The sequence below is a fragment of the Nomascus leucogenys genome, chromosome 18 (genome assembly GCF_006542625.1).
Source record: "Nomascus leucogenys isolate Asia chromosome 18, Asia_NLE_v1, whole genome shotgun sequence".
NCBI lineage: Eukaryota > Metazoa > Chordata > Mammalia > Primates > Hylobatidae > Nomascus > Nomascus leucogenys.
The window spans coordinates 22,071,687-22,315,479 of NC_044398.1; the positions used below are offsets into that span (position 1 = coordinate 22,071,687).

At 45.6% G+C, this 243,793-nt stretch overlaps 4 protein-coding genes, 1 non-coding gene and 1 pseudogene across 12 annotated transcripts; 4 read left to right on the plus strand and 2 right to left on the minus strand.

The window, feature by feature from the left end:
* Window positions 1–19,091: 19,091 nt before the first annotated feature.
* Window positions 19,092–48,984, minus strand: SPOCK2 (SPARC (osteonectin), cwcv and kazal like domains proteoglycan 2). 2 transcript variants are annotated; one of them, XM_030797864.1, is made up of 12 exons: window positions 48,903–48,984; window positions 48,060–48,532; window positions 32,811–32,819; window positions 32,414–32,459; window positions 32,055–32,169; window positions 30,304–30,418; window positions 28,199–28,313; window positions 27,626–27,745; window positions 26,914–27,132; window positions 24,179–24,241; window positions 23,026–23,163; window positions 19,092–22,920 (listed from the first exon to the last, which is right to left on the minus strand). In XM_030797864.1, the coding sequence occupies exons 2-12, from the start codon at window positions 48,246–48,248 to the stop codon at window positions 22,775–22,777; spliced, it is 1,275 nt and encodes a 424-aa protein (XP_030653724.1). In that variant the 5' UTR covers window positions 48,249–48,532; window positions 48,903–48,984; the 3' UTR covers window positions 19,092–22,774. The 2 variants fall into 2 exon arrangements, with proteins under 2 accessions (XP_030653724.1, XP_030653726.1); XM_030797866.1 differs by lacking the exons at window positions 32,811–32,819; window positions 48,903–48,984 and having other exon boundaries at window positions 48,060–48,888.
* Window positions 48,985–57,229: 8,245 nt separating this feature from the next.
* On the minus strand, window positions 57,230–183,295 carry ASCC1 (activating signal cointegrator 1 complex subunit 1). Of its 4 annotated transcripts, XR_004026665.1 has the most exons (11): window positions 182,293–183,295; window positions 179,268–179,412; window positions 176,932–177,031; window positions 169,645–169,742; window positions 163,056–163,234; window positions 124,342–124,478; window positions 115,668–115,787; window positions 92,769–92,893; window positions 88,826–88,911; window positions 63,772–63,916; window positions 57,549–57,624 (listed from the first exon to the last, which is right to left on the minus strand). XR_004026665.1 is itself a non-coding variant. In XM_003271218.3 (10 exons), exons 2-10 carry the CDS (start codon window positions 179,377–179,379, stop codon window positions 57,508–57,510), a joined length of 1,074 nt encoding a protein of 357 aa, XP_003271266.1. In that variant the 5' UTR covers window positions 179,380–179,412; window positions 182,293–183,295; the 3' UTR covers window positions 57,230–57,507. The 4 variants fall into 4 exon arrangements, 3 of the variants coding, with proteins under 3 accessions (XP_003271266.1, XP_030653527.1, XP_030653529.1); XM_003271218.3 differs by lacking the exon at window positions 63,772–63,916 and having other exon boundaries at window positions 57,230–57,624; XM_030797667.1 differs by lacking the exons at window positions 63,772–63,916; window positions 182,293–183,295 and adding an exon at window positions 181,824–182,079 and having other exon boundaries at window positions 57,230–57,624.
* LOC115831357 lies at window positions 145,094–145,223 on the plus strand. Its single transcript, XR_004026873.1, has one exon. It is a non-coding gene; the product is annotated as a small nucleolar RNA SNORA36 family (small nucleolar RNA).
* LOC105738988 lies at window positions 152,915–156,601 on the plus strand (annotated as a pseudogene). Its single transcript, XR_001114834.2, has 2 exons — window positions 152,915–152,958; window positions 155,920–156,601. The product of XR_001114834.2 is annotated as a 60S ribosomal protein L15-like (transcript).
* On the plus strand, window positions 182,088–200,107 carry ANAPC16 (anaphase promoting complex subunit 16). Of its 3 annotated transcripts, XM_030797670.1 has the most exons (5): window positions 182,169–182,224; window positions 183,609–183,685; window positions 190,028–190,196; window positions 196,592–196,666; window positions 199,279–200,107. In XM_030797670.1, exons 3-5 carry the CDS (start codon window positions 190,055–190,057, stop codon window positions 199,392–199,394), a joined length of 333 nt encoding a protein of 110 aa, XP_030653530.1. In that variant the 5' UTR covers window positions 182,169–182,224; window positions 183,609–183,685; window positions 190,028–190,054; the 3' UTR covers window positions 199,395–200,107. The 3 variants fall into 3 exon arrangements, with proteins under 3 accessions (XP_003271271.1, XP_003271272.1, XP_030653530.1); XM_003271223.1 differs by lacking the exon at window positions 183,609–183,685 and having other exon boundaries at window positions 182,088–182,224; XM_003271224.2 differs by lacking the exons at window positions 182,169–182,224; window positions 183,609–183,685 and adding an exon at window positions 182,093–182,158.
* A 40,853-nt stretch (window positions 200,108–240,960) lies between these two features.
* Window positions 240,961–243,073, plus strand: DDIT4 (DNA damage inducible transcript 4). Its single transcript, XM_030797983.1, has 3 exons — window positions 240,961–241,111; window positions 241,203–241,467; window positions 241,743–243,073. Exons 2-3 carry the CDS (start codon window positions 241,263–241,265, stop codon window positions 242,234–242,236), a joined length of 699 nt encoding a protein of 232 aa, XP_030653843.1. The 5' UTR covers window positions 240,961–241,111; window positions 241,203–241,262; the 3' UTR covers window positions 242,237–243,073.
* Window positions 243,074–243,793: the final 720 nt, after the last annotated feature.

Consider the following 243,793-nt stretch of genomic DNA (forward strand, 5'->3'; position numbering starts at 1 on the left):
CTTCTGAACCGTGACACCGGACTGAGTGCCTGCACCCCTGATGCCATCTCTGATGTCTCACGCGTTGTGGTACAGCCTCAGTTTCCCCCTCTGTGCCCTGGGATGATGCTGGGCTCCTCGCCACCTGAGATTCTCATGAGATTCTAAGTTCTCCTCAATTGAACTGTGTGGAGTTAGTTTGAAAAGGTCCAGAGAGGGTCAGTGATGTACCCAGGGTCACCCAGTGAGCTGAAGCGTGCCAGGACAAGGTCCAAGCTCCCTGCCGTAGGGTCAGGGCTCTGCCAGCCACACCTCCATGGCACAGGCCTCTGCAGGGAAGTGGTGGTGGTGGAGTGGTGAAGTGGTGAGTCAGGCCGCCCTGACTCAGGGTGAGCACTGAGAACCCTGTTCTTGCCTTATGTGAGACCATTCCTGGTTATGTCCCAAATAAGCTGCCATGGCAGACAGGGAAATTACAGGGCGGGGCGGTGGTAAGGAGGCCAGGAAAGACTAGGAGGACAGAGAAGATGGAAAACCAGGAGGAGCAGGCCAACCGCCCACACTTTCCTGCCAGGGGGTGACTGGCAGCTGTGGAGATGGCACCTGCAGCAAGGCGCACCCAGGGGCCTTGGGGAGGGCCAGGCCCCCATCTCAGGAGATGCCTACCTGACCCAAGGCTGGAGAGCTGGGGCTGGAGATGACCCCGTGACATCTCTCACCACCCTGGCAGGGTAATGAGGGTGTCCCCTTCGCCTGGAACCCTTGCTGCTCCCTCACACTTCAGGCCTCAGTTTCTCTCTTTAAAAAAAAATTGTATAAATATAAGAGGTACAGGTGCAGTTTTGTTCCACGCGTAAGGTGAAGTCTGGGGTTTTAGTGCAACCATCTCCTGAATAGTTTACATTGTACCCGTTGAGTAATGCCTCACCCCTCACTCTCTCCCACCCTCCCGAGTCTGCAGTGTCCTTCATTCCCCTCTGTGGGTCCATGTGCACACATTTTTTTAGCTCCCACTTACAAGTGAGAATATGTGGTATTTGACTTTTTTTCTGAGTTGATTCACTTAAGATAATGGCCTTTGGCCAGGCGTAGTGGCTCACGCCTATCATTCCAGAACTTTGGGAGGCCAAGGTAGGTGGATCACCTGAGGTCCAGAGTTCGAGAACAGCCTGGCCAACAGGGTGAAACCCTGTCTCTACTAAAAATACAAAATGTAGCTGGGTGTGGTGGTGGGCACCTGTAATCCCAGCTACATGGGAGGCTGAGGCAGGAGAATCACTTGAGCCCAGGAGGCAGAGGTTGCAGTGAGCTGAGATCATGCCACTGCACTCCAACCTGGGTGACAGAAAGAGACTCCATCTCAGGAAAAAAAAAAAAAAAAAAAAAAAGATAATGTCCTTTGGTTCTATCCACACTGCTGTAAAAGATACAATTTCACTCTTTTTTATGCCTGCATAGTATTCTATGAGCGTATATACCATATTTTCTTTATCCAATCAACCGTTGATGGACACTGAGGTTGATTCCATATCTTTGCTATTGTAAATAGTGCTGCTATAAACATATGAATGCAGGTATCTTTTTTATATAATGACTTCTTTCCCTTTGGGTCAATGCTCAGTAGTGGGATTGCTGGATTAACTGTGGTTCCAATTTAGTTCTCAGTTGCGAGTCACCTTCTCAGGAGGGCCTTCCTGACCCGCCCGGGTAGAGCAGCCCAGCCTGCTGGGTGCCGGTGACTATTTTCGTCTGCTTTATTTCTGCCTCATCTTCCTGGATCCACAAACTTGTGAAATCCATGGAGCTCAGCTTTGTCTAGCTTCCCCCACTGCCTCCAACACCCAGCATAGGGCCTGGCTTGCAAGGGGTGCCTGGTCCCCGTGCATGAGGCCCGGAACTGTCATCGTAGTTCACTTGCTCATGGGACAGGATGACAGGAGGGCAAGCTGCACCAGTAGGTGTTTACAGATGCGTGGGATAAAGGCAGTGCCCCACACAAGATAAAAATGAAGGGCTCTAGTTCAAGGATTCCTGAGCAAGGTTACCGCCAGTGGTGAGGCCATGTTTGTACCATGTGCCTTTGGTATGATGTGAGGAGAAGAGCACTTTACCTCTGGGGTCCTCCCAAAAACCCATAACTCAGCGGGCACAGTGGCTCACACCTGTAATCCCAGCACTTTGGGAGGCTGAGGCGGGCAGACTGCCTGAGCTCAGGAGTTCAAGACCAGCCTGGCCAACATGGTGAAACCCCGTCTCTACTACAATACAAAAAATTAGCCAGGCATGATGGTGCATGCCTGTAGTTCCAGCTACTCGGGAGGCTGAGGCAGGAGAAGCTCTTGAACTGGAGAGGCAGAGGTTGCAGTGAGCCAAGATTGTGCTACTGCACTACACCCTGGGTGACAGAGGGAGACTCTGTCTAAAAAATAAAACCCATAACTCCAGTCTAACCAGGAGAAAAGCATCAGACAAATCCAAATTGAATGACATTCTGTAAGATACCTGACCAACACTCCTCAAAGACTATGAGGAATTTCAAGATGACAGCAGAGCGTTAAACCAAACGCGAAGCCCTTCTAAGCGCAGGGCCTGGGCGATAGCACAGGCCACATATCTGAGATGCAGCCTGGGCAGGAGGCCTGAGAAGCAAATGGTGGGGGTGCCCCAGGCCCCCACAGCCCTTGGAAGCAGGAAAGGGGGTCCTGAGAAGGAACCCTGCGGGTGGGGGTGAGGATGGGGAGGAACCAGGGGCCTAAGCTGGAGAAGGGGTAAAGGGTGTGACTGTGGACAGGACCCACAGCCCCTCTCTGAGGGTCCTCAGCACAAGGGGGCTGCCATGAAGTTGGGCACGGCCCAAGCAGGCCATGCACCACATCTACAAAGAGACCCCCCATAGCTGCAGGGCCCCGGCAGCTGGGACATCAGAGCTTAGCTACCCACAACCCATGAGTGTCCACTGCATCCCGAGTCTGCTCCTGTCCCCAGCAACAAGCAAAACGAAGACGGGAGGAGCCCCCTCAGTGTCAGAAACCCCTCACAGTGAGGGTTCGGCTCTGGCCCGCACTAGGGTGTGCAGAAGCAATGCCCAATCAGGAACAAGACCAGCACTTTAAATTAGACAGGACTCATTCAGAAAACTACGTCAGCAGAAAAACAGAGAATCTTCTCAAGATATCTCCAAGGGGTAGAAATTGGGGCATTTGGCTTCCCCCAGCTGATAGCAGTGTTTGGGTGGAAAGTAACATGCCTTCATATTCAGGTCAAACTGGTACAGATTCCTCAGCAGTTCCCAATGAGCTCTACGGGGCATGCAAAGAATGTTCTAATGAGGAAGGGGTCAGGAGGCCTGGGCTCTCGTTCTCTGTTGCTAATTTGCTGTGTGATTGGAATGAGTCCTTAGCCCTCTCTGGGCCTCAGTTTCCTTGGCTGAACAGTAAGGGAGCTGTTTGGGGTGAGCTCTGGCAGGCAGGAGCCTATTGTCCTCACTCTCCTGCAGGGCTGGCAGGGCAGGGAGAGAGATAGGCTGGGTGAGAAAGGGTCTCTGGGGAAAGGAGGAGAAGAGGGGCTTTCTTGGGGCTGATAGAGGCAGGGGAGCATCCATGCAGAGGTGACACAGGGCGCCGAGGGGAGGTTCTGCTGTGGTTAGGAGCTGAGTTCAGAACTCACACTTGGGTTTGGATCCTGGCTCTGCTGTCTACTTGCTGGGTGACTTTGGACAAGCAGCTTAACCTCTCTGGGTCTATTTTCTTATCTGCAATATAGATGAAACGGCCATCCCTATCTCATGAGGGTGCTCTGATTAGATGAGGTGGGGCATGTGAAGGGCAAAGGTGGTCAGGATGATTGAGGGCAACGGCACTTTGCGAGCTGATACTACCTTACAACAACCCTGAAAGGTGACGCTGTCACTCCTTGAACACTGAAGAAATGGACAATCAGTGCAAGAAAGTGTCACCCAGCAAGAAAGTGAACAGGACCCAGCTCCCCTACTCCACAAGGGTTCCCCAGAGGCATGTACAATGGAAATTGACAACAGGAAAATCAGCAGCCCAGTCACCATTTGAAAAGATGCTCATGGCCTGATGTGGCGGCTCATGCCAGTAATCCCAGCACTTTGGGGGCCAAGGCAGGTGAATCACCTGAGGTCAGGAGTTCGAGATCAGCCTGGCCAATATGGTGAAACCCCATCTCTACTAAAAATACAAAAATTAGCTGGGTGTGGTGGCAGGACCTGTAATCCCAGCTACTCAGAAGGCCAAGGCAGGAGAATCGCTTGAACCTGGGAGGTGGAGGTTGCAGTGAGCCAAGATCTTGCCACTGCACTCCAGCCTGGGCAACAGAACAAGGCTCTGTCTCAAAAAAAAAAAAAAAAGAAAAAAAGAAAGAAAAATGATGAAAGAACCACCCCCCACAAAAAAATGAAAGGGAGATAGAGAGATAGGAAACAAAGGAGGGCAAGAGGGAAGGAAGGAGGGGAGAAGGAGGAAGTGCAGACAAACCCCCGACCCATAGCACTGCACACAGCCTCTTCCCAAATGCCCTGGTGCAACCACACCAGGACGGCCTGGAGCAGCACCTGCTGGCCACTTCCCTGGCCGCACAGCGCTGGCATCCTCCCTGCAGTCCAGCAGCCGTCCTCCGCTGGCCATAAAGGCCCCTTTCTCTGGTGGCTGTTTGTGTCGGGCCCTTCCCACCTCCACGGGCAGCCTCCAGACACTGCTGGCAGGCACGAGGACACAGCCCCAGCCCGCTGCTGAAGGGCCGCCTTTGTGGACACATGAACCAGCCGGCTGGTGCACCCTGGCCCTTGGAAGCCAGCTGCTTCCCTCTCCTGCTCATCCAGGACGTAAACAGGACCGACAGCCAGCCTCTGCCACGTTCCCAGCCCCCTCCCCACCCCAGCTCTGCGAGGTCCTGACTCCAGGAATGAACACACAGCCCCTGTTCTTCCTCAACCCACAACATAAATCACTGCTCCTCTGGCCAGGCAGCGTGTATCACAGGCGCCACTGACGCCTGCTGCCTGGAAACCGGGCCCGGTCCTGCTTCCGCCGGCCTCCTGGAGCTGTGGGTGAGGCAGGACCGGGAGCCGCCTGGGGCCACAGCTGGGGACAGTTCCAAGGTGTATTTCTCATTTTTAAAACACTGCCTGTATTTAAACATGCCCTGCCTTGTTCCAGAGAAGATCTAAAGCAGCTACAAGGACACATCAGATGCAACCAGTGTAAATGAAGACTGGGACGAAATGCTCAGAATGACTTTTTTTTTTTTTTTTAAGAGACAGGGTTTCACTCTGTTGCTCAGGCTGGAGTGCCGTGGTGGGATCCTAGCTCACTGCAGCCTCAAACTCCTGGGCTCAAGCAGTCTTCCTGCCTCAGCCTCCTTAGTAGAGACTATGGGTGCACGCCACCACACCAGGTTGAGATTTTGAGTATAGTTTAAAACAGAGGAGCATCAGAAGCCATGTAAATGTTCAATGATAGGGAATTGATTAAATAAATTACAATATAGCCACACAATTCAATTCATAATATTTATTATGCAGCTATTAATACTGAAATTATAGGCATAGAACCTAATTAATTTACTACTTCTGTATTTATAGAACCTAACGGCAAGTTTGTATGTATAGGCCTAAGAGGATTTTTCCTCAAAGGGAGCTAGAAGTCTCATGACCTTCTTGAAATGACTATGGCCTCCAAGAAGTTAAGAGTCATGGTATAAACTGTATGTATTGTAAAATCCCACTTTTACATATGTGTGTAGTCTGGGAGGCTGTACCACAAACTTCAAAGTGTCTTTATCTCTGAGTATTAGAATTGTGTATTTTTTCATCATTTTTCTACCAGCATGATCTATACCCTTATCATGGTAAGCCACAACTGTGGCCATACATCTTCAAGCAATCAAAGCAAAACCAAAAATGTGGTCAGTTACTAATTCCCAATGTTCATAGGAGAAAATAAGTGACTGCTTTTGGCATTAAAGAGGGTAGAGGGTTCTCTGGAGAGGCAGGGCAACTGGGAGGGAGGCTGGCTCATAGAGTGTGAGGACAGGGTGCAGGGAAGCCTCGATGAGGGGTTGAGGCGTCTGCAAATATCAGATGATCCATCTGTCCAGGGGAACACCTTGCAGCCCCCTCGGCTGGCCCCATTCAGGAAAGGGGCTGACTCGTTTCTTCACAATAGGATAGAGTGAGACGGGGGTCAGACACTGGCCGTTCGCTTCTTCATAAGAAGGACAGGTAGCAACATCGCAAAGAGTCAGCCAAGAGTTGTCGACTGTCTGGCACAAGTTGAAGAGTATTTGGGGTTACTGAAATCAGAATATAGAGAAAACTGTTCACTCCACCCAAGCCTAGGAGGGCTTTTCCACCAACCTCAGAGGAAAATCTGCAGAACATATTCAAAAGTGTTCCAAATATCTATTGCTGAGTCACAAATCACCCCAGAACTTAGTGAACTAAAGTTCACAACAGCAATCTTTTTATTATCTCTCATAGTTTCTGAGGTCCAGGAAATCAGGATGGGCTCATTTGGGTGGTTCTGACTCAGGAAGGATCTCATAAAGTTGCAGTCAGATGGAGGCTGGTGTTGGAATGGCTCAAGACTAGAACAGCTGGGGATGGCCAAGTGTCTCTCTTCATATAGTCTCAGGGCCTCTCCATGTGGTCTCCTCATGTGTGACAGCTTGGGCTTCCTAACAGCATGGCAGCCTCAGGATGGCTAGTCAACTTATATGGCAGCTCGGGCCTCCAAGCCCAAGTATTCTAACTGACCAAGCAGAAGCTGCATCACATATTATAGGCTAGGACTGGAAGTCATCCATGTTACTTCCATTGCTTTCTATTGGCTATGAGCAAGCCACAGGCCCATCAGATTCAAAGACACAGGACACAGACCTCTCCATGGAAGGAGTGTCAAGATCACTCAACATCATGTAGATTGAGGGATGCTGCAACCATCTTTGGAAAATATAATCTTCCACACAGAGCCATCACCAATATCCAGAGCAGGTAAGAACAAACTGAGGCAAATGCAAGTCCCGAAACTTTGGCCTTTGAACATGTGACATTGACACCCTAAGACTATCTTTTATCTACACAAAATTCAGCCATCACAGGCCTCAGTTAACTCACAAACACTTTGAGCTGTGATAGGCCCAAGTGTCGGCCAAGAAATGGGCTTTGGCAGTGGCCATGTTTGTCTGTCAGCAAGGCTGAGTTTGGGCAATTATTTAAATACACTGTTGAGGCCGGGCGCGGTGACTCATGCCTGTAATCCCATCACTTTGGGAGGCCGAGGCGGGTGGATCACCTGAGGTCAGGAGTTCAAGACCAGCCTGGTCAACATGGTGAAACCCCATCTCTACTAAAAATACAAAAATTACCCAGGCGTGGTGGCACACACCTGTAATCCCAGCTACTTGGGAGGCTGAGACAGAGGATCATTTGAACCTGGGAGGTGGAGGTTGCAGTGAGCTGAGATCACATCACTGCACTCCAGCCTGGGTGACAGAGCAAGACTCCATCTCAAAAAATAAATAAATAAAAATAAAAAAGTAAAATAAAATACACCATTGAGTTTTACCCATACTATCTGATTTTTGAAAAATGAGTGGAGGCCGAGCACTGTGGCTCACGTGTGTTATCCCAGCACTTTAGGAAGCTGAGGCAGGAGGATCGCTTGAGCCCAAAAGTTCAAGATCAACCTGGGCAACATAGTGAGACCCCCATCTCCATTAAAAAATTTTTTAAAAGGTGGAAAACAGAAAAGTGGACCTACAGATGAAAATTACGGAAAAGGTTTTTGCTCCCACCCCTAAGACAGTTGAGGCTGAGACGAGTTAAGAGGGGCTGTCATCCGCCCATGTTGGATGAGAGTTAGCTGTGAGTTAGTTCTCTGGTGGAAAACAAAGAACAACAGCAACAATAAAAGAGCAAATAAAACAATGTGTCTATCTAAAGTATTTTGGGACAAAATTATACAATGCCTGGGATTTGCTTTAAAATATTCCAGCAAAGAAACAAAAAGTACATAGAGGGACCAAGATCTGTCATGAGTTGCTAATTGTTGAAGTTAGGGGTGGGTACATGAGGGGTGTTTGTTTGTTTGTTTGTTTGTTTTCTGAGACGAAGTCTCGCTCTATCACCCAGGCCGGAATGCAGTGGTGCAATCTCAGCTCACTGCAACCTCCACCTCCCAGGTTCAAGCAACTCTCCTGCCTCAGCTTCCCGAGTAGATGGGATTACAGGCGCATGCCACCATGCCCGGCTAATTTTTGAATTTTTAGCAGAGATGGGGTTTCACCATGTTGGCCATGGCTGATCTCGAACTCCTGACCTCAAGTTATCTGCGCACCTCGGCACTCAAAGTGCTGGGATTACAAGCGTCAGCCACTGCACCCAGCCATGTGTCAATTTTCTTAAGTTAATTGCTTGATTCATTATCAAGAAAAGTCATCAAATGGTTATTGTTGGCTGTTCCTTTCTTTTTCCTGTAGTATTCTTTTGCTGTTTTTGAACTTGTTTTGTCTGCCAAAGGAGCAGTTATCTATAGTGGACAAGGGGTACCAGGCATAAAAGATTAAGAGACAATTATGGAAGAGTAAATGTTAAATAGAATGAATTTTGGTCATTAGCCTAATCCCAGACCTCTCCCGATCCCATCCACTCCCTGACTTGAAAAACCTCCGTTGGATTTCCGTGGACACCTCCCGGGCCTGGTTGCCAGAGGCGTTTTCTAACGCAATGCCTGGCACGCCCTCTGGTGGCTACTGGCAGAAGTGCATAGGTCCGTGCTCTCTTTCTGAACTCACAGAAGCCAAGTTTTAGAGCTTCCACTAGAGGTCAAAAACTGGTTGCTCTACAGGCTGAATGCGACCTATAGATGTGCTATCTATAAAGTATGAATATAGGGACCAGGTTCTTAATATGTTACCAGCATTTAGAAATCTAGATATTTTACATACAAATCCAGATTTCTGGCTTCTTTGGAAAGCCAGACAATGACAGGCAGAGGCCCGCACTCTCCAGTTACCCATCTGGCCTCTGTGGTTTGTGTTCGGTTTCTCCAGCACACGATCCCTGTAGTGGGGGGAATAATAACTCCCAAATATTTGTGTCCGCCAGGAACCTTGGAATGTAACCTTATTTTAGAAATAAGATCTTTGCAGATGTAATTAGTAAATCATCTGAAGATAAAATCCTACTGGATTTGGGATGGGCCCTAAATCCAACAATTTATGTCCCTATAGGAAGAGGGAGGATACCAGCTGGGTGCAGTGGCTCACATCTGTTATCCCAATGCTTTGGGAGGCTGAGGAAGGAGGATTGCTTGAAGCCAGGAGTTTGAGATGAGCTTGGGCAGCATAGCAAGACCCAATCTCTACAGAAATTTTTAAAAATTAACCAGGCTTGGTGGCTCACACCTGTAGTCCTAGCTGCTCAGGAGGTTGAGGCAGGAGGATCACTTAAGCCCAGGAATTTGAGGTTACAGTGAGCTATGATCACACCGCTGCACTCCAGCCTGGGCCACGGAGTGAGACCCTGTCTCAAAAAAAAAGAAGAAGAAAGAAAAAGAAGAAGAAGGAGAAGGACAAGAAGAAGGATAAGGAGAAAGAGGAGAAGAAGAAGAATGAGGAAGAGGAGGAAGATAGACAGCCATAGAGGAGAAGGTCATATGGAAACGGAGACAGCCTGGAGTGAGGCATCTGCAGGTCCAGGAATGCAAGGATGGCTGGCAAACACCAGAAGCTGGGAACAGGCCTGACACAGATCCTTCCCAAGAACTTCAAGAAGGAGCCAACCCCACTGACACCTTGATTTTGAACTTTTGGCTCCCAGAACTGTGGGAGAATAAATTTGTGTTGTTTTAAACCATGCAGTGTATGGTCATTTCTCATGACAGCCCTAGAAAACCAACATGCAATCCCCAGGAAACCCTTGCCCTTCTACAACATCCCCCAAACAGGCCTCTGCTCTAAAGCCTCAAGGGAGAGAGAGCTCACATCTCCCAGCTGGGTGATGGACTAATCATTGGAAAGTTCTTTCTGCTAAACCAGTACACAACACAAACAACACAAAATCAGGCTAGAGTCTATAAAAAGTGGGGGAAGGGTACCTGGAAAACACTGAAAAAAAGTGGGTGGAAACAAGATCATAAAAAGAAAGAAACCCTGCTGGTTGTGGGATCAGGGAGGGCTTCATGGAAGAGGTGGCACCTGAACTGGGCTTCAAGGATGGCTATGACAAGACAAGCAGAAACTGGTGGGAGTGCAAGGCATATTCCAGGCGATAAAGCAGGGAAAGGCCCAGAGGAGGAACATGTGGGTCATGCACAGTAACATTCATCCATCCCTTCCATGAATATTTCTTCACTGAGCAGTGAACAATGAGCTTAGTTAGATGGAGCTATGTGGCCGAGTGGGGTCAGTAGGTTGAAATGAAACAGCAGAGTCTAAATCTTTACAAAATCCTGGGTCCCCAAGCATGCTAAATAAAGAATTTGACATTTACACCCCTCCCCAGGGGTTTTCCTTCAAGCTAAACTATTTCACTCACCTCTTGTATAAAGAGGGCTGTTGGTTTTGTGTCTTTCCAGGGTCCCTTCCCCTGGTAATAGACCCATGCCCTGGAGGCAAGCATGGGCACATGACTGGCCCAGACCTGGCCAATCACTGCATTCCATCCACCTGGCAACAGTAACGGATCCAATCAGGGTCCTTCCCTGGGATTAATATACAGATTCTGGGTGCAACCAGCTCTCTCTGTCTGCTGGGGCAGTCTTGTTCCCTGCTACATGGAGACAGCCCATCAGGAGTCAGACAGAATGAGGCCAATAGATGAAAAGAAACAGTAAAGCAAAGACGGTCAGCATGGAGGAGCCCTGGGGTGCTGAACTCACAGTTGCCATCCCCGAAGACCTGGTTCCTCAAATTCTTCCTTCAATTCCAAGACCTGCTGCAGGATCCCCACCTTCTATGAGAGCCAATACATTATTTCTCTGTCTAAGCCAGTTAGAGTTAGATAGGTATCTGTCACTTGCAACCAAAGGCTCTTGGCTGGTACAGTCCTGTTTCTAAAACCCTGCCCCTGCTGACCAAGCAACCAGTGAAAGCAAAGGGAGACGGTGCCCATCCTGGCAGCAGCCCTCTCTCCGGTTCAGACAGGTCACTCCAGGGCACTTTCTGGTGGGTGCTTGGTGCTGAAAAGGGTGACGCTGAAAAAGCACAGGGATGTGAATTCAAGTCAATTATGAATAGGGTAAGAAAAGATAACAAATCAGACTCTCTCCAAAGGACACACATGCCCACCCTCAGTCATTCCTTTGGATTACAGCTCCCTTTGAAATATAAGCTATGACAAAAGTTCAAGAGGCAGAAAGTAGGCCAATTTGCCAAAATACCAAAATGCCTTAGATGCAGCCACCAAATTTACTGGTGCAAATCTTCTAAATCAAAATTACTAAAAACGTTTCTTTTAACTAAATATAACATTTTCAGAAATTCATGTAAAGTGTTGACATTTTGGTTTCCAACAAGAAGCAGCTGGGATATGTTGGCTTGGAAAAAATTTACAGAAAGATTCTAAAGGGAAAAGTAAAATTGTTTAAAGTAACTGAAGAGAAATGAATCTCCAATGGTGAGAAAAAGTACTAGGAGTGCTCATAGATGTTTTATTTTATTTTATTTTATTTTTCATTTATTTATTTTCTGAGACAGGGTCTTGCTCTGTCACCCAGGCTGTAGTGCAGTGGCACGATCTCGGCTCACTGCAACCTCCACCTCCAGGGTTCAAGCGATTGTCCTGCCTCAGCCTCCCAAGTAATTGGGACTACAGGCATGTGCCACCACTCCCAGCTAATTTTTTGTATATTTTTGGTAGAGATGGGGTTTCACCACGTTGGCCAGGCTGGTAGATGTTTTAGACATGGAAGATATTCAAATGACAGGTAGAGAAGGTAGCCTAAGGGTGATGTCAGGGCTGAATTGGGTCAAGATCATTCATTCATGCATTCATTTCAATGTAAGCCGTGGTTACCCATAAGGCCCAGGCCTCAGGGATACAGATGTGACAAGACATGATCTGTGCCCCAAAGAACTTGGCAGGAGGCGCTTCAGGGAGTCAAGAAGATGCAACTCGGTTCTATATCCTTATAGATATATCCTATATCTAGCTCAGGGCAGGGTAGAGGCCTGTGCAAGGCCATCAAGGAGCAGAGGCAGCCTGGTTCTCTCTGCCTGCGAAGGTCAGGGAAGTCATGATATTTGAGCTGGGTTAATTTTTTTTTTTTTTTTTGAGATAGAATCTCACTCTGTCACCCAAGCTGGAGTGCAGTGGCGCTATCTCAGTCCACTGCAGACTCTGCCTCCTGGGTCCAAGCGATTCTCCTGCTTCAGCCTCCTGAGTAGCTGGGATTACAGGCACCTGCCACCATGCCAGGCAAATGTTCTTGTATTTTTAGTAGGGATGGGGTTTCGCCATGGTGCCCAGGCTGGTATTGAATCAAGTGATCCACTTGCCTCAGCCTCCCAAAGTGTTGGGATTACAGGCATGAGCCACCACACTAGGCCAATTTTTTTTTTTTAAGAGAAAGGGTTCTCTATGTTGCCTAGGCTGGTCTTGAACTCCTGGACTCAAGAGATCCTCCTGCCTCAGCCTCCCAAGTAGCTGGGACTACAGACATGCACCACTGCACCTGGCTTGGCCTGGGTTTTGAAGGATGTGTAGGAAAGCAAACAAAGGAGTGGTGAACACTTTCAAGCAGGGGGTGCAGCCCTAAGCAAAAGGCTCTAAGGCACAAAGGGTAGAGGGAAAAGGGAGGACAACGAGGCTGGTGACAAGGGTGAGGACCAATTCTCCAGGCTTTCAAAAGGTGAAGGAACTTGACTTTCACCCTGTGGGTAGTAGGGAGTCATTGAGGGTTTTATGTAGAGGAAAGACCCCACCTCACCCATCTCCATGGTAGTTATGACAAAAATGGACGAGGAGCGCTAGAAAGGAAGGAGTTAGAAGCCCAGTTTGCCAGCTGCTGCAACTGTCCAAGTAACAGGTGATCAGGGCTAAGCTGGGGAATGCATTCATTCAGCAGGTATTGATGAATCTGTACCCAACTAGAAGGCAGACTTTAGCCTGGACAGTTTGGCCCCAACTACTTCTCCAGTCTTCATTTGAATCCTTTCCTGCCTCCCAGCCATAGCACGCACAAGGTCTGCAGCCCCCTCTGCATAAGGTGTGCACCCAGCAGACCACCACCGTTCCCAGCCCTCCCTACTGTCACACAGGCCCCGTCACCCCTTCACAATGAGTTTGCAACCCTTGGGAAAGCACCTTCCTGCCCCGAGAAAAATCACACTGAGACACATGTTCTTATGTCTTTTTTATTGGACTGTGGGCTTCCTAAGGCAGGCCGGGCACTATTTCCCTCTGTATCCTCTTTTCCACCACCTAACTCAATTTCTCCAAACCTGATAAGCAAAGAGCCTTGCATACAGCAAGAGTGCAATAAACCCAGCCAAGTGGACATCCCATCTCCAAGGGTCAAGGACGGATGGTGTAGCTCTAAGGAAGGAGCAGACCAAATGAGCTTTGACATCTCTGGGATTTGATGATCCCAGGATTCTGAATCCAAGAATCTGGGGTTCAAGGGGCTCCTTGGAGCCCACTGTGTGAGCAGAGGGAGAGGACAAGGAGCAAAACCAAAGAGATCCAAGTTCAGTGGAGTCCCGAGGCTGCTGGGAACAATGCTGGAGAAGGGGTGCAGGGAGAGAAAGGCAGGAGCCCGCGTCTCCCTCGCTGCCCTCTAACTGCTGCAGGACAGGCCGTCACCTGTCCATCAGCAGCTCAGCAAGTGAACAGGCCCTCTCAGCCCTGGCCCAGGGGTCTTGAGTCTCCTGATGGGGGCCCCTCCACGGTGCTCCTGGGGGTCCTGGGGCAACTTCATGTTGAACAGCTGGGCGTTGCCAGGCCCCAGGCTGGCCCTCCGGGACAAGGGGAGTGTTGGAGGACCCAGCTGGAGCCAGCTGCCTGGCAGAGTCGGGGAGGAGGCTGGAGCTGCGGAGGAGAAGAGGGTGCCCCACTGAGCGCAGCCTCTGTTGGTGTCACTGACTGTGATATCGTGATATAAGAAGAAATATGTATTTGGTCTTTGCCCCCAGTTCCTGACCCAGAGCCCAAAACCTTTGTAATTTCCTGAGTGATAGGAACTTCTGACACAGAGCTCTGAAATCCCTTGGAATTTCTGGAGTGATAGGAGCATCTTTTGTTCCAATGAAGTGACTCCTGGGGGGCTCCTGGATACCCTCGGGATAAGGATAGGCTGCCAGGGGAACCAACTACCCCCAACCGCTGAGGAAGGGAGAGGGGCCAAAGGTTGAGGAGATCACCAGTGGCCAGTGATTTCATCAGTCATGCCTACGTAACGAAGCCTCCATAGAAACCCAAAAAGACAGGGTTTGGAGAGCTTCCTGACAGCTGAACACATGGAGGTTCCTGGAGGGTGGTGCCCATGGAGGGCATGGAGGCTCTACGTCCCTTCCCACCCACCTCACCCTATGCGTCTCTTCTGTCTGGCTGTTCATCTGTGTCCTCTGTAATATCCTTCACCATCAATGGGTAAAGGTGTCTCCCTCAGTTCTGCAAGCCACTCTAGCAAATTAACTGAACCTTAGGACGGAGTGTGAGAACCCTGATCTGCAGCCCATAGTCAGAACCTGGGGCTTGTGACTGGCATCCGAGGTGGGGGCAGCCTTGTGGGACTGAGCCCTTTTTAAAATTGCTAAATTCATTAATTTTAATTTTTTTAGACAGGGTCCCACTCTCTTGCCCAGGCTGGAGTGCAGTGGTATAATCATGGCTCACTGCAGCCTTGACCTCCCAGGCTCAAGCGATCCTCCAGCCTCAGCCTCCCAAGTAACTGGGACTGTAGGTGCATGCCACCTCATCTGGCTAATTGTTTTGCTTTTTTGTAGAGATTGGGTCTTACTATGTTGCCCAGACTGGTCTCAAATTCCTGGCCTCAAGTCATCCTCCCACTTTGGCTTCCCAGTTCACCACTGTGCCTGGTGGGACTGAGCCCTGACCTGCAAGATGTGTCACTCTCCAGGCAGTGTAGGAATTGAATTGAATGTGGGACACCTAGGTGGTGTCCCCTGGAGAACAACTTGGTGTGTAGAGAAAAATCCCCACACATTTTGGTGACCAAAGGGGAAGTATTGTGTGTTGACAGAGTGAGAGCAGAAGAGAAAAAAATAGTTTCGCTTTTTTTCCCCCTCAGATAGACTATAAAGGAGATTGAGGCCAGGCACGGTGGCTCATGCCTGTAATCCCAGCACTTTGGGAGGTCAAGGCGGGTGGATCACTTGAGGTCAGGAATTCTAGACCAGCCTGGACAACATAGTGAAACCCCGTCTCTACTAAAAATACAAAAAAAAAAAAAATTAGCTGGGCGTTGTGGTGTGCACCTATAATCCCAGCTACTCAGGAGGCTGAAGCAGGAGAATCGCTTGAACCCGGGAGGCGGAGGTTGCAGTGAGCTGAGATCACGCCATTGCACTCCAGCCTGGGCGACAGAGTGAGACTCCATCTCAAAAATAAATAAATAGACACATAAATAAATAAATAAATTAAATAAAATTAAAATAAGGAGATTGAGAGGAGATAGTGCAGGGAGGGGCCTCCTTCCCCACCAGGGCCAGGGAAGCAAATATTCCTGGGAGACTTGGAAATCATCCACCCTCCCCTCTACTGGCATGGCTGGAATCAGAAGAGGATGGGCAGCGGAAGCGGGAGCTTGACCTCAAGGGTCAGCCCAGCTTTCTCTAGAGGCTGACCCATCCCACAGGGGTGCATCAAGGATGCCCATCCTTCCAGAGAAACAGTGGCAGAGTCACACCAAATGTGCAATGTGAGAGAGAGAGAGAGAAAGCAAGACAATCCCGAACCTAACAAGACATTTTGTGGACTCGTACCTGTGTATGTTTTTTATTTTTTTGTTTGTTTGTTTGTTTGTTTGCCTGTGCACGTTTTCACAGACTCACAACACTGGACAATTGAGTCCAATCCCCTCATCTTACAGATGGGGAAACTGAGGCCCATGGAGAGGTGCTGACCCAAGTTCAGAAGCAGGGCCTGGAAGAATCTCCATGTCTTACCTTCTTCTGTACTTCCCCAGTACCCACGCTCCCATCCACATTCAACCATGACTTACTGATGAAAACACAGGATTTTCCACCTTGGGCATTATCTCAGTGCGGGAGGCACGCCAGGAGTGGCTACAGCCCTGGGCAGCTGACCTTGCAGTGAGCCAGGCCTGGAGCAACACCAAGGCTCCACCACACACCCCTGCCTGAGCCAAGGTCAACCCTGGGAAACAGAGTCTTCTCATCCATAAATGGGTCTGAGTGGCTGGTGATCCCTGCCTCGTGGAGTTGCTGAGGGGATTCAACAGCAGACACGGCCTGGACTGACTCACACCTTTGATCCCAGCACTTTGGGAGGCTGAGCCCAGGAGTGCGAGACCAAGCTGGGCAACATAGCAAGACCCCCATCTCTACAAAAAGTTTAACAATTAGCCAGGCATGGTAGCACACACCTGTACTTCCAGCTACTAGGGAGGCTGAGGTGGGAGGATTACTTGTGCCCAGAAGTCTGAGGTTACTGTGAGCTATGATCTCACCACTACACTCCAGCCTAGGTAACAGAGTAAGAAACCTTCTCTGAATAATAATAATAATAATAATAATAATAATAATAATGTAAAGGACATAGGGCATTGAAGGGAACATAGAAATGTTTGTTTTTTCCTCTCCTCTCCCTCACCTATTTTGCTCAAAATATAAAAAGTTCTGGTTTTTGTTTGTTTTTGGTCAAATACACCCCCTGCCTCTCTGAGCTCTCCACAAAGGTGGCTGGTGGGAGGGAAAGTCTGCCTGTAGGACTCTGTGTGCAGTCTGGGTTTTTTCTTTCAGATTTGTTCCTAGGCCTGTTATTCACCAGAGAGAAGTCAATACATAGACCCTGTTCCCAGGAGGCTAAGTGCTGAGGGAAAGCAAGGTGCCAGGATGCAGTGGGCACACAGGGAGGCCTGGTTGAGGACGGTGCTGTGCCCAGGGAGGGGGTGGGCAGGGGGTTCCCACACATCTGGGCTCCAGCAATGGTTTCCCGAACGGCCACAGCCACGTCTGTACTGCAGGTTGGCACCTGGGCCTGTCCCCGGCAATGCTCTGTTTGCTGCTGGGCCAAGGAACCCTGGGAACCCAGGTTGATAGGACATGGCGACAATGGAAGGATTTTTCCAGAAGCCGGGGCCCTGGCTGGCCTCTGGCTTCCCGTCACCTGAGCAAATGTCAATCCGCCAGGTACAAAAGCCAACATTTCGCTGACGGTTGAAGACACTCATTCAGAAGGCTCCCCCTCAGCAGGCTGCAGCTTCCTCCTAGCCACTCCGAATCCGAAACCGCTGTTCTCATCACCATCCCTTTCATCCTATATGCTGGGAGCAGCCCCTTGGCAAACCCCATCGCTCCTCACACCACCTTCCAGAAAGCTCCTGAGCCTCCAAGTCTGAGCTTGCTGGTGGCAGCGAGACACAATGAATGGCAGAAAAGCTCCCTTCCTAAGCCAGATGGGCAGAGCCTGCCCTGGTTGCAGGCTGGCACTGGGGGCTTGCTTTCACTGTTTGGAAAGCATGGGGGCTGGTTACCACAGGTGACCCATCCATCAGATCCTGGCCCAAGGCCACAGTTAGCAAGCTCCAGGGCTAAAGATTAGAGCTCCTGTGCCCAGATTCCATCCCCCTCCACACCGCAAAAGGATTTGTTAAGGGACACGTCTAGTGAGGGGTGGGCAAGGCCCAAGAGAAGAAAAGTCACAGAATAATGACGACAGTCCCCCAGCTCAGATAATCCCAGAAATAAAAGCAAGACATTTAGGTATTCTTCTGCCACACTGGCCGGGCGTGGCGGCTCACGCTTGTAATCCCAGGATTTTGGGAGGCTGAGGTGGGCAGATCAGCCTGGCCAACAGAGTGAAACCCTGACTCTACTAAAAATACAGAAATTAGCCGGGTATGGTGGCACACGCCTGTAGTCCCAGCTACTTGGGCGGCTGAGGCAGGAGAATCACTTGAAGCGGGGAGACGGAGGTTGCAGTGAGCCAAGACTGCACCACTGCACTCCAGCCTGAGCAACAGAGCAAGACTCTGTCTCAAAATAAAAATAAAAAATAAAAATACATAAAAAAATAGAATCATGGGCCGGGCATGGTGGCTCATGCCTGTAATCCCAGCACTTTGGGAGGCCGGCATGGGAGGATCACTAGAGGTCAGGAGTTCGAGACCAGCCTGGCCAACATGGTGAAACCCCATCTCTACTAAAAATACAAAATTAGTCAGGCATGGTGGCGGGTGCCTGTAGTCCCAGCTACTTGGGAGACTGAGGCAGGAGAATCACTTGAACCTGGGAAGTGGAGGTGGCAGTGAGTCAAGATCGTGCCACTGCACTCCAGCCTGGGCGACAGAGCGAGACTCCGTCTCAAAAAAAAATTAAAAAATTAGAATCATAACGCTGACAAGCATGTAAGGGCCCGATACGTACTCCATTGACGGCGCTGTCTCAATTGGTTTTACCTTTCTCACAAGCCGTTTGCTAAGAGGTGGTTGAAGTCTTTGAAAAGCTCAGACCCTGGATAAAAATGCTCTGGAGCTGGATCGTGGTGGCGGCTGTATGACACTGCGAATGTACTAAATGCCACTGAATTGTACTGTACTGTATTTTTATCTTTTTAGAGATAGTCTCCCTCTGTTGCCCAGGCTGGAATGCAGTGGCACGACCATAGCTCACTGCAACCTCAACCTCCTAGGCTCAAGCAATCCTTAACCTCACCCACTGCCCCTCCTTCCCAGCCTAATTAAAAAAAAAAAAATTATTTTGATAGATACAGGGTCTCACTATGTTGCCTAGGCCAGTCTCAAACTCCCGGGCTCAAGGAATTGTCCTGCCTCAGCCTCCCAAAGTGCTGGGATTATAGGTGTGAGCCACTGCGCCCAGCCATAAATGCTGTTTTTGTGAAAAATAATACCAAGGGTAAGAATAATCAGAGTATTACCAGCAGATGGTGTTTATAAAGTTTTTATTTTCCATTTTCTTAAAAATAACATTTGATTTCCTTTATGCATGTGTGGAGTGTACTTGTTTCCTTAGGCTGAGTAATAGGCAGATAAAGACGACACAAGGCAGGGTCCCCAAGTGGAGGCGGGGCGGGACGTGAGGGGATGGGGGCGCAGGGGAAAGGCAGGGCTGGATGACTCACGGGACGCTTGAGTGCCCATCAACGCACACACACAGTCTAACACTTTGTTTTTCAATTTTTTTAAAGACATCTAAAATTACCGAGAGATATGATTTCAGCAGTTAAATCTACAGACGGAAATCCAAGCACTTGAACACAATTCCTAACTCTAAGCTCAGTTATTGCACATCACACAGTTGAAGCAGGCTTCAGGCTGGAAAGCAGTTTGCTCTGCTGGGAACTTCCTCGGGATGTCTGGGTCTCCTTCTGCGGTATCTCTCCCCTGGGACTGCCGCCAGCCCGCAGCCTCTCGATGACCCCAGGTATCAAAGCTCAGCCATTTGTTCTCCCCAAGGGCTGAGGGCTCTGGCTTTGGTGAAGCAAAGGGTCCCCATGTTGATGCCAACGGACCCCATCCCCTCCAAGGTGAAGTTGGAAGCAGGTGAAGCTCATGGAAGGCTGAAGTCAGGTGGGCCGGAGTGAAGTGGGGTGACCACCCCCGACGTGTGGGACAACAGGGGGCAGTCAAGATGCCGACACCCACTGCCCCTCCCTTCCAAGCTCCCAGGCCATGCTTCCTTCTCCATCACCCTTGGACCCTCTCTGAGTGGTCTCTCAAGGCACATTTATTTTCTCTGCTCCAACCTACCAGATCTGACATCCACCTCCCCCAGCACCCATGGGCCAAGGAGGCCTGGGGCAGCCAGGGGAGTTCCAGGACCAAGCAAGCAAGAAACCGTTCTTCGAACACATGGTTAAGCTTCTTCCAGCATGGCCCTAATTCCCCTACCTGCCTAAGCCAGGGGAGTGGGGGCAGGAAGGAGCGAGGCATCGAGGAGAGGGTGCTGGAGGGGCTGGGTGGCAGGCCCCTTGGTCAAGGTCACAAATCAAGGAGCTGAGGAAGGACCAATCTGCAACCTTGTTCATGAGGAAACTTTAACCTTGTCTAACAAAAAGCCACTTTGAGGCCGACCTTCAGCCCCACTGGGAGCTGCTGTTTTGTCTACCTTTTGAGGGGCCCAGTCTCAGTGGGGCGAAAGGCAGTGTGGGGGCTTCGGAGACAGGCAAGGCTGGACCCCTGCAAGCCTGCCAGAGGCTAGTTCAATCCCTTTTGCTTTCTTCCTAAAACATATTTACAAGGACACACAAACGTGCACAGCCAGAAGACCCAGAGACAGAGAGAGCACGTGCCCCAGGAGCAGAGGGTGACATCAAGAGGACAGGGGACACCCTTCCTCTGAACTCCTTCCTTCCCCAGGCCCCCCCAGCATCCTTAACAACCCCCACCCCCACCCCGAGGAGGAAAGTTCCAGAACTCCAGCTGGGGCAAAGGAAAGAGATAGGTAGACTCCAATCCTAGCAAGAGCAGAAGTTTCAAGTAGCTCCGAGTCAGAGGCACGGCTGCCTCAGAGAGCAGAGGGCTGATGTGGAACAGCATTTCCCTGAACTGAGCCGGGGCTGGAGGGGGAGGTGAAGGACAGAGAGAGGACAGGAGAAAGAGGGGACCTGGAACGACGCGACACCTCGACAATCAGAACTGGGCTGCGGAATGGGAAGCAGTTTATGGAGCTAAGTGGGGCTTTGCTATTTCCCCCAAGAAGGACTCGGAAGATGTTGATTTCAGGGCAGAGTGAGGGGCAGATGGGGTGAGGCTCTTCTGTAAAGTCCAACAGACGCTCGCAGATGCTGGGAGGCTAGGGACTGCCAGATCGGGAGCCTCACCCAGAGAGCCTCACTGCATTGACCCCACACCCGCCACCCACCCAGCACGCATGGGGCCCCTCCTCACACTCCCAGGCCACCAGGATGGCCCCCAGGTTCACACACAGGCACACGCACACACGCTGCACTCACCACTCACTGAAGGGCATCACAGCCCCAAGTCTGGGTAAGAAATTCTCCACCAAAGGTGTTAAGGAATTTGCTTTGCTGAGGAGAACTGGACGGGTGGGGGAAAACAGCAACAAACAAACAAAAGAAATGCACAGGGCCTCTTCTCATCTGAGCTCACACTGCTCAGGGGATGCTGGGGAACATCGAGGTGTGAGGTGTGGCCTCAGAGCCCGGCTGCACCTGTCCTGTTCCCTCTGACTTCTCACTTTTCCACACTGCAGGCTTCAAAACAGAGCTTGGGGAAGCCCCTCTGCTGGGGCAGCCCTAGGGAATCCTCAGAGGAGCCAGAAGGAAGCCCTGGGGGCTGAGGGAAGTGGGGCTGGACATGGCCTGTGGGTGGCTCTCCCCTGGCAGGAGGAAGATCATGGTCTCAGAGCGCGGGAAGCCTGCAGCTTTCGACAGCTGCTTCTCTCCAGAGTCTCAGGGACAGGTCTCTCTGTTGGTCTGGGCAGGACAGGAGTGTTAAGGGTCAGGGAGGAGGTGGGCACACACCCCCTTAGCATAGACCCAGGCTCCTCGCCTGCTGCTCCTGGCCCTCAGGCGCCCTCAAGTGGACGAGGGGACCCCAGCAAGAGGGATGGAGGCAGGAGTTGCACCAAGAGGGGGCCAGGCAGAGGTCAACTGTGTAACCAACGCCCGGTGTCCCCAAGAGAGCAGCCCAGACCATGGCTCCACCACGAGACCTAGAGAAAAGGGACAGGCTATTCCAGGGTGTAGGATTCAGAGCTGCCCGATCTCAACACCTAAAAGCTCCCCCAGGCTCTGCAGCAACAGCCTCCTCCCGCTGAGCAGACACCCTGTCCTCACCCTGTTCTACCTGCACCACCTGGCACAGACCTCAGACAGCTTGGCGAGGCACCCCGTCCCTGGCCTCTTGGCTGCTGCCCTCCTCCTCCGCCGCCGCCACCTTCATTCTCTGCCTTGGGTTAGGAGAGTTTCTCTAGTGTTTGGGGATCTGGCAGATGGACAGGGCTTGCTGTGGCTGGGCGTCCTGGCCCATCTCATCTGAGGCTGGTGGGGATGTCACACCACATCGGCCCAGTTTTGGGAGGACCTCAGCCGGTAGACAGCTCCCTGCCCTCCCTCCCCTTTGCAATGGGGACAGGCTCGCAGGCCAGAGCTTGATCTCAGAAGCGGGAGGGAGAAGGGCAGGCAGGGGCCGGTCAAGCCAGGGTAGAAACCAAGGGGTCAGGGCTGGGCTGGAGGACACGGCTGGGGGCATCTCATTTCATGGATTTTGACCTGTCAATTTGTATTTGTGTGTGAATGCATTTTAAAACCAACAACAAAAGGAAAGAAAACAGCTACAAGGAGGCCAAAGGGGCCTTTGGGTGACTCACTCTGCCAGGAGCAGTGTGGATCAAGGACACATTTGTCAGCGCATGCCACACACACACACACACACACATGCACACACGCATGCACACACGCACTCACACTGTCACCCGTCCCAGCCATCTGTGCCACACACATGCCATGCACACTCACACTCCCAGTGCCCCCGGGTGGAGCAGGGTCCTTGTGACTGCATTTCCAGATCCGTTCTCGAAGCTGCCTGCTGCTGCTCAGAGCTCTGCTGTTGAGTCCCCACTGGCCGCCGGCTCCTGAGGGTGTCTACCAGATGTAGCCCCCGTCGTCAGCCTCGCCTGCCTCGCCCTCCTCCTCCTCAGCCTCCTCGCCTGCTTCCTCCGTCTCCTTCTCCTCCTCATCCTCCCAGCCGACACCACTTCCAAAGTCCCCCGAGAAGCCCACGATGTCATCTGTGAAGGGACCAAGCCAACAGGGGGTGAGGGAGCTTCTGGCACGCACCCCCCGGCATCCCACGACAAGGGCCTCCAGCAGGCCCCGAGCTGCCCAGCCCTTACCGCAGTCAGGGCTCCCATGTGTGCGCGTGCCAGTCAGCTCCAGGCCTAGCTGGTCTACACACCAGCAGTCACCGCTGCTCTGGTCACACTGCATCTTCCGGTAGTAGCCATCCTCGTCGCAGCTCGGGATGAAGATGCCTGAATGACACAGTGCCAGGCAGGGTCAGAGCAGGGGCCTAGGCTGTGGGCCCCTCAGAGAGGTGACCTCAGGGCCTCATGCATGAGCAGAAGTCTACGCACCCCTAGAGCCCAGCCAGAGCAGGTGCTGACCCCCCAACAGGCCCAGACGCCAAGGGCTGGACACCAGCCAGCAATTCTTCCAGCTCTACTCGCTGGAGATGAGGAAACCCGCTTCCTTGAACCACTGCTCAGGCCCCTGTGCCAGCTCCCAGCCGCCCCATCAGTTTCCCTGACTCCGTGGCCCAAGTCTTCTAGGACAGCCGATCTGACTTCACCAGGTTTGACACTCTCCATCCTCCCACAGTTCCTCCGGCCTGGCTGTCCCCTGCCAGGAAGGCCCAGCCTTCTCCTCCCAGCCACTCTGAGTCCGCCCTGCCTCCGGGGCCCACTTGCTTTCCTGTAGGCCCCCCAGCTGAAGCTCCCGGGCACCTGTGTACAGGTCACACTGCTAGTTCTGTCTTTTTAGTGTGTCCATTTGTGTGTTGTGTGTTTCCCGACTGGCACGAGCTAAAGGGTTATGAGGCCAGGTAGTGCATCCGTCTTGCCATCCGCTCAGAGTTGGGGTGGGTCTGTTGCTGTTGTATCTCTGGGGCCGGCCCCCAGGTGTTTATGGAGTACGTGAGTGAGTGTCTCTCAGGGAGCAGCCTCACTCAAACATTAGTCACACCCTTGCTGAAGGAAACTGAACTCAATGGAGGGTTCCAGGATCCTTCTGTATCCCAAACTCTAGCTCCAGCATGGATGGGCATAAAATTAGTGCCTAAAACACGCTTTTCCTGGAGTGGATTGGGAGGCCCTGCCCCACCACAAGGATAGACACAGGAAGGGGGCATCCCTCTCCTGTCTTCCTAGGCCAGGGCCTCCTCTGGGCTCCGCGTCTGCCATGAGGCCCAAGGCTGGAGCCCCTGGGTCTCAGACGAACCCAGGAAGCCATCCCCACCTCCTCCTCTGAGAGCCTGGTCTGGCCCCTCACCTGGCTTCTTCTTGGCGGCCTCCTGGATCTGGACGCGCTCCAGCTCTGCCAGGCAGGGGGGCTCTGCAGGGAGAGAAGCAGCCTCTGATGGGGCTGTCCCCTGGTGCTGGGGGGATGCACTGAGCCCTTCAAGGATTAGAGACCCAGGCAGGGGCTCTGCAAGATGAAAACACCCCTTTTCTGACACGGGGCCGCCCCACAGCAGGGGTGGGAAGCACAGGGGCTCTATGGCATGAAAACACCCAGTTTCTATTTAGGGGAGCTCGTCCCACAGCTGTGGATGACCTGAGGTCCCCAAGAAGTCCTAGGGACCCATGAGAGGAGTAACAGGATTCAGAAGAGGAGGTAGGGTGAACACACAGACACCCAAGCATGAAAGACCCCAGGGGAACGTAATGCTAGGGGGAATGTTACAGAGAACTCCCAGGCCTGAAAATACAGCCACGCGCTACACGACAACAATTCAGTCAACAATGGACGGTGGCCCCATAAGATTACAACACAATTTTTGCTGTACCTTTTCTATGTTTAGCCATGTTTATTTTATTTTTATTTTTTATTTATTTATTTTTTTGAGATGGAGTCTTGCTGTGTCGCCCAGGCTGGAGTGCATTGGTGCGATCTCAGCTCACTGCAAGCTCCACCTCCCAGGTTCATGCCATTCTCCTGCCTTAGCCTCCCGAGTAGCTGGGACTACAGGTGCCTGCCACCACGCCCGGCTAATTTTTTTATTTTTAGTAGAGACGGGGTTTCACCCTGTTAGCCCGGATGGTCTCGATCTCCTGACCTCATAATCTGCCCAAATCAGCCTCCCGAAGTGCTGGGATTACAGGCATGAGCCATTGCACCCGGCCTTATTTTATTTTTTGAGATGGAGTTTTGCTCTTGTCACCCAGGCTGGAGTGCAATGGCGCAATCTTGGCTCACTGCAACCTCTGCCTCCCGGGTTCAAGTGATTCTCCTGCCTCAGCCTCCCAAGTAGCTGGGATTACAGGCACCTGCCACCATGCCTGGCTAATTTTTGTATTTTTAGTAGAGACAGGATTTCACCATGTTGGTCGGGCTGGTCTCAAACTCCTGAACTCAGGTGATCCACCCACCTCGGCCTCCCAAAGTGCTGGGATTACGGGAGTGAGCCACCATGCCCGGTCTATGTTTAGCTGTTTAGATGCACAAATGCTTACCATTGTGTTACAACTGCCTGCAGTATTCAGCACATAACATGCTGCACAGGTTGTAGCCTGGGGGCAATGCGCCAGGTGCACAGGAGGCTGCACCACCAAGGTCTGTGTAAGTACTCCTATGATGCTTGCACAGTGACGAAATCACCTAATGATGCATTTCTCAGAATGTATCCCCCTCGTTAAGTGACGCATGACTGTAACTGGCAGCCAGCCTCTAACTTGTCTGCGACCTTGAGAAGTCCCCACCTCTCCAAGCTGGAAGCCTGCCTGGTTGTAAAATGAGGACAGTTCTCAGCCTCCTGCCCAAGAAAGTTGCTGTACAGAATGGGTGGAGTGGCCTTCAAAGGCCCAGAAAGTCAAAGTGCTGGAGTGATGCAGGTCGCAGGAGCTGGGCAGTCAGAGTGGTGAAACAGATCACAATACCACACGTTTGCAGAGGGATTTGTGAATTACACGGTGCTCTGCACAGATTTTCTTGGCTCATCCTCACAACAGGCTCCAAGATAGGTACTTTTATTTCCTGACGCGGATGAAGAAGCAGAACTCAGAAAGATTTGGTTACTTGCCGGGGGTCCCTGACTAGCATATGGTGGGGCCTGGGCTGAAGCTTTGGGCCCTGACTGCCGATCCCCCACCAAGATGGGGAGAACCATCCAGTGAGGAACACCAGGGCTTCCCCAGCTCCGGCCGCACAGGTCAGGTGAGCCCTGGGGACCTCAATTTCCCGAGATGACTCTGGTTTGAAAGCTCTGGTTTCAGGTATATTCAGCAGATAAATTTCATCACATCTCTAAGGCTGATGACAACATATGTAATCACTTATTGGTGGCACAAAATTTAAGATGTGCCCAAAAGAAGAATCACCGAGAAGCAAATGCATCTTCAGCTCTAAGACCCTCACTTGTACAGCCCCTTCCCAAGCCCTCTGAGGGGCCCCAGAAAGTTTACATTTGTTATTTTTCATACCCTTTCTTTCCTTCTTTTTTTTTTTTTTTTTTTTTTATAGGTTCTTGCTCTGTTGCTCAGGCTGGAGTGCACTGGCACAATCTCAGCTCACTGTAGCCTTGACCTCCTAGGCTCAAGCGATCCTCCCACCTCAGCCTCTCAAGTGGCAGGGACCACAAATGCATACCACCATGCCTGGCTTTTTTTTTTTTTTTTTTTTTTTTTCATACAGATGAGGTCTCCCCGTATTGTTTGGGCTGGTCTCCAACTCCTGGGTCACATGATCCTCCCACCTTGGCCTCCCAAAGTGCTGGGATTTTTTTTTTAACTCTTTCTTAAAGAAGACCTTAAAAAGTATATAAGCTTCAGGACCCACAAAATCTGGATCCGCCTGGGAGCCTGCCAAGGAAGGGAGCTGAAAGTGTTGGCTTCCCCGGGCCTTAAGGGATGAAGCCCTGAGGGAGTGCAGGAAGTGGGCAAGCTGGGAAAGTGCCGGGCCTGGGGATGTAGCCAAGAAAGAGCCACTCTGACTTCCCAAGAGAGCCTGGAACTTCGGGTAGAGCCCACACAGGTGAGGCAGGGGCCTGGGAGAGGGGCTGCACTCACTCTCCCTCCAGAAGCAGAAGCACCACTCAGCAGTAGAGACCCGGCCATCCTTGTAGGTGTCACAGGAGTTGAAGAAGGGACGGATGCAGACCTCGTACTTGTCCAGGTTGATGGCGGCCAGCTCTGTCTGGTCCAGGAAGAGGTCAGCACTGGTGTCCAGCTTGGAGAACATCCAGCCAATGGAGTCCTTGCAGCTGGCCCCCAGGCTCTTGTCCAGCCCTGGGAAAAGATCAGATTCAGGCACGCTTCATCTGGCTATTCAACCGTTTCTCCAGCCCTCCAGCCCTCTACCTCGCCATCAGCCCCAGCCCTCTCTTCTGGGTCTGGGCAGCTTGCAATCTAACCATGGGATTGAGAAACTTGAGAATGGTCAAAGGTCCTTCCTTCCACCTCCACATAGGACTATGCCTGAACCATTCAAAATCCTGTTCTAAAAGCCCTTCAGGGAAAAGAATTCCTGCTTTCCCTGGGCTACCCATGTCAGGGTTTAAGCTCCCTCCACCCATGTTAAGTTCTTCCTACTAGCTAACCGGTATCCCTCCTGCTCTGGTGGAAGCCGACTTCTTCGGGGTGAAGGTTCTTTTGGGGCCCAGACTGTAGGGCCCAGAGTCCAGCAGGAAGGAACAAGGGCGGGCTGGCCCAGCATACACCTGTGTCCTCGGCCCCTTCCCTACCTCCCTCCCTCCTCCAGGCAGAGCAGCAAGCTTCCTACCGCTGGCTGGGCTGGCTACACTGCTGGCTGAGCCATTCTGCTTGGAGTTCTCATGAAGGAGCTGGAACCAGTCCCGCAGCCGATCTCCCAGGTCAGCCAGGTCCTGACCGGTGCAAGTCTCTGCAGAACAGAGAGAAGGCATGGAGGGTGAATGTGCGGTGCAGCAGCAGGTCAATCTCAGGCTGGGATCCTGCCCTACAGGCCAGGAGGCTGGGCAGGGGTCAGGGAGGCAGCAGCAGAAGGGAAGGTGGAAATCAGGGGCTTCCTCTCGAGTCCTCTCCCATTTCCCACCACCCACTCCTTCCTGGCATGAAAAACACACAGCCCAGGTTCCTTGTGGCTGAGTCCCTCCCTCTGCCCACCTTCCAGGCACCCAGGGGAGGAATGAGGGCTGAGCCCAAGCCTCCTGCTCTGTGTTAATCTGGGCCTCTGACCTCACAGCTCCCTCAAGCTTTCTGCATTTTTGCCACTTCCCTCTTGCTCTGCACACCTCTTCTACCACCCTAGAGCCCTGAAGGAGGTGCCAGGTGGCCCTTCAGCACCCCCAGCCTGGTGGCCCAGCACTCTCCTCACCTGGTTTGCCATCAGCGGTGGAGGTGGCAGCCTGCTCCGTGGGGCAGGGGCAGGGGCCCTCGCATCGCACTGCCAGCTGCTTGCTGCTCAGGCACGCCTGTTGCTCCAGCTTACACTGCACACGGGGAAAGGTGGAACAGGGGACTGAGGGCTTGCCCCAGGGGTCCCCACAGCTGGGGACACCCTCAAGCCTCCCATGGCAGCCACATCTGCCTCCCCCCATGGAGTGCCCATGAATAGCCTGAAGGGTCCTCTTGGTCCCTCTGCAGACTGAGGTGCACGGTGGAGAGAAGCAGGGCCCGGGAAGCAGGGCCCAGAGCTGGTCCTAGCCACGCAGGCTCCCAGGAACCTGCTCGGCCCTCTCTGAGGATTTGTCCCTCCCAGACACCTGTCTCCCCTCCCCTGCCTCTGTCGCCCCTCCCCTGTGTTAGCTGTCTGTTGCCCCCCTGGCTCTCATGGCCTGTTCCTTGGTCCCTCTGTAATCAGTCATCAGCCCTTCCCTCAATGATCTCCCCACAGTCACCCCAGTAGACTTTTCTCAGTTCTCCTGATAGGACACAGCACCGCCTATGGAGCATCTAACAATTCCTCGGCCTTCGCTAAGAACTGCTTCTGCCACAGCTGCCTGCTAAAGCCAGGTTCCGACCAGGGCCTTTTCTCCTGGTCATATCTCCTTCTTCTCATGGGGCGGCTGCTAATGGGAAGCAGGTCATCACAGCGCTCGACAACATTATCTCACTTGGGAGGCTTGGGTTTCTCCTGCTCAGCAGAGAACAGCAAGGCGCACAGAGGCCCAGTGACTTGCCCAAGGCCATGAGCCGGGATGAAAGCCAGACTTCCTGCCGACCTCCACCTCCCTAAAGGACAGCGTGACCCCTGGACTGGACCACACTGCAGTGTCCTGCCCAGACCTGGCCTTGGGTTGTGGGACACTAGCTCCTCTTCTTCTCCTCCTCCCCTCTGCCAGCTCTGCCAGCTCCCCTGTACCCCTCTCACCTCCTAAATGCAGCCTCTGCCCTGGCCTCTTGCTCATTCTCTCTCTCTCTCCTCCCTTTCTTCTCCTTGGATGACCTCATCCCCACAGCAATGTCAATCATCACCCACAGCAGGTGACTGAAATCTGCCTCTCACTCCAAGAAGGCCCCTCAGCTCTGGCACCCGCCCCAAGCCTCCTGTCAGTGCCCTCCCAAACCAAGCAATTCCCGACTCCTTGTTGCCAGTAAAAACATTCATTATCAGCACCTGCATTTCCATGTTACTTTTTTTTTTTTTTTTTTTTTTGAGACAAGGTCTCACTCTGTCACCCAGGCTGGAGTGCAGTGGTGCAATCATGGCTCACTACAGCCTCGAACTCCTGGCCTCCCCCTCAGCCTCTCAGATAGCTGGAATCACAGGCACACGCCACCGCACCCAGCTAATTTTTGTATTTTTTGTAGAGACAGGGTCTCACTATGTTCCCCAAGCTGGTCTCAAACTCCTGGATTCAAGCAATCCACCCGTCTCAGCCTCTCAAAGTGCTGGGGTTGCAGGAGTGAGCCACCGTGACCAGCCTAAAATTTTTTAAATGCTTTCTCAAATATTGTCTCCTGAAATCCTCACAAAAATCCACATAAGGTGCAAATTCATTCTCCCAATCAGTTCCTTCTTCCATCGCCTTCTTATGGAGGATGATTTCCTGCTGCCCCAGAAGGCCCCTGCTCACTGGTGAACACTGGCGCCTCCCTGTGGAAATCCTCCTTTCGTCCCTCCCTAACAATTGGATGCCAGAGCTTCTTCTTCCACAGCCCTCCACACTTGGCTGAGGTCTTCTCTCAGTTCCTTTGACTTGCAGTTACCTGACCATAGTGTCTCTTCCAGGCCCCCCTCCCCACCTGCACCTGTCTGAGGTCAGGGACAGACAGGGTCTGGCTCCAACTCTCAGATAGTCCCAGCCAGGGCTGCAGGTGGCCCCAGTACGGCTGGCTGCATTGAACGCACTGACCTTGCCATCTGGCCCCACCTCAGTCCTAGAAACCCCTCCGGAGGCCCCAGCTGAGTCATCCTTTCTGCTTCCTGTGGCCTCAGGTGACTCTACCCCCACCCTACCTGGGGCCCGGGCTCCTCACCACAGAGCTGTAAGTGTGGCCATCTGAGCCGCAGACAGAGGCAAGCTGGGCCATGTGGCAGGGCTTGCAGATGGAGTCTTTGTTTCCATGGAGTTTCACGGTCGGCTGCTTGATCCTACAGGAGAAGGTGGGGAGCACACCAGGGCGGAGGTGACAATGAGGAAGGAGCAGGGGAAGGGAGGGCTGAGGAGACCTGTTCCAACAGGAAGGCAGCAGCAATCTCCAGCAGATCAGCCTCTTCCTGCCCCTGCCCACCCTCCCCACACTGCTGCCAGACCCTCCTCCAGCTCAGAAGGGTGGAACCAACTGAGCAGGGCATAAATTCCCCCAGCTTCCCTTCTTCCAGGAGTCACTGAGTCCCATGGGGCCTTCAGGTAGCAACTCCAGGTCTGACGGCCAGAGGTAAAAGGGAGTCACACTTCACTTAGGGGGTCAGACCAAATCTGAGGTCGCAAACTGATGACCTCTGGGCCATACTTGGCCACCAAGTGTTTTTTTTTTTTATAATTGAGTTATTTATGCACTAACGTTTACCAAATAGGAGAGCTCACATAAATACCTGGATTCTTGGCCTTTCTTTGAAAAATGGAAGCATAGGAGTCCTGGACCTGCATTCCTACATAGCTGTAATAGACCAGGACCAAGAAGCAGCTGCCTGCTTTCCACCATGCCTGTGCTCCACAGAGCGGCCCGTGACCAAGCACTCTTCATGCATTACATTACCGGCCACGCCCCTGCAGCCTTCGAAGACTGCAACCCCATCTTTCATCTTCTATGATTCAGGAAAGAAGGGAGGGAACTGGAACCTTTTCCAGGGTCTTGGAGCCAAGGCAGAGCCTTGTCCTTGAGCTGGAGCTAAGACTTCCTTTTTTCTTTTTTTTTTTTTTTGAGACGGAGTCTCACTCTGTCACCCAGGCTGGAATGCGGTGGCAGCGTGATCTCGGCTCACTGCAACCTCTGCCTCCCAGGTTCAAGCAATTCTCCTGTCTCAGCCACATGAGTATCTGGGACTACAGGCACAAGCGACCATGCCCAGCTAATTTTGTATTTTTAGTAGAGATGGGGTTTCACCATATTGGTCAGGCTGGTCTCGAACTCCTAACCTTAGGTGATCCACCCGCCTCGGCTTCCCAAAGTGATGGGATTACAGGCAGGAGCCACTGCACCCAGCTGGAGCTAAGGCTTCCTTAAATGTCCCTCACTCCTTTCTCCTCCTCAAATTATATGGTCTAACCTATTTGTCTTAGAGATACTACATCAAGGCCCAAAAAGGAGATGTGACTTTCCCTGGATCCCACAGTGTTTGGTAATTGTTCTCATATGGTGTGGCTTTCTCCTCGCTCATCTCTTGAATGACTTACTTTAGGTGAAGGCAGCCACCATGTTGTGAGGACACTCAAGCATCCCTATGGAGGGGTCCACATGACCAGGAACTGAGGCCTCCCACCAAGAGCATAAGAGTGAGCTTAGAAGTGGATCCTCCAGCCTGACAAGCTTTCAGATGAAACAGCCCCAGCCAGCACCTTGATTATAACCTCAAGACAGACCCAGAGCCAGAACCATCTAAGAGAACCACTTCTGGATTCCAACCCTCAGAAACGATGTGAGATAATACATATTTGCTGTTTTAAGCACTAAGTTTTAAATTTATTTAACAGCAGTAGATGGCTAATTCATAAGGAGAGGGTCAGTTGAGCCCTTGCTCTTTGAACACACCCCTTCCAGGGCTCCCACCTCCCCAAACCTCTCACCTGTGCTCCAGCTTCTTGCGACTGATGCACATGGCCCGCTGGTAGCCCTGGGCTATGCACACCTTGTGGCGGCTGCATTTCACCTTCTGGCAGGGGTCTTTGGTGGTATCCAGGGCTGCAGGGGCACAGAGTCAGGACACAGGTCACCTGCGAGAACCTAGGAACCTCCAGCCCCACTTCTGAGCTGGGAGGCCTCTCCCTCCAGCAGCCCTTGATAACCAGAGCTCCTGAGCTCAGAAGTCCCATCCCCACTGGGGCCTGGCTGTTCAAGGAGCCCCCAAGTGGGCTCAGGGCTTGCCCTCTGGTCTCAAGTCTTCACACGTGTCAGTCACCTTCCCCCGCCGGGAGAGTCATGTTACCTTCATCTCCTTGCTGATTGTCCTCCCAGCTCTTGATATAGTCATCCTAGAGGACAGAGAGGGACAAGGGAGAAGGGAAAGGCTGAGATCCATATCCCAGAGGTTCAACTGCGGGGCCGAGGAGAGGCCTGGGCCAGCGATGTCATGTGCCAATGGCCGTCATCCTGGTGGCTGACCCCTGTCCATCCAGGCCCTGCCAGCTGCCTCCCCCACACCTCTATCCCTGTAAACCCATGTCCAGAATCCTTTCCAGCCTCTCCCATGAGCTCCTGATTGCCCCCATGCCACACTGGATGCTGGCAGGGAAGGCAAGTCAGAGTGAGGGTGTGGAAGGACAGGAGAGGAGGGGGTGTGCTCTGCAGAGACCACACAGAGTGGGGCCCCGGGCAGTACTCACCTCCACTTCCTGGAGATCAGGGAACAGCAGCAGGCCATGGAAAACGGAGCAGGAGGAGAAAGGGAGAAAGATGGGGATATCAGTGTGAGGCCCTCTGGCGTTCCTAGGGTCCCCCGCCTCATCATGTGGCCGAGCAATGGCCTTCGATGGCTGTGTTCCTCTGACCCCCAGGAACCCCAATAAGAGGCCAGTATTCTTATGTCTTCACCACAGAGCTTAAGACTGGCCTTAGGAGTAGCAGGGGCCCGTGGCTTTGAGAGGGTGGGGCACCTCCACTCCGTTCCCAGCCCAGCCCCAGCCCCACCACCAGGACAGATGTCCGAGGTGCCCACGCTGTGCGGGAACAGAGCTTCTCATGCCTGTGCCCTGGATGTCTCAGAAACTGCCTGAGAAACGGTGCACTGTCTGTCTCCTGCCAAGGCCCCTTCCTTGTCAGTCCGCTCTCCTGACCTCTGCCCACCATGTGAGTGAGGTGGGAGGAAGGCCCCCTCATCCGGTCTGCAAAGGGACACTTTTTGCTCAAGGTCTGACATCTCTGCAGAGCTCAGCTGGTGCACAGAGTGAGGGAGGAGGCCATGCCTGTGATGAGGCTTCCTCAGTTATCACGATTCAGCTTCAAACCCTCAGAGGCAGAGGACTCAGAAAGGGTCCTATGAGATCACCTGGTCCAGCCCCCTCTTTGTGCAGGAGAAAGCCCAGAGACAGGAGATGACCTGACCCAGGTCCTCCCGTCACACAACCCAGGTCTCCCGACACCCAGCACAGACCACTTTTCTTGCTACAACACACTCTCTGAGGCCTAAGGCACAAGGGAGACCTTCTCACCCTGCTTCAGCTGCAGGAGCCTCACAGGCCTGTGGACTGCAGAGTGGCCAGAGGCAGAGCGCCTCCCACCTGACCCAGCTCCCTGGCAAGAACACTCAACTTCTCTGGCTTCCTCCCTTTCCCCTATGGGGCAGAGACAGTTGCTAAAAACACCAAACAGTCCCAGGGTACTCCTGGTGGAAACTCTGCCAGGCAGGCAAGGAGGGGGCTTCCCAGGCCTGCAGGCTGGCAGTGACAAGGACCAGCTGCCCGCTTCCTCTGCGTGGGGCTCCAGGAGGGGCTCTGGGCACTGGGGGGAGAGGGGCATGAGAAGCTACATGCAGCTGCCCCCTTCATCCTGAGTTCTGCCCTAGCCCAAAGGAGCAGAGATGTGCAGGGGTGAGCAGAGCTGTCAGGTCTGGGGGAAAAGGGTGTGGGGCCATGGCACCAAAGGGCACCCACAAGCATGCAGCAGTGGGCACACAGAAGGGTGCCTAAAGGGCTTTGAAATCCCAAGGCCTTCAGGCTTCTGAAGCCTCCCCTGGAAGCTGGCAAGTGTCAGAGCAGGCAGGGTGAGGCCTCCTGGACAAAGGCCAGAAGGGGCCAGACCCGAGCAAGCGGATGGCATCACCACCGAGAAAGACACGGTGTGCACAAGCATAGAACCGAGTGCATGCTTCTGCGAGTGTGTGTGCATTTATGCAGACCCAGGTGCGCCCATGCACACTCACAGGTCTGTATTATGTAGCATGTGTGTGCAGGCGTGTTTGTGTGTATGCACATCCTCATTTATGCACAGGTGGTCATATGCACACACGTGTGTAGTGACAGTAGGAAAACAAGGACACTAACAAGGACATTGTTCACCCAGTGCCAGATGGTTTTTATCCAGAAACGAGGTAACAAAACCCACTCTGTGAGCAGCCTCCAGTTTCACACTCGAGGCTTTCCCCCAGGCTAGCCTTCCTGCCTCTTCCGCAGTGAGAGAAGGAGGCAGCAGGAGACGGGAAGGAGGGGGAGGACGGGAGGACCGCAGACTGCTCCCGTGAGAGCCCAGGGCGGCTCTCTCCCTCTCTCTCCTTCTTCCTCTTGCTTTCATGTGCCTCCCTGTGTGTTCCTGTGTCCCTCTCTCCTCTGTCTCTCTCACTGAGCCTCTTCCCCACCCCTCTGCTCAGCCCACACCTGGCCCACACGTAGCTGTCCTAGCAGCCAAGAGTCCCGCAGCCCCTGGGCCCAGGAGCAGACAGAGGAAGGCTGCAGGGGTGCTTCCTGGGAGCCTGTGGGGCACCTGGCCCAGCACTCACCCCATCCCTCAGGCTTGACCTGAGCACTCCTGAGCCCCCAGGCAAGCCTCTGGGGAGGCTGCAGGCACCACTTCCCTCGTTTGCTAAAACCAATGAAGCCTTCTCCAGGAGCTCCTCGGGGTGCAAGGGTCCTCTGCTGGGGGTCCACCCCACAGGAAATGGAGGGAGGCCAAGAGAGGTGCAGCTGCTGAGGCTACGATGACAAGGGTTGGGGCAAAAGTGGCAACTGGTCTCCATCAGCTGGGGTCTTCCCATCTGTACCCATCATCCCCTGGGGCAGGGGTGGGGACAAGGCTGTGCAGGTGACGGGAAATGGCTGGGTTCTGGGAGGGAGGTATGAGCCCTCAACCATACCTGCCCTCAACCAACAAGATCTGTGTGCCCATAATGCACCTGCCCCAGAGTGGGAGTAGGGAAGGTGCCTCCAGCCCTTGGGTGTCATCTGAGGCCCCTGGCATCAGCTCACTCCCACCCCCTGGCCCAACCCCGCTGCCTTAACCTCCAACCAGACTGTGAGTGGAATTTTTGGGACTCAGTACACAGTGGATTCTCAAAGGTCAAGACCAAGAATTTATGATTAGAAATTTGGGGGAAAGCGGGGATGGCGTGGTAGTTCTAAGAAAGGGGCTTTCCCCAGCTGCTCCGCCATCCCCCACTCCCCTCCTTGACTCAGCTGGCAGGGAGGGAGCCCCTTCTGTGCAAAGCACTGCCCCAGGTTCCAGCCTCGGCTTTTTGCCTTTGCTGTGGCCAGGCTGGGCGGGCAGGATGGAGGGGCCCCGGTGGATCTGGATTCCAGGGCCCTCACTCCCAGGACAGCAAAGGCAGCCAGCCAGAGAGGGACAAGGAGAGCAGGGCCCTGGGGTCCTGCAGATCCCCAGGCTTCCCCTGACCAGCGCACCTTAGGCAAGCACCCGACCTCGAGGGGCTCAGTGCGTATCTCCCAGGACTACTCAGAGATTAAAGCAGATGGCACCTGCAGGGTGCCTGGGGTCCAGGAAGCACTAAACAAATCAAAGCTGCTATGATGGAGAAGAGACCCCGGACTGCGAGTGGGGAAAATGGAGGACAGAGATGCCACATGAGGAACCCCAAAAAAGTGGAGAGGGAGCAGCCACCATGGGGACAGCAGAGACCAGAGGGGGTGTGAGGAGAGTCCCCTAGGGGTCTTGTGGGGAGGAATGACGAGGAAGTCCTGTGGGCAGCTTGGGAGTGGCCACTCTGAGGGTTAAACCCAGGGACACACTGAGGGGTCCGTGAGGCCAGGTGTGGGCTGGCGCCACCTTCAAGCTGAAAAAAAGGTGTTTGTTGGCAAGTGCGAATAATGCTTTTCAGTGCAGTGTTGGGTGTCTATTTATGGCACCCCAGTGGGCTCATTAGCAGTTGTGAGAAATAGTCTGATCAGGGCACCTGGGGCTTCTCAGGAAACAGAGGCCCAGTTCTACACCTGAGAGTGGTGGCAGATGGCTCTGCTGCCGACCTCACCTGGAAAATGGGGATTTGGAAGAGCCCATGGCTTGTATTGCATGGTGCTTATATATGCTTATCTATCTACCTATCTATATGAGTAAAGCTTTTAATTTAAAAAAAAATGTTTTAATAGAGATGGAGTCTTGCCATGTTGCCCAGGCTGGTCTTGAACTCCTGGGCTCAGGCAATCCTCCTGCCTTAGACTGCTACAGTGCTGAGATTATAGGCATGAACCACTGCACCCAGCCTGCATGGTGCTTTTAGAGTAAGTTCTCTCCAGGCATTTGGATGGGTCTGCCTCTTAACCTCACAGTCCTGTGAAGCAGTCAGAGCCAACAGGATCAACACCAGAAGAAAGGAGAAAACGAAGGCTCAGAGAGGCAGAGCAACTGGCCAGAGATGGCAAGACAAAAGAGGAGCTGAGCCAGGGTTCCCCATCGCCCCTTCCCACCCCACAAGTTAGAGTCTCTCTCCTTAAGAGAGGACCAGCGTCTGCACTGAGGAGGAGGAGGCAGAGAGAGGACATAGAAGGGGCATTGGACCAGGAGTCCACTTTCAGCCTGGCCCACAGCGTGTCCTCAAAGAAGTCACTTCCTCACTGTTGAGGACCTCAGTAGTGACCGCACCTTCGAATCAGCCGAGGAGCTCTTTATTTTTATTTATTTGAGTCACCCAGGCAGGAGTGCAGTGGTGCAATCATAGCTCACTGTAGCCTCGAACTCCCAGGCTCAAGCAATCCTCTCACCTCAGCCTTCCAAGTACCTGGGACCACAGGCATGTGTCACTGTGCTCGTCTAATTTTTTTGTGGTGGTTTTTTTCATAGAGATAGGGTCTTGATATGCTGCCCAGGCTGATCTCGAACTCCTGGGCTCAAGTGATCCTCCTGCCTCAGCCCCCCAAAGCACTGGGGTTACAGGCATAAGCCACCGTGCCCTTCCCTGAGGAGCTTTTTAAACCTTCCAGCACGCACATGCTACCCGAGACCCCTAAAATCCCATAGGTGGTACCCAGCTCGGGCCAGGCTTCTGCGCTGGCTCTAGGCAGGCAGCTTAGAGACCACTGGGCCAGCCATCAGGCCTCAGGTCCCTCCCGCTCTGTGCTTATGTCTAATATTTTGCTTATGTTCTTGGGTGTCTTCACGCCAAACACGGGGCCTCTGGGATGAAAAAGAATAGCCATTCTTCCTCCCTCCAAGGGTGCCTCACACAAAGCGATACAAGGTATGCTGAGGAGCAGGCCAGCCCTGGGAGAACCCAGGCTCCTGCTTCCAATTCCAGGCCCGTTCCTGGAGCACACTCACTGTGCCACCCTCGCCAACCCAAAGACTGTCCTGCCCCTTCCCCTCCCAAATCCCTCTCGCTTGCCCTCCCTGCCCTACACCCACTGGCCCAGACCATCCCAACCCGAAAAACTGCAGCGCCTCCTGAGGGTCTCCCTCCTCCCACTATCTTCCACACGGCTGCGGCCACCCGGATCCTTCCACAACGCAATTCTGACACAGTCTCTCTCTCTTTGAAACTGAATATACAGTTTGATCTCATTTCGGGGAAAAAGAAAGTGAGTAGGTGAAAAGGATTTATACCAAAATGGTAACAGTCATTTCCTCTGCTGGGTAGGAATACAGAGAATTCTGACATCTTTCTGCTTTTCTCTAACTTTCCCCAAAATTTCTGCAATGAACATATATTACTTTGTAATAAAGGGAAAAAACATAATCATAATCATAATAAATATAAATAATAAGCCAGGCGCGGTGGCTCACACCTGTAATCCCAGCACTTTGGGAGGCCAAGGTGGGTGGATCACGAGGTCAGGAGATCAAGCATCCTGGCTAACACGGTAAAACCCCGTCTCTACTAAAAATACAAAAATAGCCGGGGGTGGTGGCGGGCGCCTGTCCCAGCTACTCGGGAGGCTGAGGCAGGAGAATGGCGTGAACCCGGTAGGCAGAGCTTGTAGTGAGCCAAGGTCGCGCCACTGCACTCCAGCCTGGGCGACAGAGTGAGACTCCGTCTCAAAAAAATAAATAAATAAATAATAAAAATAAAATAAATTTTAAAAATAATAAAAAATACAATAAGTATTATATTTTGAAAGCCTTTCACAGGTTCCCAGTCACCTACAGAAGAAATTCCATCTTCTCTTGATCTCTCCCTGGCTACCCCAGCTCCAGGTCCTTCCTGCAAGTTTCCACCATGGCCAAACCTCGGCACAGCCTTCTCCATCCAGAATGCAAGTTCACATCAGCCCCAGAATTTCTACTCATCTCCCAAAACCCAGCTCAGCCATCATCTTCCCAAGCCCCACTCCTTATCCTTCGGGCCAGCTGTGCCTCACAGACGTCTACCATTGCTCCAGTGACACCAGGCAATGTCGCCTCTGCCTCACTGCACCCTAGTTAGATAGCCAGTTCCTTGAGAGCAGAGACCATGTAAATTCCTTCTCTCTATGCCCAACATCTAGTACCTAGTAATACACACTCCTAACAATAGCTGACATCTTTATAGCAATTACCATGTGGCAAGCATTATGCTAAACACTTTACATTCATTGGCTTGTTTCCTCTTCACAACAGCTCTAAGAAACATTACTATTATTTTCCCCATGTCTCAGATGATAAAATTGAGGCTCAGAGAGGTTAAGTGACTTAGGCAGGGTCACACAGCAATTGCACAGGAGAAGAGTGCTGCACCCAGAACTGTGATTCCAGAATCCGTGCCCCTAACCAGCACTCCATAAATGTTAGCTGATGAAAAAAGTCCTAGGCCAGGGGTGGGTCCCAGGAGGCCCAATCCCAGCCCACAGGTGGTTTCTCCTACCACACCAACTCTACTTCAAGTCCTAAGCAGGGAGTTTTGCAGCCAGGAGAGGAGGGTCTAGTGGTGGAAGGGGAAGACACCTGGGGGCCCCCGTTCTCCAGGCATTTTTCAGAAACCCCTTCACACGACCCCTGGTTCGGCTGGTTTGGAGCTAACCCATCTTCAGCTTTGATCTCTGCAGCTCAGCTCAGTTGCCATGGAGACGGTGCCCACTGAGCCAAGCTGGGGGAGACAGCAGTGAGTGCGCAGGCCTAGTCGGGCTTAGGGGGCACATGCTGGGTGTTTCCAAGTGCTGTTTACTTCCTGTCATTTTAATTAGCACCCAAATCACCCGCTCACTTCACAGCTTGAATTAACCCAATCTCTCCCAGCTTCTCCATCTGGTGTGAAGCTTGGGACCCAGCAGCGAATCAGCAAAGAAGAGCAGCCCTCCAGACCCTGGCTTATGGGGTCAAGATCCACCTGCTTCTTTGCAGCACAGTTTGACAGGGAGACCTCACCCCCTACACCCCTCACCACCAAGGACTCGGGGGCCTGGGCTGCTGCTTGGCCTTGCCACTGACTGCCAGCAAGTGAGTCGCTTCCCTTGCTGGACTGGCTTCCTTGGCTGTAAAATAAGGATGACGCCCTTGCCTTCCCCCCTGAGATGCAGAAGAACCTAGGCAATCATGTCTGCAAGGGCACTTTGTGAACTGAAGCTCCGTACTTTCAAAAGACACAAGACAGGACGCCTGAACCCCGGGTTCTCTGGCACACACCCGGGGAGCCTAGGGGCAGGGCTGGGCAGAGGCTCTGTAGGGTCTCAGTGTTACAAGGGGCCTCAATATGGACGTCTGACATTGTCTCCACTTGAGGACACACAGCCAGAGGCACAGCGACAGGACAGAAAGAAGACAGTCATCATAAGAATGAATATACCACAACTTCCCTAACCCTGTTACGGCATTTCTTCATTTTTTAATAGATCAAGAATCTCTAAAAATGGAAGTGGGCCAGGCCTGGCTCAGCCTCTGAGAGGCCCTGTACCTGCCATTATTTTGGCCTCATTCCTCAGGCAACGGAGCCTGTGATGGAGGCCAGTCCACCGAAGAAGGCCCAGGACTGGAAAGAAGCTTGCCTCTGTGGCCTCCTCCTGCCCTCCCTGGAAATAGCCACAGGGCACAGAGAGAGGGAACCAGAAAAGAGCAAGGTGGGGCCCAGTGGGGACACCTGGGATCCTCCTCCGCTAAGGATTAACACCCCATCACACACCTGGGAGAGGGCATCTGGAGAGGCAGTGTCCCTGCGAGGGGGTGCGGGTGGCTGGGAAGAGGGTTAGGGGGGCAGAGGGTCCAGTCATTAAATACTTGTGCCTCTCTTGGAGAGGGCGGCAGAGGCTGTATTAGGCCTGGATAAACAGAAGGAGACAGGCACCTAGAAGACTCTGGCCTCCCACCTCCTCTGCCCTCAGAGGAATTTCCTTGGAGGGCAAAAATGTGCTTATCATCACTCCCTGCGTGCCAGGAGCCGGGCTGGGCCTGGGCTCAGGTATGCCTGCGCCAACACCCACCTGATGCCCGGGGCCTGACCTCCCTGCTGGTCCAGTGGCATCTTGGTGGCTGCCCTAGTCCTTGGTCCCTGCTCCAGGCGGTGGCCCCAATAGTCCATAAAGGGCAGAGAACAGTGGGAGGTGTGAGGGGCCGGGGCTGTGTTCTGAGCTGCCTCAGGACCCTGGCTTCCCTTCTGGAATATGGGGGTGGGGGTCAGAATTCAAGCCCAGGGAGGCCTGAGGGAGACTCCAGGGCTGGAGCTGAGCCACAGGCTGTGGTGCAGGGTAAGAGCCCTGGGCCACAAGAGGAGTGGGGTTGCGGGTGCCTGCCCTTTCTCTGGCCCCGTTTCTTCACCTGTGAAATGTGGGGCTCAGTGCTTCTGAGTCTCCAGGATTCTGCTCCCCCAGTTCTTCCAAACTGAGAACTTGGAGATGAGCAGAATAGGAGCCCGAACGATTTCAGACCCTTCACGTCCTCTGCCCTGTGCCAGGGGACAAGGGGTCAGGGAAGGGGCGAGCTGTTTGCATCCAGGCAGAGGTAAGACACTAGCCGGGCCTGGCTTGTCCTTCTATACAGGGCAGGCTTGACCGACTGGCAGGTGTTGGGGAAGAGAGCAGGAGGGGGCTGGACGTTCCACCCTACAGAATCTGTTCTCTACCCGAGGGAGCCCTGTCCCACCATCCACATGTCTGATAGATGGCTGGCCCACTCTGTGGGCATAATAAGGTGTGGGAGTGGGGAAGAGGCTCAGAGCACCCTCTCCACAGGATAAAGTAGGAGACTGGCTGGAGCCAGAGACAGGCACGGAGGGCTGAAGGACAGGGAGACCCGGGGACAGTCGTCCTTCATTTTATCATTCACTCCTTTATCCCACAAATGAATCATTGAAATTCAGGGAGCTGAGCTTGTTGCTGTGTTTGTACCAACCTTTTGGGGTTCCGGAAGAGGAAGAGATCTCCCCAAATCACCAGCACAGTCAGACCAGCACCCCAGCCCCTCTTTACTTGAACCCACAGCACTGCTACTTGGAGAGGAGAGGGAGGGGTGCAGAGAACGGGCTGGATGAGATCCTGTCTGGCTCTAACATGCCACAGTGCACAGGTTTACATTGAGCAGCTACTGTGTGCCAAACACCCCATGCAATGCTCTGGGGATGGGGTAGTAAGGTACACAAGGCCGACTGTTCCCAGATCCTCTCTTCAGGGGATCACGATGGGAGGAATGTGACAAACACACATTACAAATACCAGCAGAAGGACTCAAGATACAGCCCGCAGTGTAAGTGATGCTATGAGGCAGCATCCAACCTGTGCCGAATGAGTTATGGCCAATAAATGCTGCAGGAACCCCAAGGAAGGAGCCACACCTGCAACTGGATGCTGGCCAAGCCCTTGGGCAGTCAGAGGCTGGCACACTTCAAGAGCCACAGCTGGGCCAGGTCTGCATACCCAGGCTGGGCACAGTGGTATCTAAACTGTGTATCCAGGCATAGGCCTGAGCATACATTTTTCCCATCCACAAATCTTAGAAGACCCACATTGCTCCTGCAAGGAGACAAGCAGAGACGGGGTTGTGGACTGCATGTTTATGTCCCCCCAAACCCATATGCTGAAATTCTGACCTCCAATGGGAGTCGATGAGGAGGCGGGGCCTTGGGGGAGGGATTCAGTTTAGATAAGCCATCAGGGTAGGGCCCTCATGATGAGATTGGGGTCTGTGTAAGAGGCTAGAGGCTGGCACGGTGGCTCATGTCTGTAATCCTAACACTTTGGGAGGCAGAGGGGGGTGGATTGCTTGAGTCCAGGAGTTCAAGTCCAGCAAGGGCAACATGGTGAAACCCCCAGTCTACAAAAAATACAAAAATTAGCCAGGCGTGGTGGTGTGTGCCTGTGATCCCAGCTACTTGGCAGGCTGAGGTGGGAGGATCGCTTGAGTCCAGGAGGTGGAGGTTGCAGTGAGCCAGGATTGCATCACTGCACTCCAACCTGGGTGACAGAGTGAGACCCTGTCTCAAAAAAAAAAGAAAAAAAAAAAAAAGAGGCTACATAAAGCTCATGCTCTCTCTCTCAGCCATGTGAGGCTATAATGAGAAAAGTGTAAGCCAGGAAGAGGGCCCTCATCAAACATCAAGTCTGCCAGCATCCTGATCTTAGACTTCCTGGCCTCCAGAACTGTGAGGATAAAATAAATCTCTGTTGTTTAAGCCACCCCATCTCTGGTATCTTGTTACAGCAGCCCACGCTAGGAGAGATGATACGTGGGTCCTCAGCCTGGTGCTTGCCCCACGATGCCATTAGGCCCCATTTCTCAGGTTTCTTGGTCTCCAGCTAATATACACCCACCCCTAATCTGGTCACAGGTGCTTTCTCTGGAGAAAAAAGAGAATCTCTTCCTTAAACCCAAAAACCTGCTGCCCAGCCTGTGGCGGTGGTGTGGTAGGATAAGCAGGGTATACCTGTGGGTGGCCAGGCCATTGCCAGGCTCCTCCTGGAGTCACAGCATACTAAAGCCTCTGCAGATGATTTGGTTTCACCTCCCCACTAAACCACCAGGAAAATCAAGGCCCAGAAAGGTGAAGTGGCTGGCCCCCAAGGTCACACAGCTAGTTCTGTCCCCTCACTGGGAAGATGAGCAGAGCGCTCTCTCTGGCCCTTGGGGCTTAGGGTCAGACAGAGCTCTTCTGTGCTCCAGGTAGCCTTCTGACCTCTTTGAGAAAGGGAGGGAAAGGTGCTGGCTTCCCATCCTCTCAGGCTGCTGCAAGACTGGAGTAGCATACGACAGCCTCTCCAGGCAGAGGGCTCTTCTTTCCCTCTCTTCCCAGGCTTGGAGTCTCGCTGGGTGTTCAAGAGCCCATCACTCTGCTGACACTGTTCCAGCTCCAGTTAGAAGCTGGGGTGGAGGGGAGGTCAGGGAAAGGCCCACCCTCCCATTCTCAAACCCCAAGTGTTGTTGTTGTTGTTATATGTTTTGTTTTGTTTTTAGTCACTTTATCTGGCAGAGGACCCAAACCCCAATTATGAAATCCATCCTGACCCACTTTTGGGTTCTTCTCACACACCCACACTTACCCACAGACATTGGCGCAGCGCATCCCCACACTCCCGCTGGTTTAGGTGTGTGGGGTGGGGAGCAGGGAGGGGTGGTCAGGAGGGAGCCCCTTTATGGCTACTTGCTACTTGCCTTCTTGGTGTTCCTAAACACACGATATTGTTAGCCAGCAGGTAATAATATCCCTGGACCAGACCCCAGGATCATGATGAAGTCCCTGGCATACAGGAAGGGCTCAGATCTGCAGTGAATGAGTGACAGTGAAGGTGCAATAACGTCTTTCTCACAGGTACAGGCATGGTGTGGGCCAGCCCCAGAAATGAGGACCCATCTGGTGGTTTTTCTGTGGGGGAGGAGCGTAGTACCTGCCCTGGAAGCCCTCCAGCCCCCTGACAAGGTGCCTTCACACATATGCGTCCCTTTCAGTTTCCTAGTCTGAAACCAAAGCTCAGAGGGGTTATGTGATATGCCTGGCATCCTGGAGCCAGTCAGTGGCAGAGCCTGAACTGGCACCCAGGCCAGAGCTGTCCCAGCACACTGCACCCCGGCCCCTCCTGGGTGGAGAGCTGCCTCTGGAGTGTTGCTATGCCTGGGTGGGGAGTAGGCTATAGGCAGGCTGCTGGAGACACTGGGGGCTTTGGCCCACCTTCCTAGGAGGTGACACGCCTACTCAGGGCATCCTTGAAGACTCAGAGGACACAAGCCAGAGTAGACTTTGCTCTTCAGGGTAGACCCTTCCTTCTCACTTTCGCTAAGGGTGAGGCCTAGAATTCCCTGAAAAGCAAAATTAAGTGAGATGAGTTGGATTCAAATCTCAGCTCTGCTACTTACTAGCTATTTGACCTTTGGGTAAGTTACTTCTCTGTGCCTCAGTTTCTACAACCATAAAATGGTAGGCTGTAAAGTAACAACAACTATCTCCCAGGTCCTTGAGAAGTACAAGAGACCACTCAAATTAAAGTGCTTTAATTTGATTTAATTTAATTTAATTTAATGGCAGATGTGAGTGCTCACTGCACCAGGGATTCAACTTATATGAACTGTGCGCCTCCTGGGTGCCAAGCACTGTGCAAGACACTCATAAATATAACGAAAACTTCATAGAAGTGGAGTACAAAGTACAGAAGAGCCAAGAAGAAAGAGAACAGTTCTTCGTAGCCAAGCTCTGTGGAGCCTGCCCTGAAGAATGCTGTGTAATGGACCTGTCTCGTCCAAGTGTCCATCCCTCTAGGCCCTAGATGCTTTGTTCCAAAGACCTGCATTAAATTCCACCCAGTTGTGCAGGGAGTGAATTGGGAGGTAGGAGCATCGGGGAGCAGGACTTGGAAAAGCCCAGGACTGCCCAGGGCAGGGCACAGCTAGATCTGTGGGCCAGGGAGCCAGGCAGCCAGGCAGAGTCCACAACCTCCCCCCTCTTCTGCCAGAATCCCCTCCTCCCTGGCAGCCGGGCACCCAGCATTAGAAGAGATCTACCCAGGCACAGGCTGTAAGAGCCCTGAGCCCACTGGAGGGGAGGATTACTCAACTGGTAAATCCTGCCTTCCCTATAATCCTGGTGCTCAGAGAAAGATGCTAAGCTGCGCTCCCTCTCAACCAGCTCTGGCCAATTCCAAAGTGGAGCAACTCCCCAAATTTTCTTGCTCTTCTTCATTCTCCTGACCCTTTCAACATGATTCCCTCAAGTTCCCCCTTCAGTTCTGTCCACACCACTTAATGAGGCATTTCCCTCCCAATCCTGTTCCCCAAGAGTATCCCACTCCTCCTGCTTGCCTCCACCCTACTAGGGCAAATGGGAGGCCCTGCACCATTTTGGGGTTGTGAACAAGGTCCCAGTTCAACCTTGCAACCCCTTAAGGGATTCAAACGAAATTCCCATCTCTCCTTTGAGGAACCAAGGAGCATATTTTCCAAAGAGCTGGCCTAATGGAAATATAAAACCCATTGCTACTGGGCCCAGTTAGAGTGCCTTCAGCCCTTAGGCAGGAAATAGGGCTTCTTCTGGCAGAAGAGGGATATGTTGGTAGTGCTGGTGGGGACCCTGTGTACTGTCTGGGCACTGCACAACTTCAGGGGGCGCCATTTCTATTGTGGCACCCCTAGAGTTATGCAATGCAGTGGCTCTGAGCTATCAGCCTCCTTCCTGCCTTTCTGCAGAGGCTGTCAACAGATCCCCAGGGCCAGGCCCTCTTGCCCAGCCTTCTTTGTCCTACTTCTCTCCCTGACCCTGTCCTCCTGCAGCCAGGACTACCTTAAATGGGGTTTTAGAGGACATCTGCCCTACAAAAGCCTGAGGCTACCAAAATCAACACACGCCTAAAGCTTTCCCATGAATCTTATATGTGCAAGTCCTGAAGACTTTCAAATCTAGTGCCTTTCTTCTGATGAGCATGAGAGGAAGGGGGAAGTGGTTGGCACCAATACAGGGAGACAGGTGGGCAGCCCAGTGCCATGGGGTCAAGCAGTAAGTCATTTATTCTCACCCACCGAGCTGGCTATTGGAAGCAGGTGGAAGAAGGGAGGTGGGGAGGAATCTTTTATTTTAAACCTTTCCTGTTCTGATTAAGCATTTCTTTTCCCTCTGACCTTCACTGGTCCCATTTTGGCAGATCAAACAGCCAGCGAGTCGGAGGGAGGCCTAGGCCAGTGACACATGGATTCCGGGTGGGCCGGCCTGCTGCCGCCCCCTCGCTGCTGTGGCCGGGCTGCTGCCCAGGAGGCGGCAGGAGACTGCGGCTCATCTGCGCCGGGCCTGCAGGTGCCTCGGGAAGGCCTCGAGGGGCTCCAGGCTCCTGCGGCTGGACAGGTCGCGTATGGGGCGAAGGCGGAGATCAGCAGCCCATCGGGGGCCCGGCCACTCAGCCTGGAGACCTGGCTGCCGGTGGTTCCTGCTGTCCTCTGTGAATTACAACCTGCCAGTTTGACTTTGGGGAGAAACAGTCACTTGTCTGACGGTAACAAAAAGATCCAAATCTCTGCCTCTTCCCATCACTTGGCTGGATAGCCTATGAAGCATGTGTGTTTTAAACAAATTTCCAAGGAACTTGTGGATGCACTCAGTTTACGAGAAAACGGGAGAGGTCACGGTGTGGCCTGCGTTGTACTGGGTGGGTCGGACGAGGGAATCTGGGGAAGGAGGAGTAAGGACCGGGGGCCTAGAAGAGGTTTTCTGGGGTCAGGGCGGCGGTGAGCACCAGGTCGCCAGGAGTAGCCGGCGTCGCCTCTGGCGCATCCGGGCCCATCCCCCACAGCACCCCCAACGATCTCGGGGTCCAGCCACACCCTCTGCCCGCCCTGCCTCACCCCTGCTTCCCCAACCCCCAACCTGGCCCGGCCGGGAGGAAGGAGCCGGCCCCGCCGGGCCGCCGCCTGCGACTTCCCCTCTGATCCACAGGTGCCGGTAAACAAAAGTGCCGCAGCCGCCCCCCCGCCCCCACCCCGCGGAGTTCGGCCCAAGGTTACGTCGGGGTTCGGGCGGCGCCCGCCGGGGGCCCCAGACCCAGCTTCTGGGCTCTCCCCGGCTTCTCAAGCCCACCGGGCCAGGAGCCTTCCTCCGGCTCCGAGCTGCTCCGCTTGCTCCAGGCTGGGTTCCCCGCTGAAAGGTTGGTACGGGAAAACCAGCTTGGGTCCTCGCGCGCCCTTCTGCACGGGGACCCCAGCCCACCCCCACCCCCGTAAGGACATGCCTTCCATCATCTCGCCTAGGAAGGCTGCTGGGACCCCAGACCCAGAGCCCCGGCCACACTCCCGTCCCATGCTGTCCCCCTCCCGCAAAGCCCACGGTGGGAACAGAGGGCACCGCACGAGCCGATGCCACCCTCACTGCCGGCCCCACCCAGACCTGCCGGTGCTGCAGTGCCCCGTATGTGCAGCCTGCAGCATCCCAGCGGCTGGGGCAGGCCCGGGGGCGGCTCACACAACGCAGCTGGGGAGCGGGTCGGGGTCCAGCCGCAGCCAGAATCTGGGTCCCCCCAGTCCTGCACCCCTTCCCACTCCCGGCCCGCAGGGGAGACCCCGGAGCGCGCGCCCCCGGAGCGTCGGGCGGGTGTGGGGCTAGGGGTCCCGGGGCTTGGGGGGTCCCAGGGCCGCCGGCCGGGGCCGCAGGGACAGGGGAGGGGCGCCGGGCTGTGACCCCCAGTACTGTTTACTCTCCGTGTAATTAGCCGGCCGGGCTGCGGAGCCTCGGGCTGCGACGTGCGGCGGCCTCTCCCGCAGACCCCGGAGCTCAATCCCCGAACCCGCAACCCCGGGTCTCTGCCTTGGCGGCCCTGCGAACTCACGTCTCGGAAGCGGTTCCAGTGCTTGATCTTGCCGCTGTACTGCGAGATGGACGACAGCCATTGCTCGTCCTCCATGAAATTGCCGGGGGTCTCGCCCTCCTTGAGCCCCTTGGCGTCGCCTTCGGCCAGGGCTGCCGCGGCCAGGAGCAGCAGCGGCAGCACCAGCCGCCCGCAGCCCGGGGCGCGCATCGTGGTCCGGGTTCGACCTGGGGGTCTTGACTTCTGCAGTATTTTAATGTCCTTCCTCCCACCCCGCTGCTGGCGAAGCGCACGCGGCTATCCTCAGCTCTCCTCCCTCGGTCTGCCTCCGGTGACTGGCGGAGAGTGGGTCGCGCCTGAAATGTGACCTGGTTAGGAGATGCACTTGTCTGAAAAAGCCCAGCACTGGACGCGGAGAGGGAGAGAGAATCAGAGAGGCTGCGCCAGCAGGGGCTGTAACTGTAGCATCAGCATCACGTTTGACATCATCATACCTGGTTTAAAAAAAAAAAAAGGAGTGGGTAGATTTCAAAGCGAAGCGCTCTCTGGATGAGAGCGCCAAACGCCAGCCAGCCGCAGCGGGGCCCAGCCCCGCCTGGCACACAGGGAGTTGCAGACCAAGAAATCAGAATCCCGAAATGTCCCTGAGCTCCCTCCAAGGATGGAGAGCAAGAAGGGCCCCAGGATCTCCCCGGGGAAGATGGGATGGGGGAGAGGGCGCAAAACTCTCCGGTTACAAAGCCAGCCAGGCTCAGGTGTCGGAAAGGGAATTTGGCCAGACACTGTTTTTCTCCCCTTGCCTCCCACCCAGAGAGGCCTGCGCCACAGCCCTGACAGCTGGCTTCCTGCGAGTTATGGCTCTACCGTAATGGGTGGCTTCGTTAAGACAAAAGCCGTATAACAACTGGCTGCTCAGAACCATTGCTCCCCAGCGGCACCGCGTTGCGCAAGGCAAGGCCTGAGCACTGAGTGGCTGGTGAAACAGAGGCAGATGTCCTCCTCCCCAGGCAGCTGTTTAGGGGCTGTCACCCTTTTTGTTAGCTCTTCCCAGGACAACCCTAAAAGGCAAATGTCTGACCATTTCATCTGCCTTGGAGGCTGCAAATTTGGAAAAGGCATATTTGCTTATGGTTTTTTGACTTCAAGTTAGTTTGAATAAGCCACTGGGGAAGCCGGGGAGTGGGGGGCTGGGGTGGGGTGCTGGTTTTGAGGTGTTTTGGGTTTTGTTGAAACTGTGACCCTCCTTATTGGCTGTAGATTTAAATGTTGACATACCAGCGGGGAAGGCTGGAGGCTGGCCACAGTCCCAAGATCACAGCAGAAATGGGGAGAGGTTTACATTACAAATACATTAAAGAGGAAACATCATCTGATGGGACAAAACCTAGTGAACTTTTGGGACCCAAGCCTTAGATTGTGTTTTTACAAAAAGACTTAGCTGCTGTGATCTAAAAATAAAATAAAATAAAATATTAAAAGGCAACGAAAAACATGATCTTAATCAGTAGGAAAAAACATAGCTTACGAGGTTCCTTGTCACCCTCAATCTGGCCTGTCTGGGAACTCTGAATGCCTCAGTGGCTCAGGCTGGAGTCTCGTTGGGAAAACAGAAAACAATAGCTCCCTTTCCGTGTTTTCTTATTTCCTTTGCTGTTGGATTTAGTGGTGGTGCTGCAGTGAGGCCCTGGCCATTGACGTCTTCATCTCACAGTAATAAAGCATTCTTCCTGGGTGTGTCCTGGCGCTGTACAGTGGGAGAGCACGGCTTGCTGTCGTGGAGACTAGGGGACAGAATCCCACTTACTGGCTGGATTCTTGAGCAATTACCTATTTTCTATCTAAAATTAATGGTAATACCACCATTAAAATTGCTGTAAAGTACAAGCAAAATTACATACTAAGTGTCTGGGCATAATGGGCATTTTTTAAAAAGTTAGTCTTCCCCCTGGTTGGGAAGAGAAGGCTACGGTGTCCCATAGTTCTGAAGATTTATCAAAATTTGCCATCTTTTCCACATCTCAATCCTACAATCCTGGTTTTTTTTTGTTGTTTTTTTTTTTTTTTAGCAAAGCTAGCTATTTATCTCTAAGGCACTTAGGAAATAGGTACCAGATCCCACAGCTCTCCCATTCCTGTGCTATCTTAGGGGCTTCCAGAGTTACCCAAGTTGCTGAATAAAGAGTTTGGAAAGGTGCTGTCAAGATGCCCATCAATATGACAATAGCTGTCTCCAGACTCTGAGGGTCAAAATGGCTCCCACAGTCCCAGGTAGCTTCTCCAGTGGGACTTGCCTTCTGTAGCATCTTCAAGCTGGGTCAATACTAGTCCTGTGTCGAAAGCTAATCAACAACATTCCAGTCCCATTAGTGAAGCCAATAGTAATGCTATTTAGGAAGAAGAACCCAAATTTCCAGATGACATGTAAAACTTGTAGGAAATGGCCAATAGTTTTAGTTTACAAAGAAGAAAACAAAGGCCAGGTGTGCTGACTCACACCTGTAATCCCAGCACTTTAGGAGGCCAAGAGGCAGGAGGATGGCTTGAGCCTAGGAGTTCTAGACCAGTGTGGGCAACATAGCGAGACCCTATCTCTACACAAAATTTAAAAAATGAGCCAGGTTGCACATGCCTGTGGTCCCAGCTACTCAGAGGCTGAGGCGAGAGGATTGCTTGAGCCTGGGAGTTAAGGCTGCACTGGGACGGGCTAGCATCGTGCCACTGCACTCCAGCTGGAGAAACAGAGTGAGACTATTTCTCAAAAGAAAACAGAAAAGAAGAAAAAGAAAAGTTTTCCAATTTTTTTTTTTTTTTTTTTTTTGAGACGGAGTTTCACTCTGTCGCCCAGGCTGGAGTGCAGTGGTGCAATCTCGGCTCATTGCAACCTCCGCCTCCCAAGTTTAAGCGATTCTCCTGCCTCAGCCTCCCGAGTACCTGGCATTACAGGTGACCGCCCCCATGCTCAGCTAATTTTTGTATTTTTAGTAGAAATGGGGTTTCACCATGTTGGCCAAGCTGGTCTTGAACTCCTAGCTTCAGGTGATCCTCCCTCCTCAGCCTCCCAAAGTGCTGGGATTACAAGCATGAGCCACTGCACCCGGCTTGGTTTTCCTAATGTTTGAAAGAATTACTGGCAGGTTAGCCTTTTCAAGACAATGGTCCCAAACATGAGGAGCTGCTAGGTGTATGTATTAAGTGGTATATATATTTTACACATTTTTCTGTTTGCACTTAATATTTAGCAATTCTAAAATGGAGAAGAGAAACCTTAGTTTCCTAATAAGAAACCCAAATTGAATACATCCAGTTTCGCTCTTGTTGCCCAGGCTGGAGTGCAATGGCACGATCTCAGCTCACTGCAACCTCTGCCTCCCAGGTTCAAAAGCAAATCTCCTGCCTCAGCCTCCCAAGTAGCTGGGATTACAGGCACGCGCCACCACACCCGGCTAATTTTGTATTTTTAGTAGACATGGGGTTTCTCCATGTTGGTCTGGCTGGTCTCAAACTGATCTCATGTGATCCATCCGCCTCGGCCTCTCAAAGTGCTGGAATTACCAGCATGAGCCACCGTGCCTGGCCTGAATATATCTTAAAACCCATTTAATTCCATTTTTAGATGACCCCACAAGCACAAAAAGATAAACACACAAAGATCCAAAATTGTTCATAATAGCCCATCCTGCAAACCAATTCAATGTCCATTAGCCAGGAACGACCTAATTAAAGGATAAAACATACCTATAACAGACTATTGTGCAGATATTAAAAATAATGATGTAGATCTTTATCTATTAAAGACCAGTGTGATCCACTATGTATTGCTGGGTGAGAAAAGCTCGTTATATAAGATCATATATAATAGGATCCCATTTGGAAGTATAGTACAGTATAGCAATTCTCAAACTTTCTGGTGTCAGGAGCCCTTAACACTAAAAAAGTATTGAGGACCCCAAAGAACTTTTGTTTATGTGAGTTATATATATAGTGATATTTACTGTATTTGAAAATCAAATTAAGAATTAAAATTTTTTATTTTAAAATAATAAATGTACCCATTTCATATTAACAGAATATTTTATGAAAAACAACCATCTCTACCCCTCCCCCAAATTAGTAAGAGAGTGGCACTGTTTTACAGTTTTACAAATCTCTTTAGTGTCTGGCCAGAAGACAGAGTCTCGCAAAAGCTTCTGCATTATAGCAAGTGTTATCTGTTGCTGGGGCTGCAGTAACAAAGTACCACAGACTGGGTGGCTTCAACAACAGACAATTATTTTCTCACAGTTCTGGAGGCTCAGAGTTCAAGATCAAACTGTTGGTGGGTGTGGTTTCTCCTGAGCCCTTTCTTCTTGGCCTGCAGGACGGCCGCCTTCTTGCTGTGTCCTCGTTTCCTCTGTGCACACGCTAGTCTGGTGTCTCTGTATGTCCAAATACCCTCTTCTTATGAAGACACCAGACAGATTGCATTAGGGCCAACCCTAACAGCCTCACTTTAACCTAATCACCCCACTAAAAGCCCAATTCCCAAATAAACAGTCACATTCTGAGTTACTGGGAGTTAGAGCTTCAACATGTAGATTTTGGGTGGTCATGACTCAGCAGCAGGTATAAATGAAAATAGCTAGTAAGAGCACAGTAGAAGCACTGGCAGCAAACTGAGCTAATCTCTGAAAACACATGTATTTATACCCTAAATCTATCAATTTACAATCTTCTAGAAAACAAAAGTACACACGCACACATTCTACTAATCATCAGACTGATGTCACCATGTCACAGAGCCTCTGGAAAACTCCACTGAACACTCGTGAGAGAATGAGTTAAAAAGGCACATAGCACCTTAGTATTCTTATGAAAACAGTTTGGACCTCCTCATAGATATCCCCTAAAAGGTTCCTGGGGACTCCTAGAAGTCCCAAGTCCACACTTTGAGAGCTGCTGGTACAATCTATATGACTTAAGGCAATTTTCTTTTCCTTTTTTTTTTGAGACAGTGTTTCACTCACTGTCACCCAGGCTGGAGTGCAGTGATGTAATCATGGCTCACTACAGCCTTGCCCTCCTGGGCTCAATTGATCCCACTTCAGCCTCTGAAGTAGCTGGGACTACAGTCACATGCCACTATGCCTGGCTAATTTTCTTTTGTACTTTTATTTTGGTAGAGACAGTGTCTCACCATGTTGCCCAGCCTGGTCTTGAACTCCTGGGCTTAAGCAATCCTCTTGCCTCCCAAAGTGCTAGGATTACAGGTGTGAGCCACTGCCCCCAACTTTAAGGAAAATTTCTTAACCTTGTTAAGCCTCAGTTTGTAAAATGGGGACAATATTACCTACTTAAGTGGGCTATTGTAAAGACTGAATTAATGCACAAAAAAATAACAAATGTGAACACTCTACTAATGTTAGCTATTATTTGTGAAAATTTTCTTAACTTCTCATATTTTATATATGTCTAAATGTATAGGGAGTAGTTACCTCTGGAAGCTAAAATTTATTTTCATTTATTATTAATTTTTTTTTGTAGAGACGGGGTCTTGCTAGTTTGCCGATGCTGGTCTTGGACTCCTGGCCTCAAGCGAACCTCTGGTTTCAGCCTCCAATTTAAATTGAAGTATAACACACACTGACAAAAGCACAAAGCATAAACTTGATTATTTTTCATAAAGTAAACTTGTCTTCGTTTAAAAGGACATTTTACAAAAAAAAAAAAAAGCTATTAATAAAAACCATAACGGCAGCCACCTTCCTCACTTCTAGCAGCAAGAGCTTGAACATTCATGCTCCCTATGGTATCAAGATGGAAGCTGACAGGTGTTCCATTGACTCAACTCAATACACCTCTAGTGCCACTGGGTTCCCTTGAGCTCCAGGACAGTGAGCTCCAGCACAGCACAAGGGCAAACAGGAACCAAATCTGAATTATTACGATGCGGGATTCTACTCAATGCCCAGTTTTGGAAACTCTAGAGCTTGCTTTAAAAATAATCATTATAAGAAACATTTACAATGTGTCTAAAATAAAAATTACTCTCCATAACAAAGTTCCATGTATAACATCACAGATTCTGTGAAGTAGCAAGTGAGAGATTTTTTTCCCTCTTCCTCTTAGAGGAATTGAGGGTGAAGTCAGTGCCTCAAAAGCTGGCTGGAGCAGTATTAGATACAATGAACTATTTCAGTGTAGAATGAATTACAAAACGGTAATATGAAGGAAGGTTTGATTGTAAGCACAGCAGCAGCAAATCCTCCAACATTTACTCCATTATCATTTGGTGAGAGGGGAACCCTAACTCTAACCCTTTTACTGTTGTTGCTCTCCACCATTTTGCTTTTTCATAAAAGTTCTACATCAAAACTGTTACTCCCTCTTGCACAACAGCACTGAAAACTGTATTTCCTTAGAGCTACACTGTCCCCAAAATTGGAATACAGACTTCATGAAAGAACATTTTATCTCTGCCTACCACAGCATGCGAAAAAAAAGGAATTTTTTAAAATTTAAATTTTAAAAATTTTCCAATTCTACCAATACCTTCCAACTTACAAAACTCTAGAGAACACAGAAATACACAAACACACATTCCATTAACCACCAGAGTGATGATGCTGTCACAATATAGAGCCTCTGGAAAACTCCACTGTATAACTGGTGAGAGAAAGAGAGAGAAAAAGGCAAACAACTTGAGAAGAATTACTTAACAAGACATAGGGAAGAGTAATCACTAAATCCTCAATAACACAATTTCCAATTCTATTTAGAATTTGGTATTTGGGCCCAGTGTGGTAGCTCACAGCAGTAATCCTAACACTTTGGGAGGCCAAGGCAGGCAGATATCTTGAGCCCAGGAGTTCGAGATCAGCCTGGGCAACACAGTGAGACCCCATCTCTACAAAAATTTTTTTTAAAAAAGTAGCCAGGCATGGTGGTGAACGCCTGTAGTCCCAGCTGCTCGGTAGGCTGAGGTGGGAGGATAGCTTGAGCCCAAGAGGTCAAGGCTGCAGTGAGCCGTGATTGCGCCACTGCACTCCAGACTGGGTGACAGAGTGAGACCCTGTCTCAAAAAAAAAAAAAAAAAAAAAAAGAATTTTGGTATTCAATAAAGCTAAATTTTCCAAAGACAAAAAACTTTAAAAAAAAAGTTTCCTATAAACGTTAAGTCATAAGTCAGACGCTCAAAAGAAGTGACATTTACTTCCTGGCTGAGGTTGCCCAATGGCTTGTCAGAAAGAAACCAACGAGAGAGAGGCACATCAAGATGAGATGAGGCATTAACTCCACAGTCAGCTTCAGAATTCAGCACTGCCCCTGGAGCACTCATTCCCAAGCGCCATCTAAGAACAATCTGAGGTGAGGTAAAATCTCAATTTGTATAGAAAATGAATATCCGTAGAAAGAGGAGGCCTTCTGGGAAAAAAATCAACCTTGCGGCCGGGCGCGGTGGCTCATGCCTGCAATCCCAGCACTTTGGGAGGCCGAGATGGGCGGATCATGAGGTCAGGAGATCGAGACCATCCTGACTAACCAGGTGAAACCCCGTCTCTACTAAAAATAAAAAAAAAAAAAAATTAGCCAGGTGCGGTGGCGGGCGCTTGTAGTCCCAGCTACTCGGGAGGCTGAGGCAGGAGAATGGTGTGAACCCGGGAGGCGGAGCTTGCAGTGAGCAGAGATCATGCCACCGCACTCCAGCCTGGGCGACAGAGCGAGACTCTGTCTCAAAAAAAAAAAAAAAAAAAAAAAAATCAACCTTGCAGGTACTAATATGTAAGTCCTCTATGAATGATCCAGCTATGCTGGTAAATGAGGGCAACATTGTATCCCCACATAGGAAGGGGTCAAATTCAAACTATGTGAACTATTTGATCATACTAACAGAAACACCATTAAACATTTTATTCACAAGTGATTTGTGCAGTCCCAATAATAAATCTCAGGGTTAGACACAGTCCTCACAATGTAGCAACTTAACACAGAGTTCAGAAGCACACTTAGAGAATATAAAGAGAGAAACAATCAAGGCAAGAATAAGGAAGGAGAAGAAGGAGAGGACATGGAGGGAGGAAGAATGTGAGGAGGCAGGGGTGGGAGGCTGGGGCTCCCCAGCACTCCCGCCTCCCTCTGCTGGTCCGTGGTGAGGGAGGAGTGAGGGCCTCCTGTGGCTGACATTCTTTCAGGGAACTCTGCACAGTCCTGCTGATATCATCAGTTTCTTTTGCTGCTGCCTTGAAAAGTAAACAAAAAAGGGCTACGACACTGCAACTCCATCAGGGGCATGGGAAGATGAGGGTGGGGATGGGGTGAAGGAACAGGAAGGAATCCAACAAATATTAAGAGGACAAACTTTGGTAGGAAAATGACAGACCAAGCAAAGTAAAAGGCAAAAAACTTTAATAGTTACTTTGCTAAAGATAAAACTCTGGGTGATAAAGGAATTAAAGGCAGAGTCTCAAAGAGATATTTGCACACCCGTGTCTGTATTAGCACTACTCCCAATAGTCAAGAGAAAGCAAGCCAAGTGTTCACTGATGGAGGAACAGAGTGTGGTATACACAGGTAATGGAACATTCCATTATATGTATAATACAGGAAGGAAATCCTGTCACCTGACACAACATGGATGAACCTTGAGGACATTATGCTAAGTGAAATAAACCAGTCACAAAACACAAGTCACTGTATGATTCCACTTACATGAGATAGTGAGAATAGTCAAAACTAGAGAGACAGAAAGCAGAATGGTGGCTGTGGGGGCTGGGAGGAGTGGGAATTACTGTTTAATGGGTACAGTTTCTGTTTTACAAGCTGAGAAGCCTATGGAGATGGACGGCGGTGACGGCCACACAGCATTATGAATGTATTAACAGTTAACGTTACTGAACTGTGCACTTAAAAATGGTGAAGACAGGGCCGGGCGCGGTGGCTCACGCTTGTAATCCCAGCACTTTGGGAGGCCGAGGCGGGCGGATCACGAGGTCAGGAGATCGAGACCACGATGAAATCCCGTCTCTACTAAAAATACAAAAAAATTAGCCTGGCGTGGTGGCGGGCGCCTGTAGTCCCAGCTATTCGGAGAGGCTGAGGCAAGAGAATGGCGTGAACCCGGGAGGCGGAGCTTGCAGTGAGCCGAGATTGCGCCACTGCACTCCAGCCTGGGTGACAGAGCGAGACTCCGTCTCAAAAAAAAAAAAAAAAAAAAATGGTGAAGGCAGTATGTTTTATGAGTATTTTACGACAATTTAAAAATTAAAAGAAAAAAAACCAGAACACACTAAGGGTTATAGGCACAAATTCTCCTTATGCCCACCACCATCTCAGCTGGTAGTTTGATGGCTATAGACACCATTAGAGGCAATGGTGAATCTATGGGAAAGTCACCATCCAAATGTCCACATCCCTGCTTGGCAATTAAAACGAAGACACTTTTCTTCAGCACCTGGTGAAGATGTTTAGTTTCTAGTGCTTTCCAAGATCCACCTCAGGAGAAGTCAATTTGTCCACAAGAAGCGTAGTTTCCAAAGCTGTCTACAGTGAACCTCTGAGAGATGTGAATTGAATTCAGCTTTAGAGAGCCAAAGTAGAAGTTCTCAAACAACTGAAAAGGAAGAATAAAAACCCAGAATGAATATTTAAAGTATAGATGAAAATATTAAACATCAGATTCTCTTGTAAAAAGACCAAGCCACAACAATCCCAACAAACCTCTCATGCTTTTTCTTTTCAGTGTTTACTCTGAATAATGATCCAGGAGAGGAGGGATGGGGGTGGAAGTGAGAAAAGAACAGCCAGCTCTTCTCTCTGATTAATTCTAAAGTCTCCCCTGACAAATGCACCAGAGAAAGAGGTTCTGAAAAGTCAAATCCAAAATTCATCTACTGACCAGATATGACCAAGAACTTGCAGCAAACGCCCCGTGGCCACACCCTGATTCACAGAGTCTGACCAGGCTGCTTCTGACTTCCAGTGACTGACCATGCAGGGATCTCTGCTTTGTTGCACCAGGGTTAAATGTGACATAACAGATGTCTAATCAATGCCATTTGTTAGGAGCACTGACTAAAATAAATAGAAGATAAGGCTCCTGACTCACAAGTGATTCAGACAAACCACTGAGGGACACAGAGCATGCACACACACACAGAACAACCCAAGGGACACTTCTACTTGCCAACAGAACAAGTACAAGTGATTACATATCAAATACCTTTATTAGACTTGGATTCAAGCCAGCAACCTAAAATAAATACCTTTTACTATGATCCTGTACTTTATAAAAGCTTTCAAGTGTGTCAGGGTGAGGGATGAACCATACATACTCCAAGAGGGACCGGACTTTGTGATTACCACATTTATAAGGCAGGACCCAAAATGACATCAGAATTCATCCCAGGAAAACGCAGCCATACTGCCTGAATAAGAAGCGGCAAAGAGTAAAGAGCGTACCTTCCTCTGTTAGGATGTAAGAATTGCTCTTTCTTAAAATGTCAGTACAATCCCAAGAAAGCCTTGGTTGTTTTTTAGAGATAGGGTCTCTCGCTTTGTTGCCCAGGCTGGAGTGCCTTGGATTGCAGTAGTGCCATCATGGCCTCAACTCCTAAACTCGGGCAATCCTCCCATCTCAGCCTCCCAAAGCACAGAGATTACAGGCATTAGCCACCATACCTGGCCCCAAGAAAGGCTTGTGACACATGTCCCCAACGATGCTTGAGGGGACCTTTGCACATGGACAAGTGACTGTCTTTTCACTTATTTTTATACAACCTCCACACACATGGACCTTGGCCACCAATGCTTTTCCTCTTCCTGCAATTAATGGCCTAGCAAAATGCCTGAGGGTTCATTAAAGGCTAACTTTATAAAGCCCAGTAAATATTGATTCTTCAACATGCCATCAACTTGACCCCAAAGATCTATTTAGAGGTTGTGTGCTGCATTGTCCTGTGTTTCAGAAAGGTGATCGGCTCCTGCCTGCATTAATTTACACAATTAACTTCTCTTCCTGGCTTTGGCAGCCTGCTTAAACCATATCCACCCTTTTATGTAAAGAAATTCAGCCTGAAATGGTTATCTGCTAATCCCTTTGCTGAACATTAATTTGAAGTGAAAGACACGTCACTAAGACTGACAGATTTATAGCTCTGCAAACTGAAGCCTTCTAGGTACAGAAAAGCTATAACCAAAGAGGCAATAAAAGACAAAACAAAAGAAAATTAAAAGGAAACTCGTAATACTTTCAACAAGTTACTTTTTAAGGATTGGCAGCCTGTGAGTTCTCTACCTTCTTCTCTTTGTGCCCATGTTTTCAAGTAGTGGGGAGGCCACAGTGAGGAGCTGCAAGTGACCGACCCATGACTTCACTTCACCTTATGCAGATGGCCTATAGACAGCATGAATCTGCCAGGGATATTCTCCTACTCCAGGTTTAAGGAAACAGCAAATGTAGCAATCATGAAGTTAGCTGGGATGTGACTGCAATGCAGTAACAGAAAAATTGAGAGAGATAACTAAACATAAATTCTCACGTCCACTAAGGCAAGAGCAGGCTGTGGAAAGAATGCTGGATTCTAAACATATGCCCGGACATGTAAGCTGTGTGACTGTGGACAGAAGACACCACCCACTGCACCAACCACAACAGGGGCAAAAGATCATAATGGGCAAAGACCTCATAAGAGCAAGTACAAGGCCAGGCGCAGTGGCTCATGCCTGTAATCCCAGCACTTTGAGAGGCTGAGGCAGCCAGATCACCTGAGGTTGGGGGTTCGAGACCAGCCTGACCTACATGGAGAAACCCCGTCTCTACTAAAAATACAAAATTAGCCAGGCGTGGTAGCGCATGCCTGTAATCGCAGCTACCCGGGAGACTGAGGGAGGAGAATCGCTTGAACCTGGGAGGCGGAGGTTGTGGTGAGCCGAGATTGCACCACTGCATTTCAGCCTGGGCAACAAGAGAAACTCTGTCTCAAACAAATAAATAAACCAAAAAAAAAGGCAAGTACAAGTACCTTGTGTGCTCACTGAGCAGGGTTTAAAAAAAATAAAAAATACCTTGTAAACTGTAAAGTGCTATGGAAAATTAGTATTTCCGTAGCAATATGGTATTTCCGTATGGTATTTCTTATGATGTTTTTAAATATCTCTCTGCCATCATTACCCTTGTATTTATTTTACCTTTGTAAGTCACCATGTTCTTTCATACCTTTTGATAATATCACAACAAACGGATTTCTCATCCAGACGTCCCTAGTGCCAGTGCCAATCTTCATGTCACTCTTCCTGCCTCTGTTCTTGTTCTCTCTCTGTGTTTATGATTTAGTAACGGATAATTTACTAGCAATTTTTCAGTTATCTTACTGCTTAGTTAATGTTATATCTTTTTTTTTTTTTTTAGACGGACTCTCTCTCTGTCACCCAGGCTGGAGTGCAGTGGTGCGATCTCAGCTCACCACAACCTCTGCCTCCCGGGTTCAAGCTATTCTCCTCCCTCAGCCTCCCGAGTAGCTGGGATTACAGGCATACACCACCACACCCAGATAATTTCTGTATTTTTCAGTAGAGACGGGGTTTCTCCATGTTGGCCAGGCTGGTCTTGAACTCCTGACCTCAGGTGATCCACCTGCCTTGGCCTCTCAAAGTGCTGGGATTACAGGCATGAGCCACCATGCCCAGCCTGTTATATCTTTATTCTTTGTTTTTTTCCTTTTTATTTATTTTCTTAATAGAGACAGGGTCTTGCTAGGTTGCCCAAGCTGGTCTTGAACTCCTAGGCTCAAGTGATCCTTCTGCCTCGGCCACCCAAAGTGCTGGGATTATAGGCATGAGACACCGTGTCCCACCAACGTATCTTTATTCTTAAGTCTTTTAGTTCTATCAATTATTTCTAATGATTCACTAAAATATAAGCCCTACAGAGGAAGAAGCTGAATCCTACTGTACTGTAACATTATCTAGTAGACTGCATCTGATTGATAAATATCTGCTGGACAAAATGACAATGAAAACTAATGCTGTAGATGTCCATGTACATCCCCAAGTCTGGAAAGAGAAAACTATGACATCCAGTAGACTGGATTTAAAGGTCTAATGCATAGGTTTCCACCAAGGAATTTCTGAACAGGACTTGCCAAATAATATTACTTCAAATCAAGGGGGCGGGGGACATTTCTACATGTTTCTTATTTGTGAAAACCTGGATCTCTTTCTTAGCGTCAGTTTCTGATCTGGAATATTGCTGAGCACCTGATGTTATGCATTTTCATGCAAAGAGGCACATGAAAGTAGTTCTGTCTCCCAAGTGCTTACCATCTCGTTAGGGAGAGTGCATATCAGAAGAGGGAAATGCTGACGACTTGGCTGTGTCCATCTTATGAAAAGTCACTGGGTCCTTTACTCTGTGATCTGTGTAGCTTTCTGTATGTATGTTCTACTTTAATGAAAAAAGCTTACCTAAAATAATATAGGCAGTAAAGCTTAAGCGTGTGAGATGAGAGGTACAGGCCATCAATAAACGCAGCAGGAGGTAAGGAAACAAGGGATGCTGAGGGCTGCGGACCTAGGAAAGCCATCTGGAGGAGACCAGACCTGAGCTGGGCCTTGTGGCAGGTATAGGGCGTAACACAGAGGAGGGAGGGCAGCATGAAGGCAGAAATGGGCATGGTGGGCTGGGCCAGGCAAACAGTTTAGATGTTTGGAAGGTTCCTAGAGTGAAGTAGTGAGAAAGACAGAAGGAAGGAGAATCAGATTAAGGGTGTCCAGGAGACCTGAGGCTCAAGTTCACAAGTTATACTTCATCCTACACAGTGGGGAACCACTGATGGCTTTAGGGTAGGTTGGTGGCCCAAGATGAAAACCATGTTTTAGGGAGATTAACCTGGGTATGATGTGTTGTTCTGACTGGAGAAGGGAACAAGAGAAAGAAAAAAAAGGAGACCATGGTAGTAGTTCAGTCATGAGGGTGATGTTGAGTGTCTCAACTACAAACAGGCAGTGGGCTTGGAAAGACTGGAGCAGATGTGAATGAATGAATGAAGCCATGAATGAAACTATGAATGAAACACAGACCAGAGCTAAATGATGAGAACTTACGAACACAAAGAAGGAAACAACAGACACTGGGGCCTCCTTGAAGGTGGAGGGTGGGAGGAGGGAGAGGAGCAGAAAAGGTAACTACTGGGTACTGAGCTTAATACCTGAGTGATGTAATAATCTGTACAACACACCCCCGTGACACATGTTTACCTGTGTAACAAACCTTCACGTGTACCCCCAAACCTAAAATAAAAATTACAGAAGAAACACAGAAACGCCTTGGTGACTTTCTGGATGAGAAGGAGATGGAAAAATCAGTGATGATGGGTCCAATGGGCATATATGAGGCTGCCATTGACAGTAATAGAACATTTTTGAGAGGGAGCTACTTCATGGGGAAAACAACAAGTTCAGGTGTGTTTACACACTCACATCTGTATCACACCCACTAGCTCTCTATGTCCCAAGCCCTTCTCGATTCTAGGATTTTCCTGACAGGCTCTGAGAATATCCATCAGAGACACCTGTAGCACAGTTAAATGGAAATAAATCACCATAAAAGGCTTTATGAGCGTCCCTCCTTTTATTGAGTTGTAGTTCTTTTTATATTAGGGAAATGAACGCTTTTTGTCTATGTAACAAGTTGCAAATACATATATTTCCTCTAGTTTGTCACTTGTCTTTTGATTCTGCTTATCATGGTATTTACCATGTCAACTTTAATTTTTATGAACTCACAATTATCATAACAGGAGATTTTAAAAACAAAGTTACCTAATGCCAATAATTATATATTAAAAGATTGGCCGGGTGTGGTGGCTCACACCTGTAATCCCAACACTTTGGGAGGCCAAGGCAGGCAGATCATCTGAGGTCAGGAGCTCAAGACTAGCCTGGCCAACATGGTGAAACCCCATCTCTACTAAAAATACAAAAATTAGCCGGGCATGGTGGCGGTCGCCTGTAATCCCAGCTACTTGGGAGGCTGAGGCAAGAGAATCACTTGAACCCGGGAGGCAGAGGTTGCAGTGAGCGGAGATTGTATCATTGCACTCCAGCCTGGGCAACAAGGCAAAGCTCTTTCTCAAAACAAAACAAAAAAAAAGATCAAAGTGAACCAGAAATATGTAGGTATTGACAACAACACTAATAAGGATGACAACAGCCAACATTTATTAAGTAAACACACGTGCCAGGAATTATCTCATTGCATCCTCACAACCCCAGGAAATAGATCCTATGATTTTTTTTTTTTTTTTTTTTTTTGAGACAGAGTCTCAAAAGACAGTGTCGCCCAGGCTGGAGTGCAGTGGCGCGATCTCAGCTCACTGCAAGCTCCGCCTCCTGGGTTCATGCCATTCTCCTGCCTCAGCCTCCTGAGTAGCTGGGACTACAGGCGCCTGCCACCACACCTGGCTAATTTTTTGTATTTTTAGTAGAGACAGGGTTTCACCGTGTTAGCCAGGATGGTCTCGATCTCCTGACCTAGTGATCCGCCCGCCTCGGCCTCTCAAAGTGCTGGGATTACAGGCGTGAGCCACCACGCCCGGCCAATAGATCCTATGATTAATGCCCATTTACAGTTGAGCCTTAGGCTTAGATGGCTTAAGTAATTTGCCTAAAGACACACACGAAGTTGATGGTGTTCAGGACTTCTCAAAATATGGCACCTTGGCAGTTGAGCAAACAGCAGAAGCAGGAAAGTCTCTCTCACCTTCCACAGCCCCTCTTCCCTGAAGCAGATGATAAAACCTACGAAGGCCGTCCTGTGACCTCCTGCTCTTCTCCCCTGAAGCAGGTCATAAGACCCTCATTCGACAGGTACCCTCCCTTTACGCAAAGGAAAGGAATATCCTTATCTGTGAAGACATAGGGCATAGAGAAGAATCCGAACAAACAGGCCTTGCTAAGCCTCCCCTCAGTTTATTACCATTAGACCACACCCTTTGTCCTCTAACCATACTTCTCCATGACAGTCAAACTTACTTATAAAAATCAAACCTACTTATAAAACCTTTATCAAACCTAATTATAAAAATACACAAGTTATCTCTTCCTTTGGATCTTTATTTCTGAAGGCTCCCATGTCATGTAAAGCTTGTATTAAATAAATTTGTATGTTTTTCTCTTATTAATCTGACTTTTGTTACAGGGGCCTCAGCCATGAACCTAGTGATGGGTGAGAGAAGAAATCTTTCCTCTCCTGCAAAATAAAGGTAAAAAACTGAGATTCACACCCAGAGAGCCTCACTCTAGAGTCTGAGCCCGTTGATTCCTGTACTCTATTGCCCCTTAATGTGAGTGGCTCCCCTTGAAAAACAGCCCTATTAGATAGCCACGGTGAGGAACGCTGACCCAAACAACTCCCAAAGACTGAAATGAACATGTTCTTTCACTTGCTGTTCCTATATTCACTGCCACTGCTTTTCCTGGACCTGGTTTAAGAATCGGATGGCTCTAGCTCAGCTGGAAGCATTTTAATTGAATTCTGGATGAAAATAAGCACGAGTCAACTAAAAGGCTATATTTAATTTGGTATTTGAATGGGGAAAGAAGAAAAAGCTTAAACTACAAGTTTAAAAAAAAGAAACTTGGTTGCTCTTTTGAACCTGAACTAAACATGAAGAACAAAGTGTTATATTGTTTAGAAAATAACAGACCTAACAGGAAAAATTTAAATTAAAAAAGAATCTAGTTAAGGTGTCTGAATCATGTTGAATTTTTTCTCCTCACTGTTGTTTTATAACAATTCCCTTGGGGATTTTGAAACCTAAACCATTTTTTTTCTGAAAACATTTTTCCCTGACATGCACACACATACAGCCCTGTTGTTATGGAAGTCAGTATTTTTTAAAACCTGCTATATAAAGGAACATAACAACGAAGAGTACACAAAACTACAAATATTTAATGAGGAAATGGAAATAGGATTAAAACTGCCAATTGCTGTGATATAATTAGTAAATAATAAGTACTGACTTGGACGATTTAAGAAAATTTAAAACCACACCGGGCGCGGTGACTTATGACTTGACTTCAGAGGGATGGCTGGACTCCGGAGGAGAGACGGCTTGACTTCCGGGAAGAGCCGGCCAGAAACAGGCAGACTTTGGGGTAAGATTACCCGCCCATCCCGTCCCTTCTCCAGCTCCCATGTCTGCTGAGAGCCATTTCCATCACTTAATAAAATTCTCTGTCTTCAACATCCTTCGAGTGTCTGGGCAACCTCATTCTTCTTGTATGCCGGACAAGAGTTCAGGACCCACTGGGTGCAGGTACCCAGAAAAGGCTGTCACACTGGCCCTTTGCCCTCACTGGCAGAGGGCAGCCACCCCACATGATGAGGCAAGGGTACCACTGAGCTGATCACACGCTGCTGTCCACAGACAGTGGGACTAAGAGAACATTCTAACATGCCCTCTGGGGCTTTAGGGATCGCTGGCACCCTCACCTAGACACTGCCAAGGGGCCCACACGGAGCCTGCTTCTGCCAGCACCCAAAATGGCCAGCCAGATCCCATACTCACTTGCTCACGTGCTCCCTCCCACAAGGGGTTGAGCACGGAGAGCCAAATAAATGGGGCACCCCCGTCACAAGTCTGACGAAGGGGTCAAGAAAAATCCTGCATCAATAATATCTTTAGAAAATTAAACAAACTTTTCCTATCACCAAGTAAAGAGAGAAATGTAGACCTTTGATGAAAGGTTTTTGGTCAAAATCAAGGTTTTCCGTGACAAAGAATGGCAAGATAAAATCCAACCATCCTGCTGTCCCCTGCTCACATGATCTGTGAAGCCTACCATTTTCAGTTTGTACATGTTTCTTTCCTAGGGAGAACACAAAGGGAATTATTGATTTCTGGTAATGCTGTGGTATACACTGAAAGAAAACAAATAGCAAGATTTAAGGGCTCACTGTGGTTATTTTTCCTTGCATTCATTTCAAACCTTCTACTCCTTCCCCATTGCCCTGTGACACAGCCATCAAAGACCAGAAATAACTCCAAATGCAAGGAGCCTGCCAAAATGAAACCAGCAATCTCAAACAGAGGTGGGGAAGAGGGTGGAGAGGGGCCTTCCTTCTTATATCTGTGACCTCGGGCTACAGAACCGAATGAATGGCCAGTCCGCAACAGCACAGTGACAATCTGCTGGGGATCCCTGCTCACTTGGCTTCCCCAAATGAGGCTCGCTCTTTTCTTCAATCTTAGACAAAGCTGTGGTTACTCTCTTCCAAGATCCCTCTTTTAAGAAAATCTACTTCTTGTACTGGTGGCCTCCGTGAACTATTTGCTGTCTCAATACTACTTGAATAAGAAGAAATTCAGTTTTGAAGTTAAAAATGAAAATTCAAAATATTCAAATCTTATGCTATTTATAATCATTCTTGACACACATGAGATAAACCAACCCTTAGAATATAATCTGGTGCAACTGAAAGTAACTACAGGGGGTTCAATTAATTCAAGTATTTAGAAGGATGTACTAGGTCATATTCCTAAGAAAGGATGTTATTGTTCTCATGTATGGCAATCAGACTTTTGAAACTCAAAGCAGAGTGAACAGGAATAGCAAATGCATGCTACTTTGAGGTTTTCCCAGTGTTTTTCTTCCATTGTCTGTTTTGCCAACTTCTATTTCTCACAATTATCCCGTTTATAGATAAAAGTAACAGTAATAACACTATTTTGTACTTAATAATAATGCTTAACCACCTACCTCTCTACGAGGGATGGTATGAGGATGAACAGAAGACAGGCTGACAAGTACTTTGAGCTCTTGGGGAAGGCACTCCCAGTATGAAGCCTTGCTGTGGTTAAATAACACCTTTCATCTAAGGATCTAAAAGTGTCTTACAAAGCCCAGCTCATTAACTCCAAAAAATTGCTATGATATAAACCAGAGCTGAGCATTATTATCCCCATTTATATAAGAAACAGGGACAAGCTAGGACCACTAATACTGTGAGAGAAATTTAAGAGTTCCTGGGATGAGGCCTAGGATACAGGCCAGTAGAAGGCCATGTTCACAAGGCAGTGTGTATGGGCCTCTCAATTCCAATAACAAATATGTACCAAAGAGTGCCAAGTGGGGAAGCAGGTCCATCCTTAGGCTGTGCATATACAACCAGATAGCGAAGAATGAGAAGCAAATGATGTGAAAAGCTATCATCACAGCCCTTGGAAGATCTCAATTGCAAAACATCAAAACAAATAACGGTATATTTCAGATGCATTCCTCATAAAAGAGGCATCTAGGTATAGGACTAGTATGACTTCAGGGAGCAAACAGAAAGATACAAATACCAGACGAAAAATATAATTGATTTTGAAAAAAAAAATCAAGGTTCTTCGTATGTCATGTTACTAATCTCACTCAGAATTAAGATCACTTTATTGGGAGTTAAGTCATCAAAAAGAGTTAAGTTCACAAATAAGTTTCCCCCTCCCAAAAAAATAAATTTTGTTTCAAAGTTATGTTTATTAAAATTCCTCAAACCTAAAAAAAAAAAATTCTGAGTTTCTGCCAAATACCATGCATTTGTCTTCTGGGCCACCTGTGAGATTACTTCTGAGGAGACCAAACGTGGGAGGTATGAAGAAGCAAGAAGGAAATGGAGATCCACCACATCCGGGGTCAAAAAAAACCTTCCATCTACTTTAAAAATACTCATATGGGCTGTGCCCAAGTGGATTCTTTCTAAACATCATCACAAAAGAATGGAATTGAGTCTGTTTACCCTAAGGTAAGTCATGCTCCTCTACACACAGACACACATACCTTCACCTAGGTACAAAAAATAGAAATTTCTTTTCTACTGAAGAAAGGGGACAAAAAGTTTCTTGGGGCAGACTAGACTTTAATGCTTTCCTATTGTGAAAATAAGTAATTCAAAATCTAAGCTGTTGGAATCGTAACATATAGTAAGGCTTAAGGGAATGTGATTATGTGAGTCACTTAAACTTGTATCTGTAACCTGGGCAGCTGTAACTGTTGTTTTTCTGATTATAGATTAGCCTTTTTCCTCACCTACACTGTTTTGTAAATTGTTGTAAATGAATAAACAGTGCCAGAGAAGATCCCTTCCCTTTTAACTGTTGTCTTCATTTTGATTAAACTTCCCTCTTACATTTCTCATACAAAGACTTAAAAGACTATCACATCATCTAGGATGGTATGTGAAAGACTTTCTTTCTTTCTTTCTTGTGTTTTTTTTTTTTTTTTTTGAAACAAGGTCTTACTCTGTCAGCCAGGCTGGAATGCAGTGGCATGATCACAGCTCACGTCAGCCTCCACCTCCCAGGTGCAAACGATCCTCCCTCCTCAGTCTCCTGAGTAGCTGAGACTACAGGTGCATGCCACCATGCCTCGCTAATTTTTGCATTTTTTGTAGAGACAGGGTTTTTCCATGTTGCCCAGGCTGGTCTCAAACTCCTGGGCTCAAGTGATCCTCCTACCTCCGCCTCCCAAAGTGCTGGGATTACAGGCATAAGCCACCACGCCAGGTCCTATACTCGTAAGTTGGAAAGGAAGTGAAAACAAGCTGTACAGGCCGGGCGCGGTGGCTCATGCTTGTAATCCCAGCACTTTGGGAGGCCGAGGCGGGCGGATCACGAGGTCAGGAGATCGAGACCACGGTGAAACCCCGTCTCTACTAAAAAAAAATACAAAAAATTAGCCGGGCGTGGTGGCAGGCGCCTGTAGTCCCAGCTACTCGGAGAGGCTGAGGCAGGAGAATGGCGTGAACCCGGGAGGCGGGGAGCTTGCAGTGAGCCGAGATCGCACCACTGCACTCCAGCCTGGGTGAAAGAGCAAGACACCGTCTCAAAAAAAAAAAAAAGAAAAGAAAACAAGCTGTACAGAAAAGAAAACAAACTGTAATTAACTAAATTATAGTTCATAAACCAGCCTTGTACAGAAAATGTTATAATCCTACTAAATTTGTTTTCTGCCTATATAAGCAGGACCTTAACTTTTAACTTTAAGCACTGACCTCATTTCTCTGAAGTCCCTGTTTCCCAAATGGCCATTCTCAGCTTTTCACTTGAATAAACTTTTAAAAACTGAGTTCTGATCCTTTCCATTATTGCTGGTCGACATTATCAATGACTACACACCCACTCCCTCCCCCAATTTCTCCATCTTTAAACAGGGATGATCCTTTACAAAGATGTTCTGCAGTTAAAGATAAATTATAAGATGAAATTTTGAGCTCTGATTATTATTGTCACTCACTGACTATAATCTCTAATGCATCACTGCAGGAACCAAAATGCAGAGTATCCTTAAAAGAAAAAAGAAGGTTTATCAGGTACTCTGACAGCTTACAGGCTCTACAGTCATTATCTGGTCTCATAGGGCTGTAATATTTTTAAAGACCAAAATAGGAACATCTACTTCAGAATAAAAGACAATGAGGGTGGCAGGTAGTGACTATCCTAGAGTCATCTCCAAATACAGCTTAACTCTGCCCAAGATGCCACTTTTAATCTGAAACATCAGACTGCAGTGATCAGCGGTGTGAAAGCCAGTAATATTATAGTAGCTAATAATAGCCAATAAAAGAGAGGACATAATGTACTTCCAGAAGGCCTGGGGCACCTCAGATCCAAGAAGCAAGGTCAAGGGCAGTCTGTGGGAGGAGCAATTCTTATCAACATCATGGCCTCTGTGAGGGGAGCAGCAAAAAGGCTGTTAAGTCAGTAGAACAGCTGTGATTTTTCAATCCATCAGCAGGCCACTCCTGTTTTTGTCTCCATTAAAATAGTACCAAAAGGCTTGTGTGTCCCCAAAGCCCAAGTCCCCTCTCCACTGACTGAGATGGCATTCCTTGCACAGAATGGGAACAGGAACCTCCCTCACTCATCCTGCTCTCAAATCACCTGCCTCTCTTGCTGCAGTGAGCAAGACGAATGCTCAAATGAGCATTAGCCTGACCTAAGGATGTGCTGGCAGAAGGCAGACAAACAGAGCCAGGGAGGGAAGGCTTGAAAACTTCCTTCAAATAATCACTCAGGGATGCACTTTGGGAATTTGGCCTGAGGCTCACTGCTGATGTAAGGATTATCAAGTTTAAGACTGCTGGTAAGGCCAAATGACCTATTAGAGGGTGAATTAAAACTGCTATACACAAACAGGATGCCGGGCAGTTCTGCTGAGCACCTCAATATTCAAAATGCCAAGGGATTTCCCCTCTCTGCAGTCTTTCAATTTTGAAAAATAGCAAGAAAATAATATGAGTGGGGGTAGAAGGTAGAGGAGAAAAGAGGCTACGCTGACCCGGCTGGCGAACTCACACCTAATCTCTGCCTAATCTCGGCACAGGCTAGGCACACTCGGCCGGTTTCCATATCACGTTGCAGGATTAGCCTCAGAAATGAGAGGTGAAAGTTCAATTTGCTGCATAATTTCTTTCCAAGGAAGCCTTGCCACAGGGCATGGGTATTACTGCTTTAACTGACAAAACTGCCCCTGGGGCTGATGGCTAGCAGAGACTCTTCAAGCCTGTGACTAGCAACCCTAAGGGCAGGTGCCCTTTCAGAACTAATCTAGACGATGTTTCTGCAGATAAATTCCCTCCCTTAGAAAACAACCTCTTCTTAATGCTCTTATTTCTGGTGTGGTCACCTTCCCTCAGGTATTATTCATAATGGTCCCTCAAACAAATGCAACAGAAGATAAATGTTTGGTCTCCGTATTACACAGTAGAAAGGAAAAGCAAGTCAGCAGAAATGAATCCTTAGAGGGGGGTACACAGGGGACAGCAACAGGGACATCTCTTCCTGGCCCCCGGCTTTTGGGAGGCTCGGCACAAAGGGGCTGACTATTGTGCCAAGGCAACAGATTCAGGAGCAGCATGGAGGAAACCAGTCACCAGCCTCAGCCCATCTCCACTCCAACTTCTCCACCAACAAGGCAGCATCCAGAAGTTAAAGAGCAAATCAGGCCGGGCGCAGTGGCTCACACCTATAATCCTAGCACTTTGGGAGGCCGACGTAGGTGGTTCATGAGGTACGGAGTTCGAGACCAGCCTAACCAACATGGTGAAATCCCGTCTCTACTAAAAATACAGAAATCAGCTGGGCGTCGTGGCACGTGTCTGTAATCCCAGCTACTCAGGAGGCTGAGGCAGGAGAATCGCTTGAACCCAGGAGGCAGAGGTTGCAGTGAGCTGAGATCGCGCCATTGCACTCCAGTCTGGGCGATAGAGCAAGACTCCATCTCAAAAAAAGCAAATCAGATGTCCCTAGGCAACATCACACAATGCAAAGAGTACACATACATATAAATAACAGCTGTCCCAAATAATGGCTGGCCTTGGAATGGCTCCCTGGAAGAGGGGAGAGAGGCTGTCATATGTTATCACTAAATTATTTTCAACTAAGTTACCTCATTAGATGGGAAGACATGAAATACTGCATCCTCTGTCAGAACCAAAGGAAACATGCCTTGAGTAGCATCACTGTAACTTTATAGACTACAACAAACTTTTCTATAATCTAATTCAGATGGCCCTCCTTCCCCTCTGCAAAGGTGTGGGCTAGATGTCAAATAAGCAAAATGCTTTGGAAGAGAGAGAGAGGGTTATCATCTCCACGAATGTCACAGTCATAAGGCCACTACAATTTAAGAAATTGGTATCAGGCCAGGCGTGGTGGCTCATGCCTGTAATCCCAGCACTTTGGGGGGCCAAGGTGGGTGGATCATTTGAGCCCAGGAGTTCAAGAGCAGCCTGGGCAACATGGCAAGACGTCTCTACAAAAAAATACAAAAATTAGTTGGGTGTGGCAGCACACGCCTGTAGTCCCATCTACTCAGGAGGCTGAGGTGGGAAGATCACTTGAGCCTGGGAGACTGAGGCTGCAGTAAGCCAAGATGATGCCACTGCACTCCAGCCTTGGGTGACAGAGCAAGACCCTGTCTCAAAAAAAAAAAAAAAAATTAAAGTTTTAACCTACCACTGAGAGAATAAACTCTGAATTGAATTTCTGGTTGATTTATACCGTTTTCTCGCTTTTAATTTGTAATAATAATGTTCACATTTGAGTATTAATTCTAAAATTGTTTCCTCCCTGGGATATGGGGAAGAGAGCATCTTTTTTTTTTTTTGAAACGGAGTCTCTCACTGTAGCCCAGGCTGGAGTGCAGTGGTGCGATCTTGGCTCACTGCAAGCTCTACCTCCCAGGTTCATGCCATTCTCCTGCCTCAGCCTCCCGAGTACCTGGGACTACAGGTGCCCGCCACCACACCCGGCTAATTTTTTGTATTTTTTTTTTTTTTTTTTGAGACGGAGTCTCGCTCTGTCGCCCAGGCTGGAGTGTAGTGGCGCAATCTCGGCTCACTGCAAGCTCCGCCTCCCGGGTTCACGCCATTCTCCTGCCTCAGCCTCTCCGAGTAGCTGGGACTACAGGCGTCTGCCACCACGCACGGCTAATTTTTTGTATTTTTGGTAGAGACGGGGTTTCACCGTGGTCTCGATCTCCTGACCTTGTGGTCCGCCCACCTCGGCCTCCCAAAGTGCTGGGATTACAAGCGTGAGCCACCGCGCCCAGCATTTTTTTGTATTTTTAGTAGAGATGGGGTTTCACCGTGTTAGCCAGGATGGTCTCGATCTCCTGACATCGTGATCCGCCCGCCTCAGCCTCCCAAAGTGCTGAGATTACAGGCGTGAGCCACCACGCCAGGCCAAGCATCATTTTTTAAGAAGACATCACAGCTTCGTAGCGTAGTGAGCTTCACTTGTTTCTTTTACCTCTTTCCACCAGTGTCCTCTAACATTTGGAATAACACTTAGCCATTGTTGGTACAAAGCCCCCGAAGCTAAAACAGTTTCATTTGGTCTGGTCTCTAACAAAGAGCTGCTTCAAAGAGGACAGTGCCCTGTCACCATCTCTGGGTCCAGATTTATATTCTGCTACTGGTTTGTTTATACTGTAGCTAAAAACACACAATGCAGAATATACGTACAATGGAATAATATTCAGCCTTAATAAGGAATGAAATTCTGACACATGCTACAACATAGGTGAATCTTGAAAACATTATGCTGAGTGAAATAAACTGGACACAAAAGGACAAATGTACAATTCCACTTACATGAGGTAGCTAGAGTAGTCAAATTCATAGAGACAGAAACTGGAGTGGTGGTTACCAAGGGGAAGGAGAAATGGGGAGTTGTTCATTAAAATGAGTTTTAATTTGGAATGATGAAAAAGTTCTGGAGATGGATAGTGATGATGGTTGCAAAACAACATGAATGTACTTAATGCCACTGAATTGTACACTTAAAAATGGTTTAAATAGCCAATCTTATGTATATTTTACCACAATTTAAAAAAACAACGGCCGGGCACAGTGACTCACACCTGTAAGCACATCACTTTGGGAGGCTGAGGTGGGTGGATCACTTGAGGTCAGTAGTTCAAGACCAGCCTGGCCAACATGAAACCCCATCTCTACTAAAAATACAAAAATTTGCCGGGCATGGTGGCACACGCCTGTAATCCCAACTACTCAGGAGGCTGAAGCACGACAATCACTTGAACCCAAGTGGTGGAGGTTGCAGTGAGCCGAGATCCTCCACTGCACTCCAGCCTGGGCAACAGAACTAGACTCTGTCTCCAAAAAAAAAAAAAAAAAAAAACCCCAATATACAATGGACCCAAAGTGATCCACTTATTTCATCAGTGAACTACATCCAAAATAATATGAACAGTCCTAGAAATGAACATATAAAATAGATAAGTATTTTCTACAATAAGAACAGACATTCCATTCAAAGAGTTCATAAGAATGACATCACAGGAACCAAATACAATTGAATATTTATTCCCCCTCCCTCAAATGCACCAAACAAGCATGTAGCTTAGTGTTTTATATTTCGTAGGTATTCAATAAACTTTACCAAATATTTATTTTCATTCTGATAAGAACCAGAAATGATTTTAAGAAAGGTAATGCTAACCTCTTAATTTTTTTTTCCATTTCTTATTATTGTGCTGGCTGGGCCCTTTCAAAAACCCTGCATCATTCCCTGCCTGACCCAGGACAACACATGGAAGTATTCCAGTCCCACTGCAAAGAGGAATAACCTGTGAACATGAATTCAAAAGAGAGCAAAGGTATTTTACAGACCAGGGAAGGTGCATCTTCCCAGAATGGATGTTGGCTTCTGCCAAAAATCAGCCAATTTCTTGTTTTTCAGTTCCATGTTAACAATGGTTTCACCTCACTGAGAGCCTGTCTTCGGATGCTCTCATTAGTGTTTTAAGACTTCACTGTCCAGGCAAAGTAACACATAAGACACATTTAAAAATTCCAAGGAAAAGTTTTAGTGAAACACAGCTTAGATTTGAATCTTCCTTTCCCTCACCCCCTAAATAGACTGAAATAAGAAGCTACAACACCAAACTGAAGCATTTCAAACTGTACTTTTTCCTTATATATCTGATGCTCTAAGGAACTGCCCAATCACGTGTCAGAAGTCTTTCAGATCCTTTAAAACATAGTATATTGTTTTTCTATTGCTGACAAAATATGAAAAGCCCCTAATAATCTTCTGCAATCTCCTATTTTTATAGCTTTTCATCATCAAAGAAGGGAGGCAGAGCCATATCTTATCACTAACAAAGCACCACATTCTAGCAAGATGTCTTGTCACAATCTCCTTCCTAAACATTCACATTTTTCTGACATTCATGCTAATTGTAAAATTAGCACCATTTACTTGCAAGTTCAGTGCACTTTATTTTTCATTCAATATTTTTTATTAATACCTTCTGTAATAAGGCATAAATGAAGCTGCAAACAAAATCACTGTCCATGTTTCAAGTTAATCAGTGCATACCACAGAGAAGCACACAATTAATTTTGGATGTATTTTGAAATAAAAGAAAGTTAAACGTACATTTAAGCTCATTATTATCTTTATCAGCTGAGTCTTGCTATGTGTAGTAATAAAGTTGCAATCAAATTTAATTGAGAAATGAACTTGAAAATTTTGAGTATGAGCTATAGGTATATTCAGTTTGTGGCTCTCTTTTCTTGAGTTGAGTAACCTAATTTTTAAAAAGAAAGAAACGCCTGGGCGTGGTGGCTCACGCCTATAATCCCAGCATTTTGGGAGGCCGAGGCAGGCAGATCACGAGGTCAGGAGATCAAGACCATCCTGGCTAACATGGTGAAACCCCATCTCTACTAAAAATACAAAAAATTAGCCGGGCATGGTGGCAGGCGCCTGTAGTCCCAGCTACTCGGGAGGCTGAGGCAGGAGAATGGTGTGAACCCAGGAGGCGGAGCTTGCAGTGAACTGGATTGCACCACTGCACTCCAGCCTGGGCGACAGAGTGAGACTCCAGCTCAAAAAAAAAAAAAAAAGAAACATTTGCTAGAAATGAAAATAATTAATTAAACAGAAATTCAATAGGATTGACTCTTGTTAACTAAATCTTTATGACATAATTAGTTTATCTTGAGGGCCTATTAAATAAGTGCATCATATTTAATCATAAAGCAAAATTGTGTTGGGTGAAATAAAAGAAAAACTAAACTCTAACCTCTAAGACAGGAGTCAGCAAACTTTTTCTTTAAAAGGCCAGGAGGCCACACGGATTCCACCACAAGTACTCAACTGTGCCAAATGGTGTGTAAGTAAATGAGCTGAGCTGTGTTTCAACAAAGTTTTACTTATTTGGATTTCACATAATTTTCGTATCATGAAATAGTATAGTATTCTTCTTTTGATGTTTTTTCAATCATTAAAAAATGTAAAAACTATTCTTGGTTAGAGGGCCATAAAAAATACAGGTGGTGGGCCACGTTTGGCCTTCAAACAGTAGTTTGCCAAGTCCTGCTTTAAGAGTTTATTATATGAAGTACAAGGCAAAAAATATCCCCTCTGGCAAATCTAGTGTACTATTGATGCACAAGAAAAAATCTTTTTCTTCTCCACTTCCAAAATCTGATGTCTGTAGAAAACGGTTCCAAAAAAGTTTCCTGAGTGCCTGCCAGGTGCAAGACACATTGCTAAGCACTGAGAGGCACCTAAGAGGTCTCTGAACAATCAAAGTAGGGAGAGGTGGGTAGCTGAGAGATGGAGAGAGCTCTATTGATTTGGATGGCTCCTACCATTAAGGAAGAGGTAGTATCTGTATTGGACTTTGAAGAACAAGTATCATTTGAATATACGAAGACTGTAGTAAAAGAAAAACACATAGATAAGGACAAAACCTTAGGGAACAGACATATGGAGTGAAGTTTTTAAAAAGTACCTCCAGAGTCAGGAAGAAAACCAGGAGAGCCAACTGCCACTGAAGCCAAGAGAAGAAAGCATTTTAAGGAGAAAAGGACTTAACACTCTCAGTGCGGATACTGGGGAAAAAGTAAAAGTAGGTCAAGGCATTAAACAAACGGGCTATCAATGACTTTTTACAGTGTTGTTTTGGTATAATGGTAGAGGTGGCAGACAGGTTGGAGAGAATAAATAGGGACTAGACTGAAAGGGACAGTGATAGGAAGAATGGCTTTTTAGTGCTTATTCAGACTAGAGAAATGGGTTCTCCTTCCTTAAAACAAAAAACACTCTCATGAAAGATGCAGCTACCTTCTTAGTAAATTGCTCTAATAAGAAACACTGTAATAAGAAAGTTGTTCTTTATACCAATTAAATTCTTACACTCTTTGAAATCAAATGGCCCAATTTATGTGGTAAGATCAACAGTTAATAAAAGGTACATCTATCGTAAACATTGCAAAAAGACACTGCCAAGAATCGACAAACTCTTCTGGAAGGTGCTATATAAACACAGGCACACCCCAAATGTTTAAGTGTCCTACTAAGCTCCTAAGTGTATGTCTGTCTGTCCTTCTTTCTTTATAAAATTTTTTATTTCAACATAGTTTTAGACTTATAAAAATGTAATAAGAATAGTAAAAGGAATCCTGAATAGTTTTATCCTTCCTTCTTTTTTAAAAACCTACTTCAAGAAAAGCATTCTTTGGCTGAACTTCCTGCTTTTTGTTCTTTGTAATGTAGATATTGCCATTAAATTTTGGCCATCAGTTTAAAAACTGTTAGGACTCAAGTAGTTTAGTTAATGTTGTCCATGATTCAGTCACAAGCTGTAAGAAAGCAAAGTACAATATAAGCTCACTTAACAGAGTTCCTGTTTAAAATTCATTGGGCTTCTTTAATCTTTAGATTGATGTTTTTCACCAACTATGCCCCATTCTCTCCTTCTGAGGTTCCAATTAAATATATGTTAGATCTTCTCCTTACTATCCTGAATGTTTTGTTCTCTTTCTGTAATTTTTATCTCTGTCTATGCATCATTCTAGATAATTTCTTCTGATCTAACTTCCAGTTCACTATTTCCCTCTTCAGCTATGTCTAATTTGCTGCTAAACTCATACACTGAGCTCTTTATTTCAGTTATTGCCTTTTATAGTTCTAGCATTTCTATTTGGTTCTTTTTCAGAACTGTTATATTGGTTTTTCTTTTTAATAGTTCCCAATTCTCTGATAAAAATTTTAAGCTTGCCAGCCAGGCACAGTGGCTCATGCCTATAATCCTAGCACTTGGGAGGCCAAGACAGGAGGATCACTTAAGCCCAGAAGTTCGACACCAGTCTGGGCAACAGAGTAAGACCTCATCTCTATATTTTAAATTTTTTATTTTCTGAGATGGAGTCTCACTCTGTTGCCCAGGCTGGAGTGCAGTGGCGTGATCTCAGGTCACTGCAACCTCTATCTCCCAGGTTCAAGCGATTCTCCTGTCTCAGCCTCCCAAAGTGCTGGGATTACAGGCATGGGCCACCATGCCTGGCTTTTTAAATTTTAAGAATTAAAAAACAAATTTAAGCTTGGCTTTGATTTCTTCGAACACAGTAAGCATTGTTGTTTTTAGTCCAAGTCTGATAACTCTAGTATGTCATACATTTATGAGTTTTATAAGTCTGTTTGCTTATTGTGACTGGTTTCCTCTTATGTCTAATCATCTTTGACTGTGTATTGGCCACTTTTGGAGAAAGTTCCCTGGAGGAATATTTTTAGGCAGAGGGTGATGGTACCTTCTTCCAGAGATTTCTGTTTGCTACTGCCATATGCCTGGAAGTACTACCAGTTCAGAGCCTCTTTTATCCAAGATCAAGACCTTAGGGTCTATTTCCTCCTTTTAGAACACTAATGTTAATTTTTGCACTGATTGAGAACGCTGTTTGTCATATTTTCCCCTCATATTTTCTCTTTGCCATTTGCCAGAGATTTCCTTGACTCTTCCAATCTTTGATTGAATATATATATATGTGAGTGCATACATGTAATCTCCAAGGAGTCTCTCATTCCCTAATTGATCCTTTTAAATAACATTTTTACTTTCCAAATGATTCTTCAGAAAGTTGTATATCTGTTTCACTAACAATTGTCTACTTCACATGATTGTCAAGAATAATGTAATTGCTTTCAATGCTATATATAAAAGCTATTACAAAATATTAGTATGGCCAACTGAACTGCAGTTTGTATATTAGCATTAAAAGCCTGGAGAAGAAGTGACATCTGCTAGTGATTTTACTTAAACAATATTAAAATATCCAGTCATAGAAATATAACATAGTAAAAAAGGCACAAGAGCCATGGTAAAAATCAAGGGACAATAACTTTATCCTAAATTCCATTTGCTGTTATATATCCTGCTATAATAGTGCAATGGGACATTTAGCAATAGCCAATCAAGGAAAGACTTTCTGAGAAATTTGAGTTTTGAGAAAAAAATCTAAAGAAGAGCCAAGTGACTAAGAAAATAATTTTCGGACAGGCATGGTGGCTCATGCCTGTAATCCCAGCACTTTGGGAGGCCGAGGCAGGAAGACTACGAGGTCAGGAGATTGAGACCATCCTGGCTAACATGGTGAAACCCCATCTCTACTAAAAATACAAAAAACTAGTCGGGCGTGGTGGCACACACCTATAGTCCCAGCTACTTGGGAGGCTGAGGCAGGAGAATGGCATGAACCTGGGAGGCGGAGCTTGCAGTGAGCCAAGATCGTGCCACTGCACTCCAGCCCGGGCAACAGAGCGAGACTCCATCTCAAAAAAAAAAAAAAAAGAAAAAAAGAATTAATTTTTGAAAACAGTATATAATATGGCTGAATATTTAATTGAATAATAAAATTGGATAATAAAAAGACACGTTTTCTTCCTCAAATGAAATAATATACTTTGTGGCTGGGCATGGTGGCTCATGCCTGTAATCCCAACACTTTGGGAGGCCAAGGTGGGTGGATTACCTGAGGTCAGGAGTTCGAGACCAGCCTAACCAACATGGTGAAACCCCGTCTCTACTAAAAATACAAAATTAGCCGGTCATGGTGGTGCACGCCTGTAGTCCTAGCTACTCAGGATGCTGAGGCAGGAGAATTGCTTGAACCTGAATGAAACACCGTCTCAAAAAAAAAAAAAGAAAAAGAAAGAAATAATATACTTTCTAAATGCTAGTCTCCCTTTGCAAGCATCAATATCTTTTTTTAAAAGCTACAAGACTTCTAGTTTCCAGTCTAGCATTAAGGACTTTGGAAGTCACCACTCCATCCTAACAAGTGAAAAGCTGAACAAACTGAAACCTTGAGAACTCTTCGTAGGACTGTCAGAAAAGTGAGGTCGGGGACAAATTGCTGCCTCCAAAACTGGAGACACACATAGGTGGATACAGAGAATCACAAGGGAGCAGAAAGCCACAGGAGAAACCTCCAGAGAGTGGAGTAACCTAACTGTAATTAACGAACTGCTAGAGGCTGTGTGGACAAGTCTAAGAGTTAGAAACTCCAGGGAACCACCTCACCAAAGGTTTTTGTAGTTTTACCTCCAGGAGCTCTACTTGGCCTCCTGCTTCCAGGCAGGGGGAGGAATAAAAGAACCATTCTGAAATATGCCAGATCACTTTGTTCTTAACAAGGCCTGCCCTCAGGAGAAACTATTTTACCAGAGCCTAACCTGCTGGGGTTTTATGAAAGCTTAACATACCTAGGGGAAGGATGATATCCAACTCCAGCCCCCTCTAGCCATCCACAGTGGGCAAGAGAAATATGCAGCCCTAGTGGACACTAACCTTCCATGTGTAGGAACCCCACCTCAGCTCCCTCCAGCCTTCCACATAGGGGCCCCTCTAACCATCCTGTCCCACCTAACGGGGGTGATGAGAAGCATAGGTGACATTCACAGTCCAGTGGCACAAGCTCACCACAAGACTGAGACCTAATCACAGAATTACAGAACACTTCCCCTCCCTCCAACCTTACCATCACACCACAGTATATCATGTCCCTTTCACCCAGTACATCATGTCCAGATTCAACAAAAAATTACTACAAGACATAGTAAAAGGCAAAAAAAAAAAAAAAACACAATTTGAAGAGACAGGGCAAACATCAGAACCAGAGTCAGAAATGGCAGGGACGCTGGAATTATCAGACCGGGAACAACTATGATTAATATGCTAAGGACTCCAATGGATAAAGGAGACAACATGCAAGGACAGATGGATAATGCAGGCAGAGAGATGGAAATTCTAAGAAAGAATCAAAGAGCAATGCTAGTGATTAAAAGCACTGTAACAGGCTGGGTGCAGTGGCTCACGCCTGTAATCCCAGCACTTTTGGAGGCCGAGGCAGGCAGATCACCTGAGGTCAGGAGTTTAAGACTGGCCTGGCCAACATGGTGAAATCCCATCTCTACAAAAATACAAAAATTAGCCAGATATGATGGCGGGTACCTGTAATCCCAGATACTCGGGAGGCTGAGGTGAGAGAATCGCTTGAACCCAGGAGGCGGAAGCTGCAGTGAGCCGAGATTGCACCACTGCACTCCAGCCTGGGCAACAGAGTGAGACTCCATCTCAAATAAATAAATAAGTAAATAAATAAATAATAAAAATACTGTAACAAAAATAAAGAATGCCTTTGATGGGCTCATCAGCAGACTGGACATGGCTGAGAAGGAATCTCTGAGCTTGAGGATATGACAATAGAAACTTCCCAAACTGAAAAGCAGAGAACAAAGACTGAAAAAACACAACAGAATATCCAAGAACTGTGGTACAACTACAAAAGATATAAGGTACACACAATGCAAATACCAGAAGGAGAAGAAAAAAAGGAATGGAAACAATATTTGAAGGAATAAAGACTGAGAATTTTCCTAAATTAATGTCAGATTCCAAACCACAGATCTAGGAAGCTCAGAGAGTACCAAGCAGAATAAAGGCCAAAAAAAAAAAAAAAAATTGTAGCTAGGCATATCATAGTCACACTTCTGAAAACCAAAGATAAAGAAAAAATTGTGAAAGAAGCCAAAGGGAAAAAACAAATACTTTTCCTATATAGAAGCCAAGATGAGAATTACATTTGACTTTTCCTCAGAAACCATGCAATCAAAAAGAGATTGGAGTGAAATACTGTTGAGAGAAAGAAACTCCATCAACTTAGAATTCTGAACCCTGTGAAATTATCCTTCAAAAAATGAGGGAGAAACAAGTATAAGCGATATGCTAAGAAAAGAGAGAAAAAGAAATTATATATAATGCTCAAATAAACCAAAAAAAGGCAGAAAAAGTGTGGGAGGCAAAAATAGAAACAAAGAACAAGGGCAACAAATACAAAACAGTAACATATATAATAAACATTAATCCAACTATATCAATCAATAATCACTTTAAACATCAATGGTCTAAATACACCAATTAAGAGACAGAGAGTGTTAGATTAAAAAAAAATAATAAAGCACCCAAACAACATATTGTCTACAACAGACCGACTTTTTATTTATTCATTTATTTTGAGACAGGTCTCACTCTGTCACACAGGCTGGAGTGCAATGGTGCAATCATAGCTCACTGTAGCCTCAACCTCCCAGGCACAAGCGATCCTCCCACCTCAGCCTCCAAAGTAGCTGGGACTACAGGAGTGCACCACCATGCCCAGCTAATTTTTTAAATTTTTTGTAGAGATAGGGTCCCACTGTGTTGCTTATGCTGGTCTTGAACTCCTGGGCTCAAGTGATCCTCCCATGTGGGCCTCCCAAAGTGCTGGGACTACAGGCATGAGCCATTGTACCCAGCCAAGAGACTCACTTTAAATATAAAGACACACAGAGATTAAAAATAAAGGGATGTCCCAGCATAGATGGGTTCTTAAAAAAAAAAAAGAAAAAGTAAATAAATAAAGGGATGAAGAAAGATATACCATTCTAACACTAACTGAAAGAAGGTTGAGTAGCTATATTAATTTCAAATGGAGCAAACTTCAGAGCAAGGAAAGTTATTATGAATAAAGAGGAGCAATACATAATGATAAAAAGATCAACTGTCCAAGAAGACCTAACAATCCTTAACGCATATCTGCCTAAAAACTGTCAAAATACATGAGGCAAAAGTTGACAGAAGCAAGAAGAAACAATGAACTCACTATAGTTGGAGACTTTAACCCCCATATATCAGAAATGGACAGATCCAGAAGGCATAAAATCAGTGAGGATATAGTGGAACTCAACAGCACTACCAACTAACTGACTGGATATAATTAACATCTATAGAATATTTTATCCCACAACAGCAGATTACATGTTCTTCTCAGGCTCACAGGAAACAGTAAGACAGATCACATTCTGGGCCATAAAATACGCTGGAATAAATTTAAAAGAATAGAATCATACAGTGTCTGCTCTCAGGCCACAATGAAATTAAACTTGAAAGTGGTAACAAAGATAGCAGGAAAATCCCAAAATAGGTGGAAATTAAACCACACACTTCAGCCAGGTGCAGTGGCTCACACCTGTAATCCCAGCACTTTGGGAAGCCAAGGTGGGCGGATCACAAGGTCAGGAGTTCGAGACCATCCTGTCCAACATGGTGAAACCCCATCTCTACTGAAAATACAAAAATTATCTGGGTGTGGTGGCACATGCTTGTAATCCCAACTACGTGGGAGGCTGAGGCATGAGAATTGCTTGAACCTGCAGGGGTGGAGGTTGCAGTGAGCCAAAATCATGCCACTGCACTCCAGCCTGGACAACAGAACCAGACTCAGTCTCAAAAAAAAAAAAACAAAAACAAAAAAACACACACACACTTCTAACCAACAAAAAGACCTTAGCTACCACACCCTTAGCTAGGTGTGGCAGCTCACTCCTATAATCCCAACATTTTGTGAGGCTGAGGTGGGGTGATTGCTTGAGCCCAGGAGTTAGAGAACAGCCTGGATAACATAGTAAAACCCCATCTTTACAAAACAATTTAAAAGAAAAATTAGCCAGGCATGACAGTGTATGCCTGTAGTCTCAGCTACTTGGGAGGCTCAGGTGAAAGGATTACTTGAGTCCATGAGTTCGAGGCTGCAATGAGCTATGATTGTGCCACTGCACTCCAGCCTAGGAGACAGAGCGATGAGGCCCTATACCTAAAGAAATTAAAAATTAACTTTTAAAAAAGAAATTTCAAGAGAGATTTAAAATATTTTAAGCTAAATGAAAATGAAGATACAACTTATCAAAATTTGTAGGATACATCAAAAGCAGTGCTTAGAGGGAAATTTATAGTATTTAGTGCATATGTTAGAAAAGAAAAATGATATTAAATCAATAATCTAAGCTTCTACCTTAGGAAACTAGAAAAGTAAGAGCAAATTAAATCCAAATTAAGCAGAATAAAAGAAATAATTTAAAAATCAGAGCAGAGGCTGGGCGCGGTGGCTAATGCCTGTAATCCCAGCACTTTGGGAGGCCAAGGCGGGCAGATCACAAGGTAAGGAGATCGAGATCATCCTGGCCAACATGGTGAAACCCCAACTCTACTAAAAATACAAAAAAATTAGCCAGGCGTGGCAGCGTGCGCCTGTAGTCCCAGCTGCTGGGGAGGCTGAGGCAGGAGAATGGCATGAACCCGGGAGGCAGAGCTTGCAGTGAGCCGGGATCATGCCACTGTGCTCCAGACTGGGTGACAGAGCAAGACTCCGTCTCAAAAAAAAAAACAAAAAAAAAAAACATGAGAGCAGAAATGAAAATAACTGAAAAGAGGAACTCAATAGAGAAAATCAGGAGTGAATCCTAATGTAAACGGCGGACCGTGGGTGATGATGTGTCAATGTGGCCTATCGATTTTAAAGATGTACCAATGTGGTATCAGATGCCAATAGTGGGGGAGGCTGTGCGTGTGCAGGGATGGGGGCATTTGGGAACACTGTACTTTCTGCTTAATTTTGCTGTGAACCTGAAACTGCTCTAAAAAATAAAGTTTATTAAATTTTTTAAAAAGTGACTGCATAGTTCTAAATCTCACCTCTCTTCTCTGTCCTCTAGAAAAAAAAATGAATTTATCTTTTCAACATTCTTCTAATACTTCAAAACAAAATATTCATTCAAAACAAGCCTCTCCCCTGAGAGTGTTTAAGAAGTTAATTGTGCTTTCGTTCCCTTAGGATAGACTGACTAAAGAGTCTCCCGGGAGGGGCATGGGAGGCAGGCTCTACTCTTTGACCTTGGTAGTAGTCACATTGTTCATTTTATGACTATTTGTTAAGCAGTAAATGTATGTCTCATGTACATATATAAATATATACATATATATATTTCAGCAAAAAAGAATAAACAGTATTTTTAAAAGCTTCCTTCATAAAAATGTCTCTAAGTAAAGCAAACTAAATAAAGATCTCATTTAAATTTATTCATTACAATTGTCCTTTTAAAGGCTCTAAAGAACAGAGATGGGACAAAACCAAAACTGAATGAAATACTTGGGTGGCTCATCCACATCTTTCAAGAAAAGTCTCAATGTGGCTAGAGATGTAAAACATATTTTCAGGGGAAAGTATTTAAAATTAATACAGTTAGTTTAATACTGCCAGTCTCTTCTTTCTCTAAATTAAAAGATTCTTATATATAAAATAGAAAAGGTACAAATTCCTCTCCCTTTTACATCACTTATATTTTCCAGGATTTTTAAGTGTCTAAAGAAATGGCACTTTTACACTATCCTCTGACTTTAGACCTATAGTACTTTCCATTCTTTCCCAAGTATATCACTGTGCCTTTATTTGTACCATATCACCTTCTCTGATGAGTACAACCTAGGGCTCTAATGCCTCCTCTTCACTCTGCAGTCAGAAGCTATGCTTTTGAACAGTTAACATTGTACTCCTGGTTCAATCCGCTGAGAGTACAATCTTGGAATACTGATTCTATTGCTTAAGACCCCAAACAGACTGTCATTACCTCTCTCCCCAGAAGCTGGCAATTAATGACCATTTTACTTCTAGCTAGTGAGGGAGCATTTACTTCCAGGCAGTGTGTCTTTAGATCAGTATGATTTCTCCAATTATAAATTTATCACTGCCTATGGCTATACAAACAACATCTTTTTTTTTTTTTTTTTTTTTTTGCTACCTCTTAGATTAGAAATGGATATTCTCTGAGGGGGCACCATCCCATTAATTTGGCCTAGGTCTTCTTCACTCATGCATCCTCCTTTTGGAGCTATCTGGCACTTTTCCATAAAAAACCACCATAACCAAATATATTTGTTCTTTTTCAGGTTTGAATAACACAGGAGAATGATTCTAGTTGTCAATTCTTAATTCAAAGTCTTTCTTAGGGAAAGACTTTCTTATTTTAACTAGGAATAACCGGACACTAGTATATTACAGCTGCAACAACTCTCAAAAAAAGCCGTACAAAAGAAAAATGTGGCTTCCATCTGCAATAGTCATTAAAGATTTCTTTTTTTCTTATTAAGGCACCCAGAACACATATTATACCGAGCCAAAAGAACCAATTTTCTTCATGGAGTAGAATAGCAATTGGCTGTTACTCATTAAATTCTTACAGCAATGAGCAATGACTTTCTTTCTTGTTTTGTTTCTCTTTGAATAGTAGATGAAGTTGATTTTTTTTCTGAAGCTGCCTCCCATCACCAGCATTCCTGATCCTTGGCCTATGTAGCTGTTAATATGCTGCACACGTATGCCTGGGCTCCTTAACAACCAATACAGTTAACCTTTCTGTTTACTCCAAGTCAGTTCCTATCTTGTTAGTGAAATTGATTTTTTTCTTTCTAAACATAATAATTTCATATCGTACAAACACTATATATATGAAGTCCACTGGTTTTCTAAATCCTGTTTTTATTTTAAGGGCTTCAGGGGCCATGGATTCTCATGTTTTAATTGAGAAAGACGTGTCCATTCATGGTAATGCCAAAAGGTGGGTGGACTATGGCTACTTCACAAACATATTTAATTGCCTCTGTGTTGGGGGTGGGAGGTAACTGTTGGAGCCCACATTTACTTTTATTTTAAAAAAGAAGTTAATTCTCTTGATTGAACATAGGTGAAAGATTATTTTTCTGGAACTAGTGATTAAAGAATAAAATATTAAATACTATACTAAAGGATATGTCGCCATAACTATCTGTGGTCAAAGGCACTTGTCCATAACTCAGGTTTTTATATTCTAATTGTCTATTAACTATCTGTACCCCTCATGGACTGGAAGCTCCTAGAAGGCAGGGATTGTACCATAATGACTGTTTCATCTTTAAGGCACATAGTCTGGCAGATGGTATACAGTCAATAAGTATTTCTGTTAGTGTTGACATTATATTCGATACAACAATCTAATTATTAACTAGCTATGGTTTTAGACTAATTGACACACTCACTGCCCCACCATTTATAAAACAAGCTTTAATTGGCCATTATCGCAGATCAGGCAGATATGCCCAACTTCATATATCTAATGGTCTCTACCTAAACACTGGGCATCTTTACGGGAGGCAGCAGAAAATAATGCTCAATTTGTGAGTTTTGAGTCTTTCTGTTCTGATTCAGATTCTGCTACTAACTAGCAGTACCTCTGGCAAGTTACTTTACCTTAGTAGATTTCGTGTCAGAGATTAAAGTGGAGAATTGGACTAAATGGTCTCCAAGAACCTAGCTAGGTCCAGCTCTAAAAGTGACTGGGCTTGAATTAATAAGGGTATTACTGATATAGCAAGTCCTTGTCAACACTAGAGGGAGCTACATTCATGTCATCACTGGGGTGGTTCAGATTTCAGGAAAAAGCAGTTAAATTGAAAACTTACTTTCCAGAATGAGAGAAATTCTATAGCAAGTAAGAGCTCCACACTACTCATACGGCCATCCAACAGGCTCTCTGCCATCACCCCACTCTTATAGATGTCAAAGCACCTCACACCTGACTTGTACCAACACACAAGGTTTGTTTTAATTCCATGAAAACCCAGCTGGCTCTGAGCCATTCCTAAAGATTTCTTTTCCCATTCAGTCTATTTTCTTTCTTAACCAAATTAACAACAACAAAAAGCAAAGAAATTCATTGTGATACTGGAAAATCCCCAAAGAAGGGCGATAAAGGAGGAGAAAGATTCATATCACACTGAAGCTGTAGCCTGGAAAAAACAGTAAAGTTAACTACAACTGAATTCATTAGCAGCCTGCCACTCAAACCCAAAGCTACCTCAAAAACAAGAAAACTACTCAAAAAGAAAACATATTAAGGAAAGGAAGGACTCGGCATAGCTCTGCAATGCGGGTGCGGGAATGCCTGTCTGAGTTGATGGCTGGCACTACCCTATTGGGCTCCATGGTAAGCAGTCACAGCTGCTGAAGAGTGATGTCATTAATTAAGGCAATGGGGTCACATTAGGCATTTGGCAAAAAAACTGTAAAGCGACAAGATAAGGGAATGGAGGGTGGGATAGGGAAGAAAAAGTAAAAGCATTTCTAAAGCTAAAGCTTATTCTGACATTATTATATACTCCCTCCTCCACCTCAGCAAAACACCCATAGCCTTGAAAATGACCTAAACCCTTACAGAGCAAGTGAAAAGAATTGAAAACCTCTCCATTAGTATCAACTTATGTTTCTCTTTGTCCGGAGGAACAATGGCATGTTAACCTGATAGAGAATGCATAAATCATGAATATTACAGGAGGGTAGTCTGTTAGAGAAAGACAAATGTAATCCTGAAGAATCCCTTTACTTACATTTCATAGATTAATTCAACACTCAGAAAGGCAAAGCTTCAACGGTCAAAAATGGACCATCTACTTTTTAGGACATAGGCTGTTCCTGAGTAAAAATGGATTATAAAGCCACTACAGAGATTGACTTTGTGGGTAAAGAGAAAAGTCTACTAAAACAAGACAAATAACTATTTTCCACTCAAAAAAATGCAAGCTCAAACCTCTAGAGGTAAGTACAGAGTAAAATTTAGGTTGAAATCAACTTATTTCTATGAATCCCAAGTCGTTGGAATACCTAAGGGTTTCTTTTTTTTTTTTTTCTTTTCCTAAGTGTTTCTTATATCACCAATTTCAGGCAGGGTGCAGAGGCTCACACCTGTAATTCCAGCACTTTGGGAGACAGGGATGGCAGGGTCACTTGAGCCCAGGAGGTCAAGGCTCCAGTGAGCAGTGTTTGTACCACTGCACTCCAGCCTGAGCAACAGAGCAAGACACTGTCTCAGATAAACAAATAAACAAACAAACCAGCAATTTCAAATACTCTAGAAGTGTCAAAGCCTTAAGAGGACCACCTACTTTTCCTCTCTTTCCCTTTAGATAATTAAAAAAAACAAGTATGAGAAAAAGTATGAAGAAGTATGAAAAAATATACTCTATTGTTAAAAGGAGAACTACTTGTTTTCTTCCCTTATTTAGGACATGTGCCAAAGGATTTCCAATTCACTCTGCTTCATACTGACCTTTAAAATATTTCGGCCATCAAATGATTCTCTTTCCTTGAAGATATATTTGCCATCCACTGTGTAGAGATTGTACCTGCCTTCAGCTGAAAATATTCCAAAGATAATGTTAGAAGCTTAGACTGATTGGTTGTTTTCTCTTGGATTTCTATAGGTACAACTAGCAAAATTTTCATGTACTACCTGGAAAGTGGCATAATGCAGAGGAAAAACGTCAGGCTATGAATCAAGAGACCTGGCTTCTAGTCTCAGTTCTGTCAACGATTCATTCAATATACATTTATTCATTCATCTATTCATTTGACATTCTCCAGGCACTCACTATATATTCCTAACTATGCAACTAGCTATATTATTAGGCAAATTATGTCTCCATTGCGGACCTTGGTTCCTCACTGACAAAGTGAGAGGTAGGACTAAGTGATCTTCAAAGGTTCCTTACGTTCTATAGATCCAAGAAAAGTGGCATATAATTTTAAATATGTAAAAATACATAAGAGTTCACACATTAGCTAGTCAAAACTGCTGGCACTCATGCTCTGGGTTGATTTAAGGACTTCCTCCAAAGGAAAAAGAGCCCTTTAGTTGCAATCAAAAGTATCCTTACAGACATTCTACACAGGAATGCAGCAAATCTATGACCTTAGCCTAAACCAAGCTGTGCTCTAGCTTCTTGAGTTAATTTGGGTTGCATATCTCAAAAGACGTCCTTAAAGGTTGGCAAGAAAAAGAATATCAAAGGAGAGGGAAACAGGAAAGAAAAAAAATGTAACATCATTTCATGTCCTTCTCAAGTAAAAATTCAATACAGGAGAGTCCAGAGTACAAAAAATTCAAAGCATCCTCAAGAATTAACTCAGAATATTTTCTGAAATATTAATCATTTCCTACCCACTGACAGACCTTCAAAAATACTTATTTCCACCTTTAAGTACGTTATTTTACCTATATAAGTAAGGAGAGTACTAGGCCAGAATTGATGAAATACGTCTAGAGTTTTAAAAACTCCATGAACATAATACATAATACATTTCAGCTAGCCCGTTAGAGTTGCACATGGGTAACTATGGAACTATTTCTCTAATGAGAAGAATGCTCTTAATCAAAGACCCCAACCCCATGCATATTTCACAACTAAAATTAAGAGAAAGAGAATGTGTGAAGTTGCAAAAGAACAACAAATAAATGAATACCAAATAAATATCAAACAGTGGAAACAACACAAATGTCCACCAATTGACGAATGGATACATAAAATGTGGCATATCCATACAATGGAATATTATTCAGCCATAAAAAAATGAAGTGCCAGGCATGGTGACTCACGTCCGTAATCCCAACACTTTGGGAGGCTGAGGCAGAAGGATCACTTGATCCCAGGAGTTTGAAACCAACCTGGGCAATATAGTGAGACCTTGTCACTATAAAAAAAAGTTTAAGCCGGGTGTGGTGGCTCACGCCTGTAATCCCAGCACTTTGGGAGCCCAGGACAGGTGGATCACCTTATATCAGGAGTTGGAGACCAGCCTGACCAACACGGTGAAACCCTGTCTCTACTAAAAATGCAAAAATTAGCCGGGCATGGTGGTGCATGCCTGTAATCCCAGTTACTCAGGAGGCTGAGGCAACAGAATTGCCTGAACCTGGGAGGCAGAGGTTACAGTGAGCCAAGATTGCACCATTGTACTCCAGCCTGGGCAACAAGAGCAAAACTCCATCTTGGGGGAAAAAAAAAAAAAAAGTTTAAAAATTAGCTGGGTGTAGTGGCATGTGCCTGTAGTCCCAACTACTCAGGAGGCTAAGGTGGGAGAATCACTTGAGTGCGGGAGGTGGAGGTTGCAGAGAGCCAAGATCACTCTACTACACTCCAGCCTGGGCAACAGAGACCTTGTCTCAAAAAAAAAAAAAAAACACACACACACAGAAAACAAAACAAAAAAGGAATGAAGTATTGATATGTTATAACATGGATGAGCCTTGAAAATACTATGCTAAGTGAAAGCAGCCAGCCACAAAAGATCACATACTGCATGATTCTGCTTATATGAAATGTCCAGAACAGGCAGCTCTATAAAGACATAAAGTAGGCAACTGGTGCCTAGGGCTTGGTGGAGGTCGGGGGAGGGCAGAGTGAGAGGGGTAGGAAGAAATGGAAAGTGACTGCCAATGGGTATGGGGTTTCATTTTAGGGTGATGAAAATGTTCTAGAACTGATTGTGGTGATGGCTATACAACTTTAACCAGACTAAAACCCACTAAATTATATATATATCAAGAGAGTAAATTTTATAGTATGTGAATTATATCTCAATAAAGCGATTATATTTTGAACATCTGCAAATAGAGGGATAACTAGACTGTGAACACACAACACTCTCTTACATAAAGCTCTAGTGCTAACTGAATATAAACCTGGATCCACACAACTTAGAATATACAGATTCCTACATATCTGAACTCTTTCTGTGTTAAGAGATTAGTTAATGATGGACCATGATATGGTTTTAAGAGCTCTAAACAAATATTTAAGGACTAAGACAAATGGAAAGTGTACTGATAGCTAACAAATGTCTAATAAAATACTGTCTATACCTGCAACGCCCAAAACAGTGGCCACTATCCAGATGTGGCCCCATAAATTTTAATTAAAATTAAAAGTCCACTTTCACAGTCTCACTAGCCACCTTTCAAGTGCTCAATAACCCCATGTGTCTAGCGGCTACCATATTGGACATCACAGATACAGAATACTTCAATCGTCACAGATTTTTTTTTTTTTTTTTTTTTTGAAAAGGAGTCTTGCTCTGTTGCCAGGCTGGAGTGCAATCTCAGCTCACTGTAACCTCCGCCTCCCAGGTTCAAGCGATTGTCTTGCCTCAACCTTCCAAGTAGCTGGGATTACAGGCATGTGCCACCACACCCGGCTAATTCTTGCATTTTTAGTAGAGACGGGGTTTCACCATGTTGGCCAGGCTGGTCTTGAACTCCTGAACACAAGTGATCCACCTGCCTCAGCCTTCCAAAGTGCTAGGATTACAGGCGTTAGCCACCGCGCCTGGCCCCCAACTAGATTTTCTAAAACCAAGGTCAGGGCCCAGGAAAGGAAATGAAACCAGAATATGTGATCTTGGTGCTGCTAGTGTATTTTGAACCACGAGTCTTGGAAGGAAGAGTTGCATATGGCTTGAATGTGTGACTCCTGATCCGATGCTGACTGTACTAGAGAAGCTTTCACTTTGGAGATAGGGACAGGGAGAAAAGAAAACTTCTTTTTGAAATAAACAACTATCCCAAATCAAGGATTAAAACAAGGCATTTTTATAAAAAGGCTCAGAGTCCATGAAGAAAAAAATTATTTTAACACAAGGTTTCTCAACCTCTGTGCTACGACATTTTGGGAAGAATAATTCTTCGTTGTGGGGGACCGCCCCACGCATTGTAGAGTGTTAGACAGCACCCACTAGATGCCAGCAGCAACCCATCTCCAGCTCCCTAACTACGATAACCAAAAATGTCTCCAGACAATGCCAAATGTCATCTGGGGGCAAAATCACCCCCAGTTGAGAAACACTGATTTAACATTTACTTTTACTAGCTCACCTTCCTTTTTTCTCTTTAAAAAAAAAAAAAAGCCACCAAGTATTGCATGCGACATACTTATGCCAAAAATTTATTCACTGTTTATATAAAATTTACCAGAGCATCCTGTATTTTTATTTGCTAAATATGGCAATCCTATGTGTGACAGAAATAAAAGATCTGGAAGGCACAGTCCCATGCTATATATGTTCTTGCCCACCTCTACTATGCTCATCAGAATAAGCTAAAAGGTCTAAAAAAGAAGATATATCAGAGATTCTTTGATAGCCCATTCTAAGTAAACCTCAGAGATGCCACAATGCCGCTGATCACAAACTGTGCTATAGTTCTCTGGGGGACTTACCATTGGGGTCTTTCCTGAATAGTGTATTCATAACTGTAGCATGCAGTTTCACACTATTCCACTCTTTCACTATTAGTCCAGATGCCTGAAAACGTTCCAGCACTCGATCAACTAATTCTTGCAGCCTGGAGAAATTGGAGAAAAGTAGTGCAGAAATCTTAGTAAACTTCTGAACATGCGATTACTAATTCAACAATGTTTATGGATCCTGTGCTCTGTGCTAATCACTATACAAAGCCCTGCATCACAAGAGGAAGAAGAAGGACTCATCTCCCACCATCATGGAGCTAAAGCTCAGTCTTGTTTGTCTGCTTAACAGATAGTAGAAATAAATGATGGCAATATATTATGGTGAGTGTGAAGGGAGTGATCAACTCTACCTGGAGAGGGCCAGGTTTCCACAGGAGGTTTAGACATAGTCTGGAACTATCATTAAAGATTTGCAAATAACGCCAGGGAAGGAGGGGCACTTCAAGTAGAAGAAGAAATAGCATGTGCAAAGATGCCAAGGCACGCAAGATCACAGCATATTCAAAAAACTGTCAATTATTTACAATACAGCTATGACAGAGAGTAAGAGGAAAGGGACAATGGAGATGAGCTAAGTCTATAAGTAGTGGTCAGATTAGGGAAACCACAGAAAGACTTTCAAAAGGGAATAATGTGGTCTGATGTCCATTTTTGAAAGCTGACTCAATAGCAGAGTGGGAAGGGCTTTAGAAAAGGAACAGCTACAGAGGTCAGTCAGCTAGGTGGCTACTTCAACAGTCAACATCACCACGATGTGTCAGGCACTGTTCTAAGCACTTTTTATCTGTTAAATCATTTAATCCTCATAACCAATTATTATCCCTATTTACCAATACAGAAGTCAAGGCACAGAGTAGTTACAAAACTTGACCAAGGTCACAAAACTAAGTGGCAAATCCAAAATTAGAAGGGGCCGGGTGCAGTGGCTCATGCCTGTGATCCCAGCACCTTGGGAGGCTGAAGCAGGTGGATCAATTGAAGTCAGGAGTTCGAGACCAGCCTAGCCAACATGGTGAAATCCCGTCTCTACTAAAAATACAAAAATTAGCTGGGCATGGTGGCACATGCTTGTAATCCCAGTCACCTGGGAGGCTGAAGCAGGAGGACTGCTTGAACCCAGGAGGTAGAAACTGCAGTGAGCGGAGACTGTGCCACTGCACTTCAGCCTGGGTGACAGAGTGAGACTCCATCTCAAAACAAAACGAAAAAGAAAAACAAAATTAGAATGTATGCAGTCTGGCTTCAGAGTCCCTATTCCTAAGGACTGCACTATACAGGGGGAAATGGGGACAGGCATGGTGGCTCACACCTGTAATCCCAGAACTTTAGGAGGCTGAGGCGCAAGGATTGCTTGGGCCAGGGTCTGATACCAGCCTAGACAATATAGTGAGACTGTGTCTCTACAAAACATTTTTAAAAATTAGCCACCCATCGTGGCATGTGCCTACAGTCCTAGCTACCAGGAGGCTGAAGCAAGAAGACTGCTTGAGCCCAGGAGTTTAAGCCTGCATTAAGCCATGATTGCACCACTGCACTCCAGCCTGGGCGACAGAGCAAGATCCCATCTCAAAAATAAAGGGGGTGAGGAGGGGATGATGAAGATCTAAACCAAGCTTGTCCAACCCATGGCCTAGGACAGCTTTGAATGCAGCCCAAAAGAAATTCGTAAACTTTCTTAAAACATTGTAAGAATTTTTTGTATGATTTTTTTTTTTTTTTTAGCTCATCAGCCATCATTAGTGTTAGTGTATTTTATGTGTGGCCCAAGACAATTCCTTCTTCTTCCAATGTGGCCCAGGGAAACCAAAAGATTGGACACCCTGACTTAACTATGGTGGGGCAGTGAGAACTGAGACAAGGGAATGGGTTCACAAGAGCTATGTGAGAGAGAAGCTGGTGCCCATTTGGATCTGCCTGTGTTAAGGGAGAGGAAGTGGTTGAGAATGACTCCTAAAATGACCAGGTGGTTCATTAACCAAGGTGGGAGGCTGTGGGGAAGCAACTGCTTATTGTTCTGCTGTGTCATCTTGGGGAGGAGGTTAATACTGTGCAGGATTTTGCACATGTGGCACAGGATGCAAGTAGGACATGTCCAGGAAGAGAGATGGAAATACAGGCCTGGAGCCCAGGAGAAAATCTAGGCAAATGACAGATTTGGGAGTTGCCAGTGTAGCAACAGTAGTTAAAAGCATGGGATAGATGCTCTTAACATGGCGAAACCCCATCTCTACTAAAAATACAAAAATTAGCCAGGTGGTAGTGGCGCATGCATGGTGGCCCACACCTGTCATCCCAGCACTTTGGGAGGCCAAAGAGGGAAGATCACTTGAGGCCAGAAGTTCAAGACTCACTTGAGCAATATAGCGATACCTCATCTCTACAAAAAAATTTTCAAAAATTAGCTGGGCATGGTGGTATGCACTTGTAGTCCCAGCAACTTGGGAGGCTGAGGCAGGAGGATAGCTTGACCCCAGGAGTTCAAGGCTGCAGTGAGCTGTGATTGTGCCACTGCACTCTAGCCTGGGCAGCAGAGTGAGATCACGTGTCTTAAAAAAAGAAAAACAACAACAACAAAAAACAATCCTCATTTTCCTATGGCCTTCCAAGTAAGAGTCCAATCCTGCCTGACCCATGTGGCCTTCACAGCTTGGCTTCAGCCGGCCTTTCTGTTTCATTGCTGCCCTTCCCTTTCTACAGATTTTCTCCAGTCCTTGAATGTATTGTGTTCTTTGATACTGAATCTCTCAATTACTTAGGACAAACATTCTTTTAGAATCACCTTCACTTCTTTGACTCCCTTATACCAGGGAATCTCACTTCTCACCACTTCCAGTGCCACTGTCCCAGCCACCTGGGAACCAGCAAAACAACTGTTAAGGATGAGGAAATAAGAACAGGAAGACTTCAGAGAGGCTGAAATGAGAATTACAAGCAGGAAAAAAGGAATAACCATACAGTACAACACTCGAGAAAAGAAAAAAAGCAAAAATATGCCTCCTTGTTTCTCACAATTAGAGTTCTCTATCAGAGCAGTTTTGCTGGCACACTGGGGGTAGAAATCTTGTGACGGGGGACCAAGGGAGGAGAAAGAGAGGAGGGAAGGCAGGAAGTGAACATAACTCTGTCAAGAAACTTGAAGGAGAGAAACGAATACCTGGGGAATCTGAAGATACAGAGTTGAGTGAGGGCTGTGTGTGTTTTCCATGAGGACAAAAAGTTGAAAATGCTTACTGACAAGAAGTTATCCAACAGAGAAAGAAAAGGAAACCAGGCAATAGGGGAAATGGACAGAACAAGACCTCAAAGGATGGTGTGTTCATAGGTGATAGGAACACAGCAGTGAACAAAATAAGCCCCACCCTTGTGCAGCTCACATTCCGGTAGGAGGAATGAACAAACACACATGCACACCTCAGGGTGCCACATGCCTTGAAGGAGATGAAACAGCAGAGAGGGAGTAGAGTGTGAATGGTGGTGGGTGCACTATGTTAAGTAGAGTGATCAGGAACGGTCTCCCTAATAAAGTAACATTTGACAGAGACCTGAGGGAAAAGCATTCTGGAGAGAGGAAACAGCAAATACACATATCTGAGACGGGCATAGGCACAGTAGGACTGAGGAACAGAAAGGATGCCAGTATCTGCAGTGAAATTAGGAAGAGAGAACTGACGAGGTCGGAGAGGTGTGCCCAGGTTAGCCAAAGCTCTCAGGCCCGTGGAAGGACTTCAGTAGTTACAGAGTGAGGTGGGAGCTTTTGGAGGGTGTTCGGCAGAAGACTGACATGATCTGGCTGCTGTGTGGAGGACGGACAGCAGTGGAGGCAGGATAGAAGCAGGAAGGCAGTTAGGAGGCTGTGGCAATCACCCAGATGGCTGGGACAGTGTCACTGGAAGTGGTGAGAAGTGAGATTCCCTGGTATAAGGGAGTCGAAGAAGTGAAGGTGATTCTAAAAGAATGTTTCTCCTGAGTATATGAGAGATTGAATGTCAAAGAACACAACACATTCAAGGACTGGAGAAAATCTGTAGAAAGGGAAGGGCAGGCTGAAGCCAAGCTGTGAAGGCCACATGGGTCAGGCAGGATTGGACTCTTATTTGGTAGGCCATAGGAAACCGAGGGTTGTTTTTTGTTGTTGTTGTTTTAAGAGACATGATCTCACTCTGCTGCCCAGGCTAGAGTGCAGTAGCACAATCACAGCTAACTGCAGCCTTGAACTCCTGGGGTCAAGCTATCCTCCTGCCTCAGCCTCCCCAGTTGTTGGGACTACAAGTGAATGCCACTGAGAGGTGAAGCCAGCTGGACTTCCTGGGTTGAGTGGGGACTTGGAGAACTTTTCTGTCTAGCTAGAGGATTGTAAGTGCAACAATCAGCACTCTGTAAAAACGCACCAATCAGCACTCTGTGTCTAGCTAAAGGACTGTAAACTCACCAATCAGCACTCTGTAAAAACGCACCAATCAGCGCTCTGTGTCTAGCTAAAGGATTGTAAACTCACCAATCAGCACTCTGTAAAAATGCACCAATCAGCGCTCTGTGTCTAGCTAAAGGATTGTAAATGCACCAATCAGCACTCTGTGAAAACGCACCAATCAGCGCTCTGTGTCTACCTAAAGGATTGTAAATGCACCAACCAGCACTCTGTAAAAATGCACCAAGCAGCGCTCTGTGTCTAGCTAAAGGATTATAAACGCACCAATCGGCACTCTGTAAAATGGGCCAATCAGCACTCTGTAAAATGGACCAATCAGCACTCTGTAAAATGGACCAATCCAGCTCTCTGTAAAATGGACCAATCAGCAGGATGTGAGTGGGGCCAAATAAGGGAATAAAAGCTGGCCACCCAAGCCAGCAGCCGCAACCCACTTGGGTCCCCGTTCCACGCTGTGGAAGCTTTGTTCTTTCGCTCTTCACAATCAATCTTGTTGCTGCTCACTCTTTGTGTCCGCACTACCCCTATAGCTCTAACACTCACCACGAGGGTCTGCGGCTTCATTCCTGAAGTCAGCGAGACCATGAGCCTACCAGGAGGAACAAACAACTCTGGATGTGCCACCTTTAAGAGCTGTAACACTCACTGCGAAGGTCTGCAGCTTCACTCCTGAAGTCAGCAAGACCATGAACCCACTGGCAGGAAGAAACTCCAGACATATCTGAACATCTGAAGGAACAAACTCCAGACATACCATCTTTAAGAACTGTAACACTCACCACGAGGGTCCGCATCTTCATTCTTGAAGTCAGCAAGACCAAGAACTCACCAGAAGGAACCAATTCTGGATACACCACCATGCCCAGTTAATTTTTTTTTTAACTTTTTGTAGAGACGGGGTATCACTATATTGCTCAAGCAGGTCTTGAACTCCTGGCCTCCAGCGATCTTCCCTCCTTGGCCTCCCAAAATGCTGGGACGACAGGTGTGAGCCACCATGCCAGGCCATCAATGACAGTTTTTAAGAAGCAAGAAACAGGTCAAGCATGGTGGCTCATGCCTGTAATTCCAGCACTTTGAGAGGCTGAGGCGTGCAGATCACGAGGTCAGAAGTTCAAGACCAGCCTGGCCAACATGGTGAAACTCCATCACTACTAAAGATACAAAAAATTAGCTGGGTGTGGTGGTGCATGCCTGTAATCCCAGCTACTTGGGAGGCTGAGGCAGCAGGAGAATAGCTTGAACACGTGAGGCAGAGGTTGCAGTGAGCCAAGATCGCACCGTTGCACTCGAGCCTGGGTGACGGCAAGACCCCATCTCAAAAAAAAAAAAGCAAGAAACATAAGGAAAAACTAAAAATAACTAAAAGTATGGAAACCAGTTAAGAGAAATGTTGTGCTTCCTTATATAGTTATCTTAATCTTTTTCCCCAATTACAAAAATAATACAAGCTCATTATAGAACATATGAAAAAAGTACAGAAAAGCATAAAAAGGAAAACATAACCTCACCATGCACAGATAAACACTTAACCTTTTTGTGTTAAGCGTATATCTATAGATAGTGAGGTTACATAATCTGAAAAAATTTTCAGATAAACTGCTTTTAAAAGTTTCTGATTAACAACATCTAAGAACCATAATATTTCTTCTTCTTCTTCTTCTTTTTTTCAGAGACAGGGTCTCACTCTCTCACCAAGGCTAGAGTGCAGTGGCACGATCTTGGCTCACCGCAACCCTCTGCCTCCCAGGCTCAAGCAATTCTCCTGCCTCAGTCTCCCGAGTAGCTGGGATTACAGGCGTGCACCACTACCACTGGCTAATTTTTGTATTTTTAGTACAGACAGGGTTTTGCCACATTGCCCAGGCTGGTCTCAAACTCCTGACCTCAAATGATCCACCCACCTCGGCCTCCCAAAGTGTTGGGATTACAGGCGTGAGCCACCGTGCCTGGCTGAACCATAATATTTTTAAATATAACTTAGGTCTGAATATAACCATGCACCACAAATTGCACCTCAGTTACAAATCACAACAGAATAATTCCTCACTTTCCCCCTTCTTCTTTTTTGAGACGGAGTCTTGCTCTGTTGCCCAGGCTGGAGTGCAGTGGCACAATCTCGGCTCACTGCAACCTCCACCTCCCGGGTTCAAGCGATTCTCCTGCCTCAGCCTCCTGAATAGCTGGGACTACAGGCACACGCCACCATGCCCAGCTAATTTTTGTATTTTTAGTAGAGACAGGATTTCACCATGTTAGCCAGGATGGTCTCGATCTCATGACCTCGTGATCCACCCGCCTCGGCCTCCCAGAGTGCTGGAATTACATGCGTGAGCCACCGCATCTGGCCCCTCCTTCTTCTCTTAAAAAAAGTAGACAGGGAGTTCAGCTATATAAAACTGAACATGAAACACGAAGCATGAAATACTGGAGTAAGTAAACTAAAGAGACTACATGAAAGAAATCAGTTTCCACCTTTGTCTTTCTGGAAAACTAGGATTTCTGACAATTTACAGCCTCAAAACTTTGAAGGGACTAATATCCTTTAAAAAGTTCTAGTGTAACCTGCTCTTTTTACACAGGGGGAAATGATGCAGAGACGATGGGTTGCTCAGTCAGTGACAGAAGAACCAGAATCCAAGTCTACAGGCAGCCTGTGCTGCTTTTTCTTTTCTTTTCTTTTCTTTTTTGAGACACAGTCACTCTGTCAACTAAGCTGGAGTGCAGTGGCGCAATCCTGGTTCACTGCAACCTCCGCCTCCCAAGTAGCTGAGATTACAGACACTCGCCACCACACCCGGCTAATTTTTGTGTTTTTAGCAGAGATGGGGTTTCGCCATGTTGGCCAGGCTGATCTTGAACTCCTGACCTCAGGTGATCCGCCCGCCTTGGCCTCCCAAAGTGCTGGGATTACAGGTGTGAGCCACCGCGTCCGGCTTGTTTTGTTTTCAATTCACTGTGCACTCCATGAAGGCTGGCTCTTTGTCTCATTCACGTTTTATCTCTGCACCTAAACTAATGCCTAACTGGCACATAATCAATGCTCAACAGTTTTCACATGCATTCACGAATGAATTCATAGACAGCAAATATTTTGGAATTCTATTAAGAGAGCTTAAGGGTACTTGGACATAATCACTAAATTTCAGGTTGACAATATGTCACTTTTTTTTGTTGTTGAAATGGAGTCTCACTCTGTTGCCCAGGCTGGAGTGGAGTGGCACGATCTCAGCTCACCGCAACCTCTGCCTCCCCGGTTCAAGCGATTCTCCTGCCTCAGTAGCTGGGACTACAGGCGCCTGCCACCACTCCCCGCTAATTTTTTTTTATTTTTTAGTAGAGACGGGGTTTCAGTATTAGCCAAGATGATCTCCTGATCCGCCCACCTCAGCCTTGTGATCCGCCCACCTCAGCCTTGTGATCCGCCCACCTCGGCCTCCCAAAGTGCTGGGATTACAGGCATGAGCCACTCCGCCCAGCCATTTCTAACAGTATATTATTTCAATTCTTACTTCATTGATCCTTTCCTGTTTATGAATAAATCACAAAGCTTCTCTATGCCTTTGCTTCCTAATAAGCAAATTAAAAATAACATAGGGTTGCTATGAAAAAATGAATGAATTATTCTTAAGCAGTTTTATCACTTAGATAGTACTTTGGATTTGAAAACAGATGCCAGTTATTAATGCATTAAATCTAAGCTCTTAGTTTAAAGGCCTGTAAGTGCTACAAAGCTCAAGCATTCCAGGACCATCTTTACAGATAAGGAGTTTGTGCTGCAGAATGATCAGTGACTGCCTAGAAAGTGCAAATTTCAGGCTTTTGTTTCGGCTTTTCCTCCCAATTTAATTCAGCTCCATCCAATTAATGCTTCCTGAGTGCTCACTCTTTACAGACATTATCCCAGTGACTGCAAGAATAAAAACTAAGCAAAGATGGTCCTTGTTATTAATAGATCTACAATCTACTAAGATAAAATTTTTGTTATTATTTTTATATGAGACTATAAAGCAGATTTTGGTAATAACATAAGCAATACAGAGTGTTTTGGATAATTTAAAAGTCAAAGAGATTATAGTGGGGTTAGGACGAGTATAGGTTACAAGGAGGATGGGCTTAGGATAAGAAGCTAACTACACTCAATGCATTTTTGTACATCAGTTGAATGAATAAATAACAAACGTTCTTTGAACATCTATGTCACGCATTACGAAAGGCAGCTGAATAACACATACTCCCTGCCCCCAAGAATCTTACAGTCTATTTAAGAAAAAGAAGAAAGGATGGCAAGAGGAAAGAGAAATAGCATTTGGACAAAAGAGGAGTAATATAAGGGAAATTTCAGTCACAATGAACAATATTAACAGAGACACAAAGGATCAACAACCAATAATGAAGCAGGCTGGGGCACAGGGAAGGGACTAGATGGTGGGAGATAAAGCTGAAGTATTAAGATGGTGTCATACTGGAAGATCTTGAATGCTAGACTGAGGATTATGAATTCAAAAGATGATGAGAAATGATGAAAGATTTTTAAGCAAAGTCCTATGGTACATAAGCTATTGCTTAGACTGATATAGTAGTATTTCATAATATCTATATTCACTAACATAAAAGTAATGTGTAGGTTATATTTCACAAGAATGAACTGCAGAAATATATGTGTAATGTGATCAATTTATGTAAAATTATATGCATAGACAATGACTCTTGGTATTTGTTCTGGGGAGGAAAACTCAAGAGTCGGAGGAGGAGGAAAGGGAACTGTTTAATTTTCACTGCATCCATCTGTAAGATTTTATTTTTACAGGCAAAAACAATGTAAAAAGAAGCTTGGCTGTGAAAGGAAGATTGCAAACTACGTATAGTGATGCTGGGCTGCACCATTTGTAATTTAATGCACACATATATACCTCTCTCATCTTTTCACCAAACATCTCAAAAGAGTAGACTATATCCACTTATTTTTAATGTCCTCTTTCTGTCCCATAAGCACAGGCTTTACAGTCAAACAGAGCTGGGTCAAACCACAATTCTACCACTTACAAGCACATACTAATTACTACTAACGTGGACCTGACCAAGTAAACCAAGTATAACATCAAATTGTTTATATATATATATATCAGACAAGCTAAAAGAAAAAAATTACTTGCTATCCAGAAATAACGACTGGTAAATTGTTTATGTATCCAGGCTAACTGACTTATTCTTCTATTGCTCTCTCTTCCCAATTTTGAGATGGGGGGAAGTAAGTATACAAATTGCTTTGTAATCTCTTTTTAACACATAATAATCTACAGTGAATACTTTCCCAAGATATAATGTTTAGTCAACCCACAGTATTCTCTATTCTACAGATGTTCTATAGTTTGTTTTCCATCAATTTGATTTTGATGACCATTTAGACTGCTGCCAGTATCTACTGTTATATACAATACTGTAATCAGGATCTTCATATAGATATTTGTTCATATTTCTGATTAATTCCATTGGATAAATTCCTACAGGGAAAATCAGCAAGTCTAAAAAATATAAAATGAAACTCTGGGAGTAAAAGGCCAATATGCTCTCTAGAAAGCTTATATTAATTTATACTTTCCAGCAATGACCTTCTCATGTCTCTTATCAAACATCTACCTAGTTTTCTTCTACTTTTAAAATTAGCCTTCCTTTAACAGATGAATTACTGAATAGATTTAAGCTCCCTAAGATAAGGGCCATTGTACCCATTTTTGTTTCCCTTATGGTATCTGGTACAATGCCTGGTACTTTGTAGGTACTAAACTATTTATTTTTGGATATTTATCTTTTGTCTAACTACTTGTTAGCACTTTTACTGATCTCTTATCAATGTTAAAGCTTTTACAAGTGTTTTTAGTAGAATGCTATTTATTTGCAAATAATGACCATTTGGTCTTTTCAAAAAAAATTTTCCATCCTTCCTTCTTTCTCTCTCTCTCTCTCTCTCTTTCTTTCCTTCCCTCTGTGGCCCAGGCTGCAACCTAGTCGGCTCGCTGCTGCCCCGCCCCCTGCCTGGGATTGCCGTCGCGCGCCACCACCGCTGCCTGCTTTTTCTCCTTTGGCTGGAGGCGCGGTTTCGCCATGTTGGCCAGGCTGGTCTCCAGCTCCTGACCCCGAGTGCTCTGCCCGCCTCGGCCTCCCGAGGTGCTGGGACTGCAGACGGAGTCTCGCTCACTCGGTGCTCGGTGTTGCCCGGGCTGGAGTGCGGTGGCGTGGTCTTGGCTCGCTGCAGCCTCCGCCTCCCAGCCGCCTGCCTTGGCCTCCCAGGGTGCTGGGATTGCAGCCCCTGCCTGGCCGCCGCCCCGTCTGGGAGGTGGGGAGCCTCTCTGCTCGGCCACCCCTCTGCCCGGCCGCCCCGTCTGGGAAGTGAGGAGCGCCTCTGTCCGGCCGCCCCGTCTGGGATGTGGGGAGCGCCTCTGCCCGACCGCCCCGTCTGGGAGGTCTACCACGGAGGCCAGAAGCAATATGGGGGCTGGACGTGGTGGCTCACGCCTGTAGTCCCAGCACTCTGGGAAGCCAAGGCGGGTTGATCACTTCAGGCTAGGAGTTCGAGACCAGTCTGGCCAACATGGCGAAACATGAAAAATACAACAGACAAACCAACCAACCAACCCAGTGACAACAAAACAGGTCTACCCTGGAGTCATATTCTAACTTTTTCTATTTTCCTCCCTTTCTGATCCTTTATCCCACTTTCTTTTTCTTCCTCTTCCTTCTCCTTCTTCTTTGTCAAATAGAGGATTGAGTTATTATCACTGATCCATATAAAGTCCCTCTCTCATTTATTTTCTTTAATTCCCACTCCCCATTTCTATTCCCCGTCTTCCCATGTGCAACCTTCCTAATACGTTTGATACGCATCTTGTTTGTATGTATTTTTAGAAAATGTTTATTGTTTTGTGTGCAAAAAAAATTAATAAAAAAATTTCCCACACAACACCTATGTACTTTTTTCAATTGTCTCTGTAGCTAGAGTATTAGCCAAAACTTTCAGAACAACGTGTTTAATATTAATGATAAAAGTAGGCAACCCTGTTTTCTGATTGTAATGGGAATAAGCCTAGTATATTACTATTCAATATGATTGTTGATTTAAAATAGATATATTACTCAATATCTATTTTTATTTTTTGAAAGTTTCTTTTAAAAATATCAAATTTTATCAAGTCTTTTAGCAATGCACTTAGATATTATTTTTTAATTTGACCCATTTAGTAGGATATTATTAGATTTTCTGTTCCTAATTCATCTTTGCATTCCTGAGATGAATCAGTTTAGTCATGAGAGTTCATATTCATCTTATTCTTACCCTCTACTTTGAGAAAATTACCAAACCCAGCAGATTTCACTTTTTTTTTTTTTTTTTTTTTGGTGAGACGGGAGTCTTCCTCTGTTGCCCAGGCTTGAGTGCAGTGGTGAGATCTCAGCTCACTGCAACCTCCACCTCCCAGGCTCAGACAATTCTCCTGCTACAGCCTCCGGAGGAGCTGGGATTACAGGCATATGCCACCATGCCCGGCTAATTTTTGTATTTTTTGTAGAGATGGGGTTTTACCACGTTGGCCAGGCTGGTCTTGAACTCCTGACCTCTGGTGATCTGCCCGCCTCGGCCTCCCAAAGTGCTGGGATTACAGGTGGGAGGCACTGCACCCGGCCAGATTTCATTATTCTTGCATCCATGCGATTCTCGTTGCTACTGCTCTAGTTCAGGCCTTCTTTGCTTCTCAGCTGGACTACAGTAATGGCTTTTAAATACCTCCCCTTCCCATTCCTGATACTTCGTTTCCATTACACATGTAGTATACAATTGCACACAATTTATAGAGTCTCTCAATTTATTTATAATTTCCTGCAAAAAGGTATTAAATGGGCCAGGCACGGTAACTCACGCCTGTAATCCCAGCACTTTGGGAGGGCTGAGGCAGGTGGATCACGAGGTCAGGAGATTGAGACCAACCTGGCTAATAATGGTGAAACCCCATCTCTACTAAAAATACAAAAAATTAGCCGGGCGTGTCGGTGGGCACCTGTAGTCCCAGCTACTCGAGAGGCCAAGGCAGGAGAATGGCGTGAACCCAGGAGGTGGAGCTTGCAGTGAGCAGAGATGGCACCACTGCACTCTAGCCTGGGTGACAGAGCGAGACTCCGTCTCAGAAAAGAAAAGAAAAAAAGGTATTAAATGTGTTTTGTCATAGCTATTCCTAATTTCCTTATAATTTTTGTTACTACTATAAATGTGTTTTGTTTTAAATGATGCTGCTTTCTGTTTGCTGCTGGTATACAGAAAACCAAAGGATTTTATTATACTGATTTTATAGTCAATCACCTTACTAAACTCGCTCTTCCTTTTTTTTTTTTTTTAAGAGACAGGGTCTCACTGTTGCTCAGACTGGCATCAAACCCCTAGGCTCAAGCAACCCTCCAGTCTCAGCCTCTCAAGTAGCTAGGATTACAGATGCATGCCACCACGCCTCAAACTCCCTTATTATTTCCTAGTAACTTCGTAACTGTAGGTAACTTGGTTTTATCTCTGGTCAGAAAGTATAATATGTAAGATACCAACTCATTAAAATGTATTAAGCTTTACTTTATCATCTAGTATGTAATCAATTTTTTTCTACTGTTCCATGTGCCTGAAAAGAATATGAATTATCTAATTACTGGGCATATAATTCCAGAGATGACTATTAGATGAAACTTGTTCATGGTTAAAATATTCTGTATCTTTACTGACTTCATATCTGCTTGATCTACCAATAATTGAGAAACAGGTTGCAATCTCCTCCTATGATGCAGGATTTCTCAGTTTTTCCCTAATAAAAAATTAACTATACAAATTTCACTTAATCTACCTTGAGGCTGTTCTATTAGGCTCACACAAGTTTAGAACTGTTATATCTTCCTGGTAAAATGAACCCTTTATCATATATAATAGCCTTCTCTATTGCTAATAATGCATCTTTTCTTTTCTTTTTTTTTTTTTTTTTGAGACAGAGTCTTGCTCTGTCATCCAGGCTGGAGTGCAGTGGTGCCATCTCGGCTCACTGCAAGCTCTGCCTTCCGGGTTCATGCCATTCTCCTGCCTCAGCCTCCCGAGTAGCTGGGACTACAGGTGCCCGCCACCACGCCCGGCTAATTTTTTATGTTTTTAGTAGAGATGGGGTTTCACTGTGTTCGCCAGGATGGTCTCGATCTCCTGACCTCATGATCCGCCGCCTCGGCCTCCCAAAGTGCTGAGATTACAGGCGTGAGCCACCGCGCCTGGCTTTTCTTTTTTTTTTTTTTAAACAGTCTCACTCTGTTGCCCACACGTGATCTTGGCTCACTGCAACCTCCACCTCCTGGGTTCAAGCAACTACCTGCCTCACCCTCCCAAGTAGCTGGGATTGCGGGTACCCGCCACCATGCCCAGCTAATTTTTGTATTTTTAGTAGAGACGGGGTTTCACCATCTTGGCCAGGCTGGTCTTGAAGTCCTGACCTCATGATCCACCCTCCTCGGCCTCCCAAAGTGCTGGGATTACAGCTGTGAGCCACCACACCCAGCAGCATTTTTTCTTTAAGTTTGTCATGTTTGATACTAATTCTGTTATGCCAACTTTCTTTTGGTGTTTGCCTCATATATCTTTTTCCTCTGTACTATTTCAACCTTATGTAGACACGTCACTTTTTAAAAGCATATAACTTAATTTTGGCTATATCTAATCTTACATTTTCTTAACTAGTGAGTTTATTCCATTAACATATATTGTAATTATTATATGTCTGGATTTCTTCCCACCACCTTACTTCTTAATTTCTTCTCATTCCACTTTTTCCTATGCTTCTTGTCCCTTCTTGGATTGAATTTGTGTTTGTCCCCTTTTTTCTGTCTCTACTTGTTTGGAATTTACACTATTTTTAGACTTATTTTTAAATTTTTACTATGTACATTTAGCTTTTCAAGGTCTAAAGTTAATTAATATCTTAATATCCTGCCTCTCCCCTGAAATTAAAAAAAAATGCTCTAGAATACTTCAATTCTAGAATTCCCCTTAGTCCTGATTTACATGCTGTTAGTTGATATTTTAGTTCTATCGTTTTTAAACACCCCCTTAAATATAAAATCATTATTTTATACAGACTATTTTATTTATCCACCATTGCTTTCTGCATCTCATATTAGCCTCCTTATATCTCAGACTTTCTGGATTCATTTTCCTTTTCCTGAAATATACCCTTTAGAAGTTCCTTTACTGTGGTTATCTCACAGTGGTAAATTCTCAGTTTTTGTTCATCTCTGAAAGTCTTTATTTCACACCTTTGTTGTTTAAATATTTTATTTTTTCCTGAGTACACAATTCCAGGTTGCTGGTTGTTTTAACGTTCAGAAAATATTATTCTGCTGTTTTTGGCTTGTTATTCTTATTGAGAAGTCTGCTGTCGTCATAATTGTCACCTACAGAGGTGTAGGTGGCTTCTTTTAAGATCTTCTCTTTGTCTTTAATGATCTGTAGTTCCATTATGATCTATCTTGATGTGGATTTCTTTTTATGTATTCTGTTTGTATTTAATCTTTTTCCTCTTATCTACTGCTTCTATCTTAATCCAAGCACCCCTCTAATTTCTTCAGGTCACCATCTGTATCACTCTCCTACTCCTCATGCCCCATCTCTATCTGGAGTTTGCCAGGCTTTTTCTTGCCATGGGGCTTTGGCTCTGCTCTTCTGTTTGCCTAAAAGCTGGAAAGAACCTTCCCACCACTCTTAGCCTGCAAACTCCAACCCCTTTAGATCTCAGTTTAACATCAATTCCTTAGAGAAGCTTTCCTTGAGGCTTTTTAAGTTTCATTTAATCTTGATAAAGCAGTAAAAATGGTGTTATTAAATCCCTTCCCTAAATTGCCATAATAGTTTCCCTCTGTCACAGAGCATCGTTTTTCCCTTGCTCAGTCTTTATCCCACTTTGCAATTACATTAATATATTCATGTGGTATTTGTTAATGTCTGTTTTCCCCACTTGTCTGTAAACTACACTGGAGCAATGGCTGTGTCCGGCTTTATTCACTACTCTATACTCAGACTCTAACACAGTACCTGGGATACAGTAGGCTTTTAATAAAGTTTTGTTGAATAAACAAGTGACCAAATGGAAAAAATCTTCCTTTAACTGGCATATAACAGCACTTCTAGATCTAAACCCTGCCTGTTCTGCAGCCTTATCTCCCACCTTACCCCATTCCCATCTCACACATTCTACTGGAAAATAATTCGTGCCTCTGTGACTGCATTTGCTATTTATTCCCATTTCCTAAAAAGGTACTCCTTTAGCCTGCAAACTCTTCATTCCTCTTCCGTGAAGCCTTCCTTTAGGAGATTTGCCCATCCATGGGCAGAGTTGTCCTGCCCTTCCCAGCATCTCAATCACAGCCTGGCATCTCAATCACAACCTCATCCTAGTGGATCTTAATGGCTGCCATCTGCCTCTTGTGGATGACGGAAGCGCTATGGTCTACTGCCCTGCATATCCTAGGCATTCAAAGAATGCCTGGGGAAAGGGGACTAGAAAGGCCCTGCAGAGCAGAATAACTGAGGGTGTCAGGTCTTTGAGGAGATAAGACGAAATGGGGTCACGAGAATAAGTAAAGGGATTAGTCTCATCAGAGTGAACGTTTTCAGAAAAACAAGGAAATTGAGTGGGGGAGATGAAAATAGGTGAACTGTGATGGGAAAAGGAGGAAGTTAAGGCAGTGGCTTCACATTCTCAGTAAAATGGGAGAAACCATTTTTTTTGAGAGGGACAAGGGTGGGGGGTTTAGAGAGTAACAGACAAAACAGAATAGCCACAGTATTCAGTGTATAAGTCCTAACAGCTGACTACTAGCTAATGTAAAAGCTTCCTTAAATTTCTTACCAATCACACTTTACCAAACCAAACTGAGGATGCATTAGTAAGTGTAATTCCATTGTCCCAGCTCTCTGTTTCCAGAGAACAAATCTGATCTAAGTGGTTACATCCTTTTAAAGGCCAGGCATTTCACATTCAGTCATTTCAGGGAATCTTTGATTTAAAATACTATATATGAAAGCATACCAAAAAAAGTTAAGTGCTTGTATCTTTATTACATGTATTTTATTACACATAGTTCTTATATTGAGCTGTCTTTTCACATAAAGAAAAAGATTGAATGGTCCTTAAAAACAGGGCCATGTGTTACTAACTTCTGTATCCATTTGCACTGTCTTGCAAAGTATCTTGCACAAAGGAGGCATTCAGATAGTTTTTTAATGAAATTAAATAAGTGAATAAGTCCCTTAGACATCCTAGATTTTGGAAGGGGAATTTACAAATCTTTTTGAAATAATACAAAAGTGGCTATTCTCGGGAAGAGGAACAGACAATAGAAAAGAGAAACTAGAGCAGTACAAGAGGTGAGAATTATCCAAAAATGTTCTTGGTTGATTGCACTAGTGGATTCAGTGGATATTTCACAACACCTTTTTTTTTTTTTTTGTGATGGAATTTCGATCTGTTGCCCAGGCTAGAGTGCTGTGTCACGATCTTGGCTCACTGCAACCTCTGCCTCCAGGGTTCAAGTGATTCTCTTGCCTCAGCCTCCCGGGCAGCTGCGTTACAGGCATGAGCCACCACGCCCAGCTAATTTTAATATTTTTAGTAGAGACGGGGTTTCGCCATGTTGGCCAGGCTGATCTCAAACTCCTGACCTCAGGTGATCCACCCACTTTGGCCTCCCAAAGTGCTGGGATTACAGGCATGAGCCACTGCGGCTGGCCTAAAATAATAAATTTTAAGTTAAATTTTCCACTCTCAGAATTGGAACATAGTCGCTGGGTGCGGTGGCTCACGCTTGTAATCCCAGCACTTTGGGAGGCCGAGGCGGGTGGATCACGAGGTCAGGAGATCGAGACCACGGTGAAACCCCGTCTCTACTAAAAATACAAAAAAAAATTAGCCGGGCATGGTGGCGGGCACCTGTAGTCCCAGCTATTCGGAGAGGCTGAGGCAGGAGAATGGCGTGAACCCGGGAGGCGGAGCTTGCAGTGAGCCGAGATTGCGCCACTGCACTCCAGCCTGGGCGACAGAGCAAGACTCCGTCTCAAAAAAAAAAAAAAAAAAAAAAAAAAAAGAATTGGAACATAGTCTATCCTACTCAACTTAGCATATACACACTGAAAACTTTCTTAGTTCAGGGCACAGCTTTGCTATCTATATGTTCCTTACCCAAATTACTTAAGCTCTCTGAACTTCCCTGATCTATAAAATGGGCATAAAAACAGTATTTATCTTCATAGATGTTACGAAGACTAAATGGAAATAATACGATCTAAGCACCGTGCCAGGTAAGAGTAAGTGCTAACCAAAGTTAGTTAAATTCCCTGGAAACTTTAATCTAAAATGTTACAGATAAAATATTACTTAGACCAGTGGTTCTTACAGTGTGGTCTGTGGGTCTCTGGAGGTCTCTGAAACTCTTTTAGGGAGTCCATAGGTCAAAACTATTTTTATAATATTTCTATAACATTATTTATCTTTTTAACGGGGATGACATTTGCACTAATGGTGCAAAAGCAATGGTAGGTAAAGCTGCTGGCACCCTAGCATGAATTACAGTAATGGCATCAAACTGTGCTAGTAGCAGTATATTCTTCACTATATATTTACGGGTTTTTTTTTAAGTTTCATTTAATCTTGATAAAGCAGTAAAAATGATAAATTTTATTAAATCTCAGCCCTTGAGTGCACATCTTTTAATATCCTGTGCGATGAAACTGGCATTATGCATAAAGCACCTGTTCAAGCTGTGTTCCTTTTAGAAAAAGAAATACAAAAAGTAAAAGAATATTTAAAAAAATAACGAATAAAGTACTTGGTCCATATACCTAAGTAGATGGCTGTCTGGAAAAGCATACTTGTGAGCTGTCTGAATTGTGAGCTGAACTAGTCTTGATCCATGGAACACCATTTTTACTTAAAAGAACCACAGACAAATTATGGTTATTCAGGCCTAACCATTTGGCAGACATTTTCTCAAAAGAGAAAATCAAGGAAAATAACTGTCAGTATTTGGTGCCAATATTAAAATTTGAGCTTTCAAGTAAAAATTAGAATTTTGGAAAATGTGTATCTGCCATGAGTCTGACAGCTTCCCAATGCTTAAAAATTTTGATGAAATTGGTAGTGATATTAACATATTTTAAATACTGCAAAATAAAATGTGTCAACATTTGAGAAATCTGCATAACTCAGTGAACCATATTTTCTACATAACCGATGCTAGAAAACTGTGCGCAGGTTAAAGATCCAGTCAAAATGCGTAACAGACCAATGGATTTTAATGTAAGAGAGTATGAATGTTCACTAATACAGGTTCAGATTCCACATTGCAACTAATCTTTAAAAAAAAATCTATGACTTGTCAAATTTAGAGCAGTATGAAATATCCACAATTATCTGAAAAGACCATTAATGTATCCCCATTTTTCTAACTACATATCTGTATCTGTGAGGCTGGATTTTCTCATATACTTCAATTAAAACAACATATCACAATAGACTGAATGCAGAAGCAGGTATGAGACACCATTTGTCTTCTATTAAAGAGATTCACAAATATGTAAAATCATGCCTATCTTCTCACTAAATTTGGGGGTTGGAAAATAAGAGTTACATTTCAGTTAAAAAAAAAAAAAAAAAAAAGTGTTGTGGCCAGGCACGGTGGCTCACACCTGTAAACCCAGCACTCTGGGAGGCTGAGGTGGACGGATCAAGAGGTCAGAAGATCGAGACCATCCTGGCTAACATGGTGAAACTCCATCTCTGCTAAAAATACAAAAAATTAGCCAGGCATGGTGGCGGGCGCCTGTAGTCCCAGCTACTCCAGAGGCTGAGGCAGGAGAATGGCATAAGTAAACGCGGGAGGCGGAACTTGCAGTGAGCCTAGATCACGCCACTGCACTCCAGCCTGGGTGACAGAGCGAGATTCCATCTCAAAAAAAAAAAAAAAAAAAAAAAAAAAGTGTTAAGTTGTGTTATTTTTTAATGAATAAACAAATAAATTTCTCAGTTTTAATTTCTACTCAGGTAAATATTGACAGATACAACTCACATAAAACAAAAACTCTTTGAGGTTCTCAATAATTTTTAAGAATTATAAGACCATTTGAGACCAAAAAGTTTCAGAACTGCCATCTTAGATGATTCATTGTTTCTGTTCACAAAGTTGAAAAATAATCTACCCTATACATAGTACATTGTAGTTCTATAATACTGTGAAGGCATATGGATAGTTAGAACACAAAGTAAATGATCCAGATATCAAATTTCAACCTGGCAGAAATGTTTTGGGATATCCTAGTATGTGATCTATAAAGTAACAATGTGCTCCTGGTTTTTAAAGTAGGTCATTAGTATGCTGTTTAGGCACACACCGGGTATTGAGGAAAAGAAAAATCTGGTGGCCAGGCACAGTGGCTCATGCCTGTAATCCCAGCACTTTGGGAGGCCAAGGCAGGTAGATCACCTGAGGTTAGGGGTTCGAGACCAGCCTGACCAATATGGTGAAACCCGTCTCTACTAAAAATATAAAAATTAGCCGGGCACGGTGGTGGGCGCCTGTAGTCCCAGCTACTCGAGAGGCTGAGACAGGAGAATTGCTTGAACCCGGGAGGCAGATGTGGCAGTGAGGTGAGATCACGCCATTGCACTCCAGCCCGGGCTACAAAAGCGAAACTCCATCTCAAAAAAAAAGAAAAATCTGGCACAGAACACACACCAAAATAGCTCCTATGCCATTCTATACCATTTTTCCTCCCTTCTCCCCAAAACATGCTTCCAAATGAAATGAGATAAGACACCACTGAGATTATCAATTCAAATTAAGATAACAGAAACCTTACAAGAAATCCTGCAGGAAAGCAACTAAATGTGGGAGCCTGCCTAGAGAATTAGATTTTCTCTAGAAGGTTTCTGGCTCAGTGTGAACCTTCTTCTACCCTGCCCTAAATAAAAAGACCACACAAAAACAAATTTCCAGTGCATGTGGGGCTTCTCTGTTCACCAAAAGCTTTGATTCAACTAATAAATGACGTTAACATTGGAAATGGCTCTGAATGCCAAGGCCAGCCTTAGAAATCGCCTCAACTGCAGACTGAGAACCGCTAGGAGGGATGTAGGTGTGGTAATAACAAAAAATTAAAAAGAGTAAACATTTGCAACCTACAGAATAGGAGAAAATTTTTGCAATCTACCCATCTGACAAAGGGCTAATATCCAGAATCTACAAAGAACTTAAACAAATTTACAAGAAAAAATCAAACAACCCCATCAAAAAGTAGGCAAAGGATATGAACACTTTTCAAAAGAAGACATTTATGCAGCCAACAGACACATGAAAAAATGCTCATCATCACTGGCCATCAGAGAAATGCAAATCAAAACCACAATGAGATACCATCTCACACCAGTTAGAATGGTGATCATTAAAAAGTCAGGAAACAATAGGTGCTGGAGAGGATGTGGAGAAATATGAACACTTTTACACTGTTGGTGGGACTGTAAACTAGTTCAACCATTGTGGAAGACAGTGTGGTGATTCCTCAAGGATCTAGAACTAGAAATACCATTTGACCCAGCAATCCCATTACTGGGTATATACCAAAAGGATTATAAATCATACTACTATAAAGACATATGCACACGTATGTTTATTGCAGCACTATTCACAATAGCAAAGACTTGGAACCAACTGAAATGTCCATCAATGATAGACTGGATTAAGAAAATGTGGCACATATACACCACGGAATACTATGCAGCCATAAAAAATGATGAGTTCATGTCCTTTGTAGGGACATGGATGAAGCTGGAAATCATCATTCTGAGCAAACTATATGCAAGGACAGAAAACCAAACACCACATGTTCTCACTCACAGATGGGAATTGAACAATGAAATCACTTGGACACAGGGTGGGGAACATCACACACTGGGGCCTGTTGCGGGGTGGGGGGCTGGTGGAGGGATAGCATTAGGAGAAATACCTAATGTAAATGACGAGTTAATGGGTGCAGCAAACCAACACGGCACATGTATACATATGTAACAAACCTGAACATTGTACACATGTACCCTAGAACTTAAAGTATAATTTAAAAAAAAGTAAACATTTTTTGATGTTTTGATAATGTAAGTCTGTGCCAAGCACTATTTTAAGCATTTTAAGTAATTTAATCTTTTTAATTTTTTTTTTTTTTTTTTTTTTTTTGAGACAGAGTCTCGCTCTGTCGCCAGGCTGGAGTGCTGTGGCGCGATCTTGGCTCACTGCAACCTCTGCCTCCCCGGTTCAGGTGATTCTCCTGCCTCAGCCTCCTGAGTAGCTGGGACTATAGGCACGTGCCACCACGCCCGGCTAATTTTTTGTATTTTTTTAATAGAGATGGGGTTTCACCATGTTAGCCAGGGTGGATTCGATCTCCTGACCTCATGATCCACCCACCTCAGTCTCCCAAAGTGCTGGGATTACAGGCGTGAGCCACCGCACCCGGCCAATTTTTTTTTTTTTTTTTTTTTTGAGACAGGGTCTCGCTCTGTCGCCCAGGCTGGAGCGCAGTGGTGTGATCACGGCTCACTGTAGCCTTGACCTCCTCAGGCTCACGTGATCCTCTCACCTCAGCCTCCTGAGCAGCTGAAACTACAGGCGCACACCATCATGGCTGGCTATTTTTGGGGTTTGTTTTTTTGTTTTTTTTTTTTATAGATAAGAGTTTCTTTCACTCTGTTGCCCGGGCCGGTCTTGAACTCCTGGGCTCAAGCCATCCACCCACCTCAGCCCCCGAAAGTGCTAGGATTACGGGCGTGAGCCACCACGCCCAGCCAAAATTAAGATTAATAACCCTATGAAGTTGGTAAAGTTTTCATCCCCATTTTGTCCTGGCATCCACTACAACTGCATTACATCACGTTTGAAACTCATATTCTAAAATGCCATCCTTCCTGCCTCTTATCCTGGAAAACACAAAGGAACCACTGAGTTCCACAAAGACTAGATTGTTACTATCAACACCCGTTATCCAAATAACTCAGTAGCTACCAGATTAGCCTGGTGCAGGGTGTGTGCCTATAGTCCCAGCTACTTGGGAGGCTGAAGCAGAGGGATCCCTGGAGCCCAGGACGCTGAGATCAGCCTGGGCATTGTAAGACCCCCATCCTAAAAGTCAGACTTAAAGTCTGATACTTTTTCCTACAACAAATTCCTCTTTCAAGAGATTAACTTACTATTAAAAAAAAAAAAAGAAAGAGAAATAATTAACATGTTCTTTACAATAAGAACTCAAAGAAAAGGAATCAAAATGAATCAAACTTTTGAGGATGCTTTTAGGTACCTCTTGATTGAAACAAAGAAGCATTCCAGAAACATACCTGTTGGAGCCATCTTTCATATGGACTTTGGCGTAAAGAACATCCACCATGCCAGGATCATCATTCATGTATTCTATCCCTGCCATCTCCACTTCTAGGGGTTTACCCCCAGAAATGTCACTGCAAAGGAAAAAGCATTAAGATATCTATAACTGTTTAAGCTAAGAGGGCTATTATATTTTGAAACATGGTTAATATACATAGTCAAATATGTATGTTACTTACATGTGCACAAAAACAGTAGTTGTGTTTTTTCCTAACATCTAATTGCCATTCTAATTTCAAAATTAATAAATTTTCAATGCACACAAATTGGAAAACACTGGAAAGTATTTCTAATGTCACATTATATTTATCCCAGTATCAGTTTATTAGCACTGTCTCATAGAGAAAGTCAAGTGATGACAGTTCTAATCCATAAAGACATTTACTATGTTGGCTCATCTCTCAGGCGCCCATCTCTACTATTTCTACAAGTTACAAACAGCATTTCACTCATATAACAAAGGTGGAGGTGTAAATTGATATCACATCTTTATTTACTTTTTTGTTTGTTTGTTTTGTTTTGAGACAGAGTTTTGCTCTGTTGCCCAGGTTGGAGTGCAGTGGCGCGATCTCGGCTCACTGCAACCTCCACCTCCCAGGTTCACGCCATTCTCCTGCCTCAGCCTCCCAAGTAGCTGGGACTACAGGCGCCCGCCACCACGCCCAGCTAATTTTTTTGTATTTTTAGTAGAGACAGGGTTTCACCACGTTAGCCAGGATGGTCTCGATCTCCTGACCTCGTGATCTGCCCGCCTTGGTCTCCCAAAGGTGCTGGGATTACAAGTGTGAGCCACCACGCCCGGCCTTTTTTTTGGAGACAGTTTTGCTAGTCGCCCAGGCTAGAGTGCAATGGCACGATCTCGGATGGCAACCTCCGCCTCCTAGATTCAAGTGATTCTCCTGTCTCAGCCTCCTGAGTAGCTGGGACTACAGGTGCCCGCCACCACGCCAAGCTAATTTTTGTATTTTTAGTAGAGATGGGGTTTAACTATATTGGCTAGAGTGGTCTTGAACTCCAGACCTCAGGTGATCCTCCCACCCTGGCCTCCCAAAGTGCTGGGATTACAGGCATGAGTCACTGCACTCAGCCTGATATCACATCTTTACAAGCAATCTGTCAATATTTATGAGAAGCCTTCATCAATAAAAACCCTTTCCCCAAGCAATTCCATTTCCAGGAGCCCATCCTAAGGAAACAATTTTGAATTCAGTTACACATCAACTTGTGTAACTGTTGATAAAGCAAAGTTCTCCTTTACAGAAGAACTCCAAAACTAATAAATGCAGAAGGAACAACGAAATTAGAATCTTGCAACCCCTGATAAAATAATAGATCTTGACAGTGATCACCAATGGCTGCTAAAACTTGGGCAAAAGGCTGGGGGAAATATAAAGTGACCTCTCTAAAGAGGAACTCTATAAATAATGGTCATGATGACCACACCTGAACCCACTGACCAAGCTGAATATTAACAGTAAAAGAAACAACCAGACAATATGTGCCTCTTAGCATGATGCAATAAGAATATACTCATATTTATGAGAAATAATTTATGCATAGGTTCTTTTTTTTTTTGAGACAGGGCCACACTGTCACCCAGGCTGGAGTGCAGTGGCATGATCTTGGCTCATTGCAACCTCCAACTCCCAGGTTCAAGCGATTCTTGTGCCTCAGCCTCCCAAGTAGCTGGAATTATAAACATGTGCCACCATGTCTGGCTAATTTTTATATTTTTATTAGAGACTGGGTTTTGCCATGTTGTCCAGGCTGGTCTCGAACTCCTGGGCTAAAGCCATCTGCTTGCCTTGGCCTCCCAAAGTTCTGGGATTACAGGCGTGAGCCACTGCACTTGGCCTATGCATACGGTTTTAAATGAGGCATAAAGTTTTGTTTCGAGTACCAAAAGATTGGCAACAGACTAAAAGTCAAATAACATGGTACTGATTAGATAAACTATAATACTAAGAGCAATAAATAAACTATACATGTGACTAAGGAAGCTTTCAGGTACTGATATAAAACAATATAAAAAACTGATTAAAAATTGATATAAAATGATACATAAAACTGATATAATAAGTTACATATCTAAGTTTTAAAAAAGGTCTACAACAATGTGCATGCTATGCTACTTGTACAAAAGATGGAGGTAAGAAAAAAATATGTTATATATATTTGTTTATACATCTATAAAATCACTGGAAGGATACAGAGAAAGTGGTACACTGGTTGCCTATAGAGAGGAAAGCAGGTAGTTGATGAATTTCAGTGGTACAGAAACTGCACTGCGTATCCTTTGCAATTTTAAATTTTTGAACTATGTAAATGTATTATCCATTAACAAGTTAAAATTTTAAAAAATATCCAAAATAGACCAAACACAAAAGTGTATATACTGAATAATTCTATTTATAAGACATTTAAAAACAAACCAACCAAATCTATGTAATAGAAATCAGAACAGAGGTTGCTTCTGGGAGAAGTGAATTCACTGGAAAAAGGCATGAGGGACCCTCATGGGGTGATGGCAATGTTCCACATCTTGATTTGGGTGAGGTTGCACAGGTATAGACATTGGTCAAAGCTCATCAACTACACCTAAGATCTGTGCATTTTTACTGTAAGTAAATTACACCTCAAAGGAAAAATATACATATACATATCCAAAATGTTAATGGTAATTATTTTTTAGTGGTAAGATTACAAAAACATATTTTATTTTTGTGTATCTGTAATTACTGGCTTTCCTAAAATTAACATGTATTACCTTTGTGTTAAGTAAAGCCCCACCATCCTGTTTTCTTCCTGGACCCCTTAATAAAGAAACTTGCACTGCAACCAGAAAAGGCCTTGTTGTGCCATGCTGAAACCAATTGAAAATCAGCTCACTGAGCAGCCTTCTCCAAACCCCAGGATTATGGGCACTTTCTCCATCTTATCCACATCTATATCCTCCAAATCTGACACCATGCCTTATACAAAATGGGTGTTCAATAAATCTCTGGCAAACATTAAATGGATGTTTTAAGGGGGAAGCTGTTCTGGACAATTTTGAGAAGAATATGGTCACAGGCTGATATATTAAATAGTTTGGCTATTTGTCCCTGCCTAAGTCTCCTGTTGAATTGTAATCCCTAATGTTGGCGGTGGGGTCTAGTGGGAGGTGTTGGGATCATGGGGACAGATCTCTTGTCAATGGCTTGGGCCATCCCCTTGGTGATAAATGAGCTCTCACTCTGAGTTCACACAAAATCTACTTGTTTCAAAGTGTGTGGCACCTCCCCTGCCACTCTCTGTTGCTTGTTCCTGCTTTTGCCATGTGATATGCTTGATCCCCTTCACCTTCTGCCATAATTGAAGCATCCTGAGGCCTCCCCAGAAGCCGAGCATGCTTCTTGCAAGCCTGCAGAACCGTGAGCCAATTAAACCTCTTTTCTTTGTAAGTTACCCAGTCTCTGGTATTTCTTTATAGCAATAATGCAAGAACAGCATAATACACATGCTACACTGTCATTAAGTAAAAATGTGGTACTGCCTTAAAAAAAAAGGATTTGGCCAGGTGCGGTGGCTCACGCCTGTAATCCCAGCACTTTGGGAGGCTAAGGTGGGTGGATCACAAGGTCAGGAGATCAAGACCATCCTGACTAACATGCTGAAACACAGTGAAACCCCGTCTCTACTAAATATACAAAAAATTAGCCAGGTGTGGTGGCAGGCGCCTGTAGTCCCAGCTACTCAGGAGGCTGAGGCAGGAGAATGGCTTGAGCCCAGGGGGCGGAGCTTGCAGTGAGCAGCAATCTCGCCACTGCACTCCAGCCTGGGCGACAGAATAAGACTCCATCTCAAAAAAAAAAAAGAAAAAAAAGAGGGTTTTAGGATCAATCAAAAGACAGCTGGAAAAAAAGGAAAAAGTTGTCTTGACATTGAACCCAGGTCATGGGGATGCTCTTTGTAGCCTAGGAATCCTAATAGTAAAGATTCCCTTAACATTTCAAGGCCTTATTATTGCATAAGACCAAAACTTTTCTCAGTATGAAATTAGTAACTCAACTATTTTAGGCAGACATTTTTCTTTCCATGTTGCCCAGGGTGGTCTCAAACTCCTGGGCTCAAGCAATCCTCCCAGCTTGGCCTCCCAAAGTGCTTGGGTTACAGGCATGAGCCACTGCGCCCGGCCCAGATACTTTTTCTAATTAAGAAAAATTACAGCCCTGATCATAGTAAGTCTTCCTATAGCCACCTCTAATAAGAAGGGAAACGTTTCAAATCACAAGCCAAGCTCTGAACTGTCATCTGAGGTATGTAGCTTCAATCAATACACAATATATCGCCATTCCAAGTACTAGCCAAAGAATTCAATTTGAAAGATTGCCACTGAATCCTATCAAAGTGAAGTCAAAAAAGTTTGTTTGAAAAAAGAATTTCACACTAAATACACATCCCCCAACATTTTTAAAGCTCTCACCCTGCATAGTTAAATCACCAGAAAGCATCACCACACCATTGGCTTAGATTCCCACTAAAATGTTTTTAATGGGTTATATTTAATGTTATATCTGCAATTTCCAAGGTCAACGGAAGAAAGACTCATATGAACAATGTTTTTATCTTCTGCAAAATTCCTGTTAAAGACACTGTCAATCATCATTCAGCATTCTTTATTAAGATTTACATGATAAACTTTTGATGGATTGAGAACCAGAAAAGGTTACTCTCCTGAAAAAACTGTTATACCGGGGTTGGCTTCACAAAACCTGAGTATACTTAACACTGTCGAACTATGCACTTAAAATGTTTATGATGGCAAATTTTATGTTGTATTTTACCACAACTGAAAATTTTTTAAACCATAAAAAAAAATTGTCATACTGCTTTTTATCAGACAAGAACTATACTAAGTGGTGTCTTTCTTTTTGTAATTTAGTTCAAGTACACTAGTGTCAGAAAATAGTATCAAACTTTAATGCTCAAGTACAATTATTATCTTACCTTGACTTTCAGGTAGAATTTTCTCCCTATACCATCCTTATGGTTTCTAAATCTCTGACTGTAACATTTCTTTTGTATACATGTCCTCACTCTTAACTACCTCAAATACTTGGAATTAGATGGGGTACTAAGAACAAAAAAAAATTAGAAAAATGAAACAGGGTCCAAAGCCTGCTTTATGAGCAGAAACACAAACTCTTTCAACCTACCCCTAACATTTATCAAGAGGGAGATTAAAGAGCAGGATAGAAATCCGATGGTTTGCCTGATAAACACTCTTTGTCTTGGTGGCCGAACAATTACATCTGGGACACCAGTAAGCAAATTACTTTCCAACTGATGACACGTGAGGCAATAATCAGGCATTAACATTTATTCATGGGTATTTTCTCTCCTCTTTCTAGTCCCTTTAAACTTCTTTGGTTTGACGTCAGGCCTGCTGGGAACACTGAGGCACAGGAGGGTGCTGCTGGGACTGAAGAAGAGCTGCACCATTTGTCAGACGCCATACTCATACTCAGAGCCAGTGCACGGTCTGTGTCCTACATCTCACAAAGAAAAGTCACCAGGGACACAGCCGGAGCTTTCGAATTTACTAAACACTGAATAATTCATTCAAAATCTATAGAGCTACAAGAGCCTTTCACCGAAAAATTGAAACAAAACTCCTGTTTTTGGTCTCATAGCATCCTTCAAATTAAAAAACTACTCCCAAATTTAAAATGAATACTCAACTACCCATTTCTTTAATATAGCCATATAGCTCCACAGTTTAAATCAAATTTCAATATAGCCACATTTATTTCAACACTCCAATTTTAAAAACCATCAAATTAAACTACAGCACACTATGTACAGGTCTGTTCATTTTTCAGTGTTTTCCTTTCATATTTTAATTTGGGACCACTACACCATAAAAGGTTCAGGTTAGAAATGCCATTATTTATGGACATTTTTTCTAAGTATACCAAGCACAAAGACTAAGGTCAAAGAGCAAGAAAAAATTCCATGATCCAATTTACTGATTTACTTATCAGAGCTTTAATAGAGGTACTCTTTTTGTTTTTTTTAAGAAGTAGTCTCTTCTCAGAGGTAAATCAATTGTGCACTTTTTAAACAAATGCATGTGACGGGGGAAATTAGGAGAAGGAAGTTGGGGAGGCTTGCTTTATTTTACTCGCTGCTTCCACATCTTTCCAGCTTTTTAAAAAGAGCATCTTTAAACAAATTTTTGCATGCACTGCAGATTTTTGGCAGGGTAACTCTGTCCTATTTCAAAAGCTTTGCTGAATTTGAAAAACTACAATTACTGTTTTCATACTGTCACGTCAAAAATTCTGAGGAACTATTAAGACTGCTCTTTATTCCCTAGGCACACTAACTCTGACATGCTTAAAAGGCTCAGATTTGGCATTTAATCACAAAAGGCACCAAGAGACATAAAAGGGAGGAACTCAGTTAAATCTTTGCATAGCTTAGGATAAAGCTTCAGTGATTAAAAACCTGTGACCTGATTTTCATAAGGTAAAAAGAACAAATACTTCTCTAAACAAATATTTCATCTACCTTTAAATTTTTTCTTTGCAGGATTATCCCAATGGCAGCCAAGGAAATGTAGCAGCTTTCAGTTTAGTTTAGCAAAAAGTAACCTGGGAATACATTAAAGTATCAGAACTGATCCTTAAACCAGGTAAAACTGCCCTGCTTTGTAAAATAAAGCATAATGTTTTGCTTTATATAAGGGAAACGGAAAGTATCTAATGACAAACACCAAATTATTTTGAATTTCAGGTAAGATCTAGAGAAAACAGATATGTCCATTACTGAGCAAAGAACATGACAAGAAGTGTTCTTTGCTCTCTGAGATTCAGAAAGGATAGAAGACTGTAAACCCTATCAGCTTATGATCTTGCTCAAGAAAAATAGTTTGTCTTTGAAACAATTAGTGGAAAAGGATAACTGGCCCATAAAGTGTTTGTATTACACAGTTTCTTTTTTTTTTTTTTTTTTTTTTTGAGATGGAGTCTCACTCTGTCGCCCAGGCTGGAGTGCAGTGGCGCAATCTCGGCTCACTGCAAGCTCCGCCTCCCAGGTTCACGCCATTCTCTTGCCTCAGCCTCCTGAGTAGCTGGGACTACAGGCGCCCACCACCACGCCTGGCTAATTTTTTGCATTTTTAGTAGAGACAAGGTTTCACCGTGTTAGCCAGCATGATCTCGATCTCCTGACCTCGTGATCCACCAGCCTCGGCCTCCCAAAGTGCTGGGATTACCACCGTGCTTGGCTACACAGTTTCATATACAACATAACTAGAGAAAAATTTTAGATCCTTTTACCTTGTTCTATCCAATGAACCTGGTAAACCATTTCTATAAGGCCATGTTAGAATAGCATGGGGCCTGCCTACAAGAATGGAATAAAAAAAACTATTTGAGTGAATTGGCTTTCACATTTCTCTCTTTTGTCAATCTTAAGTAAAAGGAAGAAAGTAAAGGGAAATAGGGGAAGATATGATTCTTTGAAATAAAGCTGTTATGTCAGATGTATGTGTAAATTAAAATTTTACAGTAAAAAAAGAATAACAACTCTGCCTTCAGAACAGTCATGCTTTCCCTGAGTCAAAACAGATCACTTAGACTGTTTCTGGTATCCCTTCTGAACTGGCTGGACATGGCAGCTCACGCCTGTAATCCCAGCACTTTTGAAGGCCGAAGCAGGAAAGTTGCTTGAGACCAGGAGTTTGAGACTAGCTAGCCTGGGTAACAGAGCAAGAGCCCGTCCCTGAAAAAAAAAAAAAAAAAAGTCATAAAAGAAGTTTTAATTTTTTAAAATTCTTACTGAATCAAATAAAATTATTTGTATTTAAAAAAAAAAAAAAAGAGGCCAGGCTTGGTTGCTCACACCTATAATCCCAGCACTTTGGGAGGCCAAGGCAGGCAGATCACAAGGTCAGGAGATCAAGACCATCCTGGCTAAAATGGTGAAACCCCATCTCTACTAAAAATACAAAAAATTAGCCGGGCGTGGTGGCGGGCACCTGTAGTCCCAGCTACTCCAGAGGCTGAGGCAGGAGAATGGCGAGAACCCGGCAGGCAGAGCTTGCAGTGAGCCGAGATTGCGCCACTGCACTCCAGCCTGGGCGACAGAGCAAGATTCCATCTCAAAAAAAAAAAAAAAAAAAAAAGAAAGAAAAAAAGTCAATATTTCTAAAATATAATGAAGACTTCCCTAGAGAATCGTGTTATAATGTTTGCACTCCAGCCTGGGCGACAGAGCGAGACTCCATCTCAAAAAAAAAAAAAGAAAGTCAGTGTTTCTAAAATATAATGAAGACTCTCCTAGAGAATCATGTTATAATATTTGAGTTACTGTAATAGACAGAATAATGACCCCCAAAGATGTTGATGTCCCACTCTCTAGAATTTATATTCTATCTTACAAGGCAAAGACATTTTTGTAGATGTGATTAAGGTTATGGAATCTGGTATGAGAGGTTAGCCTGGATTACCTGAGTGGGTTCCATCAAATCACATGAGTCCTTCCCATGTTACACACCCTCTGGTTCAAAAACAAGTCTGTAATACCAAAATGAAGCCAGCCCAGGTAGACCACCCAACCCCATCCCTGAGGATTACTCACTTAATGAATTCCTCTTTACACTGCTGTAGCATCTCACATGTCTGCTGGATCTCTTCCTCACTCAAAAGCACCAACATCCCAATAGTTAGATGAAGCTTTTTAGGATTCTGGAAAATGCTGCTGTCAACCCCATGATCCTGTTGTCAAAGGGAGAAAAACAAGAAACTCAGCCCATACAAAGGCAAATGGCAAGGACAAAATTGAGTCCCCAGAAATAAACCCACACATCTACAGCCAAGTGATTTTCCACAAGGTGCCAAGACCATTCAATAGAGAAAGTCTCCTCAATAAATGATGCTGGAACAATAGAATACCCACATGCAAAAGAATAAAGATAGACTACTACCTCCTACCATATAAAAAAATTAACAAAAATAGATCATGACCTGGAATTCGGCAATGGATTCTCAGATATGACACCAAAAACACGGATGACAAAAGAAAAAAATAAACGGGACTTCACCGAATTAAAAAACTTTTGTGCATCAAAGAACACTATCAGGAAAGTGAAAAGAAGCCTACAGAATGGCAGGAATATGTGCAAGTAATTTACCTGATAAGGGTCTAGTATCCGGAATATATAAAGAACTGTTCCAATTCAACAACGAAAAGACAATCTAATATTTTTATTTTTTAATTATTTATTTATTTTTGAGACAGAATCTCACTCTGTTGCCCAGGCTGGAAGGCAGTGGCGTGATCTTGGCTCACCGCAAGCTCCGCCTCCAGAGTTCATGCCATTCTCCTGCCTCCACCTCCCGAGTAGCTGGGACTACAGGCACCCACCACCACACCCAGCTAATTTTTTTGTATTTTTAGTAGAGAACGCGGTTCGCCGTTTTAGCCAGGATGGTCTCGATCTCCTGACCTCATGATCCACCCGCCTCAGCCTCCCAAAGTGTTGGGATTACAAGAGTGAGCCACCACGCCCGGCACAATTTTTTTTATTTTTTAAGAGACTGGGTCTTGCTCTGTCACCCAGGCTGGACTGCAGTGGCGCAATCACAGCTCACTGTAACCTCAAACTCCTGGACTCAAGCAATCCTCCTGCCTCAGCCTCCTACATAGCTGGGATTATGGGTGTGAGCCACAGAACCCAGTTGAACCCAATTTTAAAATGGGAAAAGGGGCCAGGCACGGTGGCTCACGCCTGTAATCCCAACATTTTGGGAGGCTGAGGCGGGCGGATCACTTGAGATCAGGAGTTCAAGACCAGCCTGACCAACATGGTGAAACCCCATCTCTACTAAAAATATAAAAATTAGGCCAGGTGCGGTGGCTCACGCCTGTAATCCCAGCACTTTGGGAGGCCAAGGGGGGCGGATCACGAGGTCAGGAGATCAAGACCACGGTGAAATCCCGTCTCTACTAAAAATACAAAAAATTAGCTGGGCGCAGTGGCGGGCGCCTGTAGTCCCAGCTACTTGGGAGGCTGAGGCAGGAGAATGGTGTGAACCCGGGAGGCGGACCTTGCAGTGAGCCAAGATCACGCCACTGCACTCCAGCCTGGGAGACAGAGCGAGACTCCGTCTCAAAAAAAAAAAAAAAAAAAATTAGCTGGGTGTGGTGGCAGGCGCCTGTAATCCCACATACTCGGGAGGCTGACACAGGAGAATCGCTTAAACCCAGGAGGCAGAGGTTGCAGTGAGCCAAGATCACACCATTGCACTCCAGCCTGAGTAACAAAATGAGACTCTGTCTCAAAAAAAAAAAAAAAAAAAAAAAAAAGGGAAAAGGACTGTAATAGACTTTTCTTCAAGGCAGAAATACAAATGGCTAACAAGCACATGAACATCATTAGTCACTTAGGGAAATGCAAATCAAAACCACTATGAGGTACCATTTCACACCCACTAAAAATCAAAATAATGGAAAATGACAAGTGCTGGTGAGGATGTATAGAAATTGGAACCCTCATACATTGTTGCTAGGAAGGTAAAATGACTCAGCCTCTGTGAAAAAGAGTTTGGCAGTTCCTCAAAAAGTTAAACATAGAATTACCATATGACCCAGCAATTCTACTCCTAGGTATATGCCTAAGAGAACTGAAAAAGGGACTCAAATACATGTACATGCATGTTTCCAGAAGCACTACTCACAATAGCCAAAAGATGGAAATAACCCAAATGTATATCAACAGATGAATGGATAAACAAACCGTGGTATATACACACAGTGGAATATTATTCAGCCTCAAAAAGGAATGAAATTCTGGCTGGCCGCGGTGGCTCACGCCTGTAATCCAGCACTTTGGGAGGCCGAGGCAGGCAGATCACCTGAGGTCAGGAGTTCAAGACCAGACTGACCAACATGGCAAAACCCTGTCTCTACTAAAAATACAAAAATTAGCTGGGTATGGTGGTGTGTGCCTATAATCCCAGCTACTAGGGAGGCTGAGGCAGGAGAATTGCTTGAACCCAGGAGGAAGAGGTTGCAGTGAGCCGAGATCGTGCTCCAGCCTGGGTGACAGAGTGAGACTCACTCCGTCTCCAAAAAAAAACTTTGGCTCTGGGAAGCACAAAAAGTAAATATACCTCATGAATCCCTAAAATTGAGGTGAAATTCGCATAATATAAAATTAACCATTTTAAAGTGTACAATACAGTGGTATTTATATTTAGTGTATTCAATGTTGTGCAACCACCAGCATCCTTTAGTAGCAAACTTTATCATCTGATAAAAGCATTCCATATCCATTTATTTATTTACTTTATTTATTTTTATTTTTATTTTTTGTGATGGAGTCTTGCTGTGTCATCCAGGCTAGAGTGCAATGGTGCAATCTTGGCTCGCTGCAACCTTTGCCTCCTGGGTTCAAGCAATTCTCCTGCCTCAGCCTCCTGAGTAGCTGGGATTACAGGAGCCTGCCACCACTCCTGGCTAATTTTTGGATTTTTTGTAGACGGGGTTTTACCATGTTGGACAGGCTGGTCTCCAACTCCTGACCTCAGGTGATCCGCCCATCTCAGCCTCCCAAAGTGCTGGGATCACAGGTGTGAGCCACCATGTCCAGCCCTCATACCCATTTAAATAAATAATCACTCCTCTTTCTCCACGCCCTATCCCCTGGTGACCTCTAGTTTGCTTTTTGTCTCTTTGGATTTATCTATTCTGGATATATTATATAGAAAGAATCATACAAAACAAGACCTCTGTGACCAGCTTCTTTTATTTTAGCATGATGTTTTCAAGGTTCATCCAAGCTGTAGCATTATCACTGCTTCACTCCTTTTTAGAGTTAAATAATATTTTAGTGTATGTATGTACCAAAATGTGTTTATTAATTCACCTATTGATAAAGATTTGGGTTTTTTGCAACTTTGCTATTAGGAATAATGCTGCTATAAACATTTGTGTACAAATTTCTGTGTTAACATATGTTTTCAGTTATTTGGGGTATATACCCAGGAGCAGAACTGCTGGGTCACATGGCAATTCTATGTTTAACTTTTGAGAAACCACCAAACCATTCTCTACATTGGCTGAACTAACAAACATTCCCAGCAGCAATGTATGAAGGTTCCTATTTCTCCACATCTTCACTGACACTTCGTTTTTAAAAAAAATGATCGTGATCCTTATGGGTATAAAGTGGTATTACATTGTGCTTTTGACTTGCATTTCACTAAAGATCAATGATGATGACATCTTTTCATGTGCTTTTTGGATATTTGTACATCTTCTTTGGAGAAATGTCTACTAAAATCTTTTGCCCATTTAAAAACTGTCTTTTTATTGTTGAGTTTTAAGAATTCTTTATAAATTATTGATACTATACCCATATCGGACCATGGGTCCCTTTTAAAGGAAGCTAGGTCTCAAATTTCATTAATCTCATTCTGCAAATGAAAACAAGAAAAAAAAAGTTGAAGCTCTTTTTTTTTTTTTTTGAGACGGAATTTCACTCTTGTTGCCCAGGCTGGAGTACAACGGCGCAATCTTGGCTCACCGCAACCTCCGCCTCCCAGGTTCAAGTGATTTGCCTGCCTCAGCCTTCCTGAGTAGCTGGGATTACAGGCATGCGCCACCATGCCCGGCTAATTTTGTGTTTTTAGTAGAGACGGGGTTTCTCCATGTTGGTCAGGCTGGTCCCAAACTCCCGACCTCAGGTGATCCGCCCGCCTCAGCCTCCCAAAGTGCTGGGATTACAGGCATGAGCAACCGCGCCCGGCCAAGTTGAAGCTCTTCTATTCCAACAAGAATGAAACAGGAATCCTATTGCTGAATTGCAAGTTATTGTATAATCAGGTCTCTGGCCTAATAAAATGCTCCAAAGGCAGAGAAAGGTATTTTATCAAATGTGAATAGTTTACATCCTGTTCTTGGCTTACTTAAGGCTTACTGCCTAATATTTGCCTTGGCAACAGTAGTTAGTTGATTCTTCATTTTCTAAGTGTTAATGGAGCTTGAGCTATTTTTACATCTGATGAAAAGTTTTGTGATTCCACACATCAACCCAAATTGCCTCATTTAATGAAAGTGATTGTAAGGAACAATCAGCTTTAAATGTGTCAAGGAAGGCTAAGTGCAAGGCTTATCGCCCCAGCTTCTCTAATCCATGGCCTGCCACATTAGAAAAGGCATGCAAAGCCCCTCAAATGATTTTAATATGCACAACTCCATCCCAAACTACAATTGAGAATTGCTCCCCAGCAATAATGGTAATATTTGTTGGGCCCTTGCTCTGCTCCAAACATTTTCTATGCAATGTATAGACAAATATCTTATGAGGGAAGCACTATTATCATCCATACTTTACAGATGAGGAAACTGAGGGACTGAGAAATTAAGCCACTTTCCCAAGGTAACATTGCTAGGAAAAGATGAAGTCAAAATTCAAACCCAGGCAGTCAGGCCCTAAAGCCTATACTTTTGATCAATATTATATACATAGCCTTCCTAGTAATAGTTGCCCAAAGTGGGCTAGGACCATAGGACCACTACCCAGAGGCAAGTCCTTATGCATTTCAACACAGCTCACTCAATAAATGGATCTCATCACTAAATTAGGCCTGAGAATAAAGAGAATCTCATAATTCTATGAAAGGAAAGTGGTTTTAACATCTGCCTTTTCTAGCTAGGCACATTGGCTCATGCCTGAAATCTCAGCACTTTGGGAAGCCAAAGCGGAAGGATCGCTTGAGGCCAGGAGTTCAAGACCAGCCTCGGCAACTTAGACCAGTTCAAGACCAGCCTAGCAAACATGTTTCTTTTTGTAGAGAAAAAAACAACATAATTGAGTTTCTCTACAAAAAAGAAAAAAAAAAACACAATATCTGCCTTTTTTTAGATATGACACCAAAAGCATAATCCATAAAAGAAAAAAAAATGGATAAAGTGAACTTAATCAAAATTTAAAACTTGTGCTTCAACAGATACCATCAAGAAAATGAAAAGATAAGCCACAGAGAAAAATATTTGGGAGAAAAACATTTGCAAATCCTATGTCTGATAAATATAAACAAAAAAAATTCTTAAAGTTCAACAATAAAAAGATACATAATCCAATTTTAAAATAAGCTAAAGATTTGAACAGATATTTTCCCAAAGAGGATATACTAATGGCTAATAAACTTATGAAAAGAGGCTCAACATCATTAGTCATTAAAGAAACACAAATCAAAACCAAAATGAGATACCACCTCACACCCATCAGAATTATTATTATCAAAAAGATAAACAATAATAAGTGTAGATGAGGATATGGAAAAACTGAGCAGCCACTTTGTAAAATATAAATTTGTAAAATGGCACGGCCCCTTTGGAAAACAGTTTGGCAGTTACTCAAAAATTCATACAAAAAAATACAACGCAGCCATTTCACTCCTAGGATTCTACCCAACGAAATGAAAACAAAGACCCACCTCAAGATGTGTACATGAATCTCACAGCAGTATTAGTTATAATAGCCAAAGAGTAGGAACAATCCACAAGTCCACCAACTGGTGAATGAATAAACAAAATGTAGGCTGGCCATATATGCAACACTATTCGGAAATCAAAAGTAATGAACTACTAACACATGCAAAAATACAGATAAACCTCAAAATATTATGCTAAATAAAAGAAGCCAGATGCAAAAGACCACGTATTATATGATTCTATCTATATGAAATGTCCAGAAAGGACAAACCTAAAGAGACTGAAAGCAGGTTAATAGTTGCCTGTGGTGAGGAGTGGGGCGGCAAACAGGCACAAGGGATCTTTTTAGGGTGATGGAAATGTTCTAAAGCTGAATTGTGGTAATGATTGCACAACTCTGTAAATTTATTTAAAATCACTAAATTGTACACTTAAAATGAATTAATTTTATGGTTGTAAGTTATACCTTAATGAAGCTGTTAAATAAGTTGTGTCTACGTCTTTTATTTATTTATTTTTTTAAGACAAGGTCTCCTCTGTCACCCAAGCTGGGGTGCAGTGGCATGATCATGAATCCTGCAGCCTCAAACTCCTGGCCTCAAGCGATCCTCTCTCCTCAGCCTCCCAGTGGCTGGGACTACAAGCTCACATCACCACACCTAGCTAATTTTTTTTTAAATTTTTGTAGAAATGGGGTCTCATTATGTTGCCCAGGCTGGTTTCAAACTCCTGGCCTTAAGCAGGCCTCCCACCTGAAGCTACCACACCTGGCTAGCTCACTGGCGGTGGCTCACGCCTGTAATACCAGCACTTTGGGAGGCTGAGGCAGGGGGATCACGAGGTCAGGAGATCAAGACCATCCTGTCTAACACGGTGAAACCCTGTCTCTACTAAAAATACAAAAAAATTAGCTGGGCATGGTGGCACACGCCTGTAGTTCCAACTACTCAGGAGGCTGAGGCAGGAGAATTGCTTGAACCTGGGAGGTGGAAGTTGCAGTGAGCTGAGATCATGCCATTGCACTCCAGCCTGGGTGACAGAGCGAGATTCCATCTCAAAAAAATAAATAAACAAATAAATAAAATACTTTTAAAAATCAAAGAAAAAACTCAAAATGCTATTGAACAATAGGCAAAAGACAGACACTTCACAAGAATAAAGATATAAAAATGACTTGAACATGTAGAAAGACATACAATTTTGCTCATTTAAAAAATGCAAATTAAAACTACACTGAATACCATTTCTCACCCATCAAGCTGACAAAAATTCAAAAGCTTCACAATACACTCTGTTGGAGAGGCTGTAGGGACATGGGCACTTTCATACATTGCTAGCAGAAATGCAAAATGGTACAATTCTTGTGGAGGGAAATTTGGCAATATCTAATAAAACAAAAGACACCATAAATAAGTATTTACCAATTGACCCAATGCTCTGGACTGAATTGTGTCCCCCCTAAATTCATATGCTGAAGCCCTTCCACTCTATGTAAATGTATTTGGAGACAGGGCCTTTTGGGGATAAAGTTAAACAAGGCCATAATGGTGGGGCCCTAATCCAACAGGACTGGTATCTTTATTCAGAAGAAGAAACACCATGAGTGAGAAAGCACAGAGAAAAGGCCGGCAAAGAGAAACAGTCACATGAGGACACAGCAAGCAGGTGGCCATCTGCAAGCCAGGAAGAGGCTATAGCAGAAAGCAACCCTGCCAGCACCTTGATCTTAGTCTTCCAGCTTCAAGAGCTAAGAGAAAACAAATTTCTATTGTTGAAGCCACCCAGTCTGTGGTATTCTATGACAGCAGCCTGAGCAGATTAATATATCCAACAATCCTACTTCTAGGAATTTATCCTGAAGATACAACAACATAAAATATGTATGCGTGAGGTTAGACATTACAGCATTACTGCAAAACACTTAAATGCTCAAGTATAGAATGGTTGAAAACTATGTATAAATACATGTATAAAATGATCTAGAGTGATTTTTCAGGACCTATTATTAAATGAGAAAAGCAAAGTGCAGGACAGGGCGGGGTGCCTCACACCTGCAATCCCAGCACTTTGGGAGGCCAAGGTGGGCAGATCACTTGAGACCAGCCCCAGTAACTCTACACAAGCAATACAAAAATTAGCCAGGTGTGGTGGCACATGCATACTGGTAGTTCCAGCTACTCAGAAGGCTGAAGTGGGAGGATCACTTGAGTCCCAGAGGTCGGGGCTACAGTGAGCTGTGATAGTGCCACTGCACTCCAGCCTGAGCGACAGAGCAAGACCCTGTCTCAAAAAAAAAGACAAGTGCAGAAGAGCTTCTATACTTGCTACCATTTGTTTAAGAAAGAAGGGAAAATAAGAAAACATACATTAATATATATATGCTTATTTTTACAAAAACAAACAGGACAAATAAACCAGAAAACAATGATATTGGTCACCCACAAGGGGTGAAGGAGAAAGGGGCAGAAAGAATACAAGAATGTGTGACACTTCTGGGTATGTATGCCTCTTACATAGCTTTGGCTTTTGGAAGCACGTTAATGGTCTACATATTCAAACATAAAATAAACAAGTATGGAAACAGGAAAGAAACCTAATTTGAAAGTAAACTAAAAATAAACCCAACTGTATTTTAAATGAATATCAAATCCACACTAGAGGGGGTTAAAAAAGAATCAACAAACACAAGGCCGGGCGTGGTGGCTCATGCCTGTAACCCCAGCACTTTGGGAGGCCAAGGCGGGCAGGCGGATCACCCAAGGTCAGGAGTTCGAGACTAGCCTGGCCAACATGGCAAAACCCCATCCCTACTAAAAATACAAAAATCAGCCAGGTATGGTGGCACTCGCCTATAATCCCAGCTACTTGGGAGACTGAGGCAGGAGAATCGCTTGAACCTGGGAGGAGGAGGTTGCAGTGAGCCGAGATCACGCCACTGCATTCCAGCCTGGGCAACAGAGTGAGACTCTGTCTCAAAAAAAAAAAAACAATATTTGACTTCACATCACAGTTTCGGGTAGGGTTAGGGGGAGGACTGCAAACAAATCCTCAATTCTATTTTATTTGGTTTATTTTTGTAGAGGTATAGGCAAAGCAAATCCAAACTATTTTAGAGGTATTACAGGACTGAGCAAATGAGTAAAGGTGTTGATGATGCTGGAAGCCAGTGTTCTTGCTGTGGAAGGAGGGACATACTAATACGAAACAGGGAAGAGCAAGAAAGAACCCTGTGGGGACAGACTGAAATTGGAGCTATCTGTGTGAACTCTTGATTTCTAAACTACGTACATGCATGAATAGGTGCCCATGTATATGCATGTATATGTATGTTGTGTATGTTTGCATATATTTCCTAGATCTGTCACACTGATTGACATCCCGAGCATGTGTGGCATCCATGTCTAGCCCTAACACCACCTCCCACTAAAAAGAACCAGGGCTCCTTGGAAAAATGTCTGATTCCAGGGCTGGAACATCGAAGTAAAAGACGAGCCTGGAACAGCTTTTTATGCCAAAAAGCGTGGAAACACTAAAAAGAAAAGGTAGAGGGGAGTAGGTATGTCACCAACATAGGAACCAGCTTGAAGGAAGCCCCACTGGTTAAATCGGGGACGGTTTGAGCACCAAAATAATTAATAAAGTGTAACAAACTACTGAAAAAATAGAAATGTATTATTCTGTATCAGTGATTGATAAACTGATAGATGAGAAGGGAGAGTTGTTTCTTACAGTAGAATACCAAATGCCAACTGATCAACAGAGAAAACACTAGAGTTGGAAAATTATAATTTTGTAACTATAATAGCAAAATTCATGGCCGGGCATGGTGGCTCATGCCGGTAATCCCAGCACTTTGGGAGGCCAAGGCGGGCAGATCACCTGAGATCAGGAGTTCAAGACCAGCCTGGCCAACATGGTGAAACCCCATCTCTACTAAAAACACAAAAATTAGCAGGGCATGGTGTCACGTGCCTATAATCCCAGCTACTCAAGAAGCTGAGGCAGGAGAATTGCTTGAACTCAGGATGCACAGGTTGCAGTGAGACAAGATCGTGCCATTGCACTACAGCCTAGGCGACAAGAGCAAAACTCCGTCTCAAAAAAAAAAAAAAATTCAGGCAAGAATCATTAAAGGATGTTAAATCTAAGGAGAAATTTTGTTGAGGAGTAGAATGTTTGCATAGTCTTAAAATGTCCTCTTACAGATTGCTTACCGGTTGAAAGGTAAAACTATAGTAACTATGAAGAAATTAATCAACACTGACTGGATGGTGTCAAAATTAACATCACCAACAAGGGACACTGTATACTCTAAGAAGGACACATCATCACTTATGCAATGCTCCATCCAGGAATGCCTAAGTCTACTCATAAGGAAATGCCAGACAGATCAAAAGTGAGAAGCATTCTATTTAAAAGGCCAACGTCAAGAAAGACAAAGAGCCGGTGTGGCACCACGCACCTGGAATCCTGGCTACTCAGGAGTATCACTTGAGCCCAGGAGTTCAAGGTGCAGTGGTGCTCACACCACCGCACTACACCCTGGGTGACAGCAGAGTGAGACTCTATCTCAAAAAAAAGAAAAAAAAAAAAAAAAAAAGAAAGGCAGACAAAGAAAGCCTGTGGAAATGTTCCAGATTCAAGGAGGCTAGAAACATGACAGTTAAATACAACACCTAATCCTAGACTGAATCCCAAACTAGAGAGGGAAAAAATGCTACAAAGGATATTATTGGATTAAGTGAAAAAATTCGAACATGGATGGTAAATTAGATAAAACTATCAATGTTAAATGTATTGAGGTTGAGAACTATAATATTATTATGCATAAAAAAAATTTTGCCAGACACAGTGGTGCACGCCTATAGTCTCAGCTGCTCAGGAGGCTGAGGTGGAGGGGATAGCTTGAGACCAGGAATTCAAAACTAGCCTGGACAACATAGCAAGACCCCACCCCCCCAATATTTTTAATTAAAATATTTTGAAATATTTTGGATTAAAGGGCTATGACATGTGCAACTCACTCTAAAGCAGTTCAGAAAGATAAAAATGGAATACTAAAACAAATCGTGATATATTAACAATAGGTGAATCTGAATAAAGGATACTATTCTTTTCTTCAACTTTTCTGTGAGTTTAAAACTACTTCCTGTATAAATTCTCTATTGGTGCTATAACAAATTACCACAAACTTTGTGGCTTACAACAATACGAACTTATCCTACCATCTTCTGGAGGTCAGAAGTCTAACATGAGTCAGCAGGGCTGCATTCCTTGCGGAGGCTCCAGGGCAAATCATTTCCTTGACCTTTCTAGCTTCTAGAGGCTACCTGAATGTCTTGGCTCAGAGTCACATCACTCTAATCTCCACTTTAATCGTCACCTCTCCTTCTCTGACTCTGACCTTCCTGACTTCCTCTTTTTTTCTCAGACGGAGTCTTGCTCTGTCGCCCAGGCTGGAGTACAATGGCAAGACCCCGGCTCACTGCAACCTCCGCCTCCTGGCTTCAAGCTATTCTCCTGCCTCAGCCTGCTGAGTAGCTGGGATTATAGGCACCCGCCACCGCATCCGGCTAATTTTGTAGACATGGGGTTTCACCATGTTGGCCAGGCTGATCTCCAACTCCTGACCTCAAGTGATCTGCCCACCTCGGCCTCCCAAAGTGCTGGGATTACATGCGTGAGCCACCGCGCCCAGCCTGACTCCCTCTTATAAAGACCCATCTCAACATCCTTAACTTTATCACATCTCAAAGTCTCTTTTGCCATAAAAGGTAATAGTCACCGGTTTTGCGATTAGGATGTGAATATCTTTGGAGGGCCATTGTTCTGCCTGTCACATGCCCCCTTCGCAAAATGTTTTTTAAGGCATCTTTGGGGAAATACACTTGGGTGATAAAACTAAAGAAAACAAAGGATGTGATTACTGTAAAAGTTGGGACAGTGGTTACCCTTTAGGGGAAGAAGACAAAGGCAAGACAAGGAAGTCTAGGGTGCTGATAAGATTGTATTTCCAGCCTGCACCGTGGTTATAAAACATCCATTTGTTCTGTATCGTCTTCTGATGTGTGTTACATTTAACAATTTTGAAGTTTTTTAAGAAAAACTCTAAGCACAAGGCTGGGTGCAGTGGCTCACACCTGTAATCCCAGCACTTTGGGAGGCCGAGGCAGGCGGATCATGAGGTCAGGAGATCGAGACCAGCCTGGGTAACATGGTGAAACCCCGTCTCTACTAAAAATACAAAAAATTAGCCGGGCCTAGTGGTGCACGCCTGTAATCCCAGCTACTTCGAGGGCTGAGGCAAGAAAATCGCTTGAACCCATTAGGCGGAGGTTGCAGTGAGCCAAGATTGCACCACTGCACTGCTGTCTGGGCAAAAGAGCAACTCAGTCTCAAAAAAAAAAAAAAGGAAAAACTCTAAGCACAAATAAAAGAGGAAGCAGTTTGTTTTTAAGCTTTTATAGATATTGGGCTTTTTTTTTCTTTTTTTCTTTTTCTTTTGTAGAAATGGGGTTGCACTATGTTGACAAGGCTGGTCTTGAACTCCTGGCCTCAAGTGATCCGCTGGCCTCAGCCTCCCAAAGCGCTGGGATTACAGGCATGAGCCACTGCACCCAGCCCAATGTTGAGACTTTTTAAAGGTAAAATTACACTAGTTCCTCTAAAAATATATATTTTTTAATATTATATATAATATTTATATATTTTTTATATTATATATTTATATATTTTTATATTATATATATATTTTTATATTATACATATTTTTTTATATTATATGTTTTTTATATATAAAATACAGTGACTAGAGAGAGAAAAACAAGGGAAAGAAATGCCCTGTCACTGGCATGCCAAATCAAGACTTAACTAGTAGAGCCAGACTCAATTCTAAAGGCCTGAAAGTGCACACAAGTACCTTTCTAGACCTAGAAATGACTAGGAAACATAAGAGGAAAATGGCCTAATGGTTTAACATTTCCAGCCAACTATCTCAGTCACTTTGATACTCCATTGCTCTTTCTTCCTTTTTCTTTCTCTTTATTCTTCAACTTTCTCTTGCATAAATTTGCCCTAATACCCGGCTAGAAAAAGGAAGTTCTACAACTTTGCTTTCCCTGCCTTACCCTTTGGGAGCCTAGCACTCTAGTCAACTTGAGTTTACTTGCCAAGAAAACACCGAGTACTGGGAAACAAAACACACAGAAGGCAATGGAGCAAGACAAGGTACAGACAGGACACCTAAGGGTCACAGGATCTAAAGCCCTTTTTGGAATTATGAGTCATAAGGGTTCAAATAATCCTTAACTCTACCGTAGACTATATAATTTACAAGTAACTCCACTGGACAGTGTTTTAATGAATGAAGAAACGCTCTAAATTCTGCCCTACCTCATAATGCCATCTACCAAGAGAAACTTTTCTCTTACTGAATTATCTAAATTTAATTTGGAACCAAACAATCTTCAAGGCAATAGCATAAATCTCTAGAGCCACTGTTTTTCTTTGCTCGGAATATATCATATTCCTGCCACAAGCCCATTCACTGAGATGAATGAAGACCAACCACCATCAAATTCTTTACTGCAGGGGTTTAATTACACTGGGCCCTGCTCCAAGTTCGCCATTACTTGGAGCTGGAACTATCTTACTCCATTAGGTTGGCCACCCAGGCTGGCGCCTGAAAGTTCTAATGGTATTGACCTTCCACCCAGCAGGGAGAAGCAAAGGGTGAAGTAACAGGAATTTCCTGGGGCAGTTTTGTTTATGAAAATAAACATATTTCTTTATAGCTAAGTCACAATATCACTGAGCCTCAGTTTCTTTCTTGTTAAATAAGGCCTCATCCATGCATGCAAAAGCTTCCTCTAAAGAAAACTTATGTACATGCCTAAGTCACAGTTCACCGAGTTCAAGGTCATGTCCTGACTCATCAGTCCTGGGTGTACGGACCTTAGCCCTCTCATTCAAACTGCAGCTCATGATTTACCACTAGCAGTCACCACATCATCACAGGCCCTTCACTGGTATCACTTTTAATCCAGTACCCTGGGTTCGAGTGGGGCAGAACTGCTAATAATACTATCAGTAGGAACAATTAACAAGACATAATAAAATCTATAGATATCAAGCTTGGGGAAAAGGCCAGTAGAAAGCAGTATGGATTAGCCCATCATGAAACATTCTCTGCTTCCTTAAAGCTCAACCATCCTTTCCATGAGATGGGATATAACACAGGTGCAACTGCCAGCGCTGTCAGCAAGTAGAAGGGAGGCCTCTCTCCAGACATAGACCTGTAAGCTCACACTCCACTACATGATAGTGAAGAATCTGATCCAAATGTGTAGCACCCAGAATGTAAATAATTTATAGCCCTTTGCCTTGATGGTACATGCCAATTGTCAGAGACAAAAAATAATTCTCAAATCATATTCACATATATCATCTTTTAGGAACTCCAGGTATAACAAAGGTTTGTGCCTTTAACCTGGAGTAGAGAGCCTAGGGTTCTAATTCTAACTTTGTCACAAACCAGCTGTAATTAGGCAAGTCATGTCACTTCTCTAGCCTCGGCTTCCTCCTCTGTAAAATAAGGGAGGTGGCCTGGTTTACCTGTAAGTCAAAGGACCTACAAACTTTTTACATGTTCCCACAAAACCTAAATAATTATCTGCTAACAAAATAGATTATGTGTGAGGGATCTACCAATTCACTTTCTGATATTCTATGCAAAGAAAAAGAGAAAATATGCATGCTTCCCCTATACTCGTTCTTACTTTTTTTATGGCCAAATCCTGTAGAATTGTTTCTGGGCAGGTGATATGAAGTTCATTCATAAAAAGAAGTTATTTAAATAAGGCAAAGTGATGAAAAGAGAAGCTGGCTGTGCAACCAGACAGGCCTATGTTCAAATTCTGCCACCTATCAGCAGCATGACCCTAGGCGAGTTACTCAGTTGCTATGAAGCTTAATTTCATCATCTATAAAACAGACAATACTTCTGTCTCAGGTTTTGCTCTGTGGATTAAATGAAACACATATGAAGTCTCTGGCACACAGTAGTATGAAATAAATACAAGCCTCCCCCTCTTCCTTTTTACATGACTGTGCAGCAGTAGACAAATGCCATCTTTGCTCTCCCTTTTAAAGCAGTACTGGAAGCTAAATTAGGCTCTGCAGAGTCATTTCCATTATTCTTTAAGAATGTTCAGAAAAGCTGACTTTGATTTGCAAGTCACTATGTGTTATTAATGAAATACTGTCTTAAGCTGTATAAGCTTTAGAAAAAAGGGTTTTGTTTCTCCTGGCTTACAAATTCTATTTATTCATACATAATTACAAGAAAGTGGAGAGGTTCTTAAAACGTGGACAAACATTCAAGCATGGGCTTTTACATTGACCAGAGAAAAGAACTTCTCATGCATTGTCTAAAGATCTTTACCAATTAAAGAGGAGTGAAGAGCATCTCCCCTCACTAAAGGATGCACCACCCCACTTACCTTAGATGAGCACAAAGAATCCTTCAGCCTACTCCTCTAAAAGCTTCACTATTCCTCCATAGTTACTTGAAAGCACTAGTTAGCAAGGCATCTACTCAACTTACATTTATTCCCAAAGACAGACCCTGGTCCCTCTCACGTTTCTGATGGGTTAACAGCACAAGAGAGATCTGTTGCTGCTTCTTAATGCCACTCCTTCCCTCCCCTCCATTTTGTAATCCATGGGATTACTACAAGTCTTACTTGGTACAGCAATAATTACAACAATTATAAGAACAATAACATTTATTCGGCACTATGTGCCATGCTCTGCTCCAAACACCTTAAACTTATTAACTCATTTACTCTTCATATCAACACTGTAACATAAATACCATTATTATCCCCACTTTAGAGCAGAACTCTGAAATATCTTTGGAATATATCCCCTCCTGAATATGCCACAAACCCTAGTCTTCTTTCCTTTTTTTTTTTTTTTTTTTTTTTTTTGAGACAGACTCTCGCTCTGTCGCCCAGGCTGGAGTGCAGTGGCGCAATCTCGGCTCACTGCAAGCTCCACCTCCCGGGTTCACGCCATTCTCCTGCCTCAGCCTCTCCGAGTAGCTGGGACTACAGGTGCCCGCCACCACGCCCGGCTAATTTTTTTTTTGTATTTTTAGTAGAGACGGGGTTTCACCGTGGTCTCGATCTCCTGACCTCGTGATCCGCCCGCCTCGGGCTCCCAAAGTGCTGAGATTACAAGCGTGAGCCACCGGTATCGATAGCCTCCCAACTGGTACCTGCCTTGGTGCCCATCTCCTTACCTCTCAAGACATCCTCCACACTGCCTTCAATTTTTTTTCTACGGTGCTAAGTTCATCACAGTCATTGCTTTAAATCTTAACTAGTTTGTTTCTTTCTTTCTTTTGGAGACAGGGTCTCGCTCTGTCACCCAGGCTAGAGTGCAATGGCACAATCATGGCTACTGTAACCTCTATCTCTGGACTCAAGCAATCCTCCTCCCACATCAGCCTCCCAAGTAGCTGGGACCACAAGTACACACCACCGTGCCTGGCTAATTTTTTTATTTTTTGTAGACACGGAGTTTCATTATGTTGCCCAGGCTGGTTTCAAACTCATGGACTCAAGGGATCCTCCTACCTCAGCCTCCCAAAGTGTTAAGATTACAGGTGTGAGCTACCATGCCCAGCCTTAACTATTTTCTTACTATCTATAGGATATTACATTCAAAATCCTTAACCCACACAAGAGCTTTCACAACTTGGGTGCCATGTCATTTCCACTCTTAACTCCTACCTCTTCCTTACTCTACCTCTTTCTAAGTACCGGCCTTAACAAATTCCTCACTCTCCCCTGAATACCTCACAAGTGACATTTCCTCTGCGCAGAATGCTCCCTGCCCCCATTTGCCAGCCTCGCACAAACTCCTGTCCCTTCCAGACTGTTCAATTGTCAGCTCCCTTATCAAGCCTTCTCCAACCACTACAGAATTTCTCCTCTGGGTACCCACTGCACTTTCTAGTAGCACTTATCTCACAACACTGTAACTATTTCTGGAAGAAGTCTATTTTCCACACCCTAGAGTATGGGATCCTTAAGAGTAGAGTCCATTGTTGGCACATAATATGTCTTATATGTTATGTATACCTGGTATAAAGTAGACATTTAATAAATAGTGCATGAATCAATAAGACGCAAAAACCTGTTCAAAACTAGTATCTCCACTGAAATGGGACAATATATGAATCTTGTAAATATTTCCTTTTCTTAGTTTCCTACCCAACATCAGAACTCGGGGTGTTTTACAATTTTCCTTACAACCAAAGACAACTATCCCATCTTCATTCTAAATCAGTTCAAAAGATAATTACAAATCCTACAACTCCCCTTATACATGAAAAATCCTAAATTATACACTAAAGCTTTTATATAAACATTTTCTTCTTCAGTGACTAATACTAACTGGAAAAAAATCCTGCCTGAGGGAGTTAAGGGGATGCAGACCCATTACCCATTCTGCCCAGTGTAAGCCTCCATGTTTTAATATGAGCAGAATTACGTAGTTTCGGCAGCTATAACCGATTCAGGTTCTCTAGGCAGCCTGAGAAATCCCATTGCTTCAGATGGATCTATAAGCCTTCAAATGTTCCACTGCGCATGGTTTTGAATTACCGTTTTTCATTACTGATGTGCTTTCTACTGGACCCTGCTGTGAGATAAAGTGGAATTATAGCAGCATTACTAGCTAAAAAATGATTGAGAGATATACAGGGTTGTAATATGCTTCTTGAACTTGTAGGCAATGAGACATCTTTGAATCTTAATGCAAGAGACGAAAGAGTGAAAAAATAAGGTGCAGCTTATCTGCAGTTCACACAGATGAAGAATACCTTGCCAATGTCTGTGAGCAGCTAAATCCTACATTAAATACTCAGGCTTAGGGAACTGAAGCATAGGGATGATAGTGATAATGTCTGCAGTCAAACAATATTTCTTATATAACAGATGAACACAAACAAAGGTGACTTCAGGGAATGCTATCCTAAAAGGTAAATTCAGTTTCCGTGAAGAGCCAAGGGTGAGGTCAAGGACAAGTCTGCTACCAAACAAAGAGGAAAAAGAGGCCGACTGTTTTAAAGGAAGAAAGAATTATGTTCAAGGAAGGATGATCAGAGGGATAGAATGAGATCTGAGCATAGGAAAGTTGCCTGTTGTACCAGAAATGTGACCTTCACAACAACATTTAACAATGAAAATTAATAGCTGTGATAGAATTCTCAGACTGACCCCTAATGACCTTTTACCCGGGTATAATCCAGGTTGTAGGCGGACCCTGTGGCTGTGATAATGTATGAATCCTATGAATTATATTATGTTACAAGGTACAGCGGACTTTAAGAGAGAGAGATTATCCCAATGAGACTAATCTATATCCATGAGCTGTTTAAAAAGCAGAGTCTTTGGATGGTGGCAGAAGTCAGATCTGACACGAGAAGGATTTGATGAAGCCAGAGCAGCCATGTATCAAGGAAACGGCACTTTCAGACGTATAGACACAAGGATCTGAATTCTGCCAACAACCTGAATGCACATGGAAGTTGATTCTTCCCAAGAGCCTCCAGATGAGATACCAGTCTGGTCAACATCTTGATTTTGGCCTTGTGAGACCCTAAGCAGAGAACCCAGTCCAGCCCACTGGGTCTTCCAACCTGCAGAACTATGAAACTACCAGAGAACTGTGAGATGATACATGGGTGTGGTTTTAGGCTGCTACAATTGTGGTAATTTTTTACACAGCAATAGAAAACTCATAAGGTAGGGTAAACTATAACCTGATATTTCAGTAGAACCTTTCATATCAGAGATCCCAAAAGCACTTGATGTATTTGACATGAGCTATAAAGAAAAATAAATTCACCTTCTCAAAAAAAGAAACAAACATTAATAATATCAATTTTTTTTTCCAGAAGATTAAGAGTCTCACCTTCTTAAGTCCTGAACCAGGACTGAAGGCAGACATCCTAATGCACATGTCCTTAGATAATATCTGATCCATATGACACTTCTTTTCAACAGTTCGGGAAGAGCGTATGATTTGAATAATAACCCAAGCAAAAGTGGAAAGCTCTGCTGCTTGTTTTTTTGTTGCTGTTGTTGTTTTTTCCTGAGACAGGATCTTGCTTTGTTGTCCAGGCTGGCTAATTTTTGTATGTTTTGTAGACACAAGTTTTGGTTGCCCAGGCTGATCTCAAACTCTTGGGCTCAACTGATTCACCTGCCTTGGCCTCCCAAAGGGATGGGATTACAGGTGTGAGCCACCACGCCCGGCCTGCTGCTCTTTTTTAAACCCTCAAATACTGTCCAAATTATTACCGAATTCCAGTCAAGGCTGTTCTCACTTGAAAATGCCTGCTGAAAGATTGGTATAGTTGGTTAGCAGTTGGTCAGTTGATTAGCAAGCAACCAACCATCAAAATGTCTTCAATTGTTTAACAGGATATTTTTTTTCCCATTCAAATAACTTTCCCTCAGTGACCCCTAGGACTGTCAACTATTTGTTCTATTGGATTATATAAATTAGAGCAGATGCTAGATCCTACACAACTTCGTATCACTGCTCTACTTAACACTGTGGCATCCACTAGGTGTGGCACCTTAGGCAAGTTACTCTCTCTAAGCTTCCATTCCTCCATCAGTGAAATGAGATATAAATACCTACCTCATAGGGAGGGACTGAAGATTAAACAAAATGAACATAGGAGACATTTAGAACACTGTCTAGCAAAATACAAAACTCAATACATATTTGCTATTTTATACATCACTCAATTATCAATTGAGTGAATAAAAACAGTGGGACACTCAGGCTAATTTACAATATTATAGATTACTAGCAGAAAAAAAATGCATGAATAGCAGCTTTATTCATAATATCCCATAAGTGGATTCATCCGGTGATGAAACTCAACTATTTAAAAAAAACATTAAAATACTAATGACAGAAAAGAAAAATATTTTTAAAAGAACCGGCCGGGTGCAGTGGCTCACACCTGTAATCTCAGCACTTTAGGAGGCCAAGGCGGGCGGATCACTTGAGGTCAGGAGTTTGAAACCAGCCTGGCCAACATGGTGAAACCCCATCTCTACTAAAAATATACAAAAATTAGCCAGGCATGTTGGCACATGCCTGTAATTCCAGCTAACCAGGAGGCTGAGGCATAAGAACTGCTTGAACCCGGGGGGCAGAGGTTGCAGTAAGCCAAGGTTGTGCCACTGCACTCCAGCCTGGGCAACAGAGCGAGACCCTGTCTTAAAAAAAAAGAAAAGAAAAAAAAAGAACCAAATGGAACTTCAAGAGATAAAAAAATAAAAGAGCTACCCAGGCACAGTGGATCACACCTGTAATCCCAGCACTTTGGTAGGCCTAGGCAGGCAGATCACTTGAGGCCAGGAGTTCAAGACCAGTCTTACAAATATGGTGAAACCTTGTCTCTACTAAAAATACAAAAATTAGCCAAGTGTGGTGGTGTGTGCCTGTAATCCCAGCTACTCAGGTGGCTGAGGCACAAGAATCACTTGAACTCAGGAGGGCGGAGGTTGCAGTGAGCCAAGATAGCACCACTGCACTCCAGCCTGAGCAACAGAACAGACTCTGTCTCTAAAAATATATAAAAATCAAAAATCAAAAATGATAATTCCATCAAATGGGATTAACAAAAGATTAGACACTTCAAAAAAAAAATCAGTGAACTTGAAGACACAACTATAGAAACTATACAACCTGAAGCAGCCTGGGTGAGGGGATCAGTCATACCCAAACCTCAGCATTATATAACATACCCATGTAACAAGCCTATACATGTACCTCCTGAATCTAAAATAGAAGCTGATTCCAAAGTATTGAGTTCAGTTCAAGGCAGCTTCCCTGTTCTGTTAACTAAACTTTGGGACATTGAAATGGGCTACGGGAGATGATTGGTTCGAAAGCATTATTCTATTCATTTGCCTCTCTCTTTTTTTTTTTTTTTGGAGACAGTCTCACTCTGTCACCAGGCTAGAGTGCAGTGGCACAATCTTGGCTCACTGCCACCTCCACCTCCCTGGTTCAAGCAATTCTCCTGCCTCAGCTTCCCGAGTAGCTGGGACTACAAGCACACACCACCACGCCCAGCTAATTTTTGTACTTTTACTGGAGACAGGGTTTCACCACGTTGGCCAGGATGGTCTCGATCTCTTGACCTTGTGATCCGCCCACCTCGGCTCCCAAAGTGCTGGGATTACAGGCGTGAGCTACCGTGCCCGGCCTATTTGCCTCTCACCTTACAAAAATGCCTGCTTGGGTTTAATATATCAACAGTTAAAGATGCCTAGAAGAGATGGAACTGAAGAGGCTGAAGATTTACTGAGCTTGGACTAACAGACAAGTTACATTCAGTTTTAGGAAGTCAGGTCTGATGAACTAAGATAAAAAGAAACTGAATTATTTTCATACATGGTTGCTTTTCAGAAATAAAAACAAAATAGAAGCTGAAATTTAAAAAACAAAGAGATTTTAACATTATAAAATTGGAAAAACAAAAATTTTGAACAATAAAGGAATATTTAATTTTTTTCTTTTTTTTTTCATGAATCATACATGAGACTTAAGGAGTATTTAACTATTTTTGGAAAACTGAAGCAGAGAAAAAAAAAAAGAAGTCTGGACAGAATCTCAGTAACTTGTGCACCAATATCAAGTGATTGATTTTTTTTTTTTTTTTTTTTTTTTTTTGAGACAGTCTCACTCTGTTGCCCAGGCTGGAGTGCAGTGGCACCATCTCAGCTCATTGCAACCTCCAACTCCCGGGTTCAAGCGATTCTTGTGCCTCAGCCTCCCTAGTAGCTGGGATTATAAACGTGCGCCACCACACCCAGCTAATTTTTGTATTTTTAGTAGAGATGGGGTTTCACCATGTTGGCCAGGCTAGTCTCAAACTCCTGACCTCAAGCGATCCACTCGCCTCAGCCTCCCAAAGTGCTGGGATTACAGGTGTGAGCCACCGCATCCGGCCTCAAGTATTCTGATACACATGTAATCAGGGCTCCAGAAGGAGATGAGAAAAAAAGGAAAGAAAAGACATTCGAGGAAATAATGACTGAAAATTATACAAAACTGGAGTGAAACAGCAAGAAAGGAGACTAGGAAGCTCTAGGCCCTCATTCCCCCATGGACATATCAAATAACAACATACAGACCAAAGTAGCTTTGGAAGAACCCTAAAAACCAGTTAAGAAGTTGCAGGAACCAAACATACACCTAACCATGAAAAGGTCACAGCTCAAAGTGGTAGAAAACTTTGCGCCATTTTCATTCATCTTTGCCCCACTCAATCTGTCCCACCTTGCCCCACCACTGGGAAGAACCTACCCAATTTCCAGCTCTTCCCTCAGGATGGAGCAAAAATAGAACTAGCTTCAATGTTCTGGCTTGTGTGGGGCTGCCTGAGTGACTGGTTGCTGTCTCACCTGACTTGGAGGGCTAACGGGAATGGTGACATAGTCTGGATATCAGGCTGGAGGCCATTGAAAGCAGTGGCAGGCGCCACGGCAGGGTGAGAGAGTGCATATTGTGAGTACCTGGGGCAAAAGGATTGCTGGCAGAGGAATACAACAGACCACCTAAGGGTCCAAGAAGAATCCGTGAAATGAGGACATTTAAAAGCAGCTACATATACAGGGGAACTTTATTTTTTGGGTTTTTTTTTACAGTTATTCATATTTTGTTTTTTTTTTTCTGGTCTCTTTTTTTATTATTATACTTTAAGTTCTGGGGTACATGTGCAGAATGTGCAGGTTTGTTACATAGGTATACCCGTATCATGGTGGATTGCTGCACCCATCAACCCATCATCTACATTAGGTATTTCTCCTAATGCTATCCCTCCCCTAAGCCCCCACCCCCCGACAGGCCCTGGTGTGTGATGTTCTACAGGGGAACTTTAAAAAAAAAAAAAAGCACATGCTATGATCTAGGCATGGTGGCCCACGTCTGTAGTCCCAGCTACTTGGGAGGCTGAGGCGGGAGGATCACTTGAGCCCAGGAGTTCAAGGCTACAGTGAGCCATGAATGTACCACTGCACTCCAGCCTAGATGACAGAGTGATACCCTGTCTTTAAAAATTCCGTTTAATAAAAAAAATAAAAGGCACATGCACAGGCCCAAGGAAGATACATCCCCAGAAAAGGTTTGAGAGGACCCTGGGACAATCTGAGATAATTTTTTAAATGACCAAAATAATTAAGCACAATAGTAACTTGTAAGTCCTTGAAAAAAGAAAAATTCTTAAAACTATACCAATAATAAATAGATAAATTATGAAGTAAGGGGAGAAGGTAGGTCTCCTGCTTACAGTAGGGTGTAGAAAGCTAACTACTAAATGCGGAGAGAATGCTTTAGAGTTGGAAAATGATCATTTTGCAACCATCATGGTAAAAGATTGGATCAAGCAAGAATCATCAATGGATACAGAACCCAGGGAGAGATGTTAAGGAGGAACAGGATATTTGCATGGTCTTTAAGTATCTCCCTGCAGATTGCTTATTAGTTGCAAGACAAAAACAAAATACAGTCATTACACTTAGGAGAAATTGAGTAGCATTTTGATTCAAGTATAACATCACCTATGTAAGGCAGACACAGATTACACACTCCTAGATGTGACAGCCTGAGGACATAACATTATCTATACAGTACTCTGACGGAGAAAGTGTAACTTAAAGCTAAACAAGAGGAAACATAAGAAAAACACAAAATAAAGAATGCTCTTGGGGCTGGTAGCTCACACCTGTAATCCCAGCACTTTGGGAGGCCAAGGTGGGTGGATCACTTGAACTCAGGAGTTTGAGACCAGCCTGGACAACATAGTGAAATCCCATCTCTACCAAAAATACAAAAAATTAGTCGGGAATGGTGGCACATGCCTGTAGTCCCAGCTACTCAAGAGGCTGAGGCAGGAAGATCACCTGAGCCTGGGAGGTGGAAGTTGCAGTGAGCCAAGACAGTGCCACTGAACTCCAGCCTGGGTGACAACATGAGACCCTGTCTAAAAAAAAAAAAGAAAAGAATGCTCTCTTGGCCGGCCATGGTGGGTCACTCCTGTAATCCCAGCACTTTGGGAGGCCGAGGCGGGCGGATCACAAGGTCAAAAGATCAAGACCACCCTGGTCAACATGGTGAAACCCCATCTCTACTAAAAATACAAAAATTAGCTGGACATGGTGGCATGCGCCTGTAGTCCCAGCTACCTGGGAGGCTGAGGCAGGAGAATCACTTGAATCTGGGAGGTAGAGGTTGCAGTGAGCTGAGATCTCGCCATTGCACTCCAGCCTGGCGACAGAGAGAGACTCCATCTCGAAAAAAAAAAAAAAAAAAAGAATGCTCTCTTAACAACAACAAAAAAAAGGCTAGATACTATATGGGATAAATATACAGAAGGAAAAAAGTCTAAAGAGGACTGTAGTATTCTTCAATTATGTAAATAATATAAAATTCAGAAACGGTATGAAAATGTTCCTGCTAAAAGAGGTTGAAGAGACATAAAAACTAAGCTGGGTATGGTGGCTCACATCTATAATTCCAACACTTTGGGAGGCTAAGGCCAGAGGATCACTTGAGGCCAGGAGCTTGAGACCAACCTGGTCAACATAGCAAGACCCTGTCTCTACAAGAAAAAAAAAAGAGAGAGAGAAACAAAAAACTAAATGCAATGCCTGACCTTACCCTGGATCTTGTACTGAGGGGGGAATATATTATAAAGGACAGTATTAGATCATATGCCATTAAAGCTTACACTTTCTTATGGTATATTCCTTATACTATCTTTACACAAATTTTTCTACATTGAAATTATTTCCAATAAAAAAAAAAAGGCTGCCAGATAAGAATGACAAAAAATTTCTTTTTTTTTTTTTTTTTTTTTTTGAGACAGAGTCTCACTCTGTTGCCCCGGCTGGAGTGCAGTGGTGCAATCTCAGCTCACTGCAACCTCCACCTCCTAAGTTCAAGCGATTCTCCCTGCCTCAGCCTCCTGAGTAGCTGGGATTACAGGCACCGGCCACCATGCAGGGCTAATTTTTGTATTTTTGTAGAGACGGGGTTTCCGCATGTTGGCCAGCCTGGTCTTGAACTCCTGACCTCAGGTGATCCATCCGCCTCAGCCTCCCAAAGTACTGGGATGACAGGCGTGAGCCACTGAGCCCAGGCAACAACAAATTTCTTATTAGAAACTATACCTGGCCAGGTATAGTGGTTCACACCTGTCATCCCAGCACTTTGGGAGGCTGAAGCAGTTGGATCGCTTGAGCCCAGAGAAGTTTGAGACCAGCCTGGGCAACACAGCAAACCCCCATCTCTACAAAAATTAGCTGGGCATGGTTGTACACACTTATAGTACCAGCTACTCTGGAGGCTAAGGCAGGAGGATTGCTTGAGCCCAGGAGGTGGAGGTTGCAGTAAGGCGAGATTGCACCACTGCACTCCAGCCTGAGTATCTGAGTGAGATCATGCCTCAAAAAAAAGTTTTTTAATAAAAAATAAAATAAAAGAACTATAAACGCCAGAAGACAGTGGAATTATATGTTCACAGTCCTAGAAGAATAAACTACTTAGAATTCCATAATCAGTAAAAATCTTTCAAAAAAGGTGAATTAAAAAATTTTTCAAACAAATAAAACCTGAGAGAAATTATTTCCCGCAAATCTGTAAGAAATGTTAGACTGGGCATGGTGGCTCACGCCTGTAATCCCAGCACTTTGGGAGGCCGAGGAGGGCAGATCACCTGAAGTCAGGAGTTGGAGACCAGCCTGGCCAACATGGTGAAACCCCATCTCTACTAAAAATACAAAAATTAGCCAAGTGTGGTGGCATGCACCTGTAGTACCAGCTACTTGGGAGGCCGAGACAAGAGAATCGCTTGAACCCAGGAGGCGGAGGTTGCAGCGAGCCGAGACTGCGCCACTGCACTTCAGCCTGGGTAACAGAGCGAGACTCCGTCTCAATAAATAAATAAATAAAACCCTCAATCCAAAAAAAAAGGGGTACAAAGAAGAGACAAACAGAAACAAACAAAAAAGAACAAAGAAGACCAAAAAAAAAATAAAGAAGAGACAAAGAGAAACAAGGAATAAGATGGTAGATTTAAACTCACCCATAGCTAGAATTACATTAAACGTAAATGTTCTATCTACTCCAGTTAAAAGGTAGAGATGTCAGACTGCAATTTGAAAATAAGAAACAATACCTAACTATATGTCTAAAAAGAATATCTGTCTAAAAAGAAACCTGTTTTGAATATAAAGATACAAATATGTTAAAATAGATATATAGTGTAAACACTAATCAAAAGAAAGTTAGAATGGTTATATTAACATCAAAAAAGTAGACCAGAACAAGGAATATTATCAGGAATAGAGAAGGATATTTCATAATTATAAAAGAATCTTATCAAGAAGGTGTGGAAAAAACTGGTAGAACGAAAAGGGAAATAGACGAATCCACAGTTATAGGTGGAGATTTCAACACTCCTCTCTCAGCAATTAAAAGAACAAGTAGATACAAAATCAGTATGGATATAGAGGTTGCAGTGAGCCAAGATCACTGCACTTCAGCCTGGGTGACAGAGCAAGACTCTGTCTCAAAAAAAAAAAAAAAAAAAAGAATTTTTATAACACAATAATAAGAAACAAAAAAATTTTAAATAAGCAATATCATGCACTTTTTAAAAAAGGTTAAAATGGTAAATTTTATGTTACGTATATTTCACCATAAAGAGAAAAGCTAAAACACCATCAACAACAACAAAAATAGACAAAATATTTGAATAGGTACTTCACAAAGGCAGCTATACAAATGGCCAATGAGCACATGAAAAGATGCTTCGCAGCATCAGCCATGATGGAAAGGTACATAAAAACCACAATGAGCTACCATGATGAGATGCCTACTAGAGAGGGTTAAATTCAAATAAGATAGACACCACTAAGTGTTGGTAAGAATGTGGAGCAACCTAAACTCTCACACATCATTTGTGGCAGTGTAAAAGAGGTACAACCATCTTGGGAAAAGATCTGACAGCTTCCTATAAAACTAAACATACACCTGCACATAATCCAACAATGACACTACTAAGTATTTACCCAAGAGGTATAAAAACATATACTGAACACAAAGATTTATGCACAAATTTATAATAGCCAAAGACTAGAAACCATCCAAACATCTATCAGGGTTGAATAGATAAAGAAATCTCCAGCTATAAACCATCCAAACATCTATCAGGGTTGAATGGATAAAGTGATACATTCATGCAAAGAAATACCACTCAACAATAAAAAGTAGCAAACTCCTATAACACACGACTGACTCTCAAAAATTTTAATATTGAACCAAAAAAAGTCACACAAAAGACTATGTATCATATAATTCCATTCATATAAAATTCTAGAAAAGGGAAACCAAATAGCAACACAAAATAGATTAGTGGTTGCCTGGAATCAGTGGTAGGAGATGAGAGGGGAGGGAGTGGGGATCAACTGCAGAGGAAAGAAATATTGGAGGGTGATATAAACATTCAATATCTTGTTTGTGATGGTTGTTACACTGGTGTATACCTTTATCAAAACTCATCAAGCCATATTCTTAAAACAAGTGCATTATAATGTTGTATATAAAGTATAACTCATTAAAACTGACTTTTAAAACAGAATGGAAAAAAACTATGAAAAAATGTAAAGTTTGCATTCCCTTAACCCATGTTATTCTACCCTTACAATTTATCCCAAAGAAACCAGGAGTCAAAGACAAAAAGATGCATGTACAGATGTTCACTGCAGTGTTACTTAATAAAAATAATTTCCTCTAATGTTCCATCAATAGAGGATTGATTAAATAAACTAAGGTACATTCACAGAATACTTCACAGCAATTAAAAATGGGAGTTAGCTTCTAATGTATGGACCTGAAATATCATATGTATTAATAAAAAAAGTAATATAATATAAAAGAATATAAATTTTTTTTTTTTTTTTTTTTTTTTGTAGAGACAATGTCTTACTACATTGCCCAGGCTGAACTCCTGGGCTCAAGCTATCCTCCTTGCCTCAGCCTCCTGAGTAGCTGGGGTGCCCACCACTGCACCTGGAGAATAAACATATATTACAAATATATATGTGTATTCAAAAAATTTATGAGCCAAGAGATTTTGTACCAAGAGATGCTATCTTTTTCTTATGCTATGAAGCAAGGGAATGTTGAGATCATCCCTATTTTAGAGATGAGGAAACTCTCAGAGATGACAAATGAGTTTCAGAGGAGCCAAAAGAAATGAAAACCCTACAGTCTCTCAGAAAACAACTGCTATCTCAGTGAACAGGTATTTGCTCTTCAAACCTTGTAGAAGAGAACTCACGTAAATTGAGGTAATAAATGCAGAGTACTACTGGAAAGTGCCTACAGGCTTTCACAGCCATCTTCGTGTCATTCTAACATCAGAATGAAACTTACTAAAAATCTCTTCCATATAATCTAGATAATGCTCCCAAACTGATTTCCTCTTTAATGCTGTGCTTATTTCCAGCTGTTATCAGGGCCTGATTTGAAGACAGAAAAGAGACTATGTTAATATGCACTCTCCCTGAAAGCAGGAAGGAAGTCCTTTGGACTGATTAAGGCCAGCATGACGTTCACAGCAAACAAGCTCATTCTGGCCAAATTAAAGCAGTAATTCCAATGTTTGTTCCCTGTCAGTCATGTCAGCAGCCAAAAAAGAAAAGCAAGAAAGTGGACGCGCATGCACATGCTCAGAAAAAAAAAAAAAAAAGACTAGCTTATTACACATCTGCTTGTCTCATACCTGGTATTTGTATCATTCCAAAGAATATATACAATGACTGAGCTTCAACTAGTTTGCATTTACCAGGTAAAATAATTTCAAAACTTACCAGCCCCCACTCCCCAAAACAGTACTGGGCTATACTGAAACCTCAGCATTCCTGATCTCCTACCCCACCCTCCATTCCCACTAAGAACGAAGTCATCTTGTTATGAAATGTTAAGGAGAAAAATTATTTTCTGACGGTTCAGTGATATTAACATCCACATATATGTATTTTCCTCATAGAGATGGCCTTATTTAAGCACATAAATGCAAAGTTAGTCACTTAAAAACTGGTTTTACAAGGCCGGGTGCGGTGGCTCATGCCTGTAATCCCAGCACTTTGGGACGCCGAGGTGGGTGGATCACAAGGTCAGGAGATCGAGACCATCATGGCTAACACGGTGAAACCCTGTCTCTACTAAAAATATAAAAAATTAGCCAGGCGTGGTGGTGGGCACCTGTAGTCCCAGCTACTTGGGAGGCTGAGGCAGGAGAATGGCGCGAACCCGGAAGGCAGAGCTTGCGGTGAGCCGAGATCGCGCCACCTCACTCCAGCCCAGGTGACAGAGCGAGACTCCGTCTCAAAAACAAAACAAAAAAACTGGTTTTACAAATACAAAAATTAACCAGGTGTGGCTGATTAAACTCATTAAAACTGACTTTTTACAGTTAGAGGTGGTGGGCATCTGTAGTCCCAGCTACTTGAGAGGCTAAGGCAGGAGAATCGCTTGAACCCATGAGGCAGAGCTTGCAGTGAGCCGAGATCAAACCACTACACTTCAGCCTGGGCGACAAGAGTGCGAGTCTGTCTCAAAAAAAAGAAAAAAAAAATTGGTTTTACAATTCTACACTAAGCTCAGGCCATCTCTTCTATGTGTTGTATGTGCCCAATCTGAATCTATTCACCTTCATAGCCCTCTTCATAAATAAGCAATTTTACTCATTCTCACCCCCTATGCCACAAAAGTACTTGGTTTCTAACACTTCTTTTTTTCTTTTTTTTTTTTTTTGAGACAGTCTCACTCTGTCAGGCTGGAGTGCAGTGGCATGATCTCGGCTCACTGCAGCCTCTACCTTCTGGGTTCAAGCGATTCTCCTGCCTCAGCCTCCCAAGTAGTTCGGATTACAGGTGCACACCACCATGCCCAGCTAATTTTTGTAATTTTGGTAGAGACAGGGTTTCACTATTTCGGCCAGGCTGGTCTCGAACTCCTGACCTCAAGTGATCCACCCGCCTCAGCCTCCCAAAGTGCTGGGATTACAGGCGTGAGCCACCACGCCTGACCTGGTTTCTAACACTTCTAACACTGCATATCCATCTCTCACTGTATTCTAACACCTAAGACTACCTTTAGCAATATGGACCTGATCGAAAAAAGGAAAGGAAAAGGAAAAGGAGAAAGGGAAAGGGAAGGGAAGTAAGGAAGGAAAGAAAGAAGAAAGGATCTTGTAAAAGTTTTCACCCAAAACATTTTCACTTTGCCACAACTTTCAAAGCTACCCTTTATCTACTCTTCACACTCCAAATAATACTAACAACTTTAACTGGCAGTAAAGTATAGGAGTAGCAGCTACCATTTATTAAATGCTTATTATGCATCAAGTACCATGCTGAGTTCTTTATGTCATCTCATATATTTTGAGACAGGGTCTCACTCTGTCACCCAGGCTGGTAGTGCCAATCATGGCTCACTACAGGCTTGACCTCCTGGGCTCAAGCATCCTCCCACCTCAGCCTCCCGAGTAGTTAAAACTACAGATATGTGCCACCACTCCGACCTAATTTTTTATTTGCTGTAGAGACAGGGTCTCCCTAAATTGCCCAGGGCAGTCTTGAACTCCTGGGCTCAAGCAATCCTCCAGCCTCGGCCTCCCAAAGTGCTGAGATTAGAAGGCCTAAACTACCTCATCCAGCGTGTCATCTCATTTAATCCTTCCTACAACCCTCCCAAGTAGGCTATAAAGATTTGGAGAAGTTAGGCCGGGCGCAGTGGCTCACGCCTGTAATCCCAGCACTTTGGGAGGCCGAGGCGAGCGGATCACGAGGTCAAGAGATTGAAACCATCCTGGCTAACATGGTGAAACCCTGTCTCTACTAAAAATACAAAAAATTAGCCGGGCATGGTGACGGGCGCCTGTGGTCCCAGCTACTCGGGAGGCTGAGGCAGGAAAATGGCGTGAACCCGGGAGGCGGAGCTTGCAGTAAGAAGAGATCGAGCCACTGCACTCCAGCCTGGGCAACAGTTTATGACTCCATCTCAAAAAAAATAAAAATAAAAATAAAAAAATATTTGGAGAAGTTCATTTGTCCAAGTCCACACAGACTGAAGAACTCAAAATCAGAACTAAGTCCATGTGTCTGAAGAACCAAAGATACTGTTCAGGTGGGGTGGCTCACACCTGTAATCCTAGCACTTTGGGAGGCCGAGACAGGTGGATCACCTGAGGTCGGGAGTTTGAGACCAGTCTGACCAATATGGAGAAACCCTGTCTCTACTAAAACTACAAAATTAGCTGGGCGTGGTGGCGCATGCCTGTAATCCCAGCTACTTGAGAGGTTGAGGCAGGAGAATGGCTTGAATCCGGGAGGCGGAGGTTGCAGTAAGTCGAGATCGCACCACTGCATTCCTGCCTAGGCAACAAAAGTGAAACTGCGTCTCAAAAAAAAAAAAAAAAAAAAAAGAACCAAAGATATTAACCATTGTTCTATTTTATTCCAAATGCTTTTATTTCTGTCTTCACTACAAGATTAAGAAAGCACAGCCTTTCTGTCTGGCGGCAGCCATCAGGTAAGCCAAGATAAGTGCATACAAGTATATCCAGGAGCTATGGAGAAAGAAACAGTCTGATGTCATGTGCTTTCTTCTGAGGGTCCACTGCTGGCAGTACCGCCAGCTCTCTGCCCTCCACAGGGCTCCCCACCCCACCCAGCCTGATAAAGCACACCAACTGGGCTGCAAAACCAAGCAAGGTTACATTATATATAGGATTCGTGTTCGCTGTGGTGGCCGAAAACACCCAGTTCCTAAGGGTGCAACTTACGGCAAGCCTATCCATCGTGGTGTTAACCAGCTAAAGTTTGCCTGAAGCCTTCAGTCTGTTTCAGAGGAGTGAGCTGGACACCACTGTGGAGTTCTGAGAGTCCTGAATTTGTATTTAGATCTATGACTTAAATATTGGATTGGTGAAGATTCCACATACAAATTTTTTGAGGTTATCCTCGTTGATCCATTCCATAAAGCTATCAGAAGAAATCCTGACACCCAGTGGATCACCAAACCAGTCCACAAGCACAGGGAGATGCGTGGGCTGACATCTGCAGGCCGAAAGAGCCGCGGCCTTGGAAAGGGCCATAAGTTCCACCACACTATTGGTGGTTCTCGCCGGGCAGCTTGGAGAAGGCGCAATACTCTCCAGCTCCACCGTTACCGCTAATATAAGTAAAGTTTGTAAAATTCATATCTAATAAACAATTTAAGACAGTCATGTCTGCTTACAGGTGTTGTCTGTTAAAGCTAGTCTGCAAATTATTTAATGAGCACTTTGTCAAATTAAGAAAGTTAAAGTGAAGGCCGGGCACGGTGGCTCACACCTGTAATCCCAGCACTTTGGGGGGACGAGGCAGATGGATCACGAGGTCAAGAGATCGAGACCATCCTGGCCAACATGGTGAAACCCCATCTCTATCAAAAGTATAAAAATTCGCTGGGCGTGGTGGCAGGCGCCTGTATTCCCAGCTACTCGGGAGGCTGAGGCAGGAGAATGGCTTCAACCCGGGAGGTGGAGGTTGCAGTGAGCTGAGATCGTGCCATTGCACTCCAGCCTGGGCGACAGAGCAAGATGCCGTCTCAAAAAAAAAGGAAGTTAAAGTGCAATAATGTGTGAAGACAGTAAGTGGTGGTGTATCTTGTTTCCTTTTTTTTTTTTTTTTTTGAGACAGAGTCTCGCTCTGTCGCCCAGGCTGGAGTGCAGTGGCGCGATCTCAGCTCACTGCTACCTCTGCCTCCCGGGTTCAAGTGATTCTCCTGCCTCAGCCTCCCGAGTAGCTGGGATTACAGGCACCCGCCACCATGCCCAGCTAATTTTTTTGTATTTTTAGTAGAGACGAGGTTTCCCCATGTTGGTCAGGCTGGTCTCAAACCCCTGACCTCGTGATCCACCCACCTCGGCCTCCCAAAGTGCTGGGATTACAGGCGTGAGCCACCGCGCCTGGCTGGTGTATCTTGTTTCTAATAAGATAAACATTTTTGTCTTTGCTTTATCTTATTAGGGAGTTATATGTCAGTGTATAAAACATACTATGTGGTATAATAGGTTTAAAATAAATTATTTAAAAGAAAAAAAAAGCATAGCATGGACATACACATGTAAAAAAATGAATCTTGACCTAAATATTGCATCTTGTACAAAAAAATTAACTGAATCATAGATTTAAATATAAAAAACCAAAACTATAAACATTCTAAAAGAAAACCTTCATATTTGAGGGTTAGGAAAAAAAATTTACTTTTTTTTGAGATGGAATTTCACTGGTTGCCCAGGCTAGAGTACAATGGCATGATCTCAGCTCACTGCAACCTCCGCCTCCCAGGTTCAAGCAATTCTCCTGCCTCAGCCTCTCTAGTAGCTGGGATTACAGGTGCCCGCCACCATGCCCGGCTAATTTTTTGTATTTTTAGTAGAGATGGAGGTTTCACCATGCTGGCCAGGCTGGTCTCGAACTCCTGACCTCAAGTGATCCACCCACCTCGGCCTCTCAAAGTGCTAGGATCACAGGCGTGAACCACCACGCTGGCCAGGAAAAGATTTTTTAGACATAACATCAAGAGTACAACCCATAAAAAAAAATCAATAAACTGGACTTTATCAAAATTTAAAACTTTTGCTCTACAAAAGACACGAATAAGAGAATGAAAAGAGAAGCTACAGATAAGGAGAAAGTATCTGAAAATCACATATCCTCAAAAGGACTTGTATCAACAATATATATAAAGAACCCTAAAAACTCAACGATAAGAAAACAATCTGGCCGGGCGCAGTGGCTGACGCCTGTAATCCCAGCACTTTGGGAGGCCGAGGCAGGTGGATCACGAGGTCAGGAGTTCAAGACCGGCCTGGCCAATACGGTGAAACCCCGTCTCTACTAAAGATACAAAAAATTAGCCAGACATGGTGATGCATGCCTGTAATCCCAGCTACTCGGGAGGCTGTGCCAGAAGAATCGCTTGAACCCAGGAGGCGAAGGTTGCAGTGAGCCAAGATCGAGCCATAGAACTCCAGCCTGAGTGACAGGGCGAGACTCCATCTCAAAAAAAAAAAAAGAAAGAAAGAAAAGAGAACAACCCAATTGTTGTTGCTTGTTGAGGCGGTCTCACTCTGTCACCCACACTGGAGTGCAGTGGCACCATCCTGGCTCATTGCAACCTCCATCTCCTGGTTCCAGTGATTCTCGGGCTTCAGCCTCCTGAGTAGCTGGGATTACAGATGTACACCACCCTGCCTGGCTAATTTTTGTATTTTTAGTAGAGATGGGATTTCACCCTGTTGGCAAGGCTCGTCTCAAACTCCTGGCCTCAAGTGATCCACCCACCTCCATCTCCCAAACTGCTGGGATTACAGGCATGGGACACTGCCCCCCGCCAAACAACCCAATTGTAAAACAGGCAAAAGACATGAACAGACACCTCACCAAAGATAATATAAGGATGGCAAAAAAAGCACATGAAAAAATGTTCAACATCATTAGCCATTAAAGAAATGTAAATCAAAACCACAATAAGATGTCACTACACAGCTACTAGAATAGCAAAAATAACAAATAGTGATAATATCAAATGCTAGTGAGGATGGAGAACAACTGGAATTCTCATAAATTGCTGTTGGGAATGCAAAACAGTACATGCATTCTGAAAAACGGTTTGGCAGTGTTTTATAAAGTTAAATATACACCTACCATACATCACAGCAACCCCATTCCGGGGTATTTTACTGTAAAGAAATGAAAACTTATGTTCACACAAAAACCCATACACAAATGTTTACAGCAGTTCTAATCATAATTGCCAAAAACTGCAAAAACCCAAGTGTCCTCCAATGGGTGAATGGAGAAACAAATTGTAGCACAGTAGGATATGACCCAGAAATAGTAAGGAACAAACTCCTGAGACACACACAACTTGGATGAATCTCAAAAGCACTATGTTGAATGAAAGAAGCCAGTTACCTACTGTATGATTCCATCTATATGACATTCTCAAAAAGACAGAACTACAAATAATAAACAAAAAACACACACACACGAACCACACACACACGATAAAACTACGGTGAAGAAAAGCTCAGTGACTGCCAGGGGTTGTGGGTGAGGAAGAGATGACTATAAAGGGAGAGCATGAGGGAGTTTTTGGGGTGGAACTGTTCTGTATCCTAATTGTGTTGTGGTAGTTACAGAAATCTAAACACGTTTTAGAATTCATAGACATGTATACTCCAAGAAAGTCCATTTTAATTATAATAATTTTGAAGATAAAATTGAAAAAATTTAATTCAGAGGATAATTGGTTAAATAGGGGTTTAAAAAGTTAGTCTTACCTCTTACTGTATATCAAAACATATTCTAAATTAACTAAAAAGCTAAATGTAAATTATGAAATAATACTGATTTTTTTTTTTTTGAGACAGCACTGTCGCCCAGGTTGGAGTGCAGTGGCGCGATCTCTGCTCACTGCAAGCTCCACCTCCCGGGTTCAGGTCACTCTCCTGCCTCAGCCTCGCAAGTAGCTGGGGCTACAGGCGCCCGCCACCACGCCCGGCTAATTTTTTTTTTTGTATTTTTAGTAGAGACGGGGTTTCACCATGTTAGCCAGGATGGTCTTGATCTAGAGACGGGGTTTCACCATGTTAGCCAGGATGGTCTTGATCTCCTGACCTTGTGATCTGCCCACCTCGGCCTCCCAAAGTGCTGGGATTACGGGCCTGAGCCACAGCACCTGGCCTGATTTTCTTAATATATATGATGCTCCTACAAATAAATTTTTAAAAAGAACACTCCCAAAGAAAAATGGGCCAAGACATGAATAAACAGAGTTAAGTACAAGAAAATGCTTTATCTCACAAATAACTGAATAAATAAACAGTAAAGCAATGAGACAGTATTTTTTGTCAACTGAAATACAAAAAAAAAAAAAAACCAAAAACCTTAAAAGAATGATAACATCCAGTACTGGCAAAAGTGGGAAAGGAAACCTACAGAAAACTCTAGTTTGGAGCATAAAGTGCTATAAGATTTCCTGAAGGTAATCTGGATGTCTATACATGTTGAAAAATTCACACATCCACATATACTGTTTTTTCACTTCCAGGAACTTAAGTAAAATAATCCACTAGTGCAGAAAAATGTATTCAGCATACTCATAACAAAATAGAAATTAAAAAAGTTAATTACGTATCCATATAATAGAACAGTAAGTAGCCATTACAAAACCAAATTACCTGAACAGTTAATGAAATCAGATTTTTGTTTTGTTTTGTTTTTGTTTGTTTTTTTGTTTTTGAGAAGAGTTTCGCTCTTGTTGCCCAGGCTGGAGGGCAAAGGTGCAATCTCGGCTCACCGCAACCTCCGCCTCCCAGGTTCAAGCGATTCTCCTGCCTCAGCCTCTTGAGTAGCTAGGATTACAGGCATGCGCCACCAAGCCCGGATAATTTTTTATTTTTAGCAGAGATGGGGTTTCTCCATGTTGGTCAGGCTGGTCTCAAACTCCTGACCTCAGGTGATCAACCCACCTCAGCCTCCCAAAGTGCTGGTATTACAGGTGTGAGACACCACACCCGGCCCAGATTATGTTATTTTAGTCATCACTGCTATAATTTCCTACTTGTTCTCACGAAGTAGGTTTTGTGGGTTTTTTAGGTTTTGTGTGTTTTTTGCTGTGGGTTTTTGTTTTTTTTTTTTTTTTTTGAGACAGGGTCTGGCTCCACTGCCCAGGCTGGAGTGCAATAATACAATCTCAGTTCACTGACACCTCCACCTCCTAGGCTCAAGCCATTCTCCCACCTCAGCTCCCAAGTGACTGTAACTACAAGCACACACCATCATGCCTGGATAATTTTTGTATTTTTTGTAGAGACAGGGTTTTGCTGCTATGTTACCCAAGTTGGTCTCAAACTCTTGAGCTCAATCTGTCTGCCTCAGCCCTCCACAAAGTGTTGTGATTAGAAGCATGAGCCAACATGCCAGCCAAGATTTAGGTCTTTCTTCAATGACAAAACAGTGTTCATGGTAGAATGATTACGCTTTCAAAGAAACTAGAATATAAGATTATATACAAGCTAAATTTTATTTTATTTATTTATTTATTTTTTTTGAGATGGGTTTTTACTCTTCTTCCCCAGGCTGGCGTGCAATGCTGCGATCTGGGCTCACTGCAACCTCCGCCTCCCGGGTACAAGTGATTCTCCTGCCTCAGCCTCCCAAGTAGCTGGGATTACAGGCATGTGCCACCATGCCGAACTAATTTTGTATTTTCAGTAGAGACGGGGTTTCTCCATGTTGGTCAGGCTGGTCGGTCTCGAACTCTTGACCTCAGGTGATCTGCCCATCTCGGCCTACCAAAGTGCTCGGATTACAGGCCTGAGTCACCACGCCCAGCCTAAATTTTATTTTTAAAATGTATGTGAGTGGGCCAGGCGTAGTGACTCACACTTGTAATCCTAGCACTTTGGGAGGCTGAGGCAGGCAGATCACCTGAGGTCAGGAGTTCGAGACTGACCAGCCTGACCAACATCAAGAAACCCTATCTCTACTGAAAATACAAAATTAGCCAGGTATGGTGGCGCATGCCTGTAATCCCAGCTACTCGGGAGGCTGAGGCAGGAGAATTGCTTGAACCCGAAAGACAGAGGTTGTGGTGAGCCAAGATCAAGCCATTGCACTCCAGCCTGGGCAACAAGAGTGAAACGCTGTCTCAAAAAAAAAAAAAGTATGTGAGTGTACAGACACATTGATACACACACATATATAGTAATGATGTAAGAGCATCTCTCAGTAGTGGAATTATGGATGATTTTTTATTAATCTTTTCTGTATTTTCTAAATTTTCTATAATAAACATATTGCTTTCATACTTTTTTGAATCAATATACATTTTTTAAAATCAACTAATTGATATCCAAAATGAGTTTAAAACTTGTTTTCTAATCTGAATTATCTGCTATTATCCTAGTCACAAGCATTTCACTGTTATCTAAGTATGGCAATTCTACATGCAAATTTGTCGTTTAGTTACTAATCCCAAATGAGCCATGACCGCCCAAAGTCAGAAGATCTACAGATAATGGCATCTCATTAATATTACCACCCAAAAGATGCAGAATAGTGTGTCTATTAGGATGAAACTTTTGTGTCTTAAATTTTTTTTTTTTTTTTTTTTTTTAGACAGCGTCTCACTCTGTCTCCCAGGCTGGAGTGCAGTGGCACGATCTTGGCTCACTGCAACTCCCATCTCCCAGGTTCAAGCAATTCTCCTGCCTCAGCCTCCCAAGTAGCTGGGATTACAGGCACACACCACCATGCCCAGCTAATTTTTTTTGTATTTTTAGTAGAGACGGGGTTTCACCATGTTGGCCAGGCTGGTCTCGAATTCCTGACCTCAAGTGATATGCCTACCTCGGCCTCCCAAAGTGCTGGGATTACAGGCATGAGCCACTGCGCCTGGCCCGATATGTGTTAAAATTTTTTAAAGACATTTCTGTAATATATAGAAACTTATGAGCTGATATATCCATACACTTTTTTTTTTCAGTTCAATATAAGAAGCCATAAGAAATAGTTATCTTTTTTAGTGGGGGAAGAAGTTTACAACTCCCTACTGTTTATGAACCATTTTTGCATTCTTTTTATATTTAACTTTTTTCTTAACCTTCCTGTTTTGTTTGCACTTACCATGGAGCACTTCGCCAGTACTTCCTCCTGGAATCTCAGGAATCCTTCCTGAACCTCAACTTCATTGAGGAAAAAGGCAAGGAAGTGAGTGAAGGGCTGCTTTCTTCTAAAAGTGTCCAAAAGAACATCAATCCGTGTTCGGGCTGAAATTACACCATTTCGATGCTGGCCAGTGATTACTGTAAACAAAGAAGAAAGGGTAAACTGCTCAAGGACCCCCAAATGCTTATAAAACAGGACCTCTTGATACTGTCACCTCTGAGGAGCTAAAGCAGTTCTGAATGAGTATATGAATCTAAACAGGGGACAATAACAAATGTAAGAAAACTGCTAATTAATTCAATGCAAGCAGAATGAGGCTTAAAAATAGAATATCCTTGGCCAGGCACGGTGGCTCATTCCTGTAATCCCAGCACTTTGGGAGGCCGAGACGGGTGGATCACGAGGTCAGGAGATCGAGACCATCCTGGCTAACACGGTGAAACCCCGTCTCTACTAAAAATACAAAAAATTAGCCAGCCTGGTGGCGGGCACCTGCAGTCCCAGCTACTCAGAAGGGTGAGGCACGGATGGAGTGAACCTGGGAGGTGGAGCTTGCAGTGAGCCAAGATCGTGCTACTGCACCCCAGCCTGGGCGACAGAGCGAGACTCCGTCTCAAGAAAAAAAATAATAAGATATCCTTAAGACAGCTTATAAAGTAGAAAAATGAATTCAAATACTACAAAGCAAACCCCTGCTGGTAGGAATGTAAAATGATGTAGTCACTACGAAAAAGTTTGGTAATTCCTTAAAAAGTTGAACATGGCTGGGCGCAGTGGCTCACACCTGTAATCCCAACACTGTGGGAGGCTGAGGTGGGCAGATCACTTGAGGTCAGGAGTTCAAGACCAGCCTGGCCAATATGGCAAAACCCCCTCTACTAAAAATACAAAAATTAGCTAGGTGTGGTGTCACATGCCTGTAATCCCAGCTACTTGGGAGGCTGAGGCACAACAATGGCTTGAACCAGCAAGGTGGAGGTTCCAGTGAACTGAGATCATGCCACTGCACTCCAGCATGGGCAACACAGCTAGACTCTGTCTCAAGATAAATAAATAAATAAATAAATAAAGTTGAACATAGACTTACCATATAACCCACAAATTCTACCCTTAGGGATACCCAAAATAAGTAAAAACAGAGAAAGAAAAAGGGAAGGGGAGGGGGAGGGGGAAAGGGAAGGGGAGGGGGGAGGGGAGGATGGGGAAGGGAAGGGAGGAGGGGAGGGGAGGGGGGAGGGGAAGGGAAGGGGAGGGGAGGGGGAGGGAGGATGGGGAGGGGAAGGGGAGGGGAGGGGAGGGGGGAGGGAGGATGGGGAGGGGAAGGGGAGGGGAGGGGAGGGGGAGGGAGGATGGAGAAGGGAATGGAAGGGGGAGGGGGAGGGGGAGGGGGAGGGGGAGGGGGAGGGGGGAGGGGAAGGGAAGGGGAGGGGGTGGGGGGATGGGGAGGGAGAGGGGGTAGGGAAGGGGTGATGAGGGAGGGGAGGGGAAGGAAGGGAAGGGAAAAGGAAGGAAAAGGAAGGGAAGGAAAGGAAGGAAAGAAAAGAAAGAAGGCAACGCATGCTCATGCCTGTAATCCCAGCACTTTGGGGCAAAGGCCAAGGCAGGAGGACTGCCTGAGGCCAGGAGTTCCAGACAGCCCAGGCAATTTACTGAAACTCTGTCTCTACAGGGGTTGGAGGTGGGGAAGCTTCTGATGTTCCATTGCCTGAGATTTCAAAACAGATAAGACCGGATCCTTGTCTAGAGGATTAAAAGCTACTAGATCATTTCCTTCTCTGATTTCTCTAATTTAGGAGACACAAAAGAAATGGGTAAATGACAGCAAATATCACATGAATGCAACTGCAGACTTGACTTCACATCACAATTCAATTTACTCTAACCAGTACATTTGGTTTTTCTATATACTTTACTTCTCTACAAGATCAATAAGCCAGCTTATTTATTTTATTTTATTTTCGAGACAGTCTTGCTCTGTCACCCAGGCTGCAGTGCAGTGGCACGACCTCGGCTCACTGCAACCTCCACCTCCCAGGTTCAAGCGATTCTCCTGCCTCAGCCTCCCGAGTAGCTGGGATTACAGGCACGCACCACCACAGCTGGCTAATTTTTGCATTCTTAGTAGAGACGGTTTCATCATGTTGGCCAGGCTGGTCTCAAAATCTTGACCTTGTGATCTGCCCGACTCAGCCTCCCAAAATGCTAGGATTACAGGCATGAGCCACCACACCCAGCTAATTTTGAATTTTTATTTTTATTTTTTGAGATGGAGTCTTGCTCTGTCACCCAGGCTGGAGTGCAGTGGCACAATCTTGGCTCACTGCAACCTCCATCTCCCAGGTTCTAACAATTCTCCTGCCTCAGCCTCCCAAGTAGCTGGGATTATGGGTGTGTGCCATCACACCTGGCTAATTTTTTTTTTTTTTTTTTTTTTTTTGAGACAGAGTCTCACTCTGTCACCCAGGCTGGAGTGCAGGGGGACGATCTTGGCTCACTGCAACCTCCGCCTCCCGGGTTCAAGCGATTCTCCTGCCTCAGCCTCCTGAGTAGCTGGGATTACAGGTGTGCACCACCATGCCCTGCTAATTTTTGTATTTTTAGTAGAGACAGGGTTTCACCATGTTGGTCAGGCTGGTCTCAAACTCCTGACTTTGTGATGCGCCCTCCTCGGCCTCCCAAAGTGCTGGGATTACAGGCGTGACCCACCGCGCCCAGCCGGCTAATTTTTTTGTATTTTTAGTAGAGACGGGGTTTCACCGTGTTAGCCAGGATGGTCTCCATCTCCTAACCTCATGATCCGCCCACCCCGGCATGAGCTAACACGCCTGCCTAGTTTTTATTTTCTCTTTTTTTGTTTGTTTGTTTGTTTGTTTAGAGACAGAGCCTCATTCTGTCACCCAGGCTGGAATGCACTGTCGCAATCATGGCTCACTGTAGCCTCGACTTTCCCAGATAAAAAGATCCTCCCACCTCAGCCTCCCAAGTAGCTGAGACTTACAAGCACGTGCCACCACACCCAGCCAATTTTTGTATTTTTTTGTAGACATGGGGTTCTGCCATGTTACCCGGGCTGACCTTGAACACCTGGGCTCAAGTGATCCTCCCACCTAGGCCTCCCAAAGTGTTGGGATTACAGGCATGAGCCACCAAGCCCAGCCTGACACACTAGTTTTTCACACTGCAACATTTGTGCTAAGTTAAAATGGAGTCTTTACAGCCTGTCTACCCTTTTCTGGATAAGTTCTGGAATGACTCTAGTATATTAAAATGGCTAGGGTCTCCACATTTACACCACGTTATAATTTTACTGCAATAAAAAATATTATATAACTTACTACACAGAAAAAATGGGGAACATATAACAAGTGTTAATAGCAATTATGTTTGGGGTTCATGTTATAAGACACTTCCATGTATACCTTATATATAATTTCTGCAAGCTTTCTCTTTTTTGAAAGCATGTATTAATTTTATAATCAGAAAAAATTAGGGCTGGGCATGGTGGCTCATACCTGTAATACCAGCACTTTGGGAGGCTGAGGCTGGCTGATCACCTGAGGTCGGGAGTTCAAGACCAGCCTGACCAACATGGAGAAACCCCCATCTCTACTAAAAGTACAAAAGTAGCCAGGCATGATGGTGCATGTCTGTAATCCCAACTACTTGGTAGGCTGAGGCAGGAGAATCACTTGAACCCAGTAGGTGGAGGTTGCAGTGAGCCAAGATTGCGCTGAGCCGACATCGCGCCAATGCACTCCAGCCCGGACAACAAGAGCGAAACTCCATCTCAAAAAAAAAAAAAAAAATAGATGAAGTTTTAACGCAATTATAAAATGACTTTGGTATTTGTAACTTGAATGTTAAAACTTGCGGAAAATAAAATTTTGCACTTATAATTCTAATAAACTGAATATTTACTTTAATAAAAGTCCTTCCAAATGCTGTTAAAAGTTCTAATGCTAGAGTTTGTTGACATTACCTACAGAAAACTGTGTCACTGCACTGGCCAATATGGGAGCCCACATGCAGCTAGTTAAATTAATCAGAATTCAGTAAAAGTAAAAATTCAGAAAAAAAAAAAATTCAGTTCCTTTCATACTAGCAATATTTCAAGTACTCAAAGTCATACATATGACCAGTACCTGACACGTGCGGCTCCTGTGCTAGACAGCACGGATACAGAACATTCTCACCATCACAGAAAGTTCTTTTGGACAGCACTGTTGTCCAAAAAGTCAATTGCTATTTATCTGCTGTCAAGGTGATTATTCTTTTGTGTGTGTGTGTGTGTATGACAGGGTCTCGCTCTGTCACCCAGGCTGGAGTGTGGTGGCATGAACATAGCTCACTGCAGCCTCGACCTCCTGGGCTCAAGTGATCCTCCCACCTCAATCTCCCACAGTGCTGGAAGTACAGGTATATGCCACTGTCCCCAGTCAAGGTGATTATTCTTACATAACATAAAGCGAAAAAGAGTACTTATTACAATCTATGAACATTTATGGAAAATGGGTCTAGGCACAGTGACTCATGTCTATAATCCCAGCACTTTGGGAGGCCAAGGAGGATTGCTCAAGCCCAGGAGTTCAAGGCCAGCTTGGGCAACACAGCAAGACCCCATCTCTACAAAAAGTATTAAAAATTAGCTGGACATGGTGGCAAGTGCCTGTAGTCCCTGTTACTTGGAAGGCTGAGGGAAAAGGATTGCTTGAGCCCAGGAGTTCAAGGCTACAGTGAGCTATGATGGAGCCAATCAACTCTAGCCTGGGCGACATGCTCATGCCTGTAACCCCAACACTTTGGGAGGCCAAGGCAGGCAGATCGCTTGAGCTCACGAGTTCGAGACCAGCCTGAGTAATGTGGCAAAACCTTGTCTCTACAAAAAATACAAATAAATTAGCCAGGTGTGGTGGCGTGTGCCTGTAGACCCAGCTATGCAAGGCTGAGATGGGAGGATTGATTGAGTCCAGGAGGTAGAGTCTGCACTGAGCTGTGATCATGCCACTACAGTCCCGCCTGGGCAACAGAGACTCTGTCTCCAAAAATAAAATAAAATAAAATAAAATAAAGGACTAAAAGGCCGGGCATGGTGTCTCATGCCTGTAATTCCAGCACCTTGGGAGGCTGAGGCAGGCAGATCACTTGAGACCAAAAGTTCAAGATCAGCCTGGGCAACATGGTGAAATCCTGTCTGGATAAAAAATAAATAAAAATTTTTAAATGAAAAAAGAAAAAGAAAATGTACCTTTTCTGTGTTATTGGAATTATTGGAGGTTGCTGCACTCTTTGACTTTAAAAAAGTTCCATTGGCCGGACACGGTGCTCACACCTGTAATCCCAGCACTTTAGAAGGCCAAGGTGGGTGGATCACTTGAGGCCAGGAGTTTGAGACCAGCCTGGCCAACATGGCGAAACCCTGTCTCTACCAAAAAATACAAAAACTAGCTGGGTTTGGTGGCACATGCCTGTAGTCCCAGCTACTCGGGAGGCTGAGGCAGGAGAATCACTTGAACCTGGGGAGCGGAGATTGCAGTAAGCTGAGATTGCACCTCAGCACTCCAGCCTGGGTAACACAGCGAGACTCTGTCTCAAAAAAAAAAAAAAAAAAATTCCATCCTTCCAGAATGAGTTTACAGTTTTGTCCAAACAATGCCCCTCACTCAAAGCCATTGCACATACAACAAAAGCCTATGCCCTGGGCTTATACTGAGGCTTGGTACAGACACTTTCTAACTTGATTTATACTGCTAAACTATTTTTCCTTATCAGAACAGTTATTTGAGTCAAGCTATATTATTTTAATCATTACTCTTATAATTTCCTTCCTGGTCTACAAAATCAAGGGTAAAAAATTGAGAGCACAGTGGAAAAGGCTGAACTTTATTTCATATTCACTGATCTCATTGATTTTCTCTAATTCTAATTGGAAACAATTCACAAATCCATTTCAAGGTACCAAAGCATAAAAAGAAATCTCCTAATACACAGTGAAATCTAGAAGCTTTATTCCATAAATGTATGGTAAAGTATAAAATTAAGGCCCAGGTACTCAATCAAAATAAGGTTATATAATTCCATCTTTCCTCATTTGGTAGACTGGTACTGATAAACCATTAAAAGGCCCACAGCTGGCCGGGCACAGTGGCTCATGCCTATAATCCCAACACTTTGGGAGGCTAAGAGGGGAGGATCACCTGAGGTCAGGAGTTCAAGACCAGCCTGACCAACATGGAGAAACCCCACCTCCACTAAAAATACAAAATTAGCCGGGCATGGTGGCACATGCCTGTAATCCCAGCTACTAGGGAGGCTGAGGCAGGAGAATCGCTTGATTCCGGGAGGTGGAGGTTGCAGTGAGCCGAGATCACACCACTGCACTCTAGCCTGGGTAACAAAGGCGAAACTCCGTCTCAAAAAAAAAAAAAAAGAAAAAGCCCATAGCTAGAACCCCACAGAAAACATAGTTACTAAACACTGCAGTTGGTTACATTATTCCATAAATGTGCAAAAGTGACTTCAAATGTAACTTATATCTACTGAGTCTCACCAATTTCCCCATCTTGTCCAGGTTTAGGAATGCTAATAGAAGTTTTGGTCTCCATTTCTATTTTCTTCCTAGTGTCCCCTCTCTTTCCAACTATATGCCTGTAACATAAAGTAATTAAAAGAAGATTAAGTCAAAATGTACCAAAATAAAGAACCTCGTTATGTTTAAATCCTTTGTGACAAGAGATACTCCCTTACAGAAAAGTAGTTCAGTAAAAGCCCAATATTTGTGGAAGAAATTACAAGTCATCTAGCTTTAGAACATGCTGCAGTAAAGTCATTGGCAAAGATGAGTTTTTGGCCCTATAGCCAATTCAATGCAGTGATAGAAAAACCATGCCCAACACCCGTTTGCTTCTCAAAATTAGATTTAAAATCTGGGTCTGCAATTCAGTGAAAGAAAAGCTGGCCAGCAGGTGCAGTGGCTCACACCTGTAATCCCTGCTACTCAAAAGACTGAGGTGGGAGAACTGCTTGAGACCAGGAGTTTGACACCAGCCTGGGCAACAGAGTAAGACCCCGTCTCTAAAAAAATATTTTAGGCTGGCGGCAGTGGCTCATGCCTGTAATCCCAGCACTTCGGGAGGCTGAGGCGGGCAGATCGCCTGAGGTCAAGAGTTCAAGACCAGCCTGGCCAACATGGCAAAACCCCATCTCTACAAAAATACAAAAATTAACTGGGTGTGACAGCAGGGTGCCTGTAACCCCAGCTACTTGGGAGGCTAAGGCAGGAGAATCACTTGAACCCAGGAGGTGGAGGTTGTAGTAAGCTGAGATCGCACCACTATACTCCAGCCTGGGCGACAAGAACGAGACTCTGTCTCAAAAAATAAATTTTTTTTTCAATTTTTTTCAATAGAAAAATTAGAATATCTGAGGACTCATGGCAACAGTGAGCTACGGCCAACTCTCAAGTACCCCATGAAGACATGACATGAGCTCACAATCCCCATCACTCCCACTTCAATCACTTATTGACTCATTTACATTACTTGCCTGGACTTCCAAGTATAAATATTCTGACAATCCAAAGTTATCTTCTGGAACCCACAGTCATTTCATGTGTTCAAGTGAATGAGACTACCGAATCCCAAGAGAGAAGTTTCAGAGTCTACAAAGCACTAAGAGGCCATCACAGGGCTATCGAGTTAAGAACTCCTTGTCATCAACGCTATTTTAACCTCTATGACTTCAATTACAGTACCCAATACTACGGATGACTATGTCTAAAACTACTCGTTTGTTTTTGCATGGGATAACAAAGCCCAATTACTTCCCTTAAGATCTATTATAGTAAGCCAGTTTTTAAAAATAAGATGTTTAGAGGAAAATTGGAAGTCTGTAATTTCCAAGTGGTTTTCCTGTGGTGCTGGGAGAGAGATTGTAGGGCACCAAACTCTGTGAGGCCTTTGTTTTCCCACCTTACCAATTAGGAGTGCTTTCTGTCAGGCTCCAGTTTGTTACTATGTGGCTAGTGAACAAGCCTATCACAAAAAGCAGTGGTTCAAAGTGCTATTAATAATGTAGGCTTCAGCACCTTAGAAAGCAAAGTGGTTGAGGTTTAAAAGGCTTTAGAATCAAATAAACCTTGGAAGTCATATAACCACTGTAAGCCTACTTCTTCACTTATCAAAATGAAGTGAGAGGCTGACGCAGAAGGATCCCTTGAGCCCAGGAGTTCAAGGCTATGGTGAGCTATGATCACACAGTGGCACTCTGGCCTGGGTGACAAACTGAGATCCTGTCTCTAAAAAAATAAAAATAGTCCAAGTGCAGTGGCTCATGCCTGTAATCCCATAATTTGGGAGGCAGAGGTGGGCAAATCACTTGAGGTCAGGAGTTCAAGACCAGCCTGGCCAACATGGCGAAACCCTGTCTCTACTAAAAATACAAAAATTAGCAAAGCCAGGCAAGGTGGCTCAAGGCCGGGCACGGTGGCTCACAACTGTAATCCCAGCACTTTGCAAGGCCGAGGTGGGGGGGACCACCTGAGGTCAGGAGATCGAGGCCAGCCTGGCCAACATGGTAAAACCCCATCTCCACTAAAAATACAAAAATTAGCCAGGTGTGGTGACAGGTACCTGTAATCCCAACTACTCGGGAGGCTGAGGCAGGAGATTGCTTGAACTCAGGAGGCAGAGGTTGCAGTGAGCCAAGATCACACCACTGCACTCCAGCCTGGGTGACAAGAGTGAAACTCCATCTCAAAAAAAAAAAAAAAAAAAAAATAGCAAGGTGTGGTGGCAGGCGCCTGTAATCCCAGCTACTTGGGAGGCTGAGCAGGAGAATTGCTTGAACCTGGGAGACAGGGGTTGCAGTGAGCAGAGATCGCACCACTGCATTCCAGCCTGGGCAACAGAAGGAGACTCCGTCTCAAAAAAATAACTAAATAAAATTAAATTAAATTTGGCTGACCGTGGTGTCTCACGCCTGTAATCCCAGGGAGGCCGAGGTAGGTGGATCACCTGAGGTCATGAGTTCAAGACCAGCCTGGCCAACGTGGTGAAACACCATCTCTACTAAAAATACAAAAATTACCCAGGCATGGTGGCAGATGCCTATAATCCCAGTTACTCGGGAGGCTAAGCAGGAGAATCACTTGGACCCAGGAGGCAGAGGTTGCAGTGAGCCGAGATTGTGCCATTCCACTCCAGCCTGGGTGACAGAGCGAGGCTCCGTCTCAAAAAAAAAAGAGGCCAGTCATGGTGGCTCACGCCTATAATCCCCAGTGCTTTGGGAGGCCGAGGCGGGCAGATCACCTGAGGTCAGGAGTTTGAAACCAGCCTAACCAACGTGGAGAAACCCCACCTCTACTAAAAATACAAAATTAGCTGGGCATGGTGGCGCATGCCTGTAATCCCAGCTACTCGGGAGGCTGAGGCAGGAGAATCGCTTGAACCTGGGAGGCGGAGGTTGTGGTGAGCCGAGATCGTGCCATTGCACTCCAGCCTGGGCAACAAGAGCAAAACTCCCATCTCAAAAAAAATAAAAATTAAATTAAAATAGAATGAATAATACCTATTTATCATAAGGTTGTCGTAAGGATTAAATGTGATCATATATGAAAGAGCTTCCCAATAAGTGGCACAGAGCTCCATACAGTCCATGCAGTAGGGCAGATGCCCCTAACATTAGTAGATTAAGCATACCGGGAGAAGGACCCTGACAGTAATAACTTAAGCCTACCTGAGAATCACCGTATGATCTAAAAAGAATTACGTGTTCAGAGTTCCAAGCTATGGAATCTGGCTGGGATTCATTCCAACCCAGAGATTCATTCCTTTATCTATGAGGAACATCTGAATCCCTGACCCATTTATGGAACCCAGGCCATACAGAGGATTGAGGCCCTCTGTTTTGGATTAAATAAAGGTTGCCAGGTGATGGCTGCTAGGGGCAGGGTGCTAAGTGTAAATGTTATATAAACTGTATGCTTTTTCCAAGCAGTTGAAGTTCTGCCCAGCCCACCACCACGGCACCACCCTTTATGCAAGTCCCCTCAATAAACCCTGTGTCTCATTTGCTGGCTCTGGGTCTCTTCCCCAGCCTCTCTAACATGGTGCCATCCCCGTCGAAGTCAACAAGTGTGCGGCATGACATATGCTATCCTCATTAAACCTATACTGGCACCTTTTCAGTTAAAAGTATAGCTGGACTGAAAAGAGGTTTACATGGAAAATCTAAAATATTCACTATAGGCCGGGCACAGTGGTTCATGCCTGTAATCCCAGCACTTCGGGAGGCAAGGCAGAGGATCACCTGAGGTCAGAAGTTCAAGACCAGCCTGACCAACGTGGCAAAACCCTGTCTCTAACAAAAACACAAAAAAATTAGCCAGGCGTGGTGGCACATGCCTGTAGTCCCAGCTACTCTGGAGGCCGAAGCAGGAGAATCACTTGAACCAGGGAGGCAAAGGTTGCAGTGAGCCCAGATCACGCCAGTGCACTCCAGACTGAGTAACAGAGTGAGACTCCGTCTCAAAATAATAAAATAAATAAAATATTCGCTACAATAATACAAATAAGCAGTGACAAGGTGACTCCTTGGTTGAATACATAAGAGGAAATTCCTACCAGGTCAAGTGGTTCTCACTCTTGGCTATACACTGCAATCACCTGGGGGGCTTCAAATAGTGATACCTGGGTCCTGCTCCCACAGACTCTGATTTAATTGGTCTGGGGTGCACCCAAGCACTGGGATTTTTAGAAGCTCCCCAGATGATTCTCCTGTGTACCTGAGGCTAAGAACCACAGCATGAGACATAACCCATGGACAGGTGTTCACAATATTAGGCTCTGATTATAAATTAGGTTGGCCAGGTAATTTCTTTCTTGATCCAAATAAGCCTACAGAAATTATTCCCAAGAAAGAAATCTTAGTACTTTTTTTTTTGACACAGGATATTGCTCTGTCACCCAGGTGGAATTACATTGGCACAATCATAGCTCACTGTAACCTTGAACTTCTGGGCTCAAGCAATACTCCTGCCTCAGCCTCCCAAGTAGCTGGGACTACAAGCACTCACTACCACACCTGGCTAATTTTTTTATTTTTTATTTTTTGTAGAAACAGGGTCTCACCATGTTGCCCAAGCTGGGTGGTCTCCAACTCATGGGCTCAAGCAATCCTCCCATCTTGGCCTCCCAAAGTGCTGGGATTACAGGTATGAGCCACCACACCCAGCCTTCCAAGTAAATATTATCTATTAATTAGGATTTATCAGACCCAATACCTAATTTAACATGCAAGTCACCTGACACATAATGAGTGCTTAGAATATAGAGAAATCAAAAGATTATCAAGTTAGAATCATGCAAGGAACTTTTACACACCTTAGCAATAGCAGATTCACACCAAGACCTGTTACACTGATTTTTTTTTTTTTTTCCAGGAAACTGAGCCACAACTTTCTAAAATCATGTTTCTTAGGAAAAAATGTCACTAGAGCCTGATTTGGTCATATTCCAGGAGAATTTTATCTTTAATAGGTGTTTCAGAATGCTATCAAGGTTGATGAAATGAAACCATTTGTGGCTGGGTGCAGTGGCTCATGCCTGTAATCGCAACACTTTGGGAGGCCGAGGTGGGTGGATCACCTGAGGTCAGGAGTTCGAGACCAGCCTGGCCAACATGGTAAAACCCCACCTCTACTAAAAATACAAAAATTAGCCAGGTGTAGTCGTGCAGGCCTGTAGTTCCAGCTACTCAGGAAGCTGATGCAAGAAAATCGTTTGAACCAAAGGGGAGGAGGTTGCAGTGAGCCAAGATCATGCCACTGTACACCAGCCTGGGTGACACAGTGAGACTCCGTCTCAAAAAATGTGTGTGTGTGTGTGTGTGTGTGTGTGTGTGTGTGTGTGTGTGTGTGTGTAGAGACCAATAAGCAGGCTAAAGGCAGAGAGGTAGCAGTGAAGATACAGATAGCTGGTAGATTCAAAAGATATTTAACACACTTGTAATACCAGCCCACTGGGAGGCCAAGGCAGGCGGACTGCTTGAGTTCCAGCGTTCAAGACCAGCCTGGGCAATATGGAGAAACCCTGTCTCTACCAAAAATACAAAAAATTAGCCAGGCGTGGTGGCACACACCTGTAGTCCCAGCTATTTGGGGGGTTGAAGTGGGAGGATCACTTGAGCCCAGGAAGTCAAGGCTACAGTGAGCCGAGATCGCACCACTGCACTCCAGCCTGGGTAACAAAGCAAAGCCCTGTCTTAAAAAAAAAAAAAAAAAAGAGAGATATTTAAAAGGTAATGTGGGATATGGTGGTTGGGCACAGTGGCTCATCCCAACACTTTGGGAGACCAAGGTGGGAGGATCACTTGAGTCCAGGAGTTCAAGATCAGCCTAGGAAACGTAGTAAAACCCCATCTCTACAAGTAATTCAAAAAGTTAGCCAGGCTTGGTGGCGTGTGCCGGTTCCAGCTACTTGGGAGGCTGATGTGAGAGGATCACTTTACCCTGGGCAGTCAAGGCTGCAATGAGCCAAGATTGTGCCACTGCACTCTAGCCTGGCAACAGTGAGACACCCTGTCTCAAAAATATAATAATAAAAATCGGCTGGGTGCGGTGGCTCACGCCTATAATCCCGGCACTTTGGGAAGCTGAGGCAGGTGGATTACCTGAGGTCAGGAGTTCAAGACCAGCCTAGCCAACATGGCGAAACCCCATCTCTGCTAAAAATACAAAAATTAGCCAGGCATGGTGGTGGGCACCTATTATCCCAGCTACTCAGGAGGCTGAGGCAGGAGGATGGCTTGAACCCTGAGGGCGGAGGTTGCAGTAAGCCAAGATCGTCCCATTGCACTCCTGCCTAGGTGAAAGAGCGAAACTCCGTCTCAAAATAAATAAATAAATTAAATTAAATAAATAAAAGGTTATGTGGTTTGGATCTGTGTCCCTGCCAAATCTCATGTTGAAATGTAACCCTCAGTGTTGGAAGTGGGGCCTGGTGGCAGGTGTTTGGATCATGGGGGTGGATCCCTCATGATGGCTTAGCACCATCTCCTGGGCAATGAGTGAGCTCACACAAGATCTGGTTGTTTAAAAGTGTGTGGCATCTCACCTCCCATCGTTTTTGCTCCTGCTTTCACCATGTGACACGCCTGCTCCCACTTCAGCTTCTGCCAAGAGTAAAAGGTCCCTGAGGCCTCCCCAGATGCTGGTGCCATGCTTGTGCTGTCTGTAGAGTCATGAGCCAATGAAACCTTTCTTTTTTTTTTTTTTTTTTTTTTTAAGACTAAGTTTCACTCTTGTTGCCCAGGCTGGGGTGCAATGGCACAATCTCAGCTCACTGCAACCTCTGCCTCCCAGGTTCAAGTGATTCTCCTGCCTCAGCCTCCCAAGTAGCTGGGATTACAGGTGCCTGCCACCACACCTGGCTAATTTTTGTATATTTAGTAGAGACGGGGTTTCACCATGTTGACCAGGCTGGTCTTGAACTTCTGACCTCAGGTGATCCACCTGCCTCAGCCTCCCAAAGTGCTGGGATTACAGGCGTGAGCCACCACACCTGGCCGAAACCTCTTTTCTTTATAAATTACCCAGCCTTAGGTATTTCTTTATAGCAACACAAGAATGGCCTAACACAAGAGGCAAAATCAGCTTAGTGATACATGTGGAACAATGAAATTAATCTGTAATCAGTCCTTTGACATTTTAGGACATAACACTACACTATTTTATCATTAGTAATCAAGCACTGCAATAAGTATGGAAGACCAAAGAGTCCACTTCCCGCTGAGTTTCCTGGAAGTGTCTCCCCATGAAGCTGTTGGGGACATGACTCACTTATAGAGCAAGCTGGGGGCCCTCACAGTAGACCGGAATCCTTGTGGGGTCTGCTCCACCTTGTAGGCATCACAGGGCTCATCAGCACACTCCATGGAGCCTGCACAGAAACCATGACATCTCACTCAGAAACAATGTTGCTCTGTGGACAACAGCTTTCGCCTTAGCTGTCAACCGCTGTTGGGGTTTAAAAAAAGCAATACACAGGCATAAAGAACAGTCGGACACTGTACATTCCATGACACTGCCCTGATACTCCTTCTGATCTGATCTTATAAGAAGTAAACCATAAAAAAACACATAATGACTATTTTAAATCTTTCAGTCTTGGAACCCTGGGAAGGTAGCATATGCATATGGTAGTTCCCCCTCATCTGTGGTTTCGATTTCCAAGGTTTCAGTTACCTGCAGTTAACTGCTATCTGAAACTATTACTACAATAAGATACTGGGTATGAGACAAACAGACCATACTCACATCACTTTTATTAAAATGTATTGTTATAATTGTTCTATTTTGTTAGTTATCATTATTAATCTCCTACTGTGTCTGATTAATAAACTAAACTTTATCAAAGGTTTCTATATACAGTTGGCCCTCTATATCCAGGGATTCTCCATTTGTGGATTCAACCAACTGCAGATTGAAAATATTTGAAAAAAAAATCCAGCCTGGGCAACAAGTAAAACCCCTCATCTCTACAAAGATTAGCTGGGCATGATGGCACATGCCTGTAGTCCCCACTACTCAGGAATATGATGTGGGAGAATCATTTGAGCCCGGGAGGTGAGGCTGCAGTGAACCAAGGTCGTGCCACTGCACTCCAGAATGCGCTTGTCTCTTAAAAACAAAATTACGGCCAGGCATGGTGGCTCATGCCTGTAATCCCAGCATCCTGGCTATCACGGTGAAACCCCGTCTCTACTAAAAATACAAAAAATTAGCTGGGCATGGTGGCGTGCGCCTGTAGTCCCAGCTACTCAGCAGGCTGAGGCAGAAGAATGGTGTGAATCCGGGAGGCGGAGCTTGCAGTGAGCCGAGATCGCGCCACTGCACTCCAGCCCGGGTGACAAAGCGAGACTCTGTCTCAAAAAAAAAAAAAAAAAAAAATTTACTTGGAAAAAAATCGTAAAATAACAATACAGCAATAAAAATAATATAAATTAAAAAACAATACAGGCCGGGCATGGTGGCTCATGCCTGTAATCCCAGCACTTTGGGAGGCCAAGGCAAGCAGATCACCCAAAGTCAGGAGTTTGAGGCCACCCTGGCCAACATGGTGAAACACTATCTCAACTAAAAATACAAAAATTAGCCAGGTGTGGTGGCAGGCACCTGTAGTCCCAGCTACTAGGGAAGCTGAGGCAGGAGAATTGCTTGAACCCAGGAGGTAGAGGTTGCAGAGAGCCCAGATCACGCCACTGCACTCCAGCCTGGGTGACAAGAGCAAAACTCTGTCTCAAAAAATAATAATAATAAATAAATAATAAAATAAAAAATAAAAAACAATGCAGTACCACAACTATTTACAGAGCATTTGCATTGTATTAGGTATTATATGTATTATAAGACAGGATTTAAAGTAGGATGTGTGTAGATTACATGCAAATACCACGATGTTCTACAAAAGGGACATGAGCATCCGAGGATTTTGGTAACATTATTGGGCAATGGACTAAATACATACGTACATTTATTTCAAAAATGTATACATAATTACTTTAGGGCCACGTGCGGTAGCTCATGCCTGTAATCCCAGCACTTTGAGAGGCCGAGGCAGGTGGATCACTTGAGGTCAGGAGTTTGAGACCAGCCTGGCCAACATGGTGAAGTCCTGTCTACTAAAAATACAAAAATTAGCTGGGCATCCTGGCACGTGCCTGTAATCCCAGCTACTCAGGAGGCTGAGGCACCAGAATCACTTGAAACTGGGAGGCGGAGGTTGCAGTGAGTGGAGATCACATTACTGCATTCCAGCCTAGGTGACAGAGTGAGACTCCATCTCAAATAATATTATTAATAATAATTACAACTCTACAAAGGAACTTAATTTTGTCATAGAATATTAATGGTTAATATTAATAACTAAAATTTCTCTTTATGATATTTAAACCTCTGTACAAAGAAGAAACATAATAACTTATAAATTGCAAAAACACTTCAGCTAAACTCAAACTCATCAGTACCCTTAGACATGAACATAAATGGAGCTATAGGAGGCCAAACATCTCAAATTTCAGTGCTGACAGAGAAACACATTAAAACAAACAAAAAATTGATCCTACAATACACAGGACATTTTACTTCTTATCTGACCAAAGAGCAACTAGGATTACCTTGATAGAAGTCCTCTTCATCTTCTTCATGTTGATAGGTCTGTTCTTGGACTGGATTCTTCCTGTAATTCCGGCCATCAATTCTTATAAGCTGTGGACGCAGAACTTCCATGACACTTTCTCCAAATGATATTCCAATTATGTCCTGAAAAATATAATTACCATCTTACCTTTCTTAGTGAGAATTAAAACTCCTAACTCTAGTGTCTGAACCATCATGTAGGTCTGAATTGGGCATCAGTTCACAGTATCTCCCGCACAAAAGCAGCACCGTTTCCCATTGGATTTCCCATCTGTAAACCAGTTTAGGTTAATTGCTGCATTTTCTACCACACTGGCTCACTCTAGACAGCAAAGTAATTTGTAAAAGGCATATACTCTTAAAAAAAAAAAAAAAAGGAGATGAGGGAGGGGAACAGTGGTTCACACCTGTAATCCCAGCACTTTGGGAGGCCAACGTGGGAGGATTGGTTGAGGCTGGAGTTCAAGATCAGCCTTACGAACATAGTGAGACTTCATCTCTAAAAAAAGAAAAAGAGGCCAGGTGTGGTGGCTCACACCTGTAATCCCAGCACTTTGGGAGGCCGAGGCAGGCAGATCACGAGGTCAGGAGTTCAAGACCAGCCTGACCAACATGATGAAACCTCGTTTCTACTAAAAATACAAAAATTAGCTGGGCATGGTGGCACGTGCCTGTAATCCCAGCTACTTGGGAGGCTGAGGCAGGAGAATCTCTTGAACCCGGGAGGTGGAGGTTGCAGTAAGCTGAGATTGCGCCACTGCACTCCAGCCTGGGCAATAGAGCGCGACTCCGTCTTAAAAAAAAAAAAAAAAGAAAAGAAAAAGAGAAAGAGAAAAGGGCCAGCCATGGTGGCTTACACCTGTACTCCCAGCACTTTGGGAGGCTGACGAAGGAGGACTGCTTGAGCCCAAGAGTTTGAAACCAGCCTGGGCAACATGGCAAAACCCCGTCTCTCAAAAAACAAAACAAAAAAAAAAGAGAGAGATTAAAAACAAAAGGCATTATAAATGCCCGTATATAAACCAGCCTGTCCATGGCTTTGAAAGAGAGAATAAAGGTCTCTTTATTACTTTAACCTAATGAGTAAAATGCAAACTTCAGTGGTTATCTAACCATTTGCACGATATCTTTTTTTTTTTTTTTTGAGATGGTGTCTCGCTCTTGTTGCCCAGGCTGGAGTGCAATGACACAATCTCTGCTCACTGCAACCTCTGCCTCCCGGGTTTAAGCGATTCTCCTGCCTCAGCCTTCCGAGTTGCTGGAATTACAGGCCCCCGCCACCACCCCCGGCTAATTTTTTGTATTTTTAGTAGAGATGGGGTTTCGTCATGTTGGCCAGGCTGGTCTGGAAATCCTGGCCTCAGGTGATCCACCCGCCTCAGTCTCCCAAAGTGCTGGGATTACAGGCGTGAGCCACTGCGCCCAGCAAACTCTATCTAGCAAGATAATTAAGACAATGAGGGATATTTAATACACTTAACCATCCAGAAAAAAAAAAGAAAAGCCCCTAAGTACTTTTAGAGGTGCTAGAAATTCATACCAAACAATCAGTTCCAGTTGTCTGTCAAAGCACAGTTAAAATAACAACTTAACCAATATGGTTTTCAGACCAACATACTGCTGAGGCGGGGATTCCAATTTCTACAGGCCACTGCCCAACAAAATGCACATCACCCACTGAGAAGCCAAGCTTCTGGTCACATCACTTAACGAATCAATAATTTAGGAAACAAAGGTTCCTTATAGGCTAGCTGAGGTTAAATTCAACCAATATTCCTACCACGTACAGCTTAGATAGTCTTGAAGCCCAAAATACTGCAGAATTCAAAGAAAACAAGTTGATCCTTACTAAATACACTAATGTTCAAGCCAACGTGGGCGCGGTGGCTCACGTCTGTAATCCCAGCACTTTAGGAGGCCGAGGCGGATCATCTGAGGTCAGGAGTTCGAGACCAGCCAGGCCAACATGATGAAACCCCGTCTCTACTGAAAATACAAAAAGTAGCCGGGTGTGGTGGCGGGCGCCTGTAATCCCAACTACTCGTTAGGCTGAGGCACGAGAATCGCTTAAGCCTGAGAGACGGAGGTTGCAGTGGGCTGAGATCACGCCACTGCACTCCAGCCTGGGCGACAGAGCGAGACTTCGTCTCAAAAAAATAAATAAAATAATAATTGATGATTTGTGTGCTTACTGAACCAAGAAGAGGTTTCGTGAGAAATAACAACATAGAAGGTAAACCGACACGGATGGAGGAAAAGGGCACATCATTAGCAATAGTCGATGACATCACAACCCAGTGGCCTATTCCCCGAGGCCTCTAAAGTTCTCAAAGAAAAAAGACTTTCAAGGGAAAAGCTTAAAAAAAAAAAAGTTACCCACAAAAACAGACTAAGATGAAAGTCGGGCCCTCAGACCACGAGCTCCGGAAGAGCAGGCAGTTGTCGCGGAGACAGCAAATGCAGCATCTACCTGTCCTACACGGCCCTGCGCTACGAGACTGCTCGGAAGGAAAGGGGGGAATAACCAACTTAACCCTGCTTCGAGGTAGTTTGGAGAGGAAGAGGAAAGCTGTATCTTTCTGCAATATCGTGAGGGAAGCCGAGGCCCCGAATCATCAAAGAGAAGGAGAAGAGGACTAGGCGGCTGCAAGTAAACCAAGGTAGGGCGAGGAGGCGAAGGACCCGGAATTCCTCTCCGTGAGCGCGTTCTCTGCTCCCCTCCTCGCGTCTCCGCCCCAGCCACACCCACCACGGCACGGGCGCGCGCACGCCGCCTTCGCCGCCGGCCCGCTCTGTGGGGGCGCGAGCACGCCGCCTTCGCCGCCGGCCCGCTCTGTGGGGGCGCGAGCACGCCGCCGTCCTCGTTGTGGTGAGCGCGGTCACTCGGGCTGGTCCTGGGGGTGGGGCTGTAGGGGAAAGTGCTAAAGCCGCTGAGGTAAGAGGCCGAGGGCTCAAGGGCCCTCGGGAGCTTGGTGAAAAGGGAGTTAACCCCTAGGATCCTACCTGCAGGGACTAGAAAAATGGAGAAGGTAGGAGGAGAAACAGGAGACCGCTGTAGCAGACGTGCGAAAGGAAATTTCCGCAGGCCGGGTTTGACTGAGTGCGCATGCGGGCCGGGGGCTGGCGCCTGCGCATTGGGACAGCGCCGATGGCGTCGTTGCCTGGGGACCCAGTTGGGTGGGAAAAGTGGCTAGGAGTTAGCTTGGGAGCCGCTGGTGTTCTGAGCGCTCCCCTCTCTGGCCACTTTTTCTCCACGCCCACCCCTGCCCCGTCCCCCCCCCCCCCCCCACCAGTTACAGCTGCGGCATCTATTTGGTTTGGGTTGTAATCCAGCTATTTTGAAGTGGAACGATTTGTTGATGGAATTTAATGATTGCTTGTAATAATTTGCCTTTGTACTAGGGTAGGAACTTTTAAGGAATTACACTTTTTAAGAAAATAGGCATATATCTGTTAGAAAGGAAAGGAATTTATATTCATAAATATATGAATGCGAGGTCATCCCTGCCGTACATGAAGTAAATGTTTAAGCATCTTAGCTCGGACACAGCAATCTGTGTCCACAAAGCATCGTTACTCTCCTGTGAGGATCTCCACTGTCAGCCCCAACTTCCCTGACAGGGCCAAGTCCCAGCATACTTCATCATCAGTATTTAACAAAATTTTACTGGGCACCTCCGGTGGGCCTGGCAAACTAGTTGAAGATAGAGTTGTGCGAATAGATCTGCACGATGAGAAAGAAAAAAATCCATAATGATCCAATACGCATGACACCGCGCTTCTCTGTCTCCTGCATGACCTTTGCTGAGCTGCTCGCCCTGCGTTTTGTCATTTGTTCATCATTCATTCATCCGAAATGCTCGGGACTGGAAGCACAGTGGAAACACTGCCCCAGGTTCTGTGCTCGGCATTGAGGGTAGAAAGACTTTTCGAAGGTGGCAGGGTGTTTCTTAAGATCATGAACCTTAAAATGAAAGTGTAGGCCGGGCGCGGTGGCTCACGTCTGTAATCCCAGCACTTTGGGAGGCCAAGGCGGGCGGATCACGAGGTCAGGAGATCGAGACCATCCTGGCTAACACGGTGAAACCCCGTCTTTCCTAAAAAATACAAAAAATTAGCCGGGTGTGGTGGCGGGCGCCTGTAGTCCCAGCTACTCGGGAGGCTGAGGCGGGAGAATGGCGTGAACCCGGGAGGCAGTGCTTGCAGTGAGCCGACATCGCGCCACTGCACTTCAGCCTGGGCGACAGTGAGACTCCGTCTCAAAAAAAAGAAGAAAGTGCAAAGTGCTTATAGAAGGTATTGGCCCTCCTCCTGAACAGATTCTTTTCTCCTCTGGGAGCTTGCTGACTGTGTTAGATGGAGAGAATTAATACTTTTTCCATGAGGTTTTTTCATAGTAAGTATGAAAAACTGGGATCTGCATAGGAAAAAAGACTCAGGAGTAACACTCCGTTAATGATTTTGAATAGCCAAGATTTATGAAGTGTTTACTAAGCCTGTAACTGTTCCAAGTGTTTTACGTGTATTAACTAATCTTTGTCACACCTGTGTGAGGTAGGTGCTGTTATTACAGGTTGAGTATCCTTAATCCAGAAATCCAGAATCCTCCAAAATTTAAACTTTTTGAGCACTGACAGGATGGTCAAAGGAAATGTTAATTGGAGCATTTTGAATTTTAGATTTTCGGATTTGAGAGGCGTAACCATTAAGTATAATGCAAATATCCCAAAACCTGAAAAAAAATCCGAAATCCAAAATACTTCCAAGTCCCAAGCATTTCGGATGAAGGGTACTCAACCTGTTTCCCATTTTGCAGATAAGACAACTAAGGAACAAAAAGATCCCGGAGGGAGAGGCAGAGGTTGCAGTGAGCCAAGATCGTGCCATTGCACTCCAGCCTGGGCAACAAGAGTGAAACTCCGTCTCAAAAAAAAATTATATATATATATAAAGAGAGATATAGATATATAGATATTTATATTTATATATATTTATATTTATATACATTTGTATATATTTATATTTATATTTTTTTTTATATATATGCCGGAGGTTGCAATTTTTTACATTTTTGCCATCAGACCTGGGCGATGACCTTGAGCAGTAGGATATAAATAACTCCCACATGCTTAGCGTTCCATCAATGGAACACTAGGCATAAATGGGTTAAATGATTTGTCCACAGTCATGCACCTAGTAAGTAGCAAAACCAGAACTCAGAGAGGCTTCATAATCTTACTCATTATGCTGCTTTACCTTGCACATGACAAATGACATGCCAACAAGCCATTGCTTCAAAATGTCACAGCAGATAAGCTAAAATTGTTTCTACACCTCAGTTTTATTTTTTCACGTATAAAATGGGGAAGTTGGGTTAGATGACCTTTAAGGAATCTGTGATTTCTGTGAAATATTTAATTCACTCAGCAAACATTTACTGAAGTGAACAGCTACCTCCTTACTATAGGCCAGGTGTTATGTTTGGTTCTGGTGATCAGTTAATGCCTGCCCTGAGAGCAGTTACCATCTAGGGTTTATTAGTTTTGCTTTACTCTCATTTACCACTTGCTGGTAGCATTCAAAATTTAACCTAAATCTTTAGAGCTAGAAATTACTTAGGTATATCCTTCTACCTCAGCAGAAAACTGCTTATTTAAAGTTAGCTTTGTGCTAATTCTGTGTCCCAGTTTTCAACCCTGGCTGTTTTGTGTATGGAATGATAGTAGTTCTGAGACTTTGGAAGAAAACAGGATGAAAGGGAATTCGTTTGATTATATTCAGCTTAGAAGTCACACTGTGGCTACCGTTTGAAGCTGTCCTCACTGTGGCAGTGGCTTGGGTGCTCTGCTCAGCACCTGACTTCAAAATATAAAGTATAAAGCATTTGCAACTGAATAGAGCATTTATCAGGGTGTAGGTAAAAAAGATTAGAGTTTTAAATCTTAGGTGAGATATATAAACAGTTCACCATGGGTTCTACTCTGAACTGATGGGAAATAAAGACTGAGCTGCTCTCCAAAAGGTGGCTGAGTTGTCTGTATACTTTATTTGAATCCCACCAGGAATTCACTTAGAGATTTGGACCTGATCCCTTACTGCTTAAGTTCAAAAACAATTCAAAAACTTGTCAGGCTATATTTTGACCCAGTGTAGTCCGGAAGATTGGATATTAATCTAACTCCCACAGTTGTTGCCTCTGTGGATATGAGTACAATTTAGAAAGTTATCAGAGCTCAGAGAGAAAAGGAAGGGTGATCTAATAACAAGATTGAAAATGTCGGCTGAGCAGAGTGGCTCAGGCCTGTAATCCCAGCACTTTGGGAGGCTGAGGTGGGAGGATCACTTGAGCCCAGGAATTGGAGACCCGCCTGAGCAACATAGTGAGACTTCATCTCTACAAAAAATAAAATTAGTGGGTGTTCTGGCACGTGCCTGTAGTCCCAGCTACTGGGGAGACTGAGATGAGAGGATAACTTGTACCCAGAAGGTCAAGGCTGAAGTTAGCCAGGACAGTGCCACTGCATTCCAGCCTGGGAAACATAGCGAGACTCTGTCTCCAAAAAAAATAAAAAATAAAATGCCATTAATCAATTTGCAGTTTTGCTGACAGTCTAGTTATAATAGCCGTTTTACTGTTCCCATACCCCACTTCACTATTAATCAGTGTTACTTATAGACATGTAATGAAATCAGAAACCAAGCTCTGCTTCTCTAACAGCCTTAAATCTTCATCACAAAATTAAGCAAACAGAACAGCCAGTATTTCAAGACATACTGTATCATTTTCCTTACTAGGAATCTGGATTTTATATATATAAATTTACATTTATATTTCATTTCCTAACTTTTTTCTATTTTCAAAAAACATGGCCAGGTGCAGTGGCTCATGCCTGTAATCCCAGCACTTTGGGAGGCCAAGGCAGGTGGATCACCTGAGGTCGGGAGTTCAAGACCAGCCTGACCAACATGGAGAAACCCCATCTCTACTAAAAATACAAAATTAGCCAGGCATGGTGGTGCATGCCTGTAATCTCAGCTACTCGGGAGGCTGAAGCAGGAGAATCGCTTGAATCCGGGAGGCAGAGGTTGCGGTGAGCCGAGATCGTGCCATTTCCAGCCTGGGCAACAAGAGGGAAACTCTGTCTCAAAAAAAAAAAAAAGAAAAAAGAAAACATAAGTTTCAGCCAGGCATGGTGGCTCACACCTGTAATCCCAACACTTTGGGAGGCCAGGGTGGGAGAAATGCTTGAGCCCAGGAGTTCCGTACCAGCCTAGGGGCAACATGGTGAGAAGTTGTCTCTACTAAAAGTAAAGAAAATTAGCTGGGCATGGTGGCATGCACCTGAGGTCAGGTCCCAGTGACTTGGGAGGTTGAGAGGTTGGAGGATTGCTTGAGCCCAGGAGATTGAGGCTGCAATAGCATGATCACGCCACTGCACTTCAGCCTGGGTGACAGAGCGAGAGCCTGCCTCAAAAAACAAATGTGTTTCAACTTTTTTATAATAAATATGTTCATTTTGCAACTAGCAAAAAAAAAAAAAAAAAAAACCCCGAAAGAAAAATACTCAGGCTGGTCTAGGTGAAGTGGTGTTTACACTAACTGATCACCACCAGTTACAGATTTCTTTGTTCCTTTTCCACTCCCACTGCTTCACGTGACTGGCCAAAAAAAAAAAAAAAAAAACTCAGCTAAAATTCTCTCTGACCATTATAGAGGGAAATTCATTTTGCAATCCTTTTTTTCCCCTCCGAGATGGAGTTTCGCTCTTGTTGCCCAAGCTGGAGTGCAGTGGCGCTATCTCGGCTCACTGCAACCTCCACCTCCCAAGTTCAAGCTATTCTCCTGCCTCAACCTCCCAAGTAGCTGGGATTACAGGCGCCTGCCACCACGCCCAGTTCATTTTTGTATTTTAGCAGAGATGGAGTTTCACCATGTTTACCAGGCTGGTCTTGAACTCCTGACCTCAGGTGATCTGCCCACCTCGGCCTCCCAAAGTGCTGGCATTACAGGCGTTAGCCACCAGCCTACAATCCTTTTTGAAGTCCTTTCTTTTAATTGGGCTAAAATTCACATAACATAAAATTAACCATTCACCATTTTAAAGTGTACAATTCAATATAAAGTTATTTTTAATCTAAATACTAGAACTTTATCCATTACAACAGCCAATAGCCACATGTGGCTACTTAAATTTTAATTAATATTAAATAAAATTTAAAATACAGTTCTTCAGTCACACCAGTTAATAGGTGCAACATGAAGCTACTGGCAACCATATTGTGCAGTGCAGAAATAGAACACTGGAACATTTCCATCATGGCAGACAGTTCTGTTAGACAGCATGGCACTAAACCATTTTTTCTTTTCTTTTTTTTTTGGTTTTTTCTTTTTTTTTTTTTTTTTGAGACGGAGTCAGGCTCTGTCACCCAGACTGGAGTGCAATGGAATGATTTCAGCTCACTGCAACCTCTGCCTCCCAGGTTCAGGTTCAAGTGATTCTCCTGCCTCAGTTTCCTGAGTAGCTGAGACTACAGGTGCCCACCACCACACCCAGCTAATTTTTTTTTTTTTTTTTTTTTTTTTTTTTTTTTTTTTTTTTGAGACAGAATCTCACTCTTTTGCCCAGGCTGGAGTGCAATGGTGCAATCTTGGCTTTCTGCAACCACCGCCTCCCGGGTTCAAGCGATTCTCCTGCCTCAGCCTCTCGAGTAGCTGGGATTACAGGCACGCACCACCATGCCCAGCTAATTTTTGTATTTTTAGTAGAGATGGGGTTTCACCATGTTGGCCAGGCTGGTCTCAAACTCCTGACCTCGTGATCCACCTGCCTCGGCCTCCCAAAGTGCTGGGATTAGAGGTGTGAGCCATCGCACCCGGCCATTTTTTCTTTAAAAAATACTAAATAAACTTGTTAGAGGGCTGAGTGCAGTGAGACTTTGGGAGGCCAAGGTGGGAGAATCACTTGAGACCAGGAGTTAAAGACCAGACTGGCCGGGCATGATGGCTCACGCCTGTAATCCCAGCACTTTGGGAGGCCGAGGCAGGCAGATCACGAGGTCAAGAGATGGAGACTATCCTGGCCAACATGGTGAAACCCTGTCTCAACTAAAAATACAAAAATTAGCTGGGTGTGGTGACACGCGCCTGTAGTCCCAGCTACTCAGGAGGCTGAGGCAGGAGAATCGCTTGAACCTGGGAGGCAGAGGTTGCAGTGAGCAGAGATAGCGCCACTGCACTCCAGCCTTCCAACAGAGCGAGACTCTGTAAGTAAATACATACATACATACCAGACTGGGCAACATAGCAAGACCTTGTCTGTATTTAAAAAAAAAAAAAAAAAAAGGAGAGGCCGGGCGCAGTGGCTCATGCCTGTAATCCCAGCACTTTGGGAGGCCAAGGCAGGCAGATCACCTGAGGTCAGGAGTTTGAGACCAGCATGGCCAACGTGGTAAAACCCCATGCCTACTAAAAATACAAAAATTAGCTGGGCATGGTGGCTCATGCCTGTAATTCCAGCTACTCGGGAGGCTGAGACAGGAGAATCGCTTGAACCTAGGAGGCGGAGGTTGCAGTGAGCCGATATCGTGCCACTGCACTCTAGCGTGGGCGACAAGAGCGAGACTCCATCTCAAAAAATTAAAAAAGGAAAGAAAGAAAATACCATATACACTTTTTAGAATTTTGTTAAAGTCGTGTAAGCTTCTGTGGCAAAGGGACGGTTTTGTTTTGAACTTTTGTAAGGTGTCATGTGTTCAGTACAGTTTTCTCGTTAACATTTGCATTTTTTGATATGAAATAGGATTAAACACTCACAGGTGCTCTTTTCATAATAGGCCATGATTTCCAACATTGTTTCCTGAACTTTTTCTTCCAGTTTTGGGATGCCACCAAGTGATAAGTTTGGGTATTACATTTAGATGAAAAGGTTAATTTTTTTTTTTTTTTTTTTTTTTTTTTTTGAGAGTCCCGCTCTGTCGCCCAGGCTCACTGCAACCTCCACCTCCTGGGTTCAAACGATTCTCTTGCCTCAGCCTCCCGAATAGCTGGGATGAGAGGCGCCCACCACCATGCCCTGCTAAATTTTTTTGTATTTTTAGTAGAGACAGAGTTTCGCCATGTTGGCCAGGCTGGTCTTGAACTCCTGACCTCAGGTGATCTATCCGTCTCGGCCTCCCAAAGTGCTGAGATTACAGGCGTGGGCCACTGTGCCTGGCCAAAAGGTTAATTTTTAATGAGAAGGCCAATATGTATTTCCTAACTAGTTCCCCTTCCCTGGGAACAGAACACAGTGTTATTCTGGAATGTTATTTGGAAAATATTATAATTTATTGATGTGGCTTGATCAGGATGTATCCAAGACAAACTGTCCTATGGAGTGTGATGCTTTTATCCTCATATAACTTATTTCCTCAGTCAAATTTCTGCCTTGGCACTGCCATATCACCCCTTCATAACTCATAAATCACCCACAGTCAATCTCGGTTGACATAAACAGTTTGCTAATGGTAGGAATTCGTGTTTTAAGTAGATATACTATTCTTAAGCATATTTTCAGTTCAAAACCTGACTGATATTTTGGCCTGAGACATCAATAAAATATTGTGAAAGTAAAGAGGATAGAAAAAAGTGGAGCCAACTCTTTACAAAACTGTATGCTGGCCCTTATGGCAGCTAGAATGAAATGTTGTCACTCTCACTTCCATAAACTTGCCAATTGCTGTTTTTCTTTCTCTGTAGTGAAGTAAGAACTCTGCTAGAGAGGAAATGGCTGCTTCATCATCATCCTCCTCAGCTGGTGGGGTCAGTGGAAGTTCTGTCACTGGATCTGGTTTCAGTGTCTCAGACCTTGCCCCACCACGGAAAGCCCTTTTCACCTACCCCAAAGGAGCTGGAGAGATGTTAGAAGGTGATCTCATGCTGCTTTCTGAATAATTGGATTCAGACCTGCAATGCATATTAATTGTAAAGAAGCTCTTAAGTGGATTAAAGATGAGTTTGCCCTGATTTCAGCTCCACATTTCATCTCTTGTCCCCACCTCAAAATAATATCTTTAAAAACAAATCTTGCTCCAGAATCAGAATTTTGGAGCTGAAAAGGACTTTGGAAATCAATGAAGTCATCTAGAGTTATTTAGATCCAGAAAAGTTAAGTGATTTGACCAGGTTAAAGGCAGAGTCAGGGCTGGGCACGGTGGCTCACCCCTGTTATCCCAGCACTTTGGGAGACCGAGGCAGGTGGATCACTTGAGGCCAGGAGTTTGAGACCAGCCTGGCCAACATGGTGAAACCCCATCTCTACTAAAAATACAAAAATTAGCCGGGCATGGTGGTAGGCGCCTGTAATCCTGGCTACTGGGGAGGCTGAGGCAGGAGAATTGCTTGAACCTGGGAGATAGAAGTTGCCATGTGCCGAAATCACGCCACTGCACTCCAGCCTGGGCAACAGAATGAGACTGTGTCTCAAAAAAAAAAAAAAAAGGCAGAGTCAGCACTGAATCCAGGAATTCTCTTGACCTCCTACTCCAGTTTGCTTTATCCTGGCACCTGTCTACCTCCCATGGTAGTAGGTTTGATGTATTTTTTTCTAGTGTGATTAATCTACAGATAGATTCACCCTGTCAGAAAGGTTCTAAGAGGGAATAAAAGCTAATACATTGCCCTTTTGTGTGAACATGACTCCTAACCCACTGCAGCATGATGCTGTGTGGTTTTTCTAGCACCAGAGCCAGATTTGCATAAATCATTCACCATCTTGTTCAGCATCATTGGCTGACTGGCTGGCCAAGATCAGGGTACAGGCTGTAAGCATGTCATTTGAAGAGCTAGACTAATACTTCTTATCAGGGAGCATAAAAATCACCTGAAGAGGTTACTTAAAATGCACATTTCTGGCCAGACACTGTAGCTCACGCCTGTAATCCCAGCACTTTGGGAGGCCAAGGTGAGTGGATCACCTGAGGTCAGGAGTTCGAGACCAGCCTGCCCAACATGGTGAAACCCCATCTCTACTAAAAATACAAAAACTAGCTGGGCATGGTGGCGGGTGTCTGTAATCCCAGCTAATCGGGGGGCTGAGGCAGGAGAATCACTTGAACCCAGAAGGCAGAGGTTGCAGTGAGCCAATATCATGCCACTGCACTACAGCCTGGGTGACAGAGCAAGACTCTGTCTCAAAAATGTATATAAATAAATAAATAAAATGCATATTTCTGGGCCCACCTTAGAGTTTCTGAATTAGTCTAGGGTGTAGCTCAGGAGTCCATTTTTTACCAGCATCCAGGCCCTTCTCATGAAGGCAGTCTTCCATATTTTGAAAAACACTGGGACCAGGAGTGGTGGCTCAAACCTAAAATTTCAGCATTTTGGGAAGCCAAGGCATGAGGATTGTTTGAGCCCAGGAGTTCAAGGTTGCATTGAGCCATGATCATGCCACTGCACTCCAGCCTGGGTGACAGAATGAGACTCTGTCTCAAAAAATAATAATAATAAATTTTTAAAAAGCGTTGGGAGGCCGGGCGCGGTGGCTCACGCCTGTAATCCCAGCACTTTGGGAGGCCAAGGCAGGCAGATCACAAGGTCAGAAGATCGAGACCATCTTGGCTAACATGGTGAAACCCGTCTCTTCTAAAAATACAAAAAAATTAGCTGGATGTGGTGGCACGCGCCTGTAGTCCAGCTACTCGGGAGGCTGAGGCAGGAGAATCACTTGAATCTGGGAGGCAGAGGTTGTGGTGAGCAGATATCATGCCACTGTACTCCAGGCTGGTGACAGAGAAAGACTCTGTCTCAAAAAAAAAAAAAAAAGCTTTGGGGAATAACCTATTAAGGATTCAAAATTTACTTGATTCTAGCATTTTAGTGCTTAATTATATATTGATCTTTTTTCCTTTAAGTGTTGGATTTTTATTTTTTTTGAGACAGAGTCTTGCTGTCGCCCAGGCTGTAGTGCAGTGGCTCGATCTCGGCTCACTACAACGTACTCTGCCTCCCGGGTTCAAGTGATTCTCCTGCCCCAGCCTCCCAAGCAGCTGGGATTACAGGTGCCCACCACCACAGCTGGCTAATTTTTTTTTTATTTTTAATAGAGACAGGGTTTCGCCATATTGCCCAGGCTGGGCTTGAACTCCTGACCTCAAGTGATCTGCCCACCTCAGCCTCCCAAAGTGCTATGATTACAGGCATGAACCACCGCGCCTGGCCTTAATATTTCAAATTTACACAAATGTATTTTAAAACTAATCTAGGAATATCTGTGAGAAAGATACAAACTATAGGCCAGGAATAGTGGCTCACACCTGTAATCCCAGCACTTTGGGAGGCTGCAGCAGGCAGATTGCTTGAACCCAGGAGTTCGAGACCAGCCTGGGCAACATGACAAAATCCTGTCTCTAGAAAAAAATACAAAAATTAGCTGGGTGTGGTGGCACGTGGCTGTAGTCCCAGCTACTTAGGAAGGTGAGGTGGGAGGTTCATCTGAGCCTGGGAGGTGGAGGCTGCAGTGAGCTGTGATCGCATCACTGCATTCAAGCCTGGGTGATGGAGACCTTGTCTCAAAAAAAAAAAAGAGAAGATACAAACTATAGTTGGCCTTGGGGGTGATGATTAATCAGAAATAATAAAAAGAGTTACGGGTTAAGCCCAAAATCATTTGTGACAGGAAACCACGGGGGGACTGTGGGACCATAGAGCTCCCTAGGATTGGTTTGGGTTATGACTAGTGGTGAGCTAGATGACCAGGTAGCGTATGTAATTAGTGATATATATACTTCTCTCTTTGCCTTTTTATTTTCTTTAATTGTGTTAACTAAATACTCAAGTTAGTATCACTGAGTCTGGTTGGAAGTAGTGAACAATTGGGGCCCTGTTACCATATTTGGTGCTAAAACTGTATTATGACTTCATTTATATGCAGCAGAGACCTAGTATTAAGGAAGTTTCCCACAAAACAAATCAAAAATGGGAGACACTTAAATTGCTTAATGAGTTTTATAGCAGCAGAAGAATCAGTATTCAACAATGGAGCTCTAAGATTAAAGTCATTTAAATTCTAGCTATAAGAGAAATTTAATACAGGAGGTACCTCCACAGTCTCAAAGCTATCAGCATTCTTTGTCAGTATACACCAAATTATGTGGAGATATTGAAGAAGAAAGGCTTCTGAGATTAGTCTGAATGTTGATGTTCTAACGAGTTGTAGATCTATCCATTTTTATTCCATCTCAATATGCTTAATGGAGAAATGTGTTGGGTCTCTGTTGTAGGATACATTTATATTAAGTGTAAATACACAGTGCACAGTTTTGATTGTGTTTCTTAGATTTCAAGTTTTACCAATAATCTTAAATCTTAAAAATCTTAAATCTTAAAAAGATTAAGATAATCTTTAAAAATCTTAAATCTTAAAAAGATTAAGATAATCTTTAAAAATCTTAAATCTTAAAAAGAATATAAAAAGTATTACACTTAAAGACTGTGAAAAACAATGTAGAGGTGGCAACCCCTAAATCCATTTAATATTCTTGGTCAAATCAATAATATTAAATTGAAATGAGTACTCTGAAATGTAAGGATGTTGGATTTGGAAGCATTTTCTACCATGTTTATAGGCGATACTATTCTATTATACAATAAATCTAACACACATGTACCTGACCAATAATAGTTTAATAGAATATGAAAATAGAGGCCGGACACGGTGCCTCACGCCTGTATTCCCAGCACTTTGGGAGGCTGAGGTGGGCGGATCACTTGAGGTCAGGAGTTCGAGACCAGCCTGACCAATATGGTGAAACCCCGCCTCTACTAAAAATACCAAAAAAAAAAAAAAAAAAAGCATCGTGGTGTGTGCCTATAGTCCCAGCTACTCGGGAGGCTGAGAGAATTGCTTGAACCTGGGAGGCGGAGGTTGCAGTGAGCCGAGATCATGCCACTGCCCCCCAGCCTGGGCAATAGAGCGAGACTCCGTTAAAAAAAAAAAAAGGGAATATGAAAATAGAGCAGGAAGGGTTGCCTGTCAAGAGTAAGGAACAGAAGCAGTTAGGAATCAAGGATGGATGCTGTTTTTAATCTCAACAGGTTCAACTTGATGTTATATCCTCATGAGTCTAGGATAGTAAACCCAAATCACCTGTAGTTAACCTTGTGCATTAACTTTTTTGTGCCTCTACTCTCTGATAACAAGACACCTCACATAAGCAGCATACAGCAGTTTTCAGCATTCTCCTGCCCTTGGCCAAAATTGTCCTCACCCAGTTATTACTGAGCACATTAGAGACTGCCTTCCAGCCCATCAGTGGCTGTATTTTAGAGACATTGTAGCCACTGAAGTATAAATTATCTGGCATTGTCTAATTTCCTGCTCTGAGGTAATATTCTTTTTAACGTATTTGTTACCATCCTTATTTATTGGAGTTGGCTATGGTGTTAGATTTGGGTAATTTACTGAAGTTTTCCCTGTTTATGACCTTTGCTTGTCCCTTACGAGGAAAGCTGATGTATTGCTACCTGCTGTGTTACAAAGGGTTTGATTACAGTTTCTAAATGGAAGAGATTGCCCCCAGCTGACTCCGTTCTGGAGAAATTCCAGGCTTTAGACTGGTACTGATACCACATCTAATAGGATGTGGCTAAGAAGCAATTGGACTTTGTGGTTAATAGGGAGCTGCGAATCAGCAAAAGTGTGTTCCACAGTCATATAGTCTGGTGGAGTGACATGCAGAGGTGCCTTTTTGAAAGTTTAGTTTATATCCTTTTGCTTTGAAGTTCATTACCAAGGAAAATATGCAAATATCACAACTTAACCATTTTATCCTAATGGTGCCTGTGATTAAATGTAAATGAGAGGTGGCACTTTCAGGAGCTTCCATATACATCTTGGCCTGATCCTTATAGCCCATAATTCCCACTGCCTTGTGTGTAATCCTAAAGTTCAGGATCAAACCACCTGGGAGGTAAACTCTAATTGTCTGTGCTTTCCTCTTTCTAAAATAAAATATGAGTTATAATTGGACTTTTTAAGCAAGAATATGAATAGGATAATGACTGCTGACATTCAAACCTCTTTTTTTTTTGAGACTGAGTTTGAATTTACAAAATGTAACACTCTCTGAAGAATACAAAAAGTATACATCCCAATAATTATACTTTCATTTTTTTCTTTTTCTCTTTTTTTTTTTTTTGGATCACTTTGAAGATAATATTGGAAGGATGCTCTCTTGGTTATATATTCAAGCTCTTTAGATACAGTATCTATAGTTTTTTTTTTTTTTAATTGGTTATTGTGACTTCTGAAATAAGATCTCCTTTGTGTGAAACTCAGCATGAGGCCAGAATGTGTTAGTCCTGTCTCCTTGCCACTTAATACCTGGCCAACACAACAACCCATGATTGATGGGTGAATGCTTGAGGCCTAGTAGTGCTGACATGAAGTACTGCCTGAAAAAGGACAGCTGTGTCCTCTCTCCCCGTTTGTTTTAGGATTTTCGCAATAAGGTACATCCTCCAAATGGTTTCTGCTACCTTTTTAAAAATCAAATGTTTCTATGTGAGCTGTAAATTTTTGAGAATATGTTTTGCTGTATCAGCCCTTGCCTGACAAGGAATAACATGAACTAGCTTATGTTTCATGATTATCTTCCAAGTGCTGTGGCAACTGAGTTGGCCACTTCTTGTTGGCAGTTCTTGGCACCAGTACAATTCTAGGTTCTGAACTTGCACCATACTCTTATCGTCATCCAAATTGCAGTGTTTTGGTTCAGTTGGAAAATCAAGGTTACAGTTTGCGTTCACAGAATGAAATTTCCCAGCAGTGTTCTGTGATTGTCAGAGTGATGTAATTTGATATATTAAAAATCAACAATGTTTTTTCCTCAGCTTTGTTTTTTAGACTGAAAATGATTTGGAGTTTTGGTGAACCTTTATATTTTGACACTACAGGAGCCAGCTACAAGGCCAAATGTGTCAGCTGCCAGTGTTTGCTTGACATACAGGAGAACATTAAGGAACTCTCAGGTTGGGAGGAGGGAAGTGTTGACCAGGACATCAGACTGAGGTTTCTTGTTTTTGTTTTTTTAACACTATTTTTGAACTCTTAAGTAGAGGGACTATTTTAATATTCTAGGTATAGAATAAATAGCTTTTATAACAGTCTTAGTTCTAAATGAAACAGAACCCGTCTTTGTAAACACTGAGAACTAGACCCTGAATGTACAAGCAGGGAAAAGAATAAACAAGTTTACTTGGTTTATCAGAAGCCACAAAACCCTTAGAGCAGATTAAAACCTTTTCTCCTTTTGTTTGTAGATGGCTCTGAGAGATTCCTCTGCGAATCTGTTTTTAGCTATCAAGTGGCATCCACGCTTAAACAGGTGAAACATGGTAAGCACATGAGTGTTGTGTACTTGACTGTAAGAATAAATTTGCTAGGGGGTGGATGAGGCTGTGACAAAAACCCCCAAACTCAGCAAGGCTATTTTAGTGGACTTCCTAAATTAAAGAACATTCTAGGTCTTAATCTAGTCATAATGTCCACATTGAGGCTTAAGGTTGGGGCGGGTGCAGTGGCTCACGTCTGTAATCCCAGCACTTTGGGAGGCTGAGGCGGGTAGATCACTTGAGGTCAGGAGTTTGAGACCAGCCTGGCCAACATGGTGAAACCGCATCTCTAGAAAGAAAAAATTAGTCAAGCATGGTGGTGCACACCTGTAGTCCCAGCTACTTGGGAGGCTGAGGTGGGAAGATCACTTGAGCCCAGGAGGTTGAGGCTGCAATGAGCCAGAATCGCACCACTGCACTCTAGCCTGGGCAACAGAGTGAGACCCTGTCTGAAAAACAAAAAAAGTTGGTCCTCCAGGGAGTCAGTGCTTCCTGCTCCTCTTGTGTTACTTTTTCCTCTCCTGTCTGAAACCTCCTTTTACTGTTGTCCTCCGCTGATTACCATCATCATCTTCAAGTATTTGTATGATACCTCCTGGTCTGTCTATACTCTAACATCCTGATAACACCTTTTCTGTTACATTAGGCCTCACCAGGCCTTCATTTCTGCATCAACAAACTGTGTTCCCCCACCAGACCATTTCTCCATTGAAACATTATGTAGGGGGAAAAGCTGTAATTGCCTCTAACCCTAGGATTTTAGTCCACAAATCACTATGGCATAGAGGATGAGTACTTTTTTTAGGAACAGAGCACATCGGGGCCGGGTGCAGTAGCTCACGCCTCTAATCCCAGCACTTTGGGAGGCTGAAGCAGGAAGACTGCTTGAGCCCAGGAGTTCAAGACTGACCCGGGCAACTTGGTGAAACCCCATATCTAAAAAAGAAAATACAAAAATTAGTGGAGAATGGTGGCGCATGCTTGTGGTCCTAGCTACTTGAGAGGCTGAGTTGGGACGATCGCTTGAGCCCAGGAGGCATACTCCAGCCTTGGTGACAGAGTGAGACCCTGTCTCTGGAAAAAAAAAAAAAAAGAATAGGGCACATCCTGAAAATGTGATCATTTTATTTTAAAATGACTTTTTTATTTTTTGAGACAGAGTTTCTCACTGTCACCCAGGCTGGAGTGCAATGGCATGATCGCGGCTCACTGCAACCTTTGCCTCCTGGGTTCAAGTGATTCTCCTTCCTCAGCCTCCCAAATAGCTGGGACTACAGGCGCACGCCACCACGCCCAGCTAATTTTTGTATTTTTAGTAGAGACGGGGTTTCACCATGTTGGCCAGAATGGTCTCAATCTCTTGACCTTGTGATCCGCCTGCCTTGGTATCCCAAAGTGCTTGGATTACAGGCATGAGCCACTGCGCCCAGCCTTTCTTCTTTTAACATTAGAAGAAACTTCCGACTTAAAAAAAAAAAGAAAGAAAGAAAAAGAATAGGCTGGGCACGGTGGCTCATGCCTATAATCCCAACATTTTGGGAGGCCGAGGCGGGCGGATCACCTGAGGTCGGGAGTTCGAGACCAGCCTGACCAACATGGAGAAACCCCATCGCTACTAAAAATACAAAATTAGCCAAGCATGGTGGCATATGCCTGTGATTCCAGCTACTCGGGAGGCTGAGGCAGCAGAATCGCTTGGACCCGGGAGACAGAGGTTGCAGTGAGCTGAGATCACACCATTGCACTCCAGACCCTGGGCAATAAGAGTGAAACTCTATCTCAAAAAAAAGGAAAAAAGAAAAAAAAATTAAGCTTCTGACCAGCATAGAATAAGACCCCATTATGAGAATTTTGAGGGTCAGGCACAGTGGCTCACGTCTGTAATCCAGCACTTTAGGAGGCCGAGGCAGGCAGATCACCTGAGGTCAAAAATTCGAGACTAGCCTGGCCAACATGGTGAAACCCCGTCTCTACAAAAATACAAAACTTAGCCGGGCACGATGGCGGGTGCCTGTAGTCCCAGCTACTCAGGAGGCTGAGGCGGGAGAATCACTTGAACCCAGGAGGCAGAGGTTGCAGTGAGCTGAGATCACGTCATTGCACTGCAGCCTGGGCAACAAAGCAAGACTCCGTTTCTCCCCCCCCCACCCCACCCCCCGACCCCAAAAAAAGAGAGAGAATCTTGAGGGGAAAAAAAAAATACATCTAGAATTTTTTTTTTTTTTTTTTTTTTTTTTGAGACGGAGTCTCACTCTGTCACCAGGCTGGAATGCAGTGGCACAATCTCGGCTCACTGCAACCTCTGCCTTCAGGGTTCAAGCGATTCTCCTGCCTTGGCCTCCCGAGTAGCTGGGACTACAGGCGCATGCCACCACGTCCAGCTAAGTTTTTTTGTATTTTTATAGAGACGGGGTTTCACCATATTGGCCAGGATGGTCTCGATCTCTTGACCTCGTGATCTGCCCGCCTCAGCCTCCCAAAGTGCTAGGATTACAGGTGGGATCCACCGCACCTGGCCTAGAAATTATTTTTATACCAGTCATCATCTTGGTGGCTGGTGGCAGTCTCATGGGTAATACGTTGTTGCATAATATTCTCTCCTTGACTCTTTACAGATCAGCAAGTTGCTCGGATGGAAAAACTAGCTGGATTGGTAGAAGAGCTGGAGGCTGACGAGTGGCGGTTTAAGCCCATCGAACAGCTGTTGGGATTCACCCCCTCTTCAGGTTGATGCTGCCTAGATGGTCACCTCTGGTGCGCAGCAAGTGCAAAGCCAGTGAGGGACTTTCTCACAGCTTACATAGCCATCCAGAGATCCACAGCTACGTCGCTGAATTGTTAATGCACGTTTATACTTGGTTTCGCTGTATCTATTCACAGGCAACAAATACTTATATGTGTGGTCTTTCAGGGAATATTTTGTTTATTTGTTTTTAAAAGTATTGGGAATCAGATTAAGACAATCGGTTTCAGAGAACCAGGAGGTTTGGGGTTAAGAGATACTTAAAAATTTTCACAAGCCAGGTAGGGCATATATCAGATTTGGCCAACTGAATGGCATCTGTCCTGTCATCCATATGGTGCCTGGAAATATTTACCAGTCAAGGTCAAGGTCAGCATCTGTGGTTAAAAATATAGCATTCTGACCTTAAAAAAGTTATTTTGCAGATGAATGTGATTTCAACTCAGGCCCTATCCAAATGATGAATTTTTAAATATTCATTTTTTTCCCTATTTTTAGACATCAATTCTATAGACTCTAACTTTTTCTAACCTCTTCTAGACATGCCAAATGCTGGCAAAAAGAAGTGCTTTTTGGATATGGCAGCACTTGTAAAAATAAAGCAGTAAGCAAAATCCTTTTAAACACAGAAATCCTGAGTTCTTCTCATTGGTGGACTCAAGCAATTCTGTAGCAAATAAATCCTTTGAAAGAGCTCCAAATTGGTGGCATTATCCTTTCAAAATCTCGGATTTGGGATGAGGTGAAGAGGTCAAATTACTTTTTAGAAGAAGGGAATCTAAAAACCATTTGTCCTAAACAAATGGTAGACTGGCTTTACTTAAGGGATATTTGTCTTTATAGTACATAAATTTATCTTAATGATATTTAAGTTTTTTTTTTTTTGAGACGAAGTTTCACTCTTGTTGCCCAGGCTGGAGCGCAATGGCACGATCTCGGCTCACTGCAACATCCGCCTCCCGGGTTCAAGCAATTCTCCTGCCTCAGCCTCCCAAGTAGCTGGGATTACAGGCACCTGCCACCACACCCGGCTAATTTTTTGTATATTTTGTAGAGACGGGGTTTCACCATGTTGACCAGGCTGGTCTTGAACTTCTGACCTCAGGTGATCCACCTGCCTCAGCCTCCCAAAGTGCTGGGATTACAGGTGTGAGCCACCGCGCCCAGCCAATTTTTTTTTTTAAGAGACAAGGTCTTGCTATGTTGCCCAGGTTGGTCTTGAACTCCTGGCCTCAGGAGATCCCCCCAAACTCGGCCTCCAAAGTGCTGGGATTACAGGCATGAGCCACCGCACCTGGCCTCAAGTAAGTTTTTATACCATGATAGGGAAAAACCTGGAAGGCTAAGAGATGTACTGTTTTCCCTCATGGGACCGCACTTTCCACAGTAAACTGGTATAATCGTTTATTACGTTGTATGCAAATTTTGCCTTGGACAACATTTGTCTGGTTCCTTATTAATAACTTGCACCTGATCTGCTTAGAGTTGCTTAATTATAAGTAAATATAATCCCAGTAGCAATTAGCCTTAATCTCAAGAGTTCAAAATGTTTAACACTTTCTACCTGAAGGGAGGTGGTGACCTCATTCAGTGGGTTAAGAGCCTGAGCCCTGTGAAGTTAAACACCTGCTCATGGTCTCATAGCCCAGGCAGAAGAAAATCTTGGACTTGGAATAGATCCCAGTTGCCTGATAATTCATCTCATTATTGCCTCTAAAGCAAATTGGAGACTGGGCATGGTGGCTCCCACCTTTAATCCCAGCACCTGGGGAGGCTAAGGTGAGTGGATCACTAGAGGTCAGGAGTTCAAGACCAGTCTGGCCAACATGGTGAAACTTGGTCTCTATTGAAAATACAAAAATTAGCCCAGTGTGGTGGCACACGCGTGTAATCCCAGCTACTCACGAGGCTGAGGCACAAGAATCGCTTAAACCCAGGAGGCGGAGGTTGCAGTGAGCTGAGATCATGCCATTGCACTCTAGCCTGGGTGACAGAGCGAGACTCTGTCTCAAAAATAAACATAAAAATAAAATCAGAGCACAAGAAGTAGCAGTCCACCAACTCACATTTTCCATATTAATAATTCTCAACTAAAAGAAGTTCCGTATTCAAAAGCATTTTAGTTTTTTAACAGTACTTATTAGCATCAGCCATCTTGATAATCAACAAGGGAAAAATTAAAAATACCTAGACTGCAATAAACCTTTAAATCGGATTTTCAGTGAGAATTTAGAAGCAGTCACTACCTTTCTTTTGTTCAATTTGTGTAACCATGCAGCGTAGGCACTGTGTTACATCATCTTTACGCTCTGGTATTTGAACTTATTACAGAATTTTTTCTCTAAATTGGATGTTTCTTTATATGACCTTGGAAACTGAAGTAATCTTAGCATTAAACAAAAATGCTTTTTGAAGCACTTTTCTCATTGATCACTTAGCTGCTATTTTAGTCTTACCAAGAATAAGACTCTCACAATTTTTTAAAGAGAGTACCTCCCTCTCTGTACCTTTCTGTCAGTCATTATGTTGCATTGTCCACAACGCCTGTTACTATGCTTTGGGCTCAAAGATGGTCCCAGTTGCTCATCTGTCATCTGTCTTCTCTTGTGCCAGTCACTCACAGGCATGAATTATAATCCTCTGAATAACGCAGCAAGATACGTAATACCCCCTAATATAGAAAAGGAACTTGAAGCTCAGAGCAAGTGTCACTTGGCCAAGGCTGCACAGCTAAGTCAATGGCCAAATCTGGACTTAAGTTCAACTTGGCCAGAATCCAAAGCAGCTTCTTTTAGATTCACTATGCCACATCCCACCAAACCCAACCCAGCACATTGTATTAGGAAAAATCCTAAAACTTTTGATTAAATGGTAAAATGAAGTAACTACCTGGAGAAAATAAGCCTTCTGCTACCTTCCCTCCTCCCTCCCAGGGTTTGGCAAAAAGAGATCTTGAGCATGAGGAAGGAACAGCTTCTTCAGAAACAGACAGGAATTAGCTGTATGTTGGCTTCTGCATACCCTCAAGATTCAGTATGGGGCAGGACACGGTGGCTCACGCCTGTAATCTCAGCACTTTGGGAGGCTGAGGCGGGCGGATCACCTGAGGTCAGGAGTTCGAGACCAGCCTGACCAACGTGGAAAAACCCTATCTCTACTAAAAATACAAAATTAGCTGGGCGTGGTGGTGCATGCCTGTAATCCCAGCTACTCCGGAGGCTGAGGCAGGAGAATCAGTTGAACCCAGGAGGCAGAGGTTGCAGTGAGCCAAGATCGAGCCACTGCACTCTAGCCTGGACGACAGAGTGAGACTGTGCCTCGAAAAAAAAAAAATTGTTCATATCAATCTGACACGTAATTCTATATAACTGTTTTGTCTCATGGTAATGAGATATCAACAGTAAAATAGCTAGTTTTACACAGTTGTACAAAAATTTCCCATTTTGACTTCACAGTTATCCAGCATCAGCTTTAAAGTCCAGAGTTTTCACTGATACACAAACGTGTTATTGATCAGTGCCATCCCATAGCTGACACACCAGAATGACAGTGTCTGGAAACTAAATCAAGTTCCTGACCCAAGGATCTCTCTTTATCTGCCCATTTACCTGCAGCCTGTGGCTCCCCTTCCCCAACATGGCCGGGAGTCTTGGAATCTGCTGTTCCCAGTCAGAGTACCAGATACAGAAGTGGTAGAAACTTTGGGCCTTAAGGCTAGGACTTTCACCTCTGTAAAGGGAAGGGGCCAGAGCTGGGAGATTCCTATCATCCAGAGGAAGAGGAGGAAGCTGCTCAAGAAGCTGGCGCCCTTTTGGGCAAGTGTAAGAAATGCTACACTTAAGGCTGGGCGTGGTAGCTCCCGCCTGTAAGCCCAGCACTTTGGGAGGCCAAGGTGGCCAGATCACCTGAGGTCGGGAGTTCAAGACCAGCCTGACCAACACAGAGAAACCCCCATCTCTACTATAAATACAAAATTAGCTGGACATGGTGGCACACGCCTCTGATCCCAGCTACTTGGGAGGCTGAGGCAGAATCGCCTGAACCCGGGAGGCAGAGGTTGCGGTGAGCTGAGATCGCGCCATTGCACTCCAGCCTGGGCGATAAGAGCGAAACTCTGTCTCAAAAAAAAAAAGAAAGAAAGAAAAGAAATACTACACTTGGAGGAGGCTGCTTTGCCTCTCCCTGTCCTTTTGCCAAAGCACCTAACTTTCCCGAAAATACCTTGCCAGGCCTTTTATTTAATTGCCTAAAGTTCAACCAAAACCAAGCCTTTCATTTCACAAAAGAGATAAAAGTCTTAAATAACAGGTACTTGGGAGAGTTAAAAGCTTGGGCTACAGGCAGACTGTAGTGATACCAGATCTTTTCCTGTTTTCCCAGAGCTGAGTTTGGGATGGAGATTGCATCAAAGGAGCCTGATGCTTTGCCACTAGCCCTCTGTGCATAAATTTATTAGCATCTGGTCAAAGAGAGGGTCTCAGAATTGTAGAGCTGAAAGAGACCTTAGAGGTCATCTAGTTCACCCCTCATTTACATACAGGAAGTTGGGACGTTGTCTGTCTGGTTTACTGCTGCATCGTCAGTACCTAGGATACCACTTGGCACGTAGTAGGTATATCATAGGTCTCTCCGGAGTGAATGACATAGGAATTTGTGTGTTACCTTTGTTTTAGAAACTGCTAGCTATTTCAAAACCAGGCGCCGTGGCTCACACCTGTAATCCCAGCACTTTGGGAGGGCGAGGCTGGAGGATCACCTGAGGTCAGGAGTTCAAGACCAGCCTGGCCAACGTGGGAAAACCCTGTCTCTACTAAAAATACAAAAATTAGCCGGGTGTGGTGGTGGGTACCTGTAATCCCAGCCTCATGGGAAGCTGAGGCAGAAGAATGGCTTGAACCTGGGAGGGAGATTGCAGTGAGCCAAGATCGTGCCACTGCACTCAAGCCTGGGTCACAGAGTGAGACTCTGTCTCAAAATAAATGAATAAATATAAGAAACTACTAGCTATTTCTAGGGCAAAATCCATAGTGGAGTAATCCCTGAGGTAATTCAGATCGTTAATGGGCAGAGCCAAGACTATCACCCAGATCTCAGCCCAGAGCTCCTATAACGTCACCCTGACAGGTGCAGGCTGTGGAACAAATGGAAGCCGTTCCAAAGCAGTCATATCTCATATGATCCCATCTACGTGATGAGCCAAGGCAAAGGGCACTGGTGGTTCCCGGCCGTCCTCATGGGTTCCTGCTGTGGGCCTGGTGGTAGGTTCACATGTCAGCATCTACGAGCTAGTCTCATCTCACAGGTACTCTAATTTCTCGTGTCTGTCAAGTTTCCCAAGGAGGAGTTGTTTTCCCAAATCAGCCTGTTTCTTTTTATAATATAAGCTGTTTAGAGGCAGGTGCAGTGGCTCACGCCTGTAATCCCAGCACTTTGGGAGGCCAAGGCGGGCAGATCACCTGAGGTCAGGAGTTCCAGGCCAGCCTAGCCAACATAGTGAAACCCCATCCCTAATAAAAATACAAAAATTAGGTGGGGCCAGGTGTGGTGGTTCATGCCCGTAATCCCAGCGCTTCGGGAGGCCGAGGTGGGCAGATCACCTGAGGTCAGGAGTTCGAGACCAGCCTGGCCAACACGGCAAAACCCTGTTTCTAGTAAAAGTACAAAAATTAGCTGGTGTGGTGGTGCACGCCTGTAATCCCAACTACTCGGGAGGCTGAGGTGGGAGAATCTCTAGAACCCAGGAGCCAGAGGTTGCAGTGAGCCAAGATCATGCCACTGCACTCCAGCCTGCCCAACAGAGTGAGACACTGTCTCAGAAAAAAAAAAAAAGCTGAGTGCGGTGGCACACCTCTGTAATCCCAACTACCCAGGAGGCTGAAGCAGGAGAATCTCTAGAACCTGGGAGGTGGAGGTTGCAGCGAGCCAAGACCACACCACTGCATTCCAACCTGGGCGATAGTGAGACTCCGTCTCAAAAAGAAAAACAAAAAACAAAACCTGTTTAGAGCAGGTAATGAAACAACATACAATTTGTTACAGCAGTAGAGAGGATGTTCCTTTCCAAATGTCTGTCATTCTTTCACCAGATGCTAGCACTGTGTGTCTAGTGTCTGCTAGATGCTAAGGATATGCTGTAAAACAAGACCCAGTCATCAACCTCAAGAAGTTTATAAATAAATATTAAGAGGGATAGAAAGGTCATTTTAAGTGTAATAATTGCTCTGATGAGGAAAGCATGAGGTGCTGGACAATCCCATAGCAGAGACAACTAATCCAGCTGGACCAGGCATCAGAGAAGGCTTTAATGAACGAAGAGGTTTAGGCTGAGACCTGAAGAAAAAGTAAGTGGGGTGGGAAGGAAGGACTTTATAGGTGGAGGGAATACAATTTGCAGAGGCCCAAGGGTGGGAAAGAGCATCCTGCTTTTGTAGGGCTGCGGGTGGTTCGTTATGATTGATTCATAGGTGCTAAGGGCAAGAATAAGGCAGAGGGTAGGACTCGTGGGCTTTGCTAAGGAATCTGAACTTCAACCAGAGGACAGTGGGGAACCACTGATGAGCTTGAGGCAGGAGCATGACAAGATCTGGTTATACTTCAGATAATTTGCTGGGAGGGAATAGTGGAGAATTGGTGGTGGCGAGAGCCAGATTCCTTAGGAAGCCTTTGAGGTCGTCCAGGTAAGAGATGACTGTAGACCAAATTAAAGGTGTGGATACGGCTGGGCGCAGTGGCTCATGCCTGTAATCCCAGCACTTTGGGAGGCCGAGGCGGGCGGATCACCTGAGGTCAGGAATTTGAGACCAGCCTGGCCAACATGTTGAAACTCCATCTCTACAAAAATACAAAAATTAGCCGGGCATGATGGTGGGTGCCTGTAATCCCAGCTACCCAGGAGGCTGAGACAGGAGAATCGCTTGAACCCAGGAGGCAGAGGTTGCAGTGAGCCAAGATCATGCCATTGCACTCCAGCATGGGCGACAGAGTGAGACTCTGTCTCAAAAAAAAAAAAAAAAAAAAAGGTGGAGACAGAGGATGGACTTGATTTGAGAAGTGGCAGGGGGTAGTGGCTCACACCTGTAATCCCACACTTTGGGAGGCCCAAGTGGGAGGATCGCTTGAGGCCAGGAGTTAAGACCAGCCTGGCCAACATAGCAAGACCCCCACCTCTACAAAAAAATTTACAGATTAGCCAGGCATGTTGGCACACACCTGTAGTTCTAGCTACTCCAGAGACCGAGGCAGGAGGAATGCTTGAGCCCGGGGGCTTAAGGCTGCGGTAAGTTATCATCGTGGTATTGCCTGGGTGACAGAGCGAGACCCTGTCTCAAAAACAAACAAAAAAAAGGCCAGCACGATGGCTCATGCCTGTAATCCCAGCACTTTGGGAGATGGAGGCGGGCAAATCACATGAGACCAGGAAGTTCGAGACCAGCCTGGCCAACATGGTGAAACCCCATATCTACAAAAAAGAAAAATTAGCCGGGCATGGTGGTGGGCACCTATACTCCCAGCTATTCAGGAGGCTGAGGCAGGAAAATCGCTTGAACCCGGGAGTCAGAGGTTGCAGTGAGCCGAGATTGCGCCATTGCACTCCAGCCTGGGCCAGAGCGAGACTCAAAAAAAAAAAAAACAAAAAACGTGTCATATACAGGATTCAGTGACTGGTGGAACGTGGATAACTCAGAGAGGACACCCAAGTTTTCTTGCGTCAGGAGCTCAAGGACTAGTGGTACCATTCACTGAGATAGGGGTATAGAGAGGGAAGCAGGCTACAGAGATGTTCAAGAGGCAAGTGACTCCACGGGTCTATAGTCTGGAGAGTGAGCTGGGCTGGAGTTAGATTTCAGACTCAGCAGCCTGGAGGTGTTTATTAAGACAAAGGTGGAGAGTGGATAGATTGTCCAGGGAGACAGCCCATGGAGTGAGGAGAGAATCACACCAGGGAGGGATCCTCAGGGCATGCCGACGTGTAAGGGACAGGCAAAGTAGGAAGATCCAGGAAAGCAACTGGCAGGAAGTCCCCAGAGAGACAGGGAGCAAGGAATATGGCGTCACAGAAACCAAGGGGAAAGCACATTTTGAGAAGAAGGCTGCAAACAGCAGTATATGGTGCAGCCAAGCAATTAAGTGAGACAAGGGATGGAGAAGGCTTACTGCAACCTCCGCCTCCCGGATTCAAGTGATTCTCCTGCTTCAGCCTCCTGAGTAGCTGAGACTACAGGGGCCTGCCACCATGCCCAGCTAATTTTTGTGTTTTTAGTAGAGACGGAGTTTCGCCATGTTGGCCAGGCTAGTCTCTAACTCCTTACCTCGGGTGATCCACCCGTCTTAGCTTCCCAAAGTGCTGGGATTACAGATGTGAGCCACTACTCCCTGCCTGCTGTTGGGATCTTACCATGGAGACTGTTGGTGACTTTTTTTTTTTTTTTTTTTTTTTTTTTGGAGACAGCATCTCACTCTGCTACCCGGGTTGGAGTGCAGTGGCATGAGATCACAGCTCACCTTAACCTCGCCCTCCCAGGCTCAAGCAATCCTTCCATCTCAGTCTCCTGATTAGCTGAGACTACAGGTGCATGCCACCACGCCTGGCTAATTTTTGTATTTTTAGTAGAGACACGGTTTTGCCATGTTGCCCAGGCTGGTCTCAGACTCCTGAGCTCAAGCAATCCTCTGGCCCCGGCCTCCCAAAGTGCTGGGATTACAGGCCTTAGCCACCGTGCCTGGCTGGTGACCTTGTCTTAAGAGCAGCCATCTCTGGGTAGCAGAGACAAAGCCAGAATGCTGTGGGGGAAGAGTGAGGCGGGGGGCGGGACAGTGGGGCTAAATCCAGGCAACACTTTCCAGAAGTTCAAGGGGAAGGGAAAGCAAAAATGAGGGACTGAGAGGGGGACAGCTAAAGGAGAATGCATAGCAAAGAGCTCGTTTTTTTTTTTTTACAATAGGAGAGGTCAAAGAAAAAGGGGATAATTGGCTGGGCATGGTGGTTTACACCTGTAATCCCAGGACTTTGAGAGGCCGAGGCAGGTGGATCACCTGAGGTCAGAAGTTCGAGACCAGCCTGGCCAACATGGCGAAACCCCGTCTCTACTAAGAGTACAAAAATTAGCCAGGCATAGTGGTAGGTGCCTGTAATCCCAGATACTCGGGAGGCTGAGACAGGAGAATCGCTTGAACCTGGGAGGCGGAGGTTTCGGTGAGCTGAGATCGCACCATTGCACTCCAGCCTGGGCAACAAGAGTGAAACTCCGTCTCACAAAAAAAAAAAGAAAGAAAGAAAGAAAAGAAAATGGGGATAATTGACAGACGGATCCCTGAGGAAGTGGGAGGAGGTGAGAGCCAGAGCCTGGCTGGCGTGAGGTGGGAGAACAGGATGTGCTGATGTGGGTAAATGTGTAGGAGAGGCAGCAGGAAGAGGGGGCATTCCCATCCAATGGCCTCTATTTTCTCAGTAAAGGAGAGGCAAGTTGGCCTACTGCCTGTGTCTCAGGGTCAGAAGGCTTGCCAAACCCATTCAGGGGCCTGTTGCAGTGAGAGGCCTTGAATTTACAGTAGCACCACTCTTTGAGGAAGTCCACCAGCAGCTCCCAGCAGCCTGGCAGGAGGAATGGAAAAAATGAGCAGTTGGTGGTTGAAGTCTTACATGGTAGGGGTAAGGGGCTAAGCAAATTGTTGAACTAGGCTGGAGAGGGAAAAAAGTGAAAACAAAAAGAGGCCCCCAGAGAGAAACTAACAGGGTCAACCACTTATTTTTTTTTTATTTTTTATTTTTTGAGACGGAGTCTCACTCTGTCGCCCAGGCTGGAGTGCAGTGGCGTGATCTTGGCTCACTGCAAGCTCCGCCTCCCAGGTTCCCACCATTCTCCTGCCTCAGCCTCCCAAGTAGCTGGGACTGCAGGCACCCGCCACCACGCCCAGCTAATTTTTTGTATTTTTTAGTAGGGACGGGGTTTCACCGTGTTAGCCAGGATGGTCTCGATCTCCTGACCTTGTGATCCGCCCGCCTTGGCCTCCCAAAGTGCTGGGATTACAAGCGTGAGCCACCGCACCCGGCCCAGGTCAACCACTTATTGAGGGTCTACTATGACACAGGCAATGCGTAGGGAAAGAGAAACAAAAAGGTAGGGCAGGCCGGGCACGGTGGCTCACGCCCATAATCCCAGCACTTTGGGAGGCCGAGGCGGGTGGATCACCTGAGGTCAGGAGTTCAAGATGAGCCTGGCCAACATGGTGAAACCCTGTGTCTACTAAAAATACAAAAATTAACTAGGCATGGTGACGCATGCTTATAGTCCCAGCTACTCGGGAGGCTGAGGCAGAAGAATTGCTTGAACCCGGGACGCGGAGGTTGTAGTGAGCTGAGATCGCACTGTTGCACTCCAGCCTGGGCGAAAGAGCGAGACTCCGTCTCAAAAAAAAAAAAAAAAAAAAGATAGGGCAATAGTTTCCAAACCTGGCATTCTTCAGAATTAAGCTGAAAAAAAATAAAAAATGCAGACTCCTGGCTTCATTCCTGGGGTCTAGTAGGTCTAAGGAAAAGGGGGGTTGCACATGACAGTTATGTAGTCAGATCTGGAAGCCTTTTGCACCCATGGAAGAGGCAGAGGAGTAAACAGACACATGCAATATATACCGTGGGATAAGGCCATGGCCCTGGTCTTGGTACAGGCTTCCATGGTACAGGCTGCCATGGAAGCCAAGAGGACTTGGGAGTGGGAATGCCAAGGAGATGACAAGGACCCTTTCCTAGAGAAGGCGAGCCTGCTCTTGAATGTGATGATGAGAGAGAGCGCGCCACACACAAAGGGAAAGATGCCAAAGAAGCGTTCCAAGCACAGGGATCAGCATGTGCAAAGTCAGGAACTCCAGGTCCCTTGGAACACGCATGTGGAACTGCAGCTCATTTGGTGTGGCTGGAGCACAGCACATAAACGGGGGTGTGGTGAGAAGTCTCAGGAGAAGGAAGCAAGAACCAGATTGTCTGAGCCTTGTTCACCGCGCTCCACTTTCCATCCAAAGCACATTTCTCAGAAAGAGCCAGGGACGCCTAAGAGGCCAAGAATCCCAACTTGCACAATAAATAACTTAGAAAGCAGGCTCGGCTGGGCCTGGAAGGGTTAGACCCATCGGCTGGTATAATGCAGCAAATGTGATCTTTGCAGACCACTAGGTGGTGAGCAGTATTTTTGCTGTGACTGCAGACAGCATTCACAGATTTTTAGTTATTTATTTACTTTAAGGGAGAGGCATATGTCCTAAACACAAAGAATTATCGAAGGAGCCTTCCTTCTGGGCTCTGAGCCAAAACCAGGATAAGACACAGCCTGAAGTGATCACATGTAAAGTATATGGACATTGTGGAAAGATGTTTTTCCCCCATATGGCTTCTCCTCCCTTTTGCCCTGGGCCCTAAAAGCCTGAAGTAGACTCCCACACCCTTTCTCTCCCTCTCTGTTCTCAGAAATCTCCAGACATATATTTGAAGATAAACCAACAAACACAGACATTTCATTTGTTTAGCAAACCAAAAGGTTACGTTTGGAGGGCTGTTCAAGTCACACTCTACCCACTTAACTTTCTGCAGTCTCCAAAATAGAGTCAATCTGTAACATCTTACAAAGTCAGGGTGACTTAGCTTTCAAAATAAACACGCAATGATCGGAGGACAACCTAGGACTTGGCCATCCCAGGCCAATGTCATTCCCCAGAAAGGACTCAGGGCTCATTCTGTAATCCTGCTCCAATGCTCAAGGCTAGAGAATGCTTTTGGCCTGCGCTCCTGATAATGAAAAGGAAAATCAGACTCTCAGGAGCAGCTCAAGACCACGGCTGGAGTATAAGACTCCATGGCCTCCAGAAACCTGACCCAGGAGCGAGGAAGAAGGCAGAACATTGTCCCAAGGCATCTCTCAACACAGAGAGGTATCCCTCCCGAGGGCTAGAAAAGATTCTGGAAGAGGAGAATGAAGGATCAAGGAGAAAGGCAGCCTTGCTATCTGAAAGCACAGGGCCCTGACACCACCTGTAGTTAAGCCTTATCCAATACCCTGCCAGCCAAGGAGTGTCCTCATTAGGCAAATAGGAAAACAGAGGCTGAGTCCCAAAGGTCTGCAGCTTCACTTGACCCTGGGGATCAACTCCTCCTCCAACTGCAAAGGGGAATTTCTTGCAGATAAGCAATCTCCCATTCTGAGTTATTGCAGTCTCTTTTTCTACCCTGCTGGCTCTGTGGCCACAGTGCACTTTCCACTTAAAAGAGTTAGGCCAGGCCAGGTGTGTAATCCCAGCACTTTGGGAGGCTGAGACGGGCAGATCACTTGAGGTCAGAAGTTCAAGACCAGCCTGGTCAACATGGTGAAACCCTGCCTCTGCCGGACGCAGTGGCTCACACCTGTAATCCCAGCACTTTGGGAGGCTGAGGCTGGTAGATCACAAGGTCAGAAGTTCAAGACGAGCCTGGCCAATATGGTGAAACCCCATCTCTACTAAAAATACAAAAAAATTATCTGGGCATGGTGACGGGTGCCTGTAATCCCAGCTACTTGGGAGGCTGAGGCAGAGAATTGCTTGAACCTGGGAGGCAGAGGTTGCAGTGAGCCAAGGTCGCGCCACTGCACTCCAGCCTGGGCGACAGAGCGACCCTGTCTCAAAAAAAAAAAAAAAGAAAGAAAGAAAAAAATCAAAAAAAGAAAGAAAGGCTGCTTCTACTAAAAATACAAAAATTAGACGGGCATGGTGGCACTCGCCTACAGTCCCAGCTACTCAGGAGTCTAAGGCAGGAGAATCGCTTGAACCCAGGAAGCAGATGTTGCAGTGAGCCGAGATCGCACCACTGCACTCCAGCCTGGGCGACAGAGTGTGACTCCGTCTCAAAAAAAAAAAAGTGGGCTCCTAGAAGGAGCCTAATTGGAAGCTGCTGAGGGGGATGGAAAGTCTTCAATCACAAAGGTAGGAGTGATCAGGAGGGCCTGGGCTCAGAACTCACACCTCTCATTCTGTACCTAGTGTCTCAGGGTAGGTAGAAGTAGCACCCAGGCACTGGGAACCCTGGAAACATTCATCATGGTTAACACATGGTGAGTGAGGGGTTACTTTGTGTGGGACCTTGTGCCAAGCACTCCCCATGCACGATGTCCTTTACGGAAAGACCATGTGGGATGGGAGGAAGCCACCAAGTTATGGCAGGGATGGCAGGAGACAATCCTACAGCCTAAGACTGCAGGGTCCTTGGCTATTATATTCATTTGCCAGGGCTGCCATAACAAAATACCACAGACTGTGTGGCTTAAAAAACAGAAGCTTATTGTCTTGCAGTTCTGGAAGCTAGAAGTTCAAGATCAAGGTGCCGGCAAGATTGGTTTCTTCTGAGGGCTGTGAAGGAAAAAGTCTGTTCCAGGCTTGTCTCCTTGGCCATCTTCTCCCAATGTCTCTTTAGTCTTTCCTCTATGCGTGTCTCTGTCCAAATGTCCCCTTTTTATAAGGACACCAGTTCCACTGGGTTAGGGCCTACCCTACTGATCTGCTTTCAACTTGACCTCTTTCAAGACCCATCTCCACATAAGGTCACATTCCGAGATACTGGGGTTAGGACTTCAACATACAAATTGGAGTGGGGACAACACAATTCAACCTGCAACAACAATCTCTAACCCAGCCCTCTCTTTATTTTATTTATTTTTATTTTATTTTATTTATTTATTTATTTATTTATTTATTTTGAGATGGAGTCTCGCTCTCGTTGCCCAGGCTGAGTGCAATGGTGCAATCTTGGCTCACCGCAACCTCCACCTCCCGGGTTCAAGTGATTCTTCTGCCTCAGCCTCCTGAGTAGCTAGGATTACAGGCATGCACCAACATGCCCAGCTAATTTTGTATTTTTAGTAGAGACAGGGTTTCACCATGTTGGTCAGGCTGGGCTCGAACTCCCAACCTCAGGTGATCCACCCACCTTGGCCTCCCAAAGTGCTGGGATTACAGGCATGAGCCACCACGCCCAGCTATTTATTTTTTGAGATGGAGTCTCGCTCTGTCACCCAGGCTGGAGTTCAGGGACGTTACCTCAGCCCGCTGCAACCTCTGCCTCCCAGGTTCAAGTAATTCTCCTGCCTCAGCCTCCCAAGTAGCTGGGATTACAGGTGTGTGCCACCACACCTGGCTAATTTTTGTGTTTTTAGTAAAGATGGGGTTTCACCGTGTTGGCCAGACTGGTCTCGAACTCCTGACCTCAAGTAATCCCCCCTCCTCAGCCTACCAAAATGCTGAGATTACAGGTGTGAGCCACCGTGCTCAGCCTCCAGTTGTTATTTTTATTGACAAAGTTATGAAAATCTTTGAGTGGGAAAGTGATTTGCACAGGCTCCATCAAGTTGACAAAACCAAGATTGGAACACAGGTCTTTTGGGGCCCCCAGCCTTCAGCAGACCTCCCCAGGAGTAGCAATATTGCCTGCTTTTGGAAACCTCTTCCCCAAGAAGGGAATCCCTGAGCTTGGGCCAGTCTAGGAAGCACGCAGTTGAATCTACAGGCCTAGGACACATGAAAACCCTTTTACCAACCAACATCCGGAAAGGGACTCTGCAATGCCAGGGTAGAAGGAGCCTTATTCATGGAGCTTCACAGAGGCACTGGGTCTTATTTTCTTTGAGATGGAGTTTCACTCTTCTTGCCCAGGCTGGAGGGGCAGTGGTGTGATCTCGGCTCACTGCAACCTCCACCTCCCGGGTTCAAGCGATTCTCCTGCCTCAGCCTCCCGAGTAGCTGGGATTACGGGCATGCACCACCACACCCAGCTAATTTTTGTATTTTTTTTGTAGAGATGGGGTTTCTCTATGTTGGTCAGGCTGGTCTCAAACTCCCGACATCAGGTGCTCCGCCTGCCTCAGCCTCCCAAAGTGCTGGGATTACAGGCATGAGCCACCCCGTCCGGCTTGGGTCTTATTTCCAATGGCCAGGCCTCTCATTAACGTGGCAGGAATGCAGCCTGTGCGGAGCTCTGCCCTTTACTTGCAGCCCCCAACAGTGCAGTTTTGCCAGAAGTTGGCTGGGATTGTGCTGGGTTTCTCAAGGTTCCCCTCCTTGTTCACTCTCCTCAGACCCACCTTTGCCTGCAGCTAGCAAGCAGCTGATAGATCTCTATTTTGCTGTTGTGAGAATTCACCAAAAAGGCACTTCTAAAAGCCTCATGCAACTAGCAGGAGAAACATAGGTTTAGAGCCTTGCTCCTGCAGCTTCAAAAACAAGGAGGCAAAAATTGAGATTGAATATAGCACAGAGTGTGGGTGACACCAAACCACGGACTGAGTTGATAGGCTGCAGGGAAGGAAGTGAAAAGTTCACCTTGTCCTTCCGTCTAACAGAGGACTGCTGGTTTTGCAGAGGTTTGCTTTTTTTTTTTTTTTCATTCAATAAAAATAGCTCGGTGGGACAACATATTATAGCATTCGTGGAAATAAAAACTAGGAACCACATCATAGGATGTTCTGCTCCAAACTTGGCGCTGATCCCCCAGGCAGCTCCAAGTTCCCTCCGATTCAGGCAGCAGCGACGGAGGCCCTCCCCTGTCCCAGGTGGGACCCGGCCTTCAGAGAGGAAGGGAGGTGGTGGTATGAGGCATCAGCTGTTTCCTTTGCCTGTGGGCCAAGATCCTTGCCATGGCAGAAATACAACTTTGTCCCCAGTGTCTGCCTTCTGCACTGTAAAAAGTTTCCATCACAAAGGGTCGCGATTCAGGAAACCAGGGTTAGAGGCAAACGGGTCTTATTTGAAAATGGTAAAACCTGGCCAGGCCTTGGACTTCCTTCATTGATTGCTCTCCTGGGACCTGGGACCAGCCCAGCAGGGTGGGGTGGGGCAGCAATGCAGGTTACAGGATGTGAAAGTGGGGACTGAGGTTAGGAAAAAGAATAAAAGGCTGTGACCAGAACACACCCAGCAGAGGCCATGTGCAGTTCTCTTCTTCAGGGTTTCCTGTGGGTACACTGAGAACATTGTGTTCTGGCTGAGAACTTATCCGGCGGAGCCTGCTGCATACGTGGCCCCTGGGTCCTAGTGCTGCCTCTTACCTAGCCTCAGGCCTGGCTCCCCTGCCTGCACCTGTGTGCAGCCCACTGTATGACCCAGGGAGGCTGTCTCCATTGTGTCCTCCTGCCGGGTGAGGCCCCCGGCCACCAGACTCCGAGCACTCAAGATTCTGACCCATCCTGCATTTCCAAAGCATTTTCAGCATGCCGGGTGCCATCACACAGTCGCGTTTCATGTCCCTCATAACAAAACATCCTTCAGATGACAAAACTGAGGTTCAGGGAAACTGGGAGGAACAACCAACATCAGTATTTATTTATTTTAGAAAGGGCGGTTTCACTTCCACCCAGGTTGGAATGCAGTGGTGCGATCATAGCACACTGCAGCTTCCAACTCCTGGGCTCAAGTGAACCTCAGCCTCCTTAGTAGCTGGGACTACAGGCACGCACCACCACCCCTGGCTCATTTTTGTATTTTTTTTGTAGAGACAGGGTCTCATTATATTGCCCAGGCTGGTCTCGAACTCCTGGGCTCAAGCAACCCTCCCGCCTCGGCTACCCAAAATGTTGGGATTAAGACATAAGCCACTGTGTGCCTGGCCTATGCCAGTATGTATGTATGTATGTATGTATGTATGTATGTATGTATGTATTTTTGAAACAGAGTTTTGCTCTTGTTGCCCAGGCTGGAGTGCAGTGGCATGATCTCGGCTCACCGCAATCTCCGCCTCCCGGGTTTAAGCAGTTCTCCTGCTTTAGCCTCCCGAGTAGCTGGGATTACAGGTGCCCACCACCACACCGGGCTAATTTTTGTATTTTTAGTAGAGACAGGGTTTCACCATGTTGGCCAGGCTGATCTTGAACACCTGACCTCAGGTGATCCACCTGCCTCAGCTTCCCAAAGTGCTGGGATGACAGGCGTGAGCCACTGTGCCTGGCCGCCACTATTTATTAAAGGTTCCTGGATGCAGGTCTCATGTCACTTCGGGATAACTGATTTTGAGGCATTATTTCAAACTCTTGCAATGAATGTGAGCATTTTCCCTCAAAGTTTCTCTCCAGGTGATTTTGAGAATAGATGCTTTCTCTTTTTTATTTTTTGTTTGTTTGCTTGAGACAGGGTCTCATTCTGTCGCCCAGGCTGGAGTGCAGTGGCGCGATCTTGGCTCATTGCAGCTTCAACCTCCCTGGATCAATTGATCCTCCTGCCTCATCCTCCTGAGTAGCTGGGACTACAGGTTTGCACCACCAAGCCCCGCTAATTTTTTTTTTTTTTTTTTTTTTTTTGAGACGGAGTCTCTTTCTGTCACCCAGGCTGGAGTGCAGTGGTGCAATCTCGGCTCACTGCAACCTCCGCCTCCCAGGCTCAAGCAATTCTTCTGCCTCAGCCTCCCGAGTAGGTGAGACTATACAGGCATGCACCACCATACCTGGCTAATTTTTGTATTTTTAGTAGAGATGGGGTTTCACCATATTGGCCAGGCTGGTCTCAAACTCCTGATCTTGTGATCTGCCCGCCTTAGCCTCCCAAAGTGTTGGGATTACAGGCATGAGCCACCATGCACAGCCAATTCTCTTATTTTTTTTTTTTTTGTAGAGACAGGATCTCACTGTGTTGCCCAGGCTGGTATTGAACTCCTGGGCTCAAGCCTTCCTCCCACCTCAGTCTCCCAAAGTGCTGGGATTACAAGGTGTGAGCCACCACACCTGGTTGGTACTTTCTTAATGATTCTCTAAAATAGATAAAAGCTCAGGCAGGTGGACCCAGAGCTGTCCAGAGGAGCCTGAGTCTGAGTCCCGCCCTGCCCTGCTCAGAGCCAGGAGAGTCTGCCCTCTGCATGAACTCCCTCAACTGCTGATCTGCTGCCATAAGCCTCTATGCAGCAGCCACATCAGCCTCTGGATTCTTCTGTGCTGTGTAAGGTCCTGGAACTCAGAGGCATATGCTGGGTCCCATAGCCAAGGATCAGTGGGCCAGCAGAGGAGAGGGGACTTAGGAGGGGGATGGAGGCTCTCTGGTTAGAAGAGATCTTTGCAATTCTTTGTTTTTTTTTGTTTGTTTCTTTGTTTCGTTTTTTTTTTAATAACAGAGACAAGATCTCACTGTGTTGCCCAGGCTGGTCTCAAACTCCTAAGCTCAAGTGATCCTCCCACCTCGGCCTCCCAAAGTGCTAGGATTACAGGTGTGAGCCACTGTGCCTGGCCATCTTTGAAATTTTTTTTTTTTTTTTTTTTTTTGATGGAGTCACTCTGTCGCCCAGGCTGGAGTGCAGTGGCGCGATCTTGGCTCACCACAACCTCTGCCTTCCAGGTTCAAGCAATTCTTCTGCCTCAGCTTCCCGAGTAGCTGGGATTACAGGTGCATGCCACCACGCCCTGCTAATTTTTTTTGTATTTTTAGTGGAGATGGGGTTTTGCCATGTTGGCCACGCTGGTCTCAAACTCCTGACCTCAGGTCATCTGCCTGCCTTGGCCTCCCAAGGTGCTGGGATTACAGGCATGAGCCACTGTTCCCAGCCCATCTTTGCAATTTTTGAACTGAGTTCTAGATTATACTTTCCCTATTAGATTGCAAATCTCTTTTTCCAAGTCATCTTTGTATCCTGTCCAGTCACACCCTTTGCCTTGTGTGTGTGGAGTCCTTGATCCACAGTCATTGAATGACTTGAATTAAAGCCACTCACTAGATGGCCTTTCCCCCAGCTACAGCTCATGGTCACTCAGTAACTACACAATGAATACCTAGTGTGTACTAAGCACTGGCTGAGATAATGGGCACACAATTGCCAAAAACAAATACACAGAGTCTTTGCCCCTCCTAGAGATCACAGTCCAGTGGAAACAAAGACATATAGTAAGTAGGAGCAGTCCTGAGGGCTCATGGTTATCTCAGGGGACCTTGTGATCTGCCCACCTCAGCCTCCCAAAGTGTTGGGATTACAGGCGTGAGCCACTGCACCCAGCCAATTTTCTTCTTGTTATTTTTTTTTTTGTAAAGACAGGGTCTCACTGTATTGCCCAGGCTGGTATTGAACTCCTGGGCTCAAGGTGCCCAGTTTTAACACTTCCTAACACTTCCTAACGATGTGGTCATGGGCAAGACACCAGCCTCAGTTTCTTGCTTTGTAAGAAAAAAACACCTCCTTTAGGCCAGGCATGGAGGCTCATGCCAGGTACCATAGGTGACCACAGAGCAGGGGGATCCAAGGCTGAGGGTCCAGGAACATTTCCTTGAAGAAGAGATAGATTTTTAAGCTGAGACCCAAAAGGGAGGGAGAGAAAACTTCCAGATGAAGGAGACGGGGAAAAGCGGTTTGGGCAGAACTAACAGTGTTTGTGAAGACCCAGAATTTAGAGAGCACGTGGCTCATTGAAAGCACTCACAGGGCCAGGTGAGGTGGCTCACGCCTGTAATCCCAACACTTTGGGAGGCTGAGGCGGGCGGATCACCTGAGGTCAGGAGTTTGAGACCAGCCTGACTAACATGGTGAAACCCAGTATCTACTAAAAATACAAAAATTAGCTGGGCGTAGTGGCGGGCGCCTGTAATCCCAGCTACTCGGGAGGCTGAGGCAGGAGACTCACTTGAACCCAGGAGGTGGAGATTGCAGTGAGCTGAGATCACGCCATTGCACTCCAGCCTGGGTGACAGACCAAGACTCCATCTCAAAAAAAATAAAAAAAGAAAGAACTGACAGAAGTTTCCTAAGCCTTCTGAACTCCAGCCAACAGGAAGATCTTCCAACCCTCACTCCAGGGGAGACCACAAGCATTGTTGTTACCAGATACAGAGGAATCTCCTGCTTTTCTGTGGCCTTTCCCCAGGCCCCAAACCCCAGTCCTGGGAAACAGAAGGAATCCTCAAAAATGGCTGGAGCACACTGAGGCAAGAATGCCATGGGTGTGGTTGGGAAGGTAGCTTCTGGTCCAGATGCTGGAATCCTGGATTAAGACCCTGGGCAAACCACTTCCCCCCTCTCTCTAGATCTCAATTTTCATGCTTTACGGATCCTCAGCATTTAGCACAACGTGCAATACTCCAGCTTTTTTGAATTAATGAACGGCTGGAGTTTCCATTTGTAAAAAGATTCCTTGCAATGCTAAGATTCTGCATCTGAGACCCACAGTCATCCCTGCTCAGGACTCTTTGAGCAACAGAAGCACCATGAAAGGAACCAGCACAGTGCCCAGCACACCCACAGCAAATGTTTGTTGAACGAATGAGTGTTTCCCCTGAAGTCACTATAAGAACCGTGATCCATCCTTACTTTTCTCAACAGCTGCTCTGATCTCCAGCACTACTAACCCTGTGCAGTAGATTGTCACTCACCCACTCCAAAGATTGTCACTCACCCACTCCAAAGGCAGATGCCAGGTTTCGTGAAGGTAAACCCTGGCTCATGCCTTTATTGCTCTATCCTAAAGGAAAAAGATCTAAGATGACTCTGTATGGAGTTGAGAGGCAGTACAGGAAAGAAAAAAGTCGACTAAGAGTTTCAATCTGAAAATTAACATATATCTCATTTTGCACTTTCTGTCTCCCCAAATTCAAACCTGCCACATGTTCTGTCCCACTCCTGTAAACAACTAAAACTCACCATGGTCTGCTGGCAGAGCTCTGAAATGGGCAAATGCTCCCTGATCCACCATACTGCCTGCTTGCCCTGAGCCAGGTGGCTATAGGAAGGGCAAGAGTTCCTAGCTGGGCAAACCCTCAACACATTTTCCCTCTCTTGTGGGTTTCCAGGCTAGCACGCAGAAGCCTGATTCATCCACAACCGTACTGAAACATAGAATTAATTCCGGCTGTACCCTGGGTGAGCTAGGCCATTATGGCAGCCAAACCACCACTTACAGCATAATTTCTATGGGAAAATGTGTTCTGAGTTCCAAGCAACCAAATTATAAGTGGGACATAGGCACACCCAGGTTCGAATCCCAGTTTTTTGTTTGTTTTGTTTTGTTTTGTTTTGTTTGAGACAACGTTTCACTCTTGTCACCCCAGGTTGGAGTGCAGTGGTGCAAATTCGGCTCACTGCAACCTCTGTCTCCTGGGTTCAAGCAATTTCCCTGCCTCAGCCTCTCAAGTAGCTGGGATTACAGGCATGCACCACCACGTCCAGCTAATTTTTGTATTTTTTTAGTAGAGACAGGGTTTAGTATTTTTAGTTGAGACAGGGTTTCACCATGTTGGCCAGGCTGGTCTCGAACTCCTGACCTCAGTTGATCTGCCCACGTTGGCCTCCCAAAGTGCTGCAATTACAGGTGTGAGCCACCGCACCCGGCCTCGAATCCCAGTATTATCACTTCCTAACGATGTGGTCATGGGCAAGGCACCAGCCTCAGTTTCTTGCTTTGTTAAAAACAACAACAACAAAAAAAACCACCTCCTTTAGGCCAGGCATGGAGGCTCATGCCTGTAATCCCAACTCTTTGGGAGATCAAGGCAGGAGTAGTTCAAAACCAGCCTGGTCAACATAGAGAGACCCCATCTGCACAAAAGAAAAATTTTAAAATTTAGCTAGGCATGGTGGCACATGCCTGTAGTCGCAGCTACTCAGGAGGCTGAGGCAAAGGATCACTTCAGCCCAGGAGTTTGAGGCTGCAGTGAGCTATGATCATGCCACCGCACTTCAGCATGGGTGACAGAGCAAGATTGTCAAAAAAAGGAAAAAAAAAACCCAGAATACCTCTTCTAGCATGCTCTAGTGTATAATAAATAGACACCTGTGAAAAGGCCTCAGCTGCTCCTGGCACACAGGGGCTTTTGCAGAGAGGCCCTGGAGACAAGACCCAGGCAGAGTCCCTCTGAGCGACTTACCCAGCTTTGCATAGGGGCAGCATTACCACTGGACTTGGGCTCAGAGCAAGTGTTTATGAGATAAATGAGGTGCCGTCTCAGAAATCACAGAGCACTCCTCTACCTTTGACCTTCTGCAGGCTTTCACTGGCTTCTATGAGCCAAGAACCTTCTCCGCCCCCACCCAGCTCTCTCTCCCCTGCAATCTCTCCATGAACAGCATTGTTCTGGCTTCCTCTGCTCTGGGTCCTGGGAAGGGACTTGGCCTCCAAAAGGGGCCAGATGCCCTGGCCTCTCACCCTAGGCCTGGAAGTTAGCCTGGCCTGCTAGCAGGCAGCCCAAAAGAGCAAGCAGAGAACCAGGGCACGCTCCCAGGAACACCAGGGCTGGTAGCAAGCCGACCTCCTCCCACGGGGTCTGGGGTTTGGCCCCTCCTTCATCTGTTTGTTTCCCGGCTGCAGCCAGAACGGTCTGTACCCGAAGGATGGTGCTAACGGCCAAGGAATCCGTAGGGTCCTAAAGTTCGACCTACTTCCTTTCCTTGCCCTTGTTCCCCAAATTCAGGGTTTCCTGGCCATGGGCTTGTTGTCCCTTGCCTAGGGTCACTGGCACTGTGGAGATCAATCGCCTTGAGTAAGGCCCCTTACACGGCACTGTGCTTCCCCCGGTTCCACCCACCAGGTGCCATGGCCCTGCAGCATCCTCCCTGGTTCCAGTCCTGTCCATCTGTCAATAGGCCTCCCTCCCCGGCACTGCTCACTGGGTCTCAGTTGTCCAGCCCCCACCCCACTTCCTTACCCATCACCCCCAATCCTGCCATAGCAAAAAAAAAAAAATTCTTGTGAAAAGAATATAAGCTGATGGTAAAAATCTACCAGTGCAAAAGGTGTAGAAAGAAAAAGTAGGCTGGGCGTGGTGTCTCAAGCCTGTAATCCTAGCACTTGGGGAGGCTAAGGTGGGCAGATCACCTGAGGTAAGGGGTTCGAGCCTAGCCTAGCCAACATGGCGAAACCCATCTCTACTAAAAATACAAAAATTAGCCGGGTGCCGTGGCACAAGCCTGTAATTCCAGCTACTCGGGAGGCTGAGGCAGGTGAATTGCTTGAACCCAGGAGGCGGAGGTTGCAGTGAGCCGAGATCGCGCCATTGCACTCCAGCCTGGGCAACAGAGTGAGACTCTCTTTCTCAAAAAAAAAAAAAAAAAGAAAAGAAAAAGAAAAAGAAAAAACTTTCATCCCTCTTCAACAGCTTCTCCAGTATCCTTCTAGATGTTTTCTCACCATATTTAAAAGCGTGTATCTGCAGGGGAGTGTCCTCTTTTGTCTCCCCTCAGCCTGGGATTATACTGTACAAATTGTTCTGCAACCTGTTCCTGTCACCTCACAGCAGATCTTGGACATCTTTCCAAAATCTACCTCCCTCTTTTTAACACCCACATAATTTCCCATGATTGGGATGTACTGTAATTTATTTAACTGTTTTCCTACCAGAGACACTTAGGTGGTTTTCAGTTTTTGCAATCATGACCTAATTGTTTCCCTGCCTTAGGTCTCCAACCTCCAATCTGCCCTCCACACCACTGCTAGATTCCAATCCCCAATCTGATTTGTCATCCCCAGTATAAACCTCTTCCTGGTGGTAGGGTTATTCACTAGGTGTCTATTGCCCCCATATACCTTAAGCTGCTCACGGCCAGGTGTTGCCTTGGAGCTCCTGGCAAGGAACTCTCCAGACCCGTCAACTCAGCACTTTCTGAGCCAGTCTCAGCACTGCCCTGGGGAAATGTACGGAGGTTCTCAGGCCATATGGATACTCATTCTTTTCTTTTTTTTTTTTTTTTGAGACACAGTCTCACTCTCTCACCCAGGCTGGAGTGCAGTGGAACAATCTTGGCTCACCGCAACGTCTGCCTCCTGGGTTCAAGCTATTCTCCTGCCTCAGCCTCCCAAGTAACTGGGATTACAGGTGTGCACCACCACGCCCAGATAATTTTTGTATTTTTTTAGTACAGACAGGGTTTTACCATGTTGGCCAGGCTGGTCTTGAACTCCTGACCTCAGGTGATTCACCCACCTCTGCCTCCTAAAGTGCTGGGATTACAGGTGTGAGCCACCACACCTGGCCTCACTCTTTTTTTTTTTTTTCATATATTATTATTGGAAACTCTGTGGGCTGGGCTTTTTGTGCAGGGCACCAGGAGATCCAGGACAAAATAGATACAGACCCTGGCCTCTTAGAGCTTGCAGTGTAGTAGGAAAGTCAGGCATTGGACATCCACAGAGATAGATGAATGAATGATTACAAAGGGAATTAGTGCTTTGAAAGGAAACAGCAGAGGAGAAGAAGGGATTGCAGGCAACCGGAAGGGATTGCAGGCAACCGGGAAAGCCCTCTCTGAAAAGGTAACAAGCTGCAGTGGAGAGATACTAGCAGACTATGGGATCTGGTTCCCACACTGGAACCAGATTCTGGACACTTCCCCTTTATTCTCCTCAAATGTACAAGAAGGGGAATCCCCCTTACAGTTTTAACTTTCTGTGACAATAATAAGTGCTGGCCGAGTTCAGAGGGAGTAGAGTTCCCCACCGCCTGGGAAGGGTCAGGGAGATTTCTTGCTGATTCCACATTGACCTTGAGTCACATGTGGGCTCCAGTTCCATTCAATTCTGGGTCAAACACTTGTTGAGTATATACTGTATATATCCCAACACTGGGACAGGGGTGTGTGTGGGTGTGTTAGGGGGAATTATAGTGGTGGTGGTAGAGGGTATTTAAAGATTTATAAAAGACAGCTGGGTGAGGTGGCTCATGACTGTAATCCCAGCACTTTGGGAGGCTGAGGTAGTTGGATTATTAGGGACCAGGAGTTTGAGACCAGCCTGGCCAACATGGTGAAACCCCTGTCTCTACTAAAAATACAAAAATTAGATGGGCATGGTGGCACGTGCCTGTAATTCCAGCTACTCAGGATGCTGAGACAGGAGAATTGCTTGAACCCGGGAGGCAGAAGTTGCGGTGAGTCAAGACTGTGCCACTACACTCAAGCCTCAGTGATAGAGTGAGACTCCATCTCAAAAAAAAAAAAAAAAAAAAAAAAAAAAAAAAAAAAAAAAAAAAAAAAAAAGACTTATAATACATATATTGGGAGGCCAAGGCAAGAGGATTGCTTGAGACCAGGAGTTCAAGACCAGCCTGGTCAGCATACTGAGACCCTGTCTCTACCAAACATTTTAAAAATAAAAACAATTTTTTTTTGTTTTAAGATTTAAAATATGTGCCAGGCTTGGTGGCTCACACCTGTAATCCCAGCACTTTGGGAGGCTGAGGCAGGCAGATCACCTGACGTCAGGAGTTCGAGACCAACCTGGCCAACGTGGTGAAACCCTCTCTCTACTAAAAATACAAAAAAATTAGCTGGGTGTGGTGGTGTGTACCTGTAATCCCAGCTACTCCGGAGGCTGAGGCAGGAGAATCGCTTGAACCCAGGAGGTGGAGTTTGCAGTGAGCCGAGATCCAGCCACTGCACTTCAACGTCAGCATCAAGAGTGAAACACCGTCTTAAAAAAAAAAAAAAAAAAGATTTAAAATATATGACCTCTGAAAGAGTTTACAATCTGATGGAGCATCAGACCCAGGATAGGATCCTCTCAATATTAGCTACTAGGCTGGGCATGGTGGCTCACGCCTGTAATCTCAGCATTTTGGGAAGTCGAGGTGGGCAGATCACCTGACGTCAGGAGTTCGAAACCAGCCTGGCCAACATGGTGAAACCCCATCTCTACTAAAAATACAAAAATTAGCTGGGCATGGTGGCGGGTGCCTGTAATCCCAGTTACTCAGGAGGTTGAGGCCCAAGAATCACTTGAACCCAGGAGGCGGATGCTGCAGTAAGTCGAGATCGCACCACTGCACTCCAGCCTGGGTGACAAAGTGAGATTCCATCTAAAAAAAAAAAAAAGCTATTGAAGGAGAAGGGAGCAACTCATGCACAGCTGTGTGATCGAGCACAGGCTTCCAAGGCACCAGGCCTGGGCTGGACTCGCTACCCTGAATTCTCCAGCAGGGGAACAAGGGGGTTCCCAAGCCTGTTCAAGGAGGGCTTCTCAAAGGACCTGGAGCTTAACACAAGCTGGCAGTGTGCGCTGCAGCTATAAGGTGGGAAGCGCATTGAAAAAGAGTAATTGGTGTGAAGGTAGGAGCAAGCTGGAAGGGAAGCCACTTGGGACCCCACAGGAATGGCATCTCACCGGGCACAGGGAATCTGGGAAAGGTTAATTATGGCTGGGCACAGTGGCTCATGCCTGTAATCCCAGCACTTTGGGAGGCTGAGGCAGACAGATCACTTGAGGCCAGGAGTTTGAGACCAGCCTGGCCAACATGGTGAAACCCCATCTCTACTAAAAATACAAAAATTAGCCGAGTGGGTGGCACACACCTGTAATCCCAGCTACTTTGGAGGCTGGGACAGGAGAATCACTCGAACCCAGGAGGTAGAGGTTGCAGTGAGCTAAGATCACACTACTGCACTCCAGCTTGGGGGACAGAGCAAGACCCTGCCTCAAAAAAATAAATTAAATTTTTTTAAAAAAAGAGCATGTTAAGGAGTACAGGCATCCGTTTTTCTCAGGGCCAAAGATTTCCTATCCCAGTGGGAGCACCAGATGAGAGAAGAGAAAAATCTGCTGTGACCTCTGCCAGTCTCACTTCCAGGTCTATGTGTCTGTCTTTAGCATGATTAAAATACTGTAAATTATATGCTTATCCTTTGTTGATGTTCTTTTTATGATCCACCTTATGTGGCTGTATATATTTTGCATCTCTACATACATATTACTATGCAAAGTTGTATACACAAAGCCATGCATACTGTACTTTATGGAAAATTTAAGAGCGTTTCAGATATAATTAGAACCATATGTGTTTTTCCCCTTCTGGGCTGTGGGTGGGAGATGAATCTAGAGCCTGCCCCCGAGGCTTGCGAGGCTGAACTAAGCAGCCAGACTGGCTCTAAAGGCAATGGGGAGCTATTAAAAGGTTTGGAGAGGGAGGTCCTAGTGAGGCTGAACCAGAGGTGAAATAAACAGAAAGTTCCAGGCTCTCCTTGCTTCTACTTAAAAAAAATCAGAGCAGTAAATCCCAAACCAGTTCTGCCCACAACTCAACTGCAGATGAGCATCCCTTGCGCCATCTGTGCAGGAAAGCCATCGTGTGGGGCTGTAGGACTATGAAGTCAGCCTCTGCAAGCAACAAGGCTCAGAGGCTGAGGGGCTTCAGGCCCCAGCAAAACCCAGTGACCCTGTTGTCAAATCTGAATGTCATCATCTGCCTCCACAGGGCGACCAGCTCTGGATAGGGGCGTCAGGGTCAGGATCCTGTTCCCATGTGGCAAGAGCTTAGGGAAGCTGCTGCAGGCCTACCGATGACCTTCTTTCCTGGCCCAGACACTCTTAAAACTTCCTGGCGAGGGAGGCAACACACCTTATTGTGCAGCCCTCAACGAGCGCATCAGCTGCACTAAGTGCTGAAGAAAAGCTCCCATAATAACCATGTGTGATAATAAAAAGATAAAGAGGCAAATAGGTATGTAGGTCAGCTCAAAAATAGCCACCCACCCGCCTGGCCTGGGTAGCCATTTGTGCCAGGTGGGTACAAAGGTTTTCCTTGCTTCCCTTCCCAAGCTGATGCCCCCTGCACTTTTCAAGGTTGCCTTAAATATAACTCCTTCCTGCACTAGCTGGGGTAGCCAGGGCAGTAGGGACTGCAGCCCTACAGGGGCAGCCCTGCGCCCCCTCCACCAAATCAATCCTGGGGTCAGAGGACACAAAGGCTTGGCCTCTCTGACGTGAGTTCTGGGGGCTAAGTCAGGGTTTAGGGTAGTGAGTCACAGACATTCTTTCCCCCTTTCCCTTAGGGTTTGCGCACACCCAGGAAGCCTTCCCCTCCCCAACAGAGACCGCTTTGTTAGCACGACCCACCCGGTTGGAGAAGAGTTACAGCCTCAGGGGTGTGAGGGCCTCCTCGGCCTCTCCCTCCCTCCCCCTCTCTCCTCTCTAGGGCTTTCACCAGAAAGGCGCCAACCCTGCGCTCTGCCCCCACCCAGCCGCCGGGGCCCCAAATGCTGAGCTCAGCATCTCTGTGGCCTGGCTGCCCTCCTCCCGGGCAGTGGGAGGAGCCTCCTTCCTCCCGAGGGTGGGCGGGGCCAGGGCCAGCCCCGCCCTCCTCCCCGTTCCCCATCTCCCTCCATCCCCCTCCCGTTCCTCAGTCGCACGTTCTCCAAGTCACGTCCCCCGCTTCTCCCAGTAGGGGGTCGACGGAGATTGGACCCTCCCCCCAGTCAGCTGCTCTGCATCTGTCACCTCGGCGGCAGCGCTCCCTTGAGGTCGCACCTCCGCTGTGGAGGGAGGGGAGAGCGAGCTGAGGGGGGGGGTCTTCCCTTCCCCCATCCCACTGGCCCCAGACAAGCCACCGCAGACCGCGGCGAGATCAGTTAAGCTCTTGCGTGCACCAGTTCCCGGAGCAGAGTCTGAAAGTTTTTGTGTTTCTGTGCGGCTACTTTTAAGTACAAAAAATTCAGCAGTGGCTCCTGGGTGCCTATGCCAGAGTCTGGCCCTTTGTGGATTACATACGGGACAACTGGGGTGGGGAAGGGCCCCTCTTCACAGGCACCAATTCCCAAAGTGGCCTTCCTATGGGACCCCAGAGCTCCCAGGGGGAGGATCCCAGAGGGGGATGTGGTAGCAGAAACACTGTCACTTCTGGGAGTGAGGGTGTCAGCTAAAGGGAAACCCCTCAAGTGTCAGTCGGCCTTGCCATTTGAGTCAGCACTGCTAGGTGCTGCTGAATTCTGCAGGGGGAGGAAGAACCTGATCAGATAAAACAAGGGCTGACCTAGAGAAAGTCTCTTGGGTCAACATCTTAGCGATAACAGAAGATCACTCCAACTGTTCTACACCCCACCCTACAATATCGACCCCCTGCTTTCCAGCATTTACGGTCCCCTTTAGTTTACAACTAAGAGTATGGGTTGCCTGGGATCAGGAAATGAGCCTAGATGTAGAGTCCTGGCTCCAGCTTTGCTGACACTATGTGACTCACTGCACCTATCTGAATCTCAGTTTTCTCACCTGTGCAGTGACATTGATGAGGTCTGTCCTGCCTACAAACTCTACACACATATATTAGTTGTTGTTTTTTAATTTTTAGTAGAGATAGGGGTCTCACAACTTGCCCCAGGCTGGTTTGAACTCCTGGATTCAAGCAATCCTCCCATCTCCACCTCCCAAATGCTGGGATTACAGGTGTGAGCCACTGTACCAGGCCTTTATTTTTGTTTTGTTGGTTTTCGTTTTTGTTTGAGATAGCATCTCACTCTATCACCCAGGCTGGAGTGCAGTGGAACAATCTTGGCTGACCGGAACTGCTTCCCAGGTTCAAGCGATTCTCCTGCCTCAGCCTCCCAAGTAGCTGGGATTACAGGTGCACGCCACCAAACCTGGGTAATTTTTGTATTTTTAGTAGAGACACGGTTTCACTATGTTGGCCATGCTGGTCTCAAACTCCTGGCCTCATGTGATCCACTCGCCTCAGCTTCCCAAATCATGTGCTGGAATTACAGGTGTGAGCCACTGCCCAGCCTAAGTCTTTTTTTTTTTTTTTTTTTTTTTGAGACAGAGTCTTGCTTTTTGACCCAGGCTAGAGTGCAGTGGCACAATCTCAGCTCACTGTAACCTCAGCCTCCTGGGCTCAAGTGATTTTCCCATCTCAGCCTCCCAAGAAGCTGGGACTACAGGTACACTCCACCATGCCCAGCTAACTTTTTGTCTCTTTAGTAGAGATGGGATTTCACCATGTTGGCCAGGCTGGTCTTGACCTCCTGGACTCAAGTGATCTGCCCACCTTGGCCTCCCAAAGTGCTGAGATTACAGGCATGAGCCACTGTGCCCAGCCTCCAGTTGTCATTTTTATTAACAAAGTTATGAAAATCCTTTAGAACATGTGGAAAAAGACAAAAAGTTATAAGGCTGGGTTCAGTGGCTCACACCTGTAATCCCAGCACTTTGGGAGGCCGAGGCGGGCAGATTGTCTGAGGTCAGGAGTTCAAGACCAGCCTGGCCAACATGGTGAAACCCTGTCTTTACTAAAAATACAAATATTAGCCGGGCATGGTGGCGGGCACCTGTAATCCCAGCTACTTAGGAGGCTGAGGCAGGAGAATCGCTTAAATCCAGGAGACAGAGGTTGCAGTGAACCACGATCGTGTCCAGCCTGGGCAACACAAGACTCCATCTCAAAATTTAATTAAAAAAAAAAAAAAAGTTATGAAAGCCCTAAAAAATATGGAAGTGTGTTTTTTTGTTTGTTTTGGTGTTTTTGAGACGGAATTTCGCACTGTTGCCCAGGCTGGAGTCTAATGGTGCGATCTCAGCTCACTGCAACCTCCACCTCCCGGGTTCAAGCGATTCTCCTGCCTCAGCCTCCCGAGTAGCTGGGATTACAGGCGCCTGCCAGCACGCACGGTTAACTTTTTCTATTTTTAGTAGAGACAGGGTTTTACTATTTTGGCCAGGCTGGTCTCAAACTCCTGACCTCATGATCTGCCTGCCTTGGCCTCCCAAAGTTCTGGGATTACAGGCGTGAGCCACCGTGCCCGGCCTGTGCAAGTGTTTTTAGAATCCTGAAGCGCTCCATAAGGGTCAATGATCTTTGTGAGGAGGCTGGTGCGGTGGTTCATGCCTGTAATCCCAGCACTTTGGGAGGCTGAAGGGGGCAGATCACCTGAGGTCAAGAGTTTGAGACCAGCCTGGCCAACTTAGTGAAACCCCGTCTCTGTTGAAAATACAAAAATAAACCGGGCGTGGTAGTGCATTCCTGTAATCTCAGCTACTCGGGAGGCTGAGGCAGGTGAATCCCTTGAAGCCGGGAGGCAGAGGTTGCAATGAGCTGAGATTGCACCACTTGTACTCCAGCCTGGGCGACAGAGTGAGACTCCACCTCAAAAAAAAAAAAAAAAAAAAAAAAAAAAAAAGATCTTTGTGAAGAGATGGCAAATTGCCAGGTGGGCTGGCAGCTTCCATTTCCTGCCAGCCCAGGTGTTCCAGAGAAAGGCTCAGCATGCAGACCTGGGCAGCGGCCTTTTGCCTAGACCTGAGTTTCCCAAACCTTTGACTATTAAGGCCACTGGAGATAAAAATGCACTTCTGAGTGAGGTTAGAGGCATTGCAGAAGGGTGATGAAGGAGACCAAAGCCAGGGAGAAGACAGTTCCAGAGGATTGAGTGGGGCCTAACTGCCAGGAGAGAGGGAGATCCTGGAACCTCCTAAGGCTCCCTGCCCTGTCAGTTCCTTGTCCATAAAGTGGGGAGGTTAGGGGCTGGAAGGAGTACTCTCTTAGGACCTGCATATCTTAACATTAAAAAATTTCAGCTGTGCATGGTAGCTCACGCCTGTAATCCCAGGACTTTGGGAAGCTGAGGCGGGCAGATCACCTGAGGTTGGGAGTTTGAGACCAGGCTAACCAACATGGAGAAACCCCATCTCTACTAAAAATACAAAAAAGTTAGCCAGGTGTGGTGGCACATGCCTGTAATCCCAGCTACTCGGGAGGCTGAGGCAGGAGAATCGCTTGAACCTGGGAGCCAGAGGTTGCAGTGATTCAAGATTGCGCCATTGCACTCCAGCCTGGGCAACAAGAGCGAAACTCCATCTAAAAAGAAAAGAAAAAGAAAAAGATTTTAAGGTTCATTCTGCTGACAGAAGAATCCTGACAGTGAGAAGGCTGACCCTTCTCTCTGCTGATCTAGCACTACTCACCCCAGCCCTTTGGGAAACCCAGAGGCTAGACAGGTCCTCCTGGTCTCCTTTCTTCTCTAGAAGGAAAAACAACAACAGAGTGAGCTCATTTTGCTGTCCAGACAAATGATGAGCCTGGGTTTGGGCTTTCCCAACTGTGGCAGGTCCTGATCATCTCTGATCTCTGTCATCCTCTGTCATATACTCCCTAGGTTGGTGGAAAAACCCCCATCCCTGCTTCCCCCTTTGTTATATGGATATCAACAATATTTCCATATTGTAAACCAATTGGAAGCCCTCAAAAGGCAAAAGCACTGAAATGGCTGAAATACCTATTTCTACCTTCTCTGGCAGGCCTCCTGCAGAGAGTCCTACGGGCTAGGCCTGGGGTTTGGGGGAAAGCAGCTCCATGGAATTTATTATATCTTTCTCCTTTGCTATGATCCTTGTAGAGGTTGAAGAGGTCTTTGAGATTCTCTAGTTCCATGTTTTCAAAACTGAGGTATGAAGGCTGGGCTTGGTTGCTCACGCCTGTAATCCCAGCACTTTGGGAGGCCGAGGCAGGCAGATCACTTGAGGCCAGGAGTTAGAGACCAGCCTGGCCAACATAGTGAAACCCCGTCTCTACTAAAAATACAAAAATTAGCCAGGCGTGGTGGCGCTTGCCTGTAATCCCAGCTACTCGTGAGGCTGCGGCAGGAGAATCGCTTGAACTCAGGTGGCAGAGTTTGCAGTGAGCTATCGGCACTGCACTCCAGCCTGGAGGACAGAGCGAGACTGTCTCAAAAAAGGAAAATGTTTTTTTTCTTTTTTTTGAGGAAGAAAGTAAGTAATTTAACTAGTAAGTAATCTAAACATGTGCTACTGAAATTAACACAGATAAAATATATAATAAAATGCAAAATTGTGTTATTTGTAATAAAAATTCTGGGCTTCAAAGACATGGTATGCTTCCTGGGGGCTGCTTCTGGGCCACAGCCCAGACTCCGATCCATCCTTAGTGGCCAAACAGCCTGCAACTCAGGTCTGCTGACTCCTATCCTCACCCCACGGGGCCTGAGCTAGCCGAGGTTTAAGAGACTCACTAGAGAGAGGAGGTTGCCTAGCCCTCCCTGCACTTCATTGCTTTCTCTCCTCACAAGGATTCAGAACCCAGGATTGGAGAGGGATCTTAGTAATGGCTGGCAGAAACCTGGCCTCTAAGTGGATGGGATTCCTTCCTGACAGCCAGTGGGGCAGGTGAGGAGAAAAGAGACAGTGCTGGAGTTAGAAGGATGAGGTTCCAGGCCTGGCTGGGTCCGTAGGACAACTCATTTGACCGCACGGGCTGGAGATGGGTGGGCTGCATGAAGTCTGGTAGGCTGTCTGTGCCTTTGCTACTGCTGGGATACAGAGGTCTGCCAGAATCCTCAGGCTACTCTCTCAGCTCTCAAAACCCTTATCCCTTGGCATGGGTGGTTTATCAACCTAGCCCTTTGTGGGGTTCCCACTGCTCTGCCCTCACCCCAAAGGAAATGACTTCTTGGGAAACCTAGGACCCAAGGCAGAACCACGCAGAACTGGTTGTGGGCTCACCTTTGTCACGTGTGAACCCTGTCTACACAGCTGCAAGCTCTCACCCACCCCTAACCCACCCAGGCCTATCCTTCCTAGAGGTCAATAAGCACCCCAGCTAAAGATAAGCATCAGAATCACCTGGAGAATTTTGCTCCTAAGGTCCCCACCCAGACCTACCCAATCAGAATGGGGGTTGAGGAGATGAGAATCTCGGTTTTACAAGCTCCTTAGCTGATTCTAATTTTTTTTTTTTTTTTGAGACGGAGTCACACTCTGTTGCCCAGGCTGGAGTGCAATGGCGCAATCTCAGCTCACTGCAACATCCGCTTCCTGGGTTCAAGCGATTCTCCTGCTTCAGCCTCCTGAGTAGCTGGGACTACAGGTGTGTCCCATCACACCCGGCTAATTTTTGTATTTTTAGTAGAGATCAGGTTTCACCATGTTGGCCAGGCTGGTCTTGAACTCCTGACCTCGTGATCCGCCCGCCTTGGCCTCCCAAAGTGCTGGGATTATAGGCATGAGCCACCACACCCAGCCTGATTCTAATTATTAATCAGACTTGAAATGAAAGCCACTGGTTCACGGAGGGATTACGGGACTCTCACTTTGAGCCTCAATGTCCACATCTGTAGAATGGCACTATATTTGTTCCTCGGGGCATACTTGGACAACATTTTTTTTTTTTTTTGAGATGGAGTTTCACTCTTGTTGCCCAGGTTGGAGTGCAATGGCATGATCTCGGCTCACCGCAACCTCTGCCTCCCGGGTTCAAGCGATTCTCCTGCTTCAGCCTCCCTAGTAGCTGGGATTACAGGCATGTGCCACCACGCCCGGCTAATTTTCTATTTTTAGTAGAGATGGGGGTTTCTCCATGTTGGTCAGGCTGGTCTCGAACTCCCAACCTCAGGTGATCCGCCCGCCTCAGCCTCCCAAAGTTCTGGGATTACAGGCATGAGCCACCACGCCCGGTCTAGACAACAGATTTTTAAAAGCTACTTTGAAAGACTGATCAATACAGGCCGGGCCTGGTGGCTCATGCCTGTAATCCTAGCACTTTGGGAGGCTGAGGCAGGCGGATCACTTGATGTTAGGAGTTCAAGACCAGCCTGGCCAACGTGGTGAAACCCCGTCTCTACTAAAAATACAAAAATTAGCCAGGCGTGGTGGCGCGTGCCTGAAGTCCCAGCTACTCAGGAGGCTGAGGCAGGAGAATCACTTGAACCTGGGAGGCAGAGGTTGCAATGAGCGGAGATCGTGCCACTGCATTCTAACCTGGGTGACGGAGTGAGACTCCGTCTCAAAAAAAAATATATATATATACTCCTCAATACATTGTATTGTTAGTATTTCCATTTCAAAAAGCAACCTCATTTGCAAAGACTCCTCACTGAGTTTTTAACTCTCCCTCCAGTAGGATAGTCAAAATCCTCCTTGAGGCCCTCACTTCAGCTTTTCACAAGCCTCCTAAACCAGGTGCATTTATAATCATGCTATTTTGACCAAGCTGTTTGTTGTTTTTCAAGAAAGCCACAGAATCCTGGGAACACTTCTGCTGGCTTCTCATCTCCACCTCCTCCCAATACTCCACCCTCTCCTTAATGCCTCGACCCACGGGCTCCTCCACCAACTACTTCCACCAGCCACAATGAGAAATTTCCAAAGGGCTGCAGAGGCACCCCAAGCAGAGGCATGCGAGCGAGTTGGCTGGCCTTCAGGGGGTTCCATCCTGAATCCTGGGGTTCTTGGAATCACACCCTCACCCCAAGATCCTGTTCAACTTCCCAAACCCGACCAGGGCGACTTGCCAGACCAAGGCCCTGGGAACCGGTGCTCCAGACGGAACCGCCTGAACGAGGAGGGGCAGGTGGCCGGGAGTGAGTGTTCATTGACTTTAAATTGCAGGTTGCGGCATTGCGCTCTATTCCGATGGAGCACAATCCTGGAAGAGGCAGAGTTTATGCATGGTCAGGGCCCTGGCCACAGACACTGGGACATGGGGCCTGATCACCAACTCCAGAGGCCTGAGTCACCTGGGACATGACACCAGCCCACTCCTGCTCAGAGGTTGGCCAGTCTCCCCGCCAGGGTTGTCTTGCGGCTGCCACGTTGCACATTGTGTCTATGTGATGAGTGCTCCCTGGAGCACTACTCTCCAGAAGACACATGTTCATGCAGACTCTAATGGTAGCAGCATCCTCTGGAGTTGTGCAAAGAGGCAGCCCTGCTGCTGCTTCTTCTTCTTTTTTTAATTAAAAAAAAAATAGGCCAGGTGTGGTGGCTCACACCTGTGATCCCAGCACTTTGGGAGGCCAAGGCAGGCGGATCACGAGGTCAGGAGATCGAGACCATCCTGGCCAAAATGGTGAAACCCCATCTCTACTAAAATATGAAAAAATTAGCTGGGCATGGTGGTGTGCACCTGTAGTCCCAGCTACTCGGAAGGTGGAGGTTGCAGTGAGCTGAGATCACTCCAGCTTGGCGACAGAACAAGACTCAGTCTCAAAAAAAAAAAAAAAAAAATAGAGATGGGGGTCTCGCTATGTTGGCCAGGTTGGTCTTGAACTCTTGGCTTCAAGCAATCCTCCTACATTGTCCTCCCAAAGTGCTAGGATTACAGGCATGAGCCACCACACCCAGCCCTACTTCTACCAACAAGGGAACATTTCAACTTCAAAGCATTCTGAGGGGAGTGACTGCTTCATGGGTAAAGGACCTCCATGGGAGTTAGGAAGGTGTTTTGGAACCAGATAGAGGTAGTGGTTGCACAACATTGTGAGTGTACTAAATGCCACTGAAGTAACTGTTCACTTTGAAATGGTTAATTTCCCTCCCTCCATCCTTTCCCTCCCTCCCTCCCTCCCTTCCTCCCTTCCTCCCTTCCTCCCTTCCTTCCTTCCTGTAATCCCAGCTACTCAGGAGGCTGAGACCTGGGCAACAAGAGTGAAACTCTGTTTCAAAAAAAATAAAAAGGCCGGGTGCGGTGGCTCATGCCTATAATCCCAACGCTTTGGGAGGCCTAGGCGGGTGGATCACCTGAGGTTGGGAGTTTGAGACCAGCCTGACCAACATGGAGAAACCTGTCTCTACTAAAAATACAAAATAAGCTGGGCGTGGTGGCGCATGCCTGTAATCCCAGCTACTCAGGAGGCTGAGGCAGGAGAATCACTTGAACCCAGGAGGCAGAGGTTGCAGTGAGCCGAGATCGTGCCATTGCACTCCAGCCTGGGCAACAAGAGCGAAACAGCGAAACTCCGTCTCAAAAAAAAAAAAAAAAAAAAAAAAAAAAAAATTCCCTACAACAGATCAGCCCTCTGCAAGATTTCACGTCTCTCCCCAGTTTCCTGGGGTCAGTCGCTGACTATATTCCAGAGGAAGAACTGGATTGGCTTAGAAACCCCATTCCCGGACCCCAGTTGAGGAGGAAGGGAAATGGTCAGATCTGTCCAAGGCTCTTGGCAGCACTTGCCAGAAAGAGGATGGAAAGGTAGCATCAAGGTCCTCTTGAAGGCACCCCATAGTCCCCACTAGATCCTGGGAATCTAGATGTGGGTGTCTGCAATTCTGGAAAAAGCCATGTGCTTTTTGTTTTTGTCTCACTATGTCACCCAAGCTGTAGTGCAGTGGTACCATCATAGCTCACTGTAACCCTGGCCAGGCTCCAGTGGTTCTCCTACCTCAGCTTCCTGAATACCTGGGACTAAAGATGTGTGCTACCATGCCCAGTTAATTTTTATTTTTTATTTATGTATTTATTTGAGACGGAGTCTCGCTCTGTCACCCAGGCTCGAGTGCAGTGGCGAGATCACGGCTCACTGCAAACTCCACCTTCCAGGTTCAAGTGATTCTCCTGCCTCAGCCTCCTAACCAGCTGGGACTACAGGCGCGCACCATCATGCCCAGCTAATTTTTTTGTATTTTTAGTAGAGATGGGGTTTCACCATGTTGGCCAGGCTGGTCTTGAATTCTTGACCTCAGGTGATCCACCTGCTTTGGCCTCCCAAAGTGCTGAGATTACAGGTGTGAGCCACCTCACCCGGCCAATAATTTTTTTTTTTTAGGTGGAGTCTCGCTCTGTCACCCAGGCTAGAGAGCAGTGGCGCAATCTCGGCTCACTGCAACCTCCACCCCCTGCACCACGACACTTGGCTAATTTTTGTATTTTTAGTAGAGACAGGGTTTTTCTTTTTCTTTACTTCTTCATTTTTTTTTTTTTTTTTTTTTTTTTTTGAGACGGAGTCTCACTCTGTAGCCGAAGCTTGAGTGAAGTGGTGCAATCTTGGCTCACTGCAACCTCCGCCTCCCAGGCTCAAGCGATTCTCGTGCCTCAGGCTCCTGAGTCGCTGGGACTACAGGCGCACACCTCCACATCTGGCTATTTTTTTTTTTTTTTTTTAGGTGGAGTCTCACTCTGTTGCCAGGCTGGAGTGCAGTGGTGCAATCTGGGCTCACTGCAACCTCCGCCTCCCGGGTTCAAGCAATTCTCCTGCCTCAGCCTCCCAAGTAGCTGAGACTACAGGCACGCGACACCATGCCCAGCTAATTTTTGTACTTTTAGTAGAGATGGGGTTTCACCATGTTGGCCAGGATGGTCTGAATCTCTTGACTTCGTGATCTGCCTGCCTCAGCCTCCCAAAACCCTGGGATTACAGGCGTGAACCACCACGCCTGGCCAATTTTTTGTATTTTGGTAGAGACGGGGTTTCACCATGTTGCCCAGGGTGGTCTCAAACTCCTGAGCTCAGGTGATCTGCCTGCCTCAGCCTCCCAAAGTGCTAGGGTTACAGGCGTGAGCCACCACGCCTGGCTAATTTTTTAAATTTTTTGTAGATACGTGGTCTCACTGTGTTGCCTAGGCTGGTCCTAAACTCCTGGCCTCAAGTAATCCTCTCACCTTCAAAGTGTGTGGGTTAAAAGTGTGAGCCGCCACAGCCAGAGAAGCCACGTTCTTGCCTCATCTAACCATTCATTCATCCATTCATTCATGTATTTATCTAAGGAACATTTGCTGAGCCTTTTCTATGTACTGGGCACAGTGCTGGCTCCTTGAAGTTAGGATGAGTAGAACGCCATCCTCAAGTAGCTTACTGTCTAGTGGGAAGACCAAAGTGGAAAGAATTATTAACAACAAAGATATGCACAGGCTGGAAAGATGCCCTGAGGAAGGCACCTAAGGGGTGGAGTGTCGGGATGAGGGTGCTAGGGAAGGCTTCCTGGAGGAAGGGATGCCAGAGTTGGGTGGCCAAGGCTGCTGGTGGAAGCATGTCTAGGCAAGCCCACCTTGGCCTGAGGGGAGGAGGAGCGGGTGGGTGGACACCAAATGCAGGGTTTCTAGGTTCTGTGAGAGCTCCAATAAGGTCTGGTTCAGAGGCCAGGAGATGGAGCGTCCTCCTGCCCAGAAGGGCCCCATTTGCAGAGTTGTGGAGGGAGGGGGTGTTCGGTATGGGGAGGGTGGTTACAAAGTCTTTCCAGCTCCAGCCAGATGGAAGGGAATCTACCCTCCACCTCAGGACAGGACGGACCAAGGCCCTGCGCTCTGGCTCCTGGGAGAGGCCAACAGTTAAGAACCCCCGCTTTACCCCCCCAACCTTTTAGATTCTCCTGGCAGACAGGCCTTGTCTCTATCAGGGGTTTTGGAGGGTGTCACAGGGGAATACACTGACCACCCCCAACTCCCCCAGGCCTCTGCCAAGCCTCCTTGCAGGAGACTTTACCCTGGAACCCACTCCCTCCTACTTTAGGAAACACTTCCAACAATAGGACTGCCTTCTTTTTTTTTAATTGCTTTTTAGAAACACAATGAGACAATAACATTAAGAGATTTCTTTTGAAAAGAAACAAAATTACTCATTGCGCATTAACCAGCCCTTCCCATTTGAGACAAGTTGTTTTATTAACAGAAGGAGACAGTGAATGAAAAAAAGGTGCTTGGAACACTGTTGGGCAGTCTTGATGGTGTTTGTTGAATGAATAAATGATTCCTAATAAACTGACCTTTCCAGACCGGACCCGGATTATTTTCCTTATGAATATCTACTTAAAAGAAAAAAAAAAAAAAGCCTGTACTTTCTTTAGGTCAGTGTTCCACATTTTCCTGAATTTTTTTTCTGTCCATAAAAAAAGGCCAGGCGTGGTGGCTCATGCCTGTAATCCCAGCACTTTGGGAGGCCCAGGCTGGTGGATCACCTGAGGTCAGAAATTTGAGACCAGATTGGCCAACATGGTGAAACCCTGTCTCAACTGAAAATACAAAAATTACACCGGGCGCGGTGGCTCATGCCTGTAATCCTAGCACTTTGGGAGGCCAAGGCAGGCGGATCACGAGGTCAGGAGATCCAGACCATCCTGGCTAACACGGTGAAACCCTGTCTCTACTAAAAATACAAAAAATTAGCCGGACGTGGTGGTGGGCGCCTGTAGTTCCAGCTACTCAGGAGGCTGAGGCAGGAAAATGGCGTGAATCCGGGAGGCGGAGCTTGTAGTGAGCCAAGATTGCGCCACTGCACTCCAGCCTGGGTGAAAGAGTGAGACCCCATCTCAAAAAAAAAAAAAAAAAGAAGAAGAAGAAGAAGAAGAAAAAACATCGTAACTGTTTCCTTAAGGTGTTTAGGTGTCCCACCCAAATCAGCTTGGAGGAAAGGTGAATGTTCCTGATGGATTAATTCAGATCTTCTCTCTGGCCAGCAGGAAGACACACCCATGCAGGTCACCTCTGTAAGAGTGATTTCAAGAGCATGTCATCTACTCCAGCCCTCCAAGAACATCTAGCCGCCTTGATCCAGTGTCTTTTTATTATTTTTAATTTTTATATCCCCATTGTTAAGCAATCTGGTGTCTTTAAGGCTCCAACAAGTGACAGAGCTTGAAGAATGGGAAGAGAAGGCCGTGAAAGTCCCAGTGGCTCACAAACTATTCCATTCTGCAGCTGTCTTTAAGATGTCTCCTGGATCCCCTGATTTCTTTCTTAAATCCATAAATTTGTCTCCATAAGTGGGTCTCCCACCTGTCAAATGAGAGTAGGGTGCAGAGCTTGGATTCTGGTTCTTTCAGGTTCTAAGTCTTGGCCCAAGTGTCAACTTTTTCTTTTTTAAGTTGGGGTGGGGATGGGGGTTGCGGAGGGCAGTGGCCTGACATCTCCTGCAAGTGTCATTTGTCACGCGAAAACAAGCCTGACCCGAGGCAAGGCCCGCCTATCTGATTAGGTTCCTTGCCCGCCCCGGGGTCCCTGGGCATCTGATGTAAGTTTGGCTTCCTCTTCCATCAGGGTCCTCGTATCCCAGACTGATGAACCTTTAGAGCAATAGGTCGAGTCCGTCCCAACCTCCACCCACCCTCAGCAAACACTGTTAGCCTCCGAGCACTACTGCCAGGCCAGATTTCCTGCGGCCCCGCCTGAATGATGAAACAGGGTATGGCCATTGCATTCCCTGGCTTTTCCAGAGATCTCGGTCCTCGGTCCTGATGCAACCGTCTGGATCTTTTACACAAAGCGCTAGGCGAGCGCTGGGCGCTAGGACCCGGGGGGCGCCCGGGCTGGGAGGCCCGGCTGCGCTGCCTGCAGTCCGCGGGGCGGGCGGATGGGTCCGTGAGTCCGACTGCTGTGAATCCTCGCTTCCATCCCTGCACTGGGCGCTATGAACCCAGGCCCATCCACACTCCTCTAACCCTCTAACTCTCCTCAAGCCCTCTCCTTGGGAGCAGTTGGAAGGTGGAAGCGAATAGGGTTTGGGAGGAGGCAGGGATCCCCATTAACCCATGTCCTGGGCTGTAGAGTAACAGCCAGGATGGGCAGGTGGGGCCTTGGGGAAGGGGCAGCATGGTGCCCGGAGCTTCCTGGTCTGTGGACACCACCCCCATATCCCGACCCTTTGCAAAGCAGGGATAGAAGGGGTAAGGGCGCGAGGGCAGGCCGGGATAACGTCTGCTCCTGCGCCGCCGTCCCACGGGCATCCCCCCGTGTGTGCCCAGTTGTTCCCGAAGCTTTAGGATCCAAGACGCTGGGGGCAACCATTTTCCTTGCCCGCCGCCCCCTCACGCTTCCCTGCCTCTCCTCCTAGCCTAGTCACGGGCTGTCCCCTCCCCCAGCAATGCAACCCTATAATAAACAAGTCTTTCCTTGATCCTCCCCTGCCGCGAGCGCCCTCGGGGACCTTGGCAGCTGCTGCCGCCGCGGATCCTTTCCAGAAAGGGGGCGTGGCGGTGGGTCGGGGTTCGACTGAGAGCTTTCTGGGGCTCAATGGAGGTGGGGCCCGGCCGCTGTCACCGGGCAGGAGAGAACGTTGCTTACGTGCGCCCGAAGCCCATTGGCCAAGGCGGGCCACACTCCCGGGTCTGGATTGGGTGGTGGCGCAGAGAAGGCGCGGCCTCGCCGCGCTAGTCCTTATAGGCTGCTCCGCACTGGTGCTGGGGAGCAGCAGGCCAAGTGGGAGGTGCGAGTGTGGAGCTGGGACGGGTCTGGGCAGCTCTCGGTGGTTGGCACCGGTTCGCACACCCATTCAAGCGGCAGGACGCACTTGTCTTAGCAGTTCCCGCTGACCGCGCTAGCTGGTGAGTGTCCCTTCTGAATGTGGGTCCTAGAGCTCGCGGTCTGGTCTGGTCCCCACACTGACGCCTCGTCGGTCCCCCTCTTGTCTTACAGCGGCTTCTACGCTCCGGCACTCTGAGTTCATCAGCAAACGCCCTGGCGTCTGTCCTCACCATGCCTAGCCTTTGGGACCGCTTCTCGTCGTCGTCCACCTCCTCTTCGCCCTCGTCCTTGTCCCGAACTCCCACCCCAGATCGGCCGCCGCGCTCAGCCTGGGGGTCGGCGGCCCGGGAGGAGGGATTTGACCGCTCCACGAGCCTGGAGAGCTCGGACTGCGAGTCCCTGGACAGCAGCAACAGTGGCTTCGGGCCGGAGGAAGGTGAGCGGTGGGCGGGTGCCGACGCGACTCGAGGGGCCGGAAAGGTGGGGGAAGCCCCGGTGCTGGAAGGGGGTCAGAGCCGCCTTGGTTTCCTATCCCATCGGGACCCAGATTGCTTGGGGGCAGGGGGAATTGGAGTATAAGGTGAGTCAGGCGGAAACTGAGGCACGGAGTGGGAAGAAGCGTTGGTTTCTTAAGGAAACAGCACCTCCCCCGCCTGTGCGTTTCCTTTTGAAGCTGCTCTAATACCCCTTGCTGTGTGCTCTCCTTTGCAGACTCGGCTTACCTGGATGGAGTGTCGTTGCCCGACTTCGAGCTGCTCAGTGACCCTGAGGATGAACACCTGTGTGCCAACCTGATGCAGCTGCTGCAGGAGAGCCTGGCCGAGGCGCGGCTGGGCTCTCGGCGCCCTGCGCGCCTGCTGATGCCTGGCCAGCTGGTAAGCCAGGTGGGCAAAGAACTATTGCGCCTGGCCTACAGCGAGCCGTGCGGCCTGCGGGGGGCGCTGCTGGACGTCTGTGTGGAGCAGGGCAAGAGCTGCCACAGCGTGGGCCAGCTGGCACTCGACCCCAGCCTGGTGCCCACCTTCCAGCTGACCCTTGTGCTGCGCCTGGACTCACGACTCTGGCCCAAGATCCAGGGGTTGTTTAGCTCCGCTAACTCTCCCTTCCTCCCTGGCTTCAGCCAGTCCCTGACGCTGAGCACTGGTTTCCGAGTCATCAAGAAGAAGCTGTACAGCTCGGAACAACTGCTCATTGAGGAGTGTTGAACTTCAACCTGCGGGGGCCGACAGTGCCCCCCAAGGCAGAGACGACTGAACTTTTGGGGTGGAGACTAGAGGCAGGAGCTGAGGGACTGATTCCTGTGGTTGGAAAACTGAGGCAGCCACCTAAGGTGGAGGTGGGGGAACAGTGTTTCCCAGGAAGCTCACTGAGTTGTGTGCAGGTGGCTGTGCATTGGGGACACATACTTCTCAGTACTGTAGCATGAAACAAAGGCTTAGGGGCCAACAAGGCTTCCAGCTGGATGTGTGTGTAGCATGTACCTTATTATTTTTGTTACTGACAGTTAGCAGTGGTGTGACAGCCAGAGAGCAGCTGGGCTGCTCCCGCCTCGGCCTGGCCCAGGGTGAAGGGGCACGTGCTCCTCAGAGCAGCCGGAGGGAGGGGGGAGGTCGTGGCGGTGGTTTGTGTATCTTACTGGTCTGAAGGGACCAAGTGTGTTTGTTGTTTGTTTTGTATCTTGTTTTTCTGATCGGAGCATCACTACTGACCTGTTGTAGGCAGCTATCTTACAGACGCATGAATGTAAGAGTAGGAAGGGGTGGGTGTCAGGGATCACTTGGGATCTTTGACACTTGAAAAAATACACCTGGGAGCTGCGTTCAAACCTTCCCCCATCGTGTACTGTGGAGTTGAGCTGGGAGGGGAGGGGCTGAGAGGGTGGGGGCTGGAACCCCTCCCCGGGAGGAGTGCCATCTGGGTCTTCCATCTAGAACTGTTTACATGAAGATAAGATACTCACTGTTCATGAATACACTTGATGTTCAAGTATCAAGACCTATGCAATATTTTTTACTTTTCTAATAAACATGTTTGTTAAAACAGTTGGTTGAGTCTCTCATCAGTACCATGAAGTGAAAAGGAGGGAGATGGGTACTAGTGAAAGGCAGGTCTCATCAGGCCCTGGGGTCCACCTGTGTGTTCCTCCATCCCTTTCCGGGACTGCCTGCCAGCCTGGTGACAGAGGTATGTGTACCGTGTGCCATCTGTGCCAAGAACCCTTAGCCCTGTGCTGGCTGAAGCTACTAGGAGAACACACTGGAAACCCCTGAAGGTAGGGGGTGAGTCAGACCTCCCACCAAGCCAGAGTCTCCAGAGGGAGAGGAGTCTCCAGAGGGAGAGCTCACCTGGCTGCCCTGGTTAGAAGGCCCAGACAGGAGGTCCCACTGAGCCCAAGGTCTTTATAATAAACAGTGAAAGAAGGAGATACACCTAATGCTAAATGACGAGTTAATGGGTGCAGCAAAACAACATGGCACATGGATACGTATGTAACAAACCTGCACATTATGCACATGTACCCTAAAACTTAAGGTATAATAATAAATAAAGTCAAAAAATAAAAACAGTGAAAGAACTAGAAAATACCTTTTTTCTTTCTGGGAGAAAAAAATCAGTTGTTCTACCATCATGAAAATTACAAATCTTATCTCTGGATTTAAAAAGACTAAGAGGGGGAGTTTGAAAAAGACTACTTAGCTCATGCCTCTCACTGGACAAGGAACCAAGAGGGGCATGAGCTGCCACTGGAAGGAAGTCTGGAC

Excerpts from the sequence above, each read along its gene's own strand:
- DDIT4 (XM_030797983.1), top strand. The coding sequence starts at position 241,263 with ATGCCTAGCCTTTGGGACCGCTTCTCGTCGTCGTCCACCTCCTCTTCG. Across the intron at positions 241,468-241,742 it reads TGGCTTCGGGCCGGAGGAAG|ACTCGGCTTACCTGGATGGA; the intron begins GTGAGCGGTGGG and ends TCTCCTTTGCAG.
- SPOCK2 (XM_030797864.1), bottom strand. The coding sequence starts at position 48,248 with ATGCGCGCCCCGGGCTGCGGGCGGCTGGTGCTGCCGCTGCTGCTCCTG. Across the intron at positions 32,170-32,413 it reads CAATCAGCAAGGAGATGAAG|CCCTGGATACCACCAAAGAC; the intron begins GTAACATGACTC and ends GTGCCCCTGCAG. Across the intron at positions 24,242-26,913 it reads CTTCTGCTTCTGGAGGGAGA|AGCCCCCCTGCCTGGCAGAG; the intron begins GTGAGTGCAGCC and ends CTCTCCCTGCAG.
- ANAPC16 (XM_003271223.1), top strand. The coding sequence starts at position 190,055 with ATGGCTGCTTCATCATCATCCTCCTCAGCTGGTGGGGTCAGTGGAAGT. Across the intron at positions 190,197-196,591 it reads AGCTGGAGAGATGTTAGAAG|ATGGCTCTGAGAGATTCCTC; the intron begins GTGATCTCATGC and ends TTTTGTTTGTAG. Across the intron at positions 196,667-199,278 it reads GCTTAAACAGGTGAAACATG|ATCAGCAAGTTGCTCGGATG; the intron begins GTAAGCACATGA and ends GACTCTTTACAG.
- ASCC1 (XM_003271218.3), bottom strand. The coding sequence starts at position 179,379 with ATGGAAGTTCTGCGTCCACAGCTTATAAGAATTGATGGCCGGAATTAC. Across the intron at positions 177,032-179,267 it reads TGAAGAGGACTTCTATCAAG|GCTCCATGGAGTGTGCTGAT; the intron begins GTAATCCTAGTT and ends GTTTCTGTGCAG. Across the intron at positions 163,235-169,644 it reads TGGACAAGATGGGGAAATTG|TAATCACTGGCCAGCATCGA; the intron begins GTGAGACTCAGT and ends CTTTGTTTACAG.